This window comes from Anomalospiza imberbis, chromosome 7 (genome assembly GCF_031753505.1).
Source record: "Anomalospiza imberbis isolate Cuckoo-Finch-1a 21T00152 chromosome 7, ASM3175350v1, whole genome shotgun sequence".
In the NCBI taxonomy this organism is placed as follows: domain Eukaryota; kingdom Metazoa; phylum Chordata; class Aves; order Passeriformes; family Viduidae; genus Anomalospiza; species Anomalospiza imberbis.
Window position 1 is genome coordinate 1,967,239 of NC_089687.1, and position 288,358 is coordinate 2,255,596.

Below are 288,358 nucleotides of genomic sequence, written 5' to 3' on the forward strand. Positions count from 1 at the left end.
TGACCTTTCCAAATCCGCTCACTTCATCAGCTCTACAGAGCCCATGCTAACGAGAAATGCCAATTTTTCCACAAGTTCATTCTCTCCCAAAAGGCTCCTGAAGGAACAGGGAAATAGCTGCAGCCACTGGTGTACCCAGAGCCTAAACTGCGTCCCAGGGGCCGGCTGAATGCAGCTTCTCCCTGGTGAAAAAAGTGAGCACGACAGAAAAAGAAAAGTTTTAGAGGCAATTCAGCCCTTCTGCTGCTTTTCCACACCAAACTGATTCACTCAGCTAAACATTCAGCCTCGAGGCTTTCTTCCCTCAAACTGATTCACTCCAAAAGTTGTTTTAATCAGGGCAGATAGGATGGGCAAAGCCAGGAGGCTCCTCTTTCCTTTCTGTTCAGGCTTGGCTGGGAGCAGCTGAGCTGGGGTTGCTCCCAGGGGATGCTGAGTTTCGGGGTGATGAAATGATGCTCTCAGCATCACCTCAGGGCTCTCCTTGGTCCCTGCGTGGAGAAACCTCTCCTGAGCTCTCAGCTTCACCCCCAGAGCTGGTGATGAGCGACTCTGGAACGCTGGAGGGAGATGAATAAAGATATGGATTTGAATATTCAAGTACACAGAGATGTGTTGATGCTGCCTTTTGTTAGACACACCAGACACTGATTTGTACCTTCTGTCAGAGCTAAAGATTTGGGAGACAGCACAAAATGTTGGGTCTGCTGTGTGGAGTTGGAAAAAAACCCCTACAAATTCAAGAAAATTGTTTGCACATTGCTGCATCTCTGGGTTTTTGTGGTTCATCTACAAGTTGGAAGGAAATATTAATTCAACTCCGACTAGATGATCCTGGGGCTGTCAAAGTTGTGCATCAGTCAGGGAGGTAAGCGGAATTTAAAATTAAAAAAATAAATCCAGCAGGGAATCAGCAAAATGGACCGGGAACAATCCCATTTCTTCTGACCAGTATTTATTTATCCCAGAGGAAAATACTAATTTATCCCACAGATTAACCCCTCTGATTTTCCTTTTTTCAGTCGTTTGGAAGACCCTGACACCTAAAAATGCAAGCAACATGCACCAAACAAGCTTTTGGCTGCTCTTTGCAGGCTGAAATCTGATGTGCAGGATGGGAACCCACAGATTTCATGGCTCCATCACACAGGCAGGGAATTTCAGCAAGTTCCCTCTCCCTTTGATCATCTCACAGGTCTCTTCTGTTCCTATCAGAACTTTTGAAGAGGAATGTCTGATGTTTCCTTCTGAAGTCGATGTGAGAAAGTGAAGAGCCTTTATTTTAAGGTACCTTTAGAAAGGAGGAGGTTGACACATGCAAAATGGAGTTTTCACTCATTTGTTTGAGTCATTCCAACACACACACACAAAAAAAAAAAAAAAAAAAAAAAAGAATCTGTCAGTGACAAGTCAGGAGGTTGTTTGTTATTCCTGAACTGGTAAAAAAAAAATATTAAACCCACCAGGAATGTGTTCTGGAAATTCCACTCTTCCTTACTCTTCCTGAAGGATAAAGAAGTGTTGTGCCATGGAATGAGGTAAACCAACGAAAAAGCAAATTGGGAACAAGAGTTTGGTGACAGAATTAGGTAACAGCAGAAGGGTTTTGTTCTCCACAGTAAAAATGCTCTCAAGTTAAGAGGTTTAACTTTAAATATCTGACAGAGCAAAATGCAGCAATTTGAATCATCATTTACCTCACGACTCCACCCAAGGCCTCTCTACAGCAATAATTTTACCTCCAAGTACCAAATCAGTGCTGGAAAGCCCAGACAGGGAGTTCACACCTGGATTTTGCCTCCCTCAGTGACTCAGAGAGGGAAATATCTGGGAATTCCTAATATGTAATATCTCCCAGTGGGAAGGGGGAATATCTGGGAATTCCTAATATGTAATATCTCCCGTGGGAAGGGGGAATATCTGGGAATTCCTAATATGTAATACCTCCCAATGGAAATTTTTATCCCGGTTCTCACTAAAGGCATTGGAAAGTGTTCCATAAACTTTACTGAGCTCTGGATGTGGGTAAGGAGAATCCTGATGAGGCTTTGCAAGAAGATTTTCTGGGACTGTGTCCTGAAATTCTGGGAATTCGGACCTCCCTTTACACTGAGCAGAGTTAAGATTTGCTCCTAAAACACGGGACAAAAGAGGAATGTTCAGGGATTGTCAGCATCCCTGCCATGGCATGGCAGCATGCTGCACAATGACTGATTCCCTCACATTTCCAGCCAGGAGGTTTGGTTAAACCCCATAAATTTGGACAGAAAGGGCCTCCAACTGTCCTGCCTCACACGTCAAGAGAGACATTTTATCACAACATCCATCAGCCACCCCAGCTCCTCCGAGTGGGAAGTTCTGTGATTTCTGGTCTCACATTCTGCCAGATGCTGGGCTCTTTCATTCCCTGCCAGACAGGAACAGCCTCATAACTCACAGGCAGCCCACGATGCCATAAACCTTTTTGTGAGACACGCTTCCCATCCGTGAGGGTTAAAAAATACGACCCCCATCTATTTTAAAAAAAAAAAAACAATAAATGAGGAATCTGGTGGAATAAGTAGCCCATTAGGCATGGCACTGGGTTTAAGCAGGAATTCTGCCTCCTCAGGTTTTCTAACACTTCCCAGATGGATAAAGATTGACCAAAAATAGGAGCAGCCTATTAAAAAAAAACCAACTGATTTTGATCCAGTTCTGAGGGGAACATTTCTCCTTACCTGGCACCCAGCACATTTGGCACCCAGAGCCTGGAATGCCACATTCCAGAGCAGATGGAGGGCTCAGGACCACCAGGACCTGGAGCATCCCAGGCTGCCAAGCCTGGTGTCTTTACCACCAGCAGATTCCAAGGGAGAGCTCCACATCCTCCTGCTCCTCCTGGATCTCTCCTTCCAAGAGCTGGGACCTCAGGAAAATGCAGTTCTGATACAAACCAGTCCAAATTCAGCTTCAGTGTGGACCAAATTCAGGGCACATTAAACTTAATCCAGACTATTTTTGGCCTCCAGTCTTGGTGACAGCCTCAGCACTAAATTATTGACACCTAAATTCCATAAATTCCCAGATTTACCACCAAATTCTGGTCACGTTAAACCTAATCCAGACTATTTCTGGCCTCCAGCCTTGCTGGCAGCCTCAGCACTAAATTATAGACACCTAAATTCCATAAATTTGGAGTGGGACCGGTGGTTAATATAAATATCTCCCAAACACCCAGCCTGCAATCATTCCCTGTTCCCCACAGGCCGTGTTGGATGTGGCAGCATCCCTGAGGTGCTGCTGGACGGGACCTGGAGAAAAAGGAGTTGGGAACCTCCTCACTCACCCCACGTGAGCAACAAGGAGCAGCTCATGCTTCCCAGGAAAAATATTCCTGTTTAATCCTTACCAAGCAAATTCTAAAGCTTTTAAAGCTCGATTTCTCTGTTTTAAACCAAAGTGAGGTGAATTAATGCCTGCCTCATCCTGAGATCCATCTGGGTAATCCTGCATCAGGGCTCCTGTTGGAAGGATGTCCCTGGAAATGGCACATCCCAGTTTAGGAAGGCTGATAAAGTTCTGTCTTTGGTGAAAAACTGGGAGATTACAGATACAGGGGGAGCTGTGCTGGTGAAGGATTCCCAGTAAATCCCCAGGACAGCAGAGTCAAAGCCAAGCAGTTTGCTGGGAAAAGGCCTTTTCCTGCCTTGTCCTTTGGGGTGGACATTCCAGGGGGAAGGGACATGCAGGAGATAAAGGAGGAAATCCCTTTCAGGTTCACAGCAATCCATCCAGGGGGGAATGTCTTCCCAAAAAGAAAACAAATCATGCAAAGACTTATCTGGTGTAATTGCGCCGCTCCCCTAAAAGACTCTTTTCCCAGTGGTAGCCAGCAAATCTCTGGAAATGCCAGAAGAAAGGGATTGTTCATATAAACACATCCATTTCCAGGGGAAGTTTACTCGTCCTATAGCCAGAGGATGTTTATTTTGTGGGAAAAGAGCATGTTAAAACCCTTCCTCCCTTCTCCTCCATCCCGGTTTCCCTGGCACTCAGGAGCAGACATTCCTCATTCCCGAGGTTTAGCAGGTCAAGGGAAGGGGGAGCGCCAGTGAAAACGTGAGGAAAAATAAATACAGGGAATAAAATGGATAAACAAAACAGCTGAGCTGGAGTTTGGAGGGTAAAAATTCCCTGGTTGGGGCAGTGACAAAGGATGGCTGAGAACTGTCAGCTCTGTGGGGTGATCCTAAATATCCCCTGGACCACAGGCTGAGATGCCACTCTGCTGCCCTTTGGGACCGCCGGGAATGGGGCTGGAATGCCGGCGAGACCGGGAATGCTCGGCTCCTGATGTGCTTCGAGCAGGTTTTAGAGATGCAAAATCAATGGCAACGATTTGAACTCGGGTTTTTACACGGTCCTAATGAAGTTTAATGGGTGCCATTAGGAAAATTGGGAGCACCAGCACAATCCATCATTGCACAGATAAATGGGAACAATGGGAATAAAGAATATCTGGAGGTTTTTTAGCACTACTTAACCAGCACTTCCTGTATCCGAAGGGAAAATCACCAGGGAAAATTCCTAAAACTCAAGTTATGGTTTCATGTCCCTGCTTGCTGTACTGGGGTAACTTTTTCTGCTTTCAGACTTTGCAGCTGCAGCTAGCTCTACATTTCCTGTTCTTTCTGTTTCTAAGGCCTGCTTTCCCAGCTTTCTGAAAATCCTCTTGCCTTTACTATTTCCCGCAATTCCCTGGGTGGAACTGGGAATAAAACCAGCAAATACCCCCACTAAGGATGAAACCCTGGTTTGGGGTTTCCAGTCCAATTCCAGGCTCTCATCCCAGAGTTTTGAAGACTCCAAGGATGGAGTTTGCACAGCTTCTCTGGGTTCCTGGAAGAGCAGAGAGGAAACAGCTGAAAATTCACTTTCTGCTTGTCTTGGGCACCAAAGCAGCTTCTCAGGGTCACCTCTGGCTCCTCTGCTCCCAGAGCAGGGAATCCAGCAAGTCTGGGCATGGAAGGAGAATCCCAGACGAGGTCTGGAGTTCAGTTTTCAGGCAGGGGGTGCTGGTGACTGGGAAAGCTCCAAAATTCCTGAAGCTCTTCCTGGTGCTGCAGCCTGCTCAAGGTGCCAAGAAGAAATCACTGTCCCAAAGAGAGAGAGAAGACTGGAATCATGGAATGGTTTGGGATGGAAAGGAGCTTAAAACTCACCCCAATCCAGCCCTGCCATGCTAGGGACATCTTCCATTGTCCCAGGCTGCTCCAGCCTGGCCTCGGGCACTGCCAGGGATCCAGGGACAGCCCCAGCTGCTCTGGGAATTCCAGCCCAGCCAGGAAATCCCAATTCCCAATATCCCACCCATCCCTGCCCTCTGGCAGTGGGAGCCATTCCTGATTCCTATTTTGGTTTTGTTCTCATAAAAGGATTTTTATCCAATTGCATTAAATATCCCCCTGTAGCCCACACAGCAAGGAGAACCAAAACATTAATGGAATAATGGAATGGTTTGGGATGGAAAGGAGCTTAAAACTCACCCCAATCCACCCCTGCCATGGCAGGGACACCTTCCCCTGTCCCAGGCTGCTCCAGCCTGGCCTTGGGCACCTCCAGGGATCCGGGGCAGCCACAGCTGCTCTGGGAATTCCAGCCCAGCCAGGAATTCCCAATTCCCAATCTCCCACCCATCCCTGCCCTCTGGCAGTGGGAGCCATTCCCTGGGTCCTGTCCCTCCATCCCTTGTCCCCAGTCCCTCTCCAGCTCTCCTGGAGCCCTTCAGGCCCTGGAGGGGCTCTGAGCTCTGCCTGGAGCCTTCCCTTCTCCAGGGGAACATTCCCAGGGCTCTGAGCTCTGCCTGGAGCCTTCCCTTCTCCAGGGGAACATTCCCAGGGCTCTGAGCTCTGCCTGGAGCCTTCCCTTCTCCAGGGGAACATTCCCAGGGCTCTGAGCTCTGCCTGGAGCCTTCCCTTCTCCAGGGGAACATTCCCAGGGCTCTGAGCTCTGCCTGGATCCTTCCCTTCTCCAGGGGAACATTCCCAGGGCTCTGAGCTTTGCCTGGAGCCTTCCCTTCTCCAGGGGAACATTCCCAGGGCTCTGAGCTCTGCCTGGAGCCTTCCCTTCTCCAGGGGAACATTCCCAGGGCTCTGAGCTCTGCCTGGAGCCTTCCCTTCTCCAGGGGAACATTCCCAGGGCTCTGAGCTCTGCCTGGAGCCTTCCCTTCTCCAGGGGAACATTCCCAGCTCTCCCAGCCTTTCCCTCTGATCATCTCCATGGTCTCCTCTGGACTCTCCAGCAGCTCCACATCCTTTCCATGCTGGAGATCCCTGAGGGAAAAATCATCTGAGTAACAACAGCAAAACCTGGGCATGAACTTCAGCTTTCAGCTCCCGGTTTTGGACACCAAGGAGTTTCCCTGAACTGAAGCCACGTGGATTTTTCCAAAAGGGCTTTCGAAGGAGGAATTAGGAATCCTGTCGTGTGCATTTCTTCCTCTCCCTCAAACTGAGAGCAGCAGTCTCCGAGGGAAGAATTTAATCAAAGCCAGCTGCTAATTACTTTCCTGACACCAGGGGAGAAGGATGTTGGCATCCAAAAGATCAGGAAGATTTTTCCTTATTAATATTTGATAAATCTGTAATTGGATCGTTTGATTTCGCAGTCTCCTTTGAATAGGAACTTTATTGAAATTAATCTTTATGAATTCAGGCCACAAACTTGAGGGGCTGATAACTCATGGATTGATTGGAGTAGCTGGAAGTGGCAGCCCTGGAGAGGAGATAAATTGGGATTGCCTAAGGACAAGTCAATACAGGCTGGATTTAATCCACAGTGCTTCCTATTAGAGGACATAAATCACATTCTGTAAAGAGTTAAAGCTGAATTTCGCTGATTTCTCATCTCTTTTTTTTTTTTTTTTTTGAAGTTCAGAGATTCCACATGAATTTTTAATGCAAAAGCAAATGAGAATTAAGTGTGCTAACATCGAATTAATAAAAGAGTTGAGTGGCATCCAACAGTGAGCGAATGCGCTCGTGAAAAAAATCCAAAAATGAAAATTGCAACATTATAGCTACTTAATACATCACATTGTTTAGGAGTGGATATCACAATTTCCTCTTGATCCTGATAAAATAAAGCCAAGACTTTATTAAACGCAGTAAGGACATTGTAAGGCTGAATATTATTACTCTGGCCACAAACCCAATGTCCTGCTCTGATTTTGAACTATGGAAACCTCTGGCACTGCTTTATGTTAATAAATTTCTGCTAATAAACCAGCGACAAAGCAAAATAAATGTCCAGAAACCTCTGGTTTAGAAGGAAAATAAATTCAAGGCCTTGTGCAAAGTCACTGAGGGATGGGAACGCCCAAACTTTTATTTGGGAGAGATTAAAATTCCTTTTTCTTCACCAGCAACGCTGCTTGGAACAGACGGCAAAGAAATGGCACAAAATGAGAAAGACAACTTTAATCCTTGCGGCTGTGACCATTCCCTGGGGAGCCTGTCCAGAGCTTTTCCATTAAAAAAACCCCAAAACAACAGAGAGGGAAGCCACTGAAGCGGCTTGTAAATATTTTTATTATTACTTTGTAGAAGTTTTTTGAGGTATTGCCCTTGAAGTCCCAGTTTTGTGGCGTTAAGTGCCACTGACGCTCCCCATTCCCAGAGAATCCCCGGCTTTGCGCTTTTCCTTAGCGGAAACATCCTCCCCTCCTTTCAATTCCCTTCAAGATAACCCCTTTTCCCCTTTTCCTCCCCGTTTCTCACTTTCGGGATCCCGGGAACGATGAGGGCGGCTGACGCTCCGTGACTGCCCCCTGGTGCCCCGCGCGGCAACAGCCCCGCCGCCGCGGCACCCACGGCCGCCCTTCTCCGCCCCTCACGCGGGGCAACACCGCCTTGGGAGCACCCAGGGGACACCCCGGCCCCGCCACGACCGGTCCCGGCCCCGCCACGACCGGTCCCGGCCCCGCCGGTCCCACGGGAACCTCCCCGGCGCCGCCGGTCCCACGGGAACCTCCCCGGCCCCGCCGGCTCCGCCGCCATCGCCGCCTCCCCCTCACGGCCTCCGCCGCCCCTCCCGCGGCCCTGAGCAACCGAGCGCCGAGCGGCGGATTCCGCGCGGTCCCGCGCCGCGCCCATCGAGGTGTCGGCGGATCGGCTGGCTCGGCCTGGGGGCGCGCGGCGAGGGCGCGGCGGGGGCGGGTGGGCGCCGCCATTTTGCAGGAAGAGGTGAGGGAGGCCGGCGTCTCCTTTTTCCCTTTCCTGTTTTCCTGCTCGCTTCTCCCTTTTCCCGCTTCCTTTTCCCTTTTCCCCTTTCCTTCTCCCTTTTTTAGTTTCCTTCTCCCTTGCCGTCAGCTGCCGCTGCCTGTCCGCGGCAGCGCCGCTCCTGGGACGCCGGGAGGCCGTGCGGGGTGTGAGGGAGCTCCGGGGCCGGGGAGTTCAGCGCCTTCTTTTCCCTTCCCTCTTCCCTTTCCTTCCTTTTCCTCGTCCCCTTTCCGTTGTTTCCCCTCTTCCTTTCTCTTTTCCAGGCGTGTCCGGGCCTGTCAGCGAGGGGAGAGCAGCGTCTGCCATGGCCAATGTGAGTGAGTGAGGCCAGCTCTTGCGGATATCCCGGGAACGGCGGAATTGAGGATTAAATGGAATTACAAACAGGTTTGGGTGGGGAAAAAAACCTTAAAAATCGTTTAATTCCGACTCCGTGCCGTGGGCAGGGACAGCTTCCAGTGTGCTTGGAACTTGCAGGGGCTCCCAGGCGGCCGCAGGACCTCGCACCCTGACAGGGAAGAATTTCTCCCAAAAATCCCGATCCAGCCCTGCTCCAGATTGAATATCCCGGGATAACAATGGAATTAAAGACAAAATCCGCTTTTTCTCTGCTCTTTCTGTCATCTATCCCGGGGGAATCCTGTTCGTACCACTCAGCTGATGTCAGGCTGGAGCATAAAACACCTTTTATTGACTGTTTTTATTGCTCTCGCCGTGGGGACATGAATAATTCATGAATTCTTTCTCTCGGTGGCGTTTCTCGTGTAATGCCAGGTGTGCCAACATTTTTGCACGAGTGAGCTGTAATTAGTGACATCTCCTCGTTAACTGAGGAAAAATTCTCTTTCTTGCTAATTACATGTTGGCTGTAATTGTTTACATCTGTTTATAACATCATCGTCATCATCATCATGCAAAAATGAATTTCAATAGCGATTTGACGTGATAAAAACAAAATGATTTGAGAATGGAATCAGATTCTTGTTGTGTTACAGGAACCTTTTAAAGCTGTTTTAGAAGGAGACAGCTCCAGGCTTGAGCTGTAAATAATTGATTTAAGTCATAAATTAAATGTGTCTTGAAGTATTTGAGTTTTTATAATTTGGTAGAAATTATTTTATATTTACACAGAAGTGCTGGATGAAAAACTGCCTTAGGTTCTGATGCTTTAAATACAATTTTTTATATTTAACATCCAAATAGCAGCATTTATTGTCTTCTTTTAAAAGTAAATTACATCTGAAAGTGCCTCTTTTGATGTAAAATTCCATCATTTTTTATGGAGTCAAAGCTGCAGCTCTTGAGGAAAATCCTTTTTATGTTATTTTCTCAAAAGAGTTGCTATTCCTCACCTGAAAAGTCGAATTTTCCAAAAAACACCCGCACTGTGGCAGGTGGGATTTGTATTTTCCAGGAAACAGCCATGGAGACAATCCCTAGGCATCATTTAATTTAAATTGTGAGGTTTCAGTGGTGCTAGTTTAAATTTTCAGGGCTTTAATTAACACTAAAACACTAAAACCATTTCTTTTTAAGGCTCTTTTTTTTTTTTTTTTTTTTTTTGCTTGGAACAGCAAAATATAAAAATAACAATAAAACACTCCTACAACTTGATGTTACAGCTGGTCATAACTCAAATTTTAACATAATTCTTGAAGGAGGATTTCTCTTGTGACTCAAAGCTGTGTTTAAATGATTCTTTGGATTTTTATTTTTAAACTATTATTATTTTATGGTATTATTAATTCATTATTTTAATTTTTTTTTCTCTCCTCAGGTGCTCTGTAACAGGGCAAGATTGGTCACCTACCTCCCAGGATTTTATTCCTTGCTCAGAAGAGTTGGGAATGCCAAAGCTTTTTCCACTGCAGGATCCTCTGGCTCAGATGAGCCTCACGTGGCTGCTGCACCTCCTGATTTATGTAAGGAAAAGCACATTTAGGGGAAAAAAGCACATTTATTCCCTGGAAATCCCAGTTTGCAAGTGGCATTTGTGACTTGGGAGAAGAGAAAAAGCAAATTTAGGAAGAAAAAGCAAATTTAGGGGGAAAGAAAAGCAAAATTAGGGAAAAAAAAAGCAAATTTATTCCCTTGTAATCCCAGTTTGGAAGTGGGATTTTTGATTTGGTAGAGGAGAAAAAGCAAATTTAAGAACAAAAAACACATTTGTAAAATGTGGTTTGACATTTTTTGTCAGTCAGAATCCAAATTTGGAAGTGGGATTTTAAGCTTGATAGAAAAGCAAATTTATGAAGAAAAAATACATATAGAAAAAAGAAATAGCAAATTTATTCCCTTGGTATACCAGTTTGGAAGTGGCATTTGTGACTTGGTAGAAGAGGAAAAGCAAATTTAAGAACAAAAAACACATTTATAAAAAAGAAAAAGCAGTTTTTCCCCCTTGAAATCCAAATTTGGAAGTGAGATTTTTGGCTTGGTAGAAAAGCAAATTTATGAAGAAAAAGAAATTTAGAGGGGAAAAAAAAAGCATATTTATTCCCTGGAAATCCTAGTTTGGATTTTTGACTTGGTGAAGAAAAAAAAGCACATTTAGAAAAAAGAACAAGGAAATGTATTCCCTTGAAATCCCAATTTGCAAGTGTGATTTCTGACTTGGTAGAAAAGAAAAAGCACACTTAGAAAAAGGAAAAAGCAAATTTATTCCCTTGAATTCCCAATTTGTCTTGGTAGGAAAAAAAAAGCAAATTTAAGAAGAAAAAGCAGATTTATTCCCTGGAAATCCCAAATTGGAAGTGGGATTTCTGACTTGGTAGAAGAGAAAAATCAAATTTAAGAAAAAAAACACATTTACAAAAAAAAAAAAAATTTATTTCCTTTAAATCCCAGTTTGGAAGAGGGATTTTTTGACTTGGTAGAAGAGGAAAAGCAAATTTAAGAACAAAAAACACATTTATAAAAAAGGAAAAGCAGTTTTTCCCCCTTGAAATCCAAATTTGGAAGTGAGAGGCTCTCACTTCTACCAAGTGAGGCTTGGTAGAAAAGCAAATTTCTGAAGAAAAAGCACCTTTAGAAAAAAGGGAAAGCAAATTTATTCCCTTGAAATCCGAATTTAGAAGTGGGATTTCTGACTTGGTAGAAGAGAAAAAGCAAATTTATGAAGAAAAAGAAGTTTAGAGGAAAAAAAAAAAAAAAAGCATATTTATTCCCTGGAAATCCCAGTTTGGATTTTTGACTTGGTGGAGAAAAAAAAGCACATTTAGAAAAAAGAACAAGGAAATGTATTCCCTTGAAATCCCAATTTGACTTGGTAGGAAAAAAAAGCAAATTTAAGAAGAAAAAGCAAATTTATTCCCTGGAAATTGCAATTGGGAAGTGGGATTTTTTTCTTGGTAGAGGAGAAAAAGCAAATTTAAGAAGAAAAGGCACATTTATAAGAGAGAAAAAGCAAAATTTTTTTCCCTTGAAATCCTAGGTTGGAAGTGGGATTTGTGACTTGCTGGAAGAAAAAATTTAAGAACAAAAAACCACATTTAGAAAAAGGAAAAAGCAATTTTTTTTTTCTCTTGAAATCACAATTTGGAAATGGGATTTTTTGGCTTGGTAGAAAAGAAAAAGCGCATTTAGAGAAAAGAAAAAGCAAATTTATTCCCTTGAAATCCCAATTAGACTTGGTAGGGAAAAAAAAGCAAATTTAAGAAGAAAAATCAAATTTATTCCCTGGAAACCCCAGTTTGGGAGTGGGATTTTTGCAGTGCTGGTGTTTGGGATGAAATCCTCAGGTGGGAGAGGGCTTTCCCTTGCCTGCCCTGCTGCTTTTGGGATTTCTGAATTTTCCGTAGTTTCCCTGCTATTTTGGGTTTTCCTGTCCGTTTTTTGGGGTTTCCTGATGGTTTTGGGGGTTTCCTGATGTTTTTTGGAGTTTCCTGATGTTTTTTGGAGTTTCCTGATGTTTTTTGGAGTTTCCTGATGTTTTTTGGGGGTTTCCTGATGTTTTTTGGGGGTTTCCTGATGTTTTTGGGGGGTTTCCTGATTGTTTTGGGGGGTTTCCTGATTGTTTTTGGGGTTTCCTGATTGTTTTTGGGGTTTCCCGATTGTTTTTAGGATTTCCTGATTGTTTTTGGGATTTCCTGATTTTTTGGGGGTTTCCTGATTGTTTTTGGGTTTTCCTGATTGTTTTTGGGATTTCCTGATTTTTTTGGGGTTTCCTGACCATTTTTAGGATTTCCTGACCGGCTTTGGGATTTCCTGACTGCTTTTAGGATTTCCTGACTCTTTTGGGTTTCCCTGCTGTTTTTTGGCATTTCCTGACCGTTTTTTCGGATTTCCTGACCAGCTTTGGCATTTCCTGACCGGGTTTGGGATTTCCTGACTGCTTTTAGGATTTCCTGACTCTTTTGGCATTCCCTGCCCGTTTTTTGGATTCCCTGCCCATTTTTATGGATTCCCTGCCCGCTTTTGGCATTCCCTGCCCATTTTTTTGGCATTCCCTGCCTGCTTTTGGCATTAACTGCCCACTTTTGACATTCCCTGCCTGCTTTTGACATTCTCTGCCCACTTTTGGATTCCCTGCCAGTTTTGTTTTTAATTTCCCTGCCCGTTTTTTTTTGATTCCCTGCCCACTTTTTTGGCATTCCCTGCCCACTTCTGGCATTCCCTGCCCATTTTTTTGGATTCCCTGCCCGTTTTTTTGGCATTCCCTGCCCATTTTTTGGCATTCCCTGCCCGCTTTTGGCATTCCCTGCCTGTTTTTTTTATTCCCTGCCCACTTTTGTCATTCCCTGCCCATTTTTTTGGCATTCCCTGCCTGCTTTTGACATTCTCTGCCCACTTTTGGATTCCCTGCCAGTTTTGTTTTTAATTTCCCTGCCCATTTTTTTGGATTCCCTGCCCATTTTTTTGGCATTCCCTGCCCACTTTTGGCATTCCCTGCCCACTTTTGGCATTCCCTGCTTGTTTTTTTGGATTCCCTGACCGCTTTTGGCATTCCCTGCCCGCTTTTGGCATTCCCTGCCCGCTTTTGGCATTCCCTGGCCGCTTTTGGCATTCCCTGCCCGTTTTTCTGGCATTCCCTGCCCGTTTTTTTGGATTCCCTGACCGCTGTTGGGCTCTCCTACCCCTGCAGCTCCCAGGACGGTGTGGCCGGACGAGCTGATGGGGCCCTTTGGGCCGCAGGACCAGCGGTTCCAGCTGCCCGGGAACATCGGCTTCGGCTGCCACCTGCAGGGCACCGCGCCCCCGAGGAGCCCCCCGAGCCTGCCCGACCTCCTGGCAGAGCCCTCGGCCACGGACAGGCACGAGTTTGTCATGGCACAGTGCATCAACGAGTTCCAGGTGAGAGCAACCTCTGCTCTTCCTCAAAAAAGGATTTTCTGCACAATTTGCTGCTACAGAAACTGCCCTGAAGGGGGGTTTTTTGGGGTTTTTTTTAGGCAAAAAGCTTTCAGGCTGTTTTGAAACAGGATTTTAGGAGTGATTAATGGGAGGATTTCAGTCTCCAAAGCTGCTGTTGGTCAAGTCTCACCACTTTTTACCCAGTAAAACTGAAATTTCATTCAGTGTTTTATTTCATGGATTTGCAAAGTTTGGGCAGTGTGTTCCACATTCGCCATTATGAATACACCCAGCAAAACTGAAATTTCATTCAGTGTTTTATTTCATGGATTTGCAAAGTTTGGACAGTGTGTTACAGATTCCCCATTATGAATACACCCAGCAAAACTGAAATTTCATTCAGTGTTTTATTTCATGGATTTGCAAAGTTTGGACAGTGTGTTACAGATTCCCCATTATGAATACACCCAGTAAAATTGAAATTTTCCTTCAGTGTTTTATTTCATGGATTTGCAAAGTTTGGGCAGTGTGTTCCAGATTCACCATTATGAATACACCCAGTAAAATTGAAATTTTCCTTCAGTGTTTTATTTCATGGATTTGCAAAGTTTGGGCGGTGTGTTCCAGATTCACCATTATGAATACACCCAGCAAAATTGAAATTTTCCTTCAGTGTTTTATTTCATGGATTTGCAAAGTTTGGGCAGTGTGTTCCAGATTCCCCATTATGAATACACCCAGTAAAATTGAAATTTTCCTTCAGTGTTTTATTTCATGGATTTGCAAAGTTTGGGCAATGTTCAGTTCTAAAGCCAGTACATTCACCCAGAAATCCACCAAACTCACAATGAGAGATTCAACATTATGAATACACCCAGTAAAATTGGAATTTTCCTTCAGTATTTCATCGAATGGCTCTGGATTTGTAAAGTTTGAGCAATGTTTAGTTCTAAAATAGTGGAATTCACCCAGGAATGCCTCAATTTCACAATGAGAGATTCATCATTATGAACACACCCAGTAAAATTGAAATTTCCTTCAGTATTTTATTTCATGAATCTGGATTTGCAAAGTTTGGGCAATGTTTAGTTCTAAAAACCATAAATTCACCCAGGAATGCCTCAATTTCACAATGAGAGATTCATGATTATGAACACACCCAGTAAAATTGAAATTTCCTTCAGTATATTTCATGAATCTGGATTTGCAAAGTTTGGGCAATGTTTAGTTCTAAAAACCATAAATTCACCCAGGAATGCCTCAATTTCACAATGAGAGATTCATCATTATGAATACACCCAGTAAAATTGGATTTTTCCTTCAATATTTCATTGAATGGCTCTGGATTTGCAAAGTTTGGGCAGTGTTTAGTTCTAAAAACCATGAAATTCACCCAGAAGTCCACCAAAGTCACAATGAGAGAGTCATCATTATGAATATACCCAGCAAAATTGAATTTTCCTCCGGTATTTTATTGAATGGATTTGCAAAGTTTGGGCAATGTTTAGTTCTAAAATAGTGGAATTCACAGAGAAATCCCCCAATCTCCCAGTGAGCGATTCATCATTATGAACACACCCAATAAAATTGGATTTTTCCTTCAATATTTCATTGAATGGCTCTGGATTTGCAAAGTTTGGGCAGCGTTTAGTTCTAAAAACCATGGAATTCACCCAGAAATCCCTCAACCTCACAATGAGAGGATTCTGGCAGCCATTCAGATTCATCGTTATTAATATAATACAAATAAAATACAATTATTAATAAATAAAATTAATTACAACAAAAGTTTCAAAAAAAATAATGAAAACAATAAAATATTAATAAAATTATTAAAGTTATCAATTTATAATGGCAGCATTATCCCAACATTCCCTCAAATATAATTAATGCCAGTTTATGTTTGTGTATTATATATATATTTTTTGTATCTATATTTTTAAATATATATATATATATATATATATATATATATATATACACTTATATATGTTTTTATGTATTTGTGTATTCTGGATTTATATTTATATTCTATCTATATTCTATTTATATATTCTCTTTATATATTCTATATATAAATTCTATATTCTGTTCTCTCTATATATTCTATTTATATTCTATAATAGTATCTCTGTACTTAAATGTATTCTGCTTTAACATAATGCAGTTCCAATAAAATATAAAATGTTAGTATTTCTATAAAATATAAATATTCCTGTGTGGATTTAAGTAACACCACAGTCTATTTTACTTTTCATCTGTCTTTTAATCTAATATTATCATATATTTTCAAATCTGTATTTTCATAGCTTTTCATATATTTTCATATTTTAAGTAACTTTGAATAACTTTCCATATCTTTAATAATATTATTATTTCAATATTTAATATTAAAAGTGTGACGTGTCACTGCAGACATCTGAAACTGCTCGAGTGTGTCTGATCACTAAAACATATTTTGATGTCCAGAGTCATTCCTGTTTGATATTAACTGAGAAATGTGGGATTTTTGTGCTTTTCAGGGTTCTGGTGCTCCCCAGAAGCAGCAGATCAATAATGCTGAGACCTACTTTGAAAATGCCAAGGTGGAATGTGCAGTGCAAGCCTGTCCTGAGCTGCTGAGAAAAGGTTCATTTTTATTTCCAGCCAGGAAATCCAATTTTCCAGTGGAAAACCAGTGAATGTCAGTGCTCCACCACAGAAAAGTTAATTCAGAGTTGTTAATCACAAAAGTCCCTTGGGATAGCATGGAAACCAATCAATATTTAATATTTCATTTCATTTTTTAAATTTTATATATATATATTTAAAATATTTGCTGTTGACAATATTTAATATTTCATTTAAAATGTAATTTCCAGTTGTTGTTTTAGTGCCAGGGAAATTGTGGATTTAATTCCTCATGGAACTTCTGCCAGCACTGAATTTGTGGTTTTAATTTATTCAGGAAGGAAACGACCAAAATTAAATGGGAATAAAGCAGAATAGAATGGAAACCAAAGCTTTGCTGCTGACAATATTCAATATTTCATTTAAAATGTAATTTTTAGTTGTGGTTTTAATGCCAGGGAAATTCTGGAGATAATTCCTTACCCAAAATCCAGTTGGTAAATCCTTTGGAATTGCTAAAGAAACCAAGAAATGGGAATCATGGAACTTCTGCCAGCACTAAATCTGTGTTTTTAATTAATTGAGGAAGGAAATGGCCAAAATTAAATAGGAACAATTTAATTAAATAAAAATAACAAATAAAAAAATTAAAATAAGAAGACTATTTTGATTTTTCATACTATAAATGCATTTATATAATTTATTATAGAAATTATAATATTATATTAATATATGAAGGATATATTAAATAATAAACATATTATATATTAAAATTAAAACAATATTTTGCTTTTCATAATATAAATATATTTATGAATTTATTATGTAATTGATATTTTATTAATATATGAAGTATATATTAAACAATAAAACTAATATATATTAAATAATTAATATTTTGATAATAGAAATATATGTATAATTTAATATATAAATAATATTATATTAATATATAAGTTATAGATTAATTCAAAGATTATATATTAAATAATCAAAATAAGAATATTTTTTATCTTTAATAATATAGATATACTTATATAATTTAATATATAAATTATATTGTTATATTAATGGATAAATTATATATTAATGAACACGTAATATATTAAATAATTCAAATAATATTTTGATTTTAATAACATAAATACGTTTATATACTTTAATATATAAATTATATAACTACATCTATTTTTAATAGATGAACATTTATATTTATAGATTGAATTCAATATCATTTGATTTCTATTTAGTATACATAAATTATAGCAATAAATTGTTGCCCTGATTTTTAGAAGTGCTAAGTTTTCTTTTCTAGTTCTTTTGAAAGTTTTAAAGTTCTCATAAAACTTGTTGAGCCTTCTGATAATGTTTCCATATTTGAGAGTCAGCGTTCCGCCCCAGTTTCATGGATACACAGAATATTTGCGTGTTTCTCTGTGGGTGGAGAGGAATGATGGATTGATCTTTGGACCAGTGTGGTTGGACAGGTGGCAATTCCATCCTCCAACCCACGGTCACCTCTGGAATTCTAGAAATTCCAGCTCTTTCAATAAAAATGGCTCTTTTTTGTCACCAGAGGACACAAGGAAAAACGAGGCACCACAGCTTTGGTCACCATGAAGAGACTTAATTTATTTTTTCTGACTCCAATCATTTATAGCTCTCAAAAGGTGCCAGTGGATTGGAAGGTGAACGTGCCACCTCTCCAACGACACTGGACAAACTACCAGTCTATCAAATTTCTCCGCCTCTATGAAAGAATGCAAAACAATAGGTTGTTTACAGAAAGTTGCGTGAGAAAGTTCTCTACAAGAATGTAAACTCGGAAGGCTTTAGAAAATCCTAAGAAATCAGGGCGACACTTTTTCTCTTCGGAACCTCCCGAGGTTCTGTGCGCTCATTTCCTGTCCAGCAGCGACCTGGACTCCAAAGTGCAAAGCAAACGGAATGCCACAATCCAGCCGACGCAGGAAACGCGCCCGCGCTCTGGCTGTGGCTGGCCGGGGAAGGCTGCCCTGGCGGAGCAGGACGGATGTGGTTTTTCCCTGTTGCAGAATTCCAGCCGCTGTTCCCGGAGCTGAACTCGCGCTGCCTCACGGTGCTCACGGTCACCCAGAGGAGCCGCCAGGACATGAGCGTCTGGAGCCACGAGGTGGAGCAGGAGAGGGAGCAGCTCCTGGAGAACGTGAGGGCATCCAGAGCCACGCGCAAATTCCACTCGGCTTCCTCAGCCTTTGCTGCGTTTCGGGGGCCTTTAGGGTTGGATTTATTAAAAAAATGTATATTGCATACCATATATATATATATATTAAAAAAATATATATGTATGTATATATATATGTATGTGTATATGTATATATATGTATATATATGTATGTATATATATATATATGACACTTTGCTGCTTTTCTGGGGCCTTTAGGGTTTGATTTATTAAAAAAAAATATATTGCATACCATATATGTGTGTGTGTATATATATATATATAAATACATATGTATGTATGTATATATGAAGCTTTGCTGCATTTTGGGGGCCTTTAGGGTTGGATTTATTAAAAAAAAATTATATTGCATACCATATATATATATATACATATACATAAATGCATATGTATGTGTGTGTGTATATATATATATATATGTATATACGCAGCAAAGCTTCATATATATATATATGTATATATATATGTGTGTATATATATATATATATATATGAAGCTTTGCTGCATTTCGGGGGCCTTTAGGGTTGGATTTATTAAAAAAATTAATATTGCATACCATATATATATATATATATTTATTTTTATATATATATATATATATATATATATATATACACATATGTATGTATGTGTGTGTATAAATATATATATATATGTATATATATATGAAGCTTTGCTGCGTTTCAGGGGCCTTTAGGGTTTGATTTATTAAAAAAAATTTTATATTGCATACCATATATATATATATATATATACATGTATGTGTATATATGTATATATATATATATATATATATGAAGCGTTGCTGCATTTCTGGGGTCTTTAGGGTTGGATTTATTTAAAAAAAAATTATATTGTATACCATATATATATATACACACATATATATAAATATATATGTATGTGTGTATATATATATATATATGAAGCTTTGCTGCATTTCTGGAGCCGTTAGGGTTTCATTTCTTTAAAAAAAAAATGCATACCATATATTTAAATATATAAATATATATATATATGTATATGTATGTATATATATATATATATGATATTTATATATATATGTGATATTCATGATATTCATGAAGCTTTGCTGCATATCTGGAGTTTCACAGTATTTAGGGTTTGATTTATTAAAGAAAAGAAATTATATTATATTGCCTACCATGTGTATGTATATATATATATATATATATATATATATATATATATATATATATGAGGTTATACAGCCAAATCTAAATATTTGCATGAATCCAGCGCTCAGGTGTTTATTCACCTCACTCTGAGGGACCAAAAGAGATCCTGGACCAGAAATGTTGTGCCCAAAATTGTGATATTTGGGGTTTAATTTCTAGTTTGGGCATAATTAATCATCAGAGCCATCAAACTTCAAAATACAAAATTTACTGGGGTAAATTTTCTTTAATTTGAACTAATACTGAATTTGCTATAAAGAGTAAGATTTCTTCATTTTGAACTAATACAGAATTTATTGTAAAGGATAAATTTCCTTTATTTTGAACTAACACAGAATTTGCTGTAAAGGGTAAAAATCCCTCATTTTGAATACAGAATTTACTGTAAAGGGTAAAAATCCCTCATTTTGAATTAATACAGAATTTATTGTAAAGGATAAACTTTCCTCAATTTGAACTAATACAGAATTTATTGTAAAGGATAAACTTTCCTCATTTTGAACTAATACAGAATTTATTGTAAAGGATAAACTTTCCTCATTTTGAACTAATACAGAATTTGCTGTAAAGGGTGAATTTCCCTTATTTTGGTCCTTTAAGAGACTGAAGCTGAATAAATCATATTTTTATAAACTTGGAACCTTGAGCTTCTTAGGGCACTAATTGCAGAGAAAATCCAATTTTTACAACTGTAAGTAAATTAAGGATTTTATTTATAGCAGGTAAAGTTAGAAGTAATTAATTTTGTGTGATAACCTCATTTGATACCTTTCTTTTCCCAATTTTCCCCTTCCAGTTCATCAATGGTGCCAAGGAAATCTGCTATGCAATTTCTTCTGAGGGCTACTGGGCTGATTTCATTGATCCATCCTCAGGACTGGCAGTAAGTTCTTTCTTGCTGTGTGGAATTTGGCTTAAATCCAGCTTTTTCAGGATAATTCCTTGAATAAATTAAGATTTATGAGCTCAGCTGTGTCAGCTCTGAGTGCAGGACCAGCATTGTCAGGAAATGAATTGGCTTTTGGAACTGGAGAAGTTTTATTCCCCAAATCCCTTGGGCACTTTCTGCCCTGCCCAGGTAACTTGGGAACCCTGACACCTGTGCAGGTGAAGGCTTTAAAAAACCTCTTTGCACCTGTTAATGATCCCTTTGTCCTCAGAAAATGAACTTTTTGTTGCTGTGGAACAGTGGGAGCTTTCAGTGGGAGATGGATTTTAGTCTGAGCTCTGCTAAAACCGTATCACAGTTCAAGGGGATGGTGGCAAAGCTCGGCTTAGTGTGGTTTTATTTAGAAACACTCCAAAAAGCAGGGATTTATTGTGTCAACAGAGGCAAACAGGGGATGTGTGCGAGGCAGAACAGGCAGTTCAGGGCTGGAGAATCTTCCCAGAATTCCATACATTGGAGGACTTAGGGATGGATGGAAGTGGGGTTTTGTCTTCAGACTCCAGCAGTAACATCCTGGCCCAGAATCAGGAGTGGGTTTTAAGTCAGAAGCTTCCTCCTGAGATAAAGAACTGACGTATCTGTGTGCAACTTAAATCCCAGTTTAATTTAAATACTTAAGTCCCAGTTTAATTTAAATACTTAAATACCGGTTTAATTTGAATATCTGTTTGCAATTTAATCGCATTTTTGCTCCTCTAACCAACTTTCTTTAGGGTCTTATTGCAAAGTTAAATTGTTAACTTTTGCAATTTCCTAGGAAGTTTCTCTCCTTAGTCCATGTCCTGTTTTTGTGCTGTGCCTAGCAGGGCTCTGCCCTTAATTCCTGCAGAGGCAGCAGAACTTTCCAGAGGTGAGGGTGGGATTGGGATTTGAACGGAAAACCTTGCAAACTCAACATAAAACTTCTCCACGCAGCTGAACTCAGGCTTAGCTTCCAAACACCCCTCAGAATTTGAAATCCTCACGTGGATAACCTTTTGTTCTGTTGCTGTTTCCCTTCAGTTTTTCGGGCCTTACACCAACAACCCGCTGCTGGAGACCGACGAGCGCTACCGGCACTTGGGGTTTTCCGTGGACGACCTGGGCTGCTGCAAAGTGATCAGGCACAACCTTTGGGGCACCCACGTGGTGGTGGGCAGCATCTTCACCAACGCTGAGCCCGACAGCCCCATCATGAGGAAACTCAGTGGCAACTGAGCCCTCCAGCTCCCCTCAGGCTCTTGGGATGCCTTGGAGTTCTTGGGTGATTCCGCCAGGAGCTCCTCGCTTCCGAGAGCTCTTAGAGAATAAAAGTAGCTGTTATTTATTTCTAGTCTTTTGGGAATGTGTGTTCACCACATGTGGCTTGGAATATGGATTGGCAGCGTTGAGAACCAGAGGAATTATCATCTCCTTTTTAAATTTTCCATTTTCTCTTACCTCGACCATTCTGTCTTTCACGGGTCGATTTAGTGTTCAGAATCCTCTGAAAACGCCACTGAAATTCCCAACAAATCTGCCATTCCTGAAATTAGGAACTGGCCAAAAAAAAGAAATGAGTCATAAAATTGTTCTCCCAGGATACAGAACTTAATAAAATCTGGGCTAATCACTCATTTGCTGTTGGAAAATGAGAATGAGGTCAACTTTCAGTGGTCTCCAACTCATCCAGAGGCTCTACAAAAAGTCCTTAATTATCCTGGAATTACTCATCTCTTACTGTTTTTTGTCTTCATGGTGCTTGGGATTTATTTTCTCAGTGTTAGCTAAATATATTTAATTAGTTTATATACCTAAATGTAATTTAAAGTTGCTTTTGTAACTTTCTTAGGTCATTAAATACAACAAAAAAAAAAGAGAGATAATAGGGCACTGCTTGGATCTCATCATTGTTTTCCTGGACTTGGATGCAATCTAGACTTGCCTCTGGAATTTGGAAATGCAAAGAGCAATTAGGATCAATTATTGCAATTAGAAAGATGTCTCAACAGGAAGGTTCCAGGCTGATCAGGTCTCACAGGAACAATCAGATCAGTGGGGGAGCAGGAGGGCACTGAAACGCCTGGGATTTCAGTGCCTTGCAGCCTGGCTCTGGGGCTGGGGCAGTAAAGCAGGTTTGGATCTCCTGCCAGGCAGCTCGGGGCCGTTTGCCACGCAGCAGGGGCAATCCTTCAGGCTCTGTTCCCCAGCAGTGTGCTGCCTCTCCGTCTGCCTGGGGACCCTTGGATTTTCTCTTGAGCTTTGGCCTTTTCCCACTGTTACCCGACCCCCTGGATTCCAGCGCTGTCCCGGGCTCTCCCGTTCCCTCCTCAGGCTCTAAGCCGGGCCCACCACAGGTTCCTGCTTTAGGAGCAGCTCCTTGCCCAAGTGCCTCTCTCTGTCCTTGTCACCCCTGCACTTCCATGGCGGGGCTGCAGCACGCGGCTGGGAGCCAGGAGCACTTCCCAAAGTTTCCTTGTCACCCCTGCACTTCCATGGCGCGGCTGCAGCACGCGGCTGGGAGCCAGGAGCGCTTCCCAAAGTTTCCTTGTCACCCCTGCACTTCCATGGCGCGGCTGCAGCACGCGGCTGGGAGCCAGGAGCACTTCCCAAAGTTTCCTTGTCACCCCTGCACTTCCATGGCGCGGCTGCAGCACGCGGCTGGGAGCCAGGAGCGCTTCCCAAAGTTTCCTTGTCACCCCTGCACTTCCATGGCGCGGCTGCAGCACGCGGCTGGGAGCCAGGAGCACTTCCCAAAGTTTCCTTGTCACCCCTGCACTTCCATGGCGCGGCTGCAGCACGCGGCTGGGAGCCAGGAGCACTTCCCAAAGTTTCCATTCCCAATTCCCTCCCCAAGGCAGCAGTTCCCAAATTCTCCTGCTCCCCCGCAGCGCTGGCTCTGGATTTTGGGGCAGGACTGATCCCTTTGTCATGGAATTGGTGCTGTGACTCCAGAGCCCATCCCTGACCTCTGCTGTCCATAAAATCTCTGTTACTCCAAAGATTTTATTCCTGTTTCTTTTCCCTCCTTCTCATCAAGAGGATTAAAGTTGTTGAGAACTGCAGTGTGCTGTGTCTGTCTGCAAAATCCACACGGGAGCGTTCTCACTGGACACTTTGGGGAATTTTCTTGGACAAACATTGGAAAACATTGGAAAAGTTGTGGAATTCTTCACATAAATTGTAAATATCTCAAAGATTTGATGTTTTCTCTTCAGCTGGCTTCCTGTTACTCCAGTTGAGATTGGGATGTTCATTTTTGACTTCAGCTTCTTTAAGTTTGTCCTGTAAAGGGTTTTTCCAGTGGATTTTCCAATGGCTTTTCCTGAGGTAGAAATCTCACTGGAATATTGGGAATTTTGCCTTGACCTCATGAATATTAAAATTTTATGTCAGGATTTGAGGGGACCTCCAATTCCTAATAATTTTCTAATTAGAATTTTCTCATTAATCCCCAAAAAGAGGGATTCCAGTTGTGTTTTCCTGCCATCACAAGAGCCAGACTGAACTTTCTGCTATAAAATCAAACTTTTGGAATACAAAATAAAATAAAGGCATAATAATAAAAATAATAGTTAATAATAAAATTTTAATAATAATAAAATGATTATTATTCTTTTTATATAATAATAAAATCCAAACCGACTTCCAGTATTCCAAAATACTGGAGACTCCCCTGGGATCATTTTTTTATCAGATTCCAGTGGAAACCAAAGTAGCAAATCCCAAAAAAGTTTTCAGCCAGTGGAAAGAGGATTGTTGATGTTGAGGTGCTACACGCATCTAATTATCTCTGCTTAGCTAATTAACACCAGGAGAAGTATTCTGGGATGGATCTGGAGGATTCTATTCCAAATTTTCTCCCCAGCCCCTTGGGAGTTCACTGCTTTATCCCTGGTGTGTTCCTGCAGCAAGTGCAGGATTTCCAGGCTAAATTTATATATTTATAATTCTATTTCTCGGTATTCATTTAGATCTATTTCTGTCAAGCCATGCTTAACTTGGGAAGAGAGCAAATAAACTGAGACTCAAAAAAAATTCAGATTAATACTCAACAGTTTGCCAGGTGGAGGGAATAAAAGTCCTGCAGAATAAATGTGGGAAACATTTGGAAAAGTATATATATAAAATATAAAAAATACCTAATATAGGTAAATATATAAAAATATACTTGAAAGTATAGAGCTCTATAAATCTCATCTATACATTTATATATACAAATACATTAAATACATGTCTATATATAAAAGTATCTATAAATCTCATGTATAAAATTTTCCTTTATCTATAGAAATACATTTAAATATATAAAATATATATCTATATGTAAAAGAAAAGTCATATATAAAAATTCCCTTTATATATATATAAATAAATATATATACATATATAAAAGTATAAATCTCATATATATAAATCTCCTTGATATATACATATATTGCCTTTATATAAATATATACATATTTATAATAATAAATTATAAATATATAAATATATATTATAAATCTAAATATGCAAATAAATATAAATAAGTTTACAAATATAAATTATATATTATTTATATAATTTTTATATACATAATTTTATATATAATTTTATATATCTATATATTTATATATAATTTAAATATAAAAAATTTAATATATAAATATATATTATAATAAATAAATAAATAATAATAAATAAATAAATCTATATTTAAAAGTATATATCTCTCTAAATTTCACATATATATATAAAAATTTCATATTTATATATACATACAAATATACATAAAATACCTGTACCTAAAATATGTATATACAAAAAATATATCTCTATATAGTTCATATGTATATAAATCTCAGTTTATATACAAATATATAAAATACATATGTATAAAATATACAAATATATATAAAAAATACAAGAAATATTTCTGAAATCCTGTATTTGGAAATGAAGTGCTTTTAAAACCACCCTGTTACCCCTTAGGAGAAGGGGGGAAATAAATCATGATTTTAGAATGATAAATTAATTCCTTCCCTTCCCTTGAGCTGGCCTTGGCTGTTGAGGATTTATATATATTAAAATAGATATTAAAATATATATGTTAATATAAAAAAATATATATCAGGTATAAATATATAAAATAGGTATAGAAATCTTATATATATATAAATTGTCATAAATATATAATATATATTTTTATATATTATAAATATATATTTAAATAGATATTATTTAAATATTTAAATAAAATGTATATTTAAATATATTATATATATGTGACTATATATATATATATATATATATCAAACACATTTCTGAAATCCTGTACTTTAAAAATGAAGCCACTTTTAAAACCACCCTGTGACCACTTAAAATTTGTGTGGGGAGATAAAGCCTGACTGAGCAATGTTCAATTAATTCCTTCCCTTCTCCTGAGCTGGGCTTGGCTGTCGAGGATTTATAGATATAAAAATGTCTACAATATATAAAAATATACAACATATCTTTGTAAATATAAAAGTATCTAACATATCAAAATATAAAACATAGATAACGTCTATATAAATATAAAATATCGAATAAATCTTACATATATATATATTGAATATATATAAAATATACCTCTCTATAAATATCATATATATATATATATATAAATTTCCTTTACATAGATATAGATATAGATATAGATATAAATCTAGATATAGATATAGATCTATTTAAATATAAAATATCTAATATATCTTACATATAAATATATATTGAATATATATACACATCTCTATAAATATCATATATATATATATATATATATGTATATAAAAATTTCCTTTATAAATATATATATATAATATATTTTTGAAGTCCTGTACCTTAGAAATGAAATTGCTTTTAAAACCACCCTGTTACCACTTAAAAACTGGGGGGAAATAAACCTGAGCAATGTTCAATTAATTCCTCCCCTTCTCCTGAGCTGGGCTTGGCTGCTGAGGATTTATAGATATAAAAATATAGATAGAATATATAAAAATACAGAACATATATATGTTTATATTAAAATATTTCATATCTATATATTTGATGTATATATTTAATATATATTTAATTTTTATATCTATTTTATATCTAAATATAGAATATATATGTAAATATTTAAATATTTTATATATTATTATATTTCATATATATTAAATATGTATAGAATATATAAAAATATGAAACATATATATGTATATATTTTAAAATCTAATATATATAATATAGAAATATATAATTTGTATGTAAATATATAAATATAATCTATATTATTATATTATACCTATGATATATTTTATAAAATAGATAAATACATGTATAAATCTCTTCTAGATCTAGGAATATATTAAAAAAAATTAAAATACATTTCTGAAATCCCGTACTTTAGAAATGAAGTAACTTTTAAAGCCACCCTGTACCCACTTCGAACCCGACTGAGCAGTGTTAAATTAATTCCTTCATAATTAATTAATTGACCTGGGCTTGGCTGTTGAGGGGGAGAATTCTCTGCTCCACGGGAATTATTTGTGGGGTTATTTATTTGTGGGGTTATTTATTTGTGGGATTATTTATTTGTGGGATTATTTGTGGGTTTATTTATTTGTGGGTGTATTTATTTGTGGGATTATTTATTTGTGGGATTATTTGTGGGTTTATTTATTTGTGGGTGTATTTATTTGTGGGATTATTTATGGGGTTATTTGTGGGATTATTTGTGGGATTATTTATTTGTGGGGTTATTTGTGGGATTATTTATTTGTGAGATTATTTATTGTGGTGTTATTTTTGGGATTATTTATTTGTGGGTGTGTTTATTTGTGGGATTATTTATGGGGTTATTTGTGGGATTATTTATGTGTGGGATTATTTGTGGGTTTATTTATTTGTGGGTGTATTTATTTGTGGGATTATTTATTTGTGGGATTATTTGTGGGATTATTTATGTGTGGGATTATTTGTGGGTTTATTTATTTGTGGGTGTATTTATTTGTGGGATTATTTATTTGTGGGATTATTTGTGGGATTATTTATGTGTGGTTTTATTTGTGGGTGTATTTATTTGTGGGATTATTTATTTGTGGGTGTATTTATTTGTGGGATTATTTATTTGTGGGATTATTTGTGGGATTATTTATGGGGTTATTTGTGGGATTATTTGTGGGATTATTTATTTGTGGGGTTATTTGTGGGATTATTTATTTGTGGGATTATTTATTGTGGGTTTATTTGTGGGATTATTTATTTGTGGGATTATTTATTTGTGGGATTATTTGTGGGATTATTTATTTGTGGGGTTATTTGTGGGATTATTTATGTGTGGGATTATTTGTGGGTTTATTTATTTGTGGGTGTATTTATTTGTGGGATTATTTATTTGTGGGATTATTTGTGGGTTTATTTATTTGTGGGTGTGTTTATTTGTGGGATTATTTATTTGTGGGTGTATTTATTTGTGGGATTATTTATTTGTGGGATTATTTGTGGGATTATTTATGGGGTTATTTGTGGGATTATATATTTGTGGGATTATTTGTGGGTTTATTTATTTGTGGGTGTATTTATTTGTGGGATTATTTATTTGTGGGATTATTTGTGGGATTATTTGTGGTGTTATTTGTGGGATTATTTATTTGTGGGATTATTTGTGGGATTATTTATGTGTGGGATTATTTGTGGGTTTATTTATTTGTGGGTGTATTTATTTGTGGGATTATTTATTTGTGGGATTATTTGTGGGTTTATTTATTTGTGGGTGTGTTTATTTGTGGGATTATTTATTTGTGGGTGTATTTATTTGTGGGATTATTAATTTGTGGGATTATTTGTGGGATTATTTATGGGGTTATTTGTGGGTTTATTTATTTGTGGGTGTATTTATTTGTGGGATTATTTGTGGGTTTATTTATTTGTGGGTGTATTTATTTGTGGGATTATTTATTTGTGGGGTTATTTGTGGGATTATTTGTGGGGTTATTTGTGGGATTATTTATTTGTGGGGTTATTTGTGGGATTATTTATTTGTGGGATTATTTGTGGGATTATTTATTTGTGGGATTATTTGTGGGATTATTTGTGGGGTTATTTGTGGGATTATTTATTTGTGGGATTATTTATTGTGGGGTTATTTGTGGGATTATTTATTTGTGGGATTATTTATTTGTGGGATTATTTGTGGGATTATTTATTTGTGGGGTTATTTGTGGGATTATTTGTGGGGTTATTTGTGGGATTATTTATTTGTGGGATTATTTATTGTGGGGTTATTTGTGGGATTATTTATTTGTGGGATTATTTGTGGGATTATTTATTTGTGGGGTTATTTGTGGGATTATTTATGTGTGGGATTATTTGTGGGTTTATTTATTTGTGGGTGTATTTATTTGTGGGATTATTTGTGGGGTTATTTGTGGGATTATTTATTTGTGGGGTTATTTGTGGGATTATTTATTTGTGGGATTATTTGTGGGATTATTTATTTGTGGGGTTATTTGTGGGATTATTTGTGGGGTTATTTGTGGGATTATTTATTTGTGGGATTATTTGTGGGATTATTTATGTGTGGGATTATTTGTGGGTTTATTTATTTGTGGGTGTATTTATTTGTGGGATTATTTATTTGTGGGATTATTTATTTGTGGGATTATTTATTTGTGGGGTTATTTGTGGGATTATTTATTTGTGGGGTTATTTGTGGGTTTATTTATGTGTGGGATTATTTGTGGGTTTATTTATTTGTGGGTGTATTTATTTATGGGATTATTTATTTGTGGGTGTATTTATTTGTGGGATTATTTATTTGTGGGGTTATTTGTGGGATTATTTATGTGTGGGATTATTTGTGGGTTTATTTATTTGTGGGTGTATTTATTTGTGGGATTATTTATGGGGTTATTTGTAGGATTATTTATGTGTGGGATTATTTGTGGGTTTATTTATTTGTGGGTGTATTTATTTGTGGGATTATTTATTTGTGGGATTATTTGTGGGATTATTTGTGGTGTTATTTGTGGGGTTATTTATTTGTGGGATTATTTGTGGGATTATTTGTGGGGTTATTTGTGGGATTATTTATTTGTGGGGTTATTTGTGGGATTATTTATTTGTGGGATTATTTTGGGATTATTTATTTGTGGGATTATTTATTTGTGGGATTATTTGTGTGGTTATTTGTGGGTGTATTTATTTGTGGGTATTATTTATTTTTGGGATTATTTATGGGGTTATTTGTGGGATTATTTGTGGGATTATTTATTTGTGGGGTTATTTCTGGGATTATTTATTTGTGGGATTATTTATTGTGGGGTTATTTGTGGGATTATTTATTTGTGGGATTATTTATGTGTGGGATTATTTGTGGGTTTATTTATTTGTGGGTGTATTTATTTGTGGGATTATTTATTTGTGGGATTATTTGTGGGATTATTTGTGGGATTATTTGTGGGATTATTTATGTGTGGGATTATTTGTGGGATTATTTATGTGTGGGATTATTTGTGGGTTTATTTATTTGTGGGTGTATTTATTTGTGGGGTTATTTGTGGGATTATTTATTTGTGGGATTATTTGTGGGTTTATTTATTTGTGGGTGTATTTATTTGTGGGATTATTTATTTGTGGGATTATTTGTGGGATTATTTGTGGGGTTATTTGTGGGATTATTTATTTGTGGGGTTATTTGTGGGATTATTTATTTGTGGGATTATTTGTGGGTTTATTTATTTGTGGGATTATTTGTGGGATTATTTATTTGTGGGATTATTTATTTGTGGGATTATTTATTAGTGGGATTATTTATTTGTTGGATTATTTGTGGGATTATTTATGTGTGGGATTATTTGTGGGTTTATTTATTTGTGGGTGTATTTATTTGTGGGATTATTTATTTGTGGGATTATTTGTGGGATTATGTGTGGGATTATTTGTGGGATTATTTGTGGGGTTATTTGTGGGATTATTTATTTGTGGGATTATTTTGGGATTATTTATTTGTGGGATTATTTATTTGTGGGGTTATTTGTGGGATTATTTATTTGTGGGATTATTTATTTTTGGGATTATTTATGGGGTTATTTGTGGGATTATTTGTGGGATTATTTATTTGTGGGGTTATTTGTGGGATTATTTATTTGTGGGATTATTTATTGTGGGGTTATTTGTGGGATTATTTATTTGTGGGATTATTTATTTGTGGGATTATTTGTGGGATTATTTATTTGTGGGGTTATTTGTGGGATTATTTATGTGTGGGATTATTTGTGGGTTTATTTATTTGTGGGTGTATTTAATTGTGGGATTATTTATTTGTGGGATTATTTGTGGGGTTATTTGTGGGATTATTTATTTGTGGGATTATTTATTTGTGGGATTATTTGTGGGATTATTTATGTGTGGGGTTATTTGTGGGATTATTTATTTGTGGGTGTATTTATTTGTGGGATTATTTATTTGTGGGTGTATTTATTTGTGGGATTATTTATTTGTGGGATTATTTGTGGGATTATTTATGGGGTTATTTGTGGGATTATTTATTTGTGGGATTATTTGTGGGTTTATTTATTTGTGGGTGTATTTATTTGTGGGATTATTTATTTGTGGGATTATTTATTTGTGGGGTTATTTGTGGGATTATTTATTTGTGGGATTATTTGTGGGATTATTTATGTGTGGGATTATTTGTGGGTTTATTTATTTGTGGGTGTATTTATTTGTGGGATTATTTATTTGTAGGTGTATTTATTTGTGGGATTATTTATGTGTGGGATTATTTGTGGGATTATTTATTTGTGGGATTATTTGTGGGATTATTTATTTGTGGGGTTATTTGTGGGATTATTTATTTGTGGGATTATTTGTGGGTTTATTTATTTGTGGGTGTATTTATTTGTGGGATTATTTATGTGTGGGATTATTTGTGGGATTATTTGTGGGGTTATTTGTGGGATTATTTATTTGTGGGGTTATTTGTGGGATTATTTATGTGTGGGATTATTTGTGGGTTTATTTATTTGTGGGATTATTTATTTGTGGGATTTTGGCTGCCCCTGCATCCCTGGAAGTGTCCAAGGCCAGGCAGGATGGGCTGGGAGCAGCCTGGGATCCAAATTCCTGCAGTTTATTTCAGCTGATTACTTCTCCTCGGTGTTGATCAATTTAATTGCAATTAGGATGAGGAATTGCTTCCCTCAGCCATCCAGGGCTTCACCTGAGCACTGATTTTTTCCCCTGGAATGAGCCCAGCTTTATTTTTATTCCAATTTTCGGGGCACTTTTCCAGCTGTGTGGAATGATCCCCTTAAAACCAGCTCTAACTCCCATGGAATAAAGCCACCGCTGCTTGTGTTTTAGTGCAGAAGAAAATGTTCAACTTGGAGCTTTTTGTGCCCTTCCCAGTGGGACTTTTCCCAAAATCCCAGATTTTTCCAGGAGCTGCACGTCCCTGTGCCCACCCAGCAACCCCAGCTTGTGGCAGCTGCAAGAATCAAACTCTGTCCTGCCTTTCCCAGGGCAGAATTCCCTTTGTTTGCAGGGAAACATCCGACAGCCTCTGGGCAAGACAGCTTGGGCCGGGTTTAGCGATGCAAAGCTGGACTTTGCGCCGTGTTAACGCCAGAGCTGGAGACCTGGGGTCAGACCCTTTGACCTGCTCACACAAAACGAGACCGAGTTGTTTGCTCCCCGCCGCACCCTAAAGATAAAACTTCCCAAACCAGCCAATTTCAGCAGCAAAGCTGAGCCCAAACTTGGTCTCGGCTTAGCCAGAAACCCCGCCCTCCCCCAGCAGCTACTGGGGGAAACTGGTTCCCCCAAGCCTGCCCAGTTAGGCCCAGCACGGACCTGCTCTCAGCCAGTCCTGCTGGCTCTTCCCAGAGGATTAACTGGAATTTTGGTGCCTCAGCTGCGTCTGGGGGATGGTTTCTAGCTCTGAGTCTGTGAAAATGTCTGGAGTTCTCCAGGACTGGAATTCTCCAGGACTGGAATTCTCCAGGACTGGAATTCTGCAGGATTGGAATTCTCAGTAACTGGAATCCTGCAGGATTGGAATTCTCCAGGACTGGAATTATCCAGGACTGGAATTGTCCAGGATTGGAATTCTCAGGATTGGAATTCTCCAGGACTGGAGTTCTCCAGGACTGGAATTCTCCAGGGCTGGAATTCTCCAGGGCTGGAATTCTCAGTAACTGGAATCCTGCAGGATTGGAATTCTCCAGGACTGGAATTATCCAGGACTGGAATTGTCCAGGATTGGAATTCTCAGGATTGGAATTCTCCAGGATTCGAATTCTCCAGGACTGGAATTCTCCAGGACTGGAATTCTGCAGGATTAGAATTCTTCAGGATTTGAATTCTCAGTGTCTAGGATTCTTCAGGATTGGAATTTTGCAGGATTGGAATTCTCAGAGATTGGAATTCTCTGGGAATGGAATTGCCCAGGATTGGAATTCTCAGTGATTGGAATTGTCCAGGATTGGAATTCTCAGTGACTGGAATTCTGCAGGTCTGGAATTCTCCAGGACTAGAATTCTGCAGGACTCGAATTCCCAGTAACTGGAATCCTGCAGGATTGGAATTATGCAGGATTGGAATGCTGCAGGATTGGAATTCTCAGGATTGGAATTCTGCAGGATTGGAATTCTCAGTGGGCAGGGAGCTGCCACTCTTTGCTGAGGAGCTGAAAAAAAAAATCCCCTTTATATATATAAATAAATAAAAATGTAAAGAAAGCATCTATTTCTATTATATTTATATATAATAAATAAATAAATATATAAACATATTCTACATAAATAAGATTTTATATTATAGATTTATATTTACATTTATATTTATATTTATATTTATATTTATATTTATATTTATATTTTAAAAATCACTGAACTCAAGTGGGGTTTAAACACCTGGGTGGGTTTTGTGCCAGCTGGGATTTCCTGCTCCAGCAGGCATTTCCACTCTCCAAGAAACCTCCCTGGAAAATTCATCCCAAGGCCACAGAATTCAGGAGAGCCCCTTCCATGAGCAGATTCCTACTTTTTCAGAATATCCCACACGGATTCTGCGAGCTGGGGAGCTCTCCAGGACTCTGCATTTCCCTGTAATTCCCAAAAAAAAAAAAAAAAAAAAAAAAAAAAAAAAAAAAAAAAAAAAGCATCTTGAGCCTTAAAAATACCAGATTTTGATAGAGCAGGAATAGGAAAAAAGGGATTTCCCCCAGGTTTTGTTGGGGAGTTGAAAAAAACCCGGAGTTGAACCCCCCTGAAGTCAGAAAAGAATGAATTAATTACAGTAGAATGAAATGCTGCAGTAATTTCGGATTGCTTTGGTGACCTGCAGAAATGCCATTTCTCCCTCGTTTTGTTTTGCCTGCTGATCTTTGCTCCCTGGGCTTGAAAATCCCGAAAATTCCAGGAGTTTTGCCAAATCCTGGTGAGGTGAGGAGAGGGGCAGGAGCGAGGGATGCTTGTGGAAGAGGAAATCAGGGAGTGAGGGGAGAGGGTGGGATCCCTGCTGACCTTTGGGAGTGAGAGAGATCAGGAAAATTCGGAATTTAGGCACAAAACACGAACAATTCTTCCAGGCAGGGATGGGAGCAGGAATCCAAGGAAATGCAGGGATTTAACTCCATCCTGTTATTTATGGAGCTCATCCACAGCACCACCTGGCTGCTCCCTGTCCCCTTTTCTTTATGTCCCAGTAGCCAAAAAATTCCCCCAAAACTGAGCTGTGTTTAGGGAATTTTATTTCAATCCCCGCTGTAGATAATGCATCATTCCCACGTTTTCCTCCTGCTGAAGCTCATGTATAAATTGTATAAACAATTTGGTATAACTTGTTTCATACTGGACGCAAATCTGAGGAATTCCTCTTTATTTTGGGATCCCTGGATTCTGTTTTCCCTCTCTGCTCTGGGAAAACTCCGTGTTTTCCATCATTTTGTCACATTCAGCCTGCTCTGGTGGCTTTTCCTGGCCTTCCCTCTAATCCCATGGCTGGAATTTCATCAGACACCTCACAGTGAATATTCAACCCTTTTATTTATACAAATGTACAAGAATTTACACCTGTTAAAAACAATTCAACATTTCAATGCAAGATCCCTAAAAAATAAATAATGGTGCAGCTCAGCATTTGTGGGGTTGGGAACCCCCCAGGAGCTCAGGGAACCCCAAACTCTTGCAGGGGGGGCTCAGACACTTCAATTTCCTTTTTTTAAAGCATCCAGGGAGAAGCCAGAGGAGGGACAGGCTTTGATTTTTTTGGGGAATCTCCAGAGCCAGGTGGAATTCGCATAGAAAAAGAAATTAAAACTCTCAAAACCAGAGATGGGTGAAAGGACAGCAAAATTCCAGGTTTGGCTGGGGGTGAGACCAAAAAAATGTTGATTTTATATTAAAAATCACTCAAAACTGTGGTGAAGGTCAATTTTTATAAAGATGTATATCTATAGTTTTTAAATATATATATATATCTATATATAGTTTTTAAAATAACATCCCCTGTAAAACACGCTGAGCTTTTCCATCCCTGGAGAAATCACCTGGAATTAAGTGTGGGAGCAAGAGCTGCTCCTGAAACTCCAAGAAATCTCCCTGGAAAATTCATCCCAAGGCCACAGAATTCAGGAGAGCCCCTTCCATGAGCAGATTCCTGATTTTTCAGAATATCCCACACGGATTCTGCGAGCTGGGGAGCTCTCCAGGACTCTGCATTTCCCTGTAATTCCCAAAAAAAAAAAAAAAAAAATTAAAAAAAAAAAGCATCTTGAGCCTTAAAAATACCAGAATTTCCTAGAGCTCAGGTTACCTTGAAGCAGGAATAGGAAAAAGATTCACTCCTCAAGGAATAATTAATGATTTAAAAAAAAAAAAATTAGTTATAAACCAGTTTAAAGCAAGTCCATGACACCCTGGTTTTATTACTGACTTTGCGAGAAAAACTGATTCTTCTCAAAAAAAGTGATGTAAAGCATTTTTAAAAATATATATCTTTATATTTTTATATATTTTTTGATCATTTCTATATTACAGGCTCACTGACTTGCAAACTCATCCCTCTTTCCTGGCAAGATCAGCGTTTTTTTTGGAATCTTTTCCAGCCCTTCCAAACCCTCCTCGGCGTACAGAAATAAATATTGCATCCGTGAATTCCCAGCAAAACGAGCGGCACGGGCCACCAACCACGGCTGCAGCCCAGAACCCGTGGAATAAAAATCCCAGGGGATGTTCAGGATCCACTTCCTCTCCTTCAGACTGTGGGGTTTGGGGCTAAAATGGGAAAATATTGGAAATATTCCCCCTGAACCAGCGGGAATCGGGGCAGCAGCGGCTCTTCATCCTCCGGCTGAGGGCTGCGCACCTCAAATCCCGCTGGAGATGGGGGACGTGGGGGATTTCTCTGCTGGAGTTTGGGAATTCCAAAAAATAAAAACGAAGACTGCAACACCCCATCCCTTTTCTTCCGCTGGAAATGAGGATTTTTAGGGATTTCTCTGGTTGAATTTAGGAATTCCAGCGGTTTTCTGCCAGAAATGAGGATTTTTAGGGATTTCTCTGGTTAAATTTAGGAATTCCAGCGGTTTTCTGCCAGAAATGAGGATTTTTAGGGATTTCTCTGGTTGAATTTAGGAATTCCAGCGGTTTTCTGCTGGAAATGAGGATATTTAGGGATTTCTCTGGTTGAATTTAGGAATTCCAGCGGTTTTCTGCTGGAAGTGAGGATATTTAGGGATTTCTCTGGTTGAATTTAGGAATTCCAGCGGTTTTCTGCTGGAAATGAGGATTTTTAGGGATTTTCTGCTGGAGTTTGGGAATTCTAGCGGTTTTCTGCTGGAAATGAGGATTTTTAGGCATTTTCTGCTGGATTTTAGGAGTTCCAGCGGTTTTCTGCTGGAAGTGAGGATATTTAGGGATTTCTCTGGTTGAATTTAGGAATTCCAGCGGTTTTCTTCTGGAAATGAGGATATTTAGGGATTTCTCTGGTTGAATTTAGGAATTCCAGCGGTTTTCTGCTGGAAATGAGGATTTTTAGGGATTTTCTGCTGGAGTTTGGGAATTCTAGCGGTTTTCTGCTGGAAATGAGGATTTTTAGGCATTTTCTGCTGGATTTTAGGAGTTCCAGCGGTTTTCTGCTGGAAGTGAGGATATTTAGGGATTTCTCTGGTTGAATTTAGGAATTCCAGCGGTTTTCTTCTGGAAATGAGGATATTTAGGGATTTCTCTGGTTGAATTTAGGAATTCCAGCGGTTTTCTTGTGGAAATGAGGATTTTTAGGGATTTCTCTGCTGGAGTTTGGGAATTCCAGCGGTGTTGCCTCGTCCCGGGTGATGGGATCTCGTCCTTTCCAGGCGCTGCTTCCTCGCTGCCAATCCCTGCCCACCCCAGAGGAGCTGTGGGAACGCTGCAGCCCCGACCATGTGTTAATTACCGCGTGTTAATGAGCGGGGGTTAATGAGCTGGGAATGCCAGCGGGCCGTTCCCAAAGGGAATACGGCGACGCAACACTCCAAGTGCCAGTTCTTCACCGAGATAAGCCAGGCTTTACCAAAGTTAGGCCGGGCTCGGTGGCTTTTCCAGCCGAAGAGGTTTTTCGGGATGGTCCCGGGATTAGCGCGGGATTCCGGGAACGCTTCCCAGCAGCTCCTGCGGCAAACGGGACCGGACACCGGGAATTCTGCCCCGGCGCGGGGCCAAGCTCGCCATCATCCGAAAGCCAGGCGGGAGGTCGGGAGTCGGGCTGGCTCAGCTGGGCCCGCGTGGCGGTGTCCGGTCACTGTCACTGTCACCGTCACTGTCACTGTCACCATCCCTGTCACTGTCACCATCCCTGTCACCATTCCTGTCACTGTCACCGTCACCATCACTGTCACTGTCACCATCCCTGTCACTGTCACCATCCCTGTCACTGTCACTGTCACCATCCCTGTCACCATTCCTGTCACTGTCACCATCCCTGTCACTGTCACTGTCACTGTCACCATCCCTGTCACTGTCACTGTCACCATCCCTGTCACTGTCACCATCCCTGTCACTGTCACCATCCCTGTCACTGTCACTGTCACTGTCACCATCCCTGTCACTGTCACCGTCACCATCCCTGTCACCGTCACTGTCACCGTCACCATCCCTGTCACTGTCACTGTCACCATCCCTGTCACTGTCACCATCCCTGTCACTGTCACTGTCACCATCCCTGTCACCGTCACCATCCCTGTCACTGTCACCATCCCTGTCACTGTCACTGTCACCGTCACCATCCCTGTCACTGTCACTGTCACCATCCCTGTCACTGTCACCATCCCTGTCACCATTCCTGTCACTGTCACCGTCACCATCACTGTCACTGTCACCATCCCTGTCACTGTCACCATCCCTGTCACTGTCACCGTCACCATCCCTGTCACTGTCACTGTCACCGTCACCGTCACTGTCACTGTCACCATCCCTGCCACTGTCGTTGTCTTTGTCACTGTCCCGTCGCTGTCGCTGTCGTGGTCTCTGTCCCTGTCCCTGCCCCGTCGCTGTCCCTGTCACTGTCCCGTCCCTGTCCTGTCACGATCCCTGTCCCTGTCCCGATCCCTGTCCCTGTCACTGTCCCATCCCTGTCTCTGTCCCTGTCCCTGTCCAGTCCCTGTCGCTGTCCCTGTCACTTGTCCCGTCACTGTCGCTGTCCCTGTCCCTGTCGCTGTCACTTGTCCCGTCACTGTCGCTGTCACTGTCCTGTCGCTGTCCCTGACACTGTCCCTGTCCTGTCCCTGTCCTGTCGCTGTCACTGTCCCTGTCCAGTCGATGTCGCTGTCCCTGTCCCTGTCCTGTCCCTGTCCCTGTCGCTGTCCCTGTCCAGTCCCGGTCGCTGTCCCGGTCGCTGTCCCTGTCCTGTCGCTGTCCCTGTCCAGTCTCTGTCCCTGTCACTGTCCTGTCGCTGTCCCTGTCGCTGTCCCTGTCGCTGTCCCAGTCCCTGTCGCTGTCCCTGTCACTGTCCCTGTCGCTGTCCCTGTCGCTGTCCTGTCACTGTCCCTGTCCTGTCCCTGTCCTGTCCCTGTCGCTGTCCCGGTCGCTGTCCTGTCGCTGTCCCGGTCGCTGTCCCTGTCCTGTCGTTGTCCAGGTCACTGTCCCTGTCCTGTCGCTGTCGCTGTCCCGGTCGCTGTCCCGGTCGCTGTCCCTGTCCTGTCGCTGTCGCTGTCCCGGTCGCTGTCGCTGTCCCGGTCGCTGTCCCTGTCGCTGTCCCGGTCGCTGTCCTGTCGCTGTCCCGGTCGCTGTCCCTGTCGCTGTCCTGTCACTGTCCCTGTCCTGTCCCTGTCCTGTCCCTGTCGCTGTCCCGGTCGCTGTCCTGTCGTTGTCCCGGTCGCTGTCGCTGTCCCTGTCGCTGTCCCGGTCGCTGTCCCGGTCGCTGTCACTGTCCTGTCGCTGTCCCGGTCGCTGTCCCGGTCGCTGTCCCTGTCCTGTCGCTGTCGCTGTCCCGGTCCCTGTCCAGTCCCGGTCGCTGTCGCTGTCACCGTCCGGCCGCTGTCGCGAGCCAGCGCTGTGCCAGCAGCGCCAGGCCGAGCCCGGGCGCTGTGGCCAGGCCGAGCCCGGGCGCTGTGGCCCGGCCGAGCCCGGGAGGGGACGGGGGCGCTGCGGCGCGGAGCGGGGACAAGGTGGCGAACACGGCGTCCGAGGCGTTCCGCGGCAGCGGCAGGTTACAGATGCTGCCCTCGCAGCAGGACGTGCACACCTGGCAAAACAGGGAACGGGAATTGCAGGGGAAAGAACAGGGAATGGGAATTCCGGGGGAAAAACAGGGAATGGGAATTGCAGGGAAAAAACAGGGAATGGGAATTGCAGGAAAAACAGGGAATGGGAATTCCAGGAAAAACAGGGAATGGCAATTGCAGAGGGAAAAAACAGGGAATGGGAATTCCAGGGGAAAAAACAGGGAATGGGAATTACAGGGAAAAACAGGGAATGGGAATTCCAGAGAAAAAACAGGGAATGGGAATTCCAGGGGAAAAACAGGGAATGGGAATTGCAGGGAAAAAACAGGGAACGGGAATTCCATGGGAAAAAACAGGGAATGGGAATTGCAGGGAAAAAAACAGGGAATGGGAATTCCGGGGGAAAAAACAGGGAATGGGAATTCCGAGGGAAAAACAGGGAATGGGAATTGCAGGGGAAAACAGGGAATGGGAATTGCAGGAAAAACAGGGAATGGGAATTCCAGGAAAAACAGGGAATGGCAATTGCAGAGGGAAAAAACAGGGAATGGGAATTCCAGGGAAAACAGGGAATGGGAATTGCAGAGGGAAAAAACAGGGAATGGGAATTGCAGGGGAAAAAAAAGGGAATGGGAATTCCAGGGGGAAAAACAGGAAATGGGAATTCCAGGGAAAACAGGGAATGGGAATTGCAGGGGAAAAACAGGGAATGGGAATTCCAGAGAAAAAACAGGGAATGGGAATTCCAGGGGAAAAACAGGGAATGGGAATTCCAGAGAAAAAACAGGGAATGGGAATTGCAGAGGGAAAACAGGGAATGGGAATTCCAGGAGAAAACAAGGAATGGGAATGCCAGAGGGAAAAAACAGGGAATGGGAATTCCAGGGGAAAACAGGGAATGGGAATTGCAGGGAAAAAACAGGGAATGGGAATTCCGGGGGGAAAAACAGGGAACGGGAATTCCGGGGGGAAAAACAGGGAATGGGAATTGCAGGGGAAAAAACAAGGAATGGAACTTCCAGGGAAAACAGGGAATAGGGAATTCCAGGGAGGAAAGATAACGGTCCATTTGCAAAGGAGCTCATTGTGATTTTTGTCTCCTTTTTTCCCTTCTCCTTCCGCTCTTTTTGAATCCGTCCGTTGGGAGAACGCGGTTTTCTCCCTTTTTTCCTTCCCTTTTTTTATCACTCCCGAGTGAAACTGGATTTCAGCCGATGCTGAATTCACCCACTGACCCGGCCAGACTGCTCCAAGTACCCGATACATTATAATTCCTATCAGGAATACGATATCTACGATGGACAAATGTTGCACATATCATATAATGCATATTATCTGTAACACACAAAACCTGTTTTGTACTCCATGCATCTAATTTATGCATTATATATGCACTTTACATATTGTGTAGCGTATACACTGTATATATGTTACAGATTGTGTTGTATTATTATTTATAGCTCTATATTGTTTTATATAAAATTTCACAGCTAATAGTATTTATTGGGGATATATAAGAGATATTGTAGAGTGTATTGCGTATATCTACCTCAATATGCATCTAGATAATACATTTTAGATATAAGATACATTTTTATTTTAAATATAAAACATATATAATATATTGTATATAGTGTATAATGTACATTATATGCTATATATCATGTAGTGTATACTATTACAGATTGTCACATATTATATTCACAATATATTGTATATATGAAATAGATTGTGTATTATATATAACGTGCATTATATATTATTTACTATACAATATCTATTGTATTTTACCTATTTTTACTATACGTTTTATATTTCCCTATATTCTATATTTTATAAAACATTAGTTCATATATAATATATTTTTATATATTACATATTGTCATATATTTTATCCTATTTATATGAATATATTGTCTACTATATTATATCTAATCTATTTTCTCTATTAGGTATATCTAATATATATTGCATTTTATATATATAGCACACATATATTACATACTTATATATGTAATGTATATTATTATAGATTATATCTAAAATATTGTAATATAAGGTATATATTAGATATATAATATTTGCATTAATAATAATAATTAATAATAATGTAATTTATACATTATATATGCATTGCATTTATTATATGCAGTATATATTATATATTTTATATATTGTATTCTATATAATAGTATACATGATAGTGTATATATATTATATACATAGAATATTAAAATATATCACAGAATGTTATATAATAATAATAATATATACAATATATACAATATATAATATGTAGTAATATTATATTATATATGACATATTATATATTATATATATTATATGTTATACTGCATATAGTATATACAGTATATATTTTTTATTATTATATAACATTCTGTGATATATTATTATATAATATAATTATATTACTTATATTATATTACTTATATTATATTATACTGTATTATATTATACTATATTATGTTATATTATGTTATACTATGTTATACTATGTTATACTATGTTATACTATGTTATACTATGTTATATTATATTATATTACATATTACATATTACATATTACATATTACATATTACAATTACAAATATAATATAATATAATATAATATAATATAATATAATATAATATAATATAATATAATATAATATAATATAATATAATATAATATTAATTATAATTTTTTTCCATTTTTACCTGTACCTGCACATATTATATTTACACACCAAACCCTAATTCTATTTTTTCCTCTCTGTTTCCCCCCAGTTTCTCCCACCTTGTACTCCTCGTGCCTGATGTAGGTGCAGCCCGTGCTCAGACACTCCTCGAGGGCCACGCAGCGCTTGGTGACAGAGACGCTCTCCCCGCTGGCCCTCATCATGTGCTGGCTGAAGCAGTACCTTGTCCCTGAAAAACACAGGAAATATTTATCTGCCCCATTCCCGTTCCCTGAGAGCCCTCCAGCAGGAGGAATAGGAAAGAAATGCTGGGTTTTTATCCATTCACAAGATTTTTAAAAAATACCAATTTTTGATGTATTTATTGCAGCTCATTTGCTGGCTGAAGCAGTACCTTGTCCCTAAAAAACACGGGAAATATTTATCTGCCCAATTCCCGTTCTCTGAGAGTCCTCCAGCAGGAGAAACAGGGAAGAAGTCCCAGATTTTTATCAAATCAAAAAATTAAAAAAAAAAAAAAAACAATTTTTGATGTATTTATGGCAGAGCATGTGCTGGCTGAAGCAGTACCTTGTCCCTAAAAAACACGGGAAATCTTTATCTGCCCCATTCCCATTCCCATTCCCTGGGATTCCTCCAGCAGCAGAAATAGGAGAGAAATCTTGGATTTTTATCAAATCATGGGATTTAAAAAAAATACTAATTTTTTGATGTATTTATTGCAGCTCATGTGCTGGCTGAAGCAGTACCTTGTCCCTAAAAAACACGGGAAATATTTATCTGCCCAATTCCCGTTCTCTGAGAGTCCTCCAGCAGGAGAAACAGGGAAGAAGTCCCAGATTTTTATCAAATCAAAAGATTAAAAAAAAAATACCAATATTTGATGTATTTATTGTAGCTCATGTGCTGGCTGAAGCAGTACCTTGTCCCTAAAAAACATGGGAAATCTTTATCTGTCCCATTCCCATTCCCATTCCCTGAGAGCCCTCCAGCAGGAGGAATAGGAAAGAAATGCTGGGTTTTTATCCATTCACAAGATTTTTAAAAAATACCAATTTTTGATGTATTTATTGCAGCTCATGTGCTGGCTGAAGCAGTACCTTGTCCCTAAAAAACACGGGAAATATTTATCTGCCCAATTCCCGTTCTCTGAGAGTCCTCCAGCAGGAGAAACAGGGAAGAAGTCCCAGATTTTTATCAAATCAAAAAATTAAAAAAAAATATACCAATTTTTGATGTATTTATGGCAGAGCATGTGCTGGCTGAAGCAGTACCTTGTCCCTGAAAAACACAGGAAATATTTATCTGCCCAATTCCCGTTCCCTGGGAGTCCTCCAGCAGGAGAAACAGGGAAGAAGACCCAGATTTTTATCAAATCAAAAGATTAAAAAAAATATACCAATTTTTGATGTATTTATGGCAGAGCATGTGCTGGCTGAAGCAGTACCTTGTCCCTGAAAAACACAGGAAATCTTTATCTGCCCCATTCCCATTCCCATTCCCTGGGATTCCTCCAGCAGCAGAAATAGGAGAGAAATCTTGGATTTTTATCAAATCATGGGATTTAAAAAAAATACTAATTTTTTGATGTATTTATTGTAGCTCATGTGCTGGCTGAAGCAGTACCTTGTCCATAAAAAACACAGGAAATATTTATCTGCCCAATTCCCATTCCCTGGGAGTCCTCCAGCAGGAGGAATTGGAAAGAAATCTTGTATTTTTATCAAATCATGGGATTTTTTTAAAAAAATACCATTTTTTGATGTATTTATTGTAGCTCATCTGCTGGGGGGTTTTGTTGCTGCTGATTTGAGCTCAAAGGAAGCAAATTCTGGGGCTGATAACGGGCCTGACGCAGGCTGCAAACACAGTGGGGTCATCTCCTTCCAAAGTAAATATTTCCCAAGGGCAAAATCCCAAAACAAGCCAACTAAACGGGATTCACCGGGGCTGTGGATAATCTCCATGTTCTGTGATGTTTTTGTTTCTCTTTGTCTCAGAAGAGAACTGGTGAAGGAGGGGGAGACCTGGACAGCTCAGATTTGAGCGTTTGCATTTAAGGGTTTTTCTGAGCTGTTCCCAGTTTCAGACTCCAAGGGGATTTATGGGATCAAACTGCTGAAAATACCAAAATTCCAGCCGTGGCTGCCCTGAGTGTGGATTTGTGCCACTGGGGAGGGAGGTGAACACAGCCAGAACCGGTCCTGTGTTCACCAGGAAGAGAAATAAAACGCTTAGAAATCCTTCCCTGTGAGGGTGGGGAGGGGTTGGGATGGAATTCCCGGAGAAGCTCTGGCTGTCTCTGGATCCCTGGAAGCATCCAAGGCCAGGTTGGAGCACCCTGGGGTTGTGGAAGGTGTCCTTGCCCATGGAATGGGATGAGCTTTAAGGTCCCTTCCCACCCAAATTTAGGAATTTTAGGAAAGCAACACTAGCCTGATTGAATCCCCAGCTGAGCCAGGGGAAAACAGGGAATAGCTCCAAATCCTCAACCTCAACCACTGCAAGGAGACAGAAAAGCTTAAAGGATTAACTCCAGAATCCCATTTCTGGGAATAATGGGGCTCCCTGGCAGGGACAGGTGGGTTGGAATGGAGCCCTGGGATGGGGCTGTTACCTCTGGGGCAGTAAACATCCGGAGCCCAGCGGTTGCACTCGTAATTATCTGATGCCTTTTCGCAGGTGAAACACTTAAATCCATGAGGATACGGCGTGGCTGAAAGAAATGGAAAATACGGAGTTAAAAGGAATGGATAATGGAGTTTAAACCACCCCGTTAACCTGGTTCTACACTACTTTTTGGGAGGAAACAGCAACATTTTTTCTCTTTGGATCCAAATTTCTCCAGATTTTCCTGTCAGTGTCAGCGGGTTGGTTCTGATTTGTAAAACCCTGTCCCCCCACAGCACGTTTAGGTCGCTGTGGACTCGTTCCAGCTGTGTTTGCCCAGCCAAAGTGCCCAGTGCTGACTTCAAAGGGAGCTAATGGGAGCTGGGAATGCTCATTGCCTTGGAATCAGAGCTCACATCCAGCACTGTGCCTTTATCGCCGCTGCTACCAAAACACCAGGTGGATTGAAACACTCTGGGAATTGTCCTGCCAAGGGAAAGAGCTGCTCCTGTTCAAGGCAGGCCCACGGCCCCAGAGGGAACAAAACCACTTTGCTGAACCTCCAGCTCTGAACAGCAGCCTCTGTCCCAATTTACCTCACCAAACGAGGGCTAATTCCTTAATTGCTCTCCTGGCAGCACTTCTGGGGCCCTTTCAATCCCACCTCAAGGTGCTGCCACCTTCTCAGAAGCCAAATGGTGAAGAGGTCACCTTTAGCAGTACTTTGAACCTGTACAGCCCCAAGGGCCACATCTTCACCCTCCTCCTCATCACCCCCTCCCCTGGCTCTGGATCCTGTTTGGGAATGAGAGGTGAAACAAGATGATTTCATTGCTTGTTTCCTTTCAGCTTTTAAGGAACAAGAAATCACCCAGGAGCAACTCTGGTGGGGCTGGGACAACACAATAATTAAATTAATCCCTCTCACCCTGCACCTCTGACGGGTCACAGTTGTGATATAAAACAAGAATTTCATCCTGCTTGCACAGACTATAAATTTTTCAGCGTATGAAGCAGTGAGTTTTCTGTGGGAAGAGAAGGCAGGGAGGGCTCCACGGGCACCCTGTTCTCGTGGAATTTGATAAGTCTGTGTCTGATAAAGTGAACAGACTGGTGAGGGTCCAGGGAAGATCTAAAGATGCACAACTCCACTGCTCCAGGAGTTACTGGAGTCAAGGCTGTCGGTGCCTCAGCAGCTGCCCGTAACCCCATGTGTCCTTTAAACCCTTTTGGTCCAGTTTTACACAAAATCATGGAATGGTTTGGGTTGGGAGGGACCTTAAAGCCCGCATTGTCCCACCCTCTGCCATGGGCAGGGACACCTCCCACAAAAACTTGGGTTTTCTTCCACCCTACAAGAGTGTGGACTGTACAAACCAAGTCCCTCCCAACCCAAACCATTCCACAATTCCATGTAAAACCAGGTTAAAGGCAGAGCCAAAAGCAAAGAAACACAGCCATGGTTCAAGAAGAAGTCGGAAAAATGAAGGAAAGATGTGACAAGATGAAATGTGGTACAGAGAAACACAGCAGCCCAGTGCATTGCTGGAAAATATTCCAGCGGCCTCTGAGGACCATGGAAACGATGACTGGAAGAGGCTTTTGGGTTGGGCTCCTGTGCGAATTTGAGTGCAAATCCAGAAGCTCAAGGCTCAGGAGATAACTGATATTTCCCTCCTCTTGTCCCTGTCCCAGGGTGTGATGCTTTGAGCAGGCTGCCCCAGAGCAGAGGCTGGGCAGAGTCACAGAATAAAGCAGGGATCCATGAAAAGGATCTCCTCCATGGATCCACCTTGGGCAGCACCAGAGCCCAGCCAGGGCTGCACCCAAGGTGAACCCAAATGGTCCCAAAATGCACGAGCGCTCCCGGGGGCTCTCACTGGGATCAGCTCTGCTCCATTGGCACATTGCAGTTCATTGTCCAGTTCCAGCTTTAGGTGATCGAGTCCCATCCTGCTTGTTTTTCTCTCTCCAGCCCACGGTGTTTGTGCTCCTGGGCTGGGATTGGGATCATTTGTCCTTGGTGCCCAGCTGGAGAAGGAATTGTTTTGTCTCCCTGCTCTGTGCAGAGAGCTCAGCAACACTGAATGTGAAGCTCAGAGCTGCACACTAAAGCAGCTCAGAGTCTGAAAAATAGAGAAGCTAAAAGACTTAGGGCATCAGGAGGTGGGGGTGACTTACTGGAGGGGTGGAGGTAGACGATGTCCTTGGCCGTGAAGTCGCGGCTCCGCGCGGCCGGAGCGCGGCCGGGCAGCAGCAGGAGCAGCAGGAGCAGCCCCGGTGGCCCGGCCATGGCCCGGCCAGAACCTGCTCATGCGGCGGCCGAGAATCCCCACCTGGGCAGAGTCACAGAATGCCAGAATTATCCAGGCTGGAAAACACCTCTGAGATCATGGAGTCCTACCCCTGACCAACACCCCCTTGTCACCCAAACCACGGCACTGAGGGCCACATCCAGGCTTTCCTTACAAAGCTCCAGGAATTGTGACTCCACCACCTCCCTGGGCAGCCATTCCCATGGCCAGTCCCTCTTTCCTGGCAGAGAGCGGGGATGAGCAGAGCAAACCCACAAGGACCTGGCCACCACCTCATCCCCATGACCCAGCCCCAGAGCCTCCCACTCCTGTGGTTATTTTGGCATCAACAAACACCAAAATCGTAATTATCTGAGGCCTTTTCGCAGGTGAAACACTTAAATCCACGAGGATACAGCATGGCTGAAAGAAATGGAAAATATGGAGTTAAAAGGAATGGATAATGGAGTTAAAATGACAATGTTAATCTCATTCTACGCTGCTTTTTGGGAGGAAACAGCAACATTTTTTCTCTTTGGATCCAAATTTCTCCAGATTTTCCTGTCAGTGTCAGCGGGTTGGTTCTGATCTGTAAAACCCTGTCCCCTACAGCACATTTTGGTCACTGGAAAAGACCTGGACAAAGGATCTCCCTGGATTTCCAGTGCAGTGGGAAGCTGGCTGGTCCCGCAGGAGGTTGGTGCTTCTGCTGACACCTCATCTCCACCTTCCTCCTGACTCCTCCTCACTGGCTGGGCCACATCTCCACGATCCTACTGATTTTATCTTGGCATTACCTCTTGGAAAAGCCTCCATCTCAGAGCTGCAAACAAAGTCACCATTGGATTTTCCTCGTCCATGCTCCAAAGGGGTTTATTCCCCTTATGACGCCATGAATAAATAATTTGGTGTATTTTTCCCAAGTCCCTGACTGATGAGAACCAATTAAAGCAGAACCAAATAATCACTGTGGTACCATTCCTGAGGCCATCCCAAATCCAGCAGCTTTCAGGAGCATCCTAATCCCTGCACCCAGGCTGTGGGGAGCCATCCAGGGGCAGACAAGGCTAAAAAATCATTAAATACACAGCTCAGATTATTAGAAACCCTTAAAAATTATGAAAGTGCCTCAAAAATCAAACAGGACAGGAAAGTCCTGAAAGGATGTGGCTGCTGAGCCCGGCTGAAGCCGATGGTTTCCTTTGGAATCCATCCAGAACACACAGAGTTGGGATGAGCTGTTCCATCCTGATCAACCAAAAGATCTGCAACACCCAGATAATTCCTAAGCAGCTCTGAATATGTGGTGTTTATTATCTAATAAATTTTTTTTTTGTTGATTTTTTTTTTCCAGGAAAGATATGACGGGGCTGGGGATGTCACCTCCAAATGTTTGTCCCACAGCAGAAATCCACCCAGGACCAGCAGCACAAAGGTTGTCACTGTTCCTGCTGTTATCTGCAAATGGCATTTTTATTAAAACACAATGAAATCTATTTAAAAAATAAGAGGAAAAAAAAGATAACGCATAGCCCGGTGCTTTAAACTTTGTTGCTTTAACCTTATGGAGAGGGAATTCTGGATTTACTCCATTGATCCCTCTCAGCCAGGGGAGAATGAAATCCTGATTACATGCAGACAGGAAATAAAACAAACCCCTCCCAACCACATGGAAGATGAAAGAAATGGGCCCATGTGGGATCTGGAGGCAGACTTTGGAATTTGGGACCATTTTTTTTTTAATCCCAAACAATGCCAGGAAGGTTTCACAAGCCCCACACTTCATTTTAAGACATCAGCAGTTTGCAGCGAGACCGTCAGGAGCAAAAAAATGAGGATTTGATCCTGAGCTACAGCACCAAAAAAATGAGGATTCACATCCCAAAAAGAGGAGCTTGTCACAGCTCAACTCCAGCTCTCATCAATAATGAACAAATTATCAACATAAAGGACAAACAGTCATGGAATCAAGGTTGGAAAAGACCTCCAATATCATCAAATCCAACCGTTATAGTGATATTTTAAGTTAAAGCACAGCAAGGTTGAAATAACAGCAGGAATTCCTCCCAAAGAGACAAGAATTTGTTGGGTTTGCTCATCCAAAGCACAAAACTCTTTTGTTTTTGCAGAACTGATCAGAGCCTTCCAGTTGAGGACGTTGGTTTTCCCAGTGTCCCTTTTGTGGGACCGACTGCTTACCCAGCCGCTCTCCAAATCCTGCGTGGCAGCACTCAGTCATCAGTTTGGAAAAGTGGCTGGTGCCAGAAATCCTCCAGCTGCTCCCTAAAAACATCCGTATCCTTCCTCTGGTAATTGCAAAGACCTTAATTGCCAGCTTCTAATGAGTGGCAAGAAACCGTGAACGAATGGAGAGAATTCGCTCCCCCACCTCCATTTTCTGTTTGAAACAGGTTTAATTACAGGCAAATAATTACAATTTTAAAATCCTCTGGGTTAGAAAACTGTCCAGAGCAAGGCAAGCAGCGCCAAAATTTTAAATTGTGGAATTTAGGGAAGTCCTTATTTAGCAAGCACCTGCCACCATTATTGTCACCATTTGTCACCATGAGTACATTCCACCTGCTCATTCCATGCACACAGGTAGGGCAAAACCAGGAATTTCTGCAAACACGGAAATACCCAGTGCCAGAAACCTAAATATTTAATATTCCATGAATATTTTGAGTATGGACACAGGGGTACACATAGTTCTGTCTTTCATTGAGGACAAATACTCTGTGACGTTTAAGGTAATGATGATATTTCACAGAGAGTGGAGTGGCAAAAAATATTTTGCATTAAAGTAACATTAAATATTTAAGAACTCAATACCCAAAAATTATACATTAAATATATTATATATATAAATAAATATATTTAATATATAAATATATATATTAAATATTCCATTAATTATATATTAATTCAGTGTTCAGCACACTCATTTTATTTGGTGTTACACTCACACATAAAAATAAAATATAAGGAAGGAAATATAAATATACCGATATAGATATGGATACACTGTCTCCAGACATTTGACAAAAAAATTGGTTGGTTCCCAAAATCCTACATAATTCTAATTTTCTGCAAATTCTCTTTAGGAATCCTATAGGCCCTAAAGAAGCTTTACCAAGGGCATAAAGAGTTTTTTGTTCACTCCCAAGCCCCTTTTATCCAGGACTTCCAGCCAAAACAGCCAAACTTTGTACAAAACTTTTATTTTCAAGAATTATTGGTGGCCTACCAGCTGCTCCAGGGCTAAACTTCTGCTGGCAGAGCAGATACGAGGCATGGGGCAGATATTTTTTCCCCTCAGAATCCCCTCGGCTCCTCAGGCGGAGCCGAGCGCTCATCCCAACCTAACGGAAGCTGGCGTGTCCCGCTCGGAATCCGGTGGCGGGGCACGGTCACACGAGTCCCACGTTTGGGTTTGGATCGTTCGGATCACGCAGTCAGTTTGTGACAGGGCTTGGGTGCTGACACAGAAACCCCTGTTAGCTCCACCTGCCCAGCTCCAGTGGCCGCTCCCGTTCCCGAATACTCCGGCCTGCCCTTTGCCCCGCCACGGTGCAAATGAACCATCGGGGGCCCCGAGCAGCAGCCCAGTTGCCCACTTGTCAGGTCTCATTAGGGAGGGGACAACTCGGCCTCGTTGGCACCAGAGCTGCGGACAATGGAAGGTCCCAACCCTCCCCGGAGAGGAGGCCGGATATCAGAGCTCTGGATTTAGGGGAGAAGTGTTGATGGAGGGGACAGTTATTTTTAAGGATGGCTTTGTCCCTTCTGTCCTCCTCACGCTCAGCTGGCTGACCATGACCAAACTCACAAGCTGGGCCAGCTGCAAGTTGGCAGTAAAAACACTATTCCAGCAAGGAAAAAAAGGGGGCAAAAAAGGGAGTCAGACACCAAATCTTCCCATACACTCAGCCAAAGCCAGGCAGGAAGGAATTCCTGATTCATGGGTATTTCCGTGTTCTCCTCACGCAAGTAGGGCACAGGTTGTGGCGCTCAGGGCCCTCCACCTTGCTCCCAGGGGAGACGGAGCATTTCCCTGCTTTCTCTGGATTTCCAGAGCAGTGGGAAGTTGCCTGGTTGGTGGGAGTCTGATGATTCTCCCTCACAGGAGGTTGATGATTCTGCTGACACCTCATCTCATCCTTCCTCCTCCATCTCCTCCTTGCTGCCTGGGCCACACCTCCAAATTCCTACAAGCCTCCAGCAAGTTTCAAACTGACATTTCCTCTTATCCTTCCCCTTGGAAGGGCCTCCACCTCAGAGCTCCCTAAATCAACTCTTCCTTGAGTGAAACAAGCCAGCAAAAGTTCCCTCTCAGCGGGCAGAAGACTTTCGGAGGCCTAAAGCAGCGATCACAGCATGGCCAGGCAACGCCATCTGTGAGAAACCGCCGAGGCCTCAGCACGAGGCTGTTTCTGTTCTGCTGGGCAGGGTCAGCTGGGCCATCCTTCCTCTGCCTTAGGGTGATTATTCCTCAGGGGGAAACAAATCCATGGGAACTCTGAGCAGCCTGACGAGGCTGGAAGAGCTGATCCTGGAGGCAGAGTCTTCCCTCCAGGAATTCCCTCATGCACATCCCCAGTGTGACTTTCCCAAATAACTCTGCAGATTTTCCTCCTGCCATTCTTCCAGGTCACACAAAGCTACAGGTTGGACTTTCCATGACTGAATTTACAATACTGGGGTTAGTTTTCATCTCCCTCCAGCTTCTGAATCCAAGCACTGTCCAAAGACAAATCAGAATGGCGATGGAACGTTTTCCATCTGGCAGCTGTGCCGGATCCCAGACAACAAGCACAAGGACTATTTGCAACTTCTCCAGCTCTAATTGCCTTTTCCCCTCTTCTCCTTTATCCTGCTCAGCCTTTTTGTGTCTATTCTATTTATTTCTTTTGGTTCCCAGCACACACGTCAAAAGGTTATGAAAAAAATCTGGAATTCTTATGAATTGCCTCCAAATCCAGCTTTTTTCCATGTGCCGTTTAGGGGGTTTTCTTGACAGTTTCCAACCCCAGGAATGGTTAAATGTGCATCCCCCTCCCCACAAAATGGGATATAGTAAAGCTCTTGTATCCAAGGAACCTCTCGGAGCTCTTGCAGAGGGGTTCACTGCCTCTCCTCAATTACAGTGAGCAAGAGTAATTAAACAATCAAACACAATTAGTGCACTAATTACTCCCAGGAACGTGGCCCATCTAATCGCCTTGCTGCTAATTACAAAGCCCAGAGTTCATTGAGCTAAAAGCCCTGGACCTGGGGAAGTGAAGGGGGGGACAATATGTTCCCTCTCACGCTGCCTTCCCTCAGATGCAATTTAATCTTTCACAGGACATGATTCCAAGGTTATTTTACAGCCAGCACTTGGCTTCTATTTTCAACCTGAATCACTCATATTTTCAGTCCCACCAGCAAAACTTTTCTTAGGACCTTCCATCTTTTAACGATTTGGGGTAAAATGTCACTTCTGCTCATCCTCAGGATAGTTAGGCTTCAGAAAAACACAGGGATGGAATAGATATATTTTACTGGAATATCTAAGACACTTTATATTTGGCATTAAGGACAGGGAAAAAAAGTGAACTTAAAATTCAGCCACCCCATGATATAAGAAAATATAATTTCTGCAAATTAATTGTCAAGCTGAGTGGGTGAAATATTCCAAGTTAGACATAATTAATTCCCATTTTACTCCATGAGTGTGGTGCAGGGACACCACTTTTCCTTCCTGTAAATTACATGGAATATTCAAACCTGTGACCATGAACACCTCTGAATCAGCAGGAAAATGGACATGGATGATCCAAAAAATCATTTCAGGACCTATTCCCGGGTTTTTGCACAGCCTGCAATAGAGGCAATGAGGGCAGAAAGTCTGGGGGGATGTGGGAGATCAGGATTTTGCTCAGTTTGGGAATTTTGGAAGCCCCTCTGCACATGGGCTGACCTCAGTGCACAGAGAGCCTCCAGACAGCCCGGCTCCACACAGACAGGATAAGGAAACCATGCGTGAGCACAGAAATCCTGGGATTTTCCTGCTAATAAGAAGCAAAACCCCCCAGTTGCTGAGTTCCAGTGGCCAAGGGGAGGAGAGCAGCTAAATTATTCCCTAAATAAATATTTGAGTTCACTGGGGCAGCTGAAAGGGCTCCTCTTCCCAAGGCAGGGATGAGATTTCTGTGGATCACACATTGCCTTCATCCTCCTCGGGAAACTCTCATGGCAAAAGGAGGAAAGGGAACACCCAGGGAAGGGATTTCAGGAGAGGGAGACTGTGACTGCTGGTCCAGGGTTGGTGACAGCACTGGAAAGGGACAGGGTGGTGATGTTGTCCTGGGGACAAACAAAATGAAGTCCCAAGGAACAGAGTTTATGCAGGAAATTAAATTTTTCTCCGTGTGGAAACAGCATCCTGGACCACCTTTCCTGCTTAAACCAAGAAAAAGCATCGCAGTTACTGGGAAAAAGGGAAAGAATATTGCGGCATGAGCAAATAAAATGCAGTCAAAACAATCCCAAAGAAACAACGGACATCAAAAAAAACCCAGGAGAATGTATTCCCTGTTTATGACAAGAGCTGGAAAATTATCTAAGCTGCAACCAAGACATGAAACCTATCAAAAAAACACTTTTCTAATCCATGTTCCAGCTTGGCAGGTACATAGGAACAGCATTTTTAACAGAATGGAATAAGGTTTTAAGGTTAAATTTTTATTAAGTCAAGAAAATTAGGACACCCTTGGGAGCAGGATGATCCTCAGTATTTTTAAAGGATCAAAGGAACAGCCAGTGAGCCCAAGGTCATCCTGGGTAAACTCCTGGAGCATTTTATTTGTGCTACAGCAACAAATATTTCAAGTAGTAAAAAATGACAAGGGAAGGTCGTTGGGATGATGGGGAAAATAGGTCTCCAAACAATCCCATCATTTTCCAACAGGCAGGATTCTGGCTCTGGCTGTGAGACTGTTATGGGGAATAATTGGGGGGAGACTAAAGCAGAGCACCAAAGCTCCAAACCCTCCTGATTACAAAAATGAGTTCTACCCAATTAACCAAGCGTGCTCGGGCCAAATTAAACCCCAGCCTAGTGACATCTCCAGGTCTAATTGGTGAAAAGGGCACCTCCAAAAGATATTTTTCTCCCCTGCTTCCCTGCAATTCTGCATTCAATATCTTTGCGCCAGAAGTATTGATAAGAAACTCTTTGATTAGAGGCTGACGGAGACATGAAAGAGGGAGTTTGTCCCTCCTGCGCCAAACTGTGCTTTAATAAAGCCAGACATCAATCTGCACCATTGTGCCCCCGCTCTCCTGATGCCTCTCCGGCGGGATTTGTGACAGTTCCTCTGGGACATCACCTCGCACATTTGCCATGCTAGATTAGGCACCGAGCCACAGCCGCGCGGCGTCTGCCCGAAACGAGCTTTGTCCAACGTCACCTCGAGCAAATGAGGTTTTATTGTTATGAACCCAGCCAAAATTTCAGCCTTTTCCCCTCTGAGGAGTGTTTTGACCCATCACTGATTGCACCGTTATTATTCCTTTCCTCTCCTCAATTACGAGATATTAATGAATCCCGGTTTTCCCAATTCCCACCGTAATGACGGGTTTTTCCCCCAAATAATTTAACATATGCATGCAGCAGTTAACGAACACCATGTGTCATTTTTCCAGCCCTGGACACGCAGGGATGAGGCCATGGAAGGGCTCCCTTCCCCTGACAGTTCACCCAGAGTTCATCCCATTTTTTATTTCCTGACCCGCACACGAATTCCCTTCGGCACAAGGCACCAAAAATCCAGGAGAGCCACAAAATGAGAGGACACCTAGGAGGACAACACCTCTGCTCTCCACATTTCCAAAGGGCACATATCAAACCAGGCTGGAGAAGATGCCACAGCAACCCTCAGGGAAATAACTGGGAATTGGGAATGGCTTGGCCATTCCCAGCTGTACAATTCCAACACCTCCGTAAAATCTAATGACCAAGGACCCGAGCCTCGTACAAGGATCCTTTAGATAAGTACCTCGTTCTCATTTTTATCTTGATAAAGTAGCTCATGTTTGTGTGAATCCAAATAAATAATAGTTTCTTGTTCTATTTTATCATTTCTGCTGCCACCCTTTGCTCCATAAGGACTGTAACAGATTTTGTCGTAAATCTCTTTGCAGAAATTGCCAAAATTAGTTATATTTAAAAGGCAAAACTAATCTGATTTTCTGTTTTCTACCCTGTGACACCAAATTTCAGATATTTTCCTGCAAAAGCTTTACTCAAAGTTATCCCACTCCAGTTTTAATGTGTGTTTTATTTGGTATAAATTAGAAAAGCTACAAATCATTAAATAATATGCAATAAACCCAAATGAGAACTGACTAATTAATGTACTTTCAGCTGTCTGGTTAATCCACGGAGTGAACAAATCCTTAATTCATGACAATTTTCATTAGTTTTTCCAGAAAAACAAAACCCAGCAGAACCCAAAACAAACCCTCTGCTCCTTAAGAATTTCCAGTGTTATTTGAATTTGAAGGCAAATTAATTGCCACTTTTCCTCCCAGAAAAAGCCATTTAATTCCTTTATTTTTCCAACTTGATGATGAAAAATGGCTAACTAAGAGAAAACTCATCCCCAGCTCAATGGGAAGCTGTAAAACTCCATCCCCATGCTAGCCACCGCTCCCAGGATGGTTTCAAACTTCCAACACCACAATGAGGGGCCTCAGTGGAGATTCCCGAGATGGAAATTTTGGATTTCTCCCTGGTTTTTATCACATAAATGTCCTGGAAAGCTGAGCAGTGTAGGTGCCTTCCCAAAGAGAATCCTTTACCCTTGTGCAGAAAGTCACTCCTTTTTGTTTATGTCATTGCAATTTACAAATGGACAAAATGCTCTGAATAACTGAATTGATTTTAATTCATTTTTCTGAAGCTAAAATGAACAATTTTGCTGTCCCAAGTTCACTTTGGAGGAAAGTATTTATAAAGTGAATTAACCGCAGAAAACTCCAGGAATAAAGCAGAGGTATTTCACTCCCCCAGCCCCCATTTCCTTATATATTTAATTTTTCATTGAATCCTTACACAAGTTCTTTACCCTCCCTGCATTTCCCTTGTAGATAAACACTGTCAATCAATTTTAATGTGTATTTATCACATAATGAAAAGTATGGGCACAACACAATATTATAATGAAAAATCCTGTTATGTTCCACAGCTAAACAGGCAAATATTCCTGTGATCCATGATTGTCTGCCAGCAGGTCAGAAAGCTGAGGCATAAATTTATTTTTAGTAAGAGTAAATAGATAATTTAATATTTATTTAATAAATAAAATAAGCCAAACTACTCAACAGTTCTGCTAGCAGAAAACCAGGCTCTCATCCTCATGGATTTCACCCCAAAACAAACCTTAAAATTTTAAAGCGATGTCAGAAAAGGATTCTTTGTTGTTGTTTTTTCAGTTCTTTTGGTGGTTTTTAGGGGTTGTTTTTTTTTTTTTTTTTTTATCCAATTGTTCTTTCAACCCACCAGAAATAATTCCCTGGAGCTCATGGATTATTTGCTGTGTTTATTCAGGGTTAACTGCAAATAACAGTGCCCAAGGACAGAAAAAGTTAATTTTCCTGAAATTACAGTGCCTGGAGAGTGGAAATTTTTCCAAAATAGCAATATTTTATTCACAATAAGCAGAATATTTCTGTTTAGTGGCAGAAATAATGCTGGCATGAATAAAGAGTCCTAAAAATGGGCTCAGATTAAAAGGGACGGGAGAATAATTGAGGATCTTCCTGGAATGCTCGTGAGATAAATCCTGAGGGTCATGGGGCCAACATCCAATGCCCATGAGAATGGAAAACCCTGGTTTGGGTAATATAAAATTAAAAAATGAAAATAAACATAAAAGTCAGGGGAGTGAAGGACAATAAACACCCCCAGGAGCCAGGACAAAGGGCTGGACACTGCCTGAGACCAGCAGGGAAAGGGAGCAGGAGCAGAGGTGGGAAGGGAATGGGATGTCCAGGGTGGAGACAAGCCCAAGTGCTTGGAAGAATTTTGGTAGAATCCCAGACTGGTTTGGGTTGGAAGAACCTTAAAGGTGATCCAGCTACTGCTGCTGCCACATCCCTCCATCCCAGCCTGGGACTGAGCCTCTCCTCATGCCTCAGGTTTTGGCTTTTATTTAATTTTTCAGACTCTGAGCTGCTTTAGTGTGCAGCTCTGGGCTTCACATTCAGTGTTGCTGAGCTCTCTGCACAGAGCAGGGAGACAAAACAATTCCTTCTCCAGCTGGGCACCAAGGACAAATGATCCCAATCCCAGCCCAGGAGCACAAACACCGTGGGCTGGAGAGAGAAAAACAAGCAGGATGGGACTCGATCACCTAAAGCTGGAACTGGACAATGAACTGCAATGTGCCAATGGAGCAGAGCTGATCCCAGTGAGAGCCCCCGGGAGCGCTCGTGCATTTTGGGACCATTTGGGTTCATCTTGGGTGCAGCCCTGGCTGGGCTCTGGTGCTGCCCAGGGTGGATCCATGGAGGAGATCCTTTTCATGGATCCCTGTTTTATTCTTTAACTCCATCTAGCTTCTGTTCCAGGTCAGCCTTCTCAATTCCACACCCTGCCATGGGCAGGGACATCTCCCACCATCCCAGGCTGCCCCAACCTGGCCTGGGACACTTCCAGTGATCCAGGGGCAGCCACAGCTGATTTGGGAATTCCAGCCCAGCCCCTCCCCACCCTCCCAGCCAGGAATTCCCAGTTCCCAATCTCCCATCCATCCCTGCCCTCTGGCAGTGGGAGCCATTCCCTGTGTCCTGTCCCTCCATCCCTCATCCAAATTCCCTCTCCTGTTCTCCTGGAGCCCCTTTAGGCTCTGGAAACACCACATCTCTTTCCACCTCACCCCATAACCAAATGAGGAAAACAGAAGCTTTCTGTGGCTCATCAATTAAAACCGAGCCCCTCCTTGGTGTTAATTAAACTTTAAAGCTCTCCTCATCTGCCCTGCCCCGTGCTAGATCTGAATGCCTCATCCCCTTGGCATTACCAAGTCCACTTTCCCAAGGTTTTTTTGGAATATGACCAGGAATTCAGGAGTCTGCCAGCTCAGAGATGTTATCTTACACGAAGAATCCCTCAAAGTCATGCTCCAACTCATCTGCCTCAAACACTCACCCCCAGAACTTGCTAAAAGCACAAAAGCTTTTAAAAATGTACCCCCATGATTTCACCAGGGCTTCATTTTCCCTCATGAATCACCTGGAATTCCATAACTTTCCCCCTGTCTCCACTGACATGTTCCCTGTGATTTACTGGTTTTCATTAGATCTGATCTCCGCTCTCATCCTACCCCGAATTCATGGAGGAATCCGTGTCTGACCAGGGAAACGTTGAACATATACAGATTTCCAGCTGCTGATTTCTCACAAATCGACCTTTTCTGCCAATTATTTCCATGCTGACAGTAACAAATACCACTGTAAATAATGACCCTCCCAGGGCACCTCTTCCCGCTTTTCCTTGGGAGAAAAGAGGCTTCCAAGAAAGTCATTCCACAGCACTTCCATGTTTTACCACAACAAACACAAAGGAATATTTAAGACAAAATAAACCCATTTAAATCTGAAATATTTGAACCAAAGCTTTGTACAGTTTTGATTTCCAATTCAAGCAATACACCGGCATCATTATATTTTACTATATTTATTTTTTAGCTCCCTAATCATTGAGAAACCACCCCCAGAAGGGTGAAGGAAACTTGGGAATACCAAAGGATTGCCCCTGGCTCAGCACAGCCTGTGCAAGACAGAGCAGAGAGCACAACCTGGCCAGTACACAACATCACAGAAAAGAAAAAAAACTTAAATTAAAACAGCTTAGATTAAAGCATGATGAAAATTTGCTCCCTTAAAGCCAAGAGACTAACTAGAAAATGGACTAGGAATTCAAAAATCCCATTGGTCCAGAGAATACATGGAAACAGGTGTGCTAAAAGGAATTCCAAATTATTTTTTGTGCCACTATTTTAATTAGGTTTTTTTATACATCACTGAGGCCTCATGAAAAAAATCAATCAGGCCAGGATTCCTTTAGGGAATGATGGCCTTTCCAAGGATATTATAGATAAAAATATAGATTACTTGCTAATACAATGACCAGGCTCACCAACAGTTTTTGGCACTGAAACACTGCTTTAATTTCCATGATGTCTAATTATGTAAATATCTCAAACTAATGAGGGAAGAAAGATATTTAGAAAAATTAATTTTCTTCTTTCTGTGAGCACCAAGCACTGAGCACTTCCAGCCAACTCAGGAGTGAGGTCAGCTCTGGTCATAGTTGGAAATGACCAGAAATGGAAATGACTGCAGCTGGCAGTGCCAGTGTGTCAGAGCTGGTTGCAATGATTCTATATGAAAATATTATAATTTGTTTTTATGGCTAATTGCATATTATTAGAATTATCCTATATTTTAATATCATAATTCGTATTAGAATATAAAATCCAAGGAGTCGCGGAATGTTTGGATTGGAAGGGACTTAAAATTCATCCAGTTCCATCCCCTGCCATGGCAGGGACACCTTCCACTGTCCCAGGCTGCTCCCAGTGTCCAACCTGGCCTTGGGCACTGCCAGGGATCCAGGGGCAGCCACAACCTTTGGCTTTAAACTAAAAGACAGTAGGATTAGATGGGATTCTGGGAAGAAATCCTCCCCGTGAGGGTGGTGAGGCCCCAGCCCAGGCTGCCCAGTGGAAGTCAGGAAGATTTGCTAATATATTTCAACATAAAGGGCACCAAAACCAGGTGGAAACATGAAATTCTCATTGACAGACACTTAAGCTGCTCTGTTTTCCTTGAAATCAGCAGGAAAGCTCCCACTGGCCTCAAATCCCAGCTCCAGAGGGCCACTGGGACCCTGAGCGGGGATGATGCCTTGAGCAGGCTGCCCCGGAGCAGAGGCTAGATGAAGTAAAAGAATAAAACAGGGATCCATGAAAAGGATCTCCTCCATGGATCCACCCTGGGCAGCACCAGAGCCCAGCCAGGGCTGCACCCAAGATGAACCCAAATGGTCCCAAAATGCACGAGCGCTCCCGGGGGCTCTCACTGGGATCAGCTCTGCTCCATTGGCACATTGCAGTTCATTGTCCAGTTCCAGCTTTAGGTGATCGAGTCCCATCCTGCTTGTTTTTCTCTCTCCAGCCCACGGTGTTTGTGCTCCTGGGCTGGGATTGGGATCATTTGTCCTTGGTGCCCAGCTGGAGAAGGAATTGTTTTGTCTCCCTGCTCTGTGCAGAGAGCTCAGCAACACTGAATGTGAAGCCCAGAGCTGCACACTAAAGCAGCACAGAGCCTGAAAAATAGAAAAGCCAAAACCTGAGGATTCAGGGAGAAGAGCATCCTCCTGCAAAGGCTGAGTGGGAGCAGCTCCCACAGGACCCAGATCCTGCAGAAATCTTGGAATCCACCCAAAATCCTGAGCCCTCCTACCTCCAGTGCCGCTCTACCCACAAACTCATAGCTGAGGCCACAACTCTGAGCACCACAATTCCTGAATTAATTAATTTGGGCTCCCAAGCACTGGAGCCCATGCAGGGCAGTCCCAACTCCTCCTTTACCATCCAAGTCCCTCATCTTCTCCATAAAAACCTTTCATAAATCAAAAAGTGATTTTAAAATCTACCTTTGTGCAGAGGACAGGGAACCAAAGAGCTCCAGAGCAGCAGGATGAGGTGAGCAGGACCAAACCAGGGACCCGGATCTCCCTGAGCTCCTTTAAAGTCACCCAGCAGTGGGAGGAGCACCAGGAATTAATTAGGGAACAATTTCCCACCTCTGCTCAGGTGTGTGCTCTTTGTTTACCAGAATCACCTGACCTGGAGCAATGCTCCAGGTCAAAATGTCAGAGAAATAAATTAAAATAAAATAACAAAGAGGAGTTTCAACAGTTTGGTTTTGTGTTTATAATCCAGGCCTTCTATGCAACAGAATTAACAGATAAGCAGGAAAAGTCTCATCCCCCACAGGGAATTTGTTTCTTCCACACCTTAAATCCTAAAATTTTGCCCAGCCTGGCTGTGAAAATTGTCTGCCTCAGAATAGGAAATAATCAATATTTTAAGTCTTTCCTTTAGAGTTTTTCAGTAAATAATAATTTAAAAATACCAAAAGGAAAACAATAAAAATAAAGTAAAATTCCAAGGCCAGGTTGGACAGAGCTTGGAGCAGCCTGGGATAGTGGAAGTTGCCCGTGGCAGGGGCTGGAATGGGATGAGCTTTAAGATCCCTTCATAAATTTATGGAAGGCAGCCATAAACATGAAAATAAATATGAAAATATTCATTCATTCACCCCTCATGGCTCCAATTCCCTGATAAATCAGCAGATCCCAGCCCAGGTGGAGGCACCACTCTGGGAGATCAGGTGGATTTTCAGCCCCAACAGCCACGGAGGAGACAGAGCAAAACCCAGAACTTCCCCCCCTGGCTTGCTCATCCTCTGGAATCTTGATCACAGCTCAGAAAAATTAAATTTTCACCTCGAAACGGAAGAGAAGAAATAAAAAATGTGCTGTACAACCTTCTCCTGTTATGACAGACTTGCAGATACTTCACATTTTTCATTTATTATCAGGGGCTGGCTTGTGGAGCTCCAAGCCACGCTCTGTGCCAGAGATATGAGCTCATGGAGCTGAAGTTCTGACTCCCTGCCAGATCGAGCTGTGATATTAAAAGAAGCCAAAATGAGCTTCCTGTGCAAAACTGGGAACAAAAGAGCATTTTTCCAGTGCTACCCTGAGGGTCCACAGGAATCTCCATGTCCAGCTCCAGGCACAGCTCCCACCTTATCACCGCATCAGCTCCGGCACGCGCGGAGCAGAAACCCAGTGTGGGCTCTTTCGGGATGTGGCTGTGTTTGAATCAGGGCAGAGATGCAGGGAGGTCCTGGCAGAAGCTCCCAGCCCAGCCATTCCCAAGGAGCTGCTCATTTCCCAAAGCTGGAGCACACAGAATGGGGTGGGAGATGCAGCCTCCACTCACAGCTGGAGACACAATGGGATGGTTTGGGTGGGAAGGGACCTGGGGATCATCCAGCTCCAACCTGGACACCTCCCACCATCCCAGGGTGCTCCAGCCTGGCCTTGGACACTTCCAGGGATCCAGGGGCAGCCACAGCTGCTCTGGGAATTCCAGCCCAGCCAGGAATTCCCAGTTCCCAGTCTCCCACCCATCCCTGCCCTCTGCCAGTGGGAGCCATTCCCTGGGTCCTGTCCCTCCAGCCCTTGTCCCCAGTCCCTCTCCAGCTCTCCTGGAGCCCTTCAGGCCCTGCAAGGGGCTCTGGGCTCTGCCTGGATCCTTCCCTTCTCCAGGGGAACATTCCCAGGCCTCTGAGCTCTCCCTGGAGCCTTCTCCTCTCCAGCTGAGCACCCCCAGCTCTCCCAGCCTGGCTCCAGATGGGCTCCAGCCCTGCAGCAGCTCCATGGCCTCCTCTGGATCTGCTCCAGCACCTTCTGATGTTGGACCCAGAGCTGGAGGCAGCTCTGCAGGTGGGGTCCCACCTGAGGGATAATCCAAATTCTCACCCCAGGATTTGCCACAGAAGGTTCCACCCATGAATGGCTGGGCTCAGGAGATTTCTCTCTCACCACCAACAGCCAAAGACCTGCTGATGGTGATGTTTTCTTTAAGCAATCTCAGTGCTCAATTTTACACATCAGAGACCCAAAACAAACTCAGGAAGTGCTGTATTATCCAGTTGGGTGAGCTGTAGGAATTTTGGATTTGAAAAGAACAAGCAGATATTAAATTCTTACCCAAAACACTTCAAAATAACATGAAAAATCCAACAGAGCTCAGACAGACCCAAGAGCACTTGCCCAGCCCTCCCAGATCCTGCTGACAGCTGCTGGAAGCAAGCACATGGAATCTTTTCAGGACAGATCACCTTGAAAATAATCCTCCCTCCAGAAAGCTTCTGATACCCAACAGCATAAACTGTGCTCAGAGAAACACGAGAAGGACTGTGAGGAAGAATGTCCTTGGCAAAGCAATGATAATATGAGTTATGGAATGGTTTGGATTGGAAAGAATTCTCTAATTCCAGCCCTCCTCCGTGGATGTTGATCAGAAAGAAAAACTGAAGGTAAACACTGGCATCAATGAACATAATTATCAGGAATTTTAAAGCAAACAGGACAAAACTAAACTCAGTGGTTTGGAATTGCTCTCATTTCCTGAAGATGCAGGATGCAAAGCAGCAGGCAGGTGTGGGATCAGCCTTGGGAACGAGGCCTTCACTCTCAAATCCATCAAACCGTCCTTGGGACCACAAACACTAGTGTGAACTTGGATGTGCACACTTTTCATTTTTCCATCACCTGAGAGTTTAGGAAACACCAGAGTCTTCCCTGCCTCCAAGGAAAGCCACATTTTACTGCAGGTCACCACATTTTTAGAAAGAAATTACAGATAAAGTGTGTGCTAAAAGCCATCCCCACAACTCGCCCTGCTGGACAATAAAAGCTCAGTTCCTCTCCTTGACTCTGAGCCAAGAATCCGTGGGGAAGATGCTCCGGTGTCCACAAAACTCTGTGAAAATCCCACACAACATATTTGTTCCAAGGCATTTCTCCATTCACACAAAAACGTGACTGCAAGACTTAAAAACCCCTTCCCACAGAGGTTTCAGGTGTTTCCTCTTCCCATAAAACATCCTGTGGATTGATCCTGGATCTAAGGATAAATATCCTTGGATTGAGACTGGAATTGGAATTATCCCAGCAACAAGTGTGGTTATAATGCTGCTTCTACTTTTGGGACCTCAACATAATTTTCATGTGGCATCACACAGCTCCCTTCATGGTTTTGGCAGCCAAGCCAGGAAAATCCCTTCCCAAAACCCCCTCCCAGCCAAGGAATCCAAATGAAAATGGGAAAAAGAAGTGACAGACGCCCAGAGCTCCACACCTTGCACGGGGACAATTTGGTGCAGCGTCCAAAGCACCCAACCTGTCCTAATCACCTTGAGCTCATTAATTTACAAAGCTTTGGCCCAACTCTCGGAGCTGGCAGATGATCAAGCTCTTAGTGGATGTGATTCAATCTAATCCACTAAAAGGCATTTAATTCCAGCGAGGAAGTCAGGACTTTTCAATTATTGGAAGTGCTAAAAAGTTTTACTGCCAGCCAACTTTCAAGGTGAGGGGAGAAACAAGGCCCAGCTCCATCCACAGGGGTTTCCCACCTCAAATCCTACCACCAAATCCCAACCCATGGTTCCCCCAGTCCCCTTTCACTGCAGACAGGGAAAAAAGCAGCTGGATCCAGCCTGTGGTGTTGCTTATTTTCCCCTTTTTCATCCTTCAGATCCCATTTTCAGTATGGTTTCCGAGGGAAGAGAGGATTTTGTCAAATTACACAACATCTCATTGGATCCATCAGGGCATTTGGCCAGGCTGGAAAGGAAGGGGAGGTTGGGAAATTAATGAATATTTCATGATGGGAATATCCTCCAGCTACCTCAGCCAAGGAAACCCTGCACTCTCATCAGCACCTCACTAGACACCAAAAAACCCAAAAATCCCAAAATCCAACAGATAAAGAAAGAAAGAAAGAAAGAGAGAAAACTTTTAAGTGTCCCAACCGCAGAAAAAAATGGAATTACAAACCAGGATAAGACCCAAAGTTGTAAAGAGAAGCCTCCTCAGGCATGGGGCACAGACATTGGAGCTGGGAATGTTGCTGTTAAACTGCTCAAGATTTTTATTTTGCCAGTTCCAAAAAGCCAAGGCCTTGTTGTCTGAACACCAAACCAAACAACACCAAATTTCATTTCCAGATAAAATATTTTAGTGGATATAAAACTCAAAGCAGCTAAATATTAATTCATTTAACAACACTCTTGGTTGCCTCAATTAAAATTTGCTCCATAAAGCAATCACACACAGAAACACTCCTGAGGACAAAAACCACTGAAAAAAGCACGTCTTTCCTTTTTCCCACTTGAATATTAGATCTAAACCCAAGGCAGAAGCTGTTTAAAATCTCTGTTATCTGGAAAAAAAAATATGATGGTGATATTAATTTTTAAAACATTGTTAAATGCCCCAAAGATGCTTTGTACCCTATTAAATGTTTGAGCAGTGCATGGCTTGGTAGATACAAGCTGAAAACAACTTAACAGCAGTGAAACTTCCATCCTTTAAATGCAACTGAAAAAAAACAACTCTAAAACCTTCTCCATCCTTGAAGGCCAACTGACCAATTCAGAGATGTCTGTATTTGTGTACAGGTTTTATAGAGTTACAGAAAACAGATGTTTTAGATGGATAAAATAGATATTTTAGGTGGATAAATTAGATATTTTAGATGTATTTTTTGTATATTTATCTATGGATGGACATACGCTCATCACCCAGCAGAGACAGGAGGTAAAATGAGGACAAGGCCACTTCACCTTTCCTTGGGATGTGAGGAACCCGCAACGTTTTCACTCCCCACAAACCTCTCCTCGCTCCTACCACCATGGATACCCCAAAAAACTCTTATCCACCAAATAACCTCCTTGGATAAACGCCTCCACAAGATCCCAGTGGGTATCCCAAGGGTCCAAATTGGGTATTTATGGATGGCTCCCAAGGCTGGATCCCAACCCCGCGCTCACCCTCTCCTCCGGCGCCGGCACCGCCCTCACCGGCCCTGCGGATCTTCCTGGAGAGGGCTGGAAGCTCCTTAAGAGCATGAAGACATCTCAAGAGATTTTAACTCTTAATATCTGCAGACTGGCATCTGCTTCCCCAGCAGTTTAGCCCCAAATGTACGTCTGGGAAGAAGGAGAGCCCTAAAAGCAGGCGGGATTTCTATGAAATCCAGCCCCGCACTGGTTTGGCTTTAGAATCCTGTTATAGGAGCACAAGAATCCCAGGAAAACAAACTCCCTTTGGAGAAATATTGAAGGTTTGGAAAGGCTGGTTGTGCACAAAAACAAAGAGTTTGGTAGGTGTAGAGAAAATAAAATGTGCAAAAATAAATTCAACCCTGTTAAATATTTAAATATAGATAATAACACAACAGAATAGGCCAAATTTGTATAAAAACCAGAGTAATTCATTAAAAAATCTAAAAAAACCAAAAGTTCAAATGGTCTATTTTATTTCTTGTATTTAGATTTACCACAAGCCTTATGTGGGGACACTCAAACAAATATCATTTCTACAAATACACAAATCAACTCTAAATAAATTGCACGTGCAGAGCCCCTGTGAAATCAATATTTGGGATGTGGAATTAAAGTGCTACCGTTTGGGATTCTGGCCAGGAAAGCCCACGAGACCCCATGACTTGAGCAGCAGATGCACAGAGCGAGGTCTGGAGATGCTGACATTTCATCAAGGGCTCCCATTCTTCTGGGGACAAGAGCCATTGTTCCCTGTCCCACCAGGGCTCTTTGGGAACACTGCTGAAGCACATCTGCCCAAATTTAGTTTATTAATAAATTTTAATGAGTGTTTTTTCAAGTTTTTTCGAAGTGTTTTATTCAATTCCTCAAAAATAACTCCTGAAGAGCAACCCGACGGAATTTGCTTCGTTTATTCAAAAATTGTGTTTGTTGATGTGAAACAACAAATAAATTAAAATCTACAGGAGCTGCCAAAGAGAAATCCAGAGGTTTAATGGAGAATATTTTGGTTTGATTGTCTTTCTTCTTCCTACCAACCTCATTTTCAGGTGACTTTGTGGCATGTACTTATGGCGTAACTCCACCTTCTCTTCCAGAGACACAATATTTACATTAAAAATCCATCCTACAGCTGATGAATCTCCAAAAATGAGCTTGTCAAGCCCTTCCCTCCCCCAGCCAGACCCAAAAAATTCTTGATTTCCGTAACAGGAGCCAGAATTTTGTGGCACAGAAGGACAGTGAGCTGAAATCACCCCGACTGCACTCCAGCAGCAGAGCTGGAAAACACAGGACTCCCCCTGCGAGGTGACTCCAGCTGGGAATCTCTGCCTGGATAAAGGAATGATAACAGTGAAAGGGAACAGGGGCTGAGTTAAAAATTTCCAGCTATTTCGGAGGAGAACGTAATCAGTTAGCAAATAAATAAATTAATTAATAAGGACTAACAGCAGCAGTTCACGAAATTTCCTGAGAAAATATATTTTTGAGGGCTTTTTTAAAATTGCCCCAGGACACTTAAAACCCACATTTGATAAGCTCAAATATAGGCAAGATTAGGAGTGTGCAGCCTTCAGCATAAACACTCTCCTTCCATGACCTCCCCTTTTCCAGAGTCCTTTTATTCCCTGCACTGCAAACCAATCCCAAATCCCAATAATTTCCTCTGTTAATGTGGTTTTATACTTTTTTTTTTTTTTTTTTTTAGCACAGCAACTCCCTCCTCGGGACAAACCCCAGGAATTCTGCAACCTGCCTGATGCTGAAATATTTCCCTTCCCATTTTTCCAGGCAAATGCCTGCAGTATCCACAGGGATCATCCCACAGCGACTCAGGCACCTGCCTGAGAGTCGTAATTTGTCTGCACAGCAGCTCAGGAGATGAAAGCAGAGCCACACAAAAGCTCAGGGCTGACTGATAGGAAATAATTGCAGGCAGAATTCCATGAGAGGAATTTATGTAATTTATGTAATTCTATTAAAGGCACTTGTAGAGGAAGAGAAAGCAAAAAAAAAAAAAACAAAAACAAACCCACCTCAAATTTAACCACAACACACCCAGAACTGGATAAAATACAGGAATAATTGGCATTAAACAAAGAAAAGGCATAAAAGGAAAACATGATAAAATTTTAATTGCAAGTGAGGTAATTCCTCTCGTCTTTTCCTATCATATTTAGCAGTTCATGTAGAATATTTAGCAGTTTATACAGAATATTTAGCAATTTATATAGAGCATTTAGCTCTTTATAGGACATATTTAGCTGTATATATAAAATTTGTACTTTATCTAGAATGTTTTGCAATTTATCTAGTATATTCAGCAATTTATATAGAATATTTAGCAATTTATATGGAGTATTTAGCTATTTATATGGCATATTTAGCTTTATATATAGAGTATTTAGCAATTTATATAGCATATTTAGCAGATTATATAGAATATTTAGCAACTTACTTAGAATATTTAGCAATTTATATATAAAATTAGGAAACCCCTGGAAGAGCTTACTCAGGAATACACACCAACGGAGCAGCAGGAGGGAAATTTTATGTCATCATCCCAAATCCATCCCAACTTTGAGGATTTCCTGAGTCTTCCAGCGAAGCCAAGCCCGGGGAGGAGGCGCAGCTCCTGCTGAGAGCATCTGCAGCATCCCTTGGGAGAGAGCCCCACTCTTAACTCCCTGCCCTGGCACCGCTGGCAGCCCCATAAATGGGAATATTGTGGATTCACAGGGAATCACTGGAGAAGGAGCTGAGCTGGGATCACGTAGGCACAACTGGGCAATGAACAAACGGCCATTTATACTGGGTTTTTTCCCCTTTTTAATGCGTGCCAAGGGATACGCCGTGGGTTTATTTGGTGTACAGATGTCCAAAATAGATTTTTATGGGGTTAACAATACTTTATTGTTGGTGGGGAAGGAGTCCTGCCTCCAGACACACATTTCTCCTGTGAAGCCCATAAAGTTTCCACAGCAGGTTTATAAAAACTCAAGCAGGGACAACAAAGTGGACAGGGAAGAGCCCAAATAACGGCCCTGACAGAAAAGGATGATGATTTCTAGGAACATATGGCCATGGAGGGATAAGGACTTTACTCCTCTCTGAGTAGGTCACACCACGCCACAAAAAACACAGAAAACTCACCAGGGGCAAAATGGGTCTAAGGACAGGAAAAAAAAATGAGGAGTTATTCACTTTGTAAGAAAAAAATATGGATTTCCAGCAAATCTTGTTGTTCAAACTACAAAAAAAAAAAAAAATCATGGAATTCAAAATAGTTTTTAAAAAGTGGTGGTATAATCATGGGTTTTATTTGTATTTTTGCCCTTGCTCTCCCATTACACCACAAGGAGGGATTGTCTGAGGTAAAAATCTCTCCAGAGTGGCAAAGAGCCACCAGAAATCCTACCTCGCCACCTCCTTTTAGTGCTCCCACCGAGCCAAGATCTCTTTCCAAAGATCCCAATCAGCAAGGCAGACACGGCATCTTTCACCCAGGGCCCGCGTCAGCTGCCCCAGGGCTGAAATAACAGTTTGTTTTCGAGCTAAATGAGTTCATTTTCACTAAATAGGTCTCCCTGAGTGAGTTTTCTGGAGCCAGACCATCAGCAGCACCAGCAGACACTTCCAGCTCTCCCGAGTTCTCCACAGCCAAGCTCGGCCCTTGGATCACTTGACCCCAAGGACTCGCTCTGCCCATTCCATCACATCAATCTGACAGACATGAGGAGCAAAACGGGGTAGGAAAAGGAGGGGGGTCAGAACTTCCTGCCCTCAGGTCCTAAAAATCATCTTGAGGGATGTCCGGCGTTTATTTTTAGTGCTCCTCGAATGCCTTTATTCATCCAGGCCGGGAGAAACTGGATTGATCGACAAATCGTGGGATGCAACTTGGGTTTCCATTGGAAAACCCCAAGCCTGCTGATGAGCAGGGCTGGAAGCAAATAATTTATTCAGTTTCCAAGCTCTGTTGTAACTTATCCTTTACTTTTACACCAGAGAGTGGCAGGAAATCAGCCTGGAGATCAGACACGCGAGCGCCAAATAATGGAACCAGCGGATCGCTGACGCATAAATAAAGTTTTAGATTTACAGGGAACAAGCCTCCCACTGTAACACGGCCAGGAGGACTTTTCAGACGTTTTTATGTCAGCACTGGCCTAAAAAATAATCCAATGGGAATGGGAAGGGTTGGATTCCCTCCACGCTGGCACCTCCTGGGGCTGTAGGGAGGCAGCGGGGTTAGAACCGAGGGCAAGCCTGGCTAAACCCCGTCCTTGGTGTTTGCATAACTGATGAGTGGATGTTGGGAATCATTTTATCCCAGCAGTCCTAATGAGCTAAATCATTTTGGGATCCTTTGTCTCACAGAGGATTTGTTTTCAGCTCGTTCCGCTGCCTAGAAAACACGGATCTGGTGGAGAAACCTCATCCCCACCCCTCGTCCCTCGCAGGGCTGGACCCTGCAAGCTCAGCACTGACTACAGCCAAGCAAAAATATCAACATTTATATTTTCCTGTGCTGCTTCCAGTGCCGGTTGCAGAGGGAACGGGGCCACCGAGTTTCCACAGCAGGAAAATAACGCACAGCTCTGAAGTCCACGAGGATTCCGCGAGGCTGGAGCAAGCCTGACCTCCTGACAGCGCCAGCGCCAGCTCTGAGCCAGCCAGGTCCTCCTATCTCAGTGCAAAATGGCTTTTCCACAGCAATAAAAGTAGGGAAAAATCCTGCAGAGGTTGTTCTAAAGGTCACACCAGGGATTTCCACCCCCTTCCCCCGGGATCTCTGTGGTTTACACCAATTCCCACAGAACAAGCTCTCTCAAGTGACAGAATAATTATTTTTTTAATATAGAAAATGCATTTATTTTGCCATTTCTGCCCACTGGAAGTTCCCAATCCACCAGCCCAGCAGCTGGTGTGGCCTGAAAATGATCTTGAAGTGATTTTAAAAAATGAACCACAGCCTGGGCTCATGACACTGGAAAAATCAACCAATGTGGACTACAAATGATGGATATTCCTGCAGGGACTCCCACAGTTGGGGCAGGTTTTCATACCTGCCCGTGCCCATTGCCAAGTAAAAATTCCCAAAATACAGCACAAATTATGTGCATATAGAAAAAAATTATCCCGTTCATTGTATTGGCGAGTGATATTTAGGAATAGAATTTAATAATTTTTAAGACATTGGTAATATTCCCTCCACTTAAGAAGGAAAGAGCACATACACTGGCTGCAACTGGAAACACAATTATTTATCTATGAAATTCATTTAATTATTAATTTAATCTAATCCAAAGCTAGGCTGGATGGGGCTTGGAGCAACCAGGGGAAGGCATCCCTGCCCATGGCAGGGATTGGAATGGGATGAGCTTTAAGATCCCTTCAAACCCAAAATATTCCATGATCTTTTAGAGAGCAGTGTTTTTAATTAACAGGGAAGAAGAGCAGGAAGCTCTTTAGCAGCAGCAGCACCGTGACTCTCTTTTACTCCCAACAAATACAATTATTCCCTTTGCTTTCATTCGGAAAACAACTTGTGAAGAGCCCCATTTCCATAAAGAGGCTCTCAGAAAATGAATTAAAAATAATGATAACCACACTCCCAGCCTCCTGCCAAACCCCAGAGCCCCGCTGGGGAGCGGGGCAGGACCAGTCCGGGAGCGCCTCCATCACCTCTGGGGAGCCAAAAACACCGGAGAACCCTCTCCTGTGGCCGTGACTCCAAAAAACCGGGAGTTTGGGGGGAGAAGGGGTGTTTGGAAGGGAAGGGCGGCTTCCAAACACGAGGGGCTCCTGGAAAATCCCTCCGGCTCCACCCGGGGCTGATGCCGGGGCTCATCCCTGGGCTCATCCCGCGGGGCCGGTTCTGCTCCTGGAGGGGAGCGAGGAGTCCCCAAATCCGGCTGGAATCGCCGGGCCAGGGCTGAGCGAAGGGAAAATGGACATTTTCCCTTTAACTCCGCACAGGCACGGGTTTGTTTTGCTAAGCACGTGTCAACCCGAGTGACTTCTCCACTAAAAAAAGAATCGCTTTTTTCCGCTGTAACAACGGAGAAAACAATAGGGATAACAAGAGGGAAAAGAAGAGGGAAAACAAGGGAGAAAACAAGAGGGAAAGGCGGTAGAAAGAAGGGATTTGGGGGGTGAAACAGAGACAGGGACGTACCTTTACCGCACGGATTTTCCAGGCGCTGGCTCAGGGATTTTCCATCGCTCCCTCGGCGGCCGGGGCAGCCCGGGAGCCGGGAATGCGGGAGCCGGGGATGCGGGAGCCGGGGATGCGGGAGCCGGGGATGCAGGGGCCGGGAATGCTGGAGCCGGGAATGCTGGAGCCAGGGATGCGGGAGCAGACTGGGCTCGCCTCCCTGCCGGGGCCGGCTCATGGAGCGGCAGTGCCCGCTCTGCTCGGCTGGCAAGGCGAGATTAGGATCTCCGGCGGGCAGGGAATTGTGCTGAGCTCCGGCTTTCCTTCGTGCTTCATTAAAAACGAGATTTTATTCCGGGCTGGTGTGGACAGATCAAACAATCAGCGGGTTATCCTGCTTGTCTTTGTTCCAGAAAGAAAAAAAAAATCTACGGATAGCAAAGGATGAGCTCAAAAGCACAGGGAGTTAGCAGCCGAGGAGGAGAGGAATCCTGCGAGCCAGGAGCGAGCGCCATCCCGGAGCGAACCACAAACATTCCAGGCTGTGGGATTACCTTATTCCCGTTTTTCCTCTCTGCGGGGCTGCTGCTGCTCTTGCGGGGGCCAGCGGGCAGCTCCAGCTCCCTGCTCCAGGCGGGAGCGTCCCCCCGGCGCTGAATCCCCGGCGGATCCCAGCGCAGCGCTCCGGAAAGCTTCACCCGAGCACAGCTCCGGCTGCGGGGCTGCGGGCTTTCATCTCGAGCCAGCTTCCAGCGCGGTCTGTTATCTCTGCTGCTCGCAGGTTTTAAGGACGTTAATGAGGTTTATCACAGCGAAGTCACGTCTGTGTCCCGGCAAGCTGAGCTCAAAAACCCCCACGTATTTCCAGACCATGACATCACATCTCAGCTCGGCTAAGTGGCTTTTAGATAACAGGCGATGCCCCCTCCCTGAGAATTCCGAGATAAAAACGTTGAAGAAGGGCAATTTGTACACACAGGCTGAGGTTTAACAGCACGATTTAATTTATTTCGGGACATTATTTAGTCATGCAGAAAGTATTCAAACCAGAAAGTATTCAAACCAGAAAGTAAAGTATTCAAACCAGAAAGTATTCAAACCAGAAAGTATTCAAACCAGCCTAAGCACCAATTCATAAAAAAAGCATTACTATGAAATCAGCACTGGCTGCCAGCTGAGAGCTGCTCAGAAAGGCAGGAACGCTCCTGGGAGAAGCTCCAGCACCTCTCTCCCACTGCCATCCTCACTCCCAGCACACAAATCAGGGGCTCCACGGCAGCACCGGTCTTTCCTGCTCCCTGCTGCTCCTGCTTCCTCTTCCAATGTTTATGGGAAGAGCATCTCCAAAATGGAACCTCCCTCAGACAGGTCTGAGACGTTTCTGACCTCTGGGTTTTGAGCGCTGCCACGCGCTCTCTCCTCTGCATAATGTCATTTATCATCACAGAATCCCAAAATATCCTGAGCTGGAAGGGATCCACAAGGATCATCCAGTCCAAACCCTGCCCCTGCACAGGATACCCCAAAAATCCTTCCCGAGAGTGTTGTCAAAACATTTCTGGAGCTCTGGCAGCCTCGGGGCTTTGCCCATCCCCTGGGGAGCAAGTCCAGTCCTCACAACCATCTGGAGGAAGAACCTTTTCCTAAAATTTTCTCTATTGACATAAACATTGATCACTCCCTGAAAAAGCTGCAAAGTCTGGCTCAAATATGGAATTAATTGCTTATTATTTACCTACACAGCATCTCGGAGATGTCCAGGTTTTCCTTTTAGGTTTATTAAAGCACAAATATTAATTTTAAAAAATTCCTTAGGCTTTTGGATGAAAAATGCTGTGGAATTGAGCACCGAGTCAGGCTCAAGGACAGACCTCCTCAGACCACTGTGTCCCAAAATTCAGATAGAGGCTGGAGGACGGAGGACTTGAAAAAATTACTGGAATGAGGCCGAGAAGAACAGAAAATGAATCAAAAGTTTTGGGAAAAGCTTTAAGGGAATAAGGAAGAAATCTCTGTGAGGGCAGGGAATGATCCCTGCAGGAGCAGGGCTGGGGTGGTTCTGGACCAGGAACTGCTCGGGCAGGAGATTTAAAAACCAGATCTGGGTGTCAGGACTGAGTCAGAGCTGGGTGTGGAGGACCAGAGCTCGGTGCTGAGCAGGCACTGGGATGGAGAGGGTAGGAACTGGGAATTCCATGTGGGAAAGAAGGAACAGCAGCCCCAGAGACAGGGCATTGTTCGGGCCAAGGATTCCAGAATCCAGACTGGTTTGGGTTGGAAGAGACCCTAAAGCTCATCCCATTCCACCCCTGCCATGGGCGGGGACACCTTCCACCATCCCAGGCTGCTCCAGCCTGGCCTTGAGCACTTCCAGGGATCCACGGGCAGCCACAGCTTCTCTGGGCACCCTGCACCAGGGCCTCACCACCCTCACAGGGAAGAATTCCTCCCTAAAATCCAATTTAATCTCCCCTCTTTTAGCTAAAGGAAGCATCTCCCTGGACTTTATCAGGTGGCAGCTGTGGAAGTGGCTGAGGCCCAGCAAATCTTCAGTGGTTCACTCCAGAGGGAGGTGACAGCCGACCTCATCCCAAAAATAGATGGGCAGGGAAAGAAATCTCCTTCCAGAGATTAGAAGAGTGGAACAGACCCTGAGCATTGCTGACAGAGGGTAGACACCCTCCTGACTCAGCTCAAATCATCCATCAGACCCAAAACCCTCACCTGACGCATGGGATTTAATAACACACCTTAATTATTTCCCTATTTATCCCCAGGAGTAGAACAGAACAATCTGTCTGCTGCTCTCAGAGCCTGTGAATCATCCCCACGAATCAATCAGAACAAAACAAGGAGCTTTAGTGAGAAGGAGCAGTGAGACAGCATCAGGAAGAGGAAAAGTTTGAGAGAGATCAAGAAATCCCAACCCAGAACCAGGATTAGAAGGGCTGCAAATCTTGGGGAATGCTGCAAAAGCCTCGTGGTCCTGCAGGGAGATTAGGAAGTCAAAATGTCTCATTGAGAAGGTTCGGACCCAAAAGCCTCACCTGACGCATGGGATTTAATAACACACCCTAATTATTTCCATATTTATCCCCAGGAATAGAACAGGACAAGCTGTCTGCTGCTCTCAGAGCCTGTGAATCATCCCCACGAATCAATCAGAACAAAACAAGGAAAATGAGCTGCGAGGCTCTGGGACAGCATCAGGAAGAGGGAAAGTTTGACAGAAATCGAGAAATCCCAACCCAGAATCAGGATTAGAAGGGCTGCAAACCTTGGGGAAGGCTACAAAAGCCTCATGGTCCTTCAGGGAGATTAGGAGGTCAGAATGTCTCATTGAGAAGGGGTTTAGATGAATCAATTTATCCCGTCAGGATCCACAGGAGTGAACCCCTCCCTGCCTGTGTGTGCATGCACAGGGAGATTTCAAACCTTTGTGGGAAACCCCATTGTGAAAAGAACTCGTAAAATCACATCAGTCAGGGAATAAATTGTGAATCCTTTTAAGACTCCCATACAGAGGTGGGGATTAAAGGAGTAATTGATGTCAAGCCTTAAAAAAACAACAAGCTGGGTGATTCTTTGGGAAAGACATTTCTCTCTTCTCCCGAGGAGCAGCCAGGCCCTACGTGCTGAGTCTGAGCCCTGATATGGGGTATTTGGGGCAGCCAGATACCCCAAACAGCCCAGGAAGTGTTGGAACTCTGGCTGCTGGGAATTTTAGATTTCTGTGCTGCCAGGCACTGACCCCCAGGAGAACACTGCAGTGACCTGAGGCCGTGGAGAAGCTTCCAAAATGGAATGACAGAACTGGGATTGTGGGTGTGGAGTTTGAACAGAAGTGTGTGATATCACAGGGTGGGAAACTCAGAGTTTAAGGGTTTAGAATACAGCAATATCTATAAAGCAAGATGGAGGTTTTAGGGTGGAGGCTGTGCCTTCTTTTCCTTCTTCTTCTTCTCCTTCACTTTCTTTTTCACCTTCTTCTTCTCCATGGGTTTGCGTGGTTTTGTGTAATTGGATAAAAAACTCCTCATTGCGGGCCATGGGTGGTTGGTTTTTGGGTTAAAAATAAACACAATTTAGGTGTCATTTCTTAATTGGACGGTTTATCCTTAAAAGGCCTTGTAGAGAGAGATACAGCTCCATTTTTAGTTTGTTAGAGTGAAGAGATGTAGAATTCAGGGTTTGTGAGACTATGACAGAGATAAAAACTAATAAACATCTGAGTCCCAACAAGAAATCCCATCTCACACATTTAATCCCGACCTTGGCAGAAAAGAAGCAAAGAATCCACAAGAAAGTGCTGGGGTGTCTCAAGCCAAGCCAAACTGGGAAATCCTGGAGCATCAAAATCCAGTTATTAACAGCAGTTATGAACTCATCAATTTAAAATATCACATGAAAGAATCAGTGCTCAGAGAGGGCAACTCCAGCTCTGCTGATAACAAATCCTGGCGTTGTCCTGCTGCTGAGGGACATCTGCTCCTTCAGGATTGGCTTTGAGGGCTGTGGCTCTGCCTTTGGGCACTCAGCAAAAATAGATTTTCATTTTCACACCTCTCCAGACGCTCCCTAATTGGCCAGGAATGAGCCCCACCAGTGTGTCCCAGGATCTGCAGCTCTGCCCTCAGCTTCTGGGCCAGCTTTCAATGGCTTTTATTCATTTCTAGCTCGGGGTGGTTCATGAATGCTCAGCTCATGGCTCAGGGAGATGATAGCTGATTTTTTTATTTATTTTTTTTTAGTACAATCAGCTGCTGGAAATGACTCCTCAAATTCTCCATAAACACTGGGGAAAGAGCTAAACTGGGACTGTAATAATTTCATTCTCTGTTCACCAGACCTAGTCTAATCTAGCACAAAGCCAGGCTTTATCTGTGTCTCAGATCAGTAATTCTGCTGTTTAGTATAACTTATAATTACTATTTATAGCTCTCCACTATCAACATCAAACAAAGCATGTCTGACTAAATGAAATTTAACTGAATCCTCATTTTATAAAGCCTTCTGCCACTTTTAATCCCATTTAAACCTCTGCTGAAGCAAAGAGCACCCAGCATTTGGTGTTTCTGGAAAAACACTTTGGTTATTGCAGGTAATCCCTGAAGGGGGATTAATTTTTTATAAACCTTTGGATTTAGACCAAGCTTTTGGAGCACAAAGTACCTTTGGGCTGGTAGGATTGGGGCTGGGTGTTGGAGCAGCCCTGAGGAGAAGGATTTGGTGGATAAGAGCATGGATACGACCCCGCCCTATGTGCTAATGGAATCCCAGAAATCCCAGAGCTGCATCCCGAGATTTTCCAAATTATGACCCTCCAGGTGTCCCCTAATTCCTCCAAACCTCAGGAACTGAGGTGTTTGTGTGCTGACCCAGGGAGCATCACCAAGACCCAGCAATGCCACAAGAAAGAGCCCAAAATCAACATCAAAATATCGAAATTTACCTCCAAGAAACGCCATCAAAAATTGAGTTTGGACACTTCGAGCCCAAAATTCTCCACCAAAATTCCACCAAATCAAGTTTTTTGGGAGAAGATTCCATGACAACATGGAATGGAGATGAATCCCAAGCTTGAGGTGTTTTACAGGGAAATTGCAAACATGGGGTTGAGGTTCCTGCATGCCCGAACACTCCTGGGTTTCACCTGGAATTAGTGACGTAATTAACAACATTTAATAACCTTCAACAGATACTCACAGCCAGAAGGAGCTGTTTAAAGACTGAATTTTCCAGTCCTGCAGAAGGAATAAAAGGAAAAATCCGTGGTGTTGCTGGTCTCCAGCATTGTTGATTACTTTCCCAGTGGTAAAACTGGAAAGATATTATTAAATCCCAGCATTTTAGGAAGAACGGGATAAACTGGGAATTCCTGTCTCCCTCATTTCACTTCCTGGCTGAAGAATCATTTGAACAGAGGAAAAAATGTAATAATTATGAATTCCAATTCTATCCAGTTTAACACCTCAACCAGCAAAGCACTTCAAAAATAAAAGGAATTCAGCACATCCCTTAATTTTCAATGACAATTCCCAAATACAATTCCTCTTGGACATCCCTGGGAGAGAAACTGGGTGATAGAACAAAACTTAACATATCTCTCGTTCAATTAAAAAAAAAAAAAAAAAAAAAAAGAATATCTGAAATAAACAAGGAAATATTCCAGGGAAGAGTGAGGTAAGAAAGATGGGCAGGTGAAGGAAAATTGGAGGGGGAAAATCGGAATATTTCAAGGGCACAGGGGCAGCATAACAAGGAGAAACAATTCCAGGTTGCCCAAAGAAGGTGTGGGAACGTGGAAATGTTCAAGGATGGGGTTGGAGGTTTTGAGGTGTGTGGTCTGTTTGAACAACACCCCACAATTTCTAAACTCCACTTTTAACGTGCCCAAGGAGAACAAGATTTCAGCCAGCAACTCACAGGGTGTTTTTCCTGCTCTGCCAGGCTTTCCTGGGCCAGGAAGAAAATTCCAGAGGCAGGGACTGAGTGTAGAAACTCCAGCTGTGAGACCTTTTGCTGGATGGAAAATGCTCCACGGAAGGAGCACTCCTGGATCAGCAGCAGCTGGAAAAAGCATGGAATGAATAATAATAATTTAAAAAATATATATATAATTAATGGCATAAAAAGGGGTACATTTTTTTCCCCACAATTCTTTTTTTTTTACTAATTCCCCAGATTTTTTTTTTTTTTTTGCCAAAGAAGGGAGACAAATGACAGGAATGAAAGAGACCCTTTTTGTCTCTGATTATCTGCCAGGACTTTTAATTCCTAGACTGGAAACTAAGAAGGAGTCTAAGGAGAGGTGGGGTTGGAGGTTTTGTGGAATTTCTGGTGGAAAATTGGGAATGAAGTTGATGGCTCTGTATTCCAGCCACTCTTCCTCTCGGATTGGCAGAAAAATGTAAACACCAGAGAGCTCCTAAGGGGCTTTGGACAACTTATGAGGATTTCTTGCTGTTTTTCCTCTTTCCACCTGGGACTGAAGTACTCCAGCAATAAAATTCAATTAGCATCAACCACAGCTGTGGGTGTTCCAGCCCTGGAAGTGTCCAAGGCCAGCCTGGATGGGGCTTGGAGCACCCTGGGATAGTGGAAGGTGTTCCTGCCCATGGCAGGGGTAGAATGGGATCAGCTTTAACTTCCTTTCCACCCCAAACCATCCTGGGATTCTGTGAGAATAAAATAAATATATCTATTTTTCCCTATAATTAAATTCAATCAATGATTTTTTTAAGCTCAATTTAAAAAAGAAATAAACAAAAGATAGGGGAAAATCCATTGGGAAATCCTTCGAACCTCTGATGTGAATGGTCCAAATTGACATCTGTGTTCTTCCTACATTCTCAAAACACCTAAAAAGCCTCCCTTGCTGATGATGTCAGCTGGCTTTGAAAGCCCACAGCAGATTTATTATTTCCTTTGGAAAAAAATGCACTTTGTTCTTCCTACAAGATCATTCCCATCAGCTCCAGCGTGCCAAAAGGAGCTGCTTTGGGAAGAAGCCAAGAAGATGGAGACAATGTGGGGGACCCCCAGCACAGACTATTTATGGGCTAGGGGAGAAAATCTTGGTGTAATTTTGGATGTCTGCCTTTGCTGTGAGTTAATGAGAAAGTTCCAGAGGTCTCATTAAGAGATGCCACTCCAAGATCCCATCTTGGCTTCCTTCATTTTCCTTTAAGCTGCTCCCAAGCTGGCTGAAAAGGAATCTTTGTGAGAGAATTCTTTGGGAATTTGAAGGCAAAGATGGCCTGGAGAGATTTGATGCACTTATTTCACTCTTGTGGTGAGAGCTGACTGTGACAGAGCTCTGAAAGCCCAGCTGTGTTTCCTTCCTGCTGTTCCAGCACCTTTTCGGGATGAGCAGAGAGTTCCTGGGATACAAATTCAATGATGCACGAGTGGTGGAGTCCCCATCCCTGCAGGGATTTCAAAGCCACGTGCATGTGGCACTTGAGGACGGGGTCAGTGGTGGCCCTGGCAGTGCTGGACTCAATGACCTCAGAGGGCTTTTCCAGCCTGGAAGATTCTGTGATTGAAGTGCTGATTTACCTGCCAGGAGCTTCCCCAGCAGGGTCTGATCCCAGATTCCGCCATCCCCTTTTCCCCGCTCACTCCTGGGATCCAGGAGGTGCCCAACATGCTCCTTGTTCCCCGTCCCAAGCGCAGTGCTGAGCCACAGCTGTCCCCTGTGGGTCCCTTTGGCTCCTGGCACTGCCACCAAACGAGGCTGGAGGGCAAAGCTGGGACTTTCATTTCAGAGTTCAGCTGAGCTCTTGCTGCCAGCCCAGCTCAGGAAGCACTTCTGAACAGAATTCCGGACTGGTTTGGCTTCAAAGGGATCTTAAAGCTCATCCCATTCCATCCCCCTCTCAGGGGACACCTCCCACTGTCCCAGGCTGCTCCAAGCCCCATCCAGCCTGGCCTTGGACCCTTCCAGGGATCCAGGGACAGCCACAGCTGCTCTGGGAATTCCATCCCACCCAGGAATTCCTTCCCAATATCCCACCCCTCCCTGCTCTCTGGCAGTGGAAGCCATTCCCTGGGTCCTGTCCCTCTATTTCTTTTATGTATATAATATTATATAACATATAAACTATATTTATGACAACAACTTCACTTTTTTCCCAAAATTAACAGCAATTTCCAGGGAATTTCAAATGAGAATTGTGGCATTACAGCTTCCAAGGAATCCTCTCATCTGCCAGGCGAGCAGGCAATATTTGGAAGGATTTCTAACGAAGGACGAACACAATTTCTCCTCTCTGTTCCCTCCCCGGGACCCTTTCGTGTCCCAGGCACGGAGCCGAGCTGTCTGCTCCTCACAGAAACCAGAGGAGCTGGAAAATTGCATCAGGGCAGAGATAAATCCCTCACCTGGGAGAAGCAGGGATCCGCAGGAGCAGGGAGGAATGCGAGATGAGATCTCCCACAAACGCTCCCCGATAGTAACTGGGCAACACAGCACGCTCCCAACCTGCACAATCCGCTGAAATCCAGCCCTTGCCCTGCAGAAGATTTGCAAAAGAGCTGCTTTCCCAGTTTTTTTCTTCCTCTTGGAATGCACAGACATCTTCAAAAAATTCTAAGTGTGCTTTTGCGGTTCTTCCCGCAAAATTAAAACTTCAGATTTAATTATTTTTTTTCAAATCTTCACTACGAATCTCAAATGGTGAATATGATTTATTGCTTCCTTGGAAGTGGAAACCTGTGGGAGTCAAACTCCTTTTCGCACTTTTTCCTGCTGATAATTTTTTTTGGCACATTTTCAAGCTCATTAGCTGCCACTTGAAAGATTCTGTTCCTAAAATAGCACAGTGGAAACTCATTCTCTCCAGACTGTTTTCATCCCAGAAAAATTTTCATCACCAAGATGACTTCGTTGCATGAAAAACAGAAAGGCTGAAAAAACAATTCCCTGCTCAAGGATCATGAATGCTCAGGCAAACAGCAGCAGGAATGGAAGAGCCAAGGATTTTAATCAGGAATGGGAATGAGGTGAAGCTCCCCAGGTTCCCTGGAAGTGACCAGGCCAGGTTGGACAGGGCTTGGAGCACCTTGGGACAGTGGAAGGTGCCCCTGCCATGACAATGGGATGAGTTTAAGGTCCCTTCCAACCCAACCCATTCCATGTTCCCCGCATGGTTTTGGATTGGGATTCAATCCAGTTCAGCGGGAAAAGATTCATTGGAAAGGGAGAAAAGCTCTGGTGACCCTGATCTTCCCCAATTCCTCCAGCCTCACATTCCTCCTCCTGCTTTTCCCTGTCTTTCTCCTCCCTGTCCAGCTTCCCAGAGCCTTCTGCCCTGCAGAGACCCACATCCTCCCACGCCATGGATTTAGGGTAGGAAAGAGAGAAAGAAAAAGGGGCTTAACCAGCAGAGAAGGAAAAACATCAGAGGGAGGAAGAAGAAAGAGCAGAGCTCAAACCTCACAACATCAGAGAAAGGTCCAAGGGTGGGAGCTGCTCAACCCACAGACATTTCCTGGCAGAATCAGAAAGCTCCTTCAAGGTTGGAAGGTTCCTTAAAGGCTGTCCCCTTAAAAGGACAATCAATTCAGCCCGGGCACAACAGATTCATGGAATGGGCTGGGTTGGAAAGGACCTTGAAGCTCATCCCATTCCCCCCCTGCCATGGCAGGGACACCTTCCACCATCCCAGCTTCCTCCAAACCCCGTCCAACCTGGCCTTGGACACTCCAAAAACCCCTCAAACCAGACTTGGAGAGCAACTTGACAAGGATCAGCAGTCCCAGCCCTTTTCCAGGGATGCAGGACACTCCAAGCAGTGTTTGGGAGTTCTAACTTGTTTTTCCAACACATTAGTGAATAATTTATCTTGTTAATCTGAAAGGCTGGAACGAGATCACTGTCTTAAAGATTGATGGCAGAAACTGGAGAGGGGGAAGGGGAACATGAAACAAAATGCCTTCAAGAGCAATTTGCTCATGCAAAATGATTTATGGGCGATATTATATTAGCGGGGGAATTTATGGAAGTGTTCTTGCAAGATTTAGGAGTCAGTCCTGTTTTCCTGGACCTCAAGTGGAGGGGCATTTTAAGAGAGGGAGAGGTTGTCCCATAATCAAACACTGCTCATGTTTGCAGCACCTGCGAAACAAAAACCCTTCCCTCAGCCTGAGCTGATTTATAGGTGAAGGTTTTGGCGAGTGTTGAAAAACCTTTATTCCAAAAATCTCCTGGAAATTGCCAGTGAACTGTCACCGAGGGGGTTTTATTCTTCCCTTTAGATTGTAAGGCGCTGACCAAACCACGCTTCTGCAAAGCCAGAGCCTGTGCAAAGCTGGTCTTAACTGAACACAAACTTCCTGTGGCAAGGAATTCCACGGGGAAGATGTTCAGGCCCTCCCCAAATCTGCAAACAGAAAGGAAATCCTCATTCCCATGGAATTTTGGAACTCATACCTTTAGGATCCAGCCTGCATTTCCCAGTGAGAGGGAAGGCAGAGGTGGTGCCATCATCCAGAGTGAAATCAGGAGTTTTGGCTCTGACATCCCGAAGAATCAGATCCCAAACGGGAAGGGGTGGAGGGAAAAGCTGCTTGGAAGCACAAAGGGTTAATGCCAATATCTATTCCAGCAAATTATTAAATACTTTTAATATTTTTAATGTAATACATGTAATACATTACATGCATTACATGTAATTATATGTAATGTATTAAATGTAATGTAATACATTACATTAATGTAGTACATTACATTATGTACATTTAATACATTTTAATGTATTAAATACAGTACATTAATATTTAATATTAAATAAGAACATTAATAATAAATGTACATTACATGTAATGTACATTTAATACATGTAATGTATTAAATGTAATACATGTAATACATTTTAGTATATTCAATGTAATACATGTACATTATATATAATATATTTATGTATCTGATTCTATAAAATATATTTAATGTATCTGATTTTCACTTAGGAAATTGCTTAAACAGCCAGCAATGGATTTTGATGCCCTGGAATGAAAAATGCTATTTTCCCCCCAAAAAACCCTTTTCCTCTATAATTGTGGAGCAGAACCCAGCCCTGATTTCCCCTTTCATCATTTTCAGCCTCTTCAAACTCATTTTCAGTCCCTGAACCCAGCATGAATAACACCATTGTTGCCCCCTATCAGTGCCCAACGCTAGGGTTACACCACTTTGGGAAATCAGCAGCTTTGGGATCACCCCTCCTCACCAGGAGCAGGTTTGGGGGGGGCTTTAAAGGCATTCCAGGATATAAATAAATATATAAATTAAATAATTATTATATGCTATTTAAAGTCACATTTTATAGATATTATTTATTTATAAGTATTTATAGTATTATAGAATAATATAATATAAATAAAATAATATATAATAAAATAATATAAATTAAAACTATTGAAATCTCTAATTAGAACTAAAAAATACAGATTTGGAGTGGCTGGGCTGGAGGAAAAACACAATTCCCTGCACACAAACATCCTTCCATGGGCTCCATCTCCTGGATTTATGGAGTTCAGGCTAACAATGGGAATAGTGAGGGGATCCAGGCAGGAAACACAGAGCCATTGAGGCCTATCGAGGGTCCCATCATCCCAAAGTCCATTCCTGCTCGCTTAGATTTCAGCAGATACGGGGAAAAGTTGAGCAAATTTGATGTAATTGCCGTGCACTTTGGAGCTGCAATTCCCAGGCAGGTGCCTGTCCCCAAGAGCAGGGTGACATCCAGCTCTGCCATCCCTCGGGATCATCCCAGCGCTGCCCCAGCACGCCTTGACCTTGGATTGCAACTGAAAAAAATGAATTAAAAAAAAAATCATCAAATTCATCCTCTTCTTGGTAGTTTTTATGGGGTTTTTGGGTGAAACTGGTGTTGTTGCATCGAGGCTGGGGACAATCAGAGGCAGGAGGACAGAGCCAGCCAAGCTTTTAACCTGAGACAAATTGCTCCGAGTTTATTTGGCAGGAATTTCGTGTTCCTGCTGGCTGTCCCCTTTGAACCCAGGCAGGATCAGTCATCAGCTTAAACCACTCCAAAATCTGCTCTTAATGCACCTCTGGCAGCTTCAGCAATAAAACCATTTGGATTAACAGAAATTATGATGATTTTTATTCTCTCTGGGCAACATTTCTGATTTTCCTCCTGATCTACAGACCACGGACCAGCCTGGAAATGTGGATTTGGTATTTTGGGGGGGTTTTAAAGTTACTGTAAAATACAAACTGCAGTAACTTCAAAATTTAGCCCCGTTTGCTATTGAAAGTGAGGAGAATTTCAGTCACCTCCTCCCTTCTCTAGTTCAAAAAGGACATTTTGGTCCTTTAATGTCCCAGAATTTAAATTTTTAATGCCAGGGGTTACACAACACTGGCTGGGATGACAAACATGTCCAGCATGGCCCCTGGTTTAATTATCCCAACATTTTTTAACATTATTATTTATTTTATATTCATTTATAGATTATTTCTATACTTTATTTATATATTTTGATCTCTTTTATGCCTATTATAGTTATTTATGTTCTTAAATCTAAAAGATGTCTTATATTTCTCTACTTGTTTAAATATGATCGATATTATTAACATTTTAATGTTATTCTTTATGAACATTTTTAACATAACATGTTAACATTTACAACATAAAATCAAATTTATTAATTGTTAATTAAACCAGGCTCATTGCCTTCTAATATATCCCTTCTGACACACAAATATTACTTTATAGCAAATACAGAGGTAATTACACAGTACAACTGCAGGAGAAGAATTAGAATTACCCAAACATTCAAACCACTCGTTTTAGGTTTTTTTTCCACAAAATCTTTATGAAGAGAAGATTTTCCAGAGGTTCAGTTACTGCTTAATCCTTGGGAGTATCAGGGATTTAAAAAGCTGGATCTGGACATCAGGGCAAGATAAGGTTTGATGTCGTTAGCTCTGGTGAAATCTGGTTAAATGGACCAAAAATCCCTAATAAAAATCCCATAAAAGAGGCACTAAATAATAATAAGACTTGCAGTTTGGAGAAACAAGTGGGATTTTTAAGAAATATTCTATTTTAATTTATTATTTTACCTGCAGAGGTGCTTCCTGGTGAAAAACCAAAGCAAGCCATAAGAACAAAACAAGATTTTTTTTTTTCCCCCTCCAAAGTGGTTTTCCTTACAACCCTCCCAGTTTATGTTCTGAAGTTTGGGGTTTTTTTTGGCAGATGGATCCTTTTGCTTCACTTTGTGAGGGAGAAGGAAACCTGAGAGTTTTTAGCCTGAGGCCTCACGTGAATTCTTCCCTTTTTTAGGGATGTTGGCCTCCAGCTTTTGGCCAGGGAAAAAAGCAGGATAAAGGCCACGTGTCCTTGTTGCACGTATGGCTTGGGATTTGGGAAACAGAGCCCAGAGAACCCAAAAAGAGCCTAAGAACAGCCAAAAAAGAGCCAAAAAAGAGCCTAAAAAGAGCCTAAGAACAGCCTAAGAACAGCCTAAGAACAGCCTAAGAACAGCCTAAGAACAGCCTAAGAACAGCCTAAGAACAGCCTAAGAACAGCCTAAGAACAGCCAAAAAAGAGCCAAAAAAGAGCCTAAAAAGAGCCTAAAAAGAGCCTAAAAAGAGCCTAAAAAGAGCCTAAAAAGAGCCAAAAAAAAGAGCCTAAAAAGAGCCAAAAAAAGAGCCTAAAAAGAGCCAAGAAAAGAGCCTAAAAAGAGCCTAAGAACAGCCAAAAAAGAGCCTAAAAAGAGCCAATAAAGAGCCAATAAAGAGCCAATAAAGAGCCAATAAAGAGCCAATAAAGAGCCAATAAAGAGCCAAAAAAGAGCCTAAAAAGAGCCAAAAAAAGAGCCTAAGAACAGCCAAAAAAGAGCCAAAAAAGAGCCAAAAAAGAGCCTAAAAAGAGCCTAAAAAGAGCCTAAAAAGAGCCTAAAAAGAGCTTAAAAAGAGCCTAAAAAGAGCCAAGAAAAGAGCCTAAAAAGAGCCAAAAAAGAGCTTAAAAAGAGCCAAAAAAAGCCAAAAAAGAGCCAAAAAAGAGCCAAAAAAGAGCCTAAAAAGAGCCAAAAAAGAGCCAAAAAAGAGCCAAAAAAAGAGCCAAAAAAGAGCCAAAAAAGAGCTTAAAAAGAGCCAAAAAAAGAGCCAAAAAAAGAGCCAAAAAAGAGCCAAAAAAACAGCCAAAAAAAGAGCCAAAAAAGAGCCAAAAAAGAGCCTAAAAAGAGCCGAAAAAGAGCCTAAAAAGAGCCAAAAAAGAGCCAGAAAAAGAGCCTGAAATGGGCTTGAAGAGAGCCTGAAAAGGAGCCTAAAAAGAAAATGAAAAGGGTCTGAAAAGAACCTGAAAATGGCCTAAAGATTCTGAAAAGGGCCTGAAAAGAAACCAAAATGAGCCCGAAAAGAGCCTAGAAAGAGACTGGGAAGAGCCTAAAAAGAGCCTGAAAGAAATTTAAAAAGGACCTAAAAAGAGGCTGAAAAGTCTAGAAAAGTTTAGAGCCTGAAAAGTGCTAGAAAAGCGCCTGAAAAGAGCCTGAAAAGGGCACAAAAAGAGCCTGAAAAGGGCCTGAAAAAAGTCTAAAAAGAGCTGGGAAAGGGCCTGGAAAGGGCCTGAAAGGAGCCTGGAAAGAGCATGAAAAGATCCTAAAAAAAGCCTAAAAGGAGCCTGGAAAGAGGCAGAAAAGTGCCTAAAAAGGGCCTAAAATGGGCCTTTAAAAGGGGCTAAAAAATGCCTGAAAAAGGCATAAAAAGAGCCTGAAAAGTCATTGAAAAGGGTCTGTGAAGAGCTTAAAAAGAACCTGAGAAAGGTCTAAAAAGGCAGTGAAAATAGTCTGAAAAGGGCATAAAAAGAGCCTGAAAAGAGCCTAAAAAAGGGCCTGAAGATGGCATAAAAAGAGCCTGAAAAAGGTCTAAAATGGGAGTGAAAAGAGTCTGAAAAGGGCCCAAAAAGGGCCTAAAAAGAGCTCAAAAACAGCCTGAAAACAACCCAAAAAGAGCGCAAAAACAGCCTCAAAAGAGCCCAAAAAGAGCCTGCAAGGATTTCTGTTGGGTTTCAAAGGTGCCTTCAGCCCCATCACAACAACAGCAACAAAAAACAAAAAACAAAACAAACAAACAAAAAAAGACAAAAAAAAACAAACAAAAAAAAAAAAACCCAAAAATTGGAATAATCAATCAACACATGGGAATGAGGTGCAGAAACAAAGGGAATGAAGACAAGGAGAGTTCTGGAGTCTCCATCATGAGGGGGATGGAGCTGCTCTGGGATGAGGCACCCAGATGGACCCAAAGATGCCTGGAATGGTGTTCAGGCTCCATTCCAGCAGCACTCGGGATATTTATGGAAGCTTTTTCTTTTTTTTTAGCCATCAAATTATCCTTTTATCCAAACCACTGATACCCTTCTCCAAACAGTTACTCCCCACCTTTTTAGGTTTTTTTGGGGGGGGTTTTGTTTGGTTTTTTTTTTTTTTGTGTTTTTTTTTTTGTGGGTTTTTTTGTGTGCTTTTTTGGGTTTTTTTTTTTCCTAACAGTAAAAAAAAAAAAAAAAAAAAAAAAACAACCACAAAAAAAAAAACCCAAACCCACTGAAATCCAGCCACTTTTGCTATCTCCAAAATCATCTGGATTGAGGGCAGAGAGATTTACAGGACTGATGGCAGCCAGGGCTGGGGGTCACATGGGGGAGCTCTGAAATTCCTCGCCCCAGGACAGCAAATTCCACAGCAGTTGAGGGGAGCCGAGGGGTAATGACAGCTCTGGAAGGGCTGCTGACAGATGGGAACAGTGCTGCTGCCTGTGCCAGCGCCCTGCTGGGAGCAGGAATTCCCCTGGCTGAAGATTTTTGGGAATTAAGGTGCCTCTGGAAGCAGCAGCGGCTGCACACTCTGCTCCTCTGAGTGTCAACAGATCTGGGATGTGCAGACCCAGATCCCAAAGTGGGATGTGCAGACCCAGATCCCAGTCACAACTGGGATGTGCAGACCCAGATCCCAAACTGGGATGTGCAGACCCAGATCCCAGTCACAACTGGGATGTGCAGACCCAGATCCCAAACTGGGATGTGCAGACCCAGATCCCAAACTGGGATGTGCAGACCCAGACCCCAGTCACAACTGGGATGTGCAAACCTGGATCCCAAACTAGGATGTGCAAACCCAGATCCCAGTCACAACTGGGATGTGCAAACTCAGATCCCAAACTGGGATGTGCAAACTCAGATCCTAAAGTGGGATGTGCAGACCCAGATCCCAGTCACAACTGGGATGTGCAAACTCAAATCCCAAACTGGGACGTGCAAACCCAGATCCCAGTCACAATTGGGATGTGCAAACTCAGACCCCAAACTGGGATGTACAAACTCAGATCCCAGTCACAACTGGGATGTGCAAACTCAGATCCCAAACTGGGATGTGCAAACTCAGATCCCAGTCACAACTGGGATGTGCCAGCTCAGATCCCAAACTAGGATGTGCAAACTCAGATCTCAAACTGGGATGTGCAGACCTGGATCCCAAACTGAGATGTGCAAACCCAGACCCCAGTCACAACTGGGATGTGCAAACCTGGATCCCAAACTGGGATGTGCAGACCCAGATCCCAAACTGGGATGTGCAAACCCGGATCCCAAACTGGGATGTGCAGACCCGGCTCCCAAACTGGGATATGCAAACCCAGACCCCAGTCACAGCTGGGATGTGAAAACTCAGATCCCAAACTGGGATGTGCAAACTCAGATCCCAAACTGGGATGTGCAAACCCAGATCCCAAACTGGGATGTGCAAACCCAGATCCCAGACTGGGATGTGCAAACCCAGATCCCAAAGTGGGATGTGCAGACCCAGATCCCAAACTGGGATGTGCAAACTCAGATCCCAAATTGGGATGTGCAGACCCAGATCCCAAACTGGGATGTGCAAACCCAGATCCCAAACTGGGATGTGCAGACCCAGATCCCAAACTGGGATGTGCAAACCCAGACCCCAGTCACAACTGGGATGTGCAAACCCCGATCTTAAACTGGGATTTGCAAATCTGTATCCCAAACTGGGATGTGCAGACCCAGATCCCAGTGACAGCTCGGCCCCACAACCTCTCCCCTTCCCAAAGCTCTTCCCTCCCTGTCGCCGCCACAGTTTCAGGTTTCACGAGCAGTTCCCTCCTGGAATTCCAGGAGGAATCCCTGGGCATTTTCATTACCCACGCTGGCTTTAAGGAACATTTCCCCAAATCAAGTTTCCTCACGTGTTTTGCCTTTCCTCCTCACCAGAATTCCCAAATTTCCCTGTCACTGGCTCTTCCAGAGCTTCTTCTCCCCAGGCTGTGCAGGGACAGCTCATCCCTTGCTCCTTCTCTCCTAATTCCTGCACATTCCCAATCCCCCTTTTCAGCAGGATTTCCCTTGTTCCACATTTATTTTAGATTATTTTTCTTAGGTCTAACTTGAGCCTAATAAAACGAATCTTCCTGCTTCCCATTAAAATATTTCTATTTCAGTTCTCCTTTAAAGCCCACAGATTTTTCAAGTTCAATTTACAGCCAGAGGCTGAGACCAATTTTTGATGCAAAAATGTGCATCTGATATTTTTCTGGAGATTTTTTTTAATTCCCTATCTGGTCTGAAAGAAGTTTAAGACAAAGAGGTATTAAGAAAATGGATTAAGAATAATGGATAAGAAAAATGGATAAGAAAATAGAACATTTTAATTAAAAATACAAAGCCCATGAAATGAACTTACAAAGATCATTGATGGTGACATTCCAGCTGGACCCAAAACTTTTCAGGAATGTTCATAGGGGAGATCCCAGGAGCTTTTGGAAATTGAAATAAAATTGAAACAGGGCTGCTGGAGGCAGAGAAACTTAATGGCCTGGCCTCTCCATGAGTTAGAATAGGACTTATATTTGAAAATCCATGAATATTTTGCTTAAAATTAGAGGAATTTTAATACATATTAATAAATTAATTAATAAATGAAGAGTAATTCAACATCTTGGAGCAACCTGGGACTGTGGAAGGTGTTCCTGCCCTGAAAAGGGTGGAATAAGTTGGGTTTTAAGGTCCCTCCAACCCAAACCACTCAGGGATGTCATGTTCCATGATATTTTTGGTTATTCAGATTGTGAAACATTTCGGTTTTACAGTTGCACATTTCAGCTGCTGTGATTCAGAGCCTTCAGTCATGAAGAACTAGGAACAGTCCCCGGGAAGAAAAGTGGAATTGCTGCGTGCCGGGAGCCAGGCTGGGCTCTCCGGACACCTTTTATGGGACTGCAGCAGCACTGGGGGAAATCCTTCACCCCAAAAGGAATAAATCCCAGAAAGGAATAAATCCTGAGCTGGGCGTCACTCAGCTGAGCCCTCGGGCAACGCCGGCTTCGACATCTACAGCTGGAGTCATTAAGAGAAACCTTAAACCTGGACTAGTCACACTTTTAGACCTGGATCAGCCAACTTTTAAACTTGCATTTGTCCAACTTGAAAACCTGGATTAGCCAAACTTTTAAACCTGGATTAGTCAAACATCTAAACTTGGATTTGTTAAACTTTTAAATCTGAGTCAAACTTTTAAACCTGGATCAGCCAAATTTCTAAACTTGGATTTGTTAAACTTTTAAATCTGAGTAAATCAGACTTTTAAACCTGGATTAGCCAAATTTCTAAACTTGGATTTGTCAAACTTGAAAACCTGGATTAGTCAAACATCTAAACTTGGATTTGTTAAACTTTTAAATCTGAGTCAAACTTTTAAACCTGGATCAGCCAAATTTCTAAATTTGGATTTGTTAAACTTTTAAATCTGAGTCAAACTTTTAAACCTGGATTAGCCAAATTTCTAAACTTGGATTTGTCAAACTTGAAAACCTGGATTAGTCAAACATCTAAACTTTGATTTGTTAAACTTTTAAATCTGAGTAAGTCAGACTTTTAAACCTGGATCAGCCAAATTTCTGAACTTGGATTTGTTAAACTTTTAAATCTGAGTAAGTCAGACTTTTAAACCTGGATCAGCCAAATTTCTAAAGTTGGATTTGACAAACTTGAAAACCTGGATTAGCCAAGCTTTTAAACCTGGATTAGTCAAACATCTAAACTTGGATTTGTTAAATTTCAAATCTAAATCAGACTTTTAAATCTGGATCAGCCGAATTTCTAAACTTGGATTTGTTATACTTTTAAATCTGAGTGAATGAAACCTATACACTTGCATTTGTCAAACTTTTAGACCTGGATTAGCCAAACTTTTAAACTTGTATTAGCCAAATTTTTGAATATTGATTTGTTAAACTTTTAAACCTGGACTAGCCAAACTTTTAAACTTGGATTTGCCAAACTTTTAGACCTGGATTAGCCAAACTTTAAAATCCACATTAGTCAGACTTTTAAACTTGGATTTGTCCAATTTTTAAACCTGGATTAGCCAAGCTTTTAAACTTGGATTAAGCCCTGCTGTCCTGGTGGGGTTGTGGGAATTCTCAATTTCTAAAATAAAACCCAGTTTATTCTTTCTCTTTACTTGCGTGGAAAGCAGCAGAACATTTCCTCAGAGATAATGAGAAAATCAAATTAAAGCTGCTCAGCCATGGTGACCAAAACTCTTTTCACCAGGATTTTGAATTTTTTAACCAAATTTGAGGAAGTGCCAAGGCACAGACGGGAGCCATCCCTGATCCCCAAATGATCCCAAAAATCAGGCTGGGATTTGCATTATCCCAACCCAGGCAGGGATTAATTAAGGATAAATTAATTAAGGCAATAATTAATCCTGACCCCACAACTTTGAGAGGTGTGAAGTGGCCCACAAGCCTAAAACTGGCTTTCCTGCTGTAAAACAAAACATTTCATTACATCTTTCATTTCTGACTTTGGTATCTTGCCTAAAAACATATCTGAATTTTCCATATTTAATTTGTTTTTTTCAGAAATTCTCCCCACTTCCTTCTTGTCCCAGATATATTCCAACCCCATTAATAAGATGGAAGTGAACCATGAACAGGATTTAATTTAATTTCTCTCATCTTTTTCCATTCATGTCCCACTTTCCACATCAGTGTCAAAGGATTCTTTCCATAAAAAAAACAAACAAAAACCAGGCATACAAAAAACCCACAAAACACTAAAAAAAACTTGCCAGGAACTCTCCCAAAAAACAAAAAAAAATCTCAATTAAAATAATAATTTTAAAAAATCCTACTCCTCCATATGTTAATATTCTTATTTTAATTCACTAGAATTAACTTAATAATTATTATTAAATTAATAGTACTTATTATTACTAATATTATTAATCTACCAATATATTAATAATAATTATATTCAATAACTTATTATTGTTTTTATTGTTATTATCCTTCCTCCAGAGGTTTTGTGTTTTCCATGTTTTTTTGATTTCCAGAATATTTATGGATATTGGATGTCCCCACTGCTCTTCATTGTGCTGTTAAATCAGAAAATGAGGCTAAATCCAACCCAAAAAGGAAGAAAAAAGGGAAGGAAACAAAGAAAAATGAAGCAAAACCTAAAATTTTAAAAACAGATAAAAAAAGGAGAAGAAAGAAGAAGAAAAAAAATTAAAAATGCTTAAAAGCAACTGAAAATAACAGTAAAAAATTGAGATAGTAAAAAAGAATTTGAAAATCCCCTCAAAAAAATTACAAACTACAAAAAATAAATTATAACAACTTTAAAATTCTCCAAGATATATATATAAATTATAAAACCCCCAAATTATTACACAGTCCATAAAAAAATAAAGATATTAAAAATTTTTACAAAGACAAAGATAAAAATCCCAACTCTCCTCACAAAATTCAGAAATAAAAATCCCCATAACCCACACTGAAACTGGGACAAATTACCCCAAATGAACTTTGTGAGGTGACCTTTAAACCCTTAAATAATTTCCCTTTTAAATAGTCAAAAATAATTATGAATATTCAATATATTTTTTCTTTTCTGTTTTTCCACTCTCTCCCCCAAACCTGCAGCTGCTTTTTCTGCCTCTCCTTGATGCCAGGAGCAGAATAAATGAGATTTCATTTTATTTAGTAAAAATGCTATAAAACTACAATTAAAATTACTTTAGCAACGATTCCAGCAACCAGAACTTAAGAAATGCAATTAAATAAAATTAAATTCTCTTCAAGTTTTTTAAATATCTCTGGGCACAAAGGGTATCTAACAGGATAAATTATCCTCAAGAAGGCCGGGTAAATATTCCCCAAAAAAATCCTGGAATACAGCAAAGAAAAGGAAATATAAATTATGCTGAAGTCGGGGCAGGATTTAATTTAAATTAAGATTTTACCATGCAATATATGTCACCAGAAATGTTCTCCACCAGAAAATATTTGAATATTTTTTATTAAAAGTGCCATTTCTGGAGAAGACTCAAAGCAGTTACACAGCAATAAGAAAACATCCAAAAATTGAATAATGAAGAATTTATCAGAATTTAAGTTTTAAAAATAAACCTTCTATTGGCTGTCCAGTGCAATGTAAATAAAAATTGCATTACACACATATATATATATCATAAAAAATACATTTAACTGCACAAAAGGATGGATTTGCCATTACTTCTGAATTATTTTCAGGTTCAAAAATGTATGGATTTAGAGAAATACCATTCCCAAAGTTTTGGGGTGACTTTAGGCAATGAAACGTTGAGTGTATTTCAATTACAACATCTGTGAACCCAAAATGAGATAAAGGCATCACTGAAAATTGGTTTTATCAAAAGAAAATTGGAACATATTTAAATTACAACATCTGTGAACCCGAACTGAGATAAAAGACATCACTGAAAATTGGTTTTATCAGATGAAAAGCTGAATATATTTCAATTACGACATCTGTGAACCTAAAGTGAGACAAAGGCATCACTGAAAATTGGTTTTATCAAATGAAAAGTTGAATCTATTTAAATTACAACATCTGTAATTTAAATTACAACATCTGAACCCCAATTGAGACAAGGACACCACTGAAAACTGGTTTTATCAAATCCAATAATTTTTAAGTTCTGCAGACAGAGATCTGAAACTCCTGATACCGGATAATATTTAATATAAAAATTCTGCCATAACTTAAAGTCGGATTTCTGTACAGTCATTAATCCTGCCAAAAATATGGCGAATTTTAAGACGCTTTTCTCAGCATGTTTTTCCCACAAAATCAGCATTTAACATCAAATCCAAGCAGGGCTTTCCATAAAAAAAGATGAAGCAAAGGGAAAAACAGAAATTCCCTCTTCAATTCCATATTTCTTCTACCAAGTGCCTCTGTGCACTGCATTAATGGCATTTGCATATTCAATTCCCCATTAAAAATAATCCCAAACTTTGCCATAACAAAGGGCTTGGTGCATCCAAATGATTACAGCTCCTCCTCAATATTCTCCACCCTTGGAATTATAAAATTCTGATTTAAAAACATAAAATCCAAGAACAAATCCTTTCTCACGCCCAGATTCCATCCTTGAACCTTCAGTTGATTTACTGGGGTTTATCCCAAAAAATTCTTTCCCAAAAGCAAAGACATTTTATGAGGTTTAAAATCTTCATTTCAGAATTTCTTCCCTTTTCAGGGAGGGGAAAAAAAAATCATTCATCCAAGGAAAACAGCCACAGACTTTCCCTCCTGAAATGTCATTTTTTTGTTGTTGCAGCAGTTTTTTAGGGTCTCCCTGCCACTCCCAAAAGCTCTGGAATGGCATTTCCACGATAAAAAACCCCTCAGCACTGAGATTATTGTAAATTATTGACAGCAACTCCTACAAGACTATGGAGCTCTTGGAGGCCTCATTGAGATTGGAAGAATTATTCCCAAAAACTGAATTTTGGAGCAATTTGTGCAGGAAAAATCCAATTACCCAAAATGTGGGAGCCAACTTCACCTTGGAGGAATTCCCAGTGGAGCAGAGGGAAACCTGGAATGGTTTGTCCACCAGAAAAAACGCTTTCATCTGGAAAAATCCTTGATGGAGCAGAAGGATGAAGGTAATTATGGGACCAACAGAGAATCCTGGAGTGGTTCGGGTTGGGAAGGACCTTGAAGCCCACCCAGATCATGCAGGGACACCTTCCCCTGTCACACTGATGCCTCAGGTTTGGCTTTTCTATTTTTCAGGCTCTGTGCTGCTTCAGTGTGCAGCTCTGAGCTTCCCATTCAGTGTTGCTGAGCTCTCTGCACAGAGCAGGGAGACAAAACAATTCCTTCTCCAGCTGGGCACCAAGGACAAATGATCCCAATCCCAGCCCAGGAGCACAGACAACGTGGGCTGGAGAGAGAAAAACAAGCAGGATGGGACTCGATCACCTAAAGCTGGAACTGGACAATGAACTGCAATGTGCCAATGGAGCAGAGCTGATCCCAGTGAGAGCCCCCGGGAGCGCTCGTGCATTTTGGGACCATTTGGGTTCATCTTGGGTGCAGCCCTGGCTGGGCTCTGGTGCTGCCCAGGGTGGATCCATGGAGGAGATCCTTTTCATGGATCCCTGCTTTATTCTGTGACTCTGCCCAGCCTCTGCTCTAGGGCAGCCTGCTCAAGGCTTGTTCCAAGCTCCATCCAGCCTGGCCTTGGACACTTCCAGGGATCCAGAGGCAGCCACAGCTTCTCTGGGAATTCCAGCCCAGCCCCTCCCCACCTTTCCAGCCAGGAATTCCTTCCCAATATCCCACTCAATTCACCCCTTTCCCAGTGGGAAGCCATTCCCTGGGTCCTGTCCCTCCATCCCTTGTCCTCAGTCCCTCTCCAGCTCTCCTGGAGCCCCTCTAGGCCCTGGAATGTGCTGGAAGCTCTCCCTGGATCCTTCCCTTCTCCAGGTGAACATTTCCAACTCTCCCAGCCCAGCTCCAGAGCAGAATTCCAGCCCAGTTGGATTGCACAGAGTCCAGATATGGAAAGAGAGAATCCAGATCTCGAGAAATGAGAGATCCATGAGAATCCAGGTCTTGGACAACCTTGACTCAGACATCAAGAATCATTTTCCTTTGGTAAGTAAAAAGCTTTTGCATCCAAATTCTGTAGCTGCACAATCGCCCGTCCAGAAGCCACAGACTGAATTCAGACACCTTTCTGCATTCTAAGAATATTGTGGAGGAAATTTCGGAATGTCAACAAGCCTGGAAATATTTCAGAATCTTTTTTATATCTGAATATAATTAGTGACACAAACCAGCAAATAATTAAGGCAATATTGACGTAAAAGAAGCCAAATTTGTAGCTACTGGAATTTTTCAGGAAACAGCTCCAAATCTCTTTTTTGAGTCAGTTTAAGTGATCCATCCTTCCCGAAAACATCCATCAGGACAGTAATACTCCTGGGAAAAACCTGTGCAAATCAAGAGAGAACACAGCAGAGCTCCCTCCTTATTTATTCCAAGTGTCCCCTTGGAATTTTTAGGATAATGAAGCTGCTTGACCATCGCTGTGATTTCAAAGTCATGATATCCCAATATCACAAAAATAATATTTTTGTGATATTCTGAGGGGACACTCAATTGCAAAAAAATAATCCCTTTGCTTTGCAAGATCAGGAATTCTGCTCTGGGTGCTCCAACAGGATTTTTTAGGAATTCTACATTACCCACAGCTTTAAAACAGGAGGAGGATGAGGCATTTTACAGAAAGAAATGAATTAATTTTGTATTATTGCCAGGAGAAATGAGAGCTCTGATCAAGCAGAAAAAAAAACCAACCTCATATTTGTTCTCTATGAAAACCAGAGGTGTCCTCTGTGAAATCAAGATAAGCTCAAACACACCTTGATAAGAAACTCTGAGTTGTTTATGCACATAAAAGGTTTAAATCCAGTTCCCACCTTTCCACATCATCCACCCAAAGCTCCTTTTGACTGTGATTGTCACAGTTCTGTCCCAAAACCCCCCAAAATGCGCCTTTTCCTCAGAAAACAGGGAATCAAACCTTGAGTCCGCCCCACTGCCCCACCCACCGGGGGGTTTTTGTGGGGTTTATTTTCAATCCTGACGGCGAAGGATTCCCACTAAAACACCCAAGGATGTGCCTAAAACACTCAGGATGTGCCTTTCCTTAAATTTGCTGGGATGAGGGAACATCAGCAACTTCTCCCTGGAGATCCTGGAGGTTCCTGGCACGGGGACTGTCCCAGCAGCTCTGTCTGGGGGCGTTGTGTCAGGACAGTGCCATTGTCACCAGCGTCACCAGTGTCACCAGTGCCACCAGGCTGGGCAGCGCGCGGCTGCCCGCGGCCGTCCTGCGCGCCTGCAGCACCGCGAACACCGCGTTGGTGGCGTTGGTGGGGATCTCCACGTTGCAGATCATGCCTTCACAGCAGGAAACACACTCCTGCTGGGAGAAAAGGGTCGTTAGCTCAGGGTAATTATTGCAGGGTAATTAATTCCAGGTAATTAATTCGGGGGGATTAACTCGGGGGTTTTAAGAGAGAAATGCGTATTTAGTGTCGCAAAGCTGAGCTGAACAGACCCATCCTGGCCAGGGCAGAAGGTGGAGCAGATATGCTAAAAATCATCCTAAAATCCGATATATCCATGAATCAATTCTCCAAATCAGGAGTGCAGCTTTTTCCTGGAGTCACTCATCCCCAGGCGTGTCCCCAAGCTGAGGTGGGATGCCACAGAACCACAATGCAGAAAAGAGAGCTTCCCTTTCTAACGCACCAACTCAAAATCTGCTCTGCAACCTTTCAGGTTTCGGCTTTGGTTAAGCGGAAAAATTCTGACTCTAAAGTCTTTGTTCCCACTCAGTCTTCCCCTCCAGGTTTTGTGGTCGGTGCAGCTTCACATGCTGAATCCACTTTATTTTTGGGTTTCTAGGGCCACCAAAGCACTGCCACAGCTGATTTCCAGGAGAAAATTCCAAACCCAGCTCTCTTTAGTAGAAAAACCAAGGGAATAAATTAATAAAATGCCAATTTTTACCCAATCCAAAGGCACGACAGGTTTTTAAAGCTAAAATCCCTGCCCATGGCTGAGGGTTGGAACAAGATGAGCTTTAAGGTCCCTTCCAACCCAAACCAGGCTGGGAGTTTATAATTTTATATATATACATATCAATATAAAAATATTTATATTATATTATATTACATTATATTATTTTTAAAAATTCACATATATAATATAAAAAATATATATTTTATGTATACCTCTATTTATTTATATATATATAAAAAATACATATTTATATTCTATATATGTAATTCTATGGAAATGCAGCAGGAGACAGGATGCAGAGTTATTTCATTCCCTCAAAAAACTGTTGGAATCACTGGAATTTTCCCAGAAAACACAGAAATACTCTGATATTTAATGTGGATATTGCCTGCTTGGTTTTTGGTGTCTGAAATGGTTCATGTTAAAAATACTAGAACTAATATTCACATATTCCTATTTAGGAATTAATAGATAATATTTTACAGCAGAAAATAAAATTCTGGTGGCCTATGCTTGATTATTAAGAATAAACTTCCCGCCATCATCCCAAGGCTGGGATGAGCCCAGTTTGGGCTTTTCCCCATGGAACAAAACTCAGTTTTGCCTCGCTTAAGCCTATGGCAAACAGAGGCTTGCAAAACCTCTCTGAGAGCTCAAATCCTGAGCTCCATGCCCTGGGTGCACCCAAAAAATCCCAGCAGGGCGTTGTTGGTGTCTCCTCCCACCCCAGCAGGAGTGGGGAAGGAGGAAGTAGGGCTCGGTCCTGGTTCTCCTGCAGAAATCCCAGTGCTCCCAGTGCAGAGCATGCAGAAATCCCACTGTTCCCAGTGCAGAGCATGCAGAAATCCCACTGTTCCCCAGTGCAGAGCATGCAGAAATCCCACTGTTCCCAGTGCAGAGCATGCAGAAATCCCATTGTTCCCAGTGCAGAGCATGCAGAAATCCCATTGTTCCCAGTGCAGAGCATGCAGAAATCCCATTGTTCCCAGTGCAGAGCACGCAGAAATCCCATTGTTCCCCAGTGCAGAGCATGCAGAAATCCCACTGTTCCCAGTGCAGAGCATGCAGAAATCCCACTGTTCCCAGTGCAGAGCAGCTCCTGGCACATCCTCCTGGAAAAACCAGCCCTAGAATGGCCACCTCCAGCCCCAGGAGCAGGGCAGGGGTAGGGCAGGAGTAGGGTGGGAGCAGGGCAGGATTAGGGCACTTAAGGAGTAGGGCAGGAGCAGGGCAGAAATGGGGCAGGAGTAAGGCAGGAGCAGAGTATGAGTAGAGCAGGAGCAGAACACAGCAGAGTCACAGCAGGAGTACAGCAGGAATCAGGCAGGAGTAGGGCAGGAGCAGGGCAGGAGCAGAGCAGGAGTACAGCAGGAATAGAGCAGGAGCAGAGCAGGAGCAGGGCATGAGTAAAGCAGAATTAGGACAGGAATAGAGCAGGAGCAGGGTACGAATAGAATACGAGCACGTTAGAGAAGAGCAGGAGCAGGGCAGAGCAGAGCAGGAGTAGGGTATGAGTAGAGCAGGAGCATGAGCAGGACACAAGCAGAGCAGGAGTAGAGCAGGAGGAGGGCAGAGCAGGAGTAGGGTATGAGCAGAGCAGGAGCATGAGCAGGACACAAGCAGAGCAGGAGTAGAGCAGGAGGAGGGCAGAGCAGGAGTAGGGTATGAGTAGAGCAGGAGTGGAGCAGGACATGAGCAGGACACAAGCAGAGCAGGACTAGAGCAGGAGCAGGGCAGAGCAAGAGTAGGGTTTGAGTAGAACAGGAGTAGAGCTGGCATAGAGCAGGAGCATGAGCAGGACACAAGCAGAGCAGGAGTAGGGCAGAGCAGAGCAGGAGTAGGGTATGAGTAGAGCAGGAGTAGAGCAGGAGCAGGACACAAGCAGAGCAGGAGCAGGGCAGAGCAGGAGCAGGGTATAAGTAGAGCTGGAGTAGAGCAGGAGCATGAGCAGGACACAAGCAGAGCAGGAGTAGAGCAGGAGCAGAGCAGGACATGAGTAGAGCAGGAGTAGAGCAGGAGGAGGGCAGAGCCGAGCAGGAGTAGGGTATGAGTAGAGCAGGAGGAGGGCAGGACACAAGCAGAGCAGGAGTAGAGCAGGAGCATGAGCAGGACACAAGCAGAGCAGGAGTAGAGCAGGAGCAGAGCAGGACACGAGCAGAGCAGCAGCAGGGCATGAGTACAGCAGGAGTAGAGCAGGAGCAGAGCAGGACACGAGTAGAGCAGCAGCGGGGCATGAGTACAGCAGGAGTAGAGCAGGAGCGGAGCAGGACACGAGTAGAGCAGCAGCGGGGCATGAGTACAGCAGGAGTAGAGCAGGAGCAGAGCAGGACACAAGCAGAGCAGGAGCAGAGCAGGACATGAGTAGAGCAGCAGCAGGGCATGAGTACAGCAGGAGTAGAGCAGGAGCAGAGCAGGAGTAGAGCAGGAGTAGAGCAGGAGCAGAGCAGGAGTAGAGCAGGAGCAGAGCAGGAGCAGAGCAGGAGCAGAGCAGAAGCAGAGCAGGACATGAGTAGAGCAGCAGCAGGGCATGAGTACAGCAGGAGTAGAGCAGGAGCAGAGCAGGAGTAGAGCAGAAGCAGAGCAGGACATGAGTAGAGCAGCAGCAGGGCATGAGTACAGCAGGAGTAGAGCAGGAGCAGAGCAGGAGTAGAGCAGGAGCAGAGCAGGAGCAGAGCAGGAGTAGAGCAGGAGCAGAGCAGGACACGAGCAGAGCAGCAGCAGGGCATGAGTACAGCAGGAGTAGAGCAGGAGCAGAGCTCGCGCAGGCGGCGCAGCGCTGACCGTGTGGCCGCTGTCCCCACGGCGGTGGCAGCCCACCAGGTGACACTCCTCGCCCGTGGCGCATCTCTTGGTGACCGAGGTGCTCTCCCCGCGTGCCGTGAAGAGGTGAGCGGTCAGGCAGTAGCGAGTGCCTGCAAAAGCAGCAGCAGCAGTCTGAGTCCCGTTATTGATCCTTTGGAACAGCGTCGCGAGCCTACACACAGCTCAGGAAAACATTCCCCGAAAATGGCTCTACGGAACTGTTTGCGACTTGATCAACAGAGCCCTTAACAAGAAATTATTAATTACTGTGAAGTCTCAGCTGACCCTTCAAACCTCCAGCAAGGCTGCTTTGATTGAAATTGCTAATTAGCACCATCACCCACACGTTTATTTTTATTTCTCTCCTCCTTTTGGCAGCGCGCTCCTGTGCGGTTTCAGGTTTGTTTCCTCATTCCTCGGCTTTGCTTCTTCCCCTTTCCCACCGTTCCCGCGAATGTCACCGGGGTGAAAAATGAGGAAACGCTTCCATTCTTTTCTGAGTTTTATCCTCCCCAGCACAGGTGTGATCCCTAGTCAGGCAGGTCCTGCTGCCCACAAAGAACAGGAAATTTTGGGATGGCATCCAAGGGGAAGGGAATAAAGCTACAGAGGAAATTCTTCAGGTTTTTTTAAACAACATTAAATTAACTCTTGGGAAGCACCTCATTGTATATACACACAGAGAAACACAGATAGCTTATTAATATTGATGTATCATTAAAAATCTCTTTGAATATTATTTTTTTTGTTGTTATACAAAAGTGGGAGACGGAGATAAATAATTTTTCACTGTTGCTTTACAACCCTGAAGAAAATAAGGCTACAGAGGAAATTCTTCAGGTTTTTTAAACAAGATTAAAATTAACTCCTGCAAAGCACATCATTATATAGATACACAGGGAAACATATATATAATATAGGGTATAATATAATATAATATAATATAAGTACATTAATTATAGGGAATTAACACTGACGCATTATAAAATATTAAAATTATTTAAAATAAGGTTATATTAAAATATTAACATTCAATTCAATATTAATACTTAATTTAATATTAAAACACTAACATTATTTTAAATGTTTGCATTTTTTGTCCTATAAAACTGAGAGAGATGGAGATAAAGAATTTTTCACCGTTTCTTTACACTCTGGAATGGCCAAAATTGTCACGCCAGCAGAAATCTCCTGACCCAGCATCACCAAGTACAAAACCGTGCTGGCACATGAATGCCATGAATGAGCCAGGCTCCTCCATGGGGGTGAGTCAGGGAAAAGCAAGTTTAAATATCACAAGGATCTCCTCATCCAGCCTTACTCACTTTCAGGACACCACCTGTCCTCAGCCCATCTGTTGCAGTTGTAGTTGTCCACTGCGTTGTCACAGGTAAAGCACTTGAAACTGTTTGGGAATGGAGTGGCTTGAAAGGGTTAAAAAAAAAAAAAAAAGTATGATAATACAGTCAGCTGGGAAGTATTGAGAAAAAAATGAAAATATTCAAAATTATGCTCGCACGTGGATGTATTTACAGAAATAAATTATATATATTTACATCTTTTCACTGTTAGACAAATAAAACAAGTTTTGCAGAAAGCTTTCTTTTTCCCTCTAGGCTTGAACTCAAAAAATATCCTGATGTTTTCACTCTCATAATCCAAAATTGAGGCAGTGGTGGGAAAAGCAGGAAAGAGGGAAGAGTTTATCTCCCTCCTCATGGAGTAAACATAAATCTGCATTTTCCTCTGATGGAAAAACTGCATTTCCAAAGCAGCTCCAGAGCTTGATCTCCCACTCGGAAGGAGACCTTTAAACAAAAGGTCTTTTAAAATCTTATTTCCATTATTTCAATGAATTATTGGAAGGTGCAGGGTTCATTAGGGGCAGGTATTATTTCCAGCTATTATTTCCTGGCTGGCTTAACGATGCAGATAATGCAAATGAAGGGATGGAACACTGCTGATGCCAGATAAGAGGCAAGAAAAAAATAAAAATACACTCTGCCATTAGTGCCAACTGGCTTCACAGGTCCCACAGGGGTTTTAATTACCTTCAGAGTGAATTAATTGCATGCAGCAACACCTATTCCTCCCCTTACAAAACCCCCAACAAGATAAAAGACCAAAACCACCTGTTCTGGATTATTTACCAGGAAACCGCTGCATAATTTCCTCTGCAGGGAGACAGAAATAATACAAGGAAAGCCCTTAAAGTGCCAAAGTCCTTGTGCACCCTTTAATTTGGCAATGATTTGATTTATTTTCATTTAGTCAACCTATCAAATATTAAGGATAAAGTGCTGTGGGTTGAGAGGCAGAATGTTTATTTTAAAGTTTCTTTGGAGACGAGAAGCTGACACACAAAGGACCGGAAGGATGGGGCAAATAATTACAATTTTAAGCTAGAATTCCACAGAGAAAAGGCCAGAATTCCATTTAAAAAAAGCTACTTACGGTCTAGTGGAGGCCTGATGTTGTAGAAGTTGATGTTCTCAGCCGAAACCCAATTTCCCGAGAGGATGAGGAACGGGAGAACGGCTCCGGCCAGCGCGCGCCGCAACGCCCCCATCGTGGGCATCACTGCTCAGGGAAATCCCGACCCCTCAGGCCTGGAAAAGCAAGGGAGCACATTATTTAGTGGGAATTGTGAGGGCCTGAGGTGCAGGATGATGGATTTTCTGTGAAATCCTGCTGGAAAGCGTGGCGATCCAGCCGGGAATGCCGGCGAGCTGCTGAGCGGCGCAAAGCTGAGCTGGTGGTGCCTTCTGCTGGCCAGAACCCCTCACAGAGGGCTGGAACTTGCAAAACAAACTCAAGTTCACGTTATTGCTTTCATCTATTTGTCCTCCTGAGCAGAGGGAGCCTTAAAAATTCCTTGAAAGGATTCCTAAAAATCAACAGGATTGAGGTCCTTCAGATCCAACTTGAAACGGCGTGGAACAAACCGCACTAAACGCAGAGAAATCCCAATTTTAACACCAACAACCAATCCCTTGCCTGAGAGAAATAAATTTAACTTCATCATCTGAAATTTAAGTGCACTTTAAGTGCTGTCACAGCATTAAATTTTTTAAGTGTAAATTCAATTTCTTTCTTTTTAAGCTCATCCCAAGGGAATGCTAAGGAAGATGGCACAGACGTTTTGGAGAAGGGCAAGGTGGAAAGTTCATGGGGATGAGGTGCAATCACCCAAAAATCCATTTATTTGGGGCCCCCGTGGTGCTCTGCCAAGGCTTCAGAGAGAAGAACTGAACGTTTTGCTCAGGTTGGTATTTAGATTTCCACACCTCCAGACAAACAAAGGGAATTGTGGCAAATTCCAGCGACCCTGGAGCCAGGTTTGGATATTACAAATCACAGCCTCACTCCTCCCATGCAAATTCCCAGCAGGACAAACAAGCTGGAGTGGAGGCTCCTGCCAAACCAGAGCCAAAGGCATTCCCTCCAAATTTCCAGGCACACCCTGGCCAGGCTGGAAATGGTGCTCAGCAGAGAATTCCAGGAATTTCCCTTTTTTCCCTGCATTTTTTTGATTGGTTGGGGTTTTTCCTTTTCCAGTGGAGATGGTTTTGCCAACCAAGTAAACAACAGAATTTTAGGAATTGTGAATTTTATTGTGAATTTAACCATACTGCTTGAGATCTGCTGATTAAACCTTGGATTTATGGATATATTTCAGGAGATATTCCAAAGTCATAGCCTACCTCTGCTCCCTGTGTACTTCCAACACTGTTTTCCATAGGATGGTCCAGATTTCTTCTGGCTGCAGCCCAGGATCAGAAGGATTAGGCAGAAGAATCTGTGGAGAGCAAACAGCAACAGATCACCAAAATTCTGTTTTCAAGAAACAAAACAGCATTAAATTAAGATAAAGATTAGGTTTTTATAACGAAATATCCAAAGGGGCACTTGAACTACACAATATGGCTCTTACTGAGCGCTGTGACGCTGCAGAAATTGAAATTCCCTCCTTCCTGCCATATTCCAGTGCCATAAAAGACAAATAAAAGACAAAAAGTGAAGGAATGAGGCTCAGTCCACCCCTGAGGATGAGTTTCCTCCAAGAAAACCACTACTGAGGGGATGACCTGGGTGGGACCACACCAGTGAACATTCCCATTCCAGAGCTATCCCAACTTTCCCCAGGATTCCTGACAAAATATAATATACTAATACTAGGTAATTAATACTGATATATTATAAAATATTAAAACTATTTAAAATAATGTTATAGTAAAATATTAACATTCAATTCAATATTAATATTTAATACTAAAATACTAACATTATTTAAAATGCTTGCATATCAGTATTTTTTGTTCTATATTATATAAAACTGAGACAGATGGCAATAAAGAATTTTTCACTATTTCTTTACACTCTGGAATGGCCAAAATTGAAGAAGCACAAGGGAACCTGAGGGAGTGAAGACAAACCAATGAGAGGCTGATGAACAAACAGGTCCCCCCCCAGTGTGTGGAGCTGATCCAACTCCTGGAATTCCAAGTCATTGATCCACCTCCTGGAATTCCAAGTCATTGATCCAGCTCCTGGAATTCCAAGTCATTGATCCAGCTCCTGGAATTCCAAGTCATTGATCCAACTCCTGGAATTCCAAGTCATTGATCCACCTCCTGGAATTCCAAGTCATTGATCCAACTCCTGGAATTCCAAGTCATTGATCCAGCTCCTGGAATTCCAAGTCATTGATCCAACTCCTAGCATTCCAAGTCATTCCAAGGCTCCAGTTTCCAGAGCCACACATTCCTGATCCCAATCACCTCACCCCTGTGCTCCTGCACCACCAGGGATCCAGATTTCTTGACTCCAAGAGGGCTCCTAACCTTAAAAATGCTTGAGGGATGTTGGTGACAAGATCAGAAGAGTCTTTTCTGTGCCTCAAGTCCTCACTCTCCTTCCTGGATCCCTTGCAAATAACTGTGTTTATCCTGGAATTCCAGGATGGTTTGGGGCGGAAGGGAATTTAAAGCTCATCCAGTTCCACACTTTCAGCTTGCTCCAAGCCCTTCCAGCCTGGCCTGGAACACTTAAATCCTTGTTATGTCCTTATTATATCCTTGGAATATCTCAAGCAACGCAGTTTTGATCACAAATTTTACAAAACTGCAGTGTATTTCAAGCATTTTTAAATTATTTCCACTTTCCTCTGCAGGAAGGGAGGGAACTGAATCATTCCAACATTTCCAAGACTTCTCTCCTTGTCCTGTACTTGCTGCTGGCTCAAGGAAACTCTGCCTTTATGGGCTGTAACTGGATCTGAAGCACCTGGGCAGAAATAAAAGGCACAATTCCACTTGCGCCAATTTGCCACAGCCCCAGGCTCCCCCCCTGCTCCCCTCCCCCAGGCTCCTCTCGCTTTCCCCCGTACCAAATGGAAAATTTGAGGGAATATAAACACAAAAAAAAGTGACTCTCTGGCTGGGGGGAAGGCTCAGTAAATCGACCTCCCAACCTGATGTAGTCAAAGGTGTCCTTGTTTGCCAGGCAGGCCAATAAATAATGGATGTTGTTTGCCATGGCTTGGTTACACAGCTGCACCACAAGGGCGTTCTCCAAGCAAATAAGAAAATATTGGCCCAAAAATGGCTTTCATATCTCACCCAGAATCTTTCAAAAGCTTATTTTCTTCACAGTGCCTTATCTCTGTCGAGCTCGCTGATAATATTATCTAGCAGAGTGAGTAAATGTTTCATTAGGCCCAATTAGGAGCTCTCATTAGTGAGGGGGGAAAATGTCACAACATGGAAGATTAACTTATATAAACGGGAGCAAACAGGGAGCTCCAGCTTTCCTGGAGGAGGGAAGACAACCCAGAAGGGAAGGGCTGAGTGCTATAAAAAAACCTGTGACTAAAACCCTTTTCAAGAAAACACCCAGGAACACAACGGCTGAAACAATGAAAATATTCCAGAAGGCTGGAACCTCGCAGGGTGTGATGGAAAAGTGGGAAGCAGCATCCCCTGCTCTCTGATTTTAATAAAATTCCAGTCTGTTGACATTGTTTTTCCTGGCAGGCTCAGTGGAGGATTAGCAGATTGAACATCAGATACGGAATGCAAATGAAACTTCCTGCTGTCATTTAGCAAAGCAATTTTCAGGTGCTGTTGGATAATTGCAAACGCTTCTGTTAAACTGCACTTGGGGACACGAGAGCTCCACAGGCAGAAAGGGATTTTCTGTTCGGGGCTGGGAAGGTAAAACCCAACACCTGACGTGGCCCTGCCACAAATCCCAAAGGCCACCAAGGAAATTCAGCTTGGCTAAAAGGGCAAAAGGAGCTCCCTGGCTGCCCCATTCTCACGTTCTCCTCTGGAGACCATTCAATTCCTGCAAAACTCAGCCAGGGAAGAAGTGGACAGGACAAATCTTCAAAAACCCCAACATTTTCTTTAGGAAACAAACAGGCACATTTAAAATGCAAAGGTGGGGGAAAGTGAGTATTTTGACAGATTAAATCACCCCAGAAATTACTGCAGATCTGCAAATTCAAAACTCTTTGCTATGGAAGTTTTACCTTTTGCTTCCCTGCTGAGTTAAGTCTGTGTTTTTTTCACTTTTTGCCTCACAGCATGTTATTATTAGCACAACACACCCCAGAAAAATGGATTTTACATCACACTGACAGACACCTGCAAGGAGCAACAGTGACAGAATCAAAGTGAACTCATCAACCGGATCTTGAACCACCACACATTTCCTTCAGCTGCGCCCAGAACACCACTTGGAACGAAAATTTGGCCGTAATTACAAGAAATTACCAAGCTCTTTATCTGAGATCTTGTAAAAGTAAAGCACAACATCGCTTAGCTCGGGGGAGGATGTTGGCATGGGAGGTGTCTGACTGCACCAAACACATGATTTCAGAAAGAAAATAATCCCTGATGAACACGATAAACCTGGGAAGCATCACTGGGGTGAAGGACCTGTGAGCTGAAAACATGGAACAAAAAGTGCATTATTCCTTTCACAGCCCAAACTGACATTTAGGCTAAAATTCAGAATCCCCCATGGTGGATGGATGGATGGATTTTCCCCATGTGGAAAATAATTCATTTTGTCTAAAAACCCATTAATGAGATGAAATTTCTGCCAGTTTTCCATTTCCTCAAAGAACTGCTCTGGCTGGCCAAAAGCTGAGTTTGGAACAGCTTTTCTGCATCTCCTGCAACTGGTTTAAATCTCACCTGTGCAAGGCTGGAAATTGGAATTTAATATTTAAAAATTGGAATTTAAAAGCTCTGGAGAAAAGACATTACAGGAATAAGGGAATAAGCAGCTTTGTTTTTGTTTTTTTTTTTCTTCTTTGAGACTTGCTCTCACAAAATTCAATTGACAGCCTATTTCCGTTGAACAACATGGAATGCACAGAATATTTAATCAAACATTCAAACAATCCAGCATTTCCTCCAGGAATAACTCTCCAACTGCCACTAAAATCTCCTTGGAAGCTGCTTCCCCCCAGACCCCACCACAACCCCAGAGCCATTCTTTCACCATCACCGTCCCAAAAACAAGGAAAAACTCAACGATCACGGAATGTTCCAGCTGGGAAAAGCCCCAGATATAAACCCTGAAACACCCCAGGCCCACCAAAAAATCCTTCTGAATTTAAGGATCAATTCTGAATTCAAGGATCAATTCTGACCACTTGGGTCTAAACAAACCCACTGAGAGGGAATTTTGTCCTGATGCTCCTCAAGTCATCTCAAGCTCTGGGAATTCCCATTTTTTGAGGAATAAATGAGTATGAATTAAAGCTCTTATTGAAAAATGCAACTTTAAAGCAGGTTGTATATTTTTTATATATTATAATATAGAATTTTAAAAGCAGGTAATTTTTTAGGTGATATTTTTATGATTTCCATTATATTTATGTTTATAATTTAATATTTATATATTATTATATATAAATTCTTATTTTTCTATATAAAATATCTTATTTTTATAGAGATATAAATATCTTATTTTTAATTATATATATAATTCATATATATAAAATATCTTATTTTATATATAACTCACATTATTTTACTACATTATACCAAAATATAAATATATACGTATAATTATATATTATGTCAATATTATTTCATAATTTTATATTATTTTATATTTCAAATATTTTCTATTTAGTCTTATTCTGTCATATCGTTGTTTTTATTATTATTCTGCTGTTTTGTTTTTATTAACTTGCTGTTTATTTTTATTATTATTTTTTCATGCTGCACCTAAATATGCTGCAGTATTTTAGAACAGAAATGATGCACACCCTTATTAAAATAATAAAAATAAAATAAAAACAATAACAACAATAACAACAATAACAACAAAACAACAACAAAAACAAAACAACAACAACAACAATAATAATAATAATAATAATAATAATAATAATAATAATAATAATAATAATAATAATAATATCCTTTCAGGTCTATATTCAGCAGGCTACACAGATTTCCCTCAGCACTTCGAGTTATTATAAGGAAAGGGAAAAAAAAAATCCAGGCAATTCTGGTAATTCCAGTTTGGAGGATCTGAGTTGATTTTATCAATTAATACCTAAATATTTTTTATTAATACCTCAATATTTCAAGCTGTCTGTCACTACACGGATGAGAGTGGATTTTTCACTTGATTTTCTCCCATTGGAAAATAAATTTTCCGAAGTTTTTTCCTCTCAGGTTCCTTCCCTGGGAAGGTGGAAGTGGTGCCAGGAGCTCTTTTTTATCCCCAAAACCACCAGCAATGAGTGATTCCATGGAAAAAAAACCCCAATTGTTCCACTGAGAATTCCTCCTGTGGATATTCCTACCCCAAAATCTGCAGCTCCTGGGGTACAACAAATATGCAGATTGCTTTGGTTTTTAATTAGCTGCCTTAGCTAATTGAGGTTGATTGAATCAGAGGTGATTCCTGACAGGGTTTGAACCCTCCCAGAGCCATGGAAAAGCAGAATTTTTTATCCTCCTCTTGGCCAATGAGTTCCTTTTTTGACTTAAAAACCCTTCCTGCCATAATTATTTATAAATTATTTTTTTGGATTGAGTTTTTTTGAAGAATCTGATGAATATTTTCATGGGATTTTTTGCTTTCAGGACTGTTCTCCCTGCATTAGATGACCCCAAATAGGTTTCATCCTATAGATTTTATTGTTCATCCTGCTGTAGGTTTTTACAGGGAGATCTGGAGGGTGGATGTGGAGTTGGTGGGGTAATAATTGCTGTGTTCTCATGCTGGAATTCTGTAAATTGAATTTTTCCTTCTGCATAAAACATGTCGAAATTTGGGATTTGCCTGGAAGTGTATTATATAAATAGATAATAGATAAAATTAAAAAACAAAAAATGGATAAATAAAAATAAAAAATAATCATAGAAATAAAATATGGACACAATCAAATAATAATAAAATATGGACACAATATAAAATATACAACAATACATTTTAAGTAAAATATAATAGTAATATAAAATACGGAGACAAGGGTCAGGACAAATTAATCAGTGGAGAATATAAAAAAATGAGCTGAATCAGCACATTTTAGAGCTTTAAGGCCTTTTTTAGGGTTTTTTTTAAAGCCTGGAGGATTCTGCAGAACAAAATTACCCAGCCAGTGGAAACCTCCCCCTTCCACAATGCCAGGGAAAGACAGAGGAAGCAATAAACTTTATTACAGAGGAGAAAAAAGAGGTCCAAGAACCTTTTGAAGTAAGAGAACTTTATGCTGCAATTCTGGGCTCTCACTCACCCACCATGAAAGGACTTTGGGGGCTGAAAAAGGAAAAAAAAAAACAGAGCCAACATTCCTGACCAATTCAGGGGATGTTTCATTGTCAGGATAAAGGGATGCTGCTCCAAAAAAAAAAACCTCCTCAGTGCCTGCAGGAAATATCTTAAAACATTCTAAATATTGTAATGCCTACAAAGAAATGGATGCAGCAGCTGAAGGGGACAGTGTGGAAAACTGTGCATCTGGTCCCTTCCTCTGCCTCTGACAGGAGAGAATTCCATCTTTGAAAATAATATAATGTATGAATGTATGTATAATAATATTTATTCCATCTTTGAAAATAATATTATCTATTCCTATATATAAAATATATTCATATAATATAAAATATATTCATATTATATTCATATAACTGAAGATATTCATTCACCCTGCCCTGTCTCCCTCCCTCATCATCTCCCCAAGTCCTTGGCTGCTTGAGGTCGTTTAATGGAAGAAATCAGGCACATCCCAAGGAGATGAAGGATGGTGATGCTTTTAAGGAAGTTTAGAGCTTAAATACAACAGCAAGGAACAAATACAACTTTTTAAAGCAGTTTAGAGGTTAAATTCAACAGCAAAGCCAGAATTACTCAGGGTGTGTTAAATGCTGGATGTCCCTCAAACCCTCCCAGCTGCAGGGGGGGGATCCAGCCGGATCTGCTGACCCAAAAAGCTGCAGGAAGAGGCCAAGAGCACAATCCTAATTCCCACTTCTTATCCACACGCTCTTGCCACACCACCCTGAAAAACCCCTGGGATTTCCCACAACTTGGAATTCAGCAGGGCACCAAGCCCATCCTCCAGTTCCACCCCAAAAGTTGTGGAACTTTCATCTGAATTCTTTGTGATGGCCTCACAGGGTGGATTATTGCAGGATTTCCAGGCATGTCCTTGGGAAGACACAACAGGGTGAGGCTGGATCTCAAGCCACGGGCTTGGGAGAGAAGTGGGAATTTCCTCCTCCAGGCTTGTCCCATAAATCCTGGGATTTGGGCTGGGACAAGCTCATCCCATCCCACCCCTGCCCACCTCCCACTGTCCCAGGCTGCTCCAAGCCCCATCCAGCCTGGCCCTGGACACTCCCAGGCAAATCCCAAATTTCCGCAGGTTTTATGCAGAAGAAAAAAATTCCATCTACAAAATTCAGCCATGAAAACACGGCTTTTTTATGTGGAAGGAAAAATTCAATTTACAGAATTCTAGCACGAGAACACAGCAATTATTACCCCACCAACTCCACATCCACCCTCCAGATCTCCCTGTAAAAACCTACAGCAGGATGAACAATAAAATCTATAGGATGAAACCTATTTGGGGTCATCTAATGGAGGGAGAACAGTCCTGAAAGTAAAAAATCCCATGAAAATATTCATCAGTTTCTTCCAAAAAACTCAATCCACAAAAATAATTTATAAATAATTATGGCAGGAAGGATTTTTAGATTTAAAAAAAGGAACTCATTGGCCAAGAAGAGAATTTTAAAAAATCTACTTTTCCTCACAGGACAAAGAATTATTCTAGAATTTTTAAAAATTCATGTATATCTTGCCTTTTGCAGCCATCTAAGTATAAAAACACCATATTTTTTTTTTCCTGGATCAGAGTGAGGGGATGCTGGAGCAGGGGTAGAATTCCTCCAGCTCTTATCAGACGCTGCAGAAACAGCACCAAGTGCTGGGCAAAGATAAAGTTCTCCAGCTGCTGTTATCAAAAATGGGGTCAAAAAGTTAACTCAGGCAGGGTTTTATAGCTTAGGCCCTTTAAATAAAGCCAAATTTGGAGAGAAGAAAGGGGCAAGTGAGAAGTGAGGCACAGACAAGAGATGAGATATGGAAAGGGCTGGACCAAGAGCAGATTAATGGAAATCATCTGAGTAATCAATAGCCAGGCAAAAGTAAATTAATTAACTGCTGGACGAGCCTCCAAAGAAATGATTCCAAAGGAGTAATTAGCATTATTCATGATAAGGTTAAAGTGCTCTCCAAAAAGCCAATATCAAGCAAGGGAAAATGTCCATTTATTACCAGGCTAACACCTGCAAGGGCCCAATTTCCCACGTGCAAACATCTCCCATGCAAGGAACTCCCCAGCATTCCCATTTTGCCAAGATTAAGGAATAATTTCACACCTTAAACATTATTTAATCCATGACACACTGGGAGGTATCTGCAGGCAGCCAGAAATGTTGTGTTTTTGGGGACACACATTGAATTTTACAAGTAATAACCTCAAAATAAGCAGATCTGTTGGGGAAAAAGTCAAAGCCTAAGTACCAGGCCCTATATATATATATATATATATATATATATATATATATATATATATATATATCTCTATATATATCTATATCTATATATACATACATATATATCCATCCAATATATATAATGTATATTTATAAATAAATATATATATAATTTATATAATATTTATATATATTATATAAATAAAACTATGTAATATGTGAATATATAAAAGTCTATTTCTATATAAATATATATTCTAAACAGAAATAGAATAGAATAGAAAAATATATAATATTTTTTATTAATACTGTTATACATATATTAATATAATATAATATAATATAATATAATATAATATTATATTATATTATATTATATTATATTATATTATATTATTATTTCTATATAATAAATATACTATAACATATGAATATATATATATATATTTATATATAAATTATATATTGGTTTTCAAAATCCAGTATATAATTTAGTGGGATTATGTCCGTTCCTAAAGAACAGAAACAGCCAGTATTTATCCAACCTGTGCCGAAATTAAAGGAAAAAGGAACATTTTGTCCATGAAAAATGGAGAGCCAGAGGAATTCCTGCTGAGCAGAAGGAAAAGAATCCAGGCGGTGACCACAAGGACCGTTATTGATAAACCAGGATGAATTTCATCCAGTTAGGGCTGGATTTACACCGAGGTGTAAATCTGGTGTAGAGCCGGAAGCCAAAACCAGGCTCTTTCTCCATCTTTACGACCATTCTGAATAAAAAACTTTAGAAAAGCAATGTTACCCCCACAAGCTCCCCTCACCGAGACACCCCAAGGAGCCGCAATTTCGCTGCCGGGATCATCTCCTGCCCCTGTTTGATAAATTCCTCCAAGCTGGCAGAATTCCCTGAGCCTGGACTGGCTCCAGAACCAGAACTGTGACAGCCTTTGCAGCCTTCTGGCCTCTCTTCAAAGGCTTGGAAGGGCAGGGTGGGGAAAACAGGGTGGGGTGAAAAGAGAAATAATCCCAATTTAATTATGACTGGAGCTGCAGAATCCCATCCAGGGGAAAATCTCCTGCTTTGTGCCACAAGTACCTCCCGGGCTCGGAAAGCTGGGACAGGAATCCTTGGCACGAGGAGGACCTGGGATGCTCCTCCTCACCCAGCCAGGGGAATTTTTGGTTATTTTGCTCCAGGTTGGAGGTTCTGGGGCTGGGACAAGGCAGGGGGATGGAGGTGTGGTTGTGTCCTGCCAATGCCCCAAACTTCCCCTCCTTTTCTTACTTGATTTGTGGGTTTTGGGCTCATCCATCATTTCTCTGTATTCTCCTTGCTCTCCTCATTGTTCCTTCTGACTCTTTTACCCCCTCCTTCAAGAAACAGTGAGAGGAAGGAGCAGAAATGAGGGGAGGAAGAGAAGGGAAAGCCAAGATGAGCCTTGAGGGAGTACAAACCACAGCAGAAATGTCTTTCCACTGAATTCCTCAAGATCTCACTCTCATGCCAAGCAAAAAGCTCTCCTGGACTTCCCTGCAAGTCCAGGAATCTTTTCGTGTTCCCTATTTCCTTTTTTTTCTGAGCTGCAAAAAAATTCGTATTATTATTATTATTATTATTATATGATTCCCTGATTTTATAATTTCCACCTACATCTAATTGCACCCCTCAGGTTTAGTGTGACTCCTGACATCTCAGCAGGAAAAGAATAAATTAATAAATGGAATATGGAATAACATGCAAAGATCACTCTGCAAAATACACGAGCAGCTAAAGGTGCTGGACAAAGCAGCATTTACTAAAAAAAAAAAAAAAAAAAAAATATATCTAAAAGTATACTTTAAATAATATAAAATATAATATATATAAACATATAAATATAAAATGTATTGTATATAATATATATATGTATTAGATATAAATCTATAAAATATATATTAATATATATAAATAAAATATAGACAAATATATAAATATTAAAATATATAAATACTCTACATTAATATATAGAAAATAAAAATATATATCAATGAAATTATATTAAATTACTTCTTGAAATGCCAGCTATTCCAACATTGAGCATTTTCACAAACAACACTAATAAAGTGCTGAGTGCTGAGCTGACCACTGACTGTGACATAACTGTAAATAACTCCCCAAAAAACCCTTTATTGGATATTTTGGGTTGAACTGAAAGCAACTGCTGCTTGAGTGAAGACACTGCAACGTTCTAGGAAGAGTTTGAAATCACAAAGTGTGAAATCTGGAGTTCTCCACAATTCACACTCAGGGCAGGAACAAATATTCTCATTTTTTTGAGACAATCTGGACCTAAACACACCGGTTCCACCAGATTGCTGCTGCTGGATCCCAAAGGCTTTCTGAAAAAATTCTCTTTCAGAAACACATCCCACACACCTCCCATTGTAAAAAAGCCAGGCTTAATCCTGGGTATAAAGAATAAAACCTGCTCTACCTCGCTGCTTACTCAGGTTTGACACCGGCAGAAAAATCAGAATGCAGATGCTTGTGCTCCATAATCGCTTTCCGTGCAGAGCCTGCCTGTGGGCAGACCTCTGCAAACCTCGTGTCCTGCTTGCAAAAGTGCTGAACAGAAATTTCAAGGCTTCAGCTACCACAATAAACGTCCCAGCTGCTGGAAAGTACTCCTCTGTGCCGGGTGTCGGGCACAACTGGGACATTTCCTCCCATTAGAGCTGCAAAGGGGTTTTTTATCCATCCACTGCGTAAAAACCCCTTAGAAACCCTCTGCATTCCCTCAAATGCAGCCACACTGTTCTCTTCGGGATTTTACTCTTAGAAATCCTCCACATTCCCACAAATGCAGTCACACTGTTCTCTTCGGGATTTTACTCTTAGAAATCCTCCACGTTCCCACAAACATCATCACACTTTTCTCTTTGGGATTTTACTTTCAGAAATCCTCTACAATCCCACAAACATCATCAAACTTTTTTCTCTGGGATTTTACTTTCAGAAATCCTCCACGTTCCCACAAACATCATCACACTTTTCTCTTTGGGATTTTACTTTCAGAAATCCTCCACGTTCCCACAAACATCATCACACTTTTCTCTTTGGGATTTTACTTTCAGAAATCCTCTACGATCCCACAAATGCAGTCACACTGTTCTCTTTGGGATTTTACTTTTCAGAAATCCTCTACGATCCCACAAATGCAGTCACACTTTTCTGTTTGGGATTTTACTCTTAGAAATCCTCCACGTTCCCACAAACATCATCACACTTTTCTCTTTGGGATTTTACTTTCAGAAATCCTCTACAATCCCACAAATGCAGTCACACTTTTCTGTTTGGGATTTTACTTTCAGAAATCCTCTACAATCCCACAAATGCAGTCACACTGTTCTCTTTGGGATTTTACTTTCAGAAATCCTCTGCGATCCCACAAATGCAGTCACACTTTTCCCTCTGGGATTTTACTTTTTAACCAATGGGTGTTAATAAACACCCAATGATTCCTGTACTGCATTTTCTAACAAATTCAAATATAAACCCAAGGAAAACATTTAATGGGAGGGAGGTTGCCCAGAGAAGCTGTGGCTGGCCCTGGATCCCTGCAAGTGTCCCAGGCCAGGCTGGAGCACACCGAGATAAGGGCATGGGGTTCAAATCAGAGGATCCACAAGGTCCCTTTTAACCCAAACTGTTCCATGATTTAGGAAGAAGACAGAAAGAAAAACCAAATCCAAAATCTCTGTCCTTCCACCACATTTTTAACACATCCCGTGCAGTGCAGGGACAAAACCCCAAGCTTCACCCCCAGGAAATGCAAGAACTGAATCACACACACATTCCCAGAGATTTGCACAATGAAGTTTTGCCTAAAAAGTGGCGGGATGGGGAATTACTCAGGGCAGAGCTGAAGCACTGACCCAGCATCTGAGCATCCCCAAAAACCTTGGGACAAGGCCGGGAGGAGGCGGGGGTGTGAGGAGTGGGAAGGGCCCTGGGGAGGAGGCAGCAGCAGGGCGGCAGCCCCAGCTGACACTAATCCCAGGAAATCCCACTTTTCCAGCCCCATTCCCCCAGAACAAAGAGAGCCTGCACGGAGCAGGAACTCGGGAGCAGCTCAGGCTTTGTGCTGTCACAGAGCTGAACTCCAGCCTGCCCTAAAACCAAGCCTAGCCTTTCCCTGCCGCTCCCAGCCCTTCCCGGGGAGCCGCCTCGCATTCCTGACGTGGTTTGGGGCTGGGGCACGGAACCTCAGCCACACAGCTGGGCTCAAATCCTAAAATCCAGCCCCTGCTGGAGGCAAAGCCTGAGGGGTTCTGGCAGCAGAGCTAGGGAAGGGTGGGGAATGTTCCTAAAAAAACCCAATTTTGGGAGGCACGGGCTGCTGGGTTGGACTGGGTACGCTGGTGACACTCCAGGAGAGCTGGAGAGGGACTGGGGACAAGGGATGGAGGGACAGGACACCGGGAATGGCTCCCACTGGCAGAGGGCAGGGATGGGTGGCAGATTGGGAACTGGGAATTCCTGGCTGGGCTGGAATTCCCCGAGCAGCTGGGGCTGCCCTGGATCCCTGGCAGTGCCCGAGGCCAGGCTGGAGCAGCCTGGGACAGGGGAAGGTGTCCCTGGCAAGGCAGGGGTGGGATGGGATGGAATTTAAGGTCCTTCCCAACCCAAACCTGGCTGGGATTCCATGATTCTCTTCAGAGAAAGGAAAAGCAGAAACTGGTGAGGGACAGGGCAATCAAAGAGTTCAGGAACTCGGGGATTTGGAAAAGCCAGCCACACAGAAAGAGAAAATCCAAGAGGAGAGGCTGTGCCTCAGGAGAAGGGAATTCGGGCAGTACCAGGCCTGGAGCACTGCTAGGAGAAAGGAATTCTGGCATTCCCACCCTGGGCACTCACATTTACCATAATTCACATTTCAGTGCGGATTTAATCCAGGAAAAGGCCTTGCAAGGGGCCAAGGGAGGTCTGGAGTGCCCATCCCTGGAGGTGTCCCAGGAATTCTGGAGGTGGCACTCCGGGCTCTGGGCTGGGGACAGGGCGGGCATCGGGCACAGCTGGCACTCCATGGGCTGCAGGACTTTTCCAACCTTTTCCTCAGGCTCCATAACCTCTTGCCTTGCTTCTCTCGTTTATGTTTTTTTTTGTGGGCCTAGCCAGAAGGTGAAGGCAGAGTTGCCCAGTTGGAACCTGGAGGTGAAATCCTGCCTTTGGATCTTCGTGCACAACACAGCACACCCAAATCAGCCATGCAAAACTCCTGGCTGCACATAAATTACATATAATATATACAATATAATATATATAATTCACTATATATTATATATTATATAGAATACATAGTATATAACATATGGAAGATATGTTACAGATAATGTATAATACATAATGTATAATACACAGTGTATAATATATAACATAATATACTACAATTGTTATATAATTATAATTATGATATACTATATGTAATATAGTATATATTATATATTATATATAACATATAACATAGATACATTATATATAATGTAAAATGCACAGTATATAATATATACTATATAATATAAAAGATATAATATATAATTGTATACTATAACTATTGTACAATAATTATTAGATACTACATAGTATATATTAGAGACAGTACATAACATATATAAAACACATTCTATATAATGTACATTACATAATGTATAATATATAACATATAATATATAATTGTATACTATAAATATTGTAGAGTATTATATACTATATATAATAATTATTGTGTAATAATTATAGTTATGCTATACTATATATAATATAGTATATAATATTTATTGTAAAATAATTATAATTATCATATAGTATATATCATATAGTATACTATAATTATTGTGTAATAATTATACTATACATATTATAGTACATATTATAGACAGTACATAACATATATAAAACACATTCTATATAATACATAATGTATTATATATAACATATAATATATAATTGTATACTATAAATATTGTAGAATATTTATTATATACTATATATAATAATTATTGTATAATAATTATAATTATGCTATACTGTATATAATATAGTATATAATATTTATTGTAAAATAATTATAATTATGATATAGTATATATCATATAGTATACTATAATTACTGTATAATAATTATAATTATAATATACTATATATATTCTAGTATATTATACACACTAATATAGTATAATACAGTATATTGTAGTATATTATAGTATATATTATAGACAGTACACAACATATATAAAATACATTCTATATAATGTATAATACATAATGTATAATATATAACATAGAATATATAATTTTATACTATAATTATTGTATAATTTGTATATACTATATATAATAATGTATAATCATTATAATTATTATATCGTATATATAATATAGCATACTATAATTATTGTATAATAATTATAATACACTATATATATTATAGCATATATTATAGACAGCACATAACACAGATAAAACACATTCTATACCATGTATAATACATAATTTACAATGCACCACTACCACGTAGAATACATACTATATAACATATTTTCAGCTCTGACTGACTCATTTGAAAGCTCCTTTTACCTCCTGGTGTTCTCAGCCTCTCTTTGCAAGTGGAAACATCGCTCACAGCGTTTCCCCCTGCACCACAAACCATTCTGATGTGGTTTTAGTTTGACCCAGGAGCACTCACTGCCTCCTGCTCCAGCGCCTGGAACGGACTCTGGCACCCTGAGCCCTCCTGATTCGTCTTGCACCACGTGGAAAGAAAATAAAAGGAGAATTTCCACATAAATTCCTAAAAACCTTAATAAATAAATCGCCTCGTTGAGGCTGAAATGAAAATGAAGCAGAGAGGAGCTGAAAGTTAAACCCCAAAAAATCACGGAAGAAACCAGGAGGGAAATTTAAAATCTTATTATTGCTCTATTATAAGAACAATAAAAGGAGTTGAAAAGTAACTTAATTCCTGATCAGTGAAAGAAACAGCAAAATTTCCCATCACCCCCTCTAGGGCCAGAAACTAACTTGAGAAAAAAATTCTATGGAAAGCAGTAATTTCTTTTCCAACCTAAATTCATTTAGCTAAGTTTTACTTAAATGCAGATGACTGAATCATTCTGATCACTCTTTTTCTTATTCTGACATTAAAAAAACCATTTTAATTTTTATTTTTTTCCATAGTATTCCACAAAGAGCATGGAAGAAATATTCCCACAGTGGAGAAGGCTGCAAGTCACCATCAAAAAGTGATTTAAAGTGGAAAGGGAACTCTGATAAAATCACAGACAGGATTTTCCATATGCATTTCCACATTTGACATTTACAGGATCTCTTAAATTTGATTATCCTGGCTCTGAGTCCTCCCTTGCTGCATCCCAGCACTGGTTTTAAGAGGAATTAATACAGGTGATGTGACCAAGGAGGTTTTTATCACTCTAGATTAATTTTCTTTGCTATGGGGTCATTAATCAGGGTTTCCCTGAAAGGAGCTACACCCTCAAATATTTTTCTAAATGGACACAAAGGTTGCTGGGTTTTATTTTATCTTCTCTAATCCCCTCCTATCTCCTTTCAATAAATAAATTGGCAAAGTTTCACTGCAAAATACAGCAATTTCAAAGACTCCTAAATAATGGTTCTTATAGGAAACAAAAAAAAAAACTTTCAAGATGGGCTTTTTAAAATCCCAGAATGGTTTGGGGTTAAAACTCGATTAATTCCAACCTCCTGCCACAGGCAGGGACACATTCCCCCTGCCCAGAGCCTCAAATTGGGACTTGAAATCCTCTTTTACTGCATTTTAGAGAAAATCTGAGGAAACAGAGAAAACCTGAGAAAACTGAATTGCTACACTTTAAGAAGAGACGCCTAATTCACTCAAAATCTGGGAAATCTCTTCTAATCGTGTCAGTGGGAGCCATCTTTGAAAGCTGATAAAAAAAATCTAATTTCTGAATTAATTAATCTAATTCCTAAATGAATTAATCTAATTCCTAAATTCTGCACAGCCTGGACAGTGGGGTGGAATTCTGAATTCCGATATCTGTGGGCAGAACTATCCCAAATTGCCATTTGAAAGGATCACAGCCAGTCCCAGCATCACCTCCAGGTGCTGTGTGCATCAAGGCCTTTCCCAGCCTGTTATAAACCGAATTTTTCCCCAACTCCCCACTGGCTTTTTGGAACAGGCCAAGGAGTCAGGAAAATCCCAGAGGATTTCTTGGAGGAGCTGGGAGATCCAAGAATTTCCTCAGCTGGAGGAGCAACCCCATGGGCCTGATGTTTTCTGGGCAGGAAAGGGATGTGGAGGAAAAAGGAGATGGGTGGAGTGGAATAAAGGGGGAAAGAAGGAATCACTTCCAAAAGTGGCCTTTTTTAAACAGGAAAAGACAGAGTATTTCATTTATGTCTCCTGTCACTGCACTGAGGTCTATCATTTTCAAATATTGGCTCCTGCTGTTAAAAGAAAAGCTAATAAAATCAAGTTCAGGGTGTATTTCATTACCAGACTCGTGGTTGAGGGATTTTTTTTCCCTTGGTTTGTTTTTTAGCTGGATCAGTTTTCTTACCAAGTTCATCCCTGCAGTGCTGGAGGCAGCGAAAGCCACAAGCCCCAACCCACAACACCTGGGAAATGCAACACTGAGGGTGAGAAATCATCACCTGCCCCACACCAAACCCCACTTAATGACTCCCACACTACAATTAAAACCATCAAAAACGGAGTTTTTTCCTCCTTCGAGGTGGCTACCACAGGATGAAAGCCCAGAATTGCCAGCAGCATCCCGAGGAGAAGGGGCCTCATTAATCACACAGCAGCTCCTGGCACAGTTTGGGGACAAACAAAGGGACTCTGTCTGGAATCCCCTCGGAATCAATTCCTGAGAAACTCCTGAGTGCCAAGGAGACACGAAGCTGGCATTTGCAATTTTCCCAGCCTGCTGAAGAAAGCAGGGTGGCTGATTCCATGGCCTGGAGCCAAGGGAATTACTGAGGATTCCACACCTGGAGGTCACCACGTTGCACATGGAGCCCCTCTTTTCCCTCTTTTTCACACAAATCCCATCTCGTTTTGAAGCCCAGTTTTTAATTGGGGATCATTTCACACAACAGTGTGGGGTTTATTTAGAAACAGGGAGGATATAATGAGAATTCAAGAATTGTTTCCTTCTGTGCAGTGGAAGACACCACAGAGTTGTTTTATGTGGAGTAGAACAGGGTTTAATGCTCACTTCAGGGTTTTATGTGAAGTAAAACTGAGTTTAATGCTCACTTCAGGCAAACAACTGCTTGAGCCTGGCCTGGAGAAAACCCCACACATTAAAATAAACAACTTCTCTATTTCTTGATGACAGAGACAATAACAAGCCCATGCTCCACATCAATTCCTGACACTTCAAGAGAGTAGAAAATGCAGATTAAAGAATGTGAAAAGTCTTTAGAGGAGAGCTAATCCCTGGGGAAAGATTGCTTTGGGTTTCAAATGTGGAACCACGTTTTGAAGTGAAGGAGATCAATAAAAAAGCCTTTTCTCAAAGCAGTCTTACCCAGCAAGAACACATGTTTGGTTGGGTTTTAAAGTGATGAAAACAGAGGAGAAAATGTGTTGAGATTAACAGAAACCTAAAAGAAAGCATCAGCAGATTCAAGCAGGACTGTGCTGGGACTGTTCTGGTTTTTTTTCCAGGAGCTGCCATACTTGGATTTATGACCAAAACCTAAACTCTAATTCAAACATGGTCTGAAGCCTTACACTTGGTACAACTTAATTAAAAAAAAAAAAAAAAAAAAAAAAAGGGTTTCAACCTCTCATATTCTCAGATGTCTCTTCTAATTTCCCAGCCTCCATCCAGGCACTTGCTGAGGCCCATTCACCCTTGGCAACTTCCAGGGAATTCTCCTGGTCCTTCCTTTGCTCTGAAACAAATTTCACTACAAACACATTGGCTGGGTCTCCCTCTATCGCAGAATAAAAATCTCCTGGAGTTTCACTCCTGGCAAAGATTTGCCAGATTTTCCAAACAAAAAACGCTGTGCTGGTGGTTTGGGCTGGGTTTTTTCCCTGCCCTCCAAAAAAAAATAAGCAGGCACACATTTAAAATATTTTAATTGCCCCATTTGCTCCCATGCCCATAATACAAATTAAGGCCTGGAATTCACAAACAGAATCCCTAAATACTTCCAAAAGTGCTCTTTTTAAAACAGGAGAACACACCGTGTTTGATTTGTGTCTCCTGTGCTGTCTCTCCCATCACTGCACTGAGGTCTATCATTTCCAGATATTGGTTCCTACTGTTAAAAGAACAGCTAATAAAATCAATTTCAGGGTATATTTTATTACCAGACCTGCTGACATGCTAAAATCTGCATGCAGTGTCACAGTTCTTGGCCTTTTCAAGTCTGTTTCCATGTCAGGAGCTTAATGAGCAGAAAACCAAACAAGAACTCCAAAGATCAATGTCATTCAACAAAACCTTTTGCCTTTTTTGCTGAACATTCTTGAGAAGACAACGATGACAGATTGGATGTCAAGACCTTGTACATTTCTTTCTAACTATTCATTTTTTTTTAACTCTTAAAAATAAGCTTGGCTGCTTGGAGCTTATGCAATGTGAAAGCCAAAGCCCTGGAATAAAAAATACACATGGCCTTCATGTGAGGCTTATTTAGCAGCTCTCATTTCTTATTTCACGGGTCTAATCATAATTTATTTATAGAAACACCTTTTTTTTATTAAGTTAATATAAACATTCAGGTGTTTCATTGTGGTAATTTCTCTAAGACAGCAAATATGGAGCTGACACAATTCAAGTGCAGCAAGCCCTGACTCTGGAGTTCCCTTCCCAGCATCGCTCCTGGCTGCTGTTTATTCTTGGAAAATCCCTGCCCCAGTCTGAGCCTTGCTCTCCACTGATCCATAACCCACAGATGAGCCTCCATATGCCATGGAAAAAGGAATACAATCCAAACAACCATTCGCTGCTTTTCCAGAGAGCCAATTTCTCAGCACTGAAGTCACAGGGGGAAACAGGATCTTAAGGTTTTGAGTTGTTACAAGCCTGAGCAATTAAATCTCACACAAAAAACACATTAATGCGTGGCCTAAGAGTTGCTGAGGTGAGGAAAGATTAATAACCCTGGTATTTAACATCCTGATATAGCTACAGGCACAGGGAATTTTCTCTGCCTGGTGCACTTGGGGGATTGCAGTGCACACTGCATATTCACAGCCTCAGGCTTCCCCATTAGAAGAGAAAAGAACAATTCCAGCTTTCTGAACCACTGGTCACTGCAGTGACAGGTCAATCCTGTGGCAGGGAAAGGCATTTTTGGGGGTTTCATGCACATCCAGGATGGCAAAATGCAGCCAAGCACAACCTGCCAATCCTTCCCATTCCAGTCCTTCCCCACCAACACAGGGGCTGAAAAAAACCCTGAACTCCAGTGGAACCATTCCTGACACGAGTCATGAACTCCATGGCATTCCTACACATCAATCCACCACCAGAAATTGTTTCTGGGGTTGGGCTTTGGAGCTGATCTTGAGATCACAGAATATTCTGAGTTGGAAGGGACCTACCAGGATCATCAAGCCCGACTCTTAAGTGATGGCTGACATGATGGTTTTTTTACAGATATTAAACAGCAATTCTTTTCAAGCACCTGATTTTATATCCACAAAAGGAATTTATGTTTTAAACAAATAGGAAAAAGCCCAGAGCAATGAGTAAGTGCAAACTTCACATTCACCCTCTCAGCTGCTAGCAGGATTCCCCAGGCACCTCGAAGTTTTCCATGCTGTAATCACACGAAATTCAGATCTCAGGCACACCCAGACCTGGCAGGTCTGAGCAGCTCCCACCCATCTTCCAGCTCAGCCTCCTGCCTGTGCTCACAGGCCCTTCCCAGGGCTCCAGCCGAGGGGCTGATCCCGATGGCCCTGGGGCAGATCCACTCTGGAGTGAAGCCTTGAGCAGGCTGCCCCAGAGCAGAGGCTGGGCAGAGTCACAGAATAAAGCAGGGATCCATGAAAAGGATCTCCTCCATGGATCCACCTTGGGCAGCACCAGAGCCCAGCCAGGGCTGCACCCAAGATGAACCCAAATGGTCCCAAAATGCACGAGCGCTCCCGGGGGCTCTCACTGGGATCAGCTCTGCTCCATTGGCACATTGCAGTTCATTGTCCAGTTCCAGCTTTAGGTGATCGAGTCCCATCCTGCTTGTTTTTCTCTCTCCAGCCCACGGTGTTTGTGCTCCTGGGCTGGGATTGGGATCATTTGTCCTTGGTGCCCAGCTGGAGAAGGAATTGTTTTGTCTCCCTGCTCTGTGCAGAGAGCTCACTATCCTTTAAACATTATCCCTTTTACACTAAAGCAGCACAGAACCTGAAAAAATATAAAAGCTAAAACCTGAGGCATCAGCAGGGAAGGGAATACCTGGTGAAGGAGGCTCTGCCCCTCCTGGGAGCTCCACTCAAAGGAGTTCAGCAAGACTCAGGTGTGGGAGATGTGAGGGATTTCCTGCTGGATTTCTCCAAGGAAATGTTCTATCAAACACTGTGGAATCAATTCCTAATTATAGGAATATAAACAAATAATATAGTAATAGGAATGAATTTAGGGAAGCTGAGACAACTTGTAGGGAACAACAAAAATCCATCCTGCAGACAGGAAGGGCCCAGAAACACAGAGAGAATCACACACTGGGAAAAATTCATGCAAAAAGCCACCCACGGAAAGTCACACAAAAAATACACACAGAGGAAAAAACACATACAGATGAGAATAAAGTACAGCAGAGAAGCCACCAAGGGAATGATGCTCCAGGAAATGCAGGCTCATTTTAGTCATGTGGAATAAAGACTGGGATTGTTAAGGATGGAAAATCCTTCTCAGATTGAGTCCAACCATTCCCCAGCACTGCCAAGGCCAGCACTGATCCACACAAAGCCCCACTGAAAAAACACACACAGAAAGACATGAAAACACACAAAGGCACAGAGAGACACACACAGAGGGACTACACACACACAGAATTACACACACACTGAGAACACCTCGCTCATAGACAGAAAGAGAATGACACTCACACTCTGACTCTCCCAAACACACACAGAAAAACACACTAAGAAAAACACTCACACAGGAACACACAGAGAGAAAAACAATCACAGAGAAAAACACACACAGAAATCAGAGTCACACACACAGAAGAACAGAAATCACACACAGAAATCAGTCACACACACAGAAGAACAGAAATCACACACAGAAATCAGAGTCACACACACAGAAAAACAGAAATCACACACAAATAAACAGAAATCACACACAAATAAACAGAAATCACACACAAATAAACAGAAATCACACACAAATAAACAGAAATCACACACAAATAAACAGAAATCACACACAAATAAACAGAAATCACACACAAATAAACAGAAATCACACACAAATAAACAGAAATCACACACACAAATAAACAGAAATCACACACACAAATAAATAGAAATCACACACACAAATAAATAGAAATCACACACAGAAAAACAGAAATCACACACAGAAAAACAGAAATCACACACAGAAAAACAGAAATCACACACAGAAAAACAGAAATCACACACAAAAATCACACACAAATAAACAGAAATCACACACACAGAAAAACAGAAATCACACACACAGAAATCACACAGAGAAAAACAGAAATCACACACAAAAATCACACACAAATAAACAGAAATCACACACAGAAAAACAGAAATCACAGTCACAGAGAAATCACAGTCACACACTGAGCAAACCAGAAATCACACACAATAAAAAAAAAAACCATCACACAGAAAGACACCCACACACAGAAAAACTGACACAGACACCTCTGAAAGATTCACACTCGCACACACAGACCTCACACACCCCCAAAGAGTCTACGCTCACACAGAACACACACCGACTCCCCACACCCAGAAATCACATCCACAGAGAAACACACACCCCAAAAAGATTCCACTCTCACACCCAAACTGCCGCACATCCAGAAAAACACCGCTTTCACACAAAAAGGCTCCACACACCCCCCAAAAAGCCTCCACACTCCACAGAGAGCCCAGCATCACCTGGGAGGAGGAGGAGGACCTGCATTCCAGGCTTTGTTTCCCTTTATCAACTCTTTTATCCGGTGACTTTGGCATATAAAACATCTGCATTCTCGGCGAGCACCAACGCCTCTGCTACACCAGAATAAAGCTCCCTGTTTCCAAGAGAGAGGTGGTTTTAAAAGCTGTTTCCCTCTCCTCCCTCTCCACAGCCCCAGGCAGCTTCCCACAGGTGGAAGGAGGCCCCTGACAGCTGCTGTGAATTCCCTGCCATCACTAAAGAATCCCAAACACTGATTTTAGGGTCCCACTGCAATTTTAAGGGCTGCTTTCAAAACGTAGCAGAGTTTTCATGGGTTCAGCCACATGGCAGAGCTGGGTAATCCGTGTCCATCAGAGCACACTGCTGAAGACATGCAGGGAAAATGCATTTCACCAAATGAGCTCAGGCACTCCTGACGCTGATTAACAATTAACCCTCCTCCAATCAGACTCAGAAGTTGATTAACTACTGCACCCTTGGTGCAGGAAGGAAACAACTCAGGTAAAGAAACCCAAATAAACAAGAGTTTATCATTCTCCCAGAAGAAAATAACCCATTTACAGGAGCACAGCTATTCGAAAAATCCTGAAGGGATTTCCCCACATCTCCTTTCCCAGAGAATAAATCCCATATTCCCCACACAAACCCATGTTTTACGTGCATCTGCATTGCATCTTCCTGCAGTAGTAAAACGAGTAAACCTGAAACTTTCAAAGGAACTTTATTGCTCATTTTATAGATTTCCCTTTGATGAGCTGCCATTCCAGCAGGCAATCTCGGTTTTGTACCTTTGGTGCTCCTCCTCTGCTCAGCCCCACCCATTTCCAGGCTGGCTGTGGGAACAGCAGGAGCTGGGAATTTGCCAGGCATCTCCCATCAGGAATCCTCCCAGCAGGGAGCCAAATCCCACAAGGACTGGGTCCAAATCCATCCCGGAGAGAAATAAAATACGATGGGAATAAGGTACAGCAGAGAAGCCACCAAGGGAATGGTGCTCCAGGAAATCCAGGCTCATTTTAGTCATGTGGAATAAAGATTGGGATTGTTGAGGATGGAAAATCCCGCTCAGACCTTCGAGTCCAACCATTCCCCAGCACTGCCGAGGCCAGCACGGCCCCATGTCCCCAAGTGTCACATCCACAGGGCTGTGAAATCCCTGCAGGGATGGGGACTCCACCTTTTCCACGAAGGAATTTTCCCAATATCCAATCTAAACCTTTCCTGACTCAGCCTGAGGCCGTTCCCTCTCCTCCTGTCCCTGGTCCCTGGGAGCAGAGCCCCACCTGGGGCTGTCCCCTCCTGTCAGGGAGTTGTGCAGAGCCAGAAATTCCCTCTGAGCCTCCTTTTCTCCCAGCTGAGCCCCTTCCCAGCTCCCCCATCTGCTCCTCACAAGATCTGTGCTTCCTGGATTGCTTTATCCCATATCAATACAGAAATAAACGAATTTGGCTTCGGCCAGGAGAGCTGGACCTCCTCCTTCAGTAGCTCCAAATGAGTCAATTTTCTGCAGTCTGAACCTCGAGTTTTCAGTGGGGCAGAATCCAGTGGTCACCTCTAAAAACAAAGACAATTCCCAAATTATCCCCATCCCATGGGAGGGAGCATTCTCCATCCAGGGATTTTGGAAAGGATCCCAGCCCAGCTGTTCCTCCTCTGTCTGGAAATCAGGTGCTGAGGCTGACCAAAGAAATGTAAATCCTGCATCAAATTATCTGGCAAAGTGCATGAAGAAAACATCAAAAAGCTACAAGCAAGTGGAGGGATGAAAATGAAAGACACTTGCCACAATCCACACAACTCCTATTCCTGCCTTTGTCTGGGGGGAAAATCAAATCCGCCAGGTGCTCAGAACAAAATCCTTGATTTAAATGCTAGTTTCAAATGGAAATACATCAGAACTTCACTCTTGCAAAGTTTATTATTTTTCAGATTTCTTCTGCAGAACAACCTGCAACGAGCTCCATTCTGGTGGAGGACGAACTCCTCATCTGCCTACCTAATCTGACTGCAGGTAATTAATTTTTAACAGATCTTATACTCAATTTCTATATGAATTTTAAACAAATTTTCAGTCTATAGATACAGACATATATTTACACTTGGAGCTGTTTTTAAGGGCTGTTCTGCCTTGGAAAAAAACCTGTCCTGTGGTGTCCAAACACCTGAAAATGTCCTTGGACATGAATTTATTGATGAGCACCCTTTGTGTGCCAGGGGAAGCACAATTAGGGACGATGCTGGGATTTTGAAGGCTGGGTGGATGCACTGTGGACAATCCAGAGGGGCCCAGCAGATGATTTTTTTTGGCAGCACAGAGGGAGGAGGAAGAGTTTCCTCTCCTCTCCTTGCTTGAGGCAGCCTGGTTTAGTTCTGGGACAGCTCTGAGAGGAGAACTGGGGAATGAGTTGATTGCTCTGGTGGAAAACAAGCGGCACTAAAGCACAACCCTGGTGGCAAAGCCCAAATGCTCCAGCTCAAATCTCACTTTCACCTGACACGCTCCAGAGAAAACTGAAGCAGCTTTCCAGCAGCACCTGGGCTTGAAGCAGCGCTTGAAAGATTTTTTTTTTTCTGCTTTTCTGTATAACTAAGAATCAGGAAAAGTTCAAGAGATGTGCTGCGGCTGCTTTTAGCTGTGTTGATTTAAAAAGTGTCTGAAGTGCCAAGTTTCAGGTTTCAGCTCCCGCATGTGCCCGGACATGTGGTTTAGCACATTATCCCCAGCCACTGCAGCCTTTTTCTTCTGGAAGCACCGCAGGAACACGGGGCAGTGCAGCGGCAGGGAAGGCAAAGCATTCCCTCCCCAGCCACGATGGGTTATCAGGAGAAGCGCTTCATAAACTGGTGACATTCCCCACGCACGGCAAAACCCCTCTCAAAGGCACAGAGAAATAAAAACAAAGCACAAAGCCACTGAAATGTGAATTGCAGCATCACCCCCTCACCTGTTACAGCACAGGGAGACAGTCCATGATCTTATCGAGGGGTGGTTAACCACAGGCAAGGTTGTAAACATGCATTTAACCGGTTAGGACAATCCTGACAATGCAGAGAAGATCTCAGCTCCCTTTATTTTGGCAGCTAAGCACACAAGTAAAAATTCCTTTGGCAATTAAACGCTCTTTTTAAAAGAGTTTATTGTGTAATTGCTTCACTGTGGTGGTCAAACTACTCACAAAGCCACATAGAGAAATATATTTTAAATAAATATATGTAATATTTACATATATATATTTATATAAATAATATATTTAATATAATATACTTGGATATATTTTATGTTTTTCATACTTTTTATCCTTTTTCTAATTTTAATAAATATATACAATATACATAAATATTTATAATAAATATAAACTTTGCACTTAGTTGAGTATTATGTAAGAAGGAAAAAATTGGTTTCTTTTATGCTTTTCATACTTTTTATCCTTTTTCTGATTTTAATAAATATATACAATATACATAAATATTTATAATAAATATAAACTTTGCACTTAGTTGAGTATTATGTAAGAAGGAAAAAATTGGTTTCTATCCACACAGAATAAAGGAAAGTTTCTGTGGGAAGAGTGCTACAAATTGGACTTTCTCATCCTCACAGAGGCAACAGCACATTTTTGGCAATATTAAAGAAAATATGAGTTTAAAATCCCCAAACCCTAGAAATGACATTATCTATTTTGGAAAGCCACCAAGCATCCACAGAACTCCACAATTAAAGTACCCAGGTGGAATACTAACACCATCCATAACATCAGACAAAAAGCAAGTTAGCGATATTGGGTACAACAAGCCTGAGTGATTACCCAAATCGAGCCTGAAATATCCTGGATTTCTGGATTAAACACAACCTGATAACCAACTGGAACAACCCCACAGCTCATCCTCCCCGAGACCCCCCGGCCCTGAGGTCAACCCCAAACCCAATTTTGCCCCTCATTCCCCAGTTCTCCTCTCAGAGCTGTCCCAGGACTAAAGCAGGGCTGCCCCAAACAAAGAAAAGAGAGGAAACTCTTCCCTCCGTGCTGCCAAAAAAATCATCTGCTGGGCACCCCTGTATTGTCCACAGTGCATCCACCCAGCCTTCAAAATCCCAGCATCGTCCCTAATTGTGCTTCCCCTGGCACACAAAGGGTGCTCATCAATAAATTCATGTCCAAGGACATTTTCAGGTGTTTGGACACCACAGGACAGGTTTTTTTCCAAGGCAGAACAGCCCTTAAAACCAGCTCCAAGTGTAAATATATGTCTGTATCTATAGACTGAAAATTTGTTTAAAATTCATGTAGAAATTGAGTATAAAATCTGTCCACTCTGTTGGGACGTTGGGACACAGGACAGATGATGGACTTTGGAGCTGGTTAGCATAAGAGATCTGATAACAGGATGCCTTGGCGAAAGCAAACAGAACTTTAAGAACTGGATCAAGGCTGCAAGAAGATTAAATCAGACTGACTTAGCAGAAAAGTAAAATTTCATTAAACTCTGCAAACAAGAGGAGTTTAAAATGCGTAAATTTGTGTATGTGATTTTAACCTAATCATTGTAGTAACCATTACTACTCTCCCCAAAACAGTAAATAAGCATTGGTAGTCCACAATAAATTCGGATTCTGATCACCTATCGGTCTTCCCTCTCTCCATCACCAACACCACTCAGTCCTCAAAATCCCAGCATTGTCCCTAATTGTGCCTCCCCTGGCACACAAAGGGTGCTCATCAATAAATTCATGTCCAAGGACATTTTCAGGTGTTTGGACACCGCAGCAGAGTTTTTTTCCAAGGCAGAACAGCCCCTAAAACCAGCTCCAAGTGGCCCTGGCCCTTCCTGGCTCTCTGTTGCCACTCCTGTGATATTCCTGCACGGATTTCACAGAGCTCTGACTTCAGCTGCTGACCTGTGGTCACAGCCTGAGCCACGCTGCAGCTCTTGGGGCATTTTTTACTGAATTCAGGCAGCAGAGGAGCTGCTGTTTGACCTGGGCTTTTTGAAAATGAAGGGAAAACACGGCTCGTTCTGTCATCCAGCTTTTGGGGAGGCACCGTCCCACCCTACAGCTGCAATTCCTGAAGGCTGGAAAGGCTTTTTGCAAGGAAGGGGTGAGAGTTTGAGGTTTGAAAACCCAAGAGTAGCCTAAATACAAAGCAGGAGGTTCGGGTGATCAGCTGTTATGGGGTAATAATATCCCATTGCAGAATGCACTTTAAAAAAATTATTTAAAATAAAAAAAGAGCAAAGGCAGTTTAATAAGTGACGCAAAGGCAATCATTCACCCTCTCCCACCAGCACATCAATGCCTGAAAATTCCCTGAGTAAAAACCCTCTTTGGAAAGACCAAATCCTCAGGTTTTATTGCTGAGGAAGACATGATAAGGTATGGAAATGAAGTGGAAAATGCCTTTGATCAGATCAGATCTGCTGTCCCAGCTGGCTCCAGTCGATGCACAGAACCAAACTCTGATGAAGAAAGACAAATTCCGCTCCTTTCATATGTTACATAACCCAGCAAAAATGCATTTAAAGCATCTGATGTGACTGCAGTTACCCCGTGTGCCTTTTGGTAAAATGAAGAAGAGGAAAGAAACTTCTCTGTATCAAAAAATCCACATTTCATTTTTATCCTTTTTTAGAGCTTGTCCTTGGTGGGCTCACTAAGTTCTTCCAGGGAAAAATAAATCCTGTGGCACTGAAATACATGAGCAAAGGCCTTTTCCTACTCTTCTGGGAATTTTTAGTGGTGTATTTTTCTCTACCTCTAAAATGTGGCTTCATACCACAGCAAACAATACTTTGCCACCAGCCAAGCATCATTTGTCAAACCACCAGGGCATTTCTGAGTCAGGGCTGGGCAGGAAAGGGAGTCAAGGCTACTCCAGCATTCCCTGGGGAATTCACAATAGCTCAGGAACTGAGGCTCCCAGTCCTGGCAGGTGGGTGGGAGGAATAAATAAATGTGAGGAGTTGGTTCAAAACAATCAATGCCACAGCCAGGAGTGATTGCAGCGGGCGAGGAGGGACACAAAGGGACAAAAACAATAAAAACAAAGGAGCTGTGGTTTGATTCTCCACAAGACAAATCCATAAACAATATTAGCTGCTATATCCTGATTTTGAGAATTTAATCTGTTTGGTTAGGATATCCTGAGTTGGAAGGGACCCACAAGGACCATCCTGCACCTCTCCCACAAGGAAAAGCTAAGGGAGTTGGGAATGATCAGCCTGGAGAGGAGAAGCTTTGGGGTGACCTCACTGTGGCCTTCCAGCACCTGAAGGAGCTGCAGGAAAGATGGAGAGAGAGGATTTACATGGGATGGAGGGACAGGACCCAGGGAATGGCTCCCACTGCCAGAGGGCATGGATGGATGGGAGATTGGGAACTGGGAATTCCTGGCTGGGAGGATGGGGAGGGGCTGGGCTGGAATTCCCAGAGAAGCTGTGGCTGCCCCTGGATCCCTGGAAGTGTCCAAGGCCAGGCTGGAGCAGCCTGGGACAGTGGAAGTGGTGCCTTGAGCAGGCTGCCCCAGAGCAGAGGCTGGGCAGAGTCACAGAATAAAGCAGGGATCCATGAAAAGGATCTCCTCCATGGATCCACCTTGGGCAGCACCAGAGCCCAGCCAGGGCTGCACCCAAGATGAACCCAAATGGTCCCAAAATGCACGAGCGCTCCCGGGGGCTCTCACTGGGATCAGCTCTGCTCCATTGGCACATTGCAGTTCATTGTCCAGTTCCAGCTTTAGGTGATCGAGTCCCATCCTGCTTGTTTTTCTCTCTCCAGCCCACGGTGTTTGTGCTCCTGGGCTGGGATTGGGATCATTTGTCCTTGGTGCCCAGCTGGAGAAGGAATTGTTTTGTCTCCCTGCTCTGTGCAGAGAGCTCAGCAACACTGAATGGGAAGCTCAGAGCTGCACACTAAAGCAGCACAGAACAGGGAAAATAGAAAAGCCAAACCCTGAGGCATCAGAAGGTGTCACTGCCCATGGCAGGGGTGGGATGGGATCATCTTTAAGGTCCCTTCCAGCCCAGGCCACTCCTGGGTGGTGAATGCCCCAAATTCCAGTTAGATTTAGCACAGAGTTCACAGAGCCTGGGGCACTCTAGGGAGGCAATGACAGCCCTTCATCTCTGCCTCCTAAAGGAAAAAAACCGCAGATTTTAGCTAAATTAGCAGGATGGTTCAACCAGAACCCTACTACTGTGAGTATTTAACCACCTGTAGTAGAGAGTGCAGGTCAAAGGACACTCACAGCCCAGCACCCCAAATCTCTCATTTCCTGTAACCAGTGAAGGAGAAATCCTACCTGGCTCCACACATCACTCTCCTGCTCTAATTGTACTGTAATTATTAACTTCATTTATTGCTTCACAGAAAAGAGATTTTCAAGTCTGTGCAGATCAGCTGTAAATCTGCAGCTCTTTGGTACCTCATGAATATTATAAACACCCACTTTAGGGTTTTCTCCACTAGAGATCATTGGTGCCAGTGTCAGTTCTTTAGCCATGGTTTCACAAATCTCTCCAAATATGAGAATTATTACAGGGAAGGAAAGGAAAGATAGGAATTTCTGTTTCTTCATTTGAAGAAATGAAGCCAAATAGTCAATTCTGAAATGTTATAGAGACGGTTTTATATATATATATTTACATATATATATAATATATATTTATATATTGATATATAATTTTATATTTTATATATTATATAGATATAATTTATATATATAAAATTTGTATTTATATCGATATAAATTAAAACTATTGTATATATATACACACATATATATACATGCATATATACACACACAAATAAATAAAAGCTAAAATAAAGAAGCAAGAAAATGAAACATAAAAATCCACAGCAAAAGTCCTTCCTGCAACAGAAAGAATTTTTCCCTTCTGTGCTGTGGATTTTCAGTGTTATCAGACTAGACTGATATCAGGCAGTGTCGCAATAATCTCAGAAAAATAAAATAATTACGAGGAACAGAAAGCAGCCCCTGGCTGGAATTAGGAGAGATTCCCCAGCCCTTATACCCACATGGTGCTCTAAAAACTGATATCCCCGAGGAGCAGCTGCAGTGCCAGGATCTCCTGGGTTTGCTTGGACATTCTGCTTCCTTGACTCCTGCAGAATCTCTGCTGGGTCTCATTAATAAACTTGAAATTCATTTTTACGTGTTTATGTAAACACCCTCTGATCTGACTCTCCATCCACGTGAGGCAGATGAGCTGCCCTGAACCTTCCCAAAGAGGGAGGTCATCTGAATTTTTGGGTTTTCGATGTGTAGGCTTCGTTTTAAAGGATGGGCACAGGAGCTGCCCTGGGAGCAAACTCCAGTTTTGGAGCAGCCACGTTTTCCTGGACAGCTGGGATCCAGCAGCTGAAAATGAAACAGCCAAGGAGGGGATTATCCCACAGAGTCCAAGGTGGGAATTATGGGAACAAGGATGAGCCTGGAAAGATGTTTCATTTCTCCAGCCAGGCACAACAGATGGGGACAGGGAACTTCCAAGGGAAAAATGATGATCCCAGCCAGAAAACAGTGCTGGGACCTGAGCATGCACCTGATGCTCTGAAAGTAAAAGCCAAGGAAAAGCCATAAATCCCACAGCAAAAGTCCTTCCTGAAACAGAAAGAATTCTTCCCTTCTGTGCTCTGGATTTGGAATGTTATCAGACAAACCACAGACAAAGAGACTTGGTTTGTCCAGCCTGGGGAAAAGACCGAGGGGAGGGAGACTCATCCCCGCCTGGAGCTTCCTCCTGAGGAGCAGCTCCCATCTCTGTGACCCAGGGAACAGCTGGAGCTGGGCCAGGGCAGATTTAGGATGGATTTTAGGGCAAGGTCCTTGTCCCAGAGGGTGCTGGGCACTGCCCAGGCTCCCCAGGGAATGGGCATGGCCCTGAGGCTGCCAGAGCTCCAAGAGCGTTTGGGCAACACTCCCAGGGATGCCCAGGGTGGGATTTTGGGGTGTCTGTGCAGGACCAGGGGCTGGATTCATGATCCTGTGGGTCCCTTCCAGCTCTGGATATTCCATAAAATGGATTTTCTTAGCTGCCAGCTGAAAGGCACAGCCACACTCCCCAAGCCCACACTTAACGCGCGAAAACTCTTCACACCCAAAGCACCAAAACCCTCCAGCCCAGCCTTACATGACATTAAAGCCAAAGCAGCCCCTGGAAATAAGGTTTGAGGCGCTGTGGAGGCACACGAGGCCCCTGGCTGTGCTTCTGTCCCAGCTTTTAGCTCCATTTCAGTCTGTTAAGCTGAGCTCTGAATTAGTGCAATTTGCCACAACAGGTTTCTTCACATCAGGACAAAACCGGGGCAGCATTTTTCCCAAAAAAAAAAAAAAAAAAAAAAAGGATTAGATGACGCTAAGTACTAAGTGCTTCCATCTGCGTGTTTAGACTCCTGAGCAGGTAATCACCACCCTCCAGGGCACGTCCCCAGGGCTCGGGAGATCATCTGGTGTCTGCCTTGCTGCTCTTGACATGGCCCGAGAGGGGAGGTGAGGAAGGGAGGGTGGAAAAGCGCCCTGGAGCACCAGGAATTCACCAGAGCCAGAGGCAGCTCCAGGAGGACCAAGGCTGGGATGGCAGCTCCTTCCAACCCCAAACAGCTGCAGCCTGCCTGGATTCTTTGGTGGGGTTTTTTGTTTGGTTGGTTTTGGGTTTGGGTTTTTTTTTGGTTTTTTTTGTTTTTGTTTTGTTTTTTTGGTTTTTTTGGTACGGTTGAGATTAAATGTGTGAGATGGGATTTCTTGTTGGGACTCAGGTGTTTATTAGTGCTTATCTCTGTCACAGTCTCACAAACCCTGAGTTCTGCAGCACTTCACTCTAACTAACTTAAAATGGAACCCCATCTCTCTCTACAAGGCTTTCTAAGGATAAACTGTCCGATTATGAAATGACACCTGAATTATTTTCACTTTTAACCAAATAACCAACCACCCATTGCCCACAACGTGGACTTTTTAATCCAATTACACAAAACCACCCAAACCCATGGAGAACAAGGTGAAGAAGGAGAAGAAGAAAGAAGGAGAAGAAAGGAGGTCCAGCCTCCACCCCAAAACCTCCACCTTGCTTTATAGATATTCCTGTATTCTAAACCCTTAAACGCTGAGTTTCCCACCCTGTGATATCACACACTTCTATCCAAACTCCACACCCACAATCCCAGTTCTGTCATTCCATTTTGGGACCGTCTCCACGGCCTCAGGTCACTGCAGTGTTCTCCTGGGGGTCAGTGCCTGGCAGCACGCAAAGTCTGGAATTCTCAGCAGCCAGGGTTCCTTCAAAACCCCTCCTGTTTGAATTATGAACACCGATTTGACATCTTTGTTAAATCTCTGTTGGATATACTGAAGTAGACAAGGTATAAATACAATGATAACTATGGTGATAATTAACACGTCTATTTTTAAAAGTTTTCTCTATAATGGTTTCTCTACAACCTCAAATGAAACACAGTATTCTCTTAAAAATCAATACCAATCAACACAAAAAATCCAAAATTCTCATTTAACCATAATTCCAACATCAACCCTGCACTCTGTGGCAGAGATTGAAGGGGTGAAAAGTTCCATGGGGCCACCAGGGAAGGAATTGTTATGGTACCACTAAAGATGGTGTTTTGCGCAGGTTTTTTGCCTGTTACATTTGAAAGAACAGACAATAATTACAATATCTTGCACTTAAACCTAAGGCAAGGCTGCTCCTACAACTTGTTAACTCTCCATCCATATAAATTAAGGTAGGCTGAAGGATTTCCGTCTTAGCTTCCCTAACATGTGGAAATAATCATGTAACTGGGCTACAAAGAAGAAAAACACATTTCTTTATAGGAAAACGCAGACATTTTGACATAGGAAAGACAATTGCTCTGACAGACACACTAATTTATGGGCAAAACTAATTAAGAGTGTGAGAACAACTCTATTTCAACATTTTGAAGAAGCAGAATGTCCAATCTATTTATACACCTGATTTTTCACCCCGTGGTTGCAAGGATCTCTTCCCACTTTGTTTTTTAACATGCACTCCTGTTACAATAAATGCAGGATAATGAAGAATGAAAATGAAGGATGGAGTGGGCCTTCCCCTGGATTGAGAGCTGGGGAGTGGAAATGCTGAATTTAAGAAACCACAATCTTCCCTGAAGAGCAGTGAGGGCAGGACTGGGTTCTACCTCTGCCACCTGTACAAACATCAGGAGAATTGCTGGGAATGGGATGAGCTTTACGGGCCCTTCCAACCCAGGATGATTCTTTGGGGTTTGTTTTTTTAACACGAACCCTCAGGTTCTAATCCTTTACTGCCCCACTTCCAGACCTATAAGATGATGTCAACAATGGGGTTTGTAAGTTTCTTCCAAGCAGGTTTCACCAACAGTTCTGATTTGTTTGAACATCAAAGCAAAGCCCAGGCAAAACCCAAATAAAAACCATTTTACCCCCAGTTTGGTCCAAAGCCAAAGCCTGTAGCTCAACCCAGGCACATCAAAAAGCTCCAGGCTTCAGGCAAGAAATCCCAATTTCACTTTGTTGGATCATAGCTTGTGCTCCCTGCTCATGGACACAGCAAGAAAACAAGGAATGCCAACAGTTATCCTGAGCCTTCACTGAAAATCACGGAATCCCAGGATGGTTTGGGTTGGAAGGGACCCCAAACTAATCCCACTGCACCCTCTGCCAAGGACAGGGACACCTTCCACTGTCCCAGGTTGCCCCAAGCCCTGTCCAAGCTGGCCTTCAGCATTTGGCACTTGGAATGACCATCCTGGTGATCAAACATCTGCTGAAATCACGTGCAAAGCCCAGGTGAAACCTCCTTATTCAGGCTGAAAGATTCTCCCAGCAGTTACTGGAAAAATACCTGCCAGCATCTCATGCATCACTCAATCCTTCAGGAAAGCTGCCACCTGAAATTCCTTCTGAAGTTTATTGGCGTGGAGCTATCAAAGGTGCCTTTTCATCACTTCTGAACTGTTGGACATGCACCTCATCCAGGAGGCCTTTGAGGCACACACAGGAATAACTGAAGCATTCCTTTCCTTTGAGTGCACAAGATCCAGCCAATAGATCTGAGGAAAGGAATTAAAGGATTGAGGAACCCAGACTTGGAAAAAAAAAAAAAAAAGAGGGGAATTTTCAGAAGTCTCAGACTTCATGCAGCAAAAGTATTACTTTTTAAATTTTTTAATCACAGAATGGTTTGGGTTGGAAGAGACCTTAAAGCTCATCTTGCTGCAAGCCCCTGCCATGGGAAGGGAATCTTCCACGGGCAGGGAATCTTCCCTGGGTTGGGAATCTTCCACTTGGAAGACTTCTGCTTTGTAACTCCTGATTCTGGACAGGGTTTTCCTACGTAATTACCACAACCATATGAACAGGATAAAAGGAAATACTCCCTCTTTCTTCTCCCACAACTGAAACTGGGAAAAATGGAAAACCAGGCAGCAAGAGATTGGGATAACCTGCCTCAACCTTGAGTTAACAAGGCACAGGTGTCTCTCCTACAGAGCTCCAAGCAGGAAAAGGGAAAAAAAGGATTTTTTTCCTTGCAGCACCTCGGGGTGCTATTGACAATCACCTCCCTGACCCAGAGACCACATCTCCCCCACCTTGGCCGTGCTTTCCCTCCTCCTCCTCCTGCCAGACAAAGGGAATTCCTCCCCAGAGGATCAGCAGGCGGGATCCATCCCCATAAGCTGATTATGGGATCTCCTGCTCCTGACAGCGAGCATCACCCAGACGTCAAACCTCAGAGAGAGGGCCCTGCAGAGCCAGGCTGAGGCTAAAGGCATTCAGATTATCCCTCTGGAAGAGATGTCACTGAGAGGATGGGACTGGCAGGGAGCAGAGCAATTATCACGCTGGGAAGCACTAATTGACTTAAAGCAAGAAGGCACGGTGGGAAGAGGGGGAACTCCAGTAAGCGAGTTAATTGTGGGCTGACTGAAGAGTAAAATATCACCATGCAAAGGTTGATGAATCACCAAGCTGTGGAACAACCTGGACAACTCCCCTGCTCTGTGCCATAAAACATCCCTCTGCAATTACCTCTGGAATTCACCTGCGCTGCAGGTACAGGGCCTGGCTGGGCAAGGGGACAGAGACACACAAAACACGGACAGAGACAGCTCTGAATTCTCCCTCTCTGAGCTGATCTTTGTGCTCTCACACTTTATTCTTTGTCATGACAAACATTTTAATCTTTTTGTCCTTTCCTTAGAAACTCATCCAAGCAGAGGTGTGACAATAGGGAGGTTCAAAGTCACGGAGGAAGCTTGAAAACTTAAGAGGTTCAAAACTGACCTGAGAAACAGAGATCTCAGCGCTCAATATTTAATGATTTTAAACAAAAACATGTTGATTGAGAGAGAGAAACTTGACTCATTCTCTGAGCATCTGGGATTACCAGCACGGCATTTCTGGAGGAGGCTGCAGCACGTGGCTCTGCAACTGCTCCGATCTCTGCCTTGGCGGTTCGCTGCGTTACCCTCTGACAGATGGGATATCACACAATCCCATTTTCCTGAGACTGCCCTCCGGAATCAGCCAGCTGGGTCTTGCAAACCACTTCTGTCTGCGTGAACCACGTGCACTCCTCAGTCCCAGAACTGTTTTCACTCCCTGCATCAGCAGAGCACCCAGGCCTCGTGCAGAACCGAGCCCTTGGCGCCCACCATCCCCACAGTCCCCCGCACCACTGCTGGGTGTTGTTCCAAGGGATTTACAGCCTGATTCAGCACAAGGATATGCAGCTGGATGTAGGGAATAGGGACCACAAGCCGGTGTCCATTCCGAAGAAAAAACACCACACTAAAGGCAGCGTTTTTCCAACGTGCCAGAGTCAGCCCAGCACCTGCCCATGTGCTTTTATAGGATCACAGGATGCTTTGGGTTGGGGGGGGGACCTTAAACACATCCCAGTCCACCCTCTGCCATGGCAGGGACAACTTCCACTGTCCCAGGCTGCTCCAAGCCCCGTCCAACCTAGCCTTGGACACTTCCAGGGATCCAGAGGCAGCTACAGCTTCTCTGGGCACCCTGTGCCAGGGCTTCCCCACCCTCCCAGCAAGGAATTCCTTCCCAATACCCCATCCATCCCTGCCCTCTGGCAGTGGGAAGCCATTCCCCCTTGTCCTGCCACTCCAGGCCCTTATCCAAAATCCCTCAGCAGCCTTCATGGTGGGCAGCTTGTATTTTTTCACTCAGAGTTTTTGCTGCACTAAGTACATTTTTATCATGTTCTGTCACTTCCTACAGTGAAGCCCCACTGCTAAAGAACCCGAGGTTGGCATCCACACCTGTGGAACACGGAGCCCAGTTCTTTTTACAGCTCTATAATCATCAGGAGATGTGTAATAACTGCACTTTTACAAGGGACCTGTTAAACACAGCCTGTGAATTTGGTCCCAGGCACTTGACGCTGCACACCCAGCGCTTCCCACAGCCCAGCTCCTTCCTGCCAGTGCCACAGCTGCTGGGGACACCCAGATTTTGGTGACACTTCCAGCTTCCTTTGTGGTTGGGGACACCTTCATTTAGGTGCCACGTTCTGCTCCCCAGAACTGTCAGGGCTGGAGACTCTTGTTTCCAGTGCCACCTCCTTCTCCCCACAACCACCAGAACTGCTGACACCCTGGTTTTGGTGCTCCCTCCCGTTCCCCAAAACCAGCAGGCCATGGGGACAGCCTCTTTTGGTGTCCCCTCCCACTCCCCAAAACCGCTGGGGCTGGACACATCCTGACTTCAGTGACACTCTCCACTCCCCGGGAGCTGGGGACACGCAGCCACACGGTGCCACTTCGCCCTCCGGTGGGGCTGGGGACACCCAGATTCCGGTGTCACCTCCCAGTCCCCGTGGGGCTGGGGACACCCAGACTCCCGTGTCACCTCCCAGTCCCCGTGGGGCTGGGGACCCCAGAGTCCGGTGCCACCTCCCAGTCCCCGTGGGGCTGGGGACACCCAGATTCCCGTGCCACCTCCCAGTCCCCGTGGGGCTGGGGACACCCAGATTCCAGTACCACCTCCCAGTCCCCGTGGGGCTGGGGACAGCCAGATTCCCGTGCCACCTCCCAGTCCCCGTGGGGCTGGGGACACCCAGATTCCGGTGTCACCTCCCAGTCCCCGTGGGGTTGGGGACACCCAGATTCCGGTGCCACCTCCCAGTCCCCGTGGGGCTGGGGACACCCAGACTCCCGCGTCACCTCCCAGTCCCCGCGGGGCTGGGGACACCCAGATGCCGGTGTCACCTCCCAGACCCCGCGGGGCTGGGGACACCCAGATTCCGGTGCCACCTCCCAGTCCCCGTGGGGCTGGGGACACCCAGATGCCGGTGCCACCTCCCAGTCCCCGTGGGGCTGGGGACACCCAGATGCCGGTGTCACCTCCCAGTCCCCGTGGGGCTGGGGACACCCAGATGCCGGTGTCACCTCCCAGACCCCGCGGGGCTGGGGACACCCAGATGCCGGTGCCACCTCTCAGTCCCCGCGGGGCTGGGGACACCCAGATGCCGGTGTCACCTCGCCGCGCCCGCTCCCGCCGGGGCTGGGACGCGGCTCAGCATCTCCTGGGGCGGCGGAGCGGGACCCGCAGCCCCGAGCCCGCCCCGCTCCGCGCTCCCCTCCCGGGCCCCTTCCCCGCACTCACCCTCCGTGCCGGGACACCGGGACACGGGACACCGGGACAACGGGACACGGGACACCGGGACACGGAGCAGCGGGACACGGAGCAGCAGGACACCGGGATGTTCGCCCCTGGCCGTGCGGGCGGAGGCGGAGGAGGGGCCGGGGCGGAGCGGGCGGCTCGGACACGCCGTGCCCGCCCCCGGGGCGGCGGCACCTGCGGGCAGGGCGGCACCCGGACACCTGCGGGGAGAGGGGGCGGCTCCCGAACCTCCCGGGGGTCCTTGGAACTGAAACCTCCCCGACACCCCCTGCCCCGGGAGCCGCGCATCAGTTTTCCATCAGAGCGCATCAAGGTGACCACCAGGGATCTTGCATCCCGAACTACCGAAAATCCTCATTTTAGGATAAAGACAGCTTCCCTTGGGATCAGCTCTGCTGGAAGGTAAATTTAAAGTGTTGCAGTTTGAGCTGAGAAGTGTTTGAAATCAATAGCGGCAGCCTTGCGGTGGGTCTTTTTCTAGGGATGCAGCTTCCACTCCTTTGTTTTTGCTGCGCTCTTGCGAAAGGTGGCTCTTGGAAATGGATACAGTAATATGTGCTGTTTTCACGGAGTTAATTAACAGCTGCAATCCCACATTCCGAAAACGAAATTGTAAGGATACACTTGCAAACAGTCTGCTCTCTAATTGAGTTCATCCTCCAGGCATGAGCTTTATCGAGGAGATCTTGACGGGTGAATGTTTTTTGACTCATGGAAAGAGCTCTGGCACCCTGCAGCGTTTGCCTTCCTCTGCAGGACTTTTGGGGAATGTTTGGACTTCCCGCCTGCTGTCCTTAATATAAACCATCTCCTCTGGAAAGCCTCTTCTACCCGGGTGGAGCCATCCTCATCCTGCAGGGGCTTCTTAGAGAGTGAGGAAGTGCTTCTTAGGCACTGAAACCAAAATTTATCACAATCCAAAATTTATTCATCATTTTTAATAATCGACTCCAAATTTCACTGGACTAATTTCTAAGTCTCCTTATGTTTTTATGGTGCAAAAACCACATAATCCTCACTCGGACTCTACTCAGCAGCAAAAAAAAGAAGAGAGCAATCCATTCCTACAGAAACCTTGGTGCACCCGGAATTTGCATTGCTGAGGTGAAAAGTAATGATTTAATTGTGAAATGCTCAGAGTAATAATTACTGGAAATAAGCTGTTTCTAAAGCTCCCGAGTACGACTTCAGGGAAGTGGCAAGGACACACGAACTTTTACATAAAGTGAGTGTAATGTTCCTATAAAAATGGAAATACATGCACAAGGGAAGTGGAAGAGTCTCTCTGTCATCCTCCAGGCTAATGAAAAAGAGGAGGAAAAAGGAATATATCCATGGAGAGGTAGTAGAGATGATGAAATTATTTATTAAAAAAAATTTAAATTCTGCTATGTTCATTCCCTAGTCACCCAATTATTTTTAATTAGTGCCCTTGGATCCCTGGCAGTGTTCAAGGCTAGGCTGGACAGGGCTTGGAGCAACATGGGACAGTGGAAGGTGTCCCTGCCCATGGCAGGGGTGGAATGGGATGAGCTTTAAGGTCCCTTCCAACCCAAACCAGTCTGGGATTTTATCATTTTGTGAGTGACTTTCTACAGGTTCAGAGGGAAAGCTGAAATCCAGAGGGAAAGCTGAAATCCGGAGTGTGGACTCAGCCCGCTTTGGAGTGTGGTTCCACTGAATGGGTCCCCCATGGAATCAGAGAACGTCCTGAGCTGGAAGGGACCCACAGGATCATGGATCCAGCTCCTGGCCCTGCACAGACACCCCAAAATCCCACCCTGGGCACCCCTGGAGCACTGCCCAAACTCTCCTGGAGCTATAGCAGCCTTGGGAATGTGCCCATTCCCTGGGGAGCCTGGCAGTGCCCAGCACCCTCTGGGGAAGGAAGGACCTTTCCCTGACACCCACCCTAAACATGCCCGGACACAGCTCCAGCCATTCCCTGGTCCTGTCCCTGTCACAGGGAGCTGTCACTGCTGCACGGAGTGAGTGCCCTGTCCCGTGTCACACCAGGCCCACACGGCAGAGTTCGGTTCAGTTTTTATTTTCCACTGTAACGGATTTCGAATGATACATCATGCAGTCTGCCAGTGTATCCATCCATCTCCGACAGAACTTCAGCACGAAGATAAAAGACTTCTCTCCACGGGCTGGGGGGAGGAGGAGGGTTCAGGTCTGCTATCAAGAGTTTAATACAGTTCAGCATCATTTGATGCAATGGCAAAAAAAATTTCCCCTTGTTACCAGCAAAACGTGTCCACCATTTATTTCTTTTTTTTTTTTTTTGTTTGCTTGTTCTGTTTTTCTCTTATTTTTCTCCTAAATTGAACACTACTGTAAAGATACATAGAGCCCAGAGAATACACATCTGCAGTACACGTTACACACTTTACAAACTAGACAGGGATAAATCTACAGCGTGCCTCAGCCCGTGGCTCCCCGCAGGCAGCGGGGCGGCGCTGGAGCGGTGCTGCCATCCCGCACAGCGGATGGTGCCGCTCCTGCAGGCACAGCGAGGACAAAAGTCAAAGCAAGGGGAGATTCAGATTATCCTGCCCATGTTTCCCTCTTTTTCCCCCCCGCACCGTGGAGGAGTACTTCAGTCATGGTTATGTGAGGTATTTCTCCTCCAGCAAGGGGAATCTGATGAGCCCTTTTCTTTTGGGCCTTCATCGCCGTTATTTAAACAATTCTTCGAATAAAACCATGTTCTAAGTAGATTTCTTGATTTCGTTTATTTTCAAGCCCCAGGGCAGGGTTAGATGGGATATTGGGAAGGAATCCTGTGAGGGTGGGCAGGCCCTGGCACAGGTTGCCCAGAGAAGCTGTGGCTACCCCTGGATCCCTGGAAGTGTCCAAGGCCAGGCTGGATGGGGCTTGGAGCAGCCTGGGACAGTGGAAGGTGTCTCTGCCCATGGCAGGGGGTGGAATCAGCTGATCTTTAAAATCCCTTCCAACCAAACTGTTCCATGATCCTATAATTTATCAAGATTTCAGACAAATGTGCATCTTAGTCCATTAGGCTTTATAAAGTGAAATTGAAAAGCTACTCAAGGCTCTGTGGGCAGGAATCGTTGTAGCAAAAATTTTTTTGTGACTTATTTTTAAATTTTCAGTATCTTCAGGATAATCCAACTCTCACCCTTGTTGAGTTTAATACAAAACTTAAAAATGCATCAGCCAAGGTCTTTCCAAGCTTAAAACTTTCCTTGCTTTCCAGAAAACAAGTCGATGAAACGTGAACGCAAGGACAAACACAAGATATTTGAACATATCATTAAAAGAAGCTCAAGTGAGCCAGAAATACTTTTCAATTACTAGCAAAAAGAACAATATGCACTTTAGTTCCATCTGAAATCCGTTTTCCATTTGGGAGTGGTATTTCCACCCCAATTTGTCCCATGCATGACATTTTTAGATGTGAAATTTCATTTGCGCTGTACAAAACCACAACTTTAAAAATGAGCCTGGAATAAATAGAACACAGCACTCAAAAAGCAAAGAAAGGAAGATGGTTCAGGAAACAGCAAGAGACAGGTTCTGATCCCTGCAGAGCAGATGTGTGGTTTTCCTTTCCAGATATAAAATGTGAAAGCCTTAGAAATGGTACAAAAGTTAAATATACAACACGCAGTACAAACTGAAGTTGCCTAATTAAAATAGGCTTCAAAAATAAAAATTGATACAAGCAGAGTATGCTCAACTGAGAATTCATTATTTCCAACTATTAAATATCTCAGGTATTTAATTCTGAGGATTTTAGCCTAAGGCATCTTTGGGGCATTGCTGAAAGTCCTCCTGCAGTGTTGGTGTAAAAGGGAACTTGGAGAAACTTCATTGTTTTGCTGCTGGTGGCACTGACTGGCTGATCAGCACCAGCACAAGGAAGAGATGTCCAAGTTCACTTCTCCCTCAAGCTGCAGGGAACTGGCAGAACTGTCCCCAAAAAATTCCTGGCGATGCCTTGAGGAATCCAGACCTTTTTGTTGTCATGAATTCTGCATTTACAATAGAATTCCCTACCAAACTCTGAGAGACACAACAAAAAGTTTGCCTACAGTACAAAAATATTCGACAGCAAATAAGCTTGGGATCTTTTCCTAGAACCAAAACAAGAGGATTATTAATTCCTAGTAGAAACCTCAGCTCTGACCAGCTGGTGAGATAGCACAGAGTAGTTCTGAGTTAGTGATTTTATTAAAGATTGCATATGGCAAGTTCACAGTTCATTCTTCTGGCAGTGCACATGCACGTAACGAAAGAAAATATAAAACTTTGGAAAATACAAAATAAATTAAATACATGCAAATCTGCAACTTCATTAAATATGTTTAGCAAAATGCTCCCCCAAAATAGTGCAACGTTAAAAAAAACCCAGAAAACAAAAAACAAAAACCAGTTAAATTAAGTTCAACTTACTTTGCAACACCCTAATTTCAGTAGAAAAAAATATCTAAAGTCAACTCACAATCTTCCAAAACGCTCTACGGAACTGAAGAGTTCTACACCTACACATTCAGAAATTAAAAAAAAAACAAAAAACAATCAATCTCAAATTAAAGAAGAGCAAACGTCTGCAAAAGAAGACCAGAGGGCTACCCTTGGCCGGAGCCTTCCTGGAATTCCGGCTTCCTGGAGTCCCACCTGCCCCAGGAGATGGGGAGGGAGGGAGGGAGGGGGAGGAGGAGGAGGAGGAGGAGCAGCACCTTCTGCCTGCCAGCAGAACCTTCCCAGAGCAATTCCAGTGCCCCCTTGCTGGGAAGATGGAAATTTGCTGTCTGAGAGATCCAGGGAAGGCTTTTCCTTCCCTCTGGACCTTCCATAGGGTGAGTGGATATAGTGGCTTAGAAAGACATTCCCTTCCCCTGGAAATGTGCTCCTCACACCCCAGCAAAAGAATTCCCAAATTTGGTCTGAAAAGGACAGCTTGAGTGTACAACTCTCATCTCCTTTAGGCTTTTTTTGAGGAAGGGTTTGGGGGATTTTATTTTCCTTTGTTCTGGTAGGGGACTGTTCCCTCCGGGATCTGAATTCCGGTGTGAACAGATCAGGGCTTGTCTGGGGAAAGGGGGAGGGGGGAGATGCTTGTCGGATTTTCCAAGGCAAGATTTCCACAGCATTCTGAAATCCTTTAAAAATTCCTAGGGAACAACTCTTACAAACATGTGGCTAAGCCTTCCCACTCCAGGAAAACCCACCACTGTAGGGAGAACTACAAGGGAATAGGAGCTTAATTTTGAAACAGGTCACACAGATCAATTCATGGAACTACCAAACTTCAAATCCTACGTCTATACTAACAGATTTCTCTGCATCCCGTTTGTTCTTTACCAGGTACTGCAATAAAGGTTATTTTATACAGTCCAAGGATTTTTTTTTTTTTAAATCAGGATATTACAAATGGTTCTTTGGGGAAATTTCCTTCTGAAAATGTTAAGCAGTAAAATTAAACCACATAGCAGCACATTTTCATCCCCTAAAAATATAAAATAATATGTATATTATACAGGAAATCAGTCATGACAGAGCACAATCACCTGCCTTTGATGGCACTTGGTCATTGAATAATTAATTCCTTGATGCCAGAAGTTGGGAATTACCGATGCCAACGGAGGACTCGGGAAAAAAAGAAAAAAAGCATCGCTCTGAGTGGAGAAGCCCCAACCTAAGCAGCGCCAAGGGGTCGTGGAATTCGGAGTGGCAGACTCCCTATCATCCTTACTGAGGTGGGAATGTTCCAGACATTGTACAAGGATCTGGAGGAGCTGAGCTGGACACTTCTGTACACGTGGAGATCCTACGAAGCTCGGAGTACCTGGAGCGGGGCGTCGCCGACGGCCGTGGGAAGCGCAGGATGGACAGGACGTGGACCGGGTTGGAGAGGGGCAAAAAAGAAACTAATGTGACTTAATGACTGTCCTTAACATGCTAAGTGGAACTGACCTGCCAGAGAGAGAGAGAGGGAAGGAAAATTAGTGGATTTGGGGGATGAGAAAGCAGAGCACCCAAACGGGATGGGCAGCAAACAAAGAGACGGACCCGCAGTCAGGTTAAAAAAATGATGGAATTTGGGTCTCACAAAATGAGCCAATTCTCCTGATGGAATTTGCTCTCTGCCACCTGCAGCCTGGAATTATGTCTTGCCCAAACACTGTGGGAAATGGCTTTGTAGAAGATTCTCAACGGGTCTTACAATTCACACCATCACAATCAAAACCCAACTATTTCCTAATTACAATGCACTATAAATATTTCTTAGCCTATCAGCTTTTACCACACCATGCTACAATTGCCTTAAAACCAATCACCTAAAATTACCCCTCATGAGTCCTAACACCATACAGCTTTCATCGTTCTATTTCTCCAAAGTATCTAATCTTTTCTACAAAAGCATCCTTTGAAACTTATTTCTAGTTCACTTTCTCTCTCAACAATGTCTGTCCTATTCCATAGTATTTCTAAATCAACATTTCTTATCTCAAAGTTTACATACAGATACACACTATGTGAACCTTCTATCGAGTGTTAAGAATTTTCTACAAATCCATTTCCCACAAACACTATCTAAAGGTCTAACTTTTTTTTTCCCCTTTAATTTTCTGTTCCTTTCATAGGATTTTTCTCTTGGCTCATTGGATGTGCTGAAGAGCTGACGTGTGCTTATCTCATGTAATAAGGGGGGGAAAGTAACAGCAGCAGAGTTTGAAAATTATAAAATCAAAATGATGAAAAAATACAAATTCAAACCAATCCTTCTGTTCTCTGTCTTCTGACAGAGATATTTTCCTGATATATATATATATATATACACACATATAAAATAAGTGTTTACAGAAATACCTGAAATATTTTATATATAATATAATGATAATATTATAAAAATATACTCTGTAATTTTATATATGCACATTATACAAGCACATTTTATTAAAACCCACATTTCCTTCTCTTCCATCTGCTGGGTTAATCAATCATAACCACTGACCAGTCTAACAGCACTAAGTGTCTTTTATCTTTATGGTGAATAATGAATGAACACAAGATAAATCTCTCCTCAGCAAATGTTGAAACAGGAACCTCAATTTTATTTCTCTGTTAAATGATGATAAAAGGGAGTTTTGTTCTAGTTCCAGCTGGGTAAAACTGCACCATTCTGAAGCACTTTCTGCAGAGCCTAGGGATGTCTCAACAATAATCAGGAAATAATCTGGATAAAGTTCTCCCTGCACTGGTAGCACCTTTACTAATACCCTTAACTCAGACCCCTGGGTTTCCATCCAAGCTCAGAATTCAGATTACTCAGATACTCCCAATTTTGGCAGCCAAATAATTGGAATTTGCCAATAAAATTCTTAACCAAAGGACCAAAACTGAGAACTGACCTTCTCCAATCACTTCCCAGCCTTCCTGGACTATACCTTCCATACTTATGTCTGAATGTGAGCAAAAAATCTAGAACACATTGTTGAAATGGTTTCATTCCAACCTCTAGGGCTGCCATTTGGTTTTTCAGATTTTTCCTAATTTTTTTCCAGAAACCCCAAGTCCGTAACTTTTTCCAGTTTCTCGTGAGATCCTCCATCTTCTTTTTCTCCAGCCTCATTTTCCCTGGTGCTCCTCTGCAACCTGGCCTGGACCTGCTCATCTCCACAGCCCTCAAATCTAAACCTCAGCATCTGAAATATCTGGTATTTCATGTCCCCTGATTGCTTTTTCTTGACTTCCACAGTCCTGTTTGTTATTGCAAACCAATCGAGTTTGCAGTGTGGTGATTTCATTAATACCTTTTATTAACCTACAGTTGTTCACTCAACACGTGTGGCCTGTTTGAGTCTGACTCCTCATTTCACTGCAGCTGGCAAATTAAAGGTGCATTCACTTGAGGCAGGTGGCAGCTTTTCCCCCTCAGAGTAGCTGTTACAAGAAATGTTTAGAAATCCTTGACAAGGCTCTGCATCCCACTTTTTGCCAGGTCACAGAGGTGGGAATGCAGTGAGGCAGATGGACAGAGGCACCTCACTCGTGAGGTGGAAAAGCCAATTTCAGACCAGAATGGACAAAACCACTCAGCAAAGCCTTGCCCTAATTTACCCACAGAGGAAAGATTTGTTGCTGGAAGCTCATGGCAAACACAATGAGCAGGAACAATCACCCAGCACAATAACAGCTTGAGTGTGGCGTGATGGATGCTTGGCATGCAAGCCTGACATGAAACACTCCCAAAAAAAAGCTAAAAACACCCAAGAATGCCACGAGGAAACCACAGACCATGAAGAGAGTTGTGGGACAGAATTAATCCTCAAGGAGGGCAACAAGCCAGACTTGGAGGGACAAGTTTGCTGTCCCCAGGCTGCTTTTCACAGCCACTTGGTGCCATCCATCTCTTGGCATGTCTGTGGCATAAAGTGATCATGTAAAATAATGCAAATATAAAATCTCTCCAATAATGAGCATTTAAGAAAGAAATAGGAGGATGGAGTCCATGGAACAGTCTCCTGGGAATATGCTGCTCATGTTTTGCTTGGGAGAAACACTCAAACCCTGGCAATTAAAGTGAAATATTTAAGGTTGTTTTTTTTTATTTTGGTTTGTTTGTTTGTTTGTTTTTTGTTTTTTTGTTTTGTTTTGTTGGTTTTTTGGTTTTTCTTTTTTTTGTTTGTTTGTTTGGTTTTTTTCCCATGAAGAGAACTAAGAGTGCAAAATATGCCAAATGGTGACACTCAGATTTGGAGATGTCTCTTGCTGCCACTGACAGCTGCTCTACCCCTATCCCAGGCTGGAATATCCCAACGTGGAAACACATCCATGGTACAGAAAGCAGAAGATGATGCTGGCAGAAGGAACCTCTGGATCTGTATTTTTACTATATGAGTTTCATACCTCTGTGTGTGAATTTTGGTCCAGATTTACCAGAGCAGTTTTTAAAAAACTTTAAAGTGCTAAGTCATTTAAATAAAACCCCTTCTCAGCAGCTGGCAAAGCCTCTTAAAAGGCACTCAATTAACGAGTATTGTAATTATCAGCAAGCAACTATTAAAAATAGAAAAACAATTACTGTGGGTCTCCTAAAAGCAAGATGAAATAGAAGGGAACTGAGTGATCAGTGGGAGAAGAGGTGAGTTACTCTGGCCTTACCTCTCGTTTATTTGGTGTTGTGGTAGTAGCTGGAGTTGGACATCCCTCCCCCTCGGATGGCGTGGACGGCCGTCGGAGAAGACGCCGGGTAGTGACCAGGGCGGATGGGCTTGGCTGCAGAGGGGAAGGAGGGACCAAACAAGACATTTTAGCTTTCCCATTTTAGCTTGCCACATTTTAGCTTGCCACCTCCCCAGCCTCCTCCAAGGGAAATCCCCATTGTTTCCCAACTCAGTGGTTTCTGATGCAGCTGTGCAGAACACAGCACTCCCTGCCTTGGCCAACTACAAATACAACCATTTTCCAGCTAGCAGATCCTTTTTCCTGCTGGCAGAGCCCTTCCACCTTCCCATGCATTGGATCTGCAAAGGTTATGGACTGTCCAACAACAGAGGGAAGTCACTTGGTGGGCAGTGAGGCACTTTTTATGTCCAATTTACACCATTCCAGAAGATGTCAAGAAAAAGCTTGGATGGCTTCCTACAAGAGGAAGCATTCAGGAGGTGACACTCTGTGCTGCATGATTCTCCCTCAGGATTTAATACCTCAATATTGTCATCTCCATCTAAACCACTATCCTTTTTAATCCCAACAAATCATTCCAGGAATTGCCCCATTCCTCTGTTGTGTGCAAGCATTACGCTGTACCTCGGAGATATATCAATATCTGAAGTACAAAGGAAGATTTTTTGGAATTAAATCACATGGATGAGTAATCAGTGGGAAAAAAGAGAAATGGACAAGTTCCAGAAAGGCAAGGAAAGAATGAAAGCAGAGAGGGAGCGTGTAGGGGGAGGAGGAGGAAGAAAGTCAGCGACTAATTTAAGGAGACAAGTTTTCAGGTCACTAGAAGGGCACACAAGACCCATTATGCCCTTTATTTACCCAGTGGAACAGCAGACCCTCTTTAAACTCGAGGTGGGGCAAATTCCATGAAAAAGCGAGGCCTTTGAAGATTCCTGTGCAGCAGAGGGGAAGCAGCCCCTATGTTTTACTCTCTCCACTCAACCCCCAGCAACCAGCCCGAGGCTGAAGCACGCGGGCAGCCCCTTTAGCTCCATGTCCTCACCAATTTGGGCAGAGTGTGCTCTCCGGGCCATGTTTTTGGCTCTCACAGCCTCCTTAATGCGATCCACCTCCTGCTGGTAGCGCTTGCGGTCGCGCATGGCGTTTTCCTTAGCCTCCTTCAGTGCACTCTCCAGGGCCTTAACTCTCTCTGCCGTAGCTCGAAGGCGTTTCTCCAGCTTAGGAAGCTCGCAACGAAGATCTGCATTATCACGTACCAGCTGCGGGGAAAGCGGTGCTAAATTAAAGGAGGTCAAAAGAAAGCGGCGAAAGTCTCCTCAGAGAAATGGCGGGGAAAGTCCTCCTCACGAGGAGAGAGGAAATGCCACCGGCTGCTCTCCATGCCTCGTGTATTAAATTAAACAGATTTATTCCAGAAATTAATGTAAAAATCTTATCTTAAAGAGAAATTTAAAATGTCCTGAGCTGGAATGGACCCACAAGGTCAAAAGAAAGTGGCAAAAATCCTCCTCAGAGAAATGGAGGGAAAAGTCGCCTCACAAAGAGACAGAAAACGCCTCCATGCTCTCTGTATGGCATGTACTAAAATTAAACAAGTTTCTTCCAGAAATTACTGTGAGAAGCTTAGGTTAAAGAGAAATTTAGAATATCCTGAGCTGGAATGGACCCACAAGGTCAAAAGAAAGTGGCAAAAATCCTCCTCAGAGAAATGGCGGGGAAAGTCCACTCACGCAGAGAGAGGAAATGCCACTGGCTGCTCTCCATGCCTCGGGTATTAAATTAAACAGATTTATTCCAGAAATTAATGTAAAAATCTTATCTTAAAGAGAAATTTAAAATGTCCTGAGCTGGAATGGACCCACAAGGTAAAAGAAAGTGGCAAAAATCCTCCTCAGAGAAATGGAGGGAAAAGTCGCCTCACAAAGAGACAGAAAATGCCACTATGCTCTCTATATGCCATTTACTAAAATTAAACAGGTTTCTTCCAGAAATTAATGTTAAAATCTTAGTTTAAAGGAAAATTTACAATGTCATGATCTGGAATGGACCCACAAGGTCAAAAGAAAGTGGCAAAAATCCTCCTCAGAGAAATGGTGGAAAAAGTCACCTCACGAGGAGAGAGAGAATGCCACTATGCTCTCCATACATCATATACTAAAATTAAACATGTTTATTCCAGAAATTTATGTAAAAATCCTGGGTTAAATACAAATTTAGAATGTCCTGAGCTGGAATGGACCCACAAGGATCAAGTCCAGCTCCTCACCCCACGTAGGGCACCCCAACAATCCCACCCTGTGCCTGAGAGCATCATCCAAGCTCAGTTTTACTCACAAAATTCACTTCTCTGAATATCTAAGTGATATTAATTTAAACTGTCCAGAAAGAGCAAGAAAAATAGAGTTTATTCCATTCAACAAGATTCCACAGAGCTGATCCTGAAAGATGAGGACTCCAGGACCAACCCTGCCACTGTAGAGCACTTGACAGCCAGATTTGCTTCTCTGCACAACAAAAACTACAGCAGAAACTCTACATTTCCTCATAACACAGAAATCTCCAGGATTTTGCAAATATTTGATCACCTCATTATTTTAAAATAATAATGTTTGAATATGTCACCGGGGATCACCCCAAATTCATCATTTCCAGTGGTTCTGATGTGTTCACCTGTGTGTTCCCTACTCAGCCATGTGGGAAAACTGAGAACTTCCCTAAGAAATCACTTTTAGGCCTGTAACTACAAATATAATGATTATATGCAACTTTGAATTTGTGCACTTCCTCAGTTTAATATGAGACTGAGCGAGGTCTATCAATTATACAAATCACATCCCATGCAGCAACAGCCAAGAGAGGATTGATTTTTAATAAACACAAAACTGATGCAAACGGGCAGAAAATCCATCACAATTTCTGCTGAACAGATTACACCACTGCTGGAAGTCAACAGAAATCTGCTCCAAAGGAGTGACTCTCCCTTTTCTGGAGCGAAAAGTGGATTAACAACCACAATTAATAATACAGCAAAGCAACAGCATGTCCTGACATTCACACGTTGTTTAACAATCAGAGCATTTTACACCTGCTGGGCCAGGCTTAGTGCTGGAGAAAAACACAAACAACCTAAAAAAACATTGTCACAATGTGCTTTTTCTGCAAGTGCTGAGCCCTTGTTGTGTGAAATAGTTATGATGCAAAATCCAAGCAGGATGGTATCAAGTCCAATGTCACTTTTGCCTGTAAGTTTCTTACAAGATATGGATTCCAAGTTGATTTTGAGTAAATACACGCTAATGAGAGCTATAAAAATCCATATTTGAAACGCAGCAGATGCATGAAACGAGTGCAAAAAAAAAGGCAAAATGGTAAAAGAAAAAACATTCTGAACATGTCCCAGTTTCCACATTTAGAAAGTAGGTCTTGAAACCATCTGTTCCCTGGGAATCTGAAAACCCCAAAACTTAGCGGACACTTGTCACCGTCCAGCACTTCCTGCTCTTTGGGCACTTCCACAGGAATAATTAAAGCTAATCTGGGAGTGTAGGTCACTAATACAGCTTCAGGAGAGCGCAGTGCACAGTGTTATGCCACTGCTCAAAAAAGAAATCAAAACAGGTTTAGTGTTTTGTGTCGTGCACCTGAACAGTGGCACACAGCTCCAGCACAGTGGGAGAGGAGATTTTAGGGAGAAATTCTTCCCTGCGAAGGTCGGCAGGCCCTGGCACAGGGTGTCCAGAGAAGATGGGACTGCCCCTGGATCCCTGGAAGTGTCCAAGGCCAGGCTGGACAGGGCTTGGAGCAGCCTGGGATAGTGGAAGGTGAGGGACATGGCAGGGATGGGACTGGATGGGCTTTAATTCCAGATCTGAGATTGTATGAAACTGGAATTCCATGAAGGAGGGAGGACACACAAATGCACAAGCCCAGAAATTACCAACCTCGGCACCCCAGGGAGGCACCAGCCCTTCAGCTGTACAAAAAAACCCAATTCCATTGTTTTCATTGAAAACTCTGCTGGTTGAATCCACTCCAACCACTTCCAAGGTGCCTCTGAGCAGCTTCAGGCCAGGAGTCAAGTTGGGGATGCACAATCCATCCAGAAAACAGCTATTTCTATGTATTTCCTAGTGCCAAAACAGATCTATTTCCACAGGAAAAAAAATTCCTTATTTACTACATTCCTAGAAGTACAGGGAGTGGGAAGAGCAGCTCTAACTCCTAATTCCAAAGAGTTTAATGGGTAGCTTTTCCTCAGACAGCACAGGTTACCCTCCAAAATTACCCTTGTAAATATTCAAAAAGTGCAAGTTTTGATGGAGGGAGGAAAGGAGGGAAAGGGGGTAAAGAGACAAAAGGGGGAAAAGTGGGGAAAAGGGAGGGAAAGGGAGGGAAAATGAGCCTTTACCTGTTTGTGAACCTTTGTAAGTTGTTCCAGGTTGTTCTCAAGAAAGGAAATTTTCTGCTTCTGCGCAGCGCTTCCACCTCCATCATCACTGTCCAGTTCAACACTCTGCACACAAAATTGCAGCACTCAGCAAAGCCAGGCACAAACTCAAGGGGAAGCTCAGCTCTTTGGCAAATTTGAGCTCCCCAAAGGCAGAAAAGTCTTTACAGAGCCCCAAATTTAAGAGAAATTATTTTAACTCTTTGTTTGATATTTAGGAATTGCATTTCCCCTCACATAAAAAAACCAAGCTATTTTTCCTGAACAATTATGGGGGAATCCTGAATAGGAAAATCAAGTTATACTAAATAATTTCTGAAGGTCATCAGAAATTATTTGAGAATTTTGTAGCTCAAAATTTGAGCTGTTTTGTAGCTGAGAATTTTGAGAATTCCGAGAATTTTGAGAATTTTGTAGCTGAAGTGCACTGGGTTTCCCTCACCCACCAACATTTTCCTTATCAAATTGGGGCCAAATAAAAGCTGATAAACATCACAACAGTTTTAATCTTGTTTCTCACTGCTACTAAAAACGATGTTATCCCATTTTGTAAATGCATGCACTAAAGGCTTCCAGCAAATCACAAGAATACTGCAAAACAGGAAAAGATTTGGATTTAAAAGAGCAGGGTTTTACTTTTTTAACACGGGTGGTAAGATCCTGGACAAACAGCTTGCGCAGATTGTGAAGAGTCTGAAGCTCCCTTGCCTGGAATAAAAATAACAAAACAATAATTTTTAGAAAAGCACAAATTACTAGGACATAGATGCTCTGGTGTAAAATTTCTCCTTGGATTTGAGTTGGTAACAGGAAAAAAGAACTCTGGATTTTCTCTCTCTAGGAATCACACTGAATGCCACAAAACAAACCCCATCAAAGAGAACAATTTATCCAAAATTGGTAAAAACAACCTTTTTTAATTTTAGTTTAGGTAGTTCAAAGCTGTTTACTCAAAAATTAAAATATGCATCACCAGGGTATACAGATAAAGGGGGAAAAGCTGAATAAAGTGTAATTAAGACCTACCACTGTTTCCTCCAGCCCTTTAAGGTCCTCTCTTGCTTGTTCCCTTTTATCATTAAGGAGTCTGGAGACATCACAACATGGAACACAAATCAATCACAATAAACAGAGGAGAATCAACCAGCATCCACCTGGAGCAGCACATCTGCAGGTGGCAGCAAATTGCACATCTCTAATTTTGCTTTTGACTGCCCCAAATATCCAGTTTTATCACCTGGAAGGGCTGAGTCACCACCTCCATCTTTGTGTCCACACACGGGATTTTTCTCTTATTTCAAGGAAAGGCTTTTATTCAAAAATCTGATTTAAAACCCCCAAAAAATCAACAAACCCCCCCAAAAATTCCCAACTTCTTTCATGCTTGTTTTGCTGTGTATTAAGGAATGAGAGATTTAAGAGATGCTGGGATATTTTATAAAATCAGAGCTCTAATGAACTCTTTTTGGTGGTTATCAAAGCCACTATTGGTATTTATTAGTAGCTCCTGCTGGCTTTGCTAGTGAAATGATATTCTCAGTGTGAATATTTCCTACACAAATCCCTCTCCCTGGCACATTTTGCACACATGAAGAGGTTCAGGGATACCAAGTGAAGAAACTGTGCACTTACATGAGCTTTTCCAGTTTCATTTCTCTTTCCTGGTCCTCAATTTTTAATTTATCATAATCAGCACTCAGCTTCTCCTGTTCCAGCTGCAGCTTCTGGTTCATGCTGGAAATGTGAAAGGAAAAGTCAGCACAGCTTAGCCTGAACCCCAGGAGGAAGGGAGGGTAAATCTCCACAAACACAATGGGATTGGGCAGAGGAAAAGTAAAGCTGTAACTCTCTACTGAAAAACTCTGGAAGAAATGAAGCATAAAGAACCTGGAGGACATTATTTTAAAATATTGCAGAGCTAAATTCAGTGGTTTGCTTTGTTTGCCTTAAAGGAGGACCCAAATTGCTGCTGACAACTTTCTGCCTTGCTTCCTCATTTCCCTACAATTAGTCTTTGGCCACACAATAAATGTGATAAAAGAATGCCTAGATTTTAGAAAAAGAAAAACACGGGAGCAAAACATAACAGAATCACACTGGTGTGTGAGGAAAAATACAAAAATGTGTGAAAGTGGGAGCTGTTGGAGTCACCCAGACTCTCAGAAGGACTGAGGCAGGCATGGATGCTGTGAGAATCTCAAAACCTTCCTGGGAATGTGGTTCAGGGGTGGCTGAACTTGATGACCTTAAAGGATTTTCCAACCCAAATGATTCCATGATTCTTTAAAACCCGCTCTCCTCCAAGCTCCTCTCACCTACTGACCTGCAGGTGCAACATCCCCCCTTTTTTTTTAAAAACTCTCTATAATTTTATGGCCTTGTTAAAGCTCCCCAATAAAGAATTAGGCACTGTAATCCACCCTGCAAAATAATTACAGGGTTGGCTGCTGCGTGTAAGGACAGAACTTGCAAAGAAGCATCAATCAAACCTAACAAAACCAAGCCCAAAGCAGCCCAGGACGGAGGAAGGGATGGACAGCGTGAACTTACTCCCTGATTTCATCGATTATTTTCTGCTTCTCCTCGATCTCATCCCTCAGCCTGGACAGCTGCTTCTGGTGGGCTTCCCTGTGGCTCTCCATCTGCTGCTCCAGAGCCTTCTGCAAACACAGAGCTGGGAATCAGGACCAGGGACACGCAGCTCCCTCTTCGCCAGCCTCTGGATTTGAGGGAGAACTACCAAATCCATTCAGGAATCTGCCTGGCGTTTCCTTCTGTCATCACAAAACTCTGTGCCTGCTCACCCAACCTTTTAAATCAGTTTTTAGCAACAGATGTACAACTATTTGGACTCATTTTCTTGCAAAAAGTACCCCATGAAAACCCAGGCCTTGGCCACAAATGACACTGATTTTACAGCAATCCTCTCTTATTTCCCCAGTTTATTCACCCAGGAAATACTTGTACAGCTCTACCTGTGACAGAAATAAAGCCCAAACCTCTAAGAATTGTTTAATCACAGCCCTGCTATTGAAATTGTTGTTTAAATTTAAATTCTAGGAGGAAATATGCCTCAAGCAAAAGGACAAAATAAATTTATGTCTTTTAGACTGCTAACAAAAATGTTGCTTTTTTACTCGGAGCTGTCACAACTGCTTTAATCACTTTACAACTGCTTTAATCACTTAAAATTTTTATAATGGAGGGAAAAGTTCTGCAGCTGGCAAACCTCTATCACCCTCCTTGTAAAACTGTATTTTTCCTTGTCTGCAATTTGCAACCCCATCAGAGCAACTCATTATTGCAAACATTTCCTGGCATTCCAAAGGAAAAATACCAGAAAATGGGTTTATATATTTTATTATTATTTCCAGGAGATAATCAGAATTCCAGCCAAACTGTGGGGAAGTAGCCTCTTTTAAAATCAAATTTATAAGTACCTAAATGATATTAACCCCAGCAGCCTCCTTCACTACTGAGCAAATTGACTTTCTGCAGAGCTCCAGCAGCAAAAAATTAGTGTACCACAGAGGTGAATCAATGCAATTTTTGGCCACGTGAACAGGAAGACAAAATTCCACCCCAATGAACAATCTCACCAAGAATTTCCCTCAAAACTTCCACTGTGCCCAACTACCTTCATCTCCTCTGCATCCTGGAGCCGTGTCAGGTGCTCCTTCTCCTTGTCCTTGAAGCTGACTTCGTGCATTTTTTCTGTTTAAAGGTGGAGACAGTTTTAATTTCAATTTTAGATTTTAAAATAAATTTAATTTCTTCCAGGAGATGGAATCAAGATTCTGTTCTAACAATGCAGGAGATGATAAAATTTTTTTTAAAAATAAAAAGCCTTGTCCCCACCTGCTGCTCCCTCAGAGAGGGAAAATCCCTTGTGCAGAAATTCCAGAATGATTTTAAGGCTGCAAGGTTATAAATTGATATAACCCAGGAGCTTAGCAAAGCTACAAGAACCTCTTTTGATACCTACACACTTTCCACATTAAATTGGAAGGGGAAAACCAAGCAAACCTTAAAAATGAAGTCAGCTGGGAAAGACACAACTAGTGCCCATCTCAGGGAAGCAGCTTTGTTTGGAACGAGGCAGGGATGTTGCAGAGGGACAACTGAAACTTAGATAAATCCTTATTTTACACAAATCCAGACTTCTACAGAACTTTCAGCAAGACTGACTGGTGCTGTTTGGTAAAGGATCTGTGTGGGGTTTTTATAATTGTTCACATCATTAAGACACAAAGCTGAGTCTGCTAAGACAGAAACGACGAGACCCAGAGCTGTACCTTGAGCGCGTAACTTGGCCAGCTCCTCGTTGAGGGAGTCCTGGGACTCCTCCAGCTGCCTCCTCTTCTGCTCCATGTTCTGCATGTAGTCTGTCAGGGATTTGATCTTTGCTTCGTGCTTCAAAGGCAAGGAACAGCAGTGAGATGGGAGGAGCACAGCCGTGCCCTGGGAGTTCAGGGAAAACTGGCCCACGTAAAGGGGAGGAAACAAAGAATTCCCACATCCAGAGGTGAGGACTGGGAGAAGTCACAGCAAAATGGCTGGGAAGGAGCTAAGAGATCAAAGATCAAAGCAGGCTGTGTTTCCACAGGTCTTGCTTAGTAGCCCAGTTTGGAATTCAGTCAGTAATCCCAAAACATCCCTGGAAGCTCCTGAGTTGGTGTTAAACCAACAGCAGCAGCTTTCTAAAAGCACCAGCCTGGAGGTGGCTTTGGGATCTTCAACCTGCAGAAGCTCACATGGACTCTCCCCAGCCATCCTGATGGTTTGGTTCTGGTCAACAACCTTCTGAACTAGAAGGGCTTATGGGTAAATAGTAAACAGGAAAGTTTGTAGTGAAAGCACTCAAAAGGTTTGACATGCAACAATTTTGACTCATTTTCTTGCAAAAAGTACCCCATGAAAACCCAGGCCTTGGCCACAAATGACACTGATTTTACAGCAATCCTTTCTTATTTCCCCTGTTTATTCACCCAGGAAATGCTTGTACAACTCCACCTGTGACAGATAGAACTGGATCCCATTTGAGGATAAAAATTAAGATACTGTCTGGATTATTGCATCTTAATTAAAAAGATTGAGTAGAATTTAACAAAGACACTCTACTGAAGGAAAAGGGGATCTCCCTGCTCCAGGTTTGCTCAGGTTTGCTTAGGATAACTGCTAGGGAATGAAATTGGATCATGTCTTTCCCTTCCTTTGTCCCCTTCCATGCATCAGAGGGTGTCAGAGCTCTCAGCCCCTCTCCACAGCCATCCCTGCCATTCCCTGCCACCCACTCAGAACCTCCCACCCCCTGGATTTCTATGCCAGAAAGTTTTCCATGGCATTTTGTAGCTCGCTGCCTCGTTTTCTCGGCAGCACACCCACAGAGCAGGTCCAGGGAGCTCCCCAAGGATCTGGCTTGTGAAAAACACAGTCAGTGATCTTTTAAAGTGATCCAAGATACAAATGACAGGAGCACAGAATGAACCAGGATGGAAAAGACCTTCGAGATCAACAAATTCCTGGTGAGGAAACCACTCCAGGGAGGAATTCCAGCGCTATTCCACCAAACACATTTTGAGACCTACAGCAGGACGTGACCTTGCCAGAGCTCAGGACACAACCTCAGGATGTTCTGAAAAACACTGAGGGGAAGTGTCCTGGGGTGGCTTCATGATTCTTGTATCCCCATTTGTCTGTTCAGCCCAGAAATAAGTTTTGCAGCTTTAAGGCTGGTTCTGAGAGCAAAGTGGGGGGAGAAGAAGTGCAGAGTTTGTTTTCAGAAGCTGCACTCGCTCCTCCACATTCCTGTGATGTCTGCAGCATGGACAGACAGCAGGACAGAGCTCTCCCTTGCTTTTAGTTAGTGTTTAGCTAGCTGAGGCAGAGAAGTTCCCTGGACTGTGATTTTTCTTTTTCTCTCCTGCTCTGGACTGAGCACCCAGGAGAGCAGCAGCAGCTCACACCTGTGGCCCACAGGGCAGGGCCTGGGCCATGGCATTTCCTGATCAGAGACTGAGTGAGCCGAGCTAGAGCCCACCAAGGGGACTCTCTGACTTTGTCATCTCTTTTGGAGTGGCAAGAGGTTTTATTGCTTAATATTGTTCATTTTTTGTGCTGGTGAATGCTTTGCCTGTTAAATAAACATATTTTTTTTCCACTTTTCTCCAAGGAAATCTTTTCCCAAACCACCTGGGGGAGGGGCTGCTTAAATCTGCTTTCTAGAGGAACCCCTTTGGAGGTTTTCTCCCATATTTGCCCTAAACCAGGACAGGGAGGTGTGGAAAGAGGTTTTACAGCAACTTCTGTGAGCCAGAGAGAAGTTTGACAAGAGGATCCATGTTTACCCCTGAAAGAATTTCCTACCAAGGTCATTGACATAGAAACCAAGAAAGAAAGAAGGATAAATAAGAGAAACCTGCAGCTGCCTGTTCCAACGAGCACTTTGTTTGTCACGACCAATGAGTAAACTTGTGAGGTTTGTGAGAATGTGTAAAAAGCATCCATGCTATAATAATAACAGTTTTGAAGCCTGTCACCCTGTTATTTTAAAAGTTTTAAAGTTCTTCTAAAATTTTCTATACCTTCTGATGTTTACATATTTCTACTGAAGTTTCTCACACTGTTCATGTAAATAATGATTGTTTTGCATTCTTCTTTGTGAGAGGAGAGAATTGATGGCCTGTTGGTTTGACCAGTGTGGTTGGAGAGGTGGCAATTCCATCCTCCAATCCACTGCCACTTTTGGAATTCTAGATATTGCGAGGTCAGGAATAAACTTCCTCTCTTTTCCCTCTTTTACATCTAGCGTGAACGCATGAGTTATTTCGTGTCGTAGCGCGGCTGAAGCCTTCTGAAAATGGAGGGCGCTGCTTTGTATTGCCTCCATCTCAACTACGACAGGGAGGAAAGAGAGAAGAGAGAGCAGACAGCAAAACGCCCACGAGACAGCAAAACGCCCACGAGACCACACTGCTCTGCTCCACAAGGCCCATTTCTCACTCCTGGCACACGCATTCCGTGGGGAAGGAGGTTGGGAGGGCCACCAAAGCCTGGAGAAGGCAGGAGCAGACCCACCTGGGAGATGAGGAGCTGGCAGGCCGCCAGCTCCCTCTCGCTGGCGTTCATCTTCCTGTTGGAGTCCATCTGGGCGCTCTCCAGCTGCTTGCTCCTGTTCACCAGAGACTTCACCTCCGACTTCATCTTGCTGATGTAGAGCCTGGCCATGGTGAACTCCTCCTCGATCACCCCGTTCACATCTGCCAACTGAGCACACAGGGATGGCCAGCTGCTCGCACCCAGAGCTTCTCCTGCTCTGGGAACCAGCCTGGAGGCTGGGTCTGGATTTTGGGATGGTTTTACAGGCCAGGGGTCATTTTAGAGAAGAGAGTTTGAATTATTTCTGAAAACTTAAAACTCATATTTGGAGAACAAAAGAATCAGAATTCGAATCTTTTCACAAAGCAAAGAGTGCTTATTACATTAATGAGATATCTTCCTTCAGAATTTTTGGTTTGATTTCTCCCTTTATCTTGTATATTTTATTTTAATTTATCTTGCATATGTCACATTTGTGTGAAGGGATATCATATAGGGATATCACATCCAGGTATTAGGCTGAAGATCAGGGAAAGGTTCTTCCCCCAGAGGGTGCCCTGCTCAGGCTCCCCAGGGAATGGGCACATTCCCAAAGCTGCCAGAGCTCCAGGAGCATTTGGACAGTGCTCCCAGGGATTTTGCGGTGTCTGTACAGGGCCAGGAGCTGGATCCATGATCCTGTGGGTCCCTTCCAGCTCAGGATATTCCACTGAGGAGCTGTCCAGATTCTCCCTGAGCAGTGACACAGCTCAACTTCATCTGCTTCCCCTTTGTTCCCAGCAGTGCCAAGGGGAAGGGAACATGTGCTGCTGCTTTTCCCAAAAAATCAAAAAAAAATGACACTTCTTCCAAAATTTTCAGTCTGCTCTGAGATTAGCCACACTTGGAGAAGATGCTAATTGCCAACAAATCAGAAATAATTCTCTAACCGCTCCTCAGTCTGGCCTGATTTCCACTGACAGCTGTCCCCTGAAGTGCTGACATCTCAGTTCCTACAAAAACTTGCACCAAACTGCCTCTGCCTCCATGTGCAAAGATTTCCTCTCCCAGTCCCTGCTCCTGCCGCCACCAGAGGCTGCTGTGACATCTCCAAAGGCTGGAATCTGCAGCACCACAGGGACAGCAGGGCTTGTGTCATCTGCAGCAGGACAGGCTGGAGCTCCTGCTGGCCTAAGAGAGCCTTGGCAGGACGTCAACAAAAAGTGAACTAAAAGTCACAACAATGTATTGCAAGGGATTCTCATACATCTCAAAAATGAACTTAGCCACTTTCAACCACTGCTATTTTTCATGTGGTTTTAAATGGACAAGGATGGCATTAACACCACCAAGGAGATTTTCCAGGCCATGGGAAGTTTCCATCGCTGCCATTTAGCAATGACCATACAAATATTTTCTCTGAAATCAGCATTTTGTTCCTCTACAAATGTGACAAAGTGAGCAGCCACCTCCTCTACTGTATCCCCAAACCACACAGAGCCACACAAAGGCAAACCTCAAAGCAGGGCTGACCAAAATGTGCACCAAATGCCAGATCAATAATTGGCCACCTCATAAGCCAGTATTTTCATATTCTGGGAATTCTGAGTCATGCCAGCTAGGGAAGGAGCTGAGCTACTTGTGTATTGTTTTGGGGGGAATTCAGACCTCCCATTAATCAGTTCAGTGACTCCCAGATGGGCTTTGGCCCTAAAAACTGAACTGGGAATAACTGTGGGAACTCTGAGCCTAGACAGTGAGCCTCTCCTGATGACTCAGGGTTTGGCTTTTCTATTTTTCAGGCTCTGTGCTGCTTTAGTGTGCAGCTCTGAGCTTCCCATTCAGTGTTGCTGAGCTCTCTGCACAGAGCAGGGAGACAAAACAATTCCTTCTCCAGCTGGGCACCAAGGACAAATGATCCCAATCCCAGCCCAGGAGCACAAACACCGTGGGCTGGAGAGAGAAAAACAAGCAGGATGGGACTCGATCACCTAAAGCTGGAACTGGACAATGAACTGCAATGTGCCAATGGAGCAGAGCTGATCCCAGTGAGAGCCCCCGGGAGCGCTCGTGCATTTTGGGACCATTTGGGTTCATCTTGGGTGCAGCCCTGGCTGGGCTCTGGTGCTGCCCAGGGTGGATCCATGGAGGAGATCCTTCTCATGGATCCCTGCTTTATTCTGTGACTCTGCCCAGCCTCTGCTCTAGGGCAGCCTGCTCAAGGCATCACTCCCAGCCAGACCAAGAGCTCTGCAGTGTCCCCCTCCTGTGCTCAGCCAGCATTTACACAGAGTGTCCTGGGACAAGGATTGCTGGATCCACACATTCCACACCTGTGATGCTCCCAGGGCTGGAGCCAGGCTGGGAGAGCTGGGAATGTTCACCTGGAGAAGGGAAGGCTCCAGGCAGAGCTCAGAGCCTTTGCAGGGCCTGAAGGGCTCCAGGAGAGCTGGAGAGGGACTGGGGACAAGGGATGGAGGGACAGGACCCAGGGAATGGCTCCCACTGCCAGAGGGCAGGGATGGGTGGGAGATTGGGAACTGGGAATTCCTGGCTGGGCTGGAATTCCCAGAGCAGCTGTGGCTGCCCCTGGATCCCTGGAAGTGTCCAAGGCCAGGGACATCCCACAGGACAGGCTGTGGGATTCCCTGCTTTGGTGGAGTGTTTCCTGCAGGAGGAGCTGGGGAAAGCACATGAACAAAGCCCACGCACGGTTTTCACGTCGTTGGTGCCGATGATTCCCCCGATCTCCCCCAGGTCCTTCAGCAGCAGGTTCAGGATTTCTGTGGCTCTCTTCTTCTGGTGGTTGCTGAGCTCCTGCAACTGGCCCAGCTCCCTCTGGGTCGCTGTCAGGGCACTCTGGAAGGGTTTAAAAACAAGAATTACCCTCCCCCCTGCAGGCTGGGCAGTTTTCATGGGGTATTTTCCTCATGCCTGCTGGCACAATGTAGTGACACATCCAGTCCCACCTTGGCATAATCCACTTTCACAACTCGCTTGCCACCAAAGGGTACTTTAGATCTATTACATGTAGCAAATCCGCTAAGAATCTGATTTGCATAAAACATCAAAGGAGGTTAATCATAGAGAAATAGGTAGAAAGGGATAGAAAATTCAATTTTTTCCAATGGATTTCGTGGTAATCTGGTTTACTGGGGGAGATAACAAAGTCTTTAATGAATCAGATCTGTTAACAACAGCTCCTTACGTTGGTGTAATGAATCAAGGGAAAAGGATGCTTTAAGCTAATAAACCAATCTTGATTTTCCTCAGATCCCATTTTTTGCTTAAGATCGGGACACATCAGCTGAAAAAGCCAATTAATTTTTTTCCTGATCCCTTCCTTGAGATCCCTGTCAAATCCCAGCTCCACAGCACAGAGTCCAGAAAACCACAAAATGCTGCCATTTGCATGAGGCAGATTTTCACAGCTCTCTTGGCAAAATACAGCTTTTAAATATCCAAAACACAGGATGGCCACTTCTCACATCCAGTCCCTTGCTGCAAGAGCCACAATCTGCCACCAACTTCCACAGAGCAGCTTCTGAATTCCCTTAATTCCGTTGTTTAATTAAGACAGGGAAGAGAGTGTGACACCAGCAGGTTTTTGGGAAGCCCTTTGGGAATGTTTAGGGCGCAAGGAGAGAACCAAGAGGATGAACCAAGTTGCTCTTACACTTTTCTGTGCCAGCTCATCTGCCAGCTGCTCGTTGGTCCTGGTTTTGTCCTCCACTTCCTGGGATTTCTGGTCATAATTGACAGCCAGCTCTTCCAGGGCTTGGAGCACCTCCTTCACTTCATCCTTGGCTGCCTCGTTCTCGATCTGGAGTCGGGTCAGCTCCTCCTGGATCTTCTCATAATCCCTCCTCGTGGAGGCCAAAAGCTGGGGAGGAATATCACAGCAGCATTAAGTGACCCAAAATCTCCTTCAAAAGACAATATTGAAAAGGAGAAACACAGGCAGAGAGGGGGGAAAAAAGGGTGAGCAGAAATCATGTGTGCAGGAGGGGAGAAATCCTGAAAACAGCAGCAGTTCCAGCATAAAAGCATTTGAAGGAAGCACAAAAAAAAGCTCTGAACTTCAATGAGAAAAATCTTCATCAAATCCTATTATGACCCAAGACTGAGGCAGAGAAACTGACTTTAAACACTATCAGAGCTCCAAAGACATTTTCTGCCCTCAATCCAGTGCTGCGGCTCAGACCAAAAAAAAATCCCACAAAGAAAAATGTTTCACCAGAGGCTCAGGGCTCTGAGCTGAGCTGAGGGAAAAGGGCTCCCTGAGGCAGCCTCAAAGACCTCGTAGCTTCACAGAAATATTCTGATAAGCAAACCTAAGACGATTATTCTCAGTTATCATCTGAAGGATGATGCTGAGGACAGATTAGCGTCTCCTGTTTGCTGAGGGAAAATATTAATCTCAGAAGAAAATACTGACTTCACACACGCACTTCAGTGAGTGTTTCCAAGCTGGAAAAGTTATTAAATTGACTCTTTGCACACTGCTGAGGTTTCAGCCACTGTGGGAGGTCACTGTCCCTCGCCCTTGAAGCAATGCTCAGTGAGATGTTAAAGCTTTGAAAATTCAGCTGTGGTGTCCTCAGCGCAACCCCAGCCCCACCAGCAGCCCTGCACTTCAGGATGATGTGAAAATAAATAAAAGTGACACCTAACATTTATTGCTAATACTGCACTTTCAAGAATAATAACAAAGTCAGGGCTTGACATGGCATAAAAACATCAAATAGGGAATTACAACAGCTGAAACCCGTGCAGGAGATGTGGGAGGGCCTCATGCTCACCCTAACAGCAAAGTTTGGGCATTCATTCACAGAATTCACTGCTTCCCAAGAAACCTGGATTAGGGATTGGTATAATATTGCAGACAGTGGAATAAAACCTTCCCAACCTTCCCCGCTGAAGTGTTTTGGGTGGATTTCTCCTGATCTGCCCACCAAGCAGCTGAGTCAGCCTCTCAGCAAAAAAACAAACCCCTCTTCCCTCAAGCAGACCACCCAAAAAGCAGAATGTCCCAGAAGAAATAGCCTTTTTTTTTTTTTTTTTTTGGCTCAGAGTGCTCGTGGAAAATAGGAAAGCAGGCAGGCAGCTCTGGAGGCTGGCACGTGCCCAGGGAGGATTCAGATTTAAGGGACATTTATCTCCCTGGTAATGCTGCAGCCTCAGAAGTGCACTCACGTTATGGAAAAAGCCATTGGATTGCCAGAGCCAGATGGCATGTAAATATTTAAACAACAAAATAGCTTCAAATAATCTTCCTGCTAAACACAGATGGAGCTATCATTTACATTCACTTAAGAAATTTTCTGCGCGAACATCGCCGTGGCTCCAAGAAGTGGTGAGCATCACCTGCGGCATAAACAAGGAGATCCTGGCTGATATGGTGTGGAAAAATGGAGCAGCCTTTTCAAAAGCCACCAAGAAAACCATCATCAAGGTGAGCTGTAAAAAAGGGAAAAGGCCCACGGCTGCAGCACCCCATGGGTCTGTTCCACGTGGGGATGGAATATCCAGAATCCCCCAAAACACCCACCTGAAGCAGCAGCCAGAGGTGAAAAGGCACCAACCCCCCCTCCCCAAATCAGTCATCTGCAGCAGGCCTCGGGTTTATAATTAACCTGCTGGCTTAATCAAGCAGAAATAAGGGCTGGTTAATTAGGGGGAGCAGAGTGAGGCAGCTGCTGCTGGATCAGTGAGCTCATCACATCTCCAGGGGAGAGCAGGGACAGCTGATGTGGGGAAAAACACCTTGAATAATAAAACATCACCTTCTCCTTCCAAGGTAAGGGCTGGACAAAGCTGGGACGGGGCATAAAAAGGCTCTGAACAGCACCAGCTGCAGAGATTTTGGGATTTAGCAAAGCTGGACTAGGAATGTGCAAAAAAAAAAAGGGAGAAAAATGGACGCTGAAAACCTGATTGATCTTCCAGAGGTGACACTGGAACAGGGAGGGCAGGGAATAATTCTGCTCCCAGACAGGAGGGATGCACATCACCCCAAAACCAAGGCACAAGTGTGAGGGAAAATCAGCCTCAGGTGAGCAAAGGGATGTAAAAAAGATGGGAGAAGTGAGGTGACACAAATAAACTCATAACACACATCAGGAAATAACAGGCTGAGCAGGCATAAAGTGCATCATTATTATCATTAATAATATTTTTATTTTTATTTTTATGCTGGTGTAGCCACAGGCAACACTGTACAGTGCAGGGCAATCAAATCAAGCTGTGGCAAGAGAATGAGGAGCTTCATCTTGGAAATAAAATAAAATAAAATAAAATAAAATAAAATAAAATAAAATAAAATAAAATAGCTGGAGATTCCCCTAGCCAGGACAATTCCCCAGAGGGGGCAGGTGAACCCTGAGTGGTGAACCAGACATGTTCATAAATTATTTTTTTTTCTCTAATAACACCTTGAAAACCCTTTCTGAGGGCCTGGATACACAATAAAAGCAACTCCTAAGAAATATCACAGCAATATTTGGGGAATTTGGTGTTGTTTTATTTTTATTTCACTTTTATTATTTTGAATCTTCAGAACTCCTCATAGAAGGGAATGGCTTGACTGAGTTTAGTGCTCACATTCTCCATCCTAAACCCATCAAAAATTCATTTTAGGGACAGAAACAATGCAATCAAATGTTTGAAGTGAGCAATCCAAGATTTTACAGCAAATCTGGGGCAGCACCAATTATCAGGTTTTTCCATCTCACAGATTGCTGTCTCTAATTGCCAAAAGAATGATAATTAGTAATGTAATATCAGTAAATCTCTAACTGCCTGTAGTCCATAGTGCCTGCATACCTGAATGGGCACAGACACATCAAAAATCACATTTGGAGTGAAAAATCCTGGCCCCACTCCTACCTTGGACCTCCAGCATCACTTCCCAGCAGGAGGGATTGTTATTTCAAGGACTTTTTTCAAGGCTTAATGAGAATATTATGAAATTTCAAGTTTAAAGCCGGCTGACACCTTTTCCATTTGAATTTTAGCCAGTTCATATGAACAGCTGGGACAGAATCATTAAACAAGGGGCTCAGGAGCAAAATGTAAAGGGATTTTTTTTGGTTGGTTTATTTATTTTAGTTTCTTACCTCCTCTTGATCCAACATTTGCTGCTTTAATTTTTCAGCCAACTGGCTCTGCTGGTTGATTTCATCATCCTGCAATGAAACAGGGGTGGAGATTTTTAATTTCTTTTCACAGTTCTCATTTGATTACTTTTTATTTCCTCTTTCTAGAAAAGAAAGGGGAATAAAACTTTGTGCATGTTTGAGTGGCATGAGGGGAGAGAAAAATAAATATGCATAAACAAATATACCATAAATAAAATAAATAAATATACACAGAGCTCTGCTGGAAAAGCTGCCAACACTGGTATAAATGGTGATATTTTGGGTTTGGGATCAAATATCTTCTCATTCCCTACAGTCCTGTGCCAAATTATGATTCCCATGTTTTCTAGGGAAAAACTCAAACCTGCTCCAGTTCCCTCCAGAATAATTCACTGTGCTTTGCTGCTTTTGATGAGGAAAGTAAAAGAATGACTGATTTTTTTTTCCCTTTTCCTGATCAATATGGAAAAGCTGGAGATTGCAACTGGGGATGAAATCAGAGAAAAGCTGTCATTTCTTACAGCAAACGGCTCTTTTCAGTGCCACCAACACTGCTGTGCAACCAGACTGTGCAGGGAGACCAAAATTCAGGTTTAAACACAATTCCTCTGTGTCCACAAACAGCCCAACCTCAATAATAACAGGCAAGGACACACTGGGCTTTTCTCTGCTCTTTTCCTGCTAATTACAAATGAATTTTAAAATTGAGTATTGATTCATGTTGATTCATGATGAGAGCTGCCCTTTTTTTTTTTTTTTTTTGCTGCTCTCATCCAGGGTGGTGAATGAGCTATTCCTGGGCCCTTTTTTCCCCCCACTTTTCATCTTCCCACAAGGCAAAGCTCTTAATGGCTGGAGAAGGGAATTGCTGAGAGCTTTAAGTGCCACTGATGTCCCTCAAGCTGTGCAAAGAAAAAAAAAACAAATAAATGAGCCCTCTGGGCTGTGTTTGCAGCTCCAACAACACAAACAAAACGGGATGGGAATGTATTTTCCTTAAAATTCTAGGATTTTTTTTCCAGGGTGACTCCAAGATGACATTACAGTTTGTTAAGGGATTTTACACAAATCATTGAAGAAAAGGGAAAGCCTGGACTTAAAACTATCAGAAAACTGGGCGCTGAATTGCTGGGGAGTGCTCCCAAACACTGCACAGGGAAAAGGGGTGGAGAGCTGACAGGATCTGCTTTTAGGAAGCACTTGGAACTTTCCAACGTTTTCCAGTCCACGATAGAAATAGAAGCAAAAATACACCAATAGAGCAAAAAAAAGAAATAGAGCAAAAATACACAACTAGAAGAAACAGAGCAAAAAAACAATGATCTTGGCAATAATTTTCCATTCCCACCTGGAATCCAACATTCCCACCTTATCATCCAGCTGCCTGTAGAGACTGGCGATCTCGTCATCGTATTTCTGCTTCTCCTCTGTGGAGATGCTGGCGACCACGGGGGTGATGTTATCAATAATTGGGGTGTTATCACAAGGCTCCAGGTTCTTCTGGTCCTTGGCACTGATCTGCTCCTCCTCGGGCACAGCTTCTCCTGCAGGGACACAGCTCATGAAAATCCTACAATCCCAAATCCATGGATTCTCCAGGATGGTCACTCCTGGTCAATGAAGGGCTTTGTGCCACTTCCAGGGAGACAAATGACAAGGAAGAGGTGTGGGAAGGTGGCCACACTTGTGAGGGTGATGATCCCATGGAAATGCAAACTCCATGGGATGCCTCAGGGTTTGGCTTTTCTATTTTTCAGGCTCTGTGCTGCTTTAGTGTGCAGCTCTGAGCTTCACATTCAGTGTTGCTGAGCTCTCTGCACAGAGCAGGGAGACAAAACAATTCCTTCTCCAGCTGGGCACCAAGGACAAATGATCCCAATCCCAGCCCAGGAGCACAAACACCGTGGGCTGGAGAGAGAAAAACAAGCAGGATGGGACTCGATCACCTAAAGCTGGAACTGGACAATGAACTGCAATGTGCCAATGGAGCAGAGCTGATCCCAGTGAGAGCCCCCGGGAGCGCTCGTGCATTTTGGGACCATTTGGGTTCATCTTGGGTGCAGCCCTGGCTGGGCTCTGGTGCTGCCCAAGGTGGATCCATGGAGGAGATCCTTTTCATAAATCCCTGCTTTATTCTGTGACTCTGCCCAGCCTCTGCCCTGGGGCAGCCTGCTCAAGGCATCACAGGGACTCTGTGAGGTCTTTTCCAACCTTGATGATCCCATAAAATCCAGCAGCAGGTTGAACACTAAAAGCACAGAACTCCTGGCTCTCCTTTCACTTCCTTGATAAGCCAGGATCAGCTCCATGGATTAAGAGAGGTGTACAAAAGGAGGGAACCCCCCCAAATTCCAGCCTAAAATCTGCTGGCACTTAAATATCTCTTCTTCCAGGGATTTCCAGCTCCAGGATGGACCAGCACAGCCATGTTTAAAACAATACTCAACTTTTGCCTTGCAAATTCCAGCACAAACACCCACTTCCAGAGGTTGCCTGTGCACAGCAGACACATTCCCTACAAAATCCCTGTCCCCAGGGAATATTTCCTTTTGGAACAGCCCTGGGTTACAATTACAGTCTCAGAGATGAGGGATGGGTGAGCTGCTCACGGCAGAAATTAAATCCACCCTCACCAGAGGCTGGGGAAGCCCCTGGATGCTGCACACATTGCTCAGGGGGTGGGAAGGGTGAAGGTTTTTTCCTTTTCCAGGAAAAAACTCCAATATTTTAGCTTCTGAAAGCTTTACCAGCCATTCCTCTTGCCAATTTATCTCACTGGCAGGGGAACAGGTCAACAGGACCAATAGATCAAAGCCCAGAAAGGCTGAGTGAGGCCCCAGAGCAAAACAAAAAGGGCAAAAAAAAAAAAAAAAGCACCACCAATGAAGCAGATGATTTTTTCCCCAGCTTAAAGCATGGAAAAAGTGGAATTTGAAATCAAGCAGCATCACCTCTATCGTGGTACTTCACTCCAAATATTTTCTGCCCTATTTCTGAAGGCTTGATGGTATTTTCTATTATTAATGAGGGAAATGTGAATTGATTTTTGCTGTTGGAGCAGAGAAGGAAAGGTGGGTTTGGTTAGAATGCAGGGCCTTGTACACAAAAAATGTTCCTCAGGCTGTGGAGAATCCACCAGGATACACATTTTGGGAATTTTTAATTTCTCATTCATCGGCTGAGAACCTCCTGCCTGTAAAACACAGGAAAATTGGGCACCTGGAAGCTGAAATGCTCAGCTCACCCTTTTACTTTGTAGAATAAATCCTTAATTCCTGGAATAAGCTGTACCCATGGAATATTATCCAAGATGGGATTGCTGGGACAGTTCCCTTTGTAAAAAACCTCCATCCTTCCAGAGGATGGGAGTGCCCAAGGTCAGACAAGAAATCAATAATCTTTTGAATGCATTGCTGGCCAACAGCAGCACCCAGGGAGGGGAGGAGGATATTTAAACAAAAGGATCCATCCCGGCTTTTCTAAAAAAACATAGGCTTTGGTTTGGGTTTGCTTTTTTTTTGTTGTTGTTGTTGTTGTTGTTGTTGTTTGATTTTTAAAATGTGAAATAAAGAATTCAAACTCAGGCTGGTTTGATAAAATTGTCTGCCAGCGTTCCAGATTAAATTAGATTTTTAAAATTTGGTTTGCAATAAAAATTCTTTCATTTGTATTTGTGTGTATATTCTGTCTCCTGTACTATCCTACAGGTGATGTCACAACCTAGCCTGAACAGAAATTCCCCACGTTTCTAATCAGAAAAGTGTCTGTTCACAACAAAACATTTCATCTAGAAGCCACAGGAGCAGACAAATGGTGATTCTTCTAAGCAGATGCCACTCCCTGTCATTGTACTAAAGGACTAATTATTCTAATGTGAAATTCAATTATAAAAAATCCCCAAAACCAAGGTCCAATTACCTTAAAGCACAGCGATTCTCATGCCTGAGGAGCAGAGTTATTAAAAAAAAAATATAATGTCATTTTTCCTTTCTTTATTACTGTCATTAACAATATTAAAATTAGTGATGCCTCCTGTGTGCTCTACCCTGAACTCACTAATTTTGGCATTTTCACTGGTTTCTCCCACAAATGGCTGCTGGTTTGCCTAGTTTCTGCTTCCTCACCTTCCATTATTATGATGAAGTGTGAGTTACAATGTGAATTTAGATTTAGTGGCCAGACACAATTAATAAAAATTGTGATGTAGGGCAAGAATTCAACACAGACACATCCAGCTCCCAGTTTTTGGCACCTACCATTCCTCCACCTGTTCAGCTCCAGCTCCAGGTGCTGGATAACATTCTTTAAACTCTTGTTTTTGTCCTTCTCCTTCTCATACTTCTTCTTCCACTCCTCTGCTGTCAGCTCCAGGTTCACAGACACTGTGTTCTTGATGGTCTTGGCCCTGCAAACAAATCCCAGAGCAGCTGCTTTGGGGTTTTTATCCCAGTGCAACAGTGGGGATTGGGGATTTTTCCATCATACAGAAGGAAATGAACGGGGAAACTGTGGATTCCCCATCCCTGGAAGTGGCTAGGGTGGGGAAGGAAAGGGAAGGGGGAAGGAAAGGGGGAAGGGAAGAAGGGAAAGGGAAAGAAAAAGGAAAGGGAAAGAACAAGGGAAAGGGAAAGAAAAAGGGAAAGGAAAAGAACAAGGGAAAGGAAAAGGAAAAGGAAAAGGAAAAGGAAAAGGAAAAGGAAAAGGAAAAGGAAAAGGAAAAGGGGAAAAATCCTCCCTAGGCAAAAATATCCCAAATTTCAAGCCTCCCAACAACCACCACCACTTTATTATTCTGAAAGTGCTCAGCTCCCAACCCAACCCAACCAATTGTGCCAGGAAATGCAAAGCAAGCAGAAAACAATGCCCAGCACCTACTCCAGCAAATCCACACTGAAAAGGGAAACCAAACCAATCACTATGAATTAAGAAATCCTCAGATCTTTGCCCTTCACTGCTCAGACACTGAGTCCCTTCAAATGCCTCCAGTGTTGTTGAGTAAAGCAGAGGATAAGGAAAAGGATAACAGATAAACCCTCAGCAGTTCATAAAGCTCCAGTGATTTGCACTCTGTGGCAAGCAGGACTTTTACTACCTTAAAAGTATTTTTTAAACAACCCTGTGCTTTTAAAAGAATTTCCTAATGGTCAGGGTTTACACTTTTTCTCTGCTAAAAGCACAGCTCAAGTTTCCACTCATTTAACTGAACCAGGGAAATAAAAACCCACCACACCAGGAAGTTTCTCCTGGTGATGGATGAAGCCCTTACTGACAGCTAAAATTAAAAATGAGATAAAAGCACGAGAAAAGATGGAGTAGAAAAAGAAAAAGCTGATTCACTACTATCAAAGGAGCACTTGTACAGTTTGATTGGTACAAGAGCTCCTCTGAAGATGGATTTCATTCCTGACATTTATTTTAATGGTGACATAATCCTTTCTTTTCCCAGGAAAAATCAGCAATCAGCCATGAGTCATGGACCTTCCCTTTAATGCCATTGAGGTCCTCAGTTGTGTCACATCAGAAAATGAGACACAACAACCCAAGAGCCTGGAAAAGAAGCCCCATTCCCACCATTCCCACCCCAAATCCTGCCAGAGAACACTGTGCATGGATAACCCACGGGCTGCTCTGCACAGAGCACCAGTCCTCCCAGGGAAATACAAATTATTTCCTTCCTGACAATTCAGTGCTGCCCATGAGGAGCTCCTCACAAATATTTCCCTGTTTTCGCCGTTCTTGCACTGCCATCCTGGTCCTCAGTGAGGATCGCCCCCAGAATGCTCCCCCTCCCAGGAAACTGGTGAATATTTAGCCAGGGTGTGCAGAGTCAGTCAGAAAACCGCCTTGCTACCCCAAAAAGGGCAAATTTTACTCATTACTGGAAAGATAAATTAAACCAGGAGGAATGTAAACTGAAACTGAACGTGGAAGCTGGAGTTCAGAGTTGTTCATGCTCTTGATTTCATTCCTGCATCTCAGGATGCTTGTTTTTGCTCAACACATGATCTGATCAGTAGAAGTTTGGATCTTCAATAGCTAAAAATCATGTTCAGCTCACGATGGGGAAAAAAAAGTCTACAAAGCAACTCTTTAACCTGATTTTGCTCATGGCCACTGCCTCTTTTTGCAGTCCAGAAACTCCACATGGTGGAAAACAACCCAATTTTAAACAAAGACAAAGCTATTGTATCCTCAAACTGTTCAACTCTCTTTAAACGCTCCTAACTTGCCAGTATTTTTCCTTTCTGCTACCACACAAATCATACAAAATTAGTAATTTTCCAAAGGACCAGAGTTCTCCTCAATTACCACAAAAGCAGCAATTACATAATGAGCCTGACCTATTTTGGCAAACCTTCCCAATGCATTTCATATCACTCTTGTCAATAAACACACGTGGAAGAGAAATTTTCCTTCTGGATCCTTCCATACTTTGTGTTCCTGAGTTGTCCAGATCCTCCAAACATCAGGTCCATGAGCTGCCAAGGCAAGCTCTCAAAGCTGACAATATTACAGAGCCCACACTCTTGAATTTTCCTAATTTTTAAACCATAACAATGATTTAAATCCTTTTACAGCCATAACAATGATCCCTGAGGTGGAATTCAAGGAGAAGACACCAAACAGCACTGTCAGCTAAAGCAAAACTAAATTTTTCCACAGAAAACTGCTCAGTGTCTTCATCTTTCTTAGCAGGCCAAAAATGAGATGTGGTGGAAAACAGCCCATTTTCACGGCAAGACAAAGGTATTGTGTACCACAGCTCCTAAATTTTATTTTGCACAGTCCTAACTTGCTGGAATTTTTCCTTTCTGCTGCTACACAAAAAAAAAAAAAAAAACCCAAAATTTGGATTTTCTGAAGTACCCAATAAAGCAAAACTGATTTTTTTTCCACAGAAAACTGCCCAGTGATTTTTATCTTTCCCATAAAATTTCAAGGAATTTGTGGATATTCTCAGTTCAGTCAGAGAGAAAAAGAGAAAGATTTTTCCCAGGCTTAGCCTGGCAGAAATCTTTCTCTTTTTCTCTCTGGCTGAACTGAGAATGTCCACAGGAATTAAGATGACACTTTCTGCAGGAAAATCAACCAGGAAGGAATGAAAAAATCCCTTCTAAACATCCTTCCATGGATTGCCCAACCCTTCCCCACTTTCCAACCCCACTCTGCTCCCAAGCAGAGCAGCTGCTGGCCAGCATTAACCTTGATTTTCCTGGAGCATTTTCCCGGGATCACTGGGAATAAAGAGACCGCTCTCTGAAGTTCTCCAGGGTTTTTTTTTTTTTTTTACCAACTCCAGAAACCCCAAGCTCTGGATTCCAGGGGAGGATGGATGCATCCAGGCTGATCCCAGTGGGACTCACCTCTGGCCAAACATCAGGGTGGACTTGGTCTCGGCCTCGTTGAACACGGAGGGGGAGCAGCAGATGACGATGGTGGTCCTGCAGTTCCCCCCTAGGGAATCCTGCAGGATCCTGGTCATTTTGCTGTCTCGGTAGGGCACGTGGGTTTTCTAATCCAAGCACAAGCAAAAGACAAGAAAGATTCTTTTAACCAGTGGAGTTAGAGATGGGGGGAGTCCACGCTGGCAGGAGTGACAATTTGTTGTGACTGTGCCCAGATCTGGGAGCTGCTCCAGTGCCATCACTGAGAATTCATTCCTCATCTCGGGCAGAGCAGCCAGAGTGGTTGTCACTGGTTTGTGACAATATTTTGTTTGTTAATATTTTACTAACAGCCAATATTTTCTCCCTTCAGAGCTGAAATGTTAGCCCCTGTTACTCTTTTCCTTTTTTCCCCTCTGTGGATGGCAAAGAAACAGGTAAATGAAAGCCCCTCATCTGCCCAGCCAGCATTACTTACAGTTCCCTCTGCCAAGGCCGAGATCACATTGCCCAGAGCAGACAAAGATTTATTGATATTTTTAGCTTCATCCAGAACTGCCCCCTCGGCTCCAGTTTTGCTGACCTGCAAAGAGAGCAGGAAAGAGTCAGGTTCTGCTCCAGCACAAAGCTCCAGCCCTGCAAAGCTGCGCCTAAAGATGCTCCTGGAGGAGCAAAACCTGGCTTAGCTCAGCGCGGGCCAGGAGAATTTTACATCAAATGTTTACATCAACTCTCATAACTATTTTGGTAGTGCAAGCCTGCAATAATTCCACTTTTCTCCTACTCCAAGAGCAAGCTGTAATTTTATTTTAATTCAGGGAGAATTTTATTCAGGGAGAATTTTATTGAGGGAGAGGTCTGTGCTCACCTGAGGACATTTGGGAACCACTTGCAAGGACAAGCTGTCCATACAGACAGGAAGCAGCACCCCAGTGGCCCCAAAATGAGCAAAAAATACCAAAAATCATAGATTTTGTTCATGGCCACTGCCTCCTTTAGCAGGCCAAAAATGACATGTGGTGGAAAACAATCCAATTTTCACAGCAAGAAAAATGTATTGTGTTCTACAACTGCTCAATTTTATTTTGCACAGTCCTAACTTGCTGGTATTTTTCCTTTCTGCTACTACACAAGTAAAACAAAATTTGGATTTTTCTAAAGTGTCCACATAGAGGATAAATCCGTATCTTTTTCTCTACACTACAACTATCTCTGCTTCCACCTAAAAATGCCCCACAACATGAAGGAGAAGCAGTTGTGTCTTTTAAGAAGACAACCTACCCAAGAAATCCGTATTTCAGGTTTTCTGTACCATAACAAACCACAAAAGTTGATATTTCAGAGGAGAGGAGTGCCTGTCCAGGCCCTCATTTTGTAAACATCATAAAGAGCTTTTAATTTAACAAATCTATGCAATCATAGACATTAGCATGATTAATTACCCTGACAAATCACTTCTGCATTGTACCCCTGGGTTATCAATTAAGGTGTCCCAATGGGCAACCCAAAATCCCAATAAAGCTGATTTTGAGCACTCCAGAAGACATCAGAATGAGAATTTGGGAACAATTTTGCATTGCAGCACTGTTCCAAACCATTACTCTTTTGGTAAATAGATAAAAGTCGTTTTCAGGGGTTTATTTTTCTGCATTGGAAAGCACAAATAGTCACCAAAATCAAGATTCAGGGAGCTTTGGGTAGACTTGAAAACTGCATTAACTGCTGGTATTTCATTCATTTAACATGTGAAATAATTACAAAAAAAAACTAGAAACAGGACATGACAATATAAGCAAGTTAAAATATGTCTAATTTGATAAATTATTTTTTAAATTTCTATTAAAAATATTTATATATTAAAAATATATAAATTTTCTGTTATTATAGATAAATTATATAAAAATTACATTCCCTTTTTCAGCTACACAGATGTAAATGTGAAGGCATATAAAAACACACTGGTTCAACTCACTCCACTATAAATACAGATTTTGTGGGGTTGTTTCTCATGTCAAAAATTCTGATCTGCTCCTTTTCTCCATCCCACATTGAAAAATAAAAATCAAAATATCCTTTTTAGTGAGAATCTAAGGTGAGAGCTCTGTGAGACTCCCTCACATCCTCAGTGTGGGGTCCCAGTGGGGGAAAAAGGAGAATTCACCTTCTCACTGCCAGCCAAGTCCACCAGGTAGAGCTTCCCACTGAGCTTCTTCTCCGTTTCCACGTTCTCCTGTTTGATGTTGATGAGGAAAATGCTGTGGCTCCTCGAGCTGTGCTCGTTCATATCTGAAATCACAGGGCACAGCTTCTGTTAAAAATGCCTTTCGAAGCTGGCAGGGGATTCCATCCCATCCCGGCTGGCCCCACCAAATCCCCAGATCCCAGAGAAGCTGGGCAGGTCTTGGTGTAACTCACAGAACGACCGGGTTGGACGAGACCTCCAGGATCATCGAGTCCAATCCAGCCCCAGCCCCTCACCCAAACCCAGGCAGCCAGTGCCACATCCAGGCTTTGTTAAACACACCCAGGGATGGTGACTCCACCACCTCCCTGGGCAGAGCATTCCAGAACTTTATCACTCTTTCTGTAAAAACTTCTTCCCAATATCCAACCTCTATTTCCCTTGGAGCAGCTTGAGCCTGTGTGCTCTGGTTCTGTCCGTGCTGCCTGGAGAAAGAGCCCAGCCCCAGCTGGCCACAGCCACCTTTCAGCTTCCAAAATTGATTAATAACACTAAAATTATGGGGGTGTCATTTTAATAGAAGTGCGTAATACCACACAGTAGAAATCTTAGAGTTGGAGGTTTTAGAATATAGTAATATATATAAAACGAAGAGAAAAGTTTTAAAGCAGTAGCAAATCCTTCTCTTCTCCTTCTCCTTCCTAGGTTTGGGGAGTATTTTATAATTAGACAAAAAATTCTGCAATGCGAGACAGAAGTATTTAGTTATTACATTAAAAGTAAAAATAATTTAAGTGTAATTTCCTGATTAGATAGCTTTTCCTTAAAAAACCTTGTAAAGATAGATACAAAACCATTTTTATAACTTATTAGTAAGTTATTATACAGTGTTTTATTTATTTATATAGTTTAATAATAGACTACATTTATTTTATTTCTTTATGCACTTTATTATTATACAGTATTTTGCTTAGTAAAATGCTGTAGAACTCACGGCTTGGGAAACTGCAATATATAAATAAATATATATTTAATATAAATATATAAATATTATCTATTATATATTATATATCTATTATATAGATTATATATATTATATATGATCTGTATAACTAATATATACTTAATAGATAAATGTATAAATATATAGTATAAATAAATACAATATAAATGCATAAATACACTATAAATAGATATAAATAAATGAATATAAATATATAATACAAAACATATTTTTAAATAAACGTGAATCTAAACACAAAATACCATCTCAAACACCCTCAACCCCAACCTTGCCAGGAACAAAAACTGAAAAAGCCAAGCCAAGCAGCACCATTTAGTGGTGCCCCGTGGGAGGATGGAGCTCCCAGCCTCCCAGGAGGGACCTGTGCACCCCCTGGAAGCACCAGGAGCCCCTCGGGGGGAGTTCCAGGGGTTCGGGGACACTCACTTGTCACAGCCACGTGCCTGTTGGCCTTCCCCTCGTCGATGACATCCAGAACTTCCTCAGGGCTGGACACGAACCTTTCTGTACAGCCCTGGCGACAGGAGGTGGGAGTCAGGAGTGTTCATTTAGCACTAATGAACTCAGTCATTAGGGAAGCAGCCGCATGCCCCAGGATCGTTGTTGGGGCAGGGGGGGCTTCCAGGGGAAACTTGGGAGCCAGTTTTCTTCCACAAGGTTAAAGACTCAGACACACAGCATGAAATTTTCCACGGAAAACATGGAATGTTACAACACACATTCCTAATTTGGTTTAGATTTCGTACCCAATTTAATTTAATTTGATCAACCCCAAGTTAATGTTTCTCCCTCAAACTACAAGACAAAGTGCAAAGTCCTTCTCTCTCAATGCAATATTACTGAATAAATCATCTTATCAATTTCTTTTTGCTCCTCAAGCTGAGAATAAACAGGAAAATATTAGATAAACATTATTTAGGCTCACATATGTTGCTATCAAGCATATTGCATTCAAGTGAGAGCCCAGAAAGTCATAAAACAAATTCCCAACCCAGCCAATCTGTTCTGAACTATTGAGAGATTACAGCACCCATGCAGCAAAATATTAAAGAACAAAATTCCTCAAGTTGTTCTCTCTCACATCTGACATGAAAGGGGAATGTGAATGCTTAAAATTTAACAGCATCCTAACAAAATGGCAATGTTCAAAGTCAGGAGAATAAAACAAACATGATTCAAGCCCATTAATATTTCAGGAAACTTGTTTAAACCCAGGAACCAACACAACTTGAACATTCAAGGCTTCAAACAGGAGTTGAATATTTTCAGCAAATAACACTGGATGCAAATGGAAATGTGTAAATAAATGCATTTGTGGGAAAGATTGAAAAGCTGATTATTAAATTATTTTTTTACCTTAACATAGGGAACTCTGTTTTTGTCTTCATGTACAGCGAGGTTTGTCTTTGACACTGGAGAGAGACGTGGAGATCATTAGGAACATTCCAGAGGTAATAAATAAATAAAGTGTCAGCTCCAGGCATGACAGACACATTTTGGGGATGGGAATTTGTATTTGAGATCTGCAGTCGTTCCCCACTCCCACTCCTTATGAACCCCCAATATTTCTGACACACGGAAATCCTTTCCCGCTCTGTCAATCTTCTACCTGTTCATTTAAATTTAACTTTGGGGCACAAAAGCTTTTGTTTATTGCTCGGGTGAATTAAATAAACCCAGAGTAAGCTGGGTTTTGGCAAAGCAGAGGAGACAGGAGAGCAGCCTGGAATTCAGAGCAGCTCAGAGCTACATTTGCAGCCATTTCTACATTTACAGAAATTTCCACATTTACAGGAATTTCTACATTTACAGGAATTTCTACCTTTAAGCCCTTTCCATCCCCACACTGGTGAACAAAACCCACTTTTATGAACACACAGCACGCAGAGGTAGAGGCATGAGCTGTGAGAGAAGCAGATGCTCCCCACCAGACTGGCTGCCAGCAGTGAGGGATCATTCTACAACACTCCCTGCATTTTGAAATCAGTTTTTTCACCATTTTTCCCTTGAAGAACACTCCTTGCCAAGGAGCCCCAGCCCTGGCTCGCAGGCTGTGGGATCCTCAGAGCTCTCTGATTCACAACACAGCTCGTGCTCTGCAGAGGCAGGTGCCCGGGATCAGATGGTGGAAACTGCCAAATTCTCCGGTTTAAATTGAATCCCCTCCCAAATAAAGTCACTGTTCCCCCTCAGGGTTTGGTGCGAAGCTCTGGATGAAGCCAAGGCACCCAGTCAAGTAAAACCCAGAACTTACCATCAAGCAGGTCCCTTATTTTGTCCAAATATATCTCAAAGTAGGAAACCTAATTAAAAAATCACAAACAGCACGGATTTAAACGTTGCTGATTTAATGTCTTGCTGTCTCTGTGTTTCCATCCCTGTCAAAGCACCAAACTAAAAATAAAACCCCACCTCCCACACAGTTTGAATTCCATCTTTCATGGGATCACATTTGTACCTTGAATGATTTACAAGCCATTGATCTTCCTCCATTTAACAAAGATTCATCAGGAGAGTACAAAGAAAATCCTGCAGGCAAACCTGATCTTCTTTTTTTTTTTTTTTTTTTTTTGTAACATAGGCAAAATTGACAAAAAAATAAAAAAATATTGAACTGAATCAAACCAATCCAGCTCCTGCCATATCTGTGCAGCTGCGGGTTTGAGGATGGTTAAAGCTGTACACTGATTTTCACCAACCCCAAAAACAGAGAGCACCTTCACCAATCCATTTCCATAAGCCTCAGCAATTAACATTAAATTAAACTTTTAAATGAAGCACATGTGGTGCTTCTGCCTTGAATCAAATCCAAAGAAGGAAATGAAAATGAGCTTTGCTGTAACAAAGAGAGACAATTGTCCTCAAAAAAAAAAAAAAAAAAGGAGAGGGAGAATGATTGAATGAATGAGTTTCTTAATAAAAGGGGATTTGACTCAGAGAAGGAAACAGAAATATGTGAGGGGAGTGGGGCCTAACCCTTCCCTAACTAAGGTTTATCCAGATTATTTAGCTGGAATACCACATGGCTGCATTCTAGGTATCAATAAACCCCTGGTATTTTGTAAAGTCTCATTTTCTCTCATTTGAAAAAATAATGCCTGGGCTTTTTACACAGATGAGTTGAACTTTCCACGTGAAACTGCTATTAAACACAAATATATTTTGCATTTTTGCCTTTACTTCCCCATTTAAAGCCCTCCTCTGGACCAGCTGATTCCAACAGCCCAGTTAGGCCAGACTTAATATTTTACACTGAGAACCATCGCTCCTACAGAGGAGAGCCCAAATTCTAAATGGATCCCTATTAGACAGGAGAGGAAAAAAATGCCATTAATTCTCAGAGCTTCAATTATTCAATGGTTATTAGTTCGGTTGTTAGGAGAGTGTGACAGTCTGGTTAAACCCAGGCTGCTGCTGACAGAACATTTCTCTCCCTGACTGCTCCTTGCACAGCCACCCCCCACTGCTCAGGCAGCTTTTTTGGGAGAGATTGATCAGCTCTGCTGGGAAATCATTGGGAGAATTGTGGCATTTCCAACGGCACAGGCCAGGAATCCCCTCCAGCCTGGGCTCTGTTGGTAGCCAAGGGTTGCCTGTGGAATTGCAGCGGCCACAGGAAAGCTTTCCAGAGGAGGGCAGGGATCAGTGGCCAAATTCAGAGGGGTCTCTCCATATTTTACCATCCAAGGCCTCTGGAAGTATTTCATGGTTTCTTTGGAATATTTTTTCTGTCTGCACCTCGCTGCTGAGAACGTTCCCAGTACCTGACTAAGCCCTTCCAGAAGCTGGTTCAGAGGTACAAGGTGATTAAAATAATAATAATTTATAGACAGAAATTTCTATCCTCACACTGATTGACTTTTACAAATAATTGTGTCCTCACAGCGATTAGCTTTACAAATATTCCCCTGGGAATATTTAATTCCAGGGATTTAATGCAAATTTAAAAGTCACTTGTCTCTAGCCTTTAGGTGCAAAAAGAGCTCTCAGTGAGCAGCAGGAGAAGGGACAGTGGCTTCACATCCACCTGTGCTCGGCTACCGGAGCATTTAGGTCTGGCTTCGTTTTGGGGCAGGGATGCCACAGAAAACCCCTTTTCCCTGTGATCCATGGCAGTTTTACTGATAATCCATTTTTCCCGATGCCTGCTTGGAGAGAAGCTGCAGCCTGAGCCCAGCTCTGCAGAGGGACCAGAGCCCCCCAGAGCCGAGAGCTCCCCAGGACCCCAAATGGGCAGCGGCGATTCAAGGGCACTCCCAGGAATTTGGGAAATCACACGGCTGGGATCAAGGGAAGGACACGGAAAACCACTGCACCGCCGTCAGAAGGAATTCAAAAATCCCTTCTGAACGCCCTTCCATGGATTGCCCAAGCTCTGCCCACCTCCAGCCCCAGTCCTGGCCATAGGATGTCAGGATTTGCCCGGCAGCTCCGTGCTGTTTCTGGGCAGAACCAGCAGGGCACAGCCTCCGGAGGAGCTGCAGTCAAGCAATTTTTGGCTGCCCCAAGGGCTGCTCCCAGCAAAGCTCAGCTGGGCACACCCTCCAGAAAAAAAAACCCAGCAGCAACATCAGGAATAAATTTTGGAATTTGCGTTGCAAAAGGGATGGAGGGCAAAAAAAAACCCCAAAAACCCACAGAACATCCCAAAGCAGATTTGCCATGGACTCCTCCCACCCAAGCCATTCCAAAAGGGGTGGCTCCATATAAATTCCAGATAAAATTCCAGATAAAATTCCAGCTAAAACTCCAGATAAAACTCCAGATAAATTGACCTTGATGTGGAACTCCAGGTTCTCGTCCATGGAGTAGATGTGGTCGAAGATGTCGTGTGCAATCCTGGGGATGATTCCCATCAGCTGAGGGTCGTGGAGCTTCCCCTGGACACAAAACCCAGAAGCAACCCAGGATTATTATTATTATTATTATTATCATTATCATTATCATTACTATCATTATTTCATTATATATAATCATATCTATCATTATATATTATATAATATATATTACTTGTATAAATTATATATGTAATTATGGTTGTTTTTATTATATCTATATTTTAAATATGTATTATATTTAAATATGTATTATATGTTATTTTTTGTATGTATATATTAAATAAATCTATATTTTAGACTATTATTTGTGGAAATCCAGGTGTTAAAGCTGAAGTGTGAGGGACGCTCAGCCACTGCTTGAATTTATTTTTATTTTTATTATTAATATACATACACATATTTTATATATATATATGTATATATATATATATAATGTATATAACCATGGTTATTTTAATTTTATATATATATATGTATGTATACATTTAAAAAATCTATATTTTAGACTATATTTAAGAAAATCCAGGTGTAAAAGCTGAAGTGTGAGGCACACTCAGCCACAGCTGCCACTGCTTAAATCAGCAGAAATTTCTGTGAATTTATTTTTATTTTTATTATTAATATACATAGACATATTATATATATATATATAATTATATATATTATGTATATAACATGGTTATTTTAATTTTAAATATATATATATGTATGTATACATTTTAAAAATCTATATTTTAGACTATATTTAAGAAAATCCAGGTGAAGCTGAAGTCTGGTAAAAGCTGAAGTCTGAGGCACACTCAGCCACAGCTGCCGCTGTTCAAATCAGCTGAAATTTCCCTTCATTCTTATGAAAAATAATCATTTTAATTTTTTATTAGATATTTAAATTTTTATTAGATATTTATAAATACGTATGTATGTATATATATATAAAAACCTATATTTCATTAATTCCAGGTGTAAATCCTGAAGTGTGAAGGACACTCAGCCACAGGTGCCACTGCTTAAATCAGGAATTTCTGTGGATTTTTATTAAAAAAGAGGGGATGGAAATGGGCCCCACTTCCAGTAACAGAACCCCAAAATGGTTTGGGCTGGAAGGGACCTTATATATATATATATATATATATATATATATATATATATATATATATATAATTGTTTATATATTAAAATATATATATTTATTTTATATATAAATATAAATATATATAATATATAATAATTATATATATTTATAATATATTTATATAAAATATTATTATAATATTTTATGTATTTATATATTTTTATATAATATTATTAGAATATTTTTATATTTATATAGAAACATTTTTTTATATTTATATCTAAAATATTATTAGAATATTTTAGATATAAAACATTATTAGAATAAAAGCCTCTCTTATGTTATATATTTATATTAAAACTATTTCTAGAACAAAAGCCTCTCTTATTTTATATATTTATATAAAAACTATTTTTATAATAAAAGCCTGTCTGAGTGCCTCAGAGAGAGAAAAGAAAACAAGATTTAAATCTGAACGTTCTGTAGAGCTGAGCCTGTGATCCTCCCCCGCCGGCCAAGGCCAGGCTTAATTGGACATCCCCAATTAGCCATCACTAATTAGACATCCTCCAGGAATGCAGCCTTCCCGATTTCCAGCCTTCCCCAATTTCCAGCCTTTCCCAATTTCCAGCCTTCCCCAATTTCCAGCCTTTCCCAGTTCCCAGCCTTCCCCAATTTCCAGATTTTCCCAATTTCCAGCCTTCCCCAATTTCCAGCCTTTCCCAGTTCCCAGACTTTACCAATTTCCAGATTTTCCCAGTTTCCAGCCTTTCCCAATTTCTGTATTGTCCCAATTTCCAGATTTTCCCAATTTCCAGCCTTTCTAATTTCCAGCCTTTCCCAATTTCCAGACTTTCCCAATTTCCAAACTTTCCCAGTTTCCAGCCTTTCCCAATTTCTGTATTGTCCCAATTTCCAGATTTTCCCAATTTCCAGCCTTTCTAATTTCCAGCCTTTCCCAATTTCCAGACTTTCCCAATTTCCAAACTTTCCCAGTTTCCAGCCTTTCCCAATTTCTGTATTGTCCCAATTTCCAGATTTTCCCAATTTCCAGCCTTTCTAATTTCCAGCCTTTCCCAATTTCCAGACTTTCCCAATTTCCAAACTTTCCCAGTTTCCAGCCTTTCCCAATTTCTGTATTGTCCCAATTTCCAGATTTTCCCAATTTCCAGCCTTTCTAATTTCCAGCCTTTCCCAATTTCCAGACTTTCCCAATTTCCAAACTTTCCCAGTTTCCAGCCTTTCCCAATTTCCATATTGTCCCAATTTCCAGCCTTTCCCAATTTCCAGACTTTCCCAATTTCCAGACTTTCCCAATTTCCATATGGTCCCAATTTCCAGCCAAAACTTTCCCAGTTTCCAGCCTTTCCCAATTTCTGTATTGTCCCAATTTCCAGATTTTCCCAATTTCCAGCCTTTCCCAATTTCTGTATTGTCCCAATTTCCAGATTTTCCCAATTTCCAGCTTTTCTAATTTCCAGCCTTTCCCAATTTCCAGACTTTCCCAATTTCCAAACTTTCCCAATTTCCAGCCTTTCCCAATTTCCATATTGTCCCAATTTCCAGCCTTTCCCAGTTTCCAGCCTTTCCCAATTTCCAGATTTTCCCAATTTCCAGCCTTTCCCAATTTCCAGACTTTCCCAATTTCCATATGGTCCCAATTTCCAGCCAAAACTTTCCCAGTTTCCAGCCTTTCCCAATTTCCAGCCTTTCCCAATTTCCATATTGTCCCAATTTCCAGACTTTCCCAATTTCCAGCCTTTCCCAATTTCTGTATTGTCCCAATTTCCAGATTTTCCCAATTTCCAAACTTTCCCAATTTCCAGCCTTTCCCATTTTCCATATTGTCCCATTTTCCATATTGTCCCATTTCCCATATTGTCCCAATTTCCGTATTGTCCCAATTTCCAGCCTTTCCCAATTTCCAGCCTTCCCCAATTTCCAGCCTTTCCCAATTTCCAGATTTCCCCAATTTCCAGCCTTTCCCAGTTTCCAGCCTTTCCCAGTTTCCATATTGTCCCAATTTCCAGCCTTTCCCAATTTCCAGATTTTCCCAGTTTCCAGCCTTTCCCATTTCCCATATTGTCCCAATTTCCAGCCTTTCCCAATTTCTGTATTGTCCCAATTTCCAGATTTTCCCAATTTCCAAACTTTCCCAATTTCCAGCCTTTCCCAATTTCTGTATTGTCCCAATTTCCAGATTTTCCCAATTTCCAAACTTTCCCAATTTCCAGCCTTTCCCATTTTCCATATTGTCCCATTTTCCATATTGTCCCAATTTCCGTATTGTCCCAATTTCCGTATTGTCCCAATTTCCAGCCTTTCCCAGTTTCCAGCCCTTCCAGCCAGGCTCAGCTGTGGCTCCCCCAAACCAGGGCGTTCAGGCTGAGCCCAGCAAAGCCCGGCCTAAACTCGCACAGAGCCCGGCTTTGCTGGGCCGAGCTGCTCCAGACCCAGACTGGGAGCAGCAGCCTCGTGCAAGGGGGAAATCCTTGAATTTCAGCAGGAATAGCAAAATATCTTCCAGCTGACCCCAAAAAAACCCCAAACCAGAAAATCCTTCTAGCTGGCCCCAAAAAACCCAAACCATGAGATAAATTTGGGATTTATGTAGACAAATTTGTGATTTATTTCCATAAATTCCTGATTTATTTAGGCAAATCTGTGATTGATTTAGATTTATTGAGACAAATTTGTGATTTATTTCCATAAATTCCTGATTTATTCAGGCAAATCTGTGATTTTTTTTAGATTTATTTAGATAAATTCCTAAGTTATTTCCATAAATTCCTGATTTATTTAGGCAAATCTGAGATTTTTTTAGATTTATTTAGACAAATTTGTGATTTATTTCCATAAATTCCTGATTTATTCAGGCAAATCTGAGAATTATTTAGATTTATTTAGACAAATTTTGATTTGGAAAAATTCGTGGTTTATTTAGATAAATCTGTGATTTATTTAGACAAATTTGTGATTTATTTAGACAAATTTTGATTTAGATAAATTTGTGATTTATGTAGATAAATTCATTATTTATTTAGACAAATTTTGATTTAGACAAATTTTGATTTGTTTAGACAAATTTTGATTTACTTACGACAAGTTTTGATTTATTGAGACAATTTTGTGGCTTATATAGATACATTTATGATTTATTGAGACAAATTTTGATTTAGATAAATTTGTGATTTATGTAGATAAATTCGTTATTTATTTAGACAAATTTTTATTTACTTTGACAAATTTTGATTTACTTAGACAAATTTTGATTTGTTTAGACAAATTTTTGATTTACTTACGACAAATTTTGATTTATCGAGACAATTTTGTGGCTTATATACACACATTTGGGATTTATTTAGATAAATTCATTATTTATTTAGACAAATTTGTGATTTGCTTAGACAAATTTTGATTTAGTTAGACAAATTTTGATTTGTTTAGATAATTTTGATTTACTTAGACAAATTTTGATTTGTTTAGAGAAATCTTGATTTACTTAGACAAATTTTGATTTGTTTAGACAAATTTTTGATTTACTTACGACAAATTTTGATTTATTGAGACAATTTTGTGGCTTATATAGATACATTTGTGATTTATTTAGATAAATTTGTTATTTATTTAGACAAATTTGTGATTTGCTTAGACAAATTTTGATTTAGTTAGATAAATTTTGATTTGTTTAGATAATTTTGATTTACTTAGACAAATTTTGATTTGTTTAGAGAAATTTTGATTTACTTAGACACATTTTGATTTGTTTAGACAAATTTTTGATTTATTTAGACAAATTTTGATTTACTTAGACAAATTTTGATTTGTTGAGACAAATTTTTGATTTACTTACGACAAGTTTTGATTTATTGAGACAATTTTGTGGCTTATATAGACACATTTGTGATTTATTTAGATACATTTGTGATTTATTGAGACGAATTTAATTGATTTGGACAAACGTGCGGTTTATTCCCATCCTTCCCACCAAACTGACTGAATTTTGCTTTTGGTTTCGTTCTGCCCGGGTACCTCCATGGTGTGTGTTTTTCCTGATGAGGTCTGTCCATAGGCAAAGATGGTTCCATTGTAGCCTTCCAGAACATCTGCAAGAAGGAGGAAAACAATTACAACTCATTAATAACCATTACGACTCATTAATAACAATTACAACTCATTAATAACCATTACGACTCATTAATAACCATTACGACTCATTAATGACCATTACAACTCATTAATAACCATTACGACTCATTAATAACCATTACGACTCATTAATGACCATTACAACTCATTAATAACCATTACGACTCATTAATGACCATTACAACTCATTAATGACCATTACGACTCATTAATAACCATTACGACTCATTAATGACCATTACAACTCATTAATGAACATTACAACTCATTAATAACCATTACGACTCATTAATAACCATTACGACTCATTAATGACCATTACAACTCATTAATAACCATTACGACTCATTAATAACCATTACGACTCATTAATGACCATTACAACTCATTAATAACCATTACGACTCATTAATAACCATTACGACTCATTAATGACCATTACAACTCATTAATAACCATTACGACTCATTAATAACCATTACGACTCATTAATGACCATTACAACTCATTAATGACCATTACAACTCATTAATAACCATTACGACTCATTAATGACCATTACGACTCATTAATAACCATTACGACTCATTAATAACCATTACGACTCATTAATGACCATTACAACTCATTAATAACCATTACGACTCATTAATAACCATTACGACTCATTAATGACCATTACAACTCATTAATAACCATTACGACTCATTAATAACCATTACGACTCATTAATGACCATTACAACTCATTAATGACCATTACAACTCATTAATAACCATTACGACTCATTAATGACCATTACGACTCATTAATAACCATTACAACTCATTAATAACCATTACGACTCATTAATGACCATTACAACTCATTAATAACCATTACAACTCATTAATAACCATTACGACTCATTAATGACCATTACGACTCATTAATAACCATTATGACTCATTAATACCAATCAAAACCCTAATTTAACGACACCCTCAAGCTGAATAATCAGCATTTTTCAAGTCCTCACAGCGCTGAAGCTGAAGTAGGAAGCGGTTTGTGCAGTAAAAAAACGGGGAAAATATCAGATTTCGAGCTCATTTTAGGCCCAAAAAATAATGAGAAGATCTAAATTAGAGAATTACGGGGATTATTGGAACATCTCTCCCTTTTTTGGGAGAAAAATACCTCTGGACATCAGATATCAGCCTATAAATCTGTGGAGCATGGGGGAATAAAGCACTTTAAACCAGAATTTCCAACCAAAGCTGGCCTGCATTGAAACCCTGCAGAAAACCCAACAAATTCAAATTAGAGATTCTTTACAATAAACTCCACGCTCTATTTTCCTATTCTGTACCACAGTTCACGGCCTCATTAATTTCCAAACCTTCTGCAAAGCAAGGAGAAATGGAGAGGAATTAGAAAATCAGCTTCTCTCAGGGCAGAATGAATAATTTCATGTCGGGTTCAGAGAGAAAAATATTGATTTTGCAGGGTTAATGTCCAATTCCAGCAATCTGGGAGGGCTGTAAATTGTATTTTGTCCCGTTTCCCATCCTCTGGATCTCAATTAATAGAGGTTTCCAAGCAAAATAAATTGAATTAATTAAATGTATTATATTATACATTTAAAATATATATCTGTTATATATATTCTATACATAAAATACATTATATATAAATGAATTCTATTAAAAATAATAGAATAAACATAATATAATAAATATAATGTAATATAATATAATATAATATAATATAATATAATAAATATAATATAATATAATATATATAATGTAATATAATATAATATAATATAATATAATATAATTAATATAATATAATTAAAATATAATATAATATAACACAATATAATATATAATAAATATAATATAATAAATATAATATAATATAATAAATATAATATAATATAATATTATATAATATAATTAATATAATATAACATTATATAACATTATATAACATTATATAACATTATATAACATTATATTATAATAATATAATATAATATAATATAATATAATATAATATTATATATTTATATATATATAATATAATATAATATAATATTATATTATATTATATTATATTATATTATATTATATTATATATATTATATTATAATATATTATAATTATAATATTATATTATTATAATATAATATAATATAATTAATATAATATAATGAAAATATAATATAATATAACACAATATAATATATAATAAATATAATATAATAAATATAATATAATAAATATAATATAATATAATATAATATAATATAATATAATATAATATAATATAATATAATATAATATATTTATATATATAATATAATATTATATTATATTATATTATATTATATTATATTATATATATTATATTATATTATATTATATTATATTATATTATATTATATTATATTATATATAATAAATAGAATATAATATAATGCAATATAATGCAATATAATGCAATATAATATATATTATACATTATATCAAATCAATTAGATTACATTTTATGCAATATTTCTTATATATTAAATTAAATTGATTTGTATTCTATATTTTATTTTATAGTAATTAAATGATATCCAGCTGTGGCATTCCAGAAGAGTTCATTGCTAATATCTCGATGCCAGATTTGGTTAAATTTAGAAAAAATAGCTTGAATTAAAAAAAAAAAAAAAAAAAAAAAGGGGGGGAGAAAGGGGGAAGATGAAAGGGGGGAAAAGGGGGAAAATAGGGGGAATAAAAGAGGGGGGAAAGGGGAAAAATAGGGGTGGGAATTGAGGGGAAATTTTGAGGGGAAAGGGTAAAAAAAGCAGAAAAGGGGGGAAAAAAGAGAGGGAAAATGGGGGAAAAGGGAAAAAAGGAGTTAATATGCCCAGGTGCACGCAAGGTTCCAGCTGAGCTCATAGCCAAGGGGAAATAACCTGATTAATAACCCATTAATAGCCTGATTAATGAACTGTTAGGTAAGAAAATTGCTGAGAATTTGCATCAATATTTGCATTTTGCTGGAGGAAGCAGAGACAAGCAATTTACCTTCCCAATTAGCAAAAAACCACCTTATCCTATTAAAAAAAAAAAAATATATATATATGTAGCCCCCTGCATCAGCTGCAGTGAAAAGAAGCCAGAAGTGTCAGCTTTGAGGTTATTTCTGGTGGAAGATTTTCCACCTTCAGTCATTTACAGACCATCTGTGCTCTGAACCCAGGAAGAAAAAAAACCCCGAGCAAAAAAACCCTGCACAAAATTCCAAAGGCAGAAGAGGAAAAAAAAAAATCAGATTAAAAAAAAAAAAAAAAAAGACACTGAAGCAAGATCAGCTGGGATTTTTACATCATTTCCAGGAAAAAAAAAAAATCCAAATGTTTTTGTCGATTTCAACTCTCCCCTCAGTGATTTTTGGTTTTTCTCCAAAATTTTTCTCGAGCCCTCTCTGCTGCCTTTTTTTTTTTTCTTCCTGGGGTGGACAGCACAAACACATGGCCACGGCCACGTTTTTAGCCCTGCATTTCTCTCATCTCCCCAGTTCTACAACTCAGCATTTGAGTTTAAAACTCACATTTAGCACCAGAGAAGCCCCTCAGCCCCCCAGTGAGAGCAAACCCAGCAGCCCAAAAAACCTTCTAAAGGCATTTTCTCCTCCTGCCGGGCCACCCGAAGGGGCACTCAGGTGCCCCAGTGCTCCCAGACTTTCCCAACTCCATGGAATTGCAGGAAAAAATGCAAAATCCAGGCACACACGAGCAGCTGGGTGCACTCAGGAGATAAAAACTGGGGATTTGTCAACAGCTTTTATTATTTTATATTATTGTTATATCATATTATTGTTATATTATATTACATTACATTATATTATATATTATATTGTATCATATTGTATCATATTATATCATATTATATTAATTATATTATATTATATTATATTATATTACATTATATTACATTATATTACATTATATTACATTATAATACATTACATTATATTATAGAATTATATTATATTATATTATATTATATTATATTACATTACATTACATTATATTATATTACATTATAATACATTAAAGGATATTATATTATATGATATTATATGATATTATATTATATTATATTATATTATATTTATTATATTATATTATATTACATTACAAAGCATTTTATTATTGTGATATGATATGATATGATATTATAGTATATTATATTATATTATATTACACTACATTACATTACATAGCATTATATTATTGTTATATTATTGTTATGTTATATTATATTATATTATATTATATTATATTATATTATATTACATTACATTACATTATATTATTGTTATATTATTGTTATGTTATATTATATTATATTATATTACATTACATGACATTACATAGCATTATATTACATTACATTACATTATATTATATTACAATATTTATATTACTATATGGTTTTATATTTATTATTTTATTATTATATTATTAATTAATTTTATTATTGCATTACTTTGAATTTTAGTTATTTTATTCTCATATTATTCCACGGTTTGACTTTTTTTTGTATTTCATTATTTTATTTTATTATTTTAAATTTTTAAAATTATTTTAATTTTTTTTATTATTCCATTATTTCATTATTTTAGTATTTTATTTGATTTTTTTTATTTTTTTTATTTTATTATATTATTATGGAATGGATATTAAAGATGATCGCATCCCACCCCTGCCATGGGCAGTGACACCTTCTGATGCCTCAGGGTTTGGCTTTTCTATTTTCCATGTTCTGTGCTGCTTTAGTGTGCAGCTCTGAGCTTCCCATTCAGTGTTGCTGAGCTCTCTGCACAGAGCAGGGAGACAAAACAATTCCTTCTCCAGCTGGGCACCAAGGACAAATGATCCCAATCCCAGCCCAGGAGCACAAACACCGTGGGCTGGAGAGAGAAAAACAAGCAGGATGGGACTCGATCACCTAAAGCTGGAACTGGACAATGAACTGCAATGTGCCAATGGAGCAGAGCTGATCCCAGTGAGAGCCCCCGGGAGTGCTCGGGCATTTTGGGACCATTTGGGTTCATCTTGGGTGCAGCCCTGGCTGGGCTCTGGTGCTGCCCAGGGTGGATCCATGGAGGAGATCCTTTTCATGGATCCCTGCTTTATTCTGTGACTCTGCCCAGCCTCTGCTCTGGGGCAGCCTGCTCAAGGCATCACTCCCAGCCAGACCAAGAGCTCTGCAGTGTCCCCCTCCTGTGCTCAGCCAGCATTTACACAGAGTGTCCTGGGACAAGGACTGCTGGATCCACACATTCCACACCTGTGATGCTCCCAGGGCTGGAGCCAGGCTGGGAGAGCTGGGAATGTTCACTTGGGGAGGAGAAGGCTCCAGGCAGAGCTCAGAGCCCCGGGAATGTTCCCCTGGAGAAGGGAAGGCTCCAGGCAGAGCTCAGAGCCCCAGGAATGTTCCCCTGGAGAAGGGAAGGCTCCAGGCAGAGCTCAGAGCCCTGGGAATGTTCCCCTGGAGAAGGGAAGGCTCCAGGCAGAGCTCAGAGCCCTGGGAATGTTCCCCTGGAGAAGGGAAGGCTCCAGGCAGAGCTCAGAGCCCTGGGAATGTTCCCCTGGAGAAGGGAAGGCTCCAGGCAGAGCTCAGAGCCCTGGGAATGTTCTCCTGGAGAAGGGAAGGCTCCAGGCAGAGCTCAGAGCCCTGGGAATGTTCCCCTGGAGAAGGGAAGGCTCCAGGCAGAGCTCAGAGCCCTGGGAATGTTCCCCTGGAGAAGGGAAGGCTCCAGGCAGAGCTCAGAGCCCTGGGAATGTTCCCCTGGAGAAGGGAAGGCTCCAGGCAGAGCTCAGAGCCCTGGGAATGTTCCCCTGGAGAAGGGAAGGCTCCAGGCAGAGCTCAGAGCCCTGGGAATGTTATCCTGGAGAAGGGAAGGCTCCGGGCAGAGCTCAGAGCCCTGGGAATGTTCCCCTGGAGAAGGGAAGGCTCCAGGCAGAGCTCAGAGCCCTGGGAATGTTATCCTGGAGAAGGGAAGGCTCCAGGCAGAGCTCAGAGCACTGGGGATGTTCCCCTGGAGAAGGGAAGGCTCCAGGCAGAGCTCAGAGCCCCTTGCAGGGCCTGAAGGGCTCCAGGAGAGCTGGAGAAGGACTGGGGACAAGGGATGGAGGGACAGGACCCAGGGAATGGCTCCCACTGCCACAGGGCAGGGATGGGTGGAGATTGGGAATTGGGAATTCCTGGCTGGGCTGCAATCCATGGAGGAGATCCTTTTCATGAATCCCTGCTTGATTCTGTGACTCTGCTCTGGGGCAGCCTGCTCAAGGCTTCCAGCTCCCCTTTCCACACAGGAACTCTCAGCAAATCCAGCCCAGCAGAAACATTTCACAGCCTGCACTTCTCCAGGCTTTAGCATTGAGGTCTAATGGGTGGAAATCCAAGTCCAGAGCTCAGGAGCATCACTCCAGGGCTGCTCTGCTCTCCTTCCATCCCTGTCTTGCCCTCTCCCCTCCACCCTTCCCCTCCTTCTCTCTTCTCCCCTGTTTCTTTCTCCTTTTCTTCCCCTCACCAACCCTGCCTTTCAAAACACCTGCAAAGTGCAAATCAACACGCACTTAGGCTCTACTTTCACCAGGATTTTGGGAAGTATTTGCCATTCCATTTGGTTCAGAAAGACAACTCAGTGAGCAATTCAGTTGTTCTGAAACAGAAATAAATCCTCTCGCAGAGGATTTTATTCCTCTCGCCATTTTCAGAGGAGAACCAGCTTCCACAGGGGATATAAAACCCCTCCAGAAATCCACAGGCAGCACACCCTGCAGGACTGGAACAGCTCCCCAAACCTCCAGAGGTGTGTCGGCAACCTGGGCTGATGATCCCTGAGCTCCACAGATGCAGTTTGCATTCAAGGCTCTCCCATCTGAGGGCACAGCTGCTGAAATCAGGCCCCTCTGAGAAGAATTTACTCATTTCTGCTCTCCAACACCAAATCACTTCCCCTCTGGTCCTTCCCCCCATCGCCCCAACCCAGCCTGGGCTGCTCAAGGCTGATCTGAGTGAGCCAAACAATTTCCTGCAGAGCTGCTGCCAGGGAAAATGCAAAAATAAAAACCAAGGGCAGGAAATGCAAAATAAAATGCAAAATAGAAACCAAGGGCAGGACTTTGGAGGGGGCAGGGCCACCCCACGAGGCCAGGGAACCACGAGGGCTCTGCTCATAACCCAGTGCTGGGCGCTGCAGTGTGGTCACACATCCAGCCCTCAGCCCCAGGGCTCTTGGGACAGCCAGAAAAATAAAAAAAAAATCCTGGTGGGATTTTTGGGGTGTCCTGTGCAGGGCCAGGAGCCGGAGTGAGGATGCTGTGGGTGCTCTCCAGCTCAGCATCTTCACACTTTTATCATTATCACCAAGGATGGATCACCCAGCACCAGAACCAAGTGTGAGGGTGATGATTATTATTATATTATTATATAAACAGTATATAAAATATTATTTCTATTATTATATAAAATATTAGATATATTTTAAATCATGGGGGAGTACAGCCTGTGATTAAAATGCACCCAAAAAATGGATTGTCAAGTGAAAACCTTGAAGTTTCCACAGTTTATGGCGGTTTTGTTCCAAGAACCAGGGGGTTTTCCAGGAGGTACCTGTGCTCTCATTCCAGCTTGAAATGCAAACTCCCTGCATGCAGAGCTACTCCCAAACCAGGCCCTTCGATGGCCCATCCTCCCACTCAATTTTACAGAAATTCCACGCTCATCCTGCACCAAAACTACACTTTTTGCCCCTTATAATCCAAAAAACCAAGATTTTGTGTGAAATAACAAGGAGAGAACACAGAACAACTGCTGCAATTCCTTTAACTCTTTTGTTTGGTTTTTTTTTTTTTTCACAGAGACAACCCCTTAAATAAAAAAAATACTTGGAATTACTTATGCTAAACTCTCCAAACGTTCATTATCCAGTGTTTAAACAGCTTGAGGGCACAGGGACGTCCTTTCCCTTCCCCTAAGGAGGAATAATAACCAAAGACAACACCCACCTTTGACAATCTGCTTGGCACAGGCATTATAAACTTGTTCCTGGGTTGTGTTGGGAGGTAACACCCTGTCAAAGACGTAGGGCTTCCCTTGCTGCAGAAAAAAAAAAAAGGAGAAACTCATGAGATAAAGAACATTTCATGCACTTTCCCATCCTGAAGTGCAGAATTTCCCACAGAGGAAGCTGTAAATATCAAGGAAATAACCCTGGAAATACTGGGGGAATAATCCTGTGTGTATTGGGGAAATAACCCTGGAAATATTGGGGGAACAGCCAGGTAAATACTGGGGGAATCGTCCTGTAAATATTGGGGGAATAGCCTTGTAAATATCAAGAAAATAACCCTGGAAATACTGGGGGAATAATCCTGTAAGTATTGGGGAAAATAACCCTGGAAATACAGGGGGAATAGCCAGGTAAATATTGGGGGAATAACCCTGTAAATACTGGGGGAATAATCCTGAAAATATTGGGGGGATAAGTCTGAAAATAGTGGGGGAATAAGTCGGTAAATATTGAAGGAATTATCCTGTAAATATTACAGGAATAACCTTGGAAATATGAAGGAAATAACCCTGTAAATATTGGGGGAATAGCCAGGTAAATACTGGGGGAATCATCCTGTAAATATTGGGGGAATAATCTGTAAATATTGGGGGAATAATCCTGTAAATATCAAGGAAATAACCCTGTAAATATTGGGAGAATTATCATGTAAGTATTGGGGAAATAACCCTGGAAATATTGGGGGAATAGCCAGGTAAATATTGGGGCAATAGCCCTGTAAATACTGGGAGAAAAATCCTGTAAATATTGGGGGAATAACCTTGTAAATATCAAGGAAATAATCCTGTAAATATTGGGAGAATAATCGTGGAAATATTGGGGAAATAACCCTGGAAATATTGGGGGAATAATCCTGTAAATATTGGGGCAATAATCCTGTAAATATTGGAGGAATAATCCTCCAAATAGCCATGTAAGTTTTGGGGGAATAATCCTGTAAATACAAAGGAAAAACCCTGTAAATATTTGGGCTATAACCCTGCCAATATTGGGAGAAAAATCCTGTAAATATTGGGGGAATAACCCTGTAAATATTGGGAGAAAAATCCTGTAAATATTGCGTGAATAGTCCTGTAAATACTGGGGAAGTAGCCATGTAAATTTTGGGGAAATAATCCTGTAAATATTGGGGCATTAGCTAGGTAAGTATTGGGAAAACAGCCAAGTAAATACTGGGGGGAAAACCCTGTAATTATTGGCAGAATAATCCTGTGAATATTGGGGCTATATTGGGGCTATAACCCTATAAATATCAATGGAATAATCCTGTAAATATTGGGGCAATATCCATGTAAATATTGGGGGAATATTTATATAAGTATTGAGGAAATATCCATGTAAATATTAAGGGAATAACCCTGTAAATATCAAAGAAAAAAACCTGTAAATATTGGGGCTATAACCCTGTAAATATCAAGGGATTAACCCTGTAAATATTGGGAGAATAATCCTGTAAATATTGGGGGAATAGTTATCTAAGTATTGGAGAAATAGCCATGTAAATACTAAGGAAATTTTCCTGTAAATATCAGGGAAACAGCCACGTAAATATTGGGGAAATAACCCTGTAAATAGCACGGGAATAATCCTGTAAATATTTGTGTTATAACCCTGTAAATATTGGGGTTATAGCCCTGTAAATATCAAAGGGAATAATCCTGTAAATATTGGAAGAATAACCCTGTAAATATTGGGGCAATAACCCTGCAAATACTGGGGAAATAAACCTGTAAATATTAGGGGTATAATCCTGTAAATATCAAAGGAAAAACCCTGTCAATATTGGGACAATAACCCTGTAAATAGCAAGGGAATAATCCTGTAAATACTGGGGCAATAACCCTGTCAATATCAAGGGAATAATCCTGTAAATATCAAGGGAATAATCCTGTAAATATTGGGGGAATAGCCATGTAAATATTGGGGCAATAACCCTGTAAATATTGGGGCAATAATCCTGTAAATATTGGGGCAATAACCCTGTAAATATCAAAGGAAATCCCTGTCAATATTGTGGCAATAACCCTGTAAATAGCAAGGGAATAATCCTGTAAATACTGGGGGAATAACCCTGTCAATATTGGGGCAATAATCCTGTAAATATTGGGGCAATAATCCTGTAAATATTGGGGGAATAGCCATGTAAATATTGGGGCAATAATCCTGTAAATATTGGGGGAATAATCCTGTAAATATTGGGGCAATAACCCTGTAAATATTGGGACAGTAACTCTGTAAATATTGGGGCAATAATCGTGTAAATATTGGGGGAATAACCCTGTAAATATTGGAGGAATAATCCTGTAAATATTGGGGGAATAACCCTGTAAATATTGGGGGAATAACCCTGTAAATATTGGGGCAATAATCCTGTAAATATTGGGATAGTAACTCTGTAAATATTGGGGCAATAATCGTGTAAATATTGGGGGAATAATCCTGTAAATATTGGGGAAATAACCTTGTAAATATTGGGACAGTAACTCTCTAAATATTGGGGCAATAATCGTGTAAATATTGGGGGAATAACCCTGTAAATATTGGAGGAATAATCCTGTAAATATTGGGGGAATAGCCATGTAAATATTGGGGCAATAACCTTGTAAATATTGGGGGAATAATCCTGTAAATATTGGGGCAATAACCCTGTAAATATTGGGGGAATAGCCATGTAAATATTGGGGCAATAACCCTGTAAATATTGGGGGAATAACCCTGTAAATATTGGGGGAATAATCCTGTAAATATTGGGGGAATAGCCATGTAAATATTGGGGTAATAACCCTGTAAATATTGGGGGAATAACCCTGTAAATATTGGGGCAATAACCCTGTAAATATTGGGGCAATAACCTTGTAAATATTGGGGGAATAGTCATGTAAATATTGGGGGAATAACCCTGTAAATATCAAGGGAATAGCCATGTAAATATTGGGGTAATAACCCTGTAAATATTGGAGGAATAACCCTGTAAATATTGGGGCAATAACCCTGTAAATATTGGGGAAATAGCCATGTAAATATTGGGGCAATAACCCTGTAAATATTGGGGCAATAACCCTGTAAATATTTGGGGAATAGCCATGTAAATATTGGGGGAATAACCCTGTAAATATTGGGGGAATAACCCTGTAAATATTGGGGCAATAATCCTGTAAATATTGGGGCAATAACCCTGTAAATATTTGGGGAATAGCCATGTAAATATTGGGGCAATAATCCTGTAAATATTGGGGCAATAACCCTGTAAATATTGGGGCAATAACCCTGTAAATATTGGGGCAATAACCCTGTAAATATTTGGGGAATAGCCATGTAAATATGGGGCAATAACCCTGTAAATCTCTGCAGAAGTTTTGCTGCTCACTCCCACCAGCCAGTGAAAGCTGTGCTGTAAGAAAAGCCCGGAGCTGAGAGAAAATGAAATTTGCTGTCCTGAGTTCTGCTGGGCCCAAGGTGACCCAGAACTGTCCCAGCACCTCACTGGTTTCATTTCCCTGCTGAAAACACAAATGCGTCACCAAAAGCACAGCTCGGGCCCAAAGCGGGAGCCTTGGGATCGTGACCTGGGATTTTATTCAGGAATTGCCGTGATTTTCACCCCCAGCACCAAGAAATGCCTTCCCACGCGGCGGGAAGTGCTCCGCAGTGACATTCTGCGTGGGGCTGGTGGCACCCCGGCGCTGAGCCGCCTGGTTCCCAGGTGCCACCAGGACCGACATTCCCACACGGATATTCCCAGAAAGCCTTGATCCCTCCTTGCAGCAACTGTCACTGCTTACAAGCCAAACCCTCCGCCAAAACCAGGTTTTTGTGACACTTCAGAGGCTGATCAACCCTTCAGGCCCAGCTCTGATGCCCCAGCACGGTATTTCCATTTAAAGCACGGATCCTTCCTCCAAAACAGATGTGCAGCGTCCTTCTCATCTCCCATCAAAGCTCCCGGGGTTCCCCCTTTGCCAAGGCACCACTAACGAGGTGATGTCTTGGGAACCGAGGTAAATTAACCTCTCCACCGCTGAGGAGGAGGCTGGAACACAGCTTCAGCTGAGGGAGGTGCCACCAGTGGCACTGGCAGCGAGGCTCTGCTGAATTTACCATTTTTGTCACGCTTTGATTCAACTTCCAGAGATCCATCAGGAGCTTCTGCTCCTTCAGCTCGGGGAAAGGGAGGCAGGGAGCGGGGTGCCTGTGATGTGTGACCCCGTTTCAGCCTGGAGCTCCAGGATGAGGAGGGGATTGCCAGGCGGTTCAGGAGATAATTCCCAGATTTGGGGCCACCCCTGTAAGACACAAGAGGTGACTCCTGATTCCAGACCTCCCCCATTCCCAGGAAATTGGGGGAGCAGCCAGCACCTACCCCACATTCTCTCTCCACACCTTCCCACACTGGGATGCTCCCAGCCAGCCAAAGTTCTGCACTCCCAGCATGAGCAGGGCCCAAATATTCCAGAACCATTTCCCAGATTCTCAGAATTTTACCTCTTTACCCCCATTTTGCTCATCCCAAACTCCAGGCCAAAAATCCCAAGGATGACACAACCTCAAACATCCATTTATTCTCTGCTGCCATCAATCCAGCCCTTCCACAGAGCAGCCCACACCTGGAATGTCAGAGAGCCTCAAAAAAACCCAATTTTATCCTAACTGTGCTCAACACAAGAAGAGGCACTGCCTGCAAATGGCATTTATCTGCCCAGGCTGAAAAGCTGCAAATGTTAAAACACCATCCCATAAATGAGCTCCACAGGTCAGGTTTCCTCCTCAGGAGGATTTTTGGGGGTTTTTTTTGGGAAGCTGAAAGGCTGGAAAAATCTGAAGGAAATAAAGGAATGTGGGGGATCACAGAGCACATCTTCACTGACTGCACACAGTGAGAGCAGCTGTGGGGTTTTGGGGAGGGGTCTTTGTGCTTCAAACCCACATTCATCCTCATTCTTTGCCCAGGAGTTCCTGCTTGTGTCTCTGATGTTGGAGAAGTGTTGGGATCTTCCTGTGTCACCCCACTCCACCGTCCTGAGCCTTCCTTCTGCACCCCCAGCTCCTCGCTGCCACATCCCCGCAGCTCTGGGGGGCTGTTTGTGTTATTATTGGAATCTCTTCCTTTCTGGCAGGTTTTCCTCAAAGGCAACAAAAGCCACATCCACCCTACAAAGGCAACACCCTCCAGATCCAAGGGGTTTGCCCCACAGCAGAAGGGAGAATGAGCAACCATGAAAATCCCGATTTTCAGCCCTATTCTCCCTATTGTCACCCTCACAAGTGACACAACTGCTTTTTTTTTTTCCCTTCTTTCTTTTTTTCTTTTTTTCAAATGTAACTCATCCTGCATTAAACACCAAGATCAGGCAGTAATTCAAGCAAATAAGCAGCCAGAAGGAAAATGTTATTTTCCGAGCGATGCCAACGATTTTATCTGTGCATCTCCATGTATTATTTTCCAAAGTTTCTCACGACATGCAGTGTATTATCTGCCATCCATAAATCACATTTTCCTTCCTTCCAGCAGCCCCCCTGACAATCTGTTCCATTAACTTGTGCCACTGCTGCATAATGGCTGGGATAAGTGCTGGGATCCACCCACACAATTCCTGCTGGATTGTATCAACAGCCACAGAGATGCTGCTCTGGCCCCTGGATACCACCAGGAACTCTATTCAGACATATTGACAATTATTATTTCTCTCCTGTGGTTTCCTATTGAGTTTAAAGGCATCAAAAAATTTTAAAAAACGCAAAGAGGATTTCACAAGCACAAAAAAGTATTTTCACCACAAACCCCAAATTTACCTGAGCAACGTCTGAGAGCAGAAGCTAATGCAGTCTCAATTAAAGAAATTAAAAATAACCAAATACACTTCCTGGCTTGATCAATAAATAAATCAACCTCAGCTCCCCAGAACTCCCCAGAGAGAGGAAATGAGGAGCGCTCAGAGCTCCTGCTGAGGGTGAGAAGCCCTGCTGGAATTGCAGGATGAATCCCCTGTGATCCCAGGGTGGCCTCCGGCCCCGGCTGTGCAGGTTGGGATGTGCAGGGAGGTGACCCCCCCCCTCCAGGCACTGAACCCACGAAATGAAACCCTTCTAAAAACCATGGGCAAGTGAGATGGCTCAGAACAGAATTCCCAGCTGCTGGAGTAGAAAGGGACCAGACAAACAACAAAATGCTGCATTTCTTTGATTTTGGGGGGCTGGGGGGAAGGATGAGGGATTTTAGCCTGAAACCATCCCCCAAAATTAGAGATTCTCACAAGAGCACCAAAGCACAGGGGCGGGAGGGGGACCCTGAAAAGTTTCCCAGAGCAGCTGTGGCTGCCCCTGGATCCCTGGAATGTCCCAGGCCAGGCTGGATGGGACCTGGAGCAGCCTGGGACAGTGGGAGGTGTCCCTGCCATGGCAGGGGTGGCACTGGGTGGGATTGAAGGTCCCTGGGACGGTGCGAGGTGTGGGATTGAAGGTCCCTGGGACGGTGGGAGGTGTGGGATTGAAGGTCCCTGGGACGGTGGGAGGTGTGGGATTGAAGGTCCCTGGGACGGTGGGATTGGTGGGATTGAAGGTCCCTGGGACGGTGCGAGGTGTGGAATTGAAGGTCCCTGGGACATTGGGAGGTGTGGGATTGAAGGTCCCTGGGACATTGGGAGGTGTGGGGTTGAAGGACCCTGGGACGGTGGGAGGTGTGGGATTGAAGGTCCCTGGGACAGTGGGAGGTGTGGGATTGAAGGTCCCTGGGACGGTGGGAGGTGTGGGATTGAAGGTCCCTGGGACGGTGGGAGGTGTGGAATTGAAGGTCCCTGGGATGGTGGGATTGGTGGGATTGGTGGGATTGAAGGTCCCTGGGACGGTGGGAGGTGTGGGGTTGAAGGTCCCTGGGACAGTGGGATTGGTGGGATTGAAGGTCCCTGGGACGGTGGGATTGGTGGGATTGAAGGTCCCTGGGACGGTGGGAGGTGTGGGATTGAAGGTCCCTGGGACGGTGGGATTGGTGGGATTGAAGGTCCCTGGGATGGTGGGATTGGTGGGATTGAAGGTCCGTGGGACGGTGGGATTGGTGGGATTGAAGGTCCCTGGGACAGTGCGAGGTGTGGGATTGAAGGTGCCTGGGACGGTGGGATTGGTGGGATTGAAGGTCCCTGGGACAGTTGGAGGTGTGGGATTGAAGGTCCCTGGGACGGTGGGATTGGTGGGATTGAAGGTCCCTGGGACAGTTGGAGGTGTGGGATTGAAGGTCCCTGGGACGGTGGGATTGGTGGGATTGAAGGTCCCTGGGACATTGGGAGGTGTGGGATTGAAGGTCCCAGGGACAGTGGGATTGGTGGGATTGAAGGTCCCTGGGACGGTGGGATTGGTGGGATTGAAGGTCCCTGGGACGGTGGGAGGTGTGGGGTTGAAGGTCCCTGGGACGGTGGGATTGGTGGGATTGAAGGTCCCTGGGACGGTGGGATTGGTGGGATTGAAGGTCCCTGGGACGGTGGGATTGGTGGGATTGAAGGTCCCTGGGACGGTGGGATTGGTGGGATTGAAGGACCCTGGGACGGTGGGAGGTGTGGGATTGAAGGTCCCTGGGACAGTGGGATTGGTGGGATTGAAGGTCCCTGGGACATTGGGAGGTGTGGGGTTGAAGGACCCTGGGACGGTGGGATTGGTGGGATTGAAGGTCCCTGGGACGGTGGGAGGTGTGGGATTGAAGGTCCCTGGGACGGTGGGAGGTGTAGGATTGAAGGTCCCTGGGACGGTGGGAGGTGTGGGGTTGAAGGTCCCTGGGAGGGTGGGAGGTGTAGGATTGAAGGTCCCTGGGACGGTGGGAGGTGTGGGGTTGAAGGTCCCTGGGACAGTGGGAGGTGTGGGATTGAAGGTCCCTGGGACGGTGGGAGGTGTGGGATTGAAGGTCCCTGGGATGGTGGGATTGGTGGGATTGAAGGTCCCTGGGACGGTGCGAGGTGTGGGATTGAAGGTCCCTGGGACGGTGCGAGGTGTGGGATTGAAGGTCCCTGGGACAGTGGGAGGTGTGGGATTGAAGGTCCCTGGGACGGTGGGATTGGTGGGATTGAAGGTCCCTGGGACGGTGCGAGGTGTGGGGTTGAAGGTCCCTTCAAGCCCAAAGCAGTGTGGGGTGCTCTGAGCCATTCCAGGGTTACACCGGGGAGGAAAAGGGAGAGCCAGGGCTGACCCGAGGAGGAGCCACAGGGACAGAAGGGACAAAAGCCCCAGGTGGAAGCAGCAGCAGCTCCTGTGCTGCTCTGCCATGCCCACGCTGCCCCTGCACAGTCCCATCCCCTCCCAAAATCCCTCCAGCCTCTTGTCCCGGGTGAGCAAATCTGCATTTGGCACTTGGGGGCTCTAGGGCCGGCCAGCAGAGTGGGGCTGAAGATCACAAGGTCCCCGTGTGCCAGGTCACCGCGTCCCTGTGTCCACACTGGGGCCACAAGGCTGGGGAGGGCAGCAGGAGGGATCTCTGCCCCCTCCCTGCATCCCCTTTCGTGATAAATAAAAAGACTCCCACATTCCTTCTTCAATGTTATTAAATATTAATATATCTAATAATTGACATCTATAGAATAACATCATAATACAGTATGCATTATATATACTGTATAACGTATTATACAGTAAATTATATAGTATAATGTATGTTATGTATTAATATATTACACCATTAACTTATTAATTACAATATTATACAGATATTAGCATTATATTATTATCTTATGATATAATTAATGATATCTTATTATATTATTGATATAAACTAATATTTTTATCTATTAATTATTCTCTTTTATAAATTATATATTTTATATACCTTTTATATATATAAGAAATATATAGCTATATATCTTATATATACTTTTAATATTATTATATATATTTTTATAATTATATATTAGTTTTTCTTTTTATATATTAATTATTCTTTTATATGTATTATATAGTATGATGTATATTGTGTATGAATATATTACACTCATTAACTTATTAATCATCAGTATTAGCATTATATTATTTATGATATTATGATATAATTAATGATAGATGTTATTTTATTATATTATTGATATATATTAATTTTTATATATTAATTATTCTTTTAATACTTTATAAATTATATATTTTAATATATCTTTTATATATATAACATATATATAAGATATATATATTTATATATTTTTATAATTATATATCATTCTTTTAATATATTAATTATTCTTATATATATATTATACTATAATGTACATTATGTATTAATATATTACACTCACGAACTTATTAATTACAATATTATACTGGTATTAGCATTATATCATTTTTATATGATAATTAATGACATAGGTTGTTTTATTATATCATTGACCTATATTAATAATTTTTATATGTTAAAAATTATTATTTATCCTTTAAATATTATTTATTCTTTAAATTATTATTTATTCTATAGATATTATTATTTATTCTTTTTTTAATGTTTTGGCATCCTTGACCCCCTGGAAGAGCTGCCTGAGCCGTGCAATCACCCAGGGAAGCTGCACACACCAAATCACCCAGCTCAGCCTGACTCCCTTGGCTGGGCTGAGTCCCTGTCACTGTCACCCATTCTGAGAGTTCACGGGTTTAGAATACAGTAAAATACATAAATTTGATATAAATATATATATATATAAACATAATAGTTGACTTGATATAGTAAAATAGACAAAGCAAGGTAGAGCTTTTAAAGCAGAGACTAGTCTTTACTTCTCCACCACCTTCTTCTTCCTGAGTTTAAGTAACATTGTGTAATTAAATAAAAAGTCCACATTACAGGACACAAGTAGTCAGTTATTAAGCTAAAAATAAAAATAATTTAAATGTCAGTTCTTATTTAGACAGTTTATCCTTAAAAAAGCCTTATAGGAAGAAAGACACAGCTCCATTTTTAACTTGTTAGAAGAAAGTACTGTAAAACTCACAGTTTGTAAAGACTGCAATAGAAATAGAAACTGATAAACATCTAAGTCTGAATAAAAAATACCATATCACATTTTATCCCAACCTAAACAATAGAATAGAATAAAATTTAAAAGAATAGAATAGAATAGAATAGAATCATAGAATAGAGTAGAATAGAATAGAATAATAGAGTAGAATAGAATAGAATAGAATAGAGTAAAATAAAATAAAATAAAATAAAATAAAATAAAATAAAATAACATAAAAATCAACAACCCATGGTTCTGTGCTCAGGCCAGGGAGGTTCATGGATGCATTTATGGCACCCCACACCCCAAATTTCTGGCCCCAGCCAGCACAGGCAGAGGGAGGGGCACAGGTAACGGAGCCACGTGAGGTGGAGCAGATTAATTTAAGAAGAATTATCTCCCAGACAGTTCCCAGCACCCAAAGAGCTCTTGCAGGAGAGCGTTGATAAATAAAAGATGGAAAGCTGCAGGCCTGGAGGACGGAATTGTTCAAAGCAAGCTCTCCCAGTGGGGCTGGGGAGCGGAGGCACGGAGCTGCTCCCTCGGAGGGTGGGATAAATGCCATTCCTTCCCCCCAGCTGCAGAGCAGGAATGAAAGCCTTTTCCCTTTGAAAAGGGAGAGGCCACGACTGCTGAAGGCTTCCTCCACTCCCAAGTGGGGTAAATTGCTGGCCCTGCAAATTCCCCCCTGGAACTGCAGAGAATTTTTTAGATGGAGGGAATTCTTTTCCCCACAACTCACAGCTCCAAGGTTGTTGATGTTTTGCTGGTAAAGCCCAAGAAATAAACAGGATCCCGTTGTCCTAAAGCCATTTATCTCTGCTGAGAATTGAAAACATGGTTGAAAACAAATGGAGAAAATAAAGCACGTCAGAAAACCAGCAAAATTCAGCTGCACTGACTCAGGAAACGCTGCTGCCATCCCAATCCCTTCTCTGTGTCAGCCTGCCCTATAAAAACATTGCAACAGCAGCAAATCACCCAGTGGGTGAAAATTCAGAATCCCTGAGAGACAGAGAATAAGGAAAGAAAAAGGAAAGAAAGAATAAGGACAGAAAAAGAATAAGGAAATTTATTCAGAATAACCCGAATATGCTACCGAGTCCAACCAAAGCACAAAAAAACCCCAAAAATCCTTAAATCTTGGTAATATCCCTGAAAGTCATTTGGAAAATAAATGAAAGCAAGCAGCCCTGTGTGAACAGGCACTGCAGAGCAACTGGAGTCAAACCCAGCGTCACGCTTGCAGAGGGGGCTGAATTATTGATTTCCCTTATGAATATTTCTGTGGAGCTGCTGGAGTTTGGCTCGTGACCAGTGATCCACTTTCAGCCCTCAGCACCAGCAGAAAGAACTTTTAACTCCTTGCACCAAATCTCCCCCTCAGAATGCATCATTTTGTTTGGGTGTGGAACTGCAATTCAGGAAATCAAAGCTTGGGAATACTTTTGAATTAAATAATTATTTAACTATTTCCACCTTGATGCACGACCTGGAAAAAAGACTCTTCCAGAAAGGAAGTATAAAGGCCTCCCAAAACAAAGGCAGCTATTAAAAAATCCTCTTGAGCAACATTTTTGCATAGCTCTGACACAGCAATACTCAGAGTAGCAGATCTCTCATCATTATTGACTTGCACTGGTGCAAGCAAGTCACTGCCAGACTCAAAATAATCCACATTTTCTGCAGTTTTTCCCAGGCTCCAGCATTTCAGTTGACCTAGTCCCTTACAGCAATGGGAGAAGAGAATTTGGGAGTTAATGCAAATTAACAGTTCCGTCAGAAAAGGCAGAGAAATATTCTTTGTAGAAGAAAAGGGAAAGAAAGGTGCCATAATTGAGAGAATGAGAGAAATTGAGAATGAAAAGAGAACAGTGGATATTAGGAAAAGATCACTTAGTGACCAAGTGATCGGGAAAGTGGTGGAGTCCTCACCCCTGGAGGGATTTAAAATCCATTTGGATGTGGCATTTGGGGACATGGGGCAGTGGTGGCCTTGGGGAAGGGCTGGCTTCAATCATCTTAAAGGTCTTTTCCAACCTAAATTCCACGATTGTCTGTTTTGTCGAAATTCAACACTTTGAGCTTAAACTACTGTTTAATGGAACATTATGGTTTTGTTTTCACAAAACCAGAATTTCCCAGCAGGAAAATAAAACCCATCCAGGAGCAGCAGAGGAAGAAGGGTCAGACGAGGCCACCATGGGGTGGGGACAATTCACGGGTGGAGCAGGGTTTAGGATATCCCAAAAAAAAAAAAAAAAGCAGAACAGGTGGAGGCTCCCAACCAAAGCAGATCTGGGGGAAGCCCCAAGGAGCCCCAGCAGCCAAACCCCCATCCCAGCTGTGCCAGGAGTAAAGCTCAGCTTTGTTAAACCTATCACTGGCAGGCTGATGGGGCCACGGGGAGGCTCAGGAGAGTTGTAACGGGGTCCGGAGCGTGGAGCCAAAGCCACCCTGGGGCAGGAGAGGCCCCAGGGCAGAGCTGGCCCTGGCAGCAGCAGCCAGGACTGAGGGGTCAGGGAACCACCCTGGCCATGGGGCATCCCCCAAGGGTGGCACAGGGGCATGCTGGCACGCCCCTGCAGGGAAAGCATCTCCCGAGTGGGATAGTTCACGTGTGGGGAATTTTGGAAGGAATTCCAGGCGGGATTCCTGAGTTGGTTTTGATGATGTGGGTTGTTTTTCTTGTCTTTTGCATAGGTAGGAAGGGTGAGTTGGGCTCACATTGTCACTGCATGGCTCAGAAGGTCACAAGACCCTTATTCACAAGATCTTTTAAGGATTTATTGACCAATAAAACACTGCCAACAAAGATATTTGTGGTTTTGACTTAATTCTTAAATATTTCATCTTATGGACTAATGCTCATGTAATTTTTCTTAGCTAATTAAGTCATGACACAAACCTACAGTACTGCATTCTAATTTCTTTGTTTACCTTTGTACTTACTTTTTTTTTTTTCCTATTTTAAACTCTAAAACCCCAAACTTTCTTTTACTTAGTTTCTATCCTAAACTACAAATACATTACAGAAACCATACATACACTATAGAAAATAAATACACTATAAAAATGACACATACACTATAAATACTCTATAGAAAATAGATCCACTGCAGAAACGATACACACACTATAAATACACTATAGAAACCATATATACATTATAAATACATTATAGAAACCATACATACACTATAGAAGACAAATACACTGTATATACACTATAAATACACTATAGAAACTATATATACACTATAAATGCTCTATAGAAAATAAATACACTATAAAAACTATATATACACTATCAATAGTCTATAGAAAATAAATACACTATATATACACTATAGAAACTATATATACACTATAAATACACTATAGAAAATTAATACACTATAAAAACTATATATACACTATCAATAGTCTATAGAAAATATACACACACACTATAAATACACTGTAGAAACACTGTATGTGTTGCTACTTTAAACTATAAATCCACATTCTCACTTCTAACACCTAAGTTTAGAAGTCTTTTCTAAGGTCTCAGACCAAATAATGAGTTTAATTCAAAGCTTTAGCTTACAAACCCAAAATTCTGAGAGCTCCTCACATTTCAGATTCCAACATTTGCTCTGCGTACATTGTCCAGGGATTAATGCAGAGCCTAATTTATTGTGTGGCTGAATCCCGAGGGAAGAATTCCTGGAGGGGCTCAATCCTGACATGTGCGCCCCCAAACCTTCCCCTGTGCAGAGCCAGAACACCTCAGGACGTCAGGACAAGGACAGGGCTCCTCCCCAAAGAGCTCTGCTCTCCTCCCATCCTCACACCTGCAGCACATCATTCTCCTCTGCCCTCCAGGACTGCACATCCCGGCCGTTCCCAATTCCAGGAGAGAGGAAGAGCATCCATCATTTGCCAGCATCCACAACTGGGCAGAGCAGCCAGGGCTCAGGGGACAATGCCCTGGTTCCCTGCTGGAGCTCCTGGTCACCAGAGACGACAGCTTAAATTCCCAATCCATCTCCCTTCCTCACTCACAAAGTGAGGAGCTGAGTGCCAGCACTGCTGGAAGCTGGAGTGTCCAGGGATCTGGTGCTGCAGCAGGATTCCCAAAGCCCGGGTGGAACAGGAACGCTCCCCCTGCTCTGCACCAGATTAAAACCTCAGGAACAGAAACACGGCCCAGAACTGCAAAGGACAACAGCAGCACCGAGGGCCCTGCACTTCCCTGCAGCGTTTCCATGGAAAAGGGATGCTCCAAAGGGCTGGAAGGGCAGCGTGGGAATCAGAAAAACAGAAACTTCCACAGACACAGGAGGGTTTGATCTGCAGCCTTGGAAGATGTGATGTGAAAACACAACACACAGACACTAAGCAGAAAAGGCATGAACTTGTGTTTCTATAGTTGCAAGAAAGAATATGCTTTAAATGAGTGAGAAACTGCATGGGTAAGATGGTGAAGGGTTTGTAATGGAGGGTGGGCTTGAGTGGAGCGAGCTGAGAGTTTAGAAGTTGTAATAGAAATATATAAATGAGACAGAAGTCATTGGACGAAAGTACACTTATCACAGCAGAAGTAAGTAAAGGTGATAGGCCAGGAAAGTAAAATAAACCCTGTGTTGGGGTTTATTTTAGGGGTTTGTGGGGTTTAAAAGCTGTCTGTTGGGTTAGAAAGTTCTGTATTACCTTGTAATGAAGAAACTTGTGACTGCTCTGAGCTATGGCTGAATGCTTGCTCCTCTAAAATCTCACAGCCCCTGAGACTGATGTTTATCTGAGCCATAAATGGTTTGTAGCCTGAAAACAGCCCCATCCCTTCATTTCTGCAATGACAGGGCAGCACAGAGCTGGCTGGGGTTTTGTCACAGCCAGATTTGAGCACTGCTGAAGTTCCACGTAGCACAAGAGCAACTGCAGCACCTTTAGAACCACAGTGATGCCCTTCTGGGGGCATTCTGCCAGAACAAGTCCTGCCAGGAGGACGCTGCAGGGTAAGGTCTGCGCCTGGGCAAACCCAGGGCAAGGGGAATATTTCTCTGTCTGACCCCCAGGGAAGCCCTGACTTTGACCCTCATTCATGGAGAAAGCCTCAAAATAAACTGGAGACCACAAAAGTGGGAAAGAGATTGCAGAGAGCAGTATAGTATGTCACTTGGGTGAGAAATTTAGGTTGTAGGGTTTTTAGGATGTGGTAGATGGGGACAACATGGAGGGTATGGGGTGTTGTCTCGTGCTCCTGTTTCTTCCTCCTTCCTCATGGGTTTGGATGGTGTCTTGTAATTGGGCAGGAAAATCCACATTGCGGGTCTTTAGGGGTCAGTTATGGGGTTAGAAGGGAAAATAATTTAGGTGTCACTTCTTAATTGGGTAGCTGAGCTTTTGATTAGGCTTAAAAGGCCTTGTGACAAGAGATTGTTGGCCATTTTTGTGCTGCTTTTCCTGCACGCAGGGTCTGGTGCAGACGGCGTGCTGGAGTTTTGATAAGATAACAATAAACAGAGGCTGAAGACAGAACAAGCCCCGTGTGCCTCCTTTCCTGCCACGTGCACCCCAAGCCTTGCCCTGAGCCCAGGTTAGACCCGGCTCAGCAGCCCAGGGAGGGCAGGGACAGCCGAGGGGGAGGGTGGCAGAGGGGACAGCCACCACCTGCAGAGCCCAGGGACGGACAGAGGGATCCACCGGAGCCCCCGTGCCCTGCCCGGGCCACGCCACACCCCAAATACCTGCCCACACCCCAAATACCTGCCCACACCCCAAATACCTGCTCACAATCAACCCCACACCCCAAATACCTGCCCACACCCCAAATACCTGCCCACAATCAACCCCACACCCCAAATACCTGCCTACACCCCAAATACCTGCCCACAATCAACCCCACACCCCAAATACCTGCTCACACCCCAAATACCTGCCCACACCCCAAATAGCTGCTCACAATCAACCCCACACCCCAAATACCTGCTCACACCCCAAATACCTGCCCATACCCCAAATACCTGCTCACAATCAACCCCACACCCCAAATACCTGCTCACACCCCAAATACCTGACCACACACCACCCCACACCCCAAATACCTGCTCACACCCCAAATACCTGCCCACACCCCAAATAGCTGCTCACAATCAACCCCACACCCCAAATACCTGCTCACACCCCAAATACCTGACCACACACCACCCCACACCCCAAATACCTGCTCACACCCCAAATACCTGCTCACACCCCAAATACCTGCCCATACCCCAAATACCTGCTCACAATCAACCCCACACCCCAAATACCTGCCCACACCCCAAATACCTGACCACAATCAACCCCACACCCCAAATACCTGCTCACACCCCAAATACCTGCTCATACCCCAAATACCTGCTCACAATCAACCCCACACCCCAAATACCTGCCCACACCCCACCCCACACCCCAAATACCTGCTCACAATCAAGCCCACACCCCAAATACCTGCCCACACCCCAAATACCGGCCCACACCCCAAATACCTGCTCAAACCTCGTGCCACACCCAAAATACCAGCTGACAAAATACCAGCTCAAACCCCATGCCACAGCTGAAATACTTGCTCACACTCCATCCCACACCAAAAATACCAGCTCAAACCCAAAATACCTGCTCAAACCCAGTGCCACACCCAAAAACCCTGCTCAAACCCATGCCACACCTGAAATACTTGCTCACACTCCATGCCACACCCAAAAACCCTGTTCAAAGCCCGTGCCACACCTGAAATACCAGCTCAAATCTCATCCCACACCCAAAATGCCTGCTTGAACCCAAATACCTGCTCAAACCCTGTGCCACACCCAAAAACCCTACTCAAACCCCGTGCCACACCTGAAATACCTGCTCAAATCTCATCCCACACCCAAAATGCCTGCTTGAACCCAAAATACCTGCTCAAACCATGTGCCACAGCTGAAATACCAGCTCAAACCCTGTGCCACACCCAAAAACCCTGTTCAAACCCCATGCCACACCCCAAAGTACCTGCTCAAACCCCAAATACCTGCTCAAACCCCAAATACCTGCTCAAACCCCATGCCACACCTGAAATACCTGTTCAAACCTCATCCCACACCCAAAATACCAGCTCAAACCCTGTGCCACACCCAAAAACCCTATTCAAACCCCATGCCACACCTGAAATACCTGCTCAAACCCAAAATTCCTGTTGAAATCCCATGCCACACCTCAAATACCTGCTTGAACCCAAATACCTGCTCAAACCATGCCACACCCAAAAACCCTACTCAAACCCCATGCCACACCTGAAATACCTGCTCAAATCTCATCCCACACCCAAAATACCACCTCAAACCCAAAATACCTGCTCAAACCCCAAATACCTGCTCAAACCCCGTGCCACACCTGAAATACCTGCTCAAATCTCATCCCACACCAAAAATACCAGCTCAAACCCAAAGTACCTGCTCAAACCCCATGCCACACCTGAAATTACCTGCTCAAATCTCATCCCACACCCAAAATACCACCTCAAACCCAAAATACCTGTTCAAACCCCTTGCCACACCCAAAATTCCTGTTGAAATCCCATGCCACACCTCAAATACCTGCTTGAACCCAAATACCTGCTCAAACCCCATGCCACACCTGAAATATCTGCTCAAATCTCATCCCACACCAAAAATACCTGCTCAAACCCAAAATACCTGCTCAAACCCCATGCCACACCCAAAAACCCTGCTCAAACCCAAGCCACACCTGAAATATCTGCTCAAATCTCATCCCACACCCAAAGTACCTGCTCAAACCCCAAATATCTGCTCAAACCCCATGCCGCACCTGAAATACTGCCTCAATTCCCAGGCCACACCCAAAATACCAGCTCAAACCCAAATACCTGCTCAAACCCATGCCACACCTGAAATACCGGCTCAAATCTCATCCCACACCCCAAATACCTGCACAAACCCCATGCCACACCCAAAAACCCTACTCAAACCCCGTGCCACACCTGAAATACCTGCTCAAATCTCATCCCACACCCAAAATACCAGCTCAAACCCAAAGTACCTGCTCAAACCCAAAATACCTGCTCAAACCCCATGCCACACCTGAAATACCTGCTCAAATCTCATCCCACACCAAAAATACCAGCTCAAACCCAAAGTACCTGCTCAAACCCCATGCCACACCTGAAATTACCTGCTCAAATCTCATCCCACACCCAAAATACCACCTCAAACCCAAAATACCTGCTCAAACCCATGCCACACCTGAAATACCAGCTCAAATGTCATCCCACACCCAAAGTACCTGCTCAAACCCCAAATACCTGCTCAAACCCCAAATACCTGCTCAAACCCCATGCCACACCCAAAAACCCTACTCAAAACCCCATGCCACACCTGAAATACTGCCTCGATTCCCCAGCCACACCCAAAATACCTGTCCTCCTCCAGCACGAGCACTTGGGAAAGAGGAAATGATACAAAAATCAGAAATTTTAGTAGTATTTTTTAAAAGTAAGGATTCCTTCCCTGATGTAGCAGGGTCTAGGAAAGCCTAAATAGGAAATTGCTGAGCAGAGACCCCAGTTCTGTTCGGAAAATCGGTTTATTTGTGGGGGCAGGGCCACGAGCAGCGCTGGGTTTGGTGGTGCTCAGTGTCCCAATTAATAAAATTACACCAGTAATTAGGCAAAGAGAGACCAAAAACCCCCCAGAAAAACATTGCAAACCAGAATTGCTGCTTCCCCCATTTCTGCACCCGTTATCAGCAGGAACGCAGAGCATTTCAGTTTTGCATCCCTGGTAAATGAATTCATTTAATTCAGATATATATATGTATTTTATAATATATTTTTATTTATATATATATAGTATAAGTGTAATATTTTGTATGTATATATATATAATATATATATAATATATATCTTATATATATAATATCTATCTTATTCAACAATTCTAATATATTGCATATCAATATATTACATTGATATATCATAATATATAATGTTACAGTAATATTACTATAATATGTCATATCTAATGATAATGTTATAATATATGATATAATATATAATAATGAATATAATGTAATATAATATAATATAATATAATATAATATAATATTATATTATATTATATTATATTTTATTTTATTTTATTTTATTATATTATATATAAGAATATATAATATATAATAATGATATTATAATAATTTAATATTATAATAAGATGGATTATATATTAATATACTATATTGTTAAATAGATATAATGTATTTATATAATATTGTATTTATATAATATATGTTATATATTATATATTATGGATTTATATAATACATATAAATATATATTATATATATTATGCAGTATTCATTATATATTATATGTTATATATTATATGTCACATATTATATATTATATGTTATATATTATGTATTATATATATTATATATTTTATATTATATATATATTATATATTATATATTATATATTATATATTATATAATATATATTATATATCATATATCATATATTTTATATTTTATATTTATAAGATATATGATTATGATATATTATATATTATATATTATATATTATATATTATATATTATATATTATATATTATATATGAAATAGAGAATGGATCATTTTAAGGAAAACACGAATATCCCATATTCAGTGGCCCACTCTGATCCCTTCTGGCACAAACCCCCCTCAGGCTGCGTTTTCCTCCCGTTTCCCCCAGCTCCTCCCAGCACTCCCACCTTCCTCCTGCCCAGCGCAGAAATTCAGATTTTTGTTTGTAGTTTATGGCTGAGTTTACCCCGTAATCCTCAGAAAATCTGGGCTGCGCACACAGTGAGCCACGGAGGATAAATCCTCCATCAGCAGCACGAGCAATCGTTCTTTTCTCTGCAGGAGAATCTTTCTCCACGTGCTCCCGTGCAGTGAGATTCATTTTGCTTTTAGGGTTTGGTTGCGGCGCTGAACCGGTCTTTGCTTTGAAGTTAGACTGAGAAAGATGCCACGAAGGGAGAAAAAATCAAACCGAGGGACAGCAGCTTCACAGTGGGCATCTGTGGGTGAGCCAAAACGGGGGGGAAAACACAGCACAGGGAGAGGTCCTGAGAGGGGAAAAGCAGGCAAAATGCAAGATAAAAGGGGAGAGAGGGGGAAATAATAGGAAAGGAGAGAGGAGGAAATAATAGAAAAGGAGAGAAGGGGGAAATAATAGAAAATGAGAGAGGGGAAAATAATAGAAAAGGAGAGAGGGGAAAATAATAGAAAAGGAGAGAGGGGGAAAAGAAAAGCAGAGGGGGGGGAATAATAGAAAAGGAGAGAGGGGAAAATATTAGAAAAGGAGAGAAGGGGGAAAGAAAAGGAGAGGGGGGGAAATAATAGAAAAGGAGAGAGGGGGGCAAATAATAGAAAAGGAGAGAGGGGAAAATAATAGAAAAGGAGAGAGGGGGAAATAATAGAAAAGGAGAGAGGGGGGGAAATAATAGAAAAGGAGAGAGGGGAAAATAATAGAAAAGGAGAGAGGGGGAAATAATAGAAAAGGAGAGAGGGGGGAAAGTATTAGAAAAGGAGAGAGGGAGAAAATAATAGAAAAGGAGAGAGGGGGGAAAATAATAGAAAAGGAGAGAGGGGGGAAAGAAAAGGAGAGAGAGGAAAATAATAGAAAAGGAGAGAGGGGGGAAAATAATAGAAAAGGAGAGAAGGGGAAAAATAGAAAAGGAGAGAGGGGGAAAGTAATAGAAAAGGAGACAAGGGGGAAATAACAGAAAAGGAGAGAGGGGGAAATAACAGAAAAGGAGAGAGGGGAAAATAAAAGAAAAGGAGAGAGGTGGGAAAGTAATAGAAAAGGAATATAAAATAATAGGTGATGATGGGATAAAAGGCCATGGGAGAGAGAAGCAGAGGATGGATGTGACGGGAGGTGCATTAACAGAAATCCAGGTGATTTTCTGGGAGGATTTTTGGCAGATACCTCCCAAAAGTGAATGAGGTGAGACCCCCCCACCCAGCCCTGGGAGAAGCTGCAGTATCACCCCCATCTCCCTGCTCTAAATCCAGCGGAGATTGCAGCAGTGCAGGCAGGGAAAAAAGAGATTACAGCTGCAGAAAAACCCAACTTCTGCAACAGCCTGGCTAAAAATACTCCCTAACCCAGTTCCCCCAATTCACAGAACGCTCTCCTGCTCAGCCTCTCCTAAATGGGGGAAGAATTCAGCAGCCAGGATAATTCCTGGGTGTCAGTGTGGCTTGGAAATTCAGCTTTCACCCCTGAGAACCAGAGGTTTTCAGCTCAGGAGCTGCCAAAACCATCTTTTGCTGACTGGAAAATGCTGCCATAGCAAGAATAGCTCGGGAAATTCGGGGATGTTTGGTACTGCAAAAAAGGTGTGGAGGGCCTTGGGGTCGTTTAATGTGGTTTTGGTATCAAATCCTCCTCGAGGAAGAGAAATGTTCTGCAGCAGCTTCAGAACCAGCCCAGTTCTTCAAGGTTCACTCCATCCCCTGAGCCAGGAGAGAGATTTTAACACCAGCCCAGAGCATCTCCTGTCCATCATCATAACTAGGCAGTGAAAAGGCAGTTCTCTCAGCAGAGAGAGAAAAAATGAATCACTTTTAGCAAAGAATACTATTAAATATTTCAGTTTTTGTCTCTGGATACTCATTTCTCATGGGAAAAAAAAAAAAAAAAAAAAAACCACGTTCTTGGTGTCAACGAGGCCGTGTCTCACAGTTGGAAAACAGACATTTTCTGAAGCTGTCCTGTCACCAGTTATTGATATTTTAACAGGAATCTGATGACAATCACATAAAAATGGAAAATTTTTAATTTTTTTTTTTTAATCCAAAAACCAAAGAGGCCATCAATATATAGAAATGGATGGACAAAACCAGAAATCCATCAGCAACCCCATGCCTGAGACTCCACACCTTTAAGGCTGTGAGAGATCCCATTTTGGATAGTTTGAGGTAATTTTTTGCTGCTGTGTTTGCTTTGTTTTGCCGGGATTATTTAAGTATGCAATGTTTTCACACTGCAAAACCCAATAAAACTGAATTAAGGCATTTTTTTTCAGTTCACACACAAGCACCATTATCCCACGTGCACCTTCCAGGAGAGCTGGAAAAACAAACATTGGCAGCACCACAGGCAAATCCCAAGTGTCAAACCATTACTGAGCAACTCCAAATCTCTTTTCTGCCTCCACACCTGGCTTTTAAAAGGCTGAAGCAACATCAAATCAAGGGGAAAAAAAAAGAGAAAATAAAGAGAATATTTGGGAGGTAAGTATGGGTGACTCGAAGAACCAAACAGAAACAGACACAAAAACATCTCTGGAGGTGTTAAGAAATATAAAACAAACCACAAGCAAACCCTTGGAGGTTTAGGAGGTCTAGGAGGGATCTTCTGAGGAAAAGATTCACACCAAAATTCCAAATAAACTCCTGCATTCAACTACAGCAGCCAGAGTTTAGCCAGAAACGCCTCAGCAGCCCCAGGCCATGGGAGCTGAGGGGGAAATGGGATCATGTGGGGATTTTAGGAATATATGGCAGTACCCAGGGACACCTCAGGCAGCACAGAACAAGGAATTTTGGAAGAAACCAAATCCCAAGTGAGGCATTTTCGTGACAACAGGAAGGACACCCGGGATAATGGCAAGGGTGTCAGCAGCAGAGTGATAAAAATCAAAGTTAAATACACAAAAATCAATAAAAATCAAAATTAAATCATCTTTACTCCCAAGCCCGTTTCCCCACAGAAACTCCTACAAAAAGAGAAAAGCAGATCAATACTGGAGCTTTACAAATGGCATCGCACCCCTAAATTTCTCTTTTTGAACAGCTTTGATTCCCCTGGCACAGTTTGAAACCCTGAGCACACGCGAGAGCTTCCCTGGGGCAGGGAGCCTCGGGGAAAACCCTCTCCAGTGGAGCACAGAAAGCGCCCCAAATAACCCCAAAAACCCCAAATCTCACTGCACCAGGCTCAACAAACACTTGCCAAAACAAATCCAAGCCCCAGTGGTTGACTGGTGCATCCCAGGGGAAGGAAAAGGACTGGGACTACCCAGGAATGATGCTCAATGTTTAAACCTTCTGATCCCAAAAAAAGGGAGAGGAAAAGGTGACACAGGGTGGCTTAAAATTCCATTTTCCTGTGGTTTGACAGTTTAGCTTGTTGAAATCCATCAGCTGTATTTTAGGTTTCGAAGGTTTAAGTAAGAATCCATATTTTTGATGGGATAGGTTTGGAGAAGGATGCCCACAGGGGACTGGGAAAAGGGAAAAAAAGATGCCCTGAGAAAACACAAAAGGGAAATCACCTGGGTGAGGAAATGTGCTTTTCATTTTGAGTAAATCATCTTTCCAGCAGCACCATCAACACACAGAAGCCATTTTCACACCTGAGTTCTCACCACACTTGTAGAAAACAGAAGAGCCAACACAGGAGCAGCTTCATCCACAAAACACACCCTGATCCCTGCTGGACAAGCTGCCCCCAGCTCAGCCCTGACAGGCAAGCCTGGCAGAGCAGGAATATCCATTCCAGAAGGAGAAGAGCTGAGGAGTCAGAGGAAAATCAAACAAACCCCCCCAAACCACGCTGTCCCCACAGACTTGGCTTAAACCCAGCAAGGATGGGCCAAGCAGAAAAGGATTTTGGTTTGAAATGTACTGGGAAGTATCCCTGCCTTGGGAACACCTCCCAAAGCTGGGGCAGTTCCAACAGAACCCCGGGAGCTGAACTGGCTGCCACTGATCCCGAAACCCGTGCTTCTGGGATTACACAAAGGCACAGTGGAAAAGGAGAATGTTTGGAGAAATCCCTAGCAGCACAGATGTTTTTTTCCACTGGCATTACAGCACATTTGCTTCAGCGCTTCATGGGAGCCTGCCTGGCACAAGAAATTAAAATATTTCTTGATAATCAGCCCCAGAACAGTTCCATTTTTACCAACACATTGCCAAACCAGAACCAAACCCCTCCTCGGTCACCTCATCAGGCCCCTGGTTGGAATCTTCCCCCCAAAACAAGTGTGGAGCACAGGAATTGCTTTAAATAGCAAACCTGGGAGCAGCTCCCTGAGCAGCCACACCAGTTCTTCAGTAAATGGAGCTGGTTTTGCGCAGGGAATAAAAAAGTGATCCCGACCCAGTGGGACCAGGCTGTGTGTGTTCTTTCCCAAAGGAACAGCGACGTGACCCGCAGGATTCTGCTCCTTCCCAAGGTACCTACGGAGCAAAACCACCCCAAAGGAAAAAATAAAACCAGCCAGAGCCAGATCTGTCAGGGCTGAGCTCTGGAAATAGTCTGACCTGAAAGCACCAGAGCCACAGGGGATGAGCACATCATGCCTGGCTCCTCCATGGAATCAGGAGCAGCAGCAAGACCCAGGCATTATTCCAGGCTGCAGGAAAATCCCAGGCTGTGCAGGGAGGGTGGGGACACTTGTGGGACACACAGCTCCCACAGAAGCATTTGGCAGCTGCCTGAAGACACCAATTCCCCAGGAATTGGGGGGAAAAAAAAATAAGTGTTTGTATCCCCAAAGTCCTTCTCGGCAAACCAAAACCAGTCCTTCTCCCTTTCAAACCAAACCCTGCCCAGTCCTTGTGAGGAATGGGTTTGTAAAGCATTCCCAAAAACCTGCCTGCAAGCTCACACAGCCTTGGACAGAAAGTTGGTACAGAAATAAAGTTTGCATGCAAACTCTGAGATGAGGTGTGCTGACTGAGGAAGGAATGGAGTAGAGGTGGCATTGTTGAGAGAGAGATTGAACTAGAAACAGGTTCCAACAAGTTTCACACCATGACCAGGTATTTTGGAGAATTAGGACTGTGAAAGATGCATTGTAGCAGGACCACGTGGGGAAAAATTATAGGTGTTTGGTGTTAGAAGTATTAGCAGCATTGTGTGGGAAAAGCTAAAGGGCTGAAAACCATTTATAAGGGATTGTACCCAGGAAATAGGGTGGCTTCTGATAAGAGATGTAAAACTCAACACCATCCTATGTCTCACCCTTCTACAAGACTGATAATGGAATAAAATCTTTTTAAACCCCTCTCGCCTGCCCCATCTCTGTAGAGCTGGGATTTTCCAACAAGTCCTCAGTGGAAAAGAGGAGCTGGGAAACGGCAGAAGAAGCAAGGAGCAGCTCCCAGCTGGAGGGACCTGCCAGGAGAACAGCACCTCCCATCCTCTGCCAGCTTTTCCACCAAGGCACAGCCTCACATCTCCCATCCAGCAGGAGCTCCTGGCAGGAGTTATTTATAGACACACCAGGAACAAATCCTCCACAGGCACAGGGGCAGTGGCTTTGGGGGCAGAGATGGACACTTGGCTTTTGGTAAAAGCTGCACACACAGGAAAAAATTCCCAGCTGGGCAGTTGTTTAATTTTTATATGTTTTATATTTTAATTTTTAATTTTTTATATTTTTTTAACCAGCCATTTACCCATTATCCCAAGGATTTATTCATTTTTTTAAGGTCTGTTTTACCCACAGAGTGACAAGTGTTTAACAGCACTCAGAGATCTCTGCACAGGAGGGATTTTAGAAGGTGCTCTTCACAGTCTGCTGACTTCACTGATATACATATGGAATAGGAGATAAAGGGATGAAAATAAGTGAGAATCTCTCCACAAGACATTCCAAAAAGTACTTACAGCATTAAAAAACCCACAAATTAAACAGAAGCACAACCCTGCTCAGACAGGAATCGGCCAGCAGTGCTTGTTTTCCTCTGTGACACAGAACATTCCCCGCTGGAAGGGAGCCACAGGGCTGACCCAGCTCTCAGCCCTGCACAGGAATTCCTTCCCTGGAATGTGATGCTGCAGAGCAGCAGTGGCCGGGCACAGCAGGATCGGGCATGGTTTGTTTGCTCTGGGCCGCATCACTCGTTCGTGTGCCGTATTTCACGGGAGAGAGGACAGACTGTCCCCCCGGAGTAAAGCCCAGCCCTGGGGGATCCTGCCGCCGATGCCGGGGCTCTCCTGGATCTCCCCGGGCTGGAGCCCCCCAGATGGGCAGAGAGGGGAAGGGGCGGCTCTGCCTGAGCCGGACTCTGCACGGCTCAGCAGCTCCTGCTAAGCCGGGCTTTACAAATCCTCCCGAGCTGACACCGCAGTGAGAGCCTTTTGTCCCTGCCTGGCAACAACAGGAGCTTCCCGAGCTGCTCTGGGGTGTTCTGCTTCCCACCAGGAGATGTTTGCCTGATCTATCCCCCCGGACCAGCGCCGTGCTGCTGCTCCAGCCCTAGGAGGAAAAAGGAGGTGAAAACATGAAACCACCACCCCCTCCACAACTAAATTCTTATTCTATTTTCCAGCAGAGCTGGCTGGAAGGATAAACCCAAACCCTAAACCCAGCCCAGGGATTATCCCAGCAGGTGCTGAGGCTCTCTGCATCCTTCCCTCCCAGGTGCTCAGGGACAGGAGCGCCTGGAGGAACCGCACACGGCCACGCTCCGGGAGCTGCTGGGCTCTGCCACCCCAGCAAACAGCTCCACGCGCCCCACGAGCAGCAAGCCAGCCAGAAAACCACATTTTTAGGTCTGTCAGCCAACACAATCCAGCAGAGTCACCTTGAGGCTGCAGAGGAGCAGAGGGAGATAAAAGGAAGCTGCAGCCCGGTGAGGCTCCTGGGCAGCCAAGCGCAGAGGGAAGCCCTGGGTTTATCCCCTTTATCCCCTTTTCCTGCCCGGCTTTCACGGGAGATTCACCTCCAAGGCTGTTTGTGTTTTAAACTTCCTGGCAGGATGGAAACACAGAGTTTTTGTCTGGTTGGAGGAAAGGGGGATTCAAGGGAAAAGGTTTTCACCCTGCGCGCTTCACACGGAGATGGACGGGAGACACCAAATAAAGCCAAACCCCAAAAAACAGGGGTCACACCCCAAAACCCGGGGGTCAATCCCCAAACCCGAGGGTCAGATCTCAATGCCAGGGGTCAAACCCCAAAAACCAGGGGTCAAACCCCAAAACTGGGGGTCAAACCCCAAAAAAACAGGGGTCAAACCCCAAAACCCGGGGGTCAATCCCCAAAAACCAGGGGTCAAACCCCAAAACCCGGGGGTCAAAGCCCAAAACCCAAGGGTCAGATCCCAATGCCAGGGGTCAAACCCCAAAAAACAGGGGTCACACCCCAAAACCCGGGGGTCAAACCCCAAAAACCAGGAATCAAACCCCAATGCCAGGGGTCAAACCCCAAAAACCAGGGGTCAAACCCCAAAAACCAGGAATCAAACCTCAAAACCCGGGGGTCAAACCCCAAAAAACAGGAATCAAACCCCAAAACCCGGGGGTCAAACCCCAAAACCCGGGGGTCAAACCCCAAAAACCAGGAATCAAACCCCAATACCAGGGGTCAAACCCCAAAAACCAGGAATCAAACCTCAAAACCCAGGGGTCAAACCCCAAAAACCAGGAATCAAACCCCAATGCCAAGGGTCAAACCCCAAAAACCAGGTGTCAAACCCCAAAAACCAGGAATCAAACCCCAAAACCGGGGGGTCAAACCCCAATGCCAGGGGTCAAACCCCAAAACCCGAGGGTCAGATCTCAATGCCAGGGATCAAACCCCAAAACTGGGGGTCAAACCCCAAAACTGGGGGTCAAACCCCAAAACCCGGGGGTCAAACCCCAAAACCCGGGGAAAGGAGCCAGGACACTGCCTGGGGCAGCTCTGCTCCCACAGCCCCAGCCCAGCCTAAGGAAACTCAGCCTAAGTGCTTCAACTTTCCCTCTTTGCTGCTCCTTCCCAGAAACACCAAGTCATGATCTGTAAGTTTTTTGCCCAAGGCCCCAGGGAAGTGTAACAGGAGATGACAGTGGGAAATTCAGGGAGAAAGCCTTTTCCCCATGTTTACTGGGAAGAAATAAATTTATTCAGACTTACTAGTCAGGAAAAAAAAAAAGAGATGTTTCCCTTAAGTCAGTTGTAGTTTATTTTTTTCTTACATGATGACATAATTCCTCTGAGGGGAAGTGGATAGTTTTGTTTGGTTTTTTAAATTTCAATAGAACCCTTCTCTTTCCAATCCACGGATCAAAAATAAAAGCTGCATTGCAGTGCTTTCAAATGCTATAGTAAAACAAAAAAAACCAAAAAAAACCTGGTTGGTCCTGGTTTATTTTTGCTCCCAAGAGCTTTTGAAGACTGAAATCCTACTTTTCCTAGAAGGAACTCTGCTCTGGTGGTGCCTTTCCACAGATCAGGATTCCTTGCCCCTGCCAGGCATTATTTGTTGGAGCAAAGCAGCCACTCCAAACCAATAAAAAAAAAAATCAAAATAATAAAAAACCAGCAGCACTTCCCACTCCTACTGCAGTGGGATCCACTGGGGATCGAGTTACACCAGAGCTCAGGGCTGCAAACAGAGAGGACAAAGAATAAGGGAAGATTCCTGTGCTCACTTCCACTCCACCAAAGTACAGCTCTTCCCACAGAGCTCCAGCTGACGGCTCCTCCTCGGAAAACAGAAGCTGGATTTGAGGACACATTGCATTAGTTGAGCTGATTAAAATCCTAAATAATTACAATTTTTTGCCTCAGGAAGGGAAAAGCAAACTGTAAGCCTCTGACTAGAATTTTCAAGATAGCAAATCACCCCCCAACTTGAATATCCATGTAAAAGAAATATCTATATCAATAAATACATGCACTTTCCTTGTTTCTCTCTATTTTTTTTAACTTCCATGGTAGGAAATTACCAGTTGCTGGGTTTTTTTTTTCCTTTTTTTTACCCTCACCAAAGGAATTATTTCCTGCCCGCAAGACAAAAAAAACCTTTTCCAAAGCACCACAATTACTGGTTTCCCAGCCAACAGATACTTTCTAGACAAAGACACATTATGAGTGGGGAAAAGAGAATTCTAAACTCCAGTTCTCTTCAAAACACAGCACTGTAAAGGATTTACAGGAGCTGTATTTTAATCTGCTTTTAATACGTCTGAGGGTTTATTTATTTAGGGGGAGGGGAACTTGCTGACATTTGTTTCTTAAACATCACAATGGCACAGAGACATTTTCCCTCCCCATATCTGCTGGCCAAATCCAGCCCTCTGCTGCTGCCCAAGATTGATAACCAATTTGATTATTCTATTGTTAACAGGCTGCTGGGGGTGCCACAGCTTTAACCTTCACAGAAAGACAATTAATTTGGCAGGACAGAGGGCATTTCACAATAAAAAAATAGCAACCACAAGCTGTTTATGCTCGAAATTCACTTTTTTTTTTTTTTTTTTCTTTTCCTCGCGGCTGTTCTGCAACTTTCACCAGCAAAGTTTCTGATGGCCTCAAGGTTTTGCTAAGGATTTTAACAAATTGTGCACGGAGCTGTGCTGGCAATTAATTGTAGGGTCTCTTCATCACCACAGAGCACGGAACATGTTATTGATGACCAGTATATGAGATATTTATATATCATTTAATATATATATAATAAATATATAGGAAATAAAGCACCACAGACCGGGCTAAACAAAAAATCTGCCCGTGAACTCCCACCCAAAGCGGCACCGGGGGGTTCTGAGCGCTGCCCTCCGAGGGACCCGCTCCGGGAGAGGGAAAAGGGAGAGGGAAAAGAGAAAGGGGAAAGGGAGAGGGAAAGGGGAGAGGGAAAAAGGGAGAGAGAAAAGGGACAGGGAAAAGGGAGAGGGAAAAGGGAGAGGGAAAGGGGAAAGGGAAAAGGGAGAGGGAAAAGGGAGAGAGAAAAGGGAGAGGGAAAAGGGAGAGGGAAAGGGGAGAGGGAAAAGGGAGAGGGAAAAGGGGGAGGGAAAAGAGAAAGGGAAAAGGAAGAGGGAAAGGGGAGAGGGAAAGGGGAGAGGGAAAAGAGAAAGGGAAAAGGAAGAGGGAAAGGGGAAAGGGAAAGGGGAGAGGGGAAAAGGGAGAGAGAAAAGGGAGAGGGAAAAGGGAGAGGGAAAGGGGAAAGGGAAAAGGGAGAGGGAAAGGGGGGAGGGAAAAGAGAAAGGGAAAAGGAAGAGGGAAAGGGGAAAGGGAAAGGGGAGAGGGAAAGGGGAGAGGGAAAGGGGAGAGGGAAAGGGGAGAGGGAAAAGGGAGAGGGAAAGGGAGAGGGAAAAGAGAAAGGGAAAAGGGAGAGGGAAAGGGGAGAGGGAAAGGGAGAGGGAAAGGGGAGAGGGAGAGGAGAGGGAGAGGGAGAGGGAAAGGGGTGAGGGAGAGGGAAAGGGGAAAGGGAGAGGGAAGATGCTGGGCTGGGAAGGAGCCGCATCCCGACCCTTTGTTCCCATGAAAGGCCTGGAGCAGCCGAGCCCCAGCAGAGCGCGGGGGGCGCGCAGGGCCGGGCGGGGGGCGCAGGCGATTTTGGGGTCCATTTCATCGTTTTTGGCGCGGCAAGAAAAAACCCCACACTTGGGTGGCGATCCCGCAGCGCTGCTCGCCGCTCCGCGGGGCTGCCGGGCACGGGGATCCCGGGCCGGGGATGGGGATGGGGATCCCGGGATGCGGCTCCCGGCCCCGGGGCAGCTCCGGTGCCGGCGCTGCCGCAGGGGCGCGGCGGAGGCGCGGGCGGCCGCCCCAGCCGAGCATGCCCAGTCCCCGGCATGACATCAGCGCCCGAGCCCGCGGCTCCCCCGCGCCCCCCGGCTCCCCCGAGACCCCCGGCACCCGCGGGGACCCCCGGGCCGCTCGCCCGGTGGGTCGGGGACAGCCCGGCCGGGGGGGCGCGGGCAGCGCCGCCGCCCCCATCCCGCTCCGCGGCTGCGGCAACAATGGAGGGGATGGGGGGGATGGAGGGGATGGAGGGGATGAGGGGGATGAAGGTGATGGGGGGATGGAGGAGATGGGGGTGATGGGAGGGATGGAGGGGATGGAGGGGATGGAGGGGATGGAGGGGATGGAGGGGATGGAGGTGATGGGGGGATGGAGGGGATGGAGGAGGTGAAGGTGATGGGGGTGATGAAGGTGATGGGGGGGATGGGGGTGATGGAGGGGATGGGGGTGATGGGGGGGTTGGGGGGACGGAGGGGATGGGGGGGATGAAGGGGATGAAGGTGATGGGGGGCATGGAGGGGATGGAGGGAATGGGAGTGATGGGGGGGGATGGAGGGGATGGAGGGAATGGGAGTGATGGGGGAGATGAAGGTGATGGAGGGGATGGAGGGGATGGGGGTGATGGAGGGGATGGAGGGGATGGGGGTGATGGAGGGACCCGCCGGGAGCCTGGGGGGGATGCTCGCCCCGAGAGCAGGGATGCTCGCCCCGCCCGAGCGGGCGGCAGCGGGATGCGGGATGCGGCAGACTCACCCCGATGACCACGGTCTCGTCGCCCTTGAATTTGGGGATGAATTTGTCGCCGCGCAGGATCTCGGCCTCGTTGAGGGGCCGGAAGCGGCACATCACCTTGATGCTGCACTCGGCGGGGTCCGCCATGGCGGCGGCGGGCCCGGCGCTGCGCGGGGCAGGTGCGGCAGCGGCGGGGCTGGGGCCGCCGGGCGGGCGGGGCCGGGAGCCCTGGCAGCCGCTCGGAGCCCGCGGACACGCCCCGCACCGGCCCCGCTCGGGCGCGGCTGCGCGGCCACCGCCGGGGCTCCCCCCGCAGCGACCGCGGGGATGCGCCGGAGCCACCCCGAGCAGCGCCCGGGGCCGGCGGTGCCGCCCCTTCCAGCGGCCGGGGACACCTTCCACCGGCCGGGGACACCTTCCAGCGGCCTGGGACACCTTCCAGCGGCCGGGGACACCTTCCATCACCCAGGGACACCTTCCACCGGCCGGGGACACCTTCCAGCGGCCGGGGACACCTTCCATCACCCAGGGACACCTTCCATCACCCAGGGACACTTCCATCACCCAGGGACACCTTCCATCACCCAGGGACACCTTCCACGGGCCAGGGACACCTTCCACCAGCCGGGGACACCTTCCATCACCCCAGGGACACTTCCATCACCCAGGGACACCTTCCACGGGCCAGGGACACCTTCCACCAGCCGGGGACACCTTCCATCACCCCAGGGACACCTTCCATCACCTAGGGACACCTTCCATCACCCAGGGACACCTTCCATCACCCAGGGACACTTCCATCACCCAGGGACACTTCCATCACCCAGGGACACCTTCCATCACCCCAGGGACACTTCCATCACCCCAGGGACACTTCCATCACCCAGGGACACTTCCATCACCCAGGGACACCTTCCATCGCCCAGGGACACCTTCCATCGCCCAGGGACACTTCCATCACCCCAGGGACACCTTCCATCACCCAGGGACACCTCCATCACCCCAGGGACACCTTCCTCTCTATCCAGAGACACCTTCCACTGCCTAGGGACACCTTCCATCACCCAGGGACACCTTCCATCGCCCAGGGACACCTTCCATCACCCCAAGGATGCCTTCCACTGCCTCCAGGGACACCTTCCATTCTCCCAGGTTGCTCCAAGCCCCATCCAACCTGGCCTGAGATATTTCCAGGGATCCAGGGGTAGCCACAGCTGCTCTGGACAATCTCTGCCAGGATCTCCCTCCCCTCACAGCGAAGGATTTCTTCTATCTACCTAAATTAAATTTCCCCGAGTCTCTCTCCAGCTTCTTCCAGATGCTGGAAGCCTGCTGTGGGCCCTCCACACAACCTTCCCCACACACACAACCTTCTCCCCAGCACTCCCAGCCTGTCTCCTAGGGAAGGTGCTCTGGTTTCCACATCAGCTTCGTGGTGATCCTCTGCATTTGCTCCAACAGAGCCCTCTCCAAGCTCAAAGCTGCCCTCGGCATCTCCCCTCGGCGTCTTTCTCCCCCTGCCTCTGCCACAGCTGGATCTATGACCAGGCTGAAGGATATTTGTCCTGGAATGTCGCTCCATGCCTGTTCCTGGGAAGAGCAGCAGGAGCAGTGGTGCCTCTGGCTGACGCTTTGACCTTGCTCGGTTGACACGAAGTTTTGTCACGATGCAGCCAGTGGTGAATCAGCATCTGGGAAAAGCAGCCTGGAGCCTGCTCCTCCTCACCACGGGGGCTGTCCTCGTCCTCCTTCCCTAAAAATGCTCCTTCCTTACCTGCTGAAATCACCTGCAGCTCTCCCCCCTGGCTCGTTTATTTCCCTGCACTCACTTGAAACAGTCTGAATGAAATACCACAGGAAGTCTCCTCATCCTCCTCCACCAGTTTCCCCCGACAAGAATCTCCTGCTTAAAGAAGAACCCAAACATCCATGATGTCTTCTGGGAAGCTGCAGAAGCTCCAGCAACTCCTGGGCCTGGTTCCCACCAGAGTTTCATTGTCACCCTCAGCTGAACAGTGAAGATGAGGGTGGACAGTCCTGCAGCATTCTGATGGAAATCTCCCTTTCTTGCAGTCATTACCTGAGGTGGATGTGAGGAGCAGGCTGGCAACAAAGCCTCTCACACCCTTCTTAAAATCAATTCCATGGGGGAGAGTTAGCAATGTGCAGCATGTGATAAACCATTATTACATAATGGGATTTATTCCCGTGGATTACCAATTATCCCTTTTATTTCTCTTATGTTTCAAGCTTTTACCCTGAATAGCAAATTTGTTAGTCATGACAAGTAGGGGCTTAGTCATAAAAGTCAAGTCTTTGGATGAATTAATCCTTCTTTTCCTCCATTATGGAGAGCTCATTTTGGAGTGAGATAAGCAAAACTCGATTTTTCTCTGGGAGCAGGTATAATCTGCCATCGGGAAGAATGCAGAGAGCCATCTTTTCCCAGCAGCTTTGTCACAAACAACGTGACATTGTCTGGAGTGCAGACAATACTGAATTGTCACCCAGCTGCTGCTATTTTTACTACTTTATCACCAGATTAGGTGAAGCAGCCTGGTAGGAATGTGAATTTTCAGCCAGATTTGGGGGTGAACAGCACCTCCCTGGGTCTGTGAGCCTCTCCCAGGCTGGGCTGGGTGCCTGGAGGTGGGATGGACAGTTTGGTGGGACCCTGCTTTATAAAAACCACAAAAATACAGAAAAGCAGAGCTTAAATACTTTGTTGTTTTCACCTTCATTCATTTCTTTCACCTCTCAAACCATGTCATTTTTCAGCTGTACACTTGCAAGAAATCCACTTAGATACATGTTTTTCTGAGCTTACTTACACCTGAACATATGAAAATTACCTTCCTACCAGAACCACAGAAAGAGAACCTGGATGTTCTCTCCTTTTCCCACTTTCCCAGCTCTCCTGCTCCCCAGTTTAGCTCACCCTGGCAGATCAGATATGGTTTGACAGCAAGTTCTGATTTTTCCGGAAGAAATTCCCCAGCTGAGCCAACTTCAGTTCAGCAAACACCCCAAGATATCAGAGTAACGAATAGGAATAATAAAGGAATAACAAATCCCTTCCTCGAGGACTGGGATCATAAAGGAATGAGAAAATTCCATTTCTCTCCAGGGAGCCAAGGTGTTGAGGCTGCAGGAAAGCCAGGGAGGGGACAGGTGACAAAGCAGGACAGGGATTGTGACAGAGGAGATCCCACAGAAATGGGGGTGATGCTTTGTCAAGGCTGCCCTAGAGCAGAGGCTGGGCAGAGTCACAGAATAAAGCAGGGATCCATGAAAAGGATCTCCTCCATGGATCCACCTTGGGCAGCACCAGAGCCCAGCCAGGGCTGCACCCAAGATGAACCCAAATGGTCCCAAAATGCACGAGCGCTCCCGGGGGCTCTCACTGGGATCAGCTCTGCTCCATTGGCACATTGCAGTTCATTGTCCAGTTCCAGCTTTAGGTGATCGAGTCCCATCCTGCTTGTTTTTCTCTCTCCAGCCCACGGTGTTTGTGCTCCTGGGCTGGGATTGGGATCATTTGTCCTTGGTGCCCAGCTGGAGAAGGAATTGTTTTGTCTCCCTGCTCTGTGCAGAGAGCTCAGCAACACTGAATGTGAAGCTCAGGGCTGCACACTAAAGCAGCACAGAGCCTGAAAAATAGAAAAGCCAAACCCTGAGGCATCAAGGGAACATTTCAGCATTACCATCGCTCCCTTTCACTGCTTCCAGGCTCCAGGAATGGGCTCTGGATTTGGGAGGGAGCTGCAGGAGGAAGCAGCAAGGTTGAATTTCTGCTGTGCTGAACAATTCTGTGCAAGGAGCAGACACCGGTGCTGGCCAGGGGCAGGAGCTGTCAGCAGGGAGAGCAGCGTTAATGCACATCCCATTGATCCCGGTGCCCCAGCAGCGGCCAGAGGCAGGACATTTGATATCTTGGTGTCATCGGTGCTCAGATGTGGCTCAGGGGAAAGGGATGTTAAAGGATTTCTCCCAGGAGGGACCAAAAGGGTGGGATCCCCGTGACAAAAGGCAATTTTAAATGTCACCCGGAGTTAATGTTCCGCGGACTCTGAGAGTGCACCAGGGAATGTTTGCAAAGGCAGAGCATGAAAGTGTTTAGCAGGAATAAAAATAAATAAAGGCAGGCTGGAGAACAGGCAGGAGTGAGCTGGAAAGTGCTGAGGAGGCAGCCAGGAGGAGCTGAGGGTCAGGAATTATGTGATCTGCATCCCCAGGGATCATCAAAAGCACTGACACACATCCACAGCTCAGGTGGGACTGGGCTACAGGAACGTTTGGCCAGGCAGGGGAAAAATTCCACAGCAAAAAAGCAGGGTCTGCACCACTGACACTCTCAGGATGATTATCCCAGACCCAAGGTCTCCTTGGACCAGACAGGTGAGGATTTCTTTGGGGTCAGGGCCACAGGGGCTCCTTTCTCAGACCTCCACAGGAGTTTGGATGTGGAAATGGAGCACTGGCACTCCAAAGATACTCCAAGAGAAAGTGCTTGGGGCTGTGCTGGCAGGGATTGTTTCCCATTTGCAGGACACTTCAATATTTGCTTACTTTAAAAAATGTAAGGTACACACATAAATCTCAATCTCCGTATAAATTATTCACGTTATGCACAGTCATATACTTTGTGTTAACCCACCTAAAAAAAAAAAAAAAAGTGCTTGCTCAAAATAAATAAATCGATTTTACCACTGTACAAAACAGCAAAACGTTGCAGGTCATTATCGAGTACACAAAACATTTTTTCCAAGTTACCATCTTTACATTTGGGTTAATAAATCACCTAAATAAAAGGGTTGTAACTCGGAAAAAAACCTGTTGTCTTTACATTGTAGGAAGTTATAAAGCAGCCATAAAAATACCGAATGGGCAGGAAAGCACTAAAAACACCCAATCCCAAAGCTCAGAGGCTCCGCGGAGAGGCAGAAAGAGTTAAGGAGCATCGCAAGCAGCTGATGCCATCTTCTGGTGTCACTGACAGCCGTGATTTAAACCCCCTGTGCCGAGTCGGGTCGGATCAGCGCCAGGAGCAGGGAGCCGCTCTTTGGGGTGTGCTTGGCCCCAGGGCAAAGCTCCAGGAGCAGGGGAGCGCGGCTGGTTTTGGGGTCCTTTCCCCCAACAGGGATCGGGATCAGCATCAGGAGCAGGGGAGCGCTGCTGGTTTTGGGTTCCTTTCCCCCAGGACAGGGATCGGGATCGGGATCAGCATCAGGAGCAGGGGAGCGCGGCTGGTTTTGGGGTCCTTTCCCCCAGGGCAGGGATCGGGATCAGCACCAGGAGCAGGGGAGCGCTGCTGGTTTTGGGGTCCTTTCCCCCAACAGGGATCGGGATCAGCATCAGGAGGAGGGAGCGAGGCTGGTTTTGGGGTCCTTTCCCCCAACAGGGATCGGGATCAGCACCAGGAGCAGGGGAGCGCGGCTGGTTTTGGGGTCCTTTCCCCCAGGACAGGGATCGGGATCGGGATCAGGATCAGCATCAGGAGGAGGAACGCTGCAGGTTTTGGGGTCCTTTACCCCAGGGCAGGGCTCAGGATCAGCATCAGGAGGAGGGAGTGCTGCTGGTTTTGGGGTCTTTTCCCCCAGGGCAGGGATCGGGATCGGGATCAGCAGCAGGAGGGGGAACGCTGCTGTTTGGGGTGTGCTTTACCCCAGGGCAGGGCTCAGGATCAGCATCAGGAGGAGGGAGCGCTGCTGGTTTTGGGGTCCTTTCCCCCAGAGCAGGGTTCAGGATCAGGATCAGGATCAGCGCTGCTGTCTGAGGTATCCTTGCCCCCAGGACAGGATTCAGGATCAGGATCAGGATCAGGATCAGGATCAGGAGGGAGCGCTGCTGTCTGAGGTATCTTTGACCCCAGGGCAGGATTCAGGATTCAGGATCAGGATCAGGATCAGGATCAGCGCTGCTGTCTGAGGTATCTTTGACCCCAGGGCAGGATTCAGGATCAGGATCAGGATCAGGATCAGGAGGGAGCGCTGTTGTTTGCGGTGTCCTTGCCCCAAGGGCAGGATTCAGGATCAGGATCAGGATCAGGATCAGGAGGGAGCGCTGCTGTCTGAGGTATCCTTGCCCCCAGGACAGGATTCAGGATCAGGATCAGGATCAGGATCAGGATCAGCGCTGCTGTCTGAGGTATCCTTGACCCTAGGACAGGATTCAGGATCAGGATCAGGATCAGGATCAGGATCAGGATCAGGAGGGAGCGCTGCTGTCTGTGTTGTCCTTTCCCCCCGGGCAGGGCTCAGTGAGTGCGGTGTCACCGTTGAGTCAGGAAGGGGAAGAAAGGCAACAAGGATTTTCAGAAGGCATAAAAGGCTTACTTTATCTCAATCTCCCAATGTTTATAACCAACATCGTTCACCCAGAACCCGACTGGTTCTTAATGACACCTGTCCCCCACTGGTTAATTAAGGAAACCACCCTTTGGTAAACACCGTATCGTGAGACACAGCTGTTCAAGACACCAGCTGCAGATCGTTTCTAGTTCTTTCTCTCAGCCTTCTCAATCTCCCCAGAACAATCCCCGGGGAAGTTTTTCTGCCTTTCCGTCTCTGAGCGGGCTGTCGGTGCCCCCATGCGGGCATGCGGGCATGCGGGCGCGGTCCGAGCCCGGGTGGCACAGCCAGCCCCGGGCAGCAGCAGGGCTGGCAGCAGAGGGGACCCCGGCCGCTGGGCTGTGTCACAGATGAGCCCCAGGCGCTGCCGAGCGCTGGGAAGCGCAGCTGGGCCGAGCCCTGGGCACTCGCTGCTCTCGCAGGCAGGGATCGCTCGCCCGCCACGGTGATTTGTACTGACACCACCGCGCACAGGGATCCACTGGGGGCAGGCAGACGCCTGTCCTCCCAGCAGATAAACCAGCCTGAATCTTTTTATCTGGTACAAATTCTCTGGAATCTGCCTCAGTTGTTGCCTCCCTCCTTCCTTTGCTCCTTGCTGTGATCCTCCCTCGAGGCATCATCCATCCTCCCTGGGTAATTCCACTTGTGCTGGAGTTAAACCAGAATCCCTTGGATTGAAGGCAGGCTGGACTAAACAGATTTTAGTATTCTTAGTAATAGAAAAAAAATCCTAGCTTCAGGAAATTCATCAGGCTGGGAGGGTGGGGAGGCCCTGGAATGGAATTCCCAGAGAAGCTGTGGCTGCCCCTGGATCCCTGCAAGCGTCCAAGGCCAGGCTGGATGGGGCTTGGAGCAGCCTGGGACAGTGGAAGATGTCCCTGGCTGTAAGCACAGATGAGTTTTAAGGTTCCTTTCAACATAAACCGTTCTAAGATCCAAGGATTCCAAAAGTGATTTGGGTTACTTCAGCATTACTCCGTGTTAGTTTCAGATTTTAGTCCTATTTCAGCTTCATTAATTTCTTTTTATTTAAACTGGAGTTACTAAGTTACAACACAGACTGATTAACGGAGTTAAATTCATAGCAAAATACAACTTACATGTGTTCTCATTAATTTTTTGAGATTAAACCATTAAAAACCATCTAAAGGACACAGAGGTTGCATTTAGAGATGGAGCAGGTGACTGAGAGACAAGCAAGCCACTGAGAAAACAGAGAATGTATCCTGAAACTCCCTTGTCCTCCTGGAAGGCACTTGAGGAGCAAACGTTCTGTTCGGCTCTCACATCAGGGAATGACATTTTGGGCCCCGTCACTGCAGCAGGATGGCACAACCCAACCAGAGGAGGGGCCTCCACATTGCCCCGCTGCTGCTGGGTCCTGCGAGGAACACATCCAGTGTTTCCTACACAACTGGCTGCTTGGATCAGCAGTAATTGTCTCCCACGTTCCCCTGCTCAGATGGAAACACTTGGATCTTCACAGCTCACCCAACTTACTCGGGAAAAACTCCCCCTCCCTCATCTTCCTTCCTTCCCAAGCAGCACTTAGCTGCCTGTAATTTCCCAAGGTTATTCCCAGTCTTTCCAATTAAAGGGTGAATGTTGCAAAACCACAGAGTAGCAGAAGCATGGAAGTGAGCTTTGAAACAGTTTCTCTGCAGGCAAATCCAGGGAGCCTGTTGGGATGACAAACACACACCAAAACTCCAGTCAATCCATAAATACATATAAATCTTATTAGAGAAAGAACCAGCATTTTCTAGTTCCTGACATTTAAAACTCTGCACCTGACATGAAGTCCAGCATAAATTGCTTAGATAAGCCAGGATTCCACAATCTTACCTGAAAGACATTCCCAATACACAACAGAACAGAAATCCCTATTCCAATCCTGCTGCAGAGATGCACAAGTAAGGGAATTCAAATTGAACAACATCATATCCTCAACACGTTTAAAGAGCACAAAACCACCTCAGTCGGTGGCGATCCCAGCTGGACAAAGGATTTTATAGCACTAATCCCTCCCTCTTCTTTTTCATGGAGATTTTCACGGCCTGCAGCATCCCCCAGCACTCCCCTTTTCCTGCACTTGAGGCACACAGAGACTCTGCAAGGACTGCTGCAGTTCTGCTTCGCAGAAGGTTTCATCACCACTAATCCTTTAAATGAAAGCCATTCCACATCTGGCACTTACCATCAGAGCCTTGGGAGTTTATGGAATCCTTCTCTGCACCTCACATATTCCCAGAATCCATCAAAAGCTTGAAGCTCCAGCTAAAGGTTTTTTAAGTAATTAGATGAGGATTAGACTACACGAAGTCAGAGATACACAGCAATCTCACAGACATCTTCTGGCCAATTTTCCCTGAAAATGATCCACTGAAAATGATCTTTGTAGTGAGAAGAGGCCATGCTAAGTGTACAGTTTTCAATCTGCAGAGGAAATTACTTCCCATTTTCATTAAGCCTCCAAAGGGTTTTGGGGATGGCAGTGAAGCAAGGTTATTCCTAGATATCAAGGACAGTACTTTTTTCTTTTACACAGTCAGATTTTCAACAATTCTTAAAAAAAAAAAATTCATTTATACTTCAGACTATCAGCCATTCCCTGAAATGAGCCCAGCTCTACAGAAAGCCTGGAAAGATCAGATAAAGTGGAATTTTCAGGGAGCAGCAATCCCAGTGAAGTCACAGGTGCCCCCCAAAGCTGCCACCACCCCTCACCTGACCGAGGCAGTGTCTTGAGTTCCTCTATTCCCAACAGGAATAATCTAGCCTCACCTCTCCCTGCAGACATCATGTGGAATAAAAATAGAGCATCAGTTAAGCAAAAACCAGGTAATTTTAGCCATCTGAGTTTGTCATGAGCTCCCAGGATTTAAAGCTCTGCAAGTGTTTTTAGCTGCCAGGACTTTTAACTCACACAACGTAAGACAAAACAGGTTTGAACACAGCTTGGATTAAAAACAGTTCTTTATATAGAAAGCTAAGATGGAAAATACACTGACTGCATGACATAGGCAAGATTTTCCTGGGAGGGTGAGTCTGGACTAAACAACATCTCCAGGTGCCCTCCAACCTCAGTGATCCTGGGATTTGTAACACAGAAACACCCAAATGAGGAGAAAACTGCAGAAATTCACCCCATTTCTTTGGCAGGGCAGGAAACTCTCATTCCCCATTTCCCCAGGTCTCGGGTCCCATCCCACCCCTCCCCTAGCACAGAATTATCACATCATCTGCAGCCTTCTGGAAATAAGTGCATATGCTGGGATCAAAGGACCAGAGTCCCCGAGCAGCCTCCAGAACTGCTGCTGTCCCTGCCTGCCCCCTGTGAAATAACCACATATGCACCATGGCCAGGTTTTGATATGTATTTTTATTTCCCTGCAGTTTTCACTTATCAAGAACAAGTAACAGGGAAAGTTGTCTGAACTAGTGCATAAACAAACATTCGGAAACACCACTACACGTATCTAATGTACAAGAACCGTATAAAAAAAGTCACTAAAACACTACACTACGAAGGTGTCCAACGCTTACAGTCAGACTTTTTCCAACCCGTTACTTGCCTTGTAGCCACAGGAAAACTCTCCAAAATTGAAAAGACAATCTTGCCACAACCCTCCCTCCCCCCCCACCACCTGGGATGGCTCGATAGCTAGAGATCCAATAATGAATTATTGCAATGATACAGAATGCAATACATACCTGGTAAAATATCCTTTAATGTGGTGTGGTACAGTTTGAAAGCCGGTTAAAATACGCAGTCTTCGGATAAAATGGCATCAAGGTGAAAATTTTCTCAGATCTGCACATTTGGACATGTGCCAGATGCATAATTTTCCTAGTCAGCTTTTCTTTTTCCTCTCCTGTGTAATTATTTTTTATAAACTGGTATTATAAATAGAAATATACATTCAAAATATATGGAAAAAGTGAGTTACTACATTAAATTTGCATGTATCGATCCATCCCTTTCCCCTGCACAGTAATAGAAAATACTATTTTGCCTTGAACTTCATATTTGACAGTGAAATGCCACTAAAGTATTTACCAAAAAGTCCATCTAGTCAAATTGTGAAACAAAATGAACCAAGTGAAAACTTTACATTTCCTTTAGAAAAAAATTACAAGAATTTTGTTTCCTAGCTATGAATCTTTAACTTTTTTTTTTTTAGACACAAAGTTGCATTTATTTGTACAAGATACAAAATGTAAACATGGCAAAATAAATAGTTTAAACAAGTGATGCAGGATCCCATGTCATGCTCATGATCCCATTAAAGAATTATTTTTTTAATCCATTCAGTTGCAAATTCAAGTGCAAAAGCATGATGATGAATATCTACTATTCAAGTAACAGAAATAATATTGATGATACAAATAAACTATTTTACAAGGTAGTGATTTTCCCAATTTTACAAAATTTACATTATATATCGACTTAATACACGATATAACGGGAGTCCATTCAGGTCTGTGTGAGTTCTCTGTGATCCACAGAGTGCTGTGTTTGCATTCAGCTGGAACAGGAAGGAGCACACCACGACCCAGCTGGGGACACTGCCTGGAGGTTATGTCACTTCCATGGCCACTGTGGTCTCTGCGATGCCGTTCAAGCCCAGGCGCTCTGGCTCATGGTTCTCTCTGCAAGGGAAGGAGGATCCCACAGTCAGAGCAGATTCTCACACACTTTTAGGCACTGCTTTCGTGTTTTCACACAGCTCTTAGCTGCACCAGGCAGGAACCTTAACACACACACACTGCAAAACATGATTTGGAAGTAAATACTGGCATTCAACAACGGCTCTTATTCAGCAATGCAGTGCCTTCTGCAAGATTATTGCATTTAACTGTCCATTTCCAGCCCAAATTATGGATTAAATCTTAACACACACACACTGCAAAAGCATGATTTGGAAGTAAATACTGGCATTCAACAACAGCTCTTATTCAGCAATGCAGTGCCTTCTGCAAGATTATTGCATTTAACTGTCCATTTCCAGCCCAAATTATGGATTAAATCTTAACACACACACACTGCAAAAGCATGATTTGGAAGTAAATATTTGCATTCAGCAACGGCTCTTATTCAACAATGCAGTGCCTTCTGCAAGATTATTGCATTTAACTGTCCATTTCCAGCCCAAATTATGGATTAAATCCCTAAAAGCTCTTCTGAAAGAACAAAGTCAAGATATGATAACTCAGCATCAGTTATTCTGTTAATGCACCAAGTGTTGTAATTCCCTGCCCATTCTACTTTAGCACTCATTTTTTTACTCCTTCACTAATACCCATTTTTTACTTTTCCAATTGACAAACATGACTTTGTTTCTTGAAACACCATATAATCCAGGAGAGACTTCCAACAAAGCCCAAATATTGCCATTTTCAGAACAATCTGCCAATTGCAAAGCTCCTGCCACTCCTATGAAACATCATCTAAGTATCCTGAAATAGCAGTGCTGCTGTTCAATGAGAATAAGTAACTTCATGGTTGGACTTGATGACCTTAAAGGTCTTTTCCGACCTAAACAATTATGATTTTTTATGTAAGATATGGGTTGCCACTTTTCTGGTGTGTGTTTTACATAAATATGTAACACACACATCCATATGTAAATATAAATATACATGTGCCTGCCTGTACCTTACAATATTGCTACACAGTGATTTAAAGGGAACACGAGGGGAATTTGACAGACTCTACCTGAAAATGCTGCATGAGAAGGGACAAATGAAATGGTTAAAATTCAAACACAGCGGAAGCTGACCAAAAGTACAGGTGCCTAAAGGCAGGGCAGGTCATTTGAGGGGTTAATTTGCACAACCAGCTCTTGTGGTTTGCCATGGCCATGCTGAAGGTGCTGAGTGTGTTCCTGAGAGGCTGAAGGTGCTGAGAGGCCTCTCAGAGGTGGAACAGAGCTGGGCATGACCATGGAGAGGACACAGGCTGAAGCTGCACCAGGGGAGGGTCGGGTGGGACATCAGGAAGGATTCCTCCAAGGCAAGGGCTCTCAAGCACTGCAACTGCCCAGGGAGGTGAGGGAGGCCCTGCTGAGGTGGCACGCAGCGCTCTGCTCTGATGAGGGCAGGGTGAGCCCCGGGTGGGACGCTGACTTTGGCGATGCCAAGCCAAACAATTCCAGGATTCCAAGCACAAGTGGGAGCTGCCGCCGCCCTGTCCCCACTCACCTTGCTATACTGCTGATGGCACTGCTGGGAGTTACCTTTGGCACTCTGTCCATGCTGGCAGCAACTGTGGCAAGTTTTAAGGCTGTTGGCGAGGGCGCTGAAGTCCGTGTATTGATATGAACATTGACTGGAGACACAACACTGACGTTGTTGAGGTGCACGGCGCTGGGCAGGCAGGAATTGTTCATGGGGAGAGGCTGAGGGCTGCTCGTGCACAAGGCTGGGATTAAGTGGTTTGTGGTGCTGTGGCCAACTGTCCTTACAAGCTGTACAGTTGAGATCCCTGGGCTGGATGATAAAGCCATGTTGGTGGAGTACAAAGTTCTGGAATTTCCTGTCAGGCAGAATAAATGGTGGGTGTTAAAAATGTGACATTTCTTAGATGAAAAGCCGAAGCTTAACCTCAAGGGCAATGCTTTGAGTGTGTAAGTCATTAATGTCCATATTTTACAAATTCATAAAATGGAAGAAGTGGCAGCATGGCACATTGCCATTGATGCCTTAAGATTTAGCTTTTTTTTTTTTTTTTTTCAGATTCTGTACTGCTTTAGGGTATAACTCTAAAAACTCCACAGCCTGTTAGCTGCTGTCCTCCTGTTTCACTCAGGCAAAACAATTCCTCTAGGCCTGAAATGCAGACATCTCACTGTCTCAGGCCCCAAAAAGTATAAACAAAAGTGATTTGGGGGGGAGCAAACTGGGGGTATGTGATTTCATTACCTGAAAATGTAATTGGAGGATTAACCCCTAATATGAAAATGGACCAAACTTAAAATTATCTGAAACACTCATGACCATCGTCCATTTTGGGAGTAACGTCCTGGAGGCTTCTGACTGCCCAAGGTGCATCTATTGAAGGCCTCTAATAAATACCCACTTTTATTCTCTTAATCTTGTCTAGCCTCTGTTCCAGGTAGCCACTCCAAGGCATCACCATGTGCCTGATCTTCCAGCCTCAAAGCACTGCCCTCTTGGATATGAACTCAGAGAATTACACACAGATCTCTCCCTCTCTTTGCTGGAACTGCTCCAGTTTATTGATTTTATTCAGTCGTGTTTTTTCTCCCTCTATTCATTGCATATTATCATTAACCCAGCCTGGCAGAAGGTCTATAAAACTAATCACATCATTAGCTGCTAAAACAACAAATTACTTTAAAAGCCTCTTCTTTGTCTTGGCAGCCCAAATCCCATTTGCCTCTTGGCACCGTGGAGATGGCACCAGCACAAGCAGCACCACAGCAGGAGGGCTGGGAGGGGGCACTGAGTGCCCATGGCTGCACTTTCTGGGACAAATCCTAAATGCAGTGAAACCTGAGGCTAACAGTGATGTCAGAAGAATTGCCAGTAAAGGTTGGTTAGTACATTTTTGGCTGAATATACAAGTGAGGTAACAACCAAATAATGAATCAACTTCTCCATTTCCTTCTCAAAGTACTTTAATGCTTTAAGAAGTTGATTTATTCTTTCATGACACATTCACACTGGTTTTAAAACGCTGTCATTTAGACTTTTGATCTGAACAGATTATTAGAAGATAAAGACTACCAAAGGAAAATCAAACAATGCTCTTCCGAGGTAAAGAGCACTTGGTGGGTTTATATCCATTTTAACAACATCTAATGGACAAGGCTCTCGGGCACAGGGTGGGATTCTTGGGGCTGTCCTGTACAAGGCAAGGAGCTGGACTTTGATCATCCTTGTGGGACTCCTCCAACTCAGGATATTCCACGATTCAAACCACTGCTCCAAAGTACTTCAGAGAAGAATATTTCACACAATTACAACTAAGAAATTTGATTTCTTGTTGTTATTTCCTACTATTTTAGAAATCAGCAATAAGATCAGCTGATAATTAAGAGCAGCTGACATTCTCAGCTCATTCCAGGCCAGGATTTTCCAGGACTCCTCACCTGAAGGCTGGACAACACCGTTGATATTGTTGTGGCTGGTGTTCTGCTCCTTGGCTCCCTCGCTGCGCCCGGGGCCCGGGGCACTGACCACTGCAGAGGCAGCAAAGTGGGCACTGGCTGAATCCAGGGTTTTGGACATACAGTCAGAGGTGCTGGAGCCCTGCAGGAAGAGGAAAAGGTGGTTCTCAATCATCCAAGTACAAAAGGAAATATGCCTTAGGATTGCTACAGCGCACAAGTAAAGCAAATAAATAAGCACAGCTTCGAGGTGTGACCTAATGCTCCACAACAAGGAATATTTCTGTGTCACCAGAGTGATGAGAAGTTGGGAATCAGTGTCCAGATGAGGGTTAAACAACTGCTGCCCAATGCAGCCAGGCCAGATCTCAGCACAACAAATCTCTCTGGTCGTGTGCTGTTCAGCCTGGAGAAGGAAAGGTTCTGGGGAGAGCTCAGAGCCCCTTGCAGGGCCTGAAGGGCTCCAGGAGAGCTGGAGAGGGACTGGGGACAAGGGCTGGAGGCACAGGACCCAGGGAATGGCTCCCACTGCCAGAGGGCAGGGATGGACGGGATATTGGGAACTGGGAATTCCTGGCTGGGAGGGTGGGCAGGCCCTGGCACAGGGTGCCCAGAGCAGCTGTGGCTGTCCTGGATCCCTGGCAGTGCCCAAGGCCAGGCTGGATGGGGCTTGGAGCAGCCTGGGACAGTGGGAGGAGTCCCTGGGAGAACTGGACAGGCTTTAAGGCCCCTTCCAACCCAAACCACACAGGATTCCCTATGTTTGGAGATGTTTCCTCTAAGAAAACAACCATGTCTTAAACCTTCTCTGTTCTGTCTCCAGGCAGCTGCAAATCTCAGGGATGTTCAGGATTTGTGGTACCTGCACTGTGCCACAGAATAACTGCCCAGCACATTCTGGAATCCCACTCTGTTAGTTCCTACTGGAAAGACTCACCATTCTTACTGGAAAGAACATTAATTCTGCAATTTCAATTTATATGAACTAAGAAAATGACTTTGCACAGAAGCTTGAAGTGCTTTAAAGATCCAAAATTCATTTGTTTTGTTTAAATATTCTGGCATCATTTCTTTACACTTACAAAAAATGTCATCAGTATCTGCAAACACAGAATCTCTGATTAATTGAAGTAGAAAACACTGAGGGGAAGGGACAACCAGCACAAGCAATCAGATATAAAATGCTCAAAGTAATATACATTTTCCTAGTAATAGACAACAGCAACAGCTTTTCTAGTTTATTGGGAAGAAGCTAACAGAAAACTAAGGGCAATGGAAAAACTTTTTTATCTTGCAAGGGATTCCAGAGGAAAAATGGGATTCTTTTAGAAGCCAGAATATGCAAAATTCTCTTTTTCCTCTCAGAGGTACCAATTTTTAGTGCTCACTGAATATCTGCTCATAACAGAACACATTACCTCAGAAGGTAGTTTTAATAAAGTTTCTTCAGAGCACTCACAGGCAGGAGGACAAAAACAGTGAAAACAGAGAGGGTTGAGAGCACCCGCTGGTATTTTCACACTGGTAACTCTGTGGATGCAGGTAACACGTTCAGCTAACAAAGTCTCTTCCTCAACTTGTAAAATGCAGCCAACTTGTTAAAAACACCCAGAGCAAAGTGTTTTAAATTCGCTCTACACCATCCCACACTTGCTGGGGTGTCACATTTGGCTGGTAAGAGACGAGCAGCGCTGTGAACAAAAGGCACATGCAGGGTGGGAGCAGTACCTGTGCTTTCAGATGTGTCTGCTGGGAGGAATGCTGAGATTGCTGCTTCTGCTGCAGCTGGGCCAGCTGCTGCCTCTGCATCTGCACTAACTGCTGTTGGTGTGTCTGGAACTGCTCCTCTGTGATGCCCCCTGTGACTACGGGAAAGAAAGGAGCCACAGTTACACAAAACACACCTGGAAGAGGCAAGAGTGCAGCTCAGGTGGCTGAAGATGACAGAAATCATGTCAGACGCACCCAAAATCTTCACAGATTATGTAAAAGAGAGGTCAAGCTGTGTTTGTTTGTGGGGTTCTTTCATGGAATTAATTTGTAACAAAAGAATTCAGAGCTTTTGTTGCTTTTAAGCAGTTTCTATCTTTGGTGGTTTTATCCCCAGTAGATTTAGGCAAAAGCTCAAGAGAAATGATTTTCCTGGCTTTCAGGAAAGAAGCACAGCCTAAGAATCAGAGCTGAGGACAAAGCACCCCGGGCTGAGCTGGGTGCCTTCTCTCCCAGTCAACACTGGCAGATTTCTGGACAATTTCCCTTCCCACAGCCCCTTGCTGTCCCTTTGCCAACAGCAGAAAGGACCCTGAGGGAAGCACAAATTTGGCATGGGGGATTTTCTCTGCCAATTACTGTTTCAAATGCACTAAGAGTTGAGGGGTGCCACAATAAGTTTATTTTTGAGAACCAGGTTATTGCCACCCCAGTAATCTCACAGGCCCCACACATGAAGGGAATGAAGTTAGAAAAGCTGGTTTTAATATTCTCCCCCTGGAGAATTTGCACACTTGGCAAACTGAACGTACTGCCAGGGGTTTGATGCTAAAACCTGAGCTGTGTGCAGTTAACCCAGGAACTGAGTTCTCTGGGGAGCAAGTGAAGAGAGAATTCACTTCTCAAAGATTCCCATGAATGCATTTCAGCACTTTATCCTCAACTCTGTTTTTGCAGGACTGAAGCTGTGCTGCACCTCAAACACCTGGATTCTCAGGAACACCCTCCTATCCAGGGACACTGAGCTAACATTAGAACAGAGTTTTATCCATCTTGCAGGGTTTGGCTCTTCCATTTACCACTTTTAGTACTCAGGGTTCTCCTGAAATTCCACTGGGAAAAAAATACCAGAATCAGGATTGCTTAGAAATTAGAACTGAAACAACATTATTAAAGCAGGTTCCAACCATATTAGGAGAGCACTTTAAAGTCCAATTATTTAAAAATTACTCCTCTTAAACTCTAGCAATATTATAATTTCCAACATAAGTTTATTTTGCATTTAGCTTTACTTTGTTCCTCTTGCAGATTCTTACCTAGAATTTAATTCCAAGTTAAATCAGCTCAACTTGCTACATTCCCTCACAAAACACATGGCATTGCTGAAGGCACCAGGGCCAAGAACAGCATTATGGAATATTACATACATTTCTATTTTTAAGTTCTGAGGTAACAAGTCCCAGAAAATGTGCTTTGTTTTATAGAAAGCTGTTTAAGAGCAAGGTGAGATTTCATGTTTTCAAACATCTCTCCTTCCCAGTTTGTCACAGACCACAAAGTCATGGAATACTCTATTGCAGGATACAGGGAAGGTAATCCAGAATTCAGTATTCCCTTACTCTACCTGTATGTGCCTGAATTTCAGGTATTTATCCACCTGGAGGGTCCTGGAGGAAAAAAGAGCAAACTTTGACTGTGTCCCAAGGCAGAGCTCTGACCAGAGTTGAGAGCTCTGCAGCTACAGGGGTTTTATTTTATCAGAGCCTGACTGGGCTGAAAAACTGCACCACAAAAGGAGAAAAAAGTCACTTCATCTTTCACTTCCAGGCTCCTCTCTCCTTGGAAGAGAGTTCATGCACTCATTAGGTATTCTGAAGAAAAGACTAGTCAGAGGCTTTTAAAATAAAATAAAAAAATTGTCTATACAATCCATTTGAGGAACTATCAGAGTTGCTTTACTAGTACAGGGGAAAAATGTAACAGAACTAATTTTAAATATTCTTGTGAACCAAAAATCAAAGGAACTCCCCAGTTCTCCCTAAAATAAAATAATAATAATAAAAAAATAATAATCATTTTGAGTACTGCCATCACTTCCTCTGGAAAGAATATCAAAGCAGCTGTAAAAATAACTGATTTCAACAATCACTTCCCAAAGAGAATGACTTCAATAAATGCAGTGAACAATGCCTGTGCTCATTTAATGCACAAGCAGACTCTGACCAGCCCTTTTAAAATTTATTCCCTATTTACTAGTGAGAAAATCCATCAGCAGTGCCTCTTGCTGGTTCAGTTATTTGGGGAAGAATTCTGTTGTCTATTGTGTCTGATCCTGTTCCACAACTGCAGGATCTGGTTTGTAATTTAAATCTGTGACAAAAAAGGTCCTCCCCAGCCATAAATTCCATGCATAATGTACTTCAACTACTGAGGGATTTCCATTTAATTTAAATTTATTCCTCAGATGATTTCTAAAATTATACCACGAGTTTATTACTATTCCTCCAAAAAATGGCTTAGATCCATCAGCTTTGGTTTCATTCATTTTTCAGCTATTTCTCTACCAGCTCTTGGTGTTTATCAATAATGCCCTCAAACTGAACTGCCCCTTTCTGCCCCAGCTGTGATTCCTCAGGCCTTCAAGATCTTTCAAAAAACAATTATAGAAAATACATAATACATTAGATCAGGTTTTTTTTTCATGCAGCAGGGAAATGCTCCTGTGCCAATCTTTTCATGGCAGAGAACAATCTAAAGGTTACAGTGACCATACTGAGAAGCTGGGGAAGTACTGGGATGGAATAAATATTCTGTGCCTCTGTCAGAACAATTTAACAGCACCCAGGAATTCTAGAGATACATTATTGGAGAATAACTACCCATTCCTGCAGCTTTGAGAGAGATGGGACATGCCACAACCACAGAAAGAAGGAATTCCGAGTCAGTCTACTCTATTATTTAATTATCCTGGTTTACAGAGCAGGATGGAGGAGGGATATACTCAGCTGCTTGCTGTGGTAGGAGACCTCATTTGTTGGATCTCCAATTTTTCAGATATTTGAACTATCAATGATTATGATTCTTTCCTAATTATAAAGAAGTGACAGTGTTAAAACTTGAGCCACTACAACTCTGGCTCTTGAAGAAAGTGATGCAAACACTGCTCAATTTAAGCTTAAAGCCATTTTTTCATCCCTGGATGCTTCCACTATCAACATTTTTACCATTTTCAGGCCTTTTCCTGCCTGCTCAGGGCACTTAGGAACTTCCTACATTTGCCTGAGTCAAAAATGAAAACTGCCAACAAAAATGAGCCACACCCACCCTCCCCAAGAAACCACCAGATTTGTTTTGCATTCATAATGAACATCCTTCTAGCCTTAAACAAGGTTAGACCAATTAGTGCCATTAAGATTTAATTAGACCTAAACAATTCTTCATATGAGCAGAATCCCTGCTTTGAATAATGTTTGAATCCAGCACTTCAAATTCTAATGGAAGCAAAGCAGGAGGAAGAAGTGTTTGTGGGAAGTTTCTGGATGTCAGGTTGTAGCTGTGGTTAGGTCCACACCAGTGCTGAAGATCTCATCAGTCCAGCCACAAAGAAAACCAAAAGTCAGTATTTTAAATCCCAGAAAAAGCCAAATCCTTGCCTACCTGATATGCCATTCTTGCTGGTGTTCAATAAAGCTACAGATGCTGCAGAGACTCTTTTATTATTCACAGTCTGCCCTGCTTTCCTTGAGGTACATTCTTCACTATCACTGTCCTGGAGATTGAGTAGCCTGGGCTGGAAACACTGCAGTCGACATGATCTGATATTGCTTAGGATTTCAGGAAGGGACAGTCTGTTTTCACAAGGTTTATTGGAAGCATTGGTCCGTGAAAAATTAGAAGAAAAGTCTAAAGTCTGGGAAGAGCTCGAAAAACCGCTCAGCATTTCCGGGTCAATCTGCCTCAAGACAGGATCGTGTTCTGTGGATATTCGGTCCATGATAACCCTGATCAAAGAGGAGGAGGAGAATCATTAGCTTCATGATCTCTCTTTAATACTTTTATCCTTTGAAGGGGAATGAAGAATTCAAAAGAACCCAACTGTACCTTCCACCCCTGCCAATCCTCCTCCTTGCAAACCCTATACATCTCCTTGGGATTGTGAGGGTTGTAAGGCAATGCCTGAACCTCAGTTTGTCCAACCCTGCCAACTCGGGGCTTTCGTACGAAGAATTCGTTTGGTCCAAACGAGGCTGTGGAGAAAGAAAAGGCAATTTTATACTGCAAGGGTGCTTTGATTAGGGCACTGCTGGGTGTCATGCACAGGCTTCAGGACAGAACACGGGGTTTATATTGAGTTAACCAGTAACAGCTTCAGTAGTTAAAAAATAAACTCTAATATTCAGGCTGTTAAATACTCTGCATCTAACAGCAATGGAAAAATTGGAGAAAATTGAAATAAAAGTTTTCAGTCCCCTCAACAACTTTTGGCAAAGGAATTAACTCACAGGCTAAGGGAAAAAAGAAAGGAAGGTGAATTCTAAGCAAGTGGGAAGTTCAGCTCGGACCCTTCAGAGCCAAGCAGTAAAGGGGATGGTCCTGCAATTGTCTCTGGACTCACCAAGGCATCAAAGCTCTGGTGGTGAGAGTGGAACAGAACTCCAACACTGGCACTATGCCAACCTTAATTTAAAGAAACCACCACTAAACCCAACAGCACAGCATAATACTGCATATTCTTACAGCATAATACTGGCATCCTGCTCTTCTCCTGAAAGCACAAGGTCCATCAGGATCATTTTCTTCTTCTGCTTCTGACACTGGCGAGGGTACCTAGACCAGAAAACAATGTCATTCTCCCAGCTGCCACATTTGTATAATTGTATTAATTTAAAAAGTTTGTGTTTATAAAATGAGAACTGCCATGTTTATCCCAGCTTGGAAGGAAAGCTCAGTTTACACAAGGAGCTTTTCAATACAGTCAGAGTTGGGACGAGCCAGACTGGCCAAATGGCAGCTAACAGGAATCTCTGCCTTGTGTACACTGAGATTGTGGGGTTACCTGTGGGAACTCATCCTCATCGGAGCTGTGGAAGTCATACTGCTTGATGTCACTCTTGCTGAGCACAGGCAAGGGCTCAGCCAGGGGCTGAGGGGTCACCACACACTCCAGTTTGGGCTTCTTCAGGTACTTCTTCTTCTGACGGACCACATCGGACACCTCCTCCTTCAGAGAGGAGTGGTGAGGATGCTGCTCAGGGAAAACCAACAGAAAATTCTAAAAACTAAAGCATGAGCAAATTTAATTACTCAAGACAGGCTGTTTGTCTTCCAAAGGCTCTGCAGATATTTGAGACACATCATGCAAAATTTACTGAACACATTAAACCTCAGAACCTTTCCTCTGATTGTTTTTACAGGTATTTATTAATAATCAGAGAGCTCTCAAGCCATGGCACTGCCTGAGAGGCTCCTCACTCTGCACTGCACTCAGTGTATTGTCATTGAAATTCCTCTTCCAATTATTTTCTGAGATCTCATTTTCCCCAGCACTTTCAATTTTCTGAACTGCTCGGACATGTTCAAAAGAAACTATTTAATTTGTTTCCTGTTTCTCACAGAGCTGACACTTTGGAACAGATGTGATGGTATTTGGGCTGGCTATTTATGATTTTTCTCACATAAACCCTCTGCAGTGAGCAATTATTCCATCGATACTGAACTGTCCACTTGAACACAAATGTTATTTAATTTCAAAGCTCCCATTTGAAAGGATTATTTCACTTGCAAAATTCTCCACTTGAAGGAGAAGCACCAGTGCAGCTTTAAAAAGTGTTGAAATTTACCCTGGATTAACACTCACCAATAACAGCCTGACTGAAACTGACTCCAGTAATGGAGCTTGGCTTGGGAAGCAGAGGAGGAACACGAGGAATGCCAAAATTCCTGGAGAACCAGGCATCCCGGGGTTTGTGTGGAATTCTGGGACCACTAGGTGTCGCAGGTGCTAAATACAAATTTCCAGAGGTCTTCAACTCTCAGCCTCACCCCCAAGCATTTTAACTCCTAATATTTCAGGTTATTTCTTCAGGGACAGGTCTGAATTCAAAGCATATCCGAAAGGATGGTGATGATCCCAAAGGAATGATGTTCCCAGGAACAAGAGACTCAAGGCAGAGAAAAAAATCTTACCTTAACTTTACATTCTTGAACTTTGTGGTGGTTCCCATTGTGGAGAGATGATGGAGTTGTGCCCATTTCTTTTTCAGGTCTGTTCAGCTTCACTTCATTGAGGATTTCACCTCCATAATCACCCAAATGGTACCTGAAAAAGGAGGACTAAAACTATAGGGCTGCATTTCCACTGGGAAATGTCTGAAAGCCACAAACCAGTGTCTTCCAACTGTCTACACAAATGCCCCTTTCTTTTAGTTTTTGAAGTTTATGCTGCTACAATAAATCAATTATGAGAGATGATTTCAAAGCCATTTAATGAAAATTTAAAACCTTGTTTTTTATAGTCTGGAATTTTACCTTTTCTCCACAACTTCCAACGTTAAATGCAACAGCTCTCGTTTTGTTTTCTCTCTCCTCTTAATCATCTCCAAAATTGTTATGGCTCTGCTAAACTCCCTCCTTAATTTCAACATCTTCTCATAAGATGCTTCATCGTTCTTTCGGTTCTGTTGAGAGATGAAACAAATTTTTAGTCAAAAGCAAAAGCCGTGAGGCACAAACTGCAAAAATAAAGTTATATAATGCTGCTGCAAACGAGGCTCATGAGGACACTCCAAAGCAGCTTTTCTTAAAGCAGATCCTACTTGGCAAACAGAGCCACAAAAAGCAAACAAACCCAGTTTTAAGAGTAAACTGAGAAGAACTTTGTGAAAAACTTTGAGGAGAACCCAGTGGAAGTTTGTCAGAACAAGGAATTCAAGTCTACAACACTTTCCCCACACAGTAAGGCTGTGCATGTGTACAAAGCAAAATGCTGGGTGATTACAGATTTCCTGGTTCAAATCATTCCACGCTACAAATATAAAAACTGGGAAATTGTTCCCCCTTTTCCCACAGAAAGGAAAGCTTCCAACCCAGCAGGTTGGTTGTGTGCCGGGCATTGCTCTGAGTTTCAGCTCAAAAAATGGATGGACAGTAAACTGTCCCCTGCAAGATGCTGGACAGGGATCCAAATTATCCCTGCCAAGGGAGAAATGCACAATTCCAGCAGCAGGGTCTGCCAAGTCACCTTTCTGGTCTGCATCTTCTCAGTTCTCCTCCGGAAGGCCACGTAGGGGTCATTGTTGGTGGAGCCATCCCTCTTCTCCTGCTTGATCTGGGGGATGAGGGAGGGCCCCCGGCAGTTCTTGCGCTTCCTCACCCAGTAGTCATAGACAGCCTTGATCAGGTAATCGTCCTCATTGAGCAGCAGTTTGGCCTCCTGAAGGGTTACAAGCTGCAGGGGAACAGGGACAAGGTCCAGGTCAGATGGGGCTGCAGGGAAAGTCACCACACTCACACCAGTCGTGCACTTGCTGGATAAACTTTGTTATTTTCCAGCACCAGAGCAAAGGGATGAAAAAATACTGATGGAAATTGAAGCCACCAGTTGTTCTTCCCAAGTTAGAGTTCCCAATTTTTCTGAACCAGCAGCATCTCTCTCATCCAATGGTCTAGAAACCCCATCAGTCTTTCATGAAATCTGAAAACACTTTGAAGCAACTACAAGCACAGGATAGAGAAAACTTACTGCAGTCTGCAGGTCATGATTTGGGAATGACAAACAAAAAAAACTTTCGTATTGGTTAACCTTTATTAATGTGTAATTCTTTGCAGTTGAATGTTGATTCCCCTAGAAGCAAATTTACTTCTTAATTATTTCCCCCCCCAGATGTTTACTTTGTGACAGAACAGGACAATGCCCATCCCTGTTTATTCCAGCCTGGAGACACAAAGATGTTCACTTCTTTGCTATGTTATTTCAGTAGGTGGTAGTTCTACACAGATCATTTAAAGATAAAAATTAAATCTGTGTTCAGCTTTTTATATGGAAATCAGAGACTAAATAAATGCAAAAGTATCACTAAGCAGTACATCAGTTTAACAGGCTCAAATCATCTTCAACCCATTCATTAAAAAGAAAATAGTACCTAGTATTACTTAAAAAGAAGTCAGGCAGCACTTCATCTGCCCCATAATTTGAAAAATATCAACTGAACAACTTAATTTGCACTTTTGCAACGTGCCAAACTTTAATCTCGTCCCTACATTAGGAGAAGCAAAAAAAGGAAACAACACATTTTGGAAAATTAAGGAAATCCTAAGTGTAACCATGGCTACTCTGCAAGTGTTAATTCCAGCCCAAGCAGAATAAAACCTTTGCAATCTGTGGTAGAATTAAAAAAGCACTCAACTGTTTTTTAAAAAAAGGAAAAAGTATTGCTTAGAAATCACTTCCGTTTTGTTTGTCTTTTGCTCCCTTTTTTCCATTAACATATTTCTTATCAAAAATAAATCACCTCTGCCTCGAGTGCACAGCTGGGAAAGCGAAGCTGAGCCTGTTTGCTTGCAGATGCAGAGTCCTTGTATTCCCTGCTCAAACCAGAATGGCCAGCAGGAAAGCCTGGAAGCCCTCCTGGGCAGGGAAGGCATTCCCAGCAACATCCTCAATTTAATATTCCAGGGATCAGGCATGTCAACTGGGCATTGGGAGGAGCACTCAAACCCCACTGCCACTGCCCTTTCCCGGCTCCGATAACCTGCAAGAGCAGCTTGTGTCTACAGAGAAAAACCCGTGCTCTTTTAACACTTAATTTTTGAAAAGCATCTTCAAATCTTAAATTTATCTTCATTACTCCAGCAAAGAAAGGAGAAACCAGCATCAGAAGGACGAATACTGATCATGAAAAGTGATCACCAGAACGGCCTGAACTGAAAGGCAAAACAGGGGCGTGTCTTTATCAAAGCTCTAACAAACCCAAGTATGTGTTCAACAAGTATTCACCCGATGTATTCCCTATTTTCCTTTCATTCCCATTTTCTCAGCATAGTAAGAAATCTCTGCCTTCCTGAAGTTGCTCTAAGACAGAGAAAAATTCAATATTTTGACCTTCTAACAGACAGCACTGAACTAAATCAGCTTAAGGAACTGAGGCAGAGCCATGGATCCCAGAGAGGATTTTTCCCTCCCACAAAGCCTCATCTCACTGGGAAATAACTGCACCTGCTCAAACTTGACTTGCACAAACTGATCCCTCAGGTGTAGTTTTGGAGTAAACATTTTGGGCTGGAAGACCCTCCTCCAGACACTGCCCTCCTGGAGCACCTCAGGATCTGATTTAACACTGGTACAAGTTAATTCACTGTCTGTGCTTCTAACCCTCAAAAACCAACCAAAGACCATGTCCAGCAGAAACACATGTAACAAAATTTGGATTCTCATATGTTTATAGCCCTTTCTACACCTACTGATCATCACAAGCTTATTCCAGGCCAACAGTGGTAAAACAAGCTCTGTGTGTCCAACACACCGCGGTCAGGAATTAAAATTTAAAATCAATCCCTGCAGCCCCAAAAGCTCCTTCCCCACCTGTTTTATCTGAAGTCACCAATACTGACACAGGAGACAGCAATGTGATTTCTGTGAAACTGCAGCCTCACACAAACACACTTCTCCTGTTAGCAGGAAATAAAACCAAGCACCCAGAACCACCCCCCAGGAAAGCAAAACCTCCCAGTGATTTCTTCACACCATACCTGACTAGAACTGGCTTTTTCGAGTCTGTCAACCATTATTTCAAACTGCAGTGGCTTGATTTCCATCTTCCTGTTCAGCCTGTTCAGAAGGGTCTCATCCTCAGAGTCCATATCATAATCTGGCTGTTCATTGTCCAGATTAAAGGCTGGAACACAAGAAATTGAAATGCTGGGTAAGTAACACACTCTGGACACACATCTGCAATCAGAAACCAAAAATGACTGAGCAAATCCCAGACCAGCACTTCTCTGCCAGAACACTTTTTTTATGCTGAAGTTTCCCCATGTAACACACAGCAGGTAGAAGTTGCTTGTCTCCAACTTCCAATATGAAAGGAATCCAAGAAGTTTTATTTGAAGTGACCCGAAGGAGTGATAGCACAGAAACTTTGATGTATCTTTGCAAAACACGAGCAAAGATGCTTGACAGTACAGATATAATACAGCTCCTCCAGAATATCATGCTAAGATAACAACAATTAAAACCATTTTCAATCGAATTCCAGATTTGGAGAAAAAGCAATTACACTGAAGTTCCAGTAAAATTTCTGTCGTCCATTTTTAAACAGCACACCAAACCTAAAATGTTAAAATATTTAACAGACTAAACCTTTTCTGGTTTTATGTAACTGTAGAAATCCTACACCAATCCTATGGGAATTGTTACTTCTTCTCCAAAACCACCTCAGCTGTGGATATAGATCCTGACAATTCCTTCAGGCACTCCAAATAGTCAGTTCTCAACTTCTCAGCAAAGCTCATGTCTTTATTACTAATTGTGCTAATTAGCTTCCTCACTTGACCAAGCTCCTGGTGCTACTAAAAGCAGAAGGAAGTTCTCATTCAGACAACACAGCAGAAATAAAACTTTACAACAAATATGAGTAAACTGCACATGACAGTAAGAACTGTTAATAGAAACATTAATTGTACACCTAATAAAACCTGGAAGGGGTGACACACCAGGTATAACACTCCCAGGAATTCAATCAGCCCTGCAATAACAGCAGTTAATAGGCCCGATGAAACATATTCCATCCGTGACAGACAAACAGCACTATCTTATCTCCATGCTCTTAACTTGTGGCTATACCAAATGCTAATTTAAAAACCTCTGCTACTGAGCTGCCCTGTGTGCTTTGAAGAGCACCTTAAAGCAAAGATCTGGAAAACCAGGAGCAAAAGAAAACCCCGGAAAAAGCCTTTAGAACAAATCCCAGTACTTTCCCTGCCACAGGCAGGGTCCTTCCACATGTCAGCCTTGCCCAAGACCACTCTCTCTGTGATCCAGTGCCATAAACGAGCTAAACCACTACCTGTGTTTGTTTATTTATTTATTTAGGCACAGACACTCGGCCAGATGCAGCTGGGAAGGGCTAAAAAGCAGCTCCTCAGCATCTTCAGCTCAAGCTGGTACCCCTCAGAGGAGACACTGCCCAGCTGTACCAACTGTGCCAACAGCACTTGGCCAGAAGAGTTCTCTGACCTACCACACACTGTAACAATTTATTTGAGGAGAAAATAATAACAGGCTGTAACCCTGTGTCAAGAACTGCTGGCAATATTAATTCTGTAATACAAGTTGCATGGCGAGTTTATTTAAGACACTGTCACTGGGCATGTGACCAAGAGCTCTCCAACAATTAACTGTGCATGAGACTTCAACTGCAGCTTTCAACATCACATCTGCCTCTCCAGCAGATCACTGCTCACACGTGGACTGAAAAGCATGAAAGGCCACAAAAAGCTTGTTCGCCCCCAGGCAGATGTTGGTCTCACATCAGAAAAGATGTCAACCTATTGCCTGTCAGTAGATAATTCAATAATCCCCTGTGGACAAAACGTTTCCAGCCAGTTTTTCCAAGCCAGAGTATCAGTGAGCAGGAGGATCTGTGACAGAAGATGTCATGTTGTTCACCTGTAAATTGTGAGCAGTGCTGGGAAACTTCCTTTCATTTCCACAATGGGAAAAGAAGAGTCACTAAAAGGTCATGAACCATCCACAATAAAACCAGGATCAAGTGAGAGGCAACCAGGAGACACCAAGACAAGCAAAAAGGAAAGAAAAAGCCCAACCTTTCAATCCAAAAGTACCTTAAACCACCAATTACCCTGAGGAGCACACTGTGGACATCAGTGATGGGTCTCCAGGAGGGAAGGCAGGTCACTCCCAGCACCTCCACTGACCCCATGGTGCACCTCAGCTGGAAGCAGGGGGTCCCTCCCTATCTCTGCTCACTATTTTGGTAAATATTCAAGATAAGATAAAAGGCATCCAACAGGTACTTGCCATCAAACAAATCCAGTCCCGTTGTCCCAAAGCCCCCCTCACTGCTGTGAGAACAGCAGCAGCCCTTGTCACACACCGCATTCTCATGCTTTCCTGCCATCAGCAATGCTCAGTTTGTTGTGCCCTGTGTTTACCAGTGCAGTTCCCTTTCAAAGAGGGGGTTTACACGGGGTGCAGGTTAATGACACCGCAGGGATGGAAGCACCACATGTTTCAGTGCAGACAGGATGGCCACAAGCTCTCAGCAGCCTGGGGAGGTGTGAGGGCCTCAGGAAATGCAAGAATGTGGGAAATTGATTTGTAGAGAATTCTTAAAGCCAAGAAACACTTGTAATGTATTGTAATTAGGAAATAGTTGACTTCTGATTGTGATGGCGTGAATTATAACATCTGTATTGTCTCACCCTTCTCATGAGACTGAAAATGAATAAAAGTTTTTAAAACACCTCTCAGTTACCCCATCTCTAAATCAGAAAAGGGCCTACTCCAACAAATGGCTACCACTTCTCCTTTGGAGTTCATCAGCCCAAAGCTGGCTTGTCCCAGCACTGGGACACCCATGGAAGTGTCCTCCTCCCCGATGTTCATTTACCTACCTTCAGCAGCATCCTTATTACCAGTTTTCTTCTTTCCCCAACCACTGAGTGGACCGAAATTGTTCCAGAAAAGCCATGTTTCACCCTGGAGCTGACTGCAGCATGGCAGCTCCCTGGCTTCCAAAGCCATCACAAGACCCAGGTGTTTGTGTGCCATGGATGGAAGCATCCATCACTCCCTGTTCCCGCCCCTGCCACGGCAGCTGGGGGAGCTGCTGCTGCAGGAGAACCAGCCCACATGGACCCTCCTGCTAAATCCTGGGACATTCTCCTGACTCAGGATGAATCCAGTCTTTCTCCTCCAGAACATCTGCATTTCTACAGGGCACTGTCAGACAGGCCCCAGTGATCCCACCTGGGAAGTTTCTCCAGGAATGCTCAGGACTTGCTGGTTTGCTCACTGCTGCTGCAAACACAACATCCCAGTGATCCCACCTGGGAAGTTTCTCCAGGAATGCTCAGGACTTGCTGGTTTGCTCACTGCTGCTGCAAACACAACATCCCAGTGATCCCACCTGGGAAGTTTCTCCAGGAATGCTCAGGACTTGCTGGTTTGCTCACTGCTGCTGCAAACACAACATCCCAGTGATCCCACCTGGGAAGTTTCTCCAGGAGTGCTCAGGACTTGCTGGTTTGCTCACTGCTGCTGCAAACACAACATCCCAGTGATCCCACCTGGGAAGTTTCTCCAGGAGTGCTCAGGACTTGCTGGTTTGCTCACTGCTGTTGCAAACACAACATCCCAGTGATCCCACCTGGGAAGTTTCTCCAGGAATGCTCAGGATTTGCTGGTTTGCTCACTGCTGTTGCAAACACAACATCCAGTTGCCACCCTCTGCCACTCCACCCAGTCCCAGCAGTACCTGCCAGAGGGATTTGCTTTTTTGTTTACTCGAGCTCCCCTAGGACCCAGTTTATCCCAACTCACACAAATGCAATTTGTTTCTCAGTGAAGTTACACCGAGCTGGGTTTAACTTCACTACTTTAACTCATTTCATTTAGCTAACTAAATTGAGGCTGTGGCTGCACACTCACGAAGCTGCCACAGGCACGGGTTCCCACTGAAACCAGTGCTTCCAGTGCCTTCCCTCCCCAGCAAACCACAGCCCTGCCACCCTCTTGTGCCAACAGCAGCAACCAGGCCTGAGCCAAGGCAGCAAGCTGGTAAACACTGAGGGTCACCCAACCAGAAAATGAAAGAGAAACTTCCTGCCAAAAAGTTCCTTTCAAGGATGACTGGAGTTCATTCCCCACTTAATGAACATTGTTTCATTGTTTCTGACTCATCTTCCATCCCCTTAGCTCTAATTTAGGTCCAAGTTTACCAATTTAATGTCTTTGCTAATTATCAGTAACTTAAAATGCATCTCCATGTTATTGACGCTACAAATATTCTTGGAAAATTATGAAGCATTCTGGAATAATTAGAATAGGTTTCAAGGTTCAAGGTTTTTTCTTTACATTCAACTCAGCATCACCTGTGTTGGTGCCACCGAGGTTGACTAATACCTGGAACCTTGCTTGTTCACAAATTCCAAGCTTTACAAATAAATGAACTTTTCTCTGCTTGGAACCACTGATCTAAATAAACAAATGTAAAAAATATTAAAATCTTAGGCTACCAGAATCCCAGCAAAACATAATTTGCTAGAAATACCCACCAGTAAGTATGGATTATAGTATGTGTCCTCCTGGCATTTTCTATCAGTTTACATAACTTCTCTGGCCAAAGTGGGTACTGCTGCTATTTGTGCTTTAAGTATTAAAACAGAATTTCTAAGCAGTTTATGTAGCATAAAGCTATACACCTAGTCCATCCAGAATACGTGGGAAAAATTATCTTGGAGCAGTATCTAATATTTATCTTCAGCTCAAATACCTTCTGTAATTCTGCCCAGAAAGACTGTGAGTCTCAACAAGACAAAGAAAACTTTCACATAATATATTTAACATTTTAAGACATGTTTATTACAGTATTCACAGTGTTTCTGGCAGTGTCCAACAAAGAACAGAATAAAATACATTCCTCCACCAGCAGCTGGGTTTCAGTTCATTCAGCCTCCTTGCTTCCAAGTTTGTTTCTTTTATTAAGGAGAGAAACAATTCCTTTTAGTTGGTTTTTATCCCTCACCTCTATGGTCTCTATTGCATCACAGGGAACCCCGAGTACATTCTTTCCAAAATCTCCTATTTTGTAAATAAATGGAAAAAATTGGTCACTTCACCACGCTGGTGAGAAATGATGCAATAATTGAATCAAAGGTTTTGCTACAAAGGTAACTGCTGGGAGGAATCCAAGTGCCCAAATAACCCCCTGAACCACATCCTGCAAAGGACAAACATGAACTGTGTGCCAAGGAACAACTGAACTGCAAGTGTGTCACTTGTCAACAGAACATCCACCAGAAGTGGGAAAATTCATCCACAGCCCACAAGCTTAGATTAATGACATCGTGTAAGGTGTAAGACATAAGCCAAGTTCATGCAGAATATTTAGTTTTATCTATAAAATAAACTCAGAGTCCCCTGCTGAAATGGAACTGTTCAGTTGTAGCCAAACTCAGAGAGAAGTGACTGTTACCCAGAACAGCCTGAACCCCAGTGGCAGCACAGCTGCCCTGCCAGAACTCTGTTACGAGCAGCAGGACAAAGGCTGAGCTCATCACAAAAACTCTTCTGGTTTAGGGATCTGCACTTACAGAGAACTTTGCAGTTAACAGGTGAGCAAGACAACCTCTCTCCTGCTCCCTGCATCAGTATAAGCACCAGGAGACAGCCAGGCAGCTTCAGTTATCCTTCTCAGGACTAGGAAGGACAAAACCACCAGAGTGAGGCTGGCTCAAGAATACTGGAGGCCCAAGAGCCAGGATGAGGCTCAGCAGCTGCTGCACACGGACAGAGCATCAGCACAGAGCCAGAGCCAAACCCAGCAGCAAAACCCCACCTTCACCAGCAACTCAATTCTTCCAGAACTTGAGAAGATACTGGAATTTACATCTCTAAATGGATCTCTGAGCACTGCAGCAGCTCTGGCCTCAAGACAAAGGTTCCTCAGGTTAAATAATGAGGGGCTAAACAGACCCCACAACAATCCTGATGTCTGGAACTCACGTTGGATGTGGATGAACTGCTTTGGTTGCTTGAACTCTCCTTTGTACAGACGATTGTAGTAGTTGACATTGCTCTCTGCTTCAGGGACTGGGATAACCATGCTCTCCTTCTTTTCTCTGAAAACTTGCTGTGCTGAGATGGCCCGTTGCAAATGATGTTCCTGCAAGGGGAAAATGGCAGAGTTCATTTCAGTATCTGTACAAAGTGCATTTAAAGACAGCCAGCCTCTTCTCCCACTGTTTTCCTACAGGGTAACAGAGTAGAGGCTTTGCTGGGTTTCAGAGGCCAGCAGGATGCTTGTTCCCAGGTGTGTTCTCCATCTTTTAGGGTTCCTAACTGATGGGAATCTTAAAACTGCAGTGAATGAACTAAAAACAGATGAAGGGAACCCTTTGTTCAGACACAGACCACACCTTCCACCAGACTGGGAAAAAGACAAACATTCAAACTTCACAAAATAACCTCAGCAGAAAATTTGGGCTGGGGAAAGGCAAACCCACCCAAACCTGTCAGAAAGAAAATGTGTGCAAGATCAGGCCTTTAAAGTCAAAAGAATTGCAATTTTCATCATCCCTGTCTACCCGGCAATCCTTACTGGCCTGTTGTTAGAAGTTTAGCAAGTTAAGAGCAACAGGAAGAAGAGTTCTCACAGAGTAACACCTGAAAAGCAAGGACTCCCCAAACAGGTATCACTTCATTTTATTCTTACGGGACAAAAGTCACAAATTCCACAGAATCGCTTCAGGTGAAAGAGAGATCACAATAAATGTAGCAGTTCATAAAGATTTTCTTCCCCACATAATTTTATTAGTTAATTTATTAGTTAACTCACTGACAACCACCTACTGTTGTGAGTCAGAGCTAAGCTGTAACTTCCCTCCTGAAAGATTTTTCATGTTAAAATTTAAACCACTAAAAAATGTCACAGGCTAAGACACCAAGGCTGCCTTCTGTGTGTCCAGGGGAGTGACAGATCTCAGATCCTCACAGCCCTCGGGAAAAGTGAAGTACCAAGTTCCCCAAATCCAGTATAAACCAAGCCAAGTGCAGTCTCCCAGCAGATGAACCAGGAGTGGAACCTGGAGTGAAGGTTTCATTCTGCTTTTACTGCTCCTCCCCAACGTCTCCCAGATTTGAGGGGAGGGAGGGTGAGCAGAATATCAGCTGGAAATCCAAGCTCAGCTCTGTCACAGATCCATGGGACCTTACTTTGCCTGTTCCAGGGGCTGCAGGTTGTCCCCAGCCATCCCCACATACCCCACTGCCTGGAACAGCACTTGTTTGAGCAGGGAAAAACACACACACACACAAAAAGGGTTTGCTGCTCTCTGTTCCTCCCTCGGGCTTTCCAGGGTGCCCCTCCCCACGGTTAACACTCCCAAGAGGCCAGGATCAACACCAGGAATGGGAAGGTGCCAGCATTCCAGTGCCTGGCTGGCACTGCAGCCTGGCACACACACGGCAGTCTGGCACTCACACACTCTGCTACCCACTTGGAAATTCTCTCAAGAACAAAACTTCTTCCTCTTTAATTCTACAGAATGGTATTTTTAAAAAGAGGGAGTGAAAGAAAACCCTTTTAAAATATGTAAATGATACTTAATAAATGATCCCCTTTGAAATGTTAAGATTTACAGAAACACAAATAATGCAATTCCTGCAAAAGCAGAGCAGCTTTGGGAATCTCCTGCAGCACATGAAGCAACCTTAAATCAATCAGGCTCCCAAGTGAGTGCTATTAGAATTAAGACAAGCATGCAATCCAATAGCTGCTGTGATCTGCCTGAGTTACTCCACACTGAGTAAATCTGTCACTCCACCATTAAAACGTGTCTTGGAGAGCTTGGCAGTGCTGAGTAATTCAACTACACAGAAATGGTTTCATTACGGGGCTGCTTTCAACTGCTGCCCCTGGAGCTGTGTACCAACAGCCCACAGCACAGAACTGCTCTAAGGAAGGGCTTGATCTGTCCAAAATTCAGAACACCTTTTGGTTCTGCAGCCCACTGAAGGGTAACTGAGATGAGGCATTCAGGTTGGAGTTCCCAAGCAAGGCTGACAAGAGGTGTCAGTACTCATTTCACTATAAAAAGTCTAGGAGCAGAGCACAGCTTTCAGAGATTTCAGCTTTCAGCACTGCTGCTGTCACTCCTCAAACAGCAGAGCTCCAAAACAGATAGATAAGCTATGTAAATTTTAAAATTGAGGGGAAAACTTCAAATCTTTCTGCTGAGCATCAAGTACAGGAAAATTTAAACTTTAACTCCTGAAACAATTCTGTTTAAACAAACCATGAAGATTTTGAAAGAAAAGCTGAGCTAATTAAATGGATTAATTAACCCTGAAGTAGTGTTTTTACAGACAGATTTATTACCAATGCAACTTTTGGTCTAGTTTTCATTTCTTCTGAGGGTTTTGAAAGACATACAATATTTTAAGCTCACACTTTGTTCTGCAGCAGGGCAGAAGCAAAGTTCCTACACAAAATAAAGGAGCATTAGAGAACCAGTGATGACAGCAAACAGAACGTGCTGCCATGGGAATAAAAAGCAGTCCCTGGCAAAGAGTGATTACCCAGTAATTCTTTAAAAAGCACATCCAGACCTTTTCTCCAGTATGAAGACAAAATTTCAAACAAACACAGCTTAGACTGGGCTATTTCTTCAACCAGCAGCATTAGAGAGATGTAAATGTTTAGTGTGTGTAACTGCTGCCTGAGCACATTTACACATTAAACCAGAACTGCTCTCTGAACCCCTCTGAGACACCACAATCCTTGCTTCCATTTCTCCTCAGGAGGAAAATAAACCTTAAAATTCCTGCAATCCTGGTATCTAAAATACTCAGTTTTGGTTGCAGACATTCAGAGCCAGGTACACCTCCACTGCCATTCCCTTCATACTTGAAACTCCACAGATTTTATGTTCCCCCTCAACTTCCTAGCTGGGAGTTTCTTCACTACAAAACAGAGGCAAACATCAGTAATAAATCAACAGGTATTGATGCTCTTACCCTGAAGTTATTTTTATTAAGCTTTAAGGCAAACAGTGATCAATACTGAATGGTACTTTTTACATATTTTGTACCAATATCATGGAATCACAGAATGGCTTGGGTTGAAATCATCTCCTTCCAGGCCTTGCCCTGAGCAGGGATGCCCCAAACTGCTCCTATTTCCTTTTATCCCACAAACCAGAGCACCTGGACCCTACAGACCAGGCTGGGTTTTCCTTAATCTCTAAATCCCCTGCTGCCACCCCCAAGTAATCTCTGAGAAACAGAGTTTATCAAACTTTGAATAACTCCAAGTTTTTTGGTTGAGCATGGTTGGAGATGCCCAGGGCTGAACACCATCTTCACACTGCAAAGTTCATCTTAAATACCAAACTCCAGCGAGCAATTCCATATTGGATACAAACTCCTAGACAACAAAGCTTTAGGATTAAATTTACCTGTTCCCATCTTCATTCCTTACACCATTCAAGCAAAGCTACACCTCCTTAGGTTGTTTCACTGCTTTAACCCCTTAGCTCTCCATACAAGTAGGATGGAAAAGTGAATTCATCAACAAATTTGTCAATTTATCAACAAATTTGTCAATTTTCCTACTCAAAATAAGCTATTTCTAGGCGAACCTGGAGTCAGCCTTCCAATCTACCTCCGCCAAGAACAGAACTAAAAGTAAGAAAACAATTTAAATGTACTAAAGTCTAAATATTTCACTTGTTAAACATTCTATTCGAATTGGGAATTTTTTAAAGGGCATTTTTATCTTTAATATTGAGATTCAGAAGCTGAAAGTAGAGAATTGCAGTGGGAATGTGCAGACTCATCTTGCAAAGTCTCAAGCACAGCGAGTAACACCTCTTGACAGCACTTCCAGAAAAAAGTGTCAGAAAGCTCAAAAGCTAATTTGGTCAGAAGCCTCCCTGCCTTGGAAAGCCTCAGCCCCATCTCCTCCCTCTCTGCACACAAACACTTTTTTTAGATAAGATTCCCAAGAGCAAAAGTGTAAACTCAAGCAGCAGCTTTTGTTTTCTTGTGCAGTTAACCCTTTCAATCCTACAGAGCTGTTTCCTTCTCTTCCCCTCCCTCTGCTCTGGGATGTACAGAGGACAAGTGAAACAAGGAGTCACACACAGCAGGAAATCAGAGTGTGCACCACAAGAATTCCCACCCTTGAGAGCTGAAACCCACTGCTTCATTTCCAATTTATTTTGAAAAACAAGCACTTCAGTCATTAGCAAAGTTGATTATATACATTTTTCTGCTGATTTGATAAAGACTTAACCTAGTCAGGAATCAGAGCTGTTTCCTCTTGCACAGAGTGTCCCCTTAAAACACTGGACTTATTATCAAGTAATGCAGGGCACTGGGAAAACCATAAAAATCCAAATATTGAGTGGAAACCAACACACCCAAACCAAGGCTTTCGAGGACAACTGCACTCAGTTCCCCTAAGGAGGTTCCAGCACTCAGTGAAGGCAGCTGGAGGAAACCCACAACCACAAGAGCTCATGGAACCGCTTCTCAGTTTCACTTTTGGCCATATCAAGTTTTTCCAACATGATATCGCCCACCCTTTCTTAAAAAAAGAAAAAATCACAAGAACCACCTGCCCCACACACTTGCCTTCCAGACTGCTGAACGGTGACTACAGGCCAAAAAAATGTCCTAAGGGTTGGCTGCTCTTACTGACTCAAATGGGGCTGCACCACCCTAAAAATTCACACAGGTCCCTGGAATGGGTGAAATCCTGCCCTGTGAAGGTGGGCAGGCCCTGGCACAGGGTGCCCAGAGCAGCTGGGGCTGCCCCTGGATCCCTGGCAGTGCCCAAGGCCAGGCTGGACAGGGCTTGGAGCAGCCTGGGACAGTGGAGGGTGTCCCTGCCATGGCAGGGGTGGCACTGGATGGCTTTAAGTCCCTTCCAACCCAAACCAGTCTGGGATTCACTGAGTTTTCCAACACTTTCTTTCCTTTCCCAGTTGTTTAACAACTGCAACTTCCCAAGGCAGCACCAAAGCCAAGCCAATCTGGCACTTCTTCACACCCAAATCCCGGGATTACAGCCCAGCCAGCCCCTGAAGGCATCTCTGGATGTTGGATCAACCCAAGGAAGGGCTCCCAACACTCCTGAGCCCTGGGTGACACCTCAGCAGCCCTGGGTGCCACCTCCTGTCCAGGTGAAGATGTCTCCAGAGAGAAGATGTGAATCTAAAAGAGGAAAACTCCAGTTTGTACGGAACGATGCCCAGGAATGCCTTTCTTCCCCCTCTGGGGTCCAAGTGAAGCACTTCAGGACATGAGGTGGCCATCAGCCCACAGAGCCTGAGCAAGGGACAGGGACAGTGACATGAGCACACATCACAACCACTGGTGCGTTTCTTTCTGCAGCAGCCAACAGAAAAGAAGGAGTAAACATTTCTCTAAATAACTTTAATTCAGAAAAAGGCAACAATGCCATCTCAACCATTCCATGTCAAGTTGGACATGAAACAACTGGGAGATATCCCAAATATCACCCCAAGTGCAACATGTCTGAGAACATGAGCAATCTCCCGTCCCTGTAAATAATGATTACTCACTATTTATGAACATATGGACACACAACTGTCACTGTCTATGAAATGTCAAAAACCCCACAGCAACTAAAACTCTGTCTTTTAAAGCTACAGTTATTTACACAAGTTCCCAATCTACCTGAACATGAATATAAACAAATTATTAAAAATCAAATTATTGCTATAACAATTCACTGAATTATTAAAAATCCCTTTCGGAAAAGTTGTTTGTGGTACTAGAAGAAAAATTTGTATTTACTGAGGAGTGGGATTTTTTTCCAAAAAAAAGTTTTAGGAGAAAATTGTTACAAATAATGTAGCATGTAGTCCACAGAGCTCCTTGGGATACACTGGTACCACTCCCAAGGTAAAAAATTATTCCTTTAGGAATCTTGATTATCCCAGTCCAAGCAGGATGGCAAGGCCCTGACCTAGAGAAATATTCTGTCCTTTTTCATGCCATGAACCCCACGACTCATTTGTAAAGGCTGAGACTCCCCAGCAAGGAGCTGTGCCCTTCATGAACCCCAGTATTACCCACGGAACCCAAACTCTGGGTGATGCTGGCTGCTCTCACCAACACCTCCATGTGACTGTGAGTCACAGAACGCTCCTTGCAGCAGCAGGAGCGAGAGTCACCAGGAGGGAGAGCTGGAAATTCTCCTGCAGGAGCTGCCAGGAGACCACAGCGCCTCTCCCTCTCCTCTGCACTCTGCATTTAACCTCAGCCTGTGGGGAACATCTTCACCCCAGGATTCATATCCTGAGTTTTTATTTAACGGAGGCACACACACCAACAGCAGGGAATTTGGGTTTTACAGAGTTTTTAAACAAATGGTGTTTTTATCGCCAAAGTGATGCTACCTGGAGTGCTGGAGACTTGAGGAACCACACAGAAATCCCTCATTTTATAATTAAAAACAATGTCACAGATTGGTTCTACAGTTTGGACAACTTAGGAAAAGGTTAGAGAAATTAAAACACTCTTATAGTAATTGATAGAAATCAAAATTATTAAAAATTAACTACAAAATTCCATTTTAAACCAACTACCATTAACTCAAGAAACATGAATTATTATTTTTTTGACTTTCTTTAGTATCAGCATCTCCCTTAATTATCCAATCTCTGGATACCACTGCAGACAGAGTGGTTTGTTTACATCCAAGTCTGGCACGGGGAATCTGACATCACCAGGATGCTTCAAAGTAGAAACAGTTTGTTTTATGCAACACACACTGGTCTAAGATCCACCAAGTGTGAGCTGCAGCCAGAGAAACGGCACAAAGCTGAGAAAAACAAATTATAAATTCCAATGTAAACAACAGCAAACAACTCCAAAAGGGGGAGGAAAGGGAGCGCTTCTGCTGGCTGGGAAGTGATCCGTGGCTGAAGTGCTCTGTGTGTCCCAGGGGACAGGAGCAGAGAGGAGCTCGCTGATACGGAAATCTGATGGAAAAATGGCATCACACACACAGAGGAGCTCCCTGATACGGAAATCTGATGGAAAAATGGCATCACACACACAGAGGAGCTCGCTGATACGGAAATCTGATGGGAAAATGGCATCACACACACAGAGGAGTTCGCTGATATGGAAATCTGATGGGAAAATGGCATCACCAACGGGGGAGAGCCGTCAGGAGAAGCTGAGCTAATCTCCAGTGAAGATGACAAAAACGTCTCGCACTGAACAATTCTGCCAATGGGGAAGAGCTGAGCACCAAACTTGAGAGACCAGAGGTGGAAATGTATTAATCACAATTAGAATTGCACAAAGAAAATCAGGGAAATTAAGAAGTCAGATTTTTTTGCTGCAAATTTCTGCTCCCTTACATTTGCAGCACTTCACCTGCCATGGACAGGGAGAATATTTTAATCCATTTCAGCCCCGCTACACTGTGATTATTATACACTAACAAGTAGGAATCAGCAAAATGGACCAAAAATCAAAGCTTTTAAATAGTATTTTCTCAAATACTTTATTACTTTGACTCGGAACTAGTCAACAGTACTTTCAAAATTATGTCAGTCCATACTGATAATACTTTTAGTCTCACAATTTTTTTTTCCTACCTCTTACACCCTTTTACATACAGGAATTCAGTTCTAGTTCCATTCTTCTCTACTTGTCATAGAAAGAAACTTCAGCTCTACAATTGATCTTCACCTCCACTGGCTTTTAGGACACCCAAGGTTTATGTAAATATTAAATGAGTTATTTACCTTTCCAAAAGCTGAAGTGTTAGAATGATAAATATGCTATGGCATAAACAAGGCATTGTTTATTAGCCTTGTTGGCAAAATAAATTACAAATAATCTTTTGAACATGTAGCATCAGTCAAAATTATCTTTCTTATGAAAAATAATTAAGAACAGAGGTTACTATAAGCAGATTTAATGTCTGTTGATCCAAATTGTTCAAGCAGGACATTTCAACTGGTTTCAGTCAAAACAGAAATTGTACCAAGCTGCTTCCTGCTCAGCTTTGCCAAGCAGGAGCACTGTGAAGTCTGGCACTCTGCAAATCCAAGGAAGCCCGAGCGATTTGTTTCCAAGGCTTTCTTAAATCGAAGGAAAAGGAAAGAGCGATCCCTGCGTTTGAGACGTCCCAGAGCTGAGCCATTCGGCTCGGCTCGGCCGATTCCCCAGCGCTCTCCTCAGCTTTTGTCATGGAATTCCACCTCCTGCCGAGCAGCCCTTCCCACCAGGGAAAGTTCCTGCATAATGACCCGAGGTGTGACTCAATTACCAGCTCCCATTGTGCTCCAGAGCCACGGGCACCCAAACCCGCCCGGGCAGCTCTCCCAGGCCTGCCCGCTGACCCCGCGCAGCCTCTGGCCTGCAGCAAGAATTCAGCTTTATCTCAATTACCCGCGCGGTGCTAAGATAGGGCTGAGCCCATCTCACCTCGGCATGACACCGCTCGGCATGACATGCTCCACTGCCATCCCTATCCCCGCGTGCTCCGCTGGAAGGAAGGAAGGAAGGATGATCCTGTCCCACGCTGGCTGCCAGCACCCTTTATCAAGACCCCGAAAAGCAGAATGTCCCCTCTACCCGCAGGTCGGTTCCTCTGGCTCAGCTCTATCGTGAAAGAACACTCGGAGATCAATGACATTTGTCCCGGGCTAAGCTGATATCCCAAGCACTTGTGACAGGTTTGCTGATAGGTGTTAATGTGATAAGCCCTAATAAACTGCTCGTGAGGTGGAGACTAAGACCAAATCTTGGTGGTGTTTAACTTCAGCCACAACAAATTAAACGTGGAGCTCCTCAGTTTAAGAGCTCTCCAGAGCTCAGCTGATCGAGGTTAATTCTGATTCACCGCTATCAAACGGGACATTAAACACAGCCCAGAGATTGTGCAGGTGACAGCACAGCAAGGATGAAGGATCAGAGCTGAAAACTGAAATAATGCCTGGGAAACAGAACTGAAATGTGCACTTGGGAGGAACGTCACTGCACAGGGCGATGGGACTCGGAGGGAGGGAGCAAAGTACAGGAGATGAAGGCAGGGAAAGATCTCAAACAAAACTGAAGTTCAAAATTCTGTGAAAAATCACAGCGCAGCATTTCGCTGCCTAATGCCAAACATACTTCAGTAATCTCAGCGGCCTCCAAATACTCCCCACGTAAGTAAATAAATACAGGTGCTTAATCTAGCTGAGGAATAACTTACACTGGGAATTTTATTTCCCCAGCAGATAACCCGGCTGATTTTAGTCAAACAAACCCAATTCCTTTCCTAAGCAAAGCATGCTCTTGATTTCAGCTGGTTTTGCATGGATATACAATCCTTGGAGTTTCTCACTAGATTCCCATGCAGTCTTTCCGGGGGATTTCTGTTTTACAGACTATTTGCATGGTTGGAGCTGAAGTTATCCTCTGTTGGCCTCCAGTTTTACTCACTGCTGTCTGGGCTTCTTTGTTCTACAAAGCCTCTCATTTGTAAGAACTTCGAGGGTTCAACCACGGGTTATGAGCGCACAGCCCACACACAAACATCCAGTTAAGAGCAGGTTCTGTCCATGTGGGCAGTGATTTATGTGTATTTGTGTTTTTAAACCCACACCTGAGTGCATCAGGCAGCATCAGGCAGGTACTTCTGAGCAGCAGCTTAAGTAAATCCTCACACATTTTATACTCTCCCAGTTGCCTGTAGCAGAGGGAAATATGCATTATGGATATTTCTGCTGATACAGTTTAACAGCAAAACCAGGACTTGTGCAAAGCTAAAAGCTTCCTGCTTTGAAAAGGGAATGAAAAGCTGTTCCAGGAGCATCACCAGCTCCAGGACACCCCAAAGCCCGATGATGAGCACTTCCAAGTTCCAGCATCAGAAAAGAAACTGAATGAACTAAGAAAAAAAAAAAAGAAAAAAGTTTTTCAAGTTAACGACTTCCATTCGAAATAATCAGAAGTGAACGTTGTATTCAATGATCCGAGAAGGCTCATCCCGAGGGGATCCCTGAAGGGCTGGGAAGGAAAGTCCCTTCCCACGGGTACGGTGTCAGCATTTCTGCAGCGCCAAAGCACGTCCTTAAGTTGCCATTCCTGCACTTTTGCTCTCTACCCTCAGGCCTGTGATGCCGTGCCAAGCTGAAGTGTAAATGAACGGATGTGCAAACAAGCACTGAGATGAAGGCTCAGATAGCTCTGACCAGGCAATCCCGGGATCACCCATTACCAGCCCATTTCCAGCTTCCTCACACCTCAGGTAAATTCACTTCCCAGAGCCTCCCGTGTGAATGCGCCTCATTACCAAGCAGGATTTCACCTCACAGTGTGCAACTCAGCAACGCCAGTAATAGGCATTCAAATAAAAACACAGTTATGTGGTAAGAAACAAACCCTGGGCTTATCTATTCTGCAACTTTCTCCCTTTCCAGTCAAAACAATTCATTAGCGTTAGGAAATACGAGTCTTACTCATCAGGAAAACAAAAAAAAAGTGTCCCTGCTCAGTTTCTGAACTCCCAAAAGGACACTTTCCTGCTTCTGGTTAAGCGATCGCTCTCTCACGTGAGGTTAAAAACAAACCCACACAATTTTCTTCCTCAGGTTTAATTCAGAGTAAATGATAAACATTTGTAGCATAAACATGCTACAGAACAGAAACCTAATTCTTTCACAGCTGGAATCTCCAAGTGAGAGAAATGAGCTGCTGATTTGTGAAACGCTGCGAGTGGATATAAATCTCTGAGATACTCATACTGAAACAGTTCCAGAATATTCATCAAGAATAAATGGACCAAAATCTGCACTTCTCTATGTACAAAAGATCAATCACCAACTAATCAAACCACATGCCTGCACCAGCGAGGCTGGGCTGTAAAGAACAGGGCAGGCATGTCACCCAAGCGTTTTAAATCCTGCAAATCTGTAAATAATGATGATTTCCAGTGGAATACATCCCAGAAGGTGCTGTCTGACCCCACGACACCCTGTGCTACAAGACCTTTCTGGTGCCACCAAGGCTTCCCAGAGGGTGGCACTGGGAAGCGAGCGGCGTCCTGGGCCAGAGGAACACGAGGTTTGTGGCTCTGAACAGCAGATGGAGAACAGCAGCCACCCTGAGGCTGCAAACAACTTCCACTCGGGAAAAAAGGCCGTGAGACACCGTAGAAATTGAGGGGGCAGAAATGAGTGTGCAGAGATTTCTCTCTCCCTCCAAAAAATTCCCTTTCCAAATACATCAAACTGATCGCAGCAGTACTTGCTATGAATTAAAGCTGTTTAGGTATTTGTCAAATATTTAACTACTGTCACCCACAACAGTGGTTCCTAGAAGGGATTTCATGTAATTTTTTTTAAAAGTACAATTAAGAATTATCTGTGCTACACTGGGAGAAGGACAAGCCATGAATGAAACCATCACCACATGGCAATAATCTGAACAATCTAAGAATAGCAGTTTATAATCTTTGCTGGCTGATGCATCTCGCACTGTTTATGTATTGCTTCAGTCATTTCATTTTGAGACTATTACATAATATATCAAACAGAGCCACATGTCAGGGCTGAGAAAACAAACCACACTCACACAGAAAAACAACTTTTTAGGACAACACTAAAGTAGTTTTATTGAAGTATAAATCTAATCTTCTCAATCATTTAAGCAGCCCATAAGCAGCTTGTTTGCTTGAACTCTTACGGCAATTTTCCATTAACAACTTTATTTTAAACACGATTTATCAAAACAGCAGCAATTTTAAAGAATTAATTTAAATATTAAATGTGAACACAGTACTGCAAGACAGACTTTCAAGGCTGAGAAAACCAAGCTAGTTTCCAATATTGCTTCATTAGAACCCCAGTGTTGTTCCTTTTAACTACAATCCCAGCTTCTAGCAGCATTACTCTTGGAGAACTCCTGAAGTTTTGATCATAATGTATTGTACATGATAAGACAAAGGATTTCTTTTAATACCAACAGTCAGGTGAGAAAAATCAAGGAGGAAAGCACGGAGCCTCCTTTGACAGCTGTAACCTCGGAAAAGCCAATCCACAGGCACAGAGGTTTGGCTGAGGCGGAGACACGGATTCATTGAGGAAATTCTGGAGGGTGCATTTACTATCGGCTCTGCAAGTACAGACACATCAGGCGACAGCCTCTGTCTGAGCTTACACAACTCCCAGGAGCAGAAAATAAACCTTACTCTTACAGAAGAGTGTTTGAAGATCAGCACGACAAAGCAGTACGTTGGGAGGGCACCAGAACTGCGGGCAGGCGTTTTCAAAACTGTCCACTGTCCTGCTGCTCACCAAAACCCCCAGAAACTTATGTTCACCTCAGCACACAAAAGCTTTTCCACCCTTTACCACCACGAGCAGAACACACATCACATGTCCACGCTGAACACCGGCTGGTTGATTTGGAAATAACATTAAAGCTCCAACGCTTCAGGCAACGCGTCCAGCTGACGCCTCTGCCATGCGATGCACACCGAGCAGCAGCACAAACCTTCGGTGTTAAATAACTCCGAGCAGCACCGGGGGTGGCTGCAGGAACAGAGACACTGTCCCACAGCGGGAGCCAAAGCTGCTGCGCGTCCCTGGAGCCCCACATGTGCACAGTGTGTGTGTGTGTATGTGTGTGTGTGTGTGTCCTTCAGCCCCACATGTGCACAGTGTGTGTGTGAGTGTATGTGTGTGTGCCAGGCTGTGCCCTCAGCCCCACATGTGCACTGTGTGTGTGTGTGTATGTGTGTGTGTGTGTGTCCTTCAGCCCCACATGTGCACAGTGTGTGTGTGTGTGTATGTGTGTGTGCCAGGCTGTGCCCTCAGCCCCACATGTGCACAGTGTGTGTGTGCCAGGCTGTGCCCTCAGCCCCACATGTGCACAGTGTGTGTGTGTGTCCTTCAGCCCCACATGTGCACAGTGTGTGTGTGTGTGTGTGTGTGTGTGTGTGTGTGTGCCCTCAGCCCCACATGTGCACAGTGTGTGTGTGTGTGTGTGTCTGTGTGCCAGGCTGTGCCCTCAGCCCCACATGTGCACAGTGTGTGTGTGTGCCCTCAGCCCCACATGTGCACAGTGTGTGTGTGTGTCCTTCAGCCCCACATGTGCACAGTGTGTGTGTGTGTGTGTGTGTGTGTGTGTGTGTGTGTCCTTCAGCCCCACATGTGCACAGTGTGTGTGTGTGTCCTTCAGCCCCACATGTGCACAGTGTGTGTGTGTGTCCTTCAGCCCCACATGTGCACAGTGTGTGTGTGTGTGTGTGTGTGTGTGTCCTTCAGCCCCACATGTGCACAGTGTGTGTGTGTGTCCTTCAGCCCCACATGTGCACAGTGTGTGTGTGTGTGTGTCCTTGAGCCCCACATGTGCACAGTGTGTGTGTGTGTGTGTGCCCTCAGCCCCACATGTGCACAGTGTGTGTGTGTGTGTCCTTCAGCCCCACATGTGCACAGTGTGTGTGTGTGTGTGTGCCCTCAGACCCACATGTGCACAGTGTGTGTGTGTGTGTGTGTCCTTCAGCCCCACATGTGCACAGTGTGTGTGTGTGTGTGTGTGTGTGCCCTCAGCCCCACATGTGCACAGTGTGTGCGTGTGTGCCCTTCAGCCCCACATGTGCACAGCGTCTGCACCAAGCGCACGGACTGACAGACAGCGGCCCAAACCGCGACACGGAGCTGCCGCCGGGCTCGGTGACACCCGGCCGGAGGAGAGGGACAGCGCGTCCTGCTGTCCCTCGGAAAGGCAGAAGCTGTCCCGGACTCGCTCGTTCCCTGTGCAGTGGCTCAGCACAGCACCCAGCACTTTCACGCCGCCACCACCTCCCCGGCTCCAGCCCGAGCGACTTGACAGCCACTCACAACAGGGCTGGCAGGAGTAGTATCAGCTTTAGTCCACAACGCGCCGAGCACCCCGAGCCGCTCCACCGGGCCGGCATCCCGAGCCCGCTGCAGCAGCCCGGCCTCCCCAGCTGCTCCGGCATCCCGTGCACCCCGCACCGGCACAGCCCGAGCCCGCTGCGGCATCCCCGAGCCCGCCGCTCCGGCAGCCCGGCTCCGACGCCGCGATCCGCCGCTCCGGCACGGCGAGCCGGCACACCGAGCCGCCGTGCCGCACGGACACCCCGAGTCGGCTCCGCCACCCCAAGCTGACAATCCGAGCTGACACCCCGAACCGGCTCCGGCGCGCCGCACGCTCCACCGCTCTGACACCCCGAGCCGCTCCGGCAGCCGGAGCCGCTCCGGCAGCCCGCCCCGCTCCGCCGGGCCGGCGCCGCGCTCCGCCGCTGCGACACCGCGCTCGGCTCCGCGCTGCCGCCGGCCCGTCCCGCCGCGCTCACGCCGAGCCCCCCCCGCTCACCCGCGCCCGGGACGCGCAGCAGAAGATGGCGGACGGCGGCAGGGCCCGCTCGCGGCGCCGGACCGCGGCTTACGCTGCGCCGTTTGCGCAGCGCCCCGAGCGCCCCGCGGCGGAGCGAGCGTAGCGCGCTTGGTGAATACCGGCGGCCGGTTCCCCGTGCGGGGGGTGCCTGTAAACAATGGTGCCCCCCCTGCGCCGCGCTCCCTTACCGATTCTTCCTCCTTCTCCATCCCCGTGGGCATCTGCGGCACGGCCCGGTTGATGGAGACGCAGTCGTTGAGGTCGGGCATGTCCTTGCCGCGGTAGATGGGCAGCGGTTTGGCGGCGTCTAGCGCCCGGGCGCGGAAGGAGAGTTTGCTCATTGTCTCCCCCTCACAATAACACCCCGGGGCCGGGCGGGCGGGGGGGGGGGGGGGCCTTCAGTGCGGCCTCGCCGCCGCCTCCCAGCCGCTCCCGCGCCGCGCCCGCGCCACCATGGAGGGTCCCGCCGCCCCGGCGCAGCTCCCGGCGGGGCCGCCCGTAGCCCGCAGCGCACGCCCCGCAGCCCTAGATCCGCGCCGGGCTCGCTCGGTCCGCTCCCTGCGCCATGGCAAACATGGCGGACATTAACCACAGCCGCTCGGCCCTCCCGGCAGCCCGCGCGGCGGGAGCGGCGCTGCGCGCGCAGCCGAGGGCGGGAGGCTGAGGGAGCCTCGGGGAGCCTGAGGGGGGCGGCGGGAGCGGGCGGGAGCCGGGCGCGCCGAGCGTCCCGGGCGCGGAGCCCGCGGGGTCCCCGCCGGCTGCCCCGAGTGTCCCCGCGGTGTCCCCGCCGGCTGCCCCGAGTGTCCCCGCGGCGTCCCTGCAGCGTCCCCGCCGGCTGCCCCGAGTGTCCCCACGGCGTCCCTGCAGCGTCCTCGCCGGCTGCCCCGAGTGTCCCCACGGCGTCCCTGCAGCGACCTCGCCGGCTGCCCACAGTGTCCCTGCTGTGTCCCCTCCCGGTGCCCACGGTGTGCCTACAGTGTCCCCGCTGTTTCCCGCTGTCTCCCTGCCGTGTCCCCGCGGTGTCCCCGCAGTTTCTCCACTGTCTCTCCACAGTGTCCCTGTATTGTCCCCACAGCCTCTTCCCAATGTCTCCCCACTGTGATCCCCACAGTGTCCCGGCTGGGTCCCCACTGTCCCCTCACAGTGTCCCCACGAAGTCCCCGCCGTTTCCCCCACAGTGTCCCACATTGTCCCTGCGTGTCCCCATATTGTCCTCCCTGTATCCCCCACAGTGTCCCCACAGTGTCCCACATTGTCCCTGCGTGTCCCCATAGTGTCCCCCCTCTATCCCCCACTGTGTCCTACATTGTCCCTGCATGTCCCCATATTGTCCTTCCTGTATCCCCCACAGTGTCCCCACAGTGTCCCACATTGTCCCTGTGTGTCCCCATAGTGTCCCCCTCTATTCCACGTAGTGTCCCCCCTCTGTCCTCTACTGTGCCCCACATTGTCCCTGCGTGTCCCCATAGTGTCTCCCCTGTATCCCCCACAGTGTCCCCACAGTGTCCCACATTGTCCCTGCGTGTCCCCATAGTGTCCCCCCTCTATCCCACGTAGTGTCCCCCCTCTATCCCCTACTGTGCCCCACATTGTCCCTGCGTGTCCCCACAGTGTCCCCCCTCTATCCCCCATAGTATCCCCTTCTATCCCCTACTGTGTCCCACATTGTCCCTGTGTGTCCCCATAGTGTCTCCCATGTATCCCCCACAGTGTCCCCACAGTGTCCCACATTGTCCCTGTGTGTCCCCATAGTGTCCCCCCTCTCTCCCACGTAGTGTCCCCCCTCTGTCCTCTACTGTGCCCCACATTGTCCCTGCGTGTCCCCACAGTGTCCCCCCTCTATCCCCCACTGTGTCCCCCCTCTATCCCCCACTGTGTCCTACATTGTCCCTTCGTGTCCCCATAGTGTCTCCCCTGTATCCCCCACAGTGTCCCCACAGTGTCCCACATTGTCCCTGCGTGTCCCCAGAGTGTCCCCCCTCTATCCCCCATAGTATCCCCTTCTATCCCCTACTGTGTCCTACATTGTCCCTGTGTGTCCCCATATTGTCCTCCCTGTATCCCCCACAGTGTCCCCACAGTGTCCCCACTCTCTGGACAAACCAGCGGGTTTGTCTCCTCAGCGTGTTGGCCAATGTGGACTTAAAGGTTTCCAGCCATGGAAACGTCAGGAGGGTTGACACAAACCAACACTTCAGGAACAAACTTGTGCCTGGGCAATTTTTAATTTTTTTTTTTACAGAAAATAATGGAATATTTAGAGTTGGAAGGGACCTCTGGAAACCATCCAGTGCAGCCAGGGTCACCTGAAGCAGGTGGGTTTGGAATGACTCTGGAGACACCACGCTCTCCCTGGGAACCTGTTGCCATCCTCTGCCACCCTCACGGAAAATTCTTCCTCATGCTGAGGTGGAACTCCTCGTGTTTTAGTTTACTAAAATCCTTCATCACTCTTTCCATCAAAAACAACGTCCTGCAACTTGGAACTGAGTAACCCCAAATTCTCACCTGGACAGAGCCTCAGTCCTCTGCCCATCCAGAGCTTCCCGCATGAGTTGACATTAGTCTGCAAAACCCTTCATCAAAGACCCTTACTACCTCAAATGTCTCCTCACTTCCATTTCATTTTAACACCCTGAGACCAAGCAGCTGCTTCTCTCACCTCCACCTTAGAGCTCTCACAGGAGTTGTCAGTGTTGCCTTCTGAAATAAACTGAAACTCTTACTCAAAACTTCACTGTTTGGATCACTGTGCCAACTGTACCTAATTTCAATTTTTTTTTTTTTTTAATTTGAAAAAAATAGGTTCAGTCTCTGAATTGCCTTTTATTTTTAGTTAGCTGCTGTGTTTTTTATTTACATGGTTTTGTATAGCAAATACAACTGCTGTTCCTGACAAACACATGATTTACAAAATGAAGAATAAAGAATTGTGTCAGCTAGAGAGAGAGAGAGAGAAGGAAGATGAAACAAGCACAGGAATACACAGGAGGGAAACAAGCAGCAAGAACATTGTGTTCATCAGCTACAGACACAAATTAGCTTGGGAAAGAGATCTGGAAATTATATTGACTACTGCTATGAAAGCATCAGGTAAGAGTTCAGACATGTGAGCAAATGAAGCTTTAAAAGCATGAGAAAAGGAACAGAGAACCAAACTGCGATGGGCTGCTCTTATTTATAATTCCCTTAGAGTATTTTTATCTCATAAGAAAGGCAATTCTTGCCTTGGATTAGAACTAACAGGTAAATATTTAAAGTTTGTATTGTTCAGCTTAGAATTTATAATTGAGCGCCGTTTTAGAAGCAGCCAAACTTCCCACACCCCACATGGGTTTGGTGCCCCTGAAGCGACTGGGGATGGATGAGCTGGCAGCAGAGGAGGGCTGGCATTTCAGGGGTGATGGTGACACGTCCTGCAGGAGCTGTATTTCCCACCTGGATGCCATCAGCTGGGAGTTGTGAGCCCAGCTGCACAGGTGACATCCCAGGAGAGGAGCAGGCAGCTCCTCCTCAAGAACTTCCTCCAGCACTAAAAAGACACCACGACTTTCCTCTTTCTGCTCCTGCAAGAAACAGGCGTTTTACACGCTGCTGGAAGACCTTTCCCCCTTTCAGTCAGCACAGCCGAACAATAGATAATAACAACCTTTTCCCTTTGTGTGCAGGTTCTGCTCTTCTTCACTACTTAAATTTTTTAAAAAATACAAAAATGAAACATATTTACCCTCCAGGTGGCTCTTAGGCCTAAACTCATCTCATTATTTTATTTCTACAAGCAATGCAATTTTTTTTTTAAATGATGCCCTGTAGGGTACAGAAGGGGTTTTTATGTAGTCAAAAAAGCCATTGCACAGGGCTGAACATGGGCAGAACTAAAGTTTCAGCTTGCATTAGTTTAGCTTTAAGCCAGAACCATCCATCTTTTAAGCACATAATCTGATCTCTTCCTGTTGTAAAATATTATAGGTTTTCTGAAGAATTGTAGCTGTAAAAATATTAGGAGCTGTAACTCACCTGTAGATAAAATAATTTACTTTTCATGCACAAATCAAGGAAACAATGTCTCAAACGAAATTATTTGTTCAATAGCTGAATTCTGACTCATCTTCATGGAGATAATGGAATTGAATATGCACATTTGAACACTGGATTGACCAAAAATCCTCAAATTTTATTTAAATGGATATATCAGTGGAAATGTCAGAGCTGTATAGGCTCGGGGGCTTTATCACATCCTTGCTTTTGGTTCTTCTTCTCCATAGTGACACATAACACAAGGAATCCTTGTTCTCGCTGTAGCTGCCTAAAGCCTGGGATATTTCTGCAGATTTTTTGCAGATTTATCCTGTTTATTTGTTGGTTTTGTTTTGTTTTTTTTTCCTAATACTTCATATCTCGCTGAATTAATCTTCTCCAAGCAGAATCATCACTTTTGGATGGTTATCTCAGTGTACATTATTGCAACATGATCCAGCAGGAGCATGTACTGCTTCTTTACTCCGTGTGTTACCTTCTAAGTACAAAAAGCAGTAAAAAAACCAAAAAGCTCAAAGAGTGCAGAAAACAGAGACTCCAGAACTGGTAATGTCCCCTGCCAAGGTGCTGGGTGTCCAAAACCTTCATTCAAGGTGTTAAAAGAGACTTGGAATTTTTAGGGTGCTGCTGACCTGGCTGTAAATTCACACAAATAATCAGGGTATGAAGTGTACAAAGAATCATCTCCTGCAACGTGCCAGGTACAGACTCAGCAGGTGCAAGCAGAAAAGCCATGCTGACAATCCACATCACCAAATATTTGTAAATCCCAGATTCCAGCTCTTTTCAGAGGGGTTTGATCTCATGTTTGAGCAAATCCTCACTCGAAGGAAGCCTGAAATTATCCAGGAGCTGGCTTAGTAACTCCAGCACAAGGGAAAGTGCTGAGCTTTCCAGGAGATCCATGAATGGACGAGGGGAGTCTTTTTAAAGGTTATGAAGTCCTTCTTTCTCCCTGTGTCTGAGAACTCTGATTGAAGTGAAAGGAACCTCTGTCCTATTCATTTCAAAGGGGTTTTTGTCAGGAAAAAAGAGCTTGATCAAAGTAGCCAGCAAGCATGCTTAGTGCCTAATGCTCAGAGTTAATGTATCATTCCCAACCATTTCTATTTCCAATTATTCCAAGGGTTTAGGGAAGTGGCAGCCTGTGCATTTTCCCCTCGAAGGTCACCCAAACCTATCAGCCAAACCCTGAAATCCAGTATAGAATAGCTTCCTGGGAGATTTAAAGCTCTGAATGAAAATTATAAAAGTTGAAAATGGAGTTAAAATCTCAAGCCCAACGCCAAATAAAACGAAATAAAAGGGCAGCTATGAAAATAGCAGATCCCCCAAATTACAGCAGGAAGGGACAATGATGAAAAGCAGCAGGAAGCTCCTCATTTGAGAGATTTATATCAAAACTATTTGTGTCAAGAAATAGGTTTAAAATGGAAGGGAATTGTGCTTTGTGTGTGGAGGTTACCACAGGCATCGGGAGCTCTTTAAAGGAACCTGCTGCAGCTGTTTCCTGTGGTATAAAATCTTGGATTCTGACTCAAAAGATAAGTCTGCTCTTGACTGGGCTCTTTTACAGCCCAATTCAACAAGTGAGTTAACAATAATGCAGATATGAAACCAGAGGAATCTGGTTTGGAATTATCCAGTAAAACCACTGGGCACCCTCAGGAGTGCAGCTCAAACCCCCAGAAATCTGGGGTTTTACCCCCAGGAAAAAGGTAACTTTACAAAGCAGGGACCAGTGAAGAAAACAATGATTATGACTGGAACTAGAAAAGTATTGTTAAAATCAGTACCTAATAAGGATGGTATTTGTGCCCTTCAACTTCGGAAAATAAGAGTAGAGAGATTTACTCAACTGTTACTTAGAAAACATAGCAGAGAAAAATCATGAAAACCAAGTTTACAAATGTATACAAATTTATCTCAAAATCTCACACCTCAGAAGGCAAACACTAGATAATTATTTTTTTATTATTATTTTAAAAATCAGTGCATTTGAGGAGCTGGGAGCTCCCCAGCTTGTATCAAAAAATTACAGCAACCCCCATCCTGCAACTTAAAATATCAATAAAGTAAGACTCATGGAGCATTGAAAACTGTTTTAATTTTTGTTCAGATTTCAGAAGCCAGAGTGGAGGACTTGCCATAAAGGGGACTCGGGAAAACTCTGTCCCAGAAGTAAGAGATGCTCCCTTTCCTCCTCAGAGCTCTGCAGTTCTGCTGGATTTCAGCACAAGGGTAGAAGTGGGGCTGTTTTCTAGAAACAAATTTTCAGGCAACTGGAAAATCATAAAATCACAGAATCCCAGAATGGTTTGGGTTGGAAGGAGCCTAAAGGCCATCTCATTCCATGGGCTGGAACACCTTCCACTAGATAAAAGCAAGAAATTAGGAAATACACCAAGTGCACCTTTCATAAAAATAAACCCCACCTAAAACTTGCCTACAAAACCCCAACAAAGCCTCCTCGACAATTGCTGTCTTCTGGATTAATGGCCTGGATATAACAATTTTTCTTTCTGATTCACAATGGCAGTATTTTCCCTGCCCACCTTGCTCTGAGGTTGATGCCATTGCTTTGTGCTGATCTGGAGTGGCACCATCCACTGGATTGGGAATGTTTCATGTTCCATGCAGAGAAAACCCTGAAAACCCCAAAAACCTCCCCAGATGGGGTAGAACCACAGTGAGAACCATTTCCTGCTGGGCAGAAATAATCCAGGTCTTGCTCCCAGAAGCAATTCCCCTGTCCCAAATTGCTGGTGCCAATTGGAGTCAGGGGATGTTTCCCTCAAAAGGAAATTTTACTTTTATCTGAACAGGGATGTAAATCAGAGGGAAGCTTCTTGTCACTTGTATGGGATCAGGGTCACCTGTGCTCTGTACTTCCCCCATTTTCCTGCAAAATGGGGCTGAAAGCCTCCACAGCAAAACCAGAATCTCTCACAGCGTTGCTGTGCATCAAGAAACACAAATATTTGCTGGGCTGCAAGAAGAGTCAAAAGGAAAATGAAAGTGTTTGGTTGGCAGAGCGGACTGGGGACAATGTTTGCAGCGCTCTGTGCACACATTTGTAATAACAAAAGGAAGTTTGGAGCTGTCCTGGGGAGTTATGCAATCTACATGCAGATTTAAAGATGTAGTCAACCTTCACTTTGCTGTACTTCCTTGTCAAAGCTTTTTTTAAAGAAAATAGCATTAAACAAGACACTTTGACAGTGCAGACAGCAGTCACAGCAAAGCTGATGCAGTATTCCCACTTCCAAGAGCCATTCCCCCCGTTCATGGAGATCTGCTGCTCCAGGTACAGCCGGATTTCACAAACACACAAATGCTCTGAGGAGCTGCTCCAGGAGAGTCTCACCTTCACGGCAGCTCCTCCTTCCTCAGGAGCAGTGGGAGCCCTGCTCAGCTCAGGAATTTCTTCTCAAATAAAGACTAAAGACTCCACGGTGCTCCCTGGAAAGAGGCGACAGCTTTGCCCCTTGGCACATCCAGCTACTTCACTCTTGTGCTTTTGGTTAAAAACTCAGTGGAAGGGGGAGCAGTGAGTTTATTTTGGAAGCTGGAGAGGGACTTTGGGTGAAGGCCTGGAGTGACAGGGCACAGGGAATGGCTTTCCCCTTCCACAGGGCAGGGAAGGGGGGATACTGGGAAGGAATTGTTCCCTGTGAGGGTGGGGAGGGCCTGGCAGACTGCCCCTGGATCCCTGGAATTGTGTGTTCCTTGTGTCCCAGACCAGTCTGGAGCACAGGGAGAGCAAGACCTGCTCATAAAATTCCTCTGAACTTCACTAAGGAAAAAAAGGAAGAAAAGAGGAAAAAGTGGGAAGTGAATTGTGACCACGAGGTAGAACAGGCAGGGCAAGAGGGCACTGGTGAAAGTGAGGGAATGGAGATTCCTTTAAATCAGTTTTCACATGTGAGCCTTGCAAGCTTGAACATGAAAATCATGGATTACTCAAGCTAGTGACAGGATGAGAGGACAAAATTTTAAGCTGTGCCAGGGGAGGTTTAGCTGGACATGAGGAGGAATTTCTTCACAAAAAGGGTGATTGAATGTTGTAAGAGGCTGCCCAGGGAGGTTTGGAGACCCCATCCCTGGAGGTGTTAAGGAAAGACTGGATGTGACAATTGACAAGGTGGTGATCAAAGGTTGGACTCAAAGGTCTCAGAAGTCTTTTCCAATCGAATTGATTGTGTGATTCTGGAATATTTGTGGAATATCTGTGACTCTCAGGGCACTGCAAACAGCCAGCTTCCAGAAGGCCAGGTCCTTGGGAAGAGGCAGGATTCATGGGAGAGCCAATGCAGAGAAGAGCAGGAGCAGCTGAAACTTCAAACAGATCTGAAGAGGTGCCCAAACCACGTGGGACCATTTCTGTGGAACCTGCACGGACTTTTCCTGTTGGAAAATCGGGGAATGTCACGGGCGTGATGGGAATTTCTAACCCTGAAATCCTAAATAATCCTGTGAGATTACAAAAAAGGACATTGGTGCTTCTGGCTACTCCAGGTATAGGAAAAAAATCTTCCAAGACAAAAGAATGGGTGGGTTTGGTAATGTTTCTGCAGGTACCTGAGTTGTGTCACTAATTAATCATTCCTGGAAACAAAGGAGAAATAAAGGAGTGGAAAATAATGCCATTATATATAATAGGAAAATTGCATCAGAGTTTCATTCTTCAATTAAAAAAAAAGCCAGTTCAATAGGTAGCTTTTCAAGGAGCCCAAATTAATCCATTCCCTTTTCCCCCAAGTATTTGGTGGTTGGTTGTTAATTAATTTCTTTGCACGATTCTCTTGCTTTTAAACACGCAGATATTTTGTGAGCTTTTCCTGAAGTCACAGGTTAATCCTTTTGAGGAAAATGATCCATAAAGCTGCGAGGAGCTGCAATCCCAACCTGTCTGCATTATCCAAACTCCACTTGTAAGGGACCAAGCAAGCAGTGACCTCTCACCAGTGGGACACATGAAAATATTCCAGTTTGGGAAGCTGTGGTTCCGTGCCCAGCTTTCCTTTCCTGCTGGCACCTCTTTAATAACGGGTTGTGTTCGGCTCCATTACCAGCTGGAGAGGGAGCAGCTTCTCCCCATGACAGGACAGCCACAACAGCGAGCTGTGGGTCTTGGCACACCGTGGAGTTATGAATTTCCTGAGGAGCAGCTCTCAGGTCTCCACTCCTGTGGGAGAGGCTTGGTGCTGTTTGAGCAGCACCTCTGGAGCTTTTCCTTCTCCCCAGCTCGGCGTGGGAGGGGAGCCCTTGGCTGCTGCAGCATCAGGGATTGGATGATCACTTTTCCCATGGATCCTGCTGTGGTCTGGCTGCAATTTGCCAAATTGCAATTTGCCAGTCTCATTTCCACATTTGGCCTATTCCAATGGACACATCATCATTCAGAGCATGCTTGGAATATCTTAAATTCCTTTTTTTCCCCCCTCTTTTAGCCATACCTGTAACATGTCAGTGCTTACAGGGCTCATTTCTCTGGGATGTTCCTGCACGAGGCAGGGAGGAGCTGGAGCTATGGATGCATCCAACCAAACCCTGTTTCCATCTGCCATGAGATTGATAATCTATAATTTATTATAACCATCCCCACCTCAGTTCCTGCTCTTCCTTTCAATATAATTTCACAGCTATTTTTTCTAACTATTTTTGGAAACGGTGTTATTTACATTGTCTGTGTTGTGTTTAGATTTTAAATTATAATTTCAGTAAATTCCTCTTCTCCTCATTCAGGGAAAAATGGCCCTGTTAATGTAAAGAACCATATGGTGTCAGTTTAAAAGATTCAGAGCAAATTTGATATTGGCATAGGAGTCATGCAATATTAAAAAAATCTTTGGGAAAGGTCAAGTTGGTATCAGCAGTGGCAGAGCAGAGGCTGTGGTGACACTGAGCCCTGTGGGTGGTGGTGGCATCACTACATCCAGGGGGAGTTTGCTACTCCAAAGCCTCCCAAAAGCCAATATTTAAAATTAATTTATAAATAGACTTCAGAAAACAAGTTTAATTTCATGTATATCCAGCAATCCCTTTAGATCTGTTGCTGACAACATAAATTCATGTTTTAACTCAGAATTAACAGAATTTTTCATTCTCTAGTTTTGCTTTGACAAGTTTGCAATATAAATCTTATCTATATAAATCTTATGTGCAAACTTTCCTGAATGTATTTTAAAAGTATCTTATTTAAGCAAGTGCTTAATTCGAGCATAACATGTGATTTGCCAAACAAACTTATGACTAAGGCAACACAGAGTGAGTTCAGTAGGACCAAAATTTGCTCCAGTGTGATTCATCAATGAGTAAGAGTGATGCTATCTGGAGTTTTAATCTAAGCACAGATTTGAATAATGACCTGAATTTTTTGGAAGAGCAGCTAGCTAAGCAAGAAAAGGGAAAAAAAAAATCTGTAAAGAATTCTGGGCTTGATATCACCACCTATTTTCAGCTGTATGAGTCAGTGAGCCATCACATGGATTTGCACAGAAATATCAAAGCAAATCCCACTTCAAACCCACACCACTTCCCAATATATCCCCTCACTCATCGATCCCAGCAAAGCAGGGAACGTCTGTTTGTCTGAAATAAAAGAGAGCAGGGCTCCAGGAACAATGAACTTTCTTAAAACAAAGCCCCTAATTTTCTGTGAAACCCCTGCCCAGGCTGATTTACCAAGAAGAAATAGGCAGTCCAAAAGTGCCACTTGCTGAGCTCAACCAGCCCGGCCTTTCCGACTCAGGAAAGAGACCCAGGGAGGGAAATTGTTTTGCACAATTGCAAAAATAAAATTGTCTAAACTGACAGAGATGGCAATGTGTGCAAATATTCTTTAATAACAATGATTGAGAGAGCTGCAGCTGCCATGCAAGATGTGGAATCTGACACATTTCTTCAATATTAGGAGCTTATTGGGATATAAATGTGAGCTGCCTCTGGATCCAGGGGAGGAACATCATTTGCAGTGGTTGATGTTATGAGACACGAAGGCAATTACTTGCTCGAAGAAAACATAACTCAGTCTGTTACAGAAGAGTTCTGCTAAGTCCCGTCCTAGCAGAAGATGAAGCTTTGACAGACATTCATTTTTTTCCAGACCATTCTGCAATGTTTTGCAAGTTGCTGCCAGATGTGAGGTCCTCTGGAAATTAAAAGAGGGATTTAGGCAATATTTTAATGTGATATTCAAAAGTTCAGTATTTGCACGCCAGAAGATGAAAAAAAAACCAGATAGTTCTGTGCTTTTATTTCTTTTATTGACCAGAAAATCCTCTGTGGACTTGTAAATCCTGCCACCTTAGGACATCCTACTCTTCTCCAATAGTTTATAAGCCCCTAT

General features: G+C 43.4%; 5 protein-coding genes and 1 long non-coding RNA gene across 7 annotated transcripts; 2 read left to right on the plus strand and 4 right to left on the minus strand.

Annotated features, from left to right (window-relative positions):
* Positions 1-8,291: 8,291 nt before the first annotated feature.
* MMADHC (metabolism of cobalamin associated D) lies at positions 8,292-22,070 on the plus strand. Its single transcript, XM_068195116.1, has 7 exons — positions 8,292-8,574; positions 10,039-10,183; positions 13,345-13,553; positions 16,076-16,181; positions 18,218-18,348; positions 20,383-20,469; positions 21,538-22,070. The coding sequence occupies exons 1-7, from the start codon at positions 8,566-8,568 to the stop codon at positions 21,730-21,732; spliced, it is 882 nt and encodes a 293-aa protein (XP_068051217.1). The 5' UTR covers positions 8,292-8,565; the 3' UTR covers positions 21,733-22,070.
* Positions 22,071-39,003: 16,933 nt separating this feature from the next.
* Positions 39,004-72,239, minus strand: LYPD6 (LY6/PLAUR domain containing 6). The gene is made up of 5 exons (XM_068196787.1): positions 71,693-72,239; positions 46,697-46,851; positions 44,523-44,621; positions 42,004-42,134; positions 39,004-39,225 (listed from the first exon to the last, which is right to left on the minus strand). The coding sequence occupies exons 2-5, from the start codon at positions 46,806-46,808 to the stop codon at positions 39,004-39,006; spliced, it is 564 nt and encodes a 187-aa protein (XP_068052888.1). The 5' UTR covers positions 46,809-46,851; positions 71,693-72,239.
* A 24,058-nt stretch (positions 72,240-96,297) lies between these two features.
* LYPD6B (LY6/PLAUR domain containing 6B) lies at positions 96,298-142,848 on the minus strand. The gene is made up of 6 exons (XM_068195118.1): positions 142,787-142,848; positions 104,607-104,701; positions 103,357-103,511; positions 102,228-102,326; positions 100,882-101,012; positions 96,298-97,495 (listed from the first exon to the last, which is right to left on the minus strand). Exons 3-6 carry the CDS (start codon positions 103,478-103,480, stop codon positions 97,322-97,324), a joined length of 528 nt encoding a protein of 175 aa, XP_068051219.1. The 5' UTR covers positions 103,481-103,511; positions 104,607-104,701; positions 142,787-142,848; the 3' UTR covers positions 96,298-97,321.
* A 1,000-nt stretch (positions 142,849-143,848) lies between these two features.
* LOC137476775 (uncharacterized) lies at positions 143,849-146,467 on the plus strand. The gene is made up of 2 exons (XR_011000575.1): positions 143,849-145,238; positions 145,273-146,467. It is a non-coding gene; the product is annotated as an uncharacterized lncRNA (long non-coding RNA).
* On the minus strand, positions 145,103-230,867 carry KIF5C (kinesin family member 5C). Its single transcript, XM_068195119.1, has 26 exons — positions 230,651-230,867; positions 199,339-199,429; positions 191,166-191,239; positions 185,999-186,103; positions 183,478-183,526; positions 182,580-182,635; positions 181,650-181,737; positions 180,179-180,303; positions 178,496-178,600; positions 177,997-178,145; positions 174,889-175,037; positions 172,001-172,176; positions 170,612-170,680; positions 167,170-167,376; positions 166,206-166,352; positions 163,494-163,682; positions 160,712-160,829; positions 160,054-160,130; positions 158,967-159,076; positions 158,049-158,150; positions 157,443-157,503; positions 157,053-157,124; positions 156,378-156,482; positions 153,012-153,228; positions 151,943-152,056; positions 145,103-148,750 (listed from the first exon to the last, which is right to left on the minus strand). The coding sequence occupies exons 1-25, from the start codon at positions 230,774-230,776 to the stop codon at positions 151,950-151,952; spliced, it is 2,874 nt and encodes a 957-aa protein (XP_068051220.1). The 5' UTR covers positions 230,777-230,867; the 3' UTR covers positions 145,103-148,750; positions 151,943-151,949.
* A 9,478-nt stretch (positions 230,868-240,345) lies between these two features.
* On the minus strand, positions 240,346-277,567 carry EPC2 (enhancer of polycomb homolog 2). Of its 2 annotated transcripts, none has more exons than XM_068195120.1 (14): positions 277,158-277,567; positions 262,573-262,732; positions 256,575-256,720; positions 254,068-254,274; positions 253,356-253,504; positions 253,014-253,146; positions 251,884-252,072; positions 251,565-251,654; positions 250,929-251,074; positions 250,485-250,828; positions 246,846-246,982; positions 245,100-245,259; positions 243,187-243,520; positions 240,346-241,635 (listed from the first exon to the last, which is right to left on the minus strand). In XM_068195120.1, the coding sequence occupies exons 1-14, from the start codon at positions 277,308-277,310 to the stop codon at positions 241,563-241,565; spliced, it is 2,421 nt and encodes an 806-aa protein (XP_068051221.1). In that variant the 5' UTR covers positions 277,311-277,567; the 3' UTR covers positions 240,346-241,562. The 2 variants fall into 2 exon arrangements, with proteins under 2 accessions (XP_068051221.1, XP_068051222.1); XM_068195121.1 differs by lacking the exon at positions 277,158-277,567 and adding an exon at positions 276,949-277,068.
* Between the last annotated feature and the right edge of the window lie 10,791 nt (positions 277,568-288,358).

What these genes read in the sequence shown, in the direction of transcription:
- MMADHC (XM_068195116.1), top strand. An exon ending in GGGAGCAGCTCCTGGAGAAC is followed by an intron (nt 18,349 to 20,382) that starts GTGAGGGCATCC and finishes TTCCCCTTCCAG; the next exon opens with TTCATCAATGGTGCCAAGGA. An exon ending in ATCCATCCTCAGGACTGGCA is followed by an intron (nt 20,470 to 21,537) that starts GTAAGTTCTTTC and finishes GTTTCCCTTCAG; the next exon opens with TTTTTCGGGCCTTACACCAA.
- LYPD6 (XM_068196787.1), bottom strand. Translation starts at nt 46,808, where the DNA reads ATGGCCGGGCCACCGGGGCTGCTCCTGCTGCTCCTGCTGCTGCCCGGC. An exon ending in CGTCTACCTCCACCCCTCCA is followed by an intron (nt 44,622 to 46,696) that starts GTAAGTCACCCC and finishes CATTTCTTTCAG; the next exon opens with CCACGCCGTATCCTCATGGA. An exon ending in TCAGGCACGAGGAGTACAAG is followed by an intron (nt 39,226 to 42,003) that starts GTGGGAGAAACT and finishes CTGTTTTGCCAG; the next exon opens with GTGTGCACGTCCTGCTGCGA.
- LYPD6B (XM_068195118.1), bottom strand. Translation starts at nt 103,480, where the DNA reads ATGCCCACGATGGGGGCGTTGCGGCGCGCGCTGGCCGGAGCCGTTCTC. An exon ending in CATCAGGCCTCCACTAGACC is followed by an intron (nt 102,327 to 103,356) that starts GTAAGTAGCTTT and finishes AACCCTTTCAAG; the next exon opens with CCACTCCATTCCCAAACAGT. An exon ending in GGACAGGTGGTGTCCTGAAA is followed by an intron (nt 101,013 to 102,227) that starts GTGAGTAAGGCT and finishes CTGCTTTTGCAG; the next exon opens with GCACTCGCTACTGCCTGACC.
- KIF5C (XM_068195119.1), bottom strand. Translation starts at nt 230,776, where the DNA reads ATGGCGGACCCCGCCGAGTGCAGCATCAAGGTGATGTGCCGCTTCCGG. An exon ending in GGCCAAGTTACGCGCTCAAG is followed by an intron (nt 160,131 to 160,711) that starts GTACAGCTCTGG and finishes ACCTTTAAACAG; the next exon opens with AAAAAATGCACGAAGTCAGC. An exon ending in AGGATGCAGAGGAGATGAAG is followed by an intron (nt 159,077 to 160,053) that starts GTAGTTGGGCAC and finishes CTGTGTTTGCAG; the next exon opens with AAGGCTCTGGAGCAGCAGAT.
- EPC2 (XM_068195120.1), bottom strand. Translation starts at nt 277,310, where the DNA reads ATGAGCAAACTCTCCTTCCGCGCCCGGGCGCTAGACGCCGCCAAACCG. An exon ending in GCAGTTCATCCACATCCAAC is followed by an intron (nt 256,721 to 262,572) that starts GTGAGTTCCAGA and finishes CTTGTGTTCCAG; the next exon opens with CCTTTAATCTGGACAATGAA. An exon ending in AGGATTGGCAGGGGTGGAAG is followed by an intron (nt 250,829 to 250,928) that starts GTACAGTTGGGT and finishes CTCTTTGATCAG; the next exon opens with GGTTATCATGGACCGAATAT.